Source organism: Mesocricetus auratus, unplaced genomic scaffold (genome assembly GCF_017639785.1).
Source record: "Mesocricetus auratus isolate SY011 unplaced genomic scaffold, BCM_Maur_2.0 Super-Scaffold_6731, whole genome shotgun sequence".
NCBI classification, from domain to species: Eukaryota; Metazoa; Chordata; class Mammalia; order Rodentia; family Cricetidae; genus Mesocricetus; species Mesocricetus auratus.
The window spans coordinates 2,023,771-2,266,234 of record NW_024429185.1 but is presented as its reverse complement, the minus strand read 5'-3'; the positions used below and the strand labels follow the sequence as shown (position 1 = coordinate 2,266,234).

The 242,464-nt window shown below is 56.5% G+C and overlaps 13 protein-coding genes and 1 long non-coding RNA gene across 27 annotated transcripts; 8 read left to right on the top strand and 6 right to left on the bottom strand.

Annotated features, from left to right (window-relative positions):
- Window positions 1-54,599: 54,599 nt before the first annotated feature.
- Window positions 54,600-59,414, top strand: Mvb12a (multivesicular body subunit 12A). The gene is made up of 9 exons (XM_040742125.1): window positions 54,600-54,759; window positions 54,840-54,938; window positions 55,075-55,171; window positions 56,774-56,900; window positions 57,306-57,425; window positions 57,504-57,610; window positions 58,196-58,257; window positions 58,996-59,052; window positions 59,156-59,414. Exons 1-9 carry the CDS (start codon window positions 54,676-54,678, stop codon window positions 59,216-59,218), a joined length of 816 nt encoding a protein of 271 aa, XP_040598059.1. The 5' UTR covers window positions 54,600-54,675; the 3' UTR covers window positions 59,219-59,414.
- A 4,147-nt stretch (window positions 59,415-63,561) lies between these two features.
- Window positions 63,562-67,350, bottom strand: Tmem221 (transmembrane protein 221). Of its 2 annotated transcripts, XM_005086108.4 has the most exons (4): window positions 66,963-67,350; window positions 66,425-66,510; window positions 64,446-64,676; window positions 63,562-63,935 (listed from the first exon to the last, which is right to left on the bottom strand). In XM_005086108.4, the coding sequence occupies exons 1-4, from the start codon at window positions 67,280-67,282 to the stop codon at window positions 63,880-63,882; spliced, it is 693 nt and encodes a 230-aa protein (XP_005086165.1). In that variant the 5' UTR covers window positions 67,283-67,350; the 3' UTR covers window positions 63,562-63,879. The 2 variants fall into 2 exon arrangements, with proteins under 2 accessions (XP_005086165.1, XP_040598058.1); XM_040742124.1 differs by having other exon boundaries at window positions 63,562-64,676.
- A 2,817-nt stretch (window positions 67,351-70,167) lies between these two features.
- Window positions 70,168-75,464, bottom strand: Nxnl1 (nucleoredoxin like 1). The gene is made up of 2 exons (XM_005086107.4): window positions 74,811-75,464; window positions 70,168-71,943 (listed from the first exon to the last, which is right to left on the bottom strand). The coding sequence occupies exons 1-2, from the start codon at window positions 75,134-75,136 to the stop codon at window positions 71,625-71,627; spliced, it is 645 nt and encodes a 214-aa protein (XP_005086164.1). The 5' UTR covers window positions 75,137-75,464; the 3' UTR covers window positions 70,168-71,624.
- Window positions 75,465-77,033: 1,569 nt separating this feature from the next.
- On the bottom strand, window positions 77,034-79,201 carry LOC121139155 (nascent polypeptide-associated complex subunit alpha, muscle-specific form-like). Its single transcript, XM_040742276.1, has 5 exons — window positions 79,070-79,201; window positions 78,847-78,976; window positions 78,332-78,582; window positions 77,449-78,238; window positions 77,034-77,260 (listed from the first exon to the last, which is right to left on the bottom strand). The coding sequence occupies exons 1-5, from the start codon at window positions 79,199-79,201 to the stop codon at window positions 77,085-77,087; spliced, it is 1,479 nt and encodes a 492-aa protein (XP_040598210.1). The 3' UTR covers window positions 77,034-77,084.
- Window positions 77,374-98,244, top strand: Slc27a1 (solute carrier family 27 member 1). Of its 4 annotated transcripts, none has more exons than XM_013125289.3 (13): window positions 77,374-77,440; window positions 79,373-79,540; window positions 86,543-86,937; window positions 87,034-87,195; window positions 87,267-87,336; window positions 87,788-87,879; window positions 87,945-88,054; window positions 91,811-92,020; window positions 92,104-92,230; window positions 92,311-92,448; window positions 92,520-92,684; window positions 92,948-93,094; window positions 97,072-98,244. In XM_013125289.3, the coding sequence occupies exons 2-13, from the start codon at window positions 79,374-79,376 to the stop codon at window positions 97,227-97,229; spliced, it is 1,941 nt and encodes a 646-aa protein (XP_012980743.2). In that variant the 5' UTR covers window positions 77,374-77,440; window position 79,373; the 3' UTR covers window positions 97,230-98,244. The 4 variants fall into 4 exon arrangements, with proteins under 4 accessions (XP_012980743.2, XP_005086163.3, XP_012980745.2 ...); XM_005086106.4 differs by lacking the exon at window positions 77,374-77,440 and adding an exon at window positions 77,765-77,896; XM_013125291.3 differs by lacking the exon at window positions 77,374-77,440 and adding an exon at window positions 78,355-78,454.
- A 2,995-nt stretch (window positions 98,245-101,239) lies between these two features.
- Pgls (6-phosphogluconolactonase) lies at window positions 101,240-105,538 on the top strand. Of its 2 annotated transcripts, none has more exons than XM_040742123.1 (5): window positions 101,240-102,046; window positions 103,473-103,580; window positions 104,024-104,125; window positions 104,421-104,561; window positions 105,284-105,538. In XM_040742123.1, the coding sequence occupies exons 1-5, from the start codon at window positions 101,603-101,605 to the stop codon at window positions 105,416-105,418; spliced, it is 930 nt and encodes a 309-aa protein (XP_040598057.1). In that variant the 5' UTR covers window positions 101,240-101,602; the 3' UTR covers window positions 105,419-105,538. The 2 variants fall into 2 exon arrangements, with proteins under 2 accessions (XP_040598057.1, XP_005086166.1); XM_005086109.4 differs by having other exon boundaries at window positions 101,911-102,228.
- Window positions 105,539-106,732: 1,194 nt separating this feature from the next.
- Niban3 (niban apoptosis regulator 3) lies at window positions 106,733-116,452 on the top strand. Of its 4 annotated transcripts, none has more exons than XM_021223099.2 (15): window positions 106,740-106,934; window positions 107,878-108,008; window positions 109,020-109,145; window positions 109,550-109,664; window positions 110,446-110,613; window positions 110,724-110,839; window positions 110,912-111,016; window positions 111,105-111,267; window positions 111,792-111,982; window positions 112,075-112,233; window positions 112,995-113,111; window positions 113,180-113,272; window positions 114,451-114,562; window positions 115,325-115,408; window positions 115,753-116,452. In XM_021223099.2, exons 1-15 carry the CDS (start codon window positions 106,880-106,882, stop codon window positions 115,794-115,796), a joined length of 1,779 nt encoding a protein of 592 aa, XP_021078758.1. In that variant the 5' UTR covers window positions 106,740-106,879; the 3' UTR covers window positions 115,797-116,452. The 4 variants fall into 4 exon arrangements, 3 of the variants coding, with proteins under 3 accessions (XP_021078758.1, XP_021078759.1, XP_012980750.1); XM_013125296.3 differs by having other exon boundaries at window positions 106,743-106,934; window positions 113,180-113,287; XM_021223100.2 differs by lacking the exon at window positions 113,180-113,272 and having other exon boundaries at window positions 106,742-106,934.
- A 3,262-nt stretch (window positions 116,453-119,714) lies between these two features.
- Colgalt1 (collagen beta(1-O)galactosyltransferase 1) lies at window positions 119,715-138,520 on the top strand. The gene is made up of 12 exons (XM_040742121.1): window positions 119,715-119,987; window positions 120,720-120,830; window positions 121,400-121,517; window positions 130,844-130,978; window positions 131,267-131,471; window positions 132,652-132,771; window positions 133,447-133,523; window positions 133,720-133,826; window positions 135,126-135,258; window positions 136,279-136,406; window positions 136,614-136,820; window positions 137,012-138,520. Exons 1-12 carry the CDS (start codon window positions 119,740-119,742, stop codon window positions 137,277-137,279), a joined length of 1,857 nt encoding a protein of 618 aa, XP_040598055.1. The 5' UTR covers window positions 119,715-119,739; the 3' UTR covers window positions 137,280-138,520.
- Window positions 138,521-139,501: 981 nt separating this feature from the next.
- On the bottom strand, window positions 139,502-189,255 carry Unc13a (unc-13 homolog A). The gene is given in 45 exon segments (XM_040742122.1): window positions 139,502-142,097; window positions 142,944-143,103; window positions 143,392-143,484; window positions 146,520-146,667; window positions 146,870-146,950; window positions 147,179-147,235; window positions 148,344-148,373; window positions 149,730-149,768; window positions 151,107-151,112; window positions 151,617-151,740; window positions 155,358-155,510; window positions 155,888-155,993; window positions 156,175-156,253; window positions 157,114-157,197; window positions 158,590-158,733; window positions 159,096-159,192; window positions 159,714-159,840; window positions 160,391-160,476; window positions 162,733-162,866; window positions 163,824-163,958; window positions 164,438-164,527; window positions 164,685-164,753; window positions 165,667-165,817; window positions 166,234-166,397; window positions 167,581-167,696; window positions 167,838-168,007; window positions 168,132-168,273; window positions 168,879-169,106; window positions 170,369-170,588; window positions 170,696-170,767; window positions 171,024-171,029; window positions 171,183-171,261; window positions 171,720-171,766; window positions 172,921-173,029; window positions 173,179-173,703; window positions 175,864-176,000; window positions 176,002-176,072; window positions 177,472-177,504; window positions 178,863-178,917; window positions 179,344-179,417; window positions 179,606-179,729; window positions 180,403-180,520; window positions 182,136-182,235; window positions 182,780-182,809; window positions 189,132-189,255. Coding segments are annotated over 45 exon segments (5,136 nt in total). The 5' UTR covers window positions 189,154-189,255; the 3' UTR covers window positions 139,502-141,796.
- Window positions 189,256-194,204: 4,949 nt separating this feature from the next.
- Jak3 (Janus kinase 3) lies at window positions 194,205-207,076 on the top strand. The gene is made up of 24 exons (XM_040742118.1): window positions 194,205-194,333; window positions 195,806-195,998; window positions 196,168-196,291; window positions 196,427-196,538; window positions 196,634-196,779; window positions 197,150-197,435; window positions 197,740-197,862; window positions 197,936-198,093; window positions 198,216-198,327; window positions 198,734-198,920; window positions 199,170-199,294; window positions 199,394-199,525; window positions 199,937-200,021; window positions 200,325-200,452; window positions 201,863-201,995; window positions 202,117-202,268; window positions 202,350-202,500; window positions 202,876-203,015; window positions 203,196-203,385; window positions 203,469-203,593; window positions 203,670-203,842; window positions 204,294-204,411; window positions 205,085-205,195; window positions 206,586-207,076. The coding sequence occupies exons 2-24, from the start codon at window positions 195,815-195,817 to the stop codon at window positions 206,691-206,693; spliced, it is 3,303 nt and encodes a 1,100-aa protein (XP_040598052.1). The 5' UTR covers window positions 194,205-194,333; window positions 195,806-195,814; the 3' UTR covers window positions 206,694-207,076.
- A 115-nt stretch (window positions 207,077-207,191) lies between these two features.
- Window positions 207,192-209,043, top strand: Insl3 (insulin like 3). Its single transcript, XM_005086110.3, has 2 exons — window positions 207,192-207,920; window positions 208,643-209,043. Exons 1-2 carry the CDS (start codon window positions 207,431-207,433, stop codon window positions 208,840-208,842), a joined length of 690 nt encoding a protein of 229 aa, XP_005086167.2. The 5' UTR covers window positions 207,192-207,430; the 3' UTR covers window positions 208,843-209,043.
- Window positions 209,044-210,538: 1,495 nt separating this feature from the next.
- On the bottom strand, window positions 210,539-217,537 carry B3gnt3 (UDP-GlcNAc:betaGal beta-1,3-N-acetylglucosaminyltransferase 3). Its single transcript, XM_005086111.4, has 4 exons — window positions 217,370-217,537; window positions 213,297-213,356; window positions 211,850-212,470; window positions 210,539-211,729 (listed from the first exon to the last, which is right to left on the bottom strand). The coding sequence occupies exons 3-4, from the start codon at window positions 212,408-212,410 to the stop codon at window positions 211,178-211,180; spliced, it is 1,113 nt and encodes a 370-aa protein (XP_005086168.1). The 5' UTR covers window positions 212,411-212,470; window positions 213,297-213,356; window positions 217,370-217,537; the 3' UTR covers window positions 210,539-211,177.
- LOC106022527 lies at window positions 211,498-213,495 on the top strand. The gene is made up of 2 exons (XR_005875981.1): window positions 211,498-211,627; window positions 212,641-213,495. It is a non-coding gene; the product is annotated as an uncharacterized LOC106022527 (long non-coding RNA).
- Window positions 217,538-221,320: 3,783 nt separating the features above from the next.
- Window positions 221,321-239,133, bottom strand: Fcho1 (FCH and mu domain containing endocytic adaptor 1). 6 transcript variants are annotated; one of them, XM_013125286.3, is made up of 28 exons: window positions 239,087-239,133; window positions 234,925-234,965; window positions 234,343-234,417; window positions 231,563-231,654; window positions 230,518-230,592; window positions 230,229-230,370; window positions 229,879-230,031; window positions 229,605-229,709; window positions 228,150-228,248; window positions 227,977-228,073; window positions 227,346-227,390; window positions 227,174-227,246; window positions 226,712-226,736; window positions 226,461-226,518; window positions 225,872-226,050; window positions 225,764-225,788; window positions 225,438-225,489; window positions 224,989-225,083; window positions 224,582-224,824; window positions 223,856-223,965; window positions 223,677-223,764; window positions 223,472-223,580; window positions 222,848-223,003; window positions 222,531-222,663; window positions 222,169-222,368; window positions 221,934-221,989; window positions 221,594-221,758; window positions 221,321-221,518 (listed from the first exon to the last, which is right to left on the bottom strand). In XM_013125286.3, exons 3-28 carry the CDS (start codon window positions 234,367-234,369, stop codon window positions 221,496-221,498), a joined length of 2,625 nt encoding a protein of 874 aa, XP_012980740.1. In that variant the 5' UTR covers window positions 234,370-234,417; window positions 234,925-234,965; window positions 239,087-239,133; the 3' UTR covers window positions 221,321-221,495. The 6 variants fall into 6 exon arrangements, with proteins under 6 accessions (XP_012980740.1, XP_005086225.1, XP_040598050.1 ...); XM_005086168.4 differs by having other exon boundaries at window positions 234,343-234,413; window positions 239,087-239,104; XM_040742116.1 differs by lacking the exon at window positions 239,087-239,133 and adding an exon at window positions 238,962-238,992.
- Between the last annotated feature and the right edge of the window lie 3,331 nt (window positions 239,134-242,464).

The following is a 242,464-nucleotide window of genomic DNA, read 5'->3' as shown; positions in this document are numbered from 1 at the left end:
ACAGTCTATGATTCCGCCAGCTGTGCAGACAGTCTATGATCCCACCAGCTGTGCAGACAGTCTATGATCCCGCCAGCTGTGCAGACAGTCTATGATCCCGACAGCTGTGCAGACAGTCTATGACCCCGCCAGCTGTGCAGACAGTCTATGATTCCGCCAGCTGTGCAGACAGTCTATGATCCCGCCAGCTGTGCAGACAGTCTATGATCCCGCAGGCTGTGCAGACAGTCTATGATCCCGCCAGCTGCGCAGACAGTCTATGATCCCAGCTGTGCAGACAGTCTATGATCTCACCAGCTGTGCAGACAGTCTATGATCCCAGTTGTGCAGACAGTCTATGATCCCAGCTGTGCAGACAGTCTGTGATCCCAGCTGTGCAGACAGTCTATGATTCCGCAAACTCTGCAGACAGTCTGTGATCCCAGCTGTGCAGACAGTCTATGATCTCACCAGCTGTGCAGACAGTCTGTGATCCCAGCTGTGCAGACAGTCTATGATCCTGCCAGTGTGCAGACAGTCTATGATCCCACCAGCTGTGCAGACAGTCTATGATCTCACCAGCTGTGCAGACAGTCTATGATCCCAGCTGTGCAGACAGTCTATGATCTCACCAGCTGTGCAGACAGTCTATGATCTCACCAGCTGTGCAGACAGTCTATGATTCCGCCAGCTGTGCAGACAGTCTGTGATCTTACCAGCTGTGCAGACACTCTGTGATCCCAGCTGTGCAGACAGTCTATGATTCCGCCAGCTGTGCAGACAGTCTGTGATCCCAGCTGTGCAGACAGTCTATGATCTCACCAGCTGTGCAGACAGTCTTTGATCCCAGCTGTGCATACAGTCTATGATCCCGCCAGCTGTGCAGACAGTCTATGATCCCACCAGGTGTGCAGACAGTCTATGATCTCACCAGCTGTGCAGACAGTCTATGATCCCAGCTGTGCAGACAGTCTATGATCTCACCAGCTGTGCAGACAGTCTGTGATCCCAGCTGTGCAGACAGTCTATGATCCCGCCAGCTGTGCAGACAGTCTGGGATCCCAGCTGTGCAGACACTCTATGATCTCACCAGCTGTGCAGACAGTCTGTGATCCCAGCTGTGCAGGCAGTCTATGATCCCGCCAGCTGTGCAGACAGTCTATGATCTCACCAGCTGTGCAGACAGTCTACGATGTCACCAGCTGTGCAGACAGTCTATGATTCCGCCAGCTGTGCAGACAGTCTATGATCCCAGCTGTGTAGACAGTCTATGATCCCACCAGCTGTGCAGACACTCTATGATCCCGCCAGCTGTGCAGACAGTCTATGATCCCGCCAGCTGTGCAGACAGTCTATGATCCTGCCAGCTGTGCAGACAGTCTATGATCGCGCCAGCTGTGCAGACAGTCTATCATCTCACCAGCTGTGCAGACAGTCTATGATCCCAGCTGTGCAGACAGTCTATGATCTCACCAGCTGTGCAGACAGTCTGCATTCCCAGCTGTCCGGACAGTCTATGATCCCACCAGCTGTGCAGACAGTCTATGATCCCGCCAGCTGTGCAGACAGTCTATGATCCCAGCTGTGCAGACAGTCTATGATCTCACCAGCTGTGCAGATACTCTGTTATCCCAGCTGTGCAGACAGTCTATGATTCCGCCAGCTGTGCAGACAGTCTGTGATCCCAGCTGTGCAGACAGTCTATGATCTCACCAGCTGTGCAGACAGTCTGTGATCCCAGCTGTGCAGACAGTCTATGATCCCGCCAGCTGTGCAGACAGTCTATGATCCCACCAGCTGTGCAGACAGTCTATGATCTCACCAGCTGTGCAGACAGTCTGTGACCCCAGCTGTGCAGACAGTCTATGATCCCGCCAGCTGTGCAGACAGTCTGTGATCCCAGCTGTGCAGACACTCTATGATCCCACCAGCTGTGCAGACAGTCTATGATCCCGCCAGCTGTGCAGACAGTCTATGATCTCACCAGCTGTGCAGACAGTCTATGATCCCAGCTGTGCAGACAGTCTATGATCTCACCAGCTGTGCAGACAGTCTGTGATCCCAGCTGTGCAGACAGTCTATGATTCTGCCAGCTGTGCATACAGTCTGTGATCCCAGCTGTGCAGACAGTCTATGATCTCACCAGCTGTGCAGACAGTCTGTGATCCCAGCTGTGCAGACAGTCTATGATCCCGCCAGCTGTGCAGACAGTCTATGATCCCACCAGCTGTGCAGACAGTCTATGATCTCACCAGCTGTGCAGACAGTCTATGATCTCACCAGCTGTGCAGACAGTCTGTGATCCCAGCTGTGCAGACAGTCTATGATCTCACCAGCTGTGCAGACAGTCTGTGATCCCAGCTGTGCAGACAGTCTATGATCCCACCAGCTGTGCAGACAGTCTATGATCCCGCCAGCTGTGCAGACAGTCTATGATCCCAGCTGTGCAGACAGTCTATGATCTCACCAGCTGTGCAGACACTCTGTGATCCCAGCTGTGCAGACAGTCTATGATCCCACCAGCTGTGCAGACAGTCTATCATCCCACCAGTTGTGCAGACTGTCTATGATCTCGCCAGCTGTGCAGACAGTCTATGATCCCGCCAGCTGTGCAGACAGTCTATGATCCCGCCAGTTGTGCAGACAGTCTATGATCCCGCCAGGTGTGCAGACAGTCTATGATCTCACCAGCTGTGCAGACAGTCTATGATCCCAGCTGTGCAGACAGTCTATGATCTCACCAGCTGTGCAGACAGTCTGTGATCCCAGCTGTGCAGACAGTCTATGATCCCACCAGCTGTGCAGACAGTCTATGATCCCACCAGCTGTGCAGACAGTCTATGATCCCAGCTGTGCAGACAGTCTATGATCTCACCAGCTGTGCAGACAGTCTGTGATCCCAGCTGTGCAGACAGTCTATGATTCCGCCAGCTGTGCAGACAGTCTGTGATCCCAGCTGTGCAGACAGTCTATAATCTCACCAGCTGTGCAGACAGTCTGTGATCCCAGCTGTGCAGACAGTCTATGATTCCGCCAGCTGTGCAGACAGTCTGTGATCCCAGCTGTGCAGACAGTCTATGATCTCACCAGCTGTGCAGACAGTCTGTGATCCCACCTGTGTAGACATTCTATGATCCTGTCAGCTGTGCAGACAGTCTATGATCCCACCAGCTGTGCAGACAGTCTATGATCTCACCAGCTGTGCAGACAGTCTATGATACCAGCTGTGCAGACAGTCTATGATCTCACCAGCTCTGCAGACAGTCTGTGATCCCAGCTGTGCAGACAGTCTATGATTCCGCCAGCTGTGCAGACAGTCTGTGATCCCAGCTGTGCAGACAGTCTATGATCTCACCAGCTGTGCAGACAGTCTATGATCCCAGCTGTGCAGACAGTCTATGATCCCGCCAGCTGTGCAGACAGTCTATGATCCCGCCAGCTGTGCAGACAGTCTATGATCCCAGCTGTGCAGACAGTCTATGATTCTGCCAGCTGTGCAGTCTATGATCTCACCAGCTGTGCAGGCAGTCTATGATCCCGCCAACTGTGCAGACAGTCTATGATCCCAGCTGTGCAGACAGTCTATGATCTCACCAGCTGTGCAGACAGTCTATGATCCCAGCTGTGCAGACAGTCTATGATCTCACCAGCTGTGCAGACAGTCTATGATCCCAGCTGTGCAGGCAGTCTATGATCCTGCCAGCTGTGCAGACAGTCTATGATCTCACCAGCTGTGCAGACAGTCTGTGATCCCAGCTGTGCAGACAGTCTATGCTCCCGCCAGCTGTGCAGACAGTCTATGATCCCACCAGCTGTGCAGACAGTCTATGATCTCAGCAGCTGTGCAGACAGTCTATGATCCCCGCTGTGCAGACAGTCTATGATCTCACCAGCTGTGCAGACAGTCTATGATCCCAGCTGTGCAGACAGTCTATGATTCCGCCAGCTGTGCAGACAGTCTATGATCCCACCAGCTGTGCAGACAGTCTATGATCTCACCGGCTGTGCAGACAGTCTGTGATCCCAGCTGTGCAGACAGTCTATGATCTCACCAGCTGTGCAGACAGTCTGTGATCCCAGCTGTGCAGACAGTCTATGATTCCGCCAGCTGTGCAGACAGTCTATGATCCCACCAGCTGTGCAGACAGTCTATGATCTCACCAGCTGTGCAGACAGTCTATGATCTCACCAGCTGTGCAGACTGTCTGTGATCCCAGCTGTGCAGACAGTCTATGATTCCGCCAGCTGTGCAGACAGTCTGTGATCCCACCTGTGCAGTCAGTCTATGATCTCACCAGCTGTGCAGACAGTCTGTGATCCCAGCTGTGCAGACAGTCTATGATCCCGCCAGCTGTGCAGACAGTCTATGATCCCACCAGCGGTGCAGACAGTCTATGATCTCACCAGCTGTGCAGACAGTCTATGATCTCACCAGCTGTGCAGACAGTCTATGATCCCAGCTGTGCAGACAGTTTATGATTCCGCCAGCTGTGCAGACAGTCTATGATCCCAGCTGTGCAGACAGTCTATGATCTCACGAGCTGTGCAGACAGTCTGTGATCCCAGCTGTGCAGACATTCTATGATCCCAGCTGTGCAGAAAGTCTATGATCCCAGCTGTGCAGGCAGTCTATGATCCTGCCAGCTGTGCAGACAGTCTATGATCCCAGCTGTGCAGACAATCTATGATCTCACCAGCTGTGCAGACACTCTGTGATCCCAGCTGTGCAGACAGTCTATGATCCCAGCTGTGCAGACAGTCTATGATCCCACCAGCTGTGCAGACAGTCTATGATCTCACCAGCTGTGCAGACAGTCTATGATCCCAGCTGTGCAGACAGTCTATGATCTCACCAGCTCTGCAGACAGTCTATGATCCCACCAGCTGTGCAGACAGTCTATGATCTCACCAGCTGTGCAGACAGTCTGTGATCCCAGCTGTGCAGACAGTCTATGATCTCACCAGCTGTGCAGACAGTCTGTGATCCCAGCTGTGCAGACGGTCTATGATCCCGCCAGCTGTGCAGACAGTCTATGATCCCACCAGCTGTGCAGACAGTCTATGATCTCACCATCTGTGCAGACAGTCTATGATCTCACCAGCTGTGCAGACAGTCTGTTATCCCAGCTGTGCAGACAGTCTATGATTCCGCCAGCTGTGCAGACAGTCTGTGATCCCAGCTGTGCAGACAGTCTATGATCTCACCAGCTGTGCAGACAGTCTGTGATCCCAGCTGTGCAGACAGTCTATGATCCCGCCAGCTGTGCAGACAGTCTGTGATCCCAGCTGTGCAGACAGTCTATGATCTCACCAGCTGTGCAGACAGTCTGTGATCCCAGCTGTGCAGACAGTCTATGATCCCGCCAGCTGTGCAGACAGTCTATGATCCCACCAGCTGTGCAGACAGTCTATGATCTCACCAGCTGTGCAGACAGTCTGTGATCCCAGCTGTGCAGACAGTCTATGATCTCACCAGCTGTGCAGACAGTCTATGATCCCAGCTGTGCAGACAGTCTATGATTGCGCCAGCTGTGCAGACAGTCTGTGATCTCAGCTGTGCAGACAGTCTATGATCTCACCAGCTGTGCAGACAGTCTGTGATCCCAGCTATGCAGACAGTCTATGATCCCAGCTGTGCAGACAGTCTATGATCCCAGCTGTGCAGGCAGTCTATGATCCTGCCAGCTGTGCAAACAGTCTATGATCCCAGCTGTGCAGACAATCTATGATCTCACCAGCTGTGCAGACACTCTGTGATCCCAGCTGTGCAGACAGTCTATGATCCCAGCTGTGCACACAGTCTATGATCCCACCAGCTGTGCAGACAGTCTATGATCTCACCAGCTGTGCAGACAGTCTATGATCCCAGCTGTGCAGACAGTCTATGATCTCACCAGCTCTGCAGACAGTCTATGATCCCAGCTGTGCAGACAGTCTATGATCCCGCCAGCTGTGCAGACAGTCTATGATCCCGCCAGCTGCGCAGACAGTCTGTGATCCCAGCTGTGCAGACAGTCTATGATTCCGCCAGCTGTGCAGACAGTCTATGATCCCGCCAGCTGTGCAGACAGTCTATGATCCCGCCAGCTGTGCAGACAGTCTATGATCCCGCCATCTGTGCAGACAGTCTATGATCCCAGTTGTGCAGACAGTCTATGATCCCGCCAGCTGTGCAGACAGTCTATGATCTCACCAGCTCTGCAGACAGTCTATGATCCCAGCTGTGCAGACAGTCTATGATCTCACCAGCTGTGCAGACAGTCTGTGATCCCAGCTGTGCAGACAGTCTATTTTCCCACCAGCTGTGCAGACAGTCTATGATCCCGCCAGCTGTGCAGACAGTCTATGATCCCAGTTGTGCAGACAGTCTATGATCCCGCCAGCTGTGTAGACAGTCTATGATCTCACCAGCTGTGCAGACAGTCTATGATCCCAGCTGTGCAGACAGTCTATGATCTCACCAGCTGTGCAGACCGTCTGTGATCCCAGCTGTGCAGACAGTCTATTTTCCCACCAGCTGTGCAGACAGTCTATGATCCCGCCAGCTGTGCAGACAGTCTGTGATCCCGCCAGCTGTGCAGACAGTCTATGATCCCACGAGCTGTGCAGACAGTCTATGATCTCACCAGCTGTGCAGACAGTCTATGATCCCAGCTGTGCAGACAGTCTATGATCCTGCCAGCTGTGCAGACAGTCTATGATCCCGCCAGCTGTGCAGACACTCTGTGATCCCAGCTGTGCAGACAGTCTATGATTCCGCCAGCTGTGCAGACAGTCTGTGATCCCAGCTGTGCAGACAGTCTATGATCTCACCAGCTGTGCAGACAGTCTATGATCCCAGCTGTGCAGACAGTCTATGATCCCGCCAGCTGTGCAGACAGTCTATGATCCCGCCAGCTGTGCAGACAGTCTATGAACCCAGCTGTGCAGACAGTCTATGATCTCACCAGCTGTGCAGACAGTCTATGATCCCAGCTGTGCAGACAGTCTATGATCTCACCAGCTGTGCAGACACTCTATGATCCCAGCTGTGCAGACAGTCTATGATCCCGCCAGCTGTGCAGACAGTCTATGATCCCGCCAGCTGTGCAGACAGTCTATGATCCCAGCTGTGCAGACAGTCTATGATCTCACCAGCTGTGCAGACTGTCTATGATCCCAGCTGTGCAGGCAGTCTATGATCCTGCCAGCTGTGCAGACAGTCTATGATCTCACCAGCTGTGCAGACAGTCTGTGATCCCAGCTGTGCAGACAGTCTATGCTCCCGCCAGCTGTGCAGACAGTCTATGATCCCACCAGCTGTGCAGACAGTCTGTGATCCCAGCTGTGCAGACAGTCTATGATTCCGCCAGCTGTGCAGACAGTCTATGATCTCACCAGCTGTGCAGACAGTTTATGATCCCAGCTGTGCAGACAGTCTATGATTCCGCCAGCTGTGCAGACAGTTTATGATCCCACCAGCTGTGCAGACAGTCTATGATCTCACCAGCTGTGCAGACAGTCTGTGATCCCAGCTGTGCAGACAGTCTATGATCTCACCGGCTGTGCAGACAGTCTGTGATCCCAGCTGTGCAGACAGTCTATGATCCCGCCAGCTGTGCAGACAGTCTATGATCCTAGCTGTGCAGACAGTCTATGATCTCACCAGCTGTGCAGACAGTCTATGATCTCACCAGCTGTGCAGACACTCTGTGATCCCAGCTGTGCAGACAGTCTATGATTCCGCCAGCTGTGCAGACAGTCTGTGATCCCAGCTGTGCAGACAGTCTATGATCCCGCCAGCTGTGCAGACAGTCTATGATCCCACCAGCTGTGCAGACAGTCTATGATCTCACCAGCTGTGCAGACAGTCTATGATCCCAGCTGTGCAGACAGTCTATGATCTCACCAGCTCTGCAGACAGTCTATGATCCCAGCTGTGCAGACAGTCTATGATTCCGCCAGCTGTGCAGACAGTCTGTGATCCCAGCTGTGCAGACAGTCTATGATCTCACCAGCTGTGCAGACAGTCTGTGATCCCAGCTGTGCAGACAGTCTATGATCCCAGCTGTGCAGACAGTCTATGATCCCAGCTGTGCAGGCAGTCTATGATCCTGCCAGCTGTGCAGACAGTCTATGATCCCAGCTGTGCAGACAATCTATGATCTCACCAGCTGCGCAGACACTCTGTGATCCCAGCTGTGCAGACAGTCTATGATCCCAGCTGTGCAGACAGTCTATGATCCCACCAGCTGTGCAGACAGTCTATGATCTCACCAGCTGTGCAGACAGTCTATGATTGCAGCTGTGCAGACATTCTATGATCTCACCAGCTCTGCAGACAGTCTATGATCCCACCAGCTGTACAGACAGTCTATGATCTCACCAGCTGTGCAGACAGTCTGTGATGCCAGCTGTGCAGACAGTCTATGATCTCACCAGCTGTGCAGACAGTCTGTGATCCCAGCTGTGCAGACAGTCTATGATCCCGCCAGCTGTGCAGACAGTCTATGATCCCACCAGCTGTGCAGACAGTCTATGATCTCACCAGCTGTGCAGACAGTCTATGATCTCACCAGCTGTGCAGACATTCTGTGATCCCAGCTGTGCAGACAGTCTATGATTCCGCCAGCTGTGCAGACAGTCTGTGATCCCAGCTGTGCAGACAGTCTATGATCTCACCAGCTGTGCAGACAGTCTGTGATCCCAGCTGTGCAGACAGTCTATGATCCCGCCAGCTGTGCAGACAGTCTATGATTCCACCAGCTGTGCAGACAGTCTATGATCTCACCAGCTGTGCAGACAGTCTATGATCCCAGCTGTGCAGACAGTCTATGATCTCACCAGCTGTGCAGACAGTCTATGATCCCAGCTGTGCAGACAGTCTATGATTCAGCCAGCTGTGCAGACAGTCTGTGATCCCAGCTGTGCAAACAGTCTATGATCTCACCAGCTGTGCAGACAGTCTGTGATCCCAGCTGTGCAGACAGTCTATGATCCCAGCTGTGCAGACAGTCTATGATCCCAGCTGTGCAGGCAGTCTATGATCCTGCCAGCTGTGCAGACAGTCTATGATCCCAGCTGTGCAGACAATCTATGATCTCACCAGCTGTGCAGACACTCTGTGATCCCAGCTGTGCAGACAGTCTATGATCCCAGCTGTGCAGACAATCTATGATCCCACCAGCTGTGCAGACAGTCTATGATCTCACCAGCTGTGCAGACAGTCTATGATCCCAGCTGTGCAGACAGTCTATGATCTCACCAGCTCTGCAGACAGTCTATGATCCCGCCAGCTGTGCAGACAGTCTATGATTCCACCAGCTGTGCAGACAGTCTGTGATCCCAGCTGTGCAGACAGTCTATGATCTCACCAGCTGTGCAGACAGTCTGCGATCCCAGCTGTGCAGACAGTCTATGATCCCAGCTGTGCAGACAGTCTATGATCCCAGCTGTGCAGGCAGTCTATGATCCCGCCAGCTGTGCAGACAGTCTATGATCCCAGCTGTACAGACAGTCTATGATCTCACCAGCTGTGCAGACACTCTTTGATCCCAGCTGTGCAGACAGTCTATGATCCCAGCTGTGCAGACAGTCTATGATCTCACCAGCTGTGCAGACAGTCTGTGATCCCAGCTGTGCAGACAGTCTATGATCTCACCAGCTGTGCAGACAGTCTATGATCTCACCAGCTGTGCAGACAGTCTGTGATCCTAGCTGTGCAGACAGTCTATGATCCCGCCAGCTGTGCAGACAGTCTGTGATCCCAGCTGTGCAGACAGTCTATGATCTCACCAGCTCTGCAGACAGTCTATGATCCCACCAGCTGTGCAGACAGTCTATGATCTCACCAGCTGTGCAGACAGTCTGTGATCCCAGCTGTGCAGACAGTCTATGATCTCACCAGCTGTGCAGACAGTCTGTGATCCCAGCTGTGTAGACAGTCTATGATCCCGCCAGCTGTGCAGACAGTCTATGATCCCACCAGCTGTGCAGACAGTCTATGATTCCGCCAGCTGTGCAGACAGTCTGTGATCCCAGCTGAGCTGACAGTCTATGATCTCACCAGCTGTGCAGACACTCTGTGATCCCAGCTGTGCAGACAGTCTATGATCCCAGCTGTGCAGACATTCTATGATCCCGCCAGCTGTGCAGACAGTCTATGATCCCGCCAGCTGTGCAGACAGTCTATGATCCCGCCAGCTGTGCAGACACTCTATGATCCCAGTTGTGCAGACAGTCTATGATCCCGCCAGCTGTGCAGACAGTCTATGATCTCACCAGCTGTGCAGACAGTCTATGATCCCAGCTGTGCAGACAGTCTATGATCTCACCAGCTGTGCAGACAGTATGTGATCCCAGCTGTGCAGACAGTCTATTTTCCCACCAGCTGTGCAGACAGTCTATGATCCCGCCAGCTGTGCAGACAGTCTATGATCCCAGTTGTGCAGACAGTCTATGATCCCGCCAGCTGTGTAGACAGTCTATGATCTCACCAGCTGTGCAGACAGTCTATGATCCCAGCTGTGCAGACAGTCTATGATCTCACCAGCTGTGCAGACCGTCTGTGATCCCAGCTGTGCAGACAGTCTATTTTCCCACCAGCTGTGCAGACAGTCTATGATCCCGCCAGCTGTGCAGACAGTCTATGATCCCGCCAGCTGTGCAGACAGTCTATGATCCCACCAGCTGTGCAGACAGTCTATGATCTCACCAGCTGTGCAGACAGTCTATGATCCCAGCTGTGCAGTCAGTCTATGATCCCAGCTGTGCAGACAGTCTATGATCCCGCCAGCTGTGCAGACAGTCTATGATCCCAGCTGTGCAGACAGTCTATGATCCCGCCAGCTGTGGAGTCTATGATCCCGCCAGCTCTGCAGACAGTCTATGATCCCAGTTGTGCAGACAGTCTATGATCCCGCCAGCTGTGCAGACAGTCTATGATCTCACCAGCTGTGCAGACAGTCTATGATCCCAGCTGTGCAGACAGTCTATGATCTCACCAGCTGTGCAGACAGTCTGTGATCCCAGCTGTGCAGACAGTCTATTTTCCCACCAGCTGTGCAGACAGTCTATGATCCCGCCAGCTGTGCAGACAGTCTATGATCCCAGTTGTGCAGACAGTCTATGATCCCGCCAGCTGTGTAGACAGTCTATGATCTCACCAGCTGTGCAGACAGTCTATGATCCCAGCTGTGCAGACAGTCTATGATCTCACCAGCTGTGCAGACCGTCTGTGATCCCAGCTGTGCAGACAGTCTATTTTCCCACCAGCTGTGCAGACAATCTATGATCCCGCCAGCTGTGCAGACAGTCTATGATCCCGCCAGCTGTGCAGACAGTCTATGATCCCACCAGCTGTGCAGACAGTCTATGATCTCACCAGCTGTGCAGACAGTCTATGATCCCGCCAGCTGTGCAGACAGTCTATGATCCCGCCAGCTGTGCAGACAGTCTATGATCCCGCCAGCTGTGCAGACACACTGTGATCCCAGCTGTGCAGACAGTCTATGATTCCGCCAGCTGTGCAGACAGTCTGTGATCCCAGCTGTGCAGACAGTCTATGATCTCACCAGCTGTGCAGACAGTCTATGATCCCAGCTGTGCAGACAGTCTATGATCCCAGCTGTGCAGACAGTCTATGATCCCGCCAGCTGTGCAGACAGTCTATGATCCTGCCAGCTGTGCAGACAGTCTATGATCCCGCCAGCTGTGCAGACACACTGTGATCCCAGCTGTGCAGACAGTCTATGATTCCGCCAGCTGTGCAGACAGTCTGTGATCCCAGCTGTGCAGACAGTCTATGATCTCACCAGCTGTGCAGACAGTCTATGATCCCAGCTGTGCAGACAGTCTATGATCCCAGCTGTGCAGACAGTCTATGATCTCACCAGCTGTGCAGACAGTCTATGATCCCAGCTGTGCAGGCAGTCTATGATCCTGCCAGCTGTGCAGACAGTCTATGATCTCACCAGCTGTGCAGACAGTCTGTGATCCCAGCTGTGCAGACAGTCTATGCTCCCGCCAGCTGTGCAGACAGTCTATGATCCCACCCGCTGTGCAGACAGTCTGTGATCCCAGCTGTGCAGACAGTCTATGATTCCGCCAGCTGTGCAGACAGTCTATGATCTCACCAGCTGTGCAGACAGTTTATGATCCCAGCTGTGCAGACAGTCTATGATTCCGCCAGCTGTGCAGACAGTTTATGATCCCACCAGCTGTGCAGACAGTCTATGATCTCACCAGCTGTGCAGACACTCTGTGATCCCAGCTGTGCAGACAGTCTATGATCTCACCAGCTGTGCAGACAGTCTGTGATCCCAGCTGTGCAGACAGTCTATGATCCCGCCAGCTGTGCAGACAGTCTATGATCCCACCAGCTGTGCAGACAGTCTATGATCTCACCAGCTGTGCAGACAGTCTATGATCTCACCAGCTGTGCAGACACTCTGTGATCCCAGCTGTGCAGACAGTCTATGATTCCGCCAGCTGTGCAGACAGTCTGTGATCCCAGCTGTGCAGACAGTCTATGATCCCGCCAGCTGTGCAGACAGTCTATGATCCCACCAGCTGTGCAGACAGTCTATGATCTCACCAGCTGTGCAGACAGTCTATGATCCCAGCTGTGCAGACAGTCTATGATCTCACCAGCTCTGCAGACAGTCTATGATCCCAGCTGTGCAGACAGTCTATGATTCCGCCAGCTGTGCAGACAGTCTGTGATCCCAGCTGTGCAGACAGTCTATGATCTCACCAGCTGTGCAGACAGTCTGTGATCCCAGCTGTGCAGACAGTCTATGTTCCCAGCTGTGCAGACAGTCTATGATCCCAGCTGTGCAGGCAGTCTATGATCCTGCCAGCTGTGCAGACAGTCTATGATCCCAGCTGTGCAGACAATCTATGATCTCACCAGCTGCGCAGACACTCTGTGATCCCAGCTGTGCAGACAGTCTATGATCCCAGCTGTGCAGACAGTCTATGATCCCACCAGCTGTGCAGACAATCTATGATCCCACCAGCTGTGCAGACAGTCTGTGATCCCAGCTGTGCAGACAGTCTATGATTCCGCCAGCTGTGCAGACAGTCTATGATCTCACCAGCTGTGCAGACAGTTTATGATCCCAGCTGTGCAGACAGTCTATGATTCCGCCAGCTGTGCAGACAGTTTATGATCCCACCAGCTGTACAGACAGTCTATGATCTCACCAGCTGTGCAGACAGACTGTGATCCCAGCTGTGCAGACAGTCTATGATCTCACCAGCTGTGCAGACAGTCTGTGATCCCAGCTGTGCAGACAGTCTATGATCCCGCCAGCTCTGCAGACAGTCTATGATCCCACCAGCTGTGCAGACAGTCTATGATCTCACCAGCTGTGCAGACAGTCTATGATCTCACCAGCTGTGCAGACATTCTGTGATCCCAGCTGTGCAGACAGTCTATGATTCCGCCAGCTGTGCAGACAGTCTGTGATCCCAGCTGTGCAGACAGTCTATGATCTCACCAGCTGTGCAGACAGTCTGTGATCCCAGCTGTGCAGACAGTCTATGATCCCGCCAGCTGTGCAGACAGTCTATGATTCCACCAGCTGTGCAGACAGTCTATGATCTCACCAGCTGTGCAGACAGTCTATGATCCCAGCTGTGCAGACAGTCTATGATCTCACCAGCTGTGCAGACAGTCTATGATCCCAGCTGTGCAGACAGTCTATGATTCAGCCAGCTGTGCAGACAGTCTGTGATCCCAGCTGTGCAGACAGTCTATGATCTCACCAGCTGTGCAGACAGTCTGTGATCCCAGCTGTGCAGACAGTCTATGATCCCAGCTGTGCAGACAGTCTATGATCCCAGCTGTGCAGACAATCTATGATCTCACCAGCTGTGCAGACACTCTGTGATCCCAGCTGTGCAGACAGTCTATGATCCCAGCTGTGCAGACAATCTATGATCCCACCAGCTGTGCAGACCGTCTATGATCTCACCAGCTGTGCAGACAGTCTATGATCCCAGCTGTGCAGACAGTCTATGATCTCACCAGCTCTGCAGACAGTCTATGATCCCGCCAGCTGTGCAGACAGTCTATGATTCCACCAGCTGTGCAGACAGTCTGTGATCCCAGCTGTGCAGACAGTCTATGATCTCACCAGCTGTGCAGACAGTCTGCGATCCCAGCTGAGCAGACAGTCTATGATCCCAGCTGTGCAGACAGTCTATGATCCCAGCTGTGCAGGCAGTCTATGATCCCGCCAGCTGTGCAGACAGTCTATGATCCCAGCTGTACAGACAGTCTATGATCTCACCAGCTGTGCAGACACTCTTTGATCCCAGCTGTGCAGACAGTCTATGATCCCAGCTGTGCAGACAGTCTATGATCTCACCAGCTGTGCAGACAGTCTGTGATCCCAGCTGTGCAGACAGTCTATGATCTCACCAGCTGTGCAGACAGTCTATGATCTCACCAGCTGTGCAGACAGTCTATGATCCCAGCTGTACAGACAGTCTATGATCTCACCAGCTGTGCAGACACTCTTTGATCCCAGCTGTGCAGACAGTCTATGATCCCAGCTGTGCAGACAGTCTATGATCTCACCAGCTGTGCAGACAGTTTATGATCCCAGCTGTGCAGACAGTCTATGATTCCGCCAGCTGTGCAGACAGTTTATGATCCCACCAGCTGTGCAGACAGTCTATGATCTCACCAGCTGTGCAGACAGTCTGTGATCCCAGCTGTGCAGACAGTCTATGATCTCACCAGCTGTGCAGACAGTCTGTGATCCCAGCTGTGCAGACAGTCTATGATCCCGCCAGCTGTGCAGACAGTCTATGATCCCACCAGCTGTGCAGACAGTCTATGATCTCACCAGCTGTGCAGACAGTCTATGATCTCACCAGCTGTGCAGACACTCTGTGATCCCAGCTGTGCAGACAGTCTATGATTCCGCCAGCTGTGCAGACAGTCTGTGATCCCAGCTGTGCAGACAGTCTATGATCCCGCCAGCTGTGCAGACAGTCTATGATCCCACCAGCTGTGCAGACAGTCTATGATCTCACCAGCTGTGCAGACAGTCTATGATCCCAGCTGTGCAGACAGTCTAGGATCTCACCAGCTCTGCAGACAGTCTATGATCCCAGCTGTGCAGACAGTCTATGATTCCGCCAGCTGTGCAGACAGTCTGTGATCCCAGCTGTGCAGACAGTCTATGATCTCACCAGCTGTGCAGACAGTCTGTGATCCCAGCTGTGCAGACAGTCTATGTTCCCAGCTGTGCAGACAGTCTATGATCCCAGCTGTGCAGGCAGTCTATGATCCTGCCAGCTGTGCAGACAGTCTATGATCCCAGCTGTGCAGACAATCTATGATCTCACCAGCTGCGCAGACACTCTGTGATCCCAGCTGTGCAGACAGTCTATGATCCCAGCTGTGCAGACAGTCTATGATCCCAGCTGTGCAGACAGTCTATGATCTCACCAGCTGTGCAGACAGTCTATGATCCCAGCTGTGCAGACAGTCTATGATTCAGCCAGCTGTGCAGACAGTCTGTGATCCCAGCTGTGCAGACAGTCTATGATCTCACCAGCTGTGCAGACAGTCTATGATTGCAGCTGTGCAGACAGTCTATGATCTCACCAGCTCTGCAGACAGTCTATGATCCCACCAGCTGTACAGACAGTCTATGATTCCGCCAGCTGTGCAGACAGTCTGTGATCCCAGCTGTGCAGACAGTCTATGATCTCACCAGCTGTGCAGACAGTCTGTGATCCCAGCTGTGCAGACAGTCTATGATCCCGCCAGCTGTGCAGACAGTCTATGATCCCACCAGCTGTGCAGACAGTCTATGATCTCACCAGCTGTGCAGACAGTCTATGATCTCACCAGCTGTGCAGACATTCTGTGATCCCAGCTGTGCAGACAGTATATGATTCCGCCAGCTGTGCAGACAGTCTGTGATCCCAGCTGTGCAGACAGTCTATGATCTCACCAGCTGTGCAAACAGTCTGTGATCCCAGCTGTGCAGACAGTCTATGATCCCGCCAGCTGTGCAGACAGTCTATGATTCCACCAGCTGTGCAGACAGTCTATGATCTCACCAGCTGTGCAGACAGTCTATGATCCCAGCTGTGCAGACAGTCTATGATCTCACCAGCTGTGCAGACAGTCTATGATCCCAGCTGTGCAGACAGTCTATGATTCAGCCAGCTGTGCAGACAGTCTGTGATCCCAGCTGTGCAGACAGTCTATGATCTCACCAGCTGTGCAGACAGTCTGTGATCCCAGCTGTGCAGACAGTCTATGATCCCAGCTGTGCAGACAGTCTATGATCCCAGCTGTGCAGACAATCTATGATCTCACCAGCTGTGCAGACACTCTGTGATCCCAGCTGTGCAGACAGTCTATGATCCCAGCTGTGCAGACAATCTATGATCCCACCAGCTGTGCAGACAGTCTATGATCTCACCAGCTGTGCAGACAGTCTATGATCCCAGCTGTGCAGACAGTCTATGATCTCACCAGCTCTGCAGACAGTCTATGATCCCGCCAGCTGTGCAGACAGTCTATGATTCCACCAGCTGTGCAGACAGTCTGTGATCCGAGCTGTGCAGACAGTCTATGATCTCACCAGCTGTGCAGACAGTCTGCGATCCCAGCTGTGCAGACAGTCTATGATCCCAGCTGTGCAGACAGTCTATGATCCCAGCTGTGCAGGCAGTCTATGATCCCGCCAGCTGTGCAGACAGTCTATGATCCCAGCTGTACAGACAGTCTATGATCTCACCAGCTGTGCAGACACTCTTTGATCCCAGCTGTGCAGACAGTCTATGATCCCAGCTGTGCAGACAGTCTATGATCTCACCAGCTGTGCAGACAGTCTGTGATCCCAGCTGTGCAGACAGTCTATGATCTCACCAGCTGTGCAGACAGTCTATGATCTCACCAGCTGTGCAGACAGTCTATGCTCCCAGCTGTACAGACAGTCTATGATCTCACCAGCTGTGCAGACACTCTTTGATCCCAGCTGTGCAGACAGTCTATGATTCCGCCAGCTGTGCAGACAGTCTATGATCTCACCAGCTGTGCAGACAGTTTATGATCCCAGCTGTGCAGACAGTCTATGATTCCGCCAGCTGTGCAGACAGTTTATGATCCCACCAGCTGTGCAGACAGTCTATGATCTCACCAGCTGTGCAGACAGTCTGTGATCCCAGCTGTGCAGACAGTCTATGATCTCACCAGCTGTGCAGACAGTCTGTGATCCCAGCTGTGCAGACAGTCTATGATCCCGCCAGCTGTGCAGACAGTCTATGATCCCACCAGCTGTGCAGACAGTCTATGATCTCACCAGCTGTGCAGACAGTCTATGATCTCACCAGCTGTGCAGACAGTCTGTGATCCCAGCTGTGCAGACAGTCTATGATTCCGCCAGCTGTGCAGACAGTCTGTGATCCCAGCTGTGCAGACAGTCTATGATCCCGCCAGCTGTGCAGACAGTCTATGATCCCACCAGCTGTGCAGACAGTCTATGATCTCACCAGCTGTGCAGACAGTCTATGATCCCAGCTGTGCAGACAGTCTATGATCTCACCAGCTGTGCAGACAGTCTGTGATCCCAGCTGTGCAGACAGTCTATGCTCCCGCCAGCTGTGCAGACAGTCTATGATCCCACCAGCTGTGCAGACAGTCTGTGATCCCAGCTGTGCAGACAGTCTACGATTCCGCCAGCTGTGCAGACAGTCTATGATCTCACCAGCTGTGCAGACAGTTTATGATCCCAGCTGTGCAGACAGTCTATGATTCCGCCAGCTGTGCAGACAGTTTATGATCCCACCAGCTGTGCAGACAGTCTATGATCTCACCAGCTGTGCAGACAGTCTGTGATCCCAGCTGTGCAGACAGTCTATGATCTCACCAGCTGTGCAGACAGTCTGTGATCCCAGCTGTGCAGACAGTCTATGATCCCGCCAGCTGTGCAGACAGTCTATGATCCCACCAGCTGTGCAGACAGTCTATGATCTCACCAGCTGTGCAGACAGTCTATGATCTCACCAGCTGTGCAGACACTCTGTGATCCCAGCTGTGCAGACAGTCTATGATTCCGCCAGCTGTGCAGACAGTCTGTGATCCCAGCTGTGCAGACAGTCTATGATCCCGCCAGCTGTGCAGACAGTCTATGATCCCACCAGCTGTGCAGACAGTCTATGATCTCACCAGCTGTGCAGACAGTCTATGATCCCAGCTGTGCAGACAGTCTATGATCTCACCAGCTCTGCAGACAGTCTATGATCCCAGCTGTGCAGACAGTCTATGATTCCGCCAGCTGTGCAGACAGTCTGTGATCCCAGCTGTGCAGACAGTCTATGATCTCACCAGCTGTGCAGACAGTCTGTGATCCCAGCTGTGCAGACAGTCTATGTTCCCAGCTGTGCAGACAGTCTATGATCCCAGCTGTGCAGGCAGTCTATGATCCTGCCAGCTGTGCAGACAGTCTATGATCCCAGCTGTGCAGACAATCTATGATCTCACCAGCTGCGCAGACACTCTGTGATCCCAGCTGTGCAGACAGTCTATGATCCCAGCTGTGCAGACAGTCTATGATCCCACCAGCTGTGCAGACAGTCTATGATCCCACCAGCTGTGCAGACAGTCTATGATCTCACCAGCTGTGCAGACAGTCTATGATTGCAGCTGTGCAGACAGTCTATGATCTCACCAGCTCTGCAGACAGTCTATGATCCCACCAGCTGTACAGACAGTCTATGATCTCACCAGCTGTGCAGACAGTCTGTGATCCCAGCTGTGCAGACAGTCTATGATCTCACCAGCTGTGCAGACAGTCTGTGATCCCAGCTGTGCAGACAGTCTATGATCCCGCCAGCTGTGCAGACAGTCTATGATCCCACCAGCTGTGCAGACAGTCTATGATCTCACCAGCTGTGCAGACAGTCTATGATCTCACCAGCTGTGCAGACATTCTGTGATCCCAGCTGTGCAGACAGTCTATGATTCCGCCAGCTGTGCAGACAGTCTGTGATCCCAGCTGTGCAGACAGTCTATGATCTCACCAGCTGTGCAGACAGTCTGTGATCCCAGCTGTGCAGACAGTCTATGATCCCGCCAGCTGTGCAGACAGTCTATGATTCCACCAGCTGTGCAGACAGTCTATGATCTCACCAGCTGTGCAGACAGTCTATGATCCCAGCTGTGCAGACAGTCTATGATCTCACCAGCTGTGCAGACAGTCTATGATCCCAGCTGTGCAGACAGTCTATGATTCAGCCAGCTGTGCAGACAGTCTGTGATCCCAGCTGTGCAGACAGTCTATGATCTCACCAGCTGTGCAGACAGTCTGTGATCCCAGCTGTGCAGACAGTCTATGATCCCAGCTGTGCAGACAGTCTATGATCCCAGCTGTGCAGGCAGTCTATGATCCTGCCAGCTGTGCAGACAGTCTATGATCCCAGCTGTGCAGACAATCTATGATCTCACCAGCTGCGCAGACACTCTGTGATCCCAGCTGTGCAGACAGTCTATGATCCCAGCTGTGCAGACAGTCTATGATCCCACCAGCTGTGCAGACAGTCTATGATCTCACCAGCTGTGCAGACAGTCTATGATTGCAGCTGTGCAGACAGTCTATGATCTCACCAGCTCTGCAGACAGTCTATGATTCCACCAGCTGTACAGACAGTCTATGATTCCGCCAGCTGTGCAGACAGTCTGTGATCCCAGCTGTGCAGACAGTCTATGATCTCACCAGCTGTGCAGACAGTCTGTGATCCCAGCTGTGCAGACAGTCTATGATCCCGCCAGCTGTGCAGACAGTCTATGATCCCACCAGCTGTGCAGACAGTCTATGATCTCACCAGCTGTGCAGACAGTCTATGATCTCACCAGCTGTGCAGACATTCTGTGATCCCAGCTGTGCAGACAGTCTATGATTCCGCCAGCTGTGCAGACAGTCTGTGATCCCAGCTGTGCAGACAGTCTATGATCTCACCAGCTGTGCAAACAGTCTGTGATCCCAGCTGTGCAGACAGTCTATGATCCCGCCAGCTGTGCAGACAGTCTATGATTCCACCAGCTGTGCAGACAGTCTATGATCTCACCAGCTGTGCAGACAGTCTATGATTCCAGCTGTGCAGACAGTCTATGATCTCACCAGCTGTGCAGACAGTCTATGATCCCAGCTGTGCAGACAGTCTATGATTCAGCCAGCTGTGCAGACAGTCTGTGATCCCAGCTGTGCAGACAGTCTATGATCTCACCAGCTGTGCAGACAGTCTGTGATCCCAGCTGTGCAGACAGTCTATGATCCCAGCTGTGCAGACAGTCTATGATCCCAGCTGTGCAGACAATCTATGATCTCACCAGCTGTGCAGACACTCTGTGATCCCAGCTGTGCAGACAGTCTATGATCCCAGCTGTGCAGACAATCTATGATCCCACCAGCTGTGCAGACAGTCTATGATCTCACCAGCTGTGCAGACAGTCTATGATCCCAGCTGTGCAGACAGTCTATGATCTCACCAGCTCTGCAGATAGTCTATGATCCCGCCAGCTGTGCAGACAGTCTATGATTCCACCAGCTGTGCAGACAGTCTGTGATCCGAGCTGTGCAGACAGTCTATGATCTCACCAGCTGTGCAGACAGTCTGCGATCCCAGCTGTGCAGACAGTCTATGATCCCAGCTGTGCAGACAGTCTATGATCCCAGCTGTGCAGGCAGTCTATGATCCCGCCAGCTGTGCAGACAGTCTATGATCCCAGCTGTACAGACAGTCTATGATCTCACCAGCTGTGCAGACACTCTTTGATCCCAGCTGTGCAGACAGTCTATGATCCCAGCTGTGCAGACAGTCTATGATCTCACCAGCTGTGCAGACAGTCTGTGATCCCAGCTGTGCAGACAGTCTATGATCTCACCAGCTGTGCAGACAGTCTATGATCTCACCAGCTGTGCAGACAGTCTATGCTCCCAGCTGTACAGACAGTCTATGATCTCACCAGCTGTGCAGACACTCTTTGATCCCAGCTGTGCAGACAGTCTATGATTCCGCCAGCTGTGCAGACAGTCTATGATCTCACCAGCTGTGCAGACAGTTTATGATCCCAGCTGTGCAGACAGTCTATGATTCCGCCAGCTGTGCAGACAGTTTATGATCCCAACAGCTGTGCAGACAGTCTATGATCTCACCAGCTGTGCAGACAGTCTGTGATCCCAGCTGTGCAGACAGTCTATGATCTCACCAGCTGTGCAGACAGTCTGTGATCCCAGCTGTGCAGACAGTCTATGATCCCGCCAGCTGTGCAGACAGTCTATGATCCCACCAGCTGTGCAGACAGTCTATGATCTCACCAGCTGTGCAGACAGTCTATGATCTCACCAGCTGTGCAGACACTCTGTGATCCCAGCTGTGCAGACAGTCTATGATTCCGCCAGCTGTGCAGACAGTCTGTGATCCCAGCTGTGCAGACAGTCTATGATCCCGCCAGCTGTGCAGACAGTCTATGATCCCACCAGCTGTGCAGACAGTCTATGATCTCACCAGCTGTGCAGACAGTCTATGATCCCAGCTGTGCAGACAGTCTATGATCTCACCAGCTGTGCAGACAGTCTGTGATCCCAGCTGTGCAGACAGTCTATGCTCCCGCCAGCTGTGCAGACAGTCTATGATCCCACCAGCTGTGCAGACAGTCTGTGATCCCAGCTGTGCAGACAGTCTATGATTCCGCCAGCTGTGCAGACAGTCTATGATCTCACCAGCTGTGCAGACAGTTTATGATCCCAGCTGTGCAGACAGTCTATGATTCCGCCAGCTGTGCAGACAGTTTATGATCCCACCAGCTGTGCAGACAGTCTATGATCTCACCAGCTGTGCAGACAGTCTGTGATCCCAGCTGTGCAGACAGTCTATGATCTCACCAGCTGTGCAGACAGTCTGTGATCCCAGCTGTGCAGACAGTCTATGATCCCGCCAGCTGTGCAGACAGTCTATGATCCCACCAGCTGTGCAGACAGTCTATGATCTCACCAGCTGTGCAGACAGTCTATGATCTCACCAGCTGTGCAGACACTCTGTGATCCCAGCTGTGCAGACAGTCTATGATTCCGCCAGCTGTGCAGACAGTCTGTGATCCCAGCTGTGCAGACAGTCTATGATCCCGCCAGCTGTGCAGACAGTCTATGATCCCACCAGCTGTGCAGACAGTCTATGATCTCACCAGCTGTGCAGACAGTCTATGATCCCAGCTGTGCAGACAGTCTATGATCTCACCAGCTCTGCAGACAGTCTATGATCCCAGCTGTGCAGACAGTCTATGATTCCGCCAGCTGTGCAGACAGTCTGTGATCCCAGCTGTGCAGACAGTCTATGATCTCACCAGCTGTGCAGACAGTCTGTGATCCCAGCTGTGCAGACAGTCTATGTTCCCAGCTGTGCAGACAGTCTATGATCCCAGCTGTGCAGGCAGTCTATGATCCTGCCAGCTGTGCAGACAGTCTATGATCCCAGCTGTGCAGACAATCTATGATCTCACCAGCTGCGCAGACACTCTGTGATCCCAGCTGTGCAGACAGTCTATGATCCCAGCTGTGCAGACAGTCTATGATCCCACCAGCTGTGCAGACAGTCTATGATCTCACCAGCTGTGCAGACAGTATATGATTGCAGCTGTGCAGACAGTCTATGATCTCACCAGCTCTGCAGACAGTCTATGATCCCACCAGCTGTACAGACAGTCTATGATCTCACCAGCTGTGCAGACAGTCTGTGATCCCAGCTGTGCAGACAGTCTATGATCTCACCAGCTGTGCAGACAGTCTGTGATCCCAGCTGTGCAGACAGTCTATGATCCCGCCAGCTGTGCAGACAGTCTATGATCCCACCAGCTGTGCAGACAGTCTATGATCTCACCAGCTGTGCAGACAGTCTATGATCTCACCAGCTGTGCAGACATTCTGTGATCCCAGCTGTGCAGACAGTCTATGATTCCGCCAGCTGTGCAGACAGTCTGTGATCCCAGCTGTGCAGACAGTCTATGATCTCACCAGCTGTGCAGACAGTCTGTGATCCCAGCTGTGCAGACAGTCTATGATCCCGCCAGCTGTGCAGACAGTCTATGATTCCACCAGCTGTGCAGACAGTCTATGATCTCACCAGCTGTGCAGACAGTCTATGATCCCAGCTGTGCAGACAGTCTATGATCTCACCAGCTGTGCAGACAGTCTATGATCCCAGCTGTGCAGACAGTCTATGATTCAGCCAGCTGTGCAGACAGTCTGTGATCCCAGCTGTGCAGACAGTCTATGATCTCACCAGCTGTGCAGACAGTGTGTGATCCCAGCTGTGCAGACAGTCTATGATCCCAGCTGTGCAGACAGTCTATGATCCCAGCTGTGCAGGCAGTCTATGATCCTGCCAGCTGTGCAGACAGTCTATGATCCCAGCTGTGCAGACAATCTATGATCTCACCAGCTGCGCAGACACTCTGTGATCCCAGCTGTGCAGACAGTCTATAATCCCAGCTGTGCAGACAGTCTATGATCCCACCAGCTGTGCAGACAGTCTATGATCTCACCAGCTGTGCAGACAGTCTATGATTGCAGCTGTGCAGACAGTCTATGATCTCACCAGCTCTGCAGACAGTCTATGATCCCACCAGCTGTACAGACAGTCTATGATCTCACCAGCTGTGCAGACAGTCTGTGATCCCAGCTGTGCAGACAGTCTATGATCTCACCAGCTGTGCAGACAGTCTGTGATCCCAGCTGTGCAGACAGTCTATGATCCCGCCAGCTGTGCAGACAGTCTATGATCCCACCAGCTGTGCAGACAGTCTATGATCTCACCAGCTGTGCAGACAGTCTATGATCTCACCAGCTGTGCAGACATTCTGTGATCCCAGCTGTGCAGACAGTCTATGATTCCGCCAGCTGTGCAGACAGTCTGTGATCCCAGCTGTGCAGACAGTCTATGATCTCACCAGCTGTGCAGACAGTCTGTGATCCCAGCTGTGCAGACAGTCTATGATCCCGCCAGCTGTGCAGACAGTCTATGATTCCACCAGCTGTGCAGACAGTCTATGATCTCACCAGCTGTGCAGACAGTCTATGATCCCAGCTGTGCAGACAGTCTATGATCTCACCAGCTGTGCAGACAGTCTATGATCCCAGCTGTGCAGACAGTCTATGATTCCGCCAGCTGTGCAGACAGTCTGTGATCCCAGCTGTGCAGACAGTCTATGATCTCACCAGCTGTGCAGACAGTGTGTGATCCCAGCTGTGCAGACAGTCTATGATCCCAGCTGTGCAGACAGTCTATGATCCCAGCTGTGCAGGCAGTCTATGATCCTGCCAGCTGTGCAGACAGTCTATGATCCCAGCTGTGCAGACAATCTATGATCTCACCAGCTGCGCAGACACTCTGTGATCCCAGCTGTGCAGACAGTCTATAATCCCAGCTGTGCAGACAGTCTATGATCCCACCAGCTGTGCAGACAGTCTATGATCTCACCAGCTGTGCAGACAGTCTATGATTGCAGCTGTGCAGACAGTCTATGATCTCACCAGCTCTGCAGACAGTCTATGATCCCACCAGCTGTACAGACAGTCTATGATCTCACCAGCTGTGCAGACAGTCTGTGATCCCAGCTGTGCAGACAGTCTATGATCTCACCAGCTGTGCAGACAGTCTGTGATCCCAGCTGTGCAGACAGTCTATGATCCCGCCAGCTGTGCAGACAGTCTATGATCCCACCAGCTGTGCAGACAGTCTATGATCTCACCAGCTGTGCAGACAGTCTATGATCTCACCAGCTGTGCAGACATTCTGTGATCCCAGCTGTGCAGACAGTCTATGATTCCGCCAGCTGTGCAGACAGTCTGTGATCCCAGCTGTGCAGACAGTCTATGATCTCACCAGCTGTGCAGACAGTCTGTGATCCCAGCTGTGCAGACAGTCTATGATCCCGCCAGCTGTGCAGACAGTCTATGATTCCACCAGCTGTGCAGACAGTCTATGATCTCACCAGCTGTGCAGACAGTCTATGATCCCAGCTGTGCAGACAGTCTATGATTCCGCCAGCTGTGCAGACAGTCTGTGATCCCAGCTGAGCTGACTGTCTATGATCTCACCAGCTGTGCAGACACTCTGTGATCCCAGCTGTGCAGACAGTCTATGATCCCAGCTGTGCAGACAGTCTATGATCCCGCCAGCTGTGCAGACAGTCTATGATCCCGCCAGCTGCGCAGACAGTCTGTGATCCCAGCTGTGCAGACAGTCTATGATTCCGCCAGCTGTGCAGACAGTCTATGATCCCGCCAGCTGTGCAGACAGTCTATGAACCCGCCAGCTGTGCAGACAGTCTATGATCCCGCCAGCTGTGCAGACAGTCTATGATCCCAGTTGTGCAGACAGTCTATGATCCCGCCAGCTGTGCAGACAGTCTATGATTCCGCCAGCTGTGCAGACAGTCTATGATCCCAGCTGTGCAGACAGTCTATGATCTCACCAGCTGTGCAGACAGTCTGTGATCCCAGCTGTGCAGACAGTCTATTTTCCCACCAGCTGTGCAGACAGTCTATGATCCCGCCAGCTGTGCAGACAGTCTATGATCCCAGTTGTGCAGACAGTCTATGATCCCGCCAGCTGTGTAGACAGTCTATGATCTCACCAGCTGTGCAGACAGTCTATGATCCCAGCTGTGCAGACAGTCTATGATCTCAACAGCTGTGCAGACAGTCTGTGATCCCAGCTGTGCAGACAGTCTATTTTCCCACCAGCTGTGCAGACAGTCTATGATCCCGCCAGCTGTGCAGACAGTCTATGATCCCGCCAGCTGTGCAGACAGTCTATGATCCCACCAGCTGTGCAGACAGTCTATGATCTCACCAGCTGTGCAGACAGTCTATGATCCCAGCTGTGCAGACAGTCTATGATCCCAGCTGTGCAGACAGTCTATGATCCCGCCAGCTGTGCAGTCTATGATCCCGCCAGCTGTGCAGACAGTCTATGATCCCAGTTGTGCAGACAGTCTATGATTCCGCCAGCTCTGCAGTCTATGATCTCACCAGCTGTGCAGGCAGTCTATGATCCCGCCAGCTGTGCAGACAGTCTATGATCCCAGCTGTGCAGACAGTCGATGATCCCAGCTGTGCAGACAGTCTATGATGTCACCAGCTGTGCAGACAGTCTATGATCCCAGCTGTGCAGACAGTCTATGATCCCAGCTGTGGAGACAGTCTATGATCTCACCAGCTGTGCAGACAGTCTGTGATCCCAGCTGTGCAGACAGTCTATGATTCCGCCAGCTGTGCAGACAGTCTGTGATCCCAGCTGTGCAGACAGTCTATGATCTCACCAGCTGTGCAGACAGTCTGTGATCCCAGCTGTGCAGACAGTCTATGATCCAGCCAGCTGTGCAGACAGTCTATGATCCCACCAGCTGTGCAGACAGTCTATGTTCTCAACAGCTGTGCAGACAGTCTATGATCCCAGCTGTGCAGACAGTCTATGATCTCACCAGCTGTGCAGACAGTCTGTGATCCCAGCTGTGCAGACAGTCTATGATTCCGCCAGCTGTGCAGACATTCTGTGATCCCAGCTGTGCAGACAGTCTATGATCTCACCAGCTGTGCAGACAGTCTGTGATCCCAGCTGTGCAGACAGTCTATGATCTCACCAGCTGTGCAGACAGTCTATGATCCCAGCTGTGCAGACAGTCTATGATCCCAGCTGTGCAGACAGTCTATGATCCCGCCAGCTGTGCAGACAGTCTATGATCCCAGCTGTGCAGACAGTCTATGATCCCGCCAGCTGTGCAGTCTATGATCCCGCCAGCTGTGCAGACAGTCTATGATCCCAGTTGTGCAGACAGTCTATGATTCCGCCAGCTGTGCAGTCTATGATCTCACCAGCTGTGCAGGCAGTCTATGATCCCGCCAGCTGTGCAGACAGTCTATGATCCCAGCTGTGCAGACAGTCGATGATCCCAGCTGTGCAGACAGTCTATGATGTCACCAGCTGTGCAGACAGTCTATGATCCCAGCTGTGCAGACAGTCTATGATCCCGCCAGCTGTGCAGACAGTCTATGATCCCACCAGCTGTGCAGACAGTCTATGTTCTCAACAGCTGTGCAGACAGTCTATGATCCCAGCTGTGCAGACAGTCTATGATCTCACCAGCTGTGCAGACAGTCTATGATCCCGCCAGCTGTGCAGACAGTCTATGAACCCGCCAGCTGTGCAGACAGTCTATGATCCCGCCAGCTGTGCAGACAGTCTATGATCCCAGTTGTGCAGACAGTCTATGATCCCGCCAGCTGTGCAGACAGTCTATGATTCCGCCAGCTGTGCAGACAGTCTATGATCCCAGCTGTGCAGACAGTCTATGATCTCACCAGCTGTGCAGACAGTCTGTGATCCCAGCTGTGCAGACAGTCTAATTTCCCACCAGCTGTGCAGACAGTCTATGATCCCGCCAGCTGTGCAGACAGTCTATGATCCCAGTTGTGCAGACAGTCTATGATCCCGCCAGCTGTGTAGACAGTCTATGATCTCACCAGCTGTGCAGACAGTCTATGATCCCAGCTGTGCAGACAGTCTATGATCTCAACAGCTGTGCAGACAGTCTGTGATCCCAGCTGTGCAGACAGTCTATTTTCCCACCAGCTGTGCAGACAGTCTATGATCCCGCCAGCTGTGCAGACAGTCTATGATCCCGCCAGCTGTGCAGACAGTCTATGATCCCACCAGCTGTGCAGACAGTCTATGATCTCACCAGCTGTGCAGACAGTCTATGATCCCAGCTGTGCAGACAGTCTATGATCCCAGCTGTGCAGACAGTCTATGATCCCGCCAGCTGTGCAGACAGTCTATGATCCCAGCTGTGCAGACAGTCTATGATCCCGCCAGCTGTGCAGTCTATGATCCCGCCAGCTGTGCAGACAGTCTATGACCCAGTTGTGCAGACAGTCTATGATTCCGCCAGCTCTGCAGTCTATGATCTCACCAGCTGTGCAGGCAGTCTATGATCCCGCCAGCTGTGCAGACAGTCTATGATCCCAGCTGTGCAGACAGTCGATGATCCCAGCTGTGCAGACAGTCTATGATGTCACCAGCTGTGCAGACAGTCTATGATCCCAGCTGTGCAGACAGTCTATGATCCCAGCTGTGGAGACAGTCTATGATCTCACCAGCTGTGCAGACAGTCTGTGATCCCAGCTGTGCAGACAGTCTATGATTCCGCCAGCTGTGCAGACAGTCTGTGATCCCAGCTGTGCAGACAGTCTATGATCTCACCAGCTGTGCAGACAGTCTGTGATCCCAGCTGTGCAGACAGTCTATGATCCAGCCAGCTGTGCAGACAGTCTATGATCCCACCAGCTGTGCAGACAGTCTATGTTCTCAACAGCTGTGCAGACAGTCTATGATCCCAGCTGTGCAGACAGTCTATGATCTCACCAGCTGTGCAGACAGTCTGTGATCCCAGCTGTGCAGACAGTCTATGATTCCGCCAGCTGTGCAGACATTCTGTGATCCCAGCTGTGCAGACAGTCTATGATCTCACCAGCTGTGCAGACAGTCTGTGATCCCAGCTGTGCAGACAGTCTATGATCTCACCAGCTGTGCAGACAGTCTATGATCCCAGCTGTGCAGACAGTCTATGATCCCAGCTGTGCAGACAGTCTATGATCCCGCCAGCTGTGCAGACAGTCTATGATCCCAGCTGTGCAGACAGTCTATGATCCCGCCAGCTGTGCAGTCTATGATCCCGCCAGCTGTGCAGACAGTCTATGATCCCAGTTGTGCAGACAGTCTATGATTCCGCCAGCTGTGCAGTCTATGATCTCACCAGCTGTGCAGGCAGTCTATGATCCCGCCAGCTGTGCAGACAGTCTATGATCCCAGCTGTGCAGACAGTCGATGATCCCAGCTGTGCAGACAGTCTATGATGTCACCAGCTGTGCAGACAGTCTATGATCCCAGCTGTGCAGACAGTCTATGATCCCGCCAGCTGTGCAGACAGTCTATGATCCCACCAGCTGTGCAGACAGTCTATGTTCTCAACAGCTGTGCAGACAGTCTATGATCCCAGCTGTGCAGACAGTCTATGATCTCACCAGCTGTGCAGACAGTCTGTGATCCCAGCTGTGCAGACAGTCTATGATTCCGCCAGCTGTGCAGACAGTCTGTGATCCCAGCTGTGCAGACAGTCTATGATCTCACCAGCTGTGCAGACAGTCTGTGATCCCAGCTGTGCAGACAGTCTATGATCCCTGCTGTGCAGACAGTCTATGATCCCGCCAGCTGTGCAGACAGTCTATGATCTCACCAGCTGTGCAGACAGTCTATGATCCCAGCTGTGCAGACAGTCTATGATCTCACCAGCTGTGCAGACACTCTGTGATCCCAGCTGTGCAGACAGTCTATGATCCCACCAGCTGTGCAGACAGTCTATGATCCCGCCAGCTGTGCAGACAGTCTATGATCCCAGCTGTGCAGACAGTCTATGATCTCACCAGCTGTGCAGACAGTCTGTGATCCCAGCTGTGCAGACAGTCTATGATCTCACCAGCTGTGCAGACAGTCTGTGATCCCAGCTGTGCAGACAGTCTATGATCCCACCAGCTGTGCAGACAGTCTATGATCCCGCCAGCTGTGCAGACAGTCTATGATCCCAGCTGTGCAGACAGTCTATGATCTCACCAGCTGTGCAGACAGTCTGTGATCCCAGCTGTGCAGACATTCTATGATCCCAGCTGTGCAGACAGTCTATCATCCCACCAGCTGTGCAGACTGTCTATGATCCCGCCAGCTGTGCAGACAGTCTATGATCCCGCCAGCTGTGCAGACAGTCTATGATCTCACCAGCTGTGCAGACAGTCTGTGATCCCAGCTGTGCAGACAGTCTATGATTCCGCCAGCTGTGCAGACAGTCTGTGATCCCAGCTGTGCAGACAGTCTATGATCTCACCAGCTGTGCAGACAGTCTGTGATCCCAGCTGTGCAGACCGTCTATGATCCCGCCAGCTGTGCAGACAGTCTATGATCCCACCAGCTGTGCAGACAGTCTATGATCTCACCAGCTGTGCAGACAGTCTATGATCCCAGCTGTGCAGACAGTCTATGATCTCACCAGCTGTGCAGACAGTCTGTGATCCCAGCTGTGCAGACAGTCTATGATTCCGCCAGCTGTGCAGACAGTCTATGATCCCACCAGCTGTGCAGACAGTCTATGATCCCACCAGCTGTGCAGACAGTCTATGATCCCGCCAGCTGTGCAGACAGTCTATGATCCCGCCAGCTGTGCAGACAGTCTATGATCCCGCCAGCTGTGCAGACAGTCTATGATCCCGCCAGCTGTGCAGACAGTCTATGATCCCAGCTGTGCAGACAGTCTATGATCCCAGCTGTGCAGACAGTCTATGATCTCACCAGCTGTGCAGACAGTCTATGATCCCAGCTGTGCAGACTGTCTATGATCCCAGCTGTGCAGACAGTCTATGATCTCACCAGCTGTGCAGACAGTCTGTGATCCCAGCTGTGCAGACAGTCTATGATCTCACCAGCTGTGCAGACAGTCTGTGATCCCAGCTGTGCAGACAGTCTATGATCCTGCCAGCTGTGCAGACAGTCTATGATCCCACCAGCTGTGCAGACAGTCTATGATCTCACCAGCTGTGCAGACAGTCTATGATCCCAGCTGTGCAGACAGTCTATGATCTCACCAGCTGTGCAGACACTCTATGATCTCACCAGCTGTGCAGACAGTCTATGATCTCACCAGCTGTGCAGAGAGTCTATGATCTCACCAGCTGTGCAGACAGTCTGTGATCCCAGCTGTGCAGACAGTCTATGATTCCGCCAGCTGTGCAGACAGTCTGTGATCCCAGCTGTGCAGACAGTCTATGATCTCACCAGCTGTGCAGACAGTCTGTGATCCCAGCTGTGCAGACAGTCTATGATCCAGCCAGCTGTGCAGACAGTCTATGATCCCACCAGCTGTGCAGACAGTCTATGTTCTCAACAGCTGTGCAGACAGTCTATGATCCCAGCTGTGCAGACAGTCTATGATCTCACCAGCTGTGCAGACAGTCTGTGATCCCAGCTGTGCAGACAGTCTATGATTCCGCCAGCTGTGCAGACATTCTGTGATCCCAGCTGTGCAGACAGTCTATGATCTCACCAGCTGTGCAGACAGTCTGTGATCCCAGCTGTGCAGACAGTCTATGATCTCACCAGCTGTGCAGACAGTCTATGATCCCAGCTGTGCAGACAGTCTATGATCCCAGCTGTGCAGACAGTCTATGATCCCGCCAGCTGTGCAGACAGTCTATGATCCCAGCTGTGCAGACAGTCTATGATCCCGCCAGCTGTGCAGTCTATGATCCCGCCAGCTGTGCAGACAGTCTATGATCCCAGTTGTGCAGACAGTCTATGATTCCGCCAGCTGTGCAGTCTATGATCTCACCAGCTGTGCAGGCAGTCTATGATCCCGCCAGCTGTGCAGACAGTCTATGATCCCAGCTGTGCAGACAGTCGATGATCCCAGCTGTGCAGACAGTCTATGATGTCACCAGCTGTGCAGACAGTCTATGATCCCAGCTGTGCAGACAGTCTATGATCCCGCCAGCTGTGCAGACAGTCTATGATCCCACCAGCTGTGCAGACAGTCTATGTTCTCAACAGCTGTGCAGACAGTCTATGATCCCAGCTGTGCAGACAGTCTATGATCTCACCAGCTGTGCAGACAGTCTGTGATCCCAGCTGTGCAGACAGTCTATGATTCCGCCAGCTGTGCAGACAGTCTGTGATCCCAGCTGTGCAGACAGTCTATGATCTCACCAGCTGTGCAGACAGTCTGTGATCCCAGCTGTGCAGACAGTCTATGATCCCTAGCTGTGCAGACAGTCTATGATCCCGCCAGCTGTGCAGACAGTCTATGATCTCACCAGCTGTGCAGACAGTCTATGATCCCAGCTGTGCAGACAGTCTATGATCTCACCAGCTGTGCAGACACTCTGTGATCCCAGCTGTGCAGACAGTCTATGATCCCACCAGCTGTGCAGACAGTCTATGATCCCGCCAGCTGTGCAGACAGTCTATGATCCCAGCTGTGCAGACAGTCTATGATCTCACCAGCTGTGCAGACAGTCTGTGATCCCAGCTGTGCAGACAGTCTATGATCTCACCAGCTGTGCAGACAGTCTGTGATCCCAGCTGTGCAGACAGTCTATGATCCCACCAGCTGTGCAGACAGTCTATGATCCCGCCAGCTGTGCAGACAGTCTATGATCCCAGCTGTGCAGACAGTCTATGATCTCACCAGCTGTGCAGACAGTCTGTGATCCCAGCTGTGCAGACAGTCTATGATCCCAGCTGTGCAGACAGTCTATCATCCCACCAGCTGTGCAGACTGTCTATGATCCCGCCAGCTGTGCAGACAGTCTATGATCCCGCCAGCTGTGCAGACAGTCTATGATCTCACCAGCTGTGCAGACAGTCTGTGATCCCAGCTGTGCAGACAGTCTATGATTCCGCCAGCTGTGCAGACAGTCTGTGATCCCAGCTGTGCAGACAGTCTATGATCTCACCAGCTGTGCAGACAGTCTGTGATCCCAGCTGTGCAGACAGTCTATGATCCCGCCAGCTGTGCAGACAGTCTATGATCCCACCAGCTGTGCAGACAGTCTATGATCTCACCAGCTGTGCAGACAGTCTATGATCCCAGCTGTGCAGACAGTCTATGATCTCACCAGCTGTGCAGACAGTCTGTGATCCCAGCTGTGCAGACAGTCTATGATTCCGCCAGCTGTGCAGACAGTCTATGATCCCACCAGCTGTGCAGACAGTCTATGATCCCACCAGCTGTGCAGACAGTCTATGATCCCGCCAGCTGTGCAGACAGTCTATGATCCCGCCAGCTGTGCAGACAGTCTATGATCCCGCCAGCTGTGCAGACAGTCTATGATCCCGCCAGCTGTGCAGACAGTCTATGATCCCAGCTGTGCAGACAGTCTATGATTCCGCCAGCTGTGCAGACAGTCTATGATCCCAGCTGTGCAGACAGTCTATGATCCCGCCAGCTGTGCAGACAGTCTATGATCCCGCCAGCTGTGCAGACAGTCTATGATCCCAGCTGTGCAGACAGTCTATGATCTCACCAGCTGTGCAGACAGTCTATGATCCCAGCTGTGCAGACTGTCTATGATCCCAGCTGTGCAGACAGTCTATGATCTCACCAGCTGTGCAGACAGTCTATGATCCCAGCTGTGCAGACTGTCTATGATCCCAGCTGTGCAGACAGTCTATGATCTCACCAGCTGTGCAGACAGTCTGTGATCCCAGCTGTGCAGACAGTCTATGATCTCACCAGCTGTGCAGACAGTCTGTGATCCCAGCTGTGCAGACAGTCTATGATCCTGCCAGCTGTGCAGACAGTCTATGATCCCACCAGCTGTGCAGACAGTCTATGATCTCACCAGCTGTGCAGACAGTCTATGATCCCAGCTGTGCAGACAGTCTATGATCTCACCAGCTGTGCAGACACTCTATGATCTCACCAGCTGTGCAGACAGTCTATGATCTCACCAGCTGTGCAGAGAGTCTATGATCTCACCAGCTGTGCAGACAGTCTGTGATCCCAGCTGTGCAGACAGTCTATGATTCCGCCAGCTGAGCACACAGTCTGTGATCCCAGCTGTGCAGACAGTCTATGATCTCACCAGCTGTGCAGACAGTCTGTGATCCCAGCTCTGCAGACAGTCTATGATCCCGCCAGCTGTGCAGACAGTCTATGATCCCACCAGAGACACAGAGTACTGTGGGGATTCCCCTGAAGGCTTCACAGCAGGCAGGGAAAATCAGCCAGGGTGAGGTCAGAATGAAGCTGGGGTCAGCTGAGTTTACTGTGACTGGCCTGGCTGGCCCAGATCATTTTACTTCAGCCATATTTAAACACAGTACAGTTTTGGAAAAAAAAGTATTCAGATAATAATTAACTCAGTCCCAAGTGCACAGCAAAGCTTAAGACATGCTTACACTGTGGCTCTTTGCAAAGTACATCTGGCTTCACCCACAGGCTGTTCTCTTGTTGACTTTGAAGAAATGCTCAAAATTAGGGACTCCGGACAACGACTGAGGTAAACAATGCTAGTGGGTACCAGGATAGAAGTCACCCAGGCTGTTGCAAAGCACAGGTGACGTCACTCGTAAGAGTGGGTTTTATGGCCTAAAAGCAATGCTCAAGGTTCTAAGGGGAAAGGATATTATTGTCTGCGCCCAGTACATTCTGGAAACACTGGCAGAGCCTGTGTCATCAGGCAGCAAAAGATATAACGACAAAAGTGTACAGAACTCCCTCCAGAGGCCGTTTTGCAAGCCTTCCTCTCTTCCTCCATAGACTTGGATCTCATTAAAGCCTCACTTCGCTACTGAGCCTCCGTACATCTCGATGCCTAAACTGCTATGCTCAAGTTTCAATGGGGGCGACTTGTGCCAATGCACAGCAAATGATCTGGAAATCTTTTATAGCTAAACTCGTTCTCTCCTCCTCTGTTTCTTCCAAATACCTGTCTGGGGTAGCTCTTACATATGGAGACTTGCCATCTCACTAACAGCTGGTCCTGATATGCTTGGGAAATTGCTCTACATTCAGCAGTCAAAGACTGATTCAGTTCCCTCTAGCTCCCTTATTCATCTTCCCTTCCCTGGGGCTTAATCCCTACGCCAGTTTTCTTGATTTTTGAATGTTAATTCCTGTCCTGAAAACAGAAATCATAAAAACAGTGCTTCCAATGGAATTTAAAAAACAATGCTGTTTAATAATGTTTTTTAAAAGATTTATTTATTATATACACAGTGTTCTGTCTGTATGTCTGCCTGAATGCCAGATATCATTACAGGTGGTTGTGAGCCACCATGTGGTTGCTGGGAATTGAACCCAGGTCCTCTGGAAGAGCAGCCAGTGCTCTTAACCACTGAGCCATCTCTCCGGCCCTGTTTTAAAGCCACACCTTCACGTACTCATACAGGAGTGTACCTCGTGCTGGCAGCTGAACTTTTGTGATATAAGAATCACTTAGGTGAGCCGGGCGTTGGTGGCGCACGCCTTTAATCCCAGCACTCGGGAGGCAGAGGCAGGCGGATCTCTGTGAGTTCGAGGCCAGCCTGTGCTACAGAGTGAGTTTCAGGACAGCCTCCAAAACAATACAGAGAAACCCTGTCTTGAAAAACCAAAAAAAAAAAAAAAAGAATCACTTAGGTGGTATTAGTTTAAAAGGACACGAAGGGGTAATGGAGAGCAGCTGGTACTTGGCACTGTGTGGCAGGGCTGGGATCCTGAGGAGAGCCCACTGGGGAGTACTCAGTTCAATTGCAAGGGAGTATCATGAAGGCCTGAGAAGGTAAAAGCTAAAGTCAGTTCTGAGGGCCCAAGAGAGTGTATGCAGTGTCAGGTGTTCTGTTTCGCTGGGGTCTGTGGAAGAAACAGGGTCACTCTAGGATGAACCTCAGCTTTTGAAACCACAGGCAGAGGAGCCAGGTTCTGGCGAACTGACTGTAGCTTCCCAAAAGGCTTTTTTATTGCTATACAGTTTACAACTTAGCAAGTCAATTTCCACAAAACCTCTTAACTGAAGCTCCCCAAAGAGACAAATGCCAAAGCAATTTCTAGTCACATGGCATCTTGGTTTTCCAAGTTCCCTTGCAACCAAGCTTCGCAGAGGTTTTGATCCCTGACACAAAAAGTATCAGTCACCGAGGCAGACCAAAGTCCTGGTGTCAGCAGTCTGGTATCAGGCAGACTGCCTTGCTCTGTGGGAACTCTTGCTGCGGTGTGCAAAGGTCTGTGCACACGAAAGCTCAAGAAAGTTCTGTGGGTCTAAAAAGAGATCTAAGGTACGTAACTGACAGTTCTGCAGGTATAAGAAAGTGATTTAAAGTACTGAAAAATATTTCCGATTTCTTTCCCCTGTATGCTATTGTGAGAGTAAGGTATTGTGAGAGTAAGGTATTGAAGGTTCAGGAAACGTGTTCTCAACGGTTCAGTCAGACCACTCCTGTGGTAGGGTGGGGTGATTCCTTCCTCTGCAAATTTTACAGCAGGAAGGGAGAAACAATCCTCGAAGAGACAAGATTTTATCGTGACCAGTGCTGGTCCAGATCTTTTTACTTTAGCCGTATTTAAGCACAGTACAATTTTTTTAAAAAAAGTACTCTATATGGCGTGGTCACAGGCGCGTACAGGAGAGGAGGCCTTAGGCTCTGTCCTTTCTGGTGGCTGCCGGGTCATGAGCAGCCGGGGGATCCTTGGCGCTGGAACCTGGGAAGCAGCCACCTGCAATCTTATGTAAGTGTTATCTCTCCAAATAAACCTTTTAACCTGTACTGGGTCTAGCAAATCTTGATTGCCACGCGGGACAGTATCCAGATCACAATTAACTCAGTCCCAAGTGCATAACAATTTAAGACATGTTCACACTGAGATCCTTTACAAACTACATCTGACTTCTTTCACAAGAATGGGTGTTGTTGACTTAGAGACAGTGCCCAAGACCTAGGGTCTAGGGAGTTTGCCTGTGGGTGGCAGGATTGTTCTGGCCCTAAGATAACACGGCAGTCACTTAGGCTGTTGGTTTTTTTTTTTTTTTGGTTTTTTTTTTGTTTGTTTGTTTGTTTTTCGAGACAGGGTTTCTCTGTGGCTTTGGAGGCTGTCCTGGAACTCACTCTGTAGACCAGGCTGGCCTCGAACTCACAGAGATCTGCCTGCCTCTGCCTCCCAAGTGCTGGGATTAAAGGCGTGGCCACCAACGCCCGGCTAGTCTGTTGTTAAACACAAGCAACATCACTCTCAGGAGTGGGTTATGGTCTGAAAGCAACGCTCAAGACTTAGGGTCTTGGAAAAGCAGCAACATAAAGTCTAGGAGATAACAGCAGAGCTGTCTCATCAGACCGCAGAGCATCACCAGGTTGTAAAGGGGCAACATCCCTAGTGTCCGAGGAAGAGCAGCTGTGCACCTCATTTCCCCAGAGAGGTGAGCCGTGTGTTTAACCTCTACAGTGCTCCCCTGTGAGCACAATGCTCTCTACCACGGGAGCTGGAGACTGCTCACCAGCAGGTTCCCAAAAGGAGATAGTTGTCCCTGTAACTCCTAAATGGACTTCTAAAACACCTGGCCCCTGCCGGGCGTTGGTGGCGCACGCCTTTAATCCCAGCACTCGGGAGGCAGAGGCAGGCGGATCTCTGTGAGTTCGAGGCCAGCCTGGTCTACAGAGCGAGTTCCAGGACAGCCTCCAAAGCCACAGAGAAACCCTGTCTCGAAAAACCAAAAAAAAAAAAAAAAAAACCAAAAAAAAAAAACACCTGGCCCCTGTGCTGACTTTCTCTATGATCAAACTAGAGGTTACCATCTACCCTGGCCAGAGACTCATGGAGACTGCCCGAACTGGTCTCGGAGGAGACATGGCGCATACTCAGGAAGGCATTCTACTTTGTATGCAAAATGGCCAATCTTTTATATTCTAATTAATTACCCATGGCACCCCAGATGGAAGAAGGGGGTCACTAAGAAACTGTACTATAGTATTTACCACAGCTGCCCATTAGGCATGCTCAAAATACAGAGTGCACAGCTCATTCACTTGACCCCTAGGTATAGACACAGTCGGAGTGACTCAACGCTCCGCCGAAGGTGCCCACATCCCTAATTGTTGTTGTTTTGCTGCTGAAACATGAACCGCAAAACTCAACAAAACCCACGTGGCGTTCATAGGGGAAAGGGAGCAAGGGGAGGGGTATGTGTTGGCCAACCTGGATCAGAGACAGAAGGGAAGGGGAACAGGTGGGAGGTGCTTGCTTCAAAGGGAAAGCTTGTACATGTGTACAGAGTCCTTACGAAGTCACTTAACGTATGAGGTAGCCACACAACACAGAACCCTTTGAGCTGCCTAAGAATCTGCCTGAATGTTGGTGTGTGTATGCTGCCCATTGTCAGGGAGTGGGGTCCGCATAATGCCTGAATCCTTACACTAATATCACCCACCCCTTTTTGATGACATTGATCCCACCTTCCTGTCACACCACCTCTTGTCTCAGATCTTAACCTCTGTGTATCAGCTATTAGATAATGTCCTGCCTGACTGCTTTGGACAATGCTGGCTGTGTGCTACTTGTGGGTCAAACTCATGGCCAGGATTTGTGGTCTCACTCATTGTCTTCTTAGACTCTCACCTGCCTCTTATTAATTGCTCTAAGTCAAATATCAAGACCACCCCTCACATCTCCCTTCAGGATCAGAGATTGCAGCTGTAAGCATTTAGGCGGCTCAGATGAGATGGGGATGGATTCTGGCACTCGGGAGTCATGGAATACTAAGTGTAGGGAAAAGGTAGGGAAAAGTGACCAGTCAAAGAAACACACCCTGAGCAGAGCCAAAGAAACACACTTTGGCCCTGCAACCACAACCAAAGAAATGTACCCTGACCCTAAAACCAGTGCCAAAGGAACACACTTTGTCCCTGGAATCAGAGTCAGTGAAAGAAATGTACCCTGGCCCTAAAATTGGAGGCAAAAGGCTAAAAAGGACCAGAGAAAGAAACACACTTTGGCCCTGAAACCAGAGCCAAATCTGACCCTAATCCTGTGTAAAAAAGTAACCAATCCCGGAGCAGAGCTCTAGCCAATCTGAGCTCAGCACTGAAATCGGACCAATCCCTACCCTGGAAAAACTTCCCCAACCCCAGGAACCCCTATATAAACCCTGTGTATGTTCAGCTTGGCTGGTCCAGCTGTCTTCCAATAAACACCTTTGGATGAGCTTCGGGTGAAGATCTTCTTTTGCGGTGGCGACAGAGCAGAGGCGACCCTGGGCAGAGCAGAGCAGAGCGAGCAGCGCTGTAACACTTGCCCGGGAAACCTTCCTTGGCAGAGCGGAGTTGTTACACTCTGCTCCCGCCCAGCTCCCTGCTCTCCGCTCTCGGCTCTCCAGGAGCAGAGCTGAACTGTAGCAACTTCGCCCGAGAAACCTCCTGCGGAGCAAAACTGCTACACTAGGCGAACATCCCCAGCTGGAAGACCCTGTCCTGCCGGAGCGGAGCTGACACACCAGAGAAGCCTTTCTCTGAGGCAAGGCTGTAAGCTGCCAAGCTTACTGCAACCTGTGGTGGTCCTTGGCTCCCGAGCTCCAGGATACCTTTCTACCTGAGCTGTGTAACACTCAGTATCCTTGGCTCCCGAGCTCCAGGATACCTTTCCACCTGAGCTGTGTAACACTCAGTATCCTTGGCTCCCGAGCTCCAGGATACCTTTCCACCTGAGCTGTGTAACACTGGGTATTCTGTGACTCCCGAGTGCCAGAATACCTGACCCACTCCTGTTCCTGTTCCTGTCCTGACCCATCCCAACGAAACGCTTACACTAAGTGTTACAAGGTATTCTGGGACTCTGGAGCCAAGGACTACCACAGGTCACAGTAAGCCTAGAAACTCACAGCCTTGCTTCAGGGAGAGGCTTCCCCAGTGTATCAGCTCTGCTCTGCAGGAGAGGGCGTCCGCAAGAGGTTGTTACAGTTCCCCTGACGAGGTTTCCCCTGAGAAAGTGTTACTGCCCTGCTCAACTCGCTCTGCCAGATCTGCTCGATCAGCTCTGCTCAGCTCTGGCAAAAAGTTACTTCACTCCTCTGCTCCATTCAGCGAAGGAAAGTCTCACCCAAACCTCATTCAAGAGATTTATTGGGAGGGAAGAATCCAGGAGAGCGGCTGCCCCCTGCCAGGGTGGAAGAGGACAGCCGGGCAGTGGGGCAGCCATAAGCTGCGCAGGGTTTATATAGGGATTCTTAGGAGCGGTGTTTTCCAGGGTGGGGATTGGTCAGATTGCACTGTTGAGCTCAGATTGGCTAGAGCTGCTCAGGGATTGGTTAGTTTCTGGCCAAAGTGTGTTTCTTCTCTGGTCCTTTTGGCTCTAGTTTTAGGGCCAGGGAGTATTTCTTTCACTGACTCAGATTCCAGGGACAAAGTGTGTTTCTTTGACACTGGTTTCAGGGTCAGGGTGCATTTCTTGGGTTCTGGTTACAGGACCAAAGTGTGCAGCAGCGAGCTGCTGCCACGGGGCTGTAATACTCGAGGCAGGGTGGTGTCCCGCCCCACCCCGCCTCACCCCTCCCCACCCTACCCCACCCCACCCCACCCCGCCCCCAGCAACCCTCCCCACCAGGCCTTCCCAGCTGTCCCCACACTGGTTGCAGCACATCACCAAGGCGGAAGTGTGCCTGGTGGTGCCTGATTGCCGCCACCCGGAGCAGAAGGGGAGGCGAGCACGGGGCTGGAGGGCCGGGAGGATCAGGGAGCAGCACAGATCCGCTGAGAAACCACCAGCTGTGGGACTGTTCAGACCGCACCCATCAACCTCTTAACTGTTTCATGCCCTCCGGAACTCTCTCTTCAAAGTTCTTTTCAACTTTCCCTTTGAGAGACCAAAAATTAAAATTAATAAAAGTTTAAAGACTTGGGTCACTGAAGGGAGTTAGCTGCCACCATCTGTGTCAACATTTCTTTGTTTTAAAGAAAACCAGATAACCACTAATTGCGGGTTGTAAAAGTCACCAGCTCGGCCAGGCATTGGTGGTGCACACGTTTAATCCCAGCACTCGGGAGGCAGAGGCAGGCTGATCTCTGTAAGTTCGAGGCCTCCAAAACAATACAGAGAAACCCTGTCTCAAAAACCAAAACAAAAAAAGTCACCAGCCCATGGGATAATTGGCAAACTCATGACCCCATGCCCTTGTTACCCCACGCCCCCCATCTTGCTTAGATATATGGTTATTGGTTTACTTTACACTTTGTGCAAATACCTTGAGTAACCATGGAAATTTTGTAATCTTGTGGCTCTCAGACTTGTAGTCTTTGCCTATAAAAACCTCCCTCGGTTACTGTTAGGGACCTCTGACTCTTCCCAGGCTTGAACAATAAAGAAACCTTTGCTTTTGCATCAGAGTGTCTACTCCTTGTGGTGGTCTGTTTGGGGATTTCTGAACCTGGCATAACAACTTACGGGCACTTGTTGACTACCGGTATATTGTGATGGAGTTTGCCACCCACTTTGGGCTGCATTCCCAAGCAACCCGACTCCAGGAAGACCCTGGCCCAGCATACCAGGGGGCCACTACCGACCTTCACCATCCATGGTCTGGGCCTTCATCAGAGGGACTTGGGTCCCCCAGGAGCAGTACCGGGGAGCGGGTCTCAGAGCAGCCACGCAATGGCTTGCAAATCTGAGTGAGGTCTTTGATGTTATACAAGAGGCAGAGGGAAGCTCAGACCCATTTTTTGGAGCTGCTGCAGGGTGTCTACTGGAGGTATAGTCCATACATCCAGATTCGCCAGAGGTATAGCTGCCTTACTTTTAGCATGTATTAACCAGGCAGCCCCAGACTAAAGAAAGTTATAGAGAGTTAGTTGTCCAATGGAAGAAAAAGTGCAGAGGAAAGGTTCAAATTCATTTCTCTCATAAAAGAGCCAAAGTTCTTATGATACCAGAGAGCCATGACACCTCCCCCTCCTCCTCCTCCTCATTCCCGGATGAATCAAACCGAGGTCAGATCAGGGGCTCACCTAGACATATGACTCTCTCAGTTCCCTCAAGCCTGGGCTGAGCCTGGAGGTATGGAGTTTGCTAAGCACCAGGTTCTAGTCTATGTGGACCTAAAACCCAGAACAGGTCCTATCAATGTCTGCCAGTACCCCATGCCCCAGAAAGCTAAGGTGGACATTACACCCACATAAGGAGGCTGCTGGACCTTGAGGTATTGAGGCCCATTCAATCGACCTGAAACATCCCCTTCTGCCTGTCAAGAAGCCTCACACTGATGTGATGGGGAAGTCCTGTGTGTATGTCAATAAAGCACTGCTGGCCAATGGGGAAGCAAGATAGGTGGGACTAGGAGTCGAGGAGGATTCTGGGAAAGAGAGACACAGCAGAGACAATGTAGCCCGCCAGAGAAGTAAGATGTCCGGACCCTTTTCTCCGGTAAGAGAAATACTTAGATTAGCAATTACGGGTTAGCCAGTAAGAAACAAGCAAACGGCCAACAGCTTCATAATTAATATAGACTCCTGTGTGTTATTTGGGGACTGCAACTGTGGCAGAGCCCAAGCGGCTGGCGGGGAAAAACCAAAGTGGCTGGCGGAGGAAAACTAGACCTCACACCAATAATTATTGACCAGTCAGTGCAGGACCTGAGGGAAGTCAACAAGCAGGTAATGGACACCCACCGCATAGCCCCAAAGCCATACGCCCTGCTCAGCTCCCTGCCGCTGGAGCACATTTGGTATATAGGACTGGACTTTAAAGATGCCTTTTTTAGCCTTGCATCGGCACCTCTGAGTCAGTCTTACTTCATCTTCAAATGACATGACCCAGAGATTGGGGTCAACGGCCGATTGACCTGGACCAGGCTTCCTCAAAGGTTTGAGGACTTGGGTGAGTACCGTACCCACCACCCAGATGAAACCTTACTCCAATATGTAGATGATTTGTTCCTAGCAGTGACTAACCCGGAAACTTGCCTACGAGGGACCAAGGAGCTACTCCAAACTTTGGGAGAACTGGGCTATCAAGCGTCAGCAAAACAGGCCCAGACGTGCAAGCGGCAAGTCACACCTGGGCTATGTCCCAAAGGGGTGGCGGTGGCTGTCAGATGCTTGCAAAGCGACGGTGCTTAAGATCCCGGTTCCAGCCAGGTGAGGCAGGTAAGAGAATCTCTCGGTGCTGCTGGCTTCTGTTGGCTTTGGATCCCTGGGTTTGTGGAAATAGCCAAACCTTTATACGAGGCCGCAAAAGACAGAGAAACTTTTCAATGAACAGATAGCCACCAGGTGGCCTTCGAGACCTTAAAACGAAGCTTACTTTCAGCTCCAGCACTGGGTCTGACTGATGTTACTGAGTCATTCTATCTGCTTGTTGACAAACATGTAGAAATTGCCAAAGGGTTCCTGACTCAGTCTCTGGGGCCCTGGAGACAACAAGTGGCTTGCCTGTCCAAAAAGCTAGACCCACTAGAGGAGGGATGGCCTCCATGACCCCACACAATAGCGGTGGTGGCATTGCTGGTATAAGATGCAGACAAATTGACTTTGGACAGGATTTAGCTACAGCCACCCCTCACACCCTTGAAGGGTTACTCAAACAGCCTCCTGACTGGTGGCTCAGCAATGCCTGCCTAACCCACTACCAGGATAACTAACAGAATAACATTCCAGGTGCTCATCGCTGTGAACCCAGCGATGCTGCTGCCTCACCCAGATCTTCAGGTGCCCCTACACAGCTGCCCTGAGGTCCTAGCGTGAGTACATGGAACCAGATCTAATCTACGGGACACTCCCCTGCTGGACACAGAGGGTACCTGGTATACAGATCGGAGCAGCTTCGTACATGGACAAAGCTATGCTGGGGCTGCTGGGACTGCCTCGGAAGGAGTGGTCTGCGCTGAGCTGATGCCCCTGGCATTTCGGTACAGAAGGCAGAGCTTGTGGCTTTGAGAAAGGCCCTGGAACTGGGCCATGGGAAAAAGATTAATATTTACACTGACACCCGCTATACCTTTGTAACCGCTCATCTTCATGGAGTGATATTCAGAGAAAGAGGGCTCTTGACTGCTGAAGAAAAGACTATTAAAAGCAAACGAGATTCTAGCTCTGCTAAAGGCCATTTGGCACCCAAAGAAACTGGCTATCGCCCACTGCCCAGGACACCAGAATGGAAACAGGCCAGTGCCAAGGGGCAATAACTTGGTAGGCAGGACAGCTCGGGAGGCGGCTATGCAGGGCAGCCAATGCTGGCCCTGGCCCTGGTAGACCCCAGATCCCCTACCCTACCTAAGACCCCCAAATACACCTGGGAGGATGTAAATTGGATAAAGACTCTCTCAATGACTCAATGTCTAGAGGATTGGTGGTGTTCAGCTGACAACAAAATCATCATGCCTAACAAATTTGGGCAGAAGCTACTTCACAGAATTCACCCATCCCCACACATGGGGATCTACAGGATGTAAGACGTATTAAGACAGTCACAGTCAAGATAAAAACAATCAAAAGATCATGGATCTCATTGCTAGATGCAAGGTCTAATCACTGAGGCTGTAGCCAACTCCCCAAAATCCAGGGTTCTGGCTTAGAGGCGAAAAACTCGTACCTGCTGGAAAATAGACTTCACTGAGGTAAAACCTGGCATAGGTATGGATATGATTATATGGATATAAATATTTACTGGTTTTTCATAGATATCTTTTCAGGATGGACAGAAACTTTCCCCCAAGCATGAGACCCCACAGGTGGTGGCAAAAAAATTACTCAAACACTCACTACCCAGGCTTGGTTTTTCTGATAGGGTCAGACAATGGTCTGGCTTTCATGTCCCAGGTGAGTCAGAGTTTAGACACTGTCCGGAGATGTGATTGGAAATTATGTTGTGCTTATAGACCCCAAAGTTCAGGACAGGTTGCCCTTTCTGGTTAAATAAAAGATAGATGCAGCCAGAGTAGAAGTTACCAGAAAACCATGAGGACGATGGAATTGATCATAGGAACCGATCTGAGAGGCTTCCACCTTACCTATCATTGGATCACTTTGCCAGCCCTCAAAGCTCCTGACTTAGGGAGTGAAAGCGTCAGAAAGTAGCCTGTCATCAGTCAGCCATCAGTAGGGGTGATTATTTATTTTGTGGGTAAAGAGGCCTTCTGAGATCCCTGGCTGGGGCTGCACGGGGCCCATGAGCAGATTATGTGTAAAAACTTACCAGGTGGGGATTAGTGACATTAAGGAGCTATGAGCATGCTCTATAATCCCTTGAGGATTATAAGGAATATCTGTTGTGATCAGTTTTCTGTTGAGTACAAAATAGCTGAATGCCTTATTAGAATATCCAGAACTATTGTCTGTTCTTTATCACCTCTGGAACTCCCATGCAAGCAAAAACATTCCAAACAGTGACTTATCACATGCTTGGTGACTTTTTTAGTTTGTGTGGTGGCCATCAAAAAACCTGAATACCTATCAACTGCCATGTGTACATATTTTAATTTGTCAGATTCTGTAACATGAATGCATAAATGTATTGCCATAAATGATTAGGAAGTAGGCCTCTAGGATTCACTCTTAAATTTGTTACAGAGCCGGGCGTTGGTGGCGCACGCCTTTAATCCCAGCACTCAGGAGGCAGAGGCAGGCGGATATCTGTGAGTTTGAGACCAGCCTGGACTACAGAGCGAGTTCCAGGACAGCCTCCAAAGCCACAGAGAAACCCTGTCTCGAAAAACCAAAAAAAAATTTGTTACAGATAAATATTGTGGGCACACCTCATTGTTTGACAATTTTGATAAGCTGTCTCTCTAGTTAAACCAAATTGCTTTCCTAGACTTTTGCTATTTTGATGATGAAAATTGATGAGACTGCAGAGCTCTCTCCACCAGAGTCAAAGTGACCAACTTTGTTGATTTACCTGTTGACTCATTTCCCTTAGCCAGTGGGCTGGGAAGGTTTGAATGAGCTCTTATGTTACCCATAAAAACATGGCAATTGCATTTTGAATTTGCTTAAAAAATATTTTAACCTGATCATTGTTAGTTTTAATGTATTGAACTGTCTTTATTATTTGAAGAGCTTTAAAAACATAATGATTGTCAGTATACAATTAAATGAATTAATTACTTGAAGTTGAAAAATCATTGCAACAGCTCATAACTTGAGTATCTGAGCTGGAGCCAGAGTTGTTTGCTCCACATTCTTTACCATAAGCTGTTCTTCCATTAGAATAAGCATCAGTAAAAACTAGCACACGTTTTTTTAAAGGACTATTTTTTACTATTTTGGAGAATATAAAATGATGTATTAGCTCAAACTGTAAGTCTATAAGTTGTAAACTCATTATCAATTTTTCCTGAAAACTGAGTGAAAGCAGCTGTCTACAAATCAGTGTTCTGAGACAATAAATCAGGCGTGCCTGAGCCCGTCCTCAGAGGAGGGGAGGCAGCTGTCCACCACTCCTGTTAACCTTCCTTTGCTAATTGTTGGTCACAAAGGTCCTCTGCCAGTTGTAAAAGATTCTCTGGCCCAGGGGATAACTGACAGACCCTGTGACCTCAGTAATTCTGCAAGCCTTATTTTATCTTATACATGCATTCTGCCTGAAACATATAGTTACTATTTTACTAAGTAACCATGGAAGTTGAAACCTGTGGCCCTTTTTTTTTTAAATCCCCCACCTTTTTTTTGCTGGTGGGCATCTCATCTCCTCTGTCATGGAAAGAAATCCAATCTGATCAGCCTGGATTAAAGAAACCTTTTTCCTTTGCATCAGAAGTGCCAACTCCTTGGGTTAGTCTCTGGGAATCCATAAACCCGGCACAACAGTATTATACTTTGTTCTCTGTCAAAATATCTCTCAGATTCCATGTGGTATTTCCATACCATACAGGCTACTGCTTTAAAATAAGGATTTAACACTTTGGCTGGAGAAACCGCATAAGCTTCCCATGGTTTTATATTGTGAATATATCATCTGCTGATGCCAGACTATACTTTCTAACACTAGACCTTGTTACCTTCTTTAGTCAACCGTCCAGGTGAATTGGGATCACCTTTTCTTTTAGAATCTCATTTAAGGGTTTTTTAAAAAGGACATAACCATTAAATATTTCCCAACAATTTTTGAAAATCACTTGAAAGATTGTAAACTATCTTTTTTAATTTTCTAAATTGTGGTTTAATTTTTATTAGAATATAACATATGTCCCAAATAACTTTTGAAAATCACTCAAAATTTGCAAGTAGTCTTTTCCAATCCAACCGGCAAACCTCTCACTAGCTGACAAGGCCTCATTTGCATCTTAGCTGATGACACCTTTGTGGGTGGGGCCTGACCAAACCACAGTTCCCTGAAAAAACTTTTTTTTAAAAAATCATGTATTAACTTCTATTTCCTAGATTTTCTTTTGCTAACCATAAAATTTTGAGGAGGATCTCTGTATCCTCTCCTCTGTTAAACTCCACAGAATCATCGATACAGATTCTCTTGGCTCCTAGGCCATGCTGTAGGCTTCTGCTATTTTCTGTTGACTGGCTCTGAAGGCTTAAATCTTTCGTCTTTCCTGTTAAGACATTAACCAACTGGCTGGATGCTCCTTTTGACTATATCTAAAGCAATTTAGGTACCTTTTTAACTATATTCAAAGTGATTTAAGTATCCTTTTAACCATATCGAAGGCAATTAGAACAGTTGCTTTTGTCAACATTCACGCATTTACACTTTACATTCCACACATACTGGTGTGGCCACACCTATACACACAGACCATGCACACATCTCTCTCATCTCTCCTCTTGCCCGAGTTATGATTAGTTAGTTGAAATGAAACATCCGTAATTGAAGTCTCTTGTAACACAGCAGCTACAGTCGATCCTTGAGAATCCAAAATCGGAACGAATCCAAATTTATCTATGTTGTCTTTTTTCTTTATAAGGTCTTAAGACAGTTTCTGACTGGCTGTATTAATAGAATCCTCCACACATTTGTCTGGGCGTCAGCCATGGCAGCAGCTCTCAAGGCTGTGAGCTTCCTAGGCTCCAGCTCTGACCTTCCCACCCCTGGACTTTGGGCCTGGGCTGGCCTGCTGTAGGTTACCTGCGGCCATTTTTCTCTCCTGCACCCTGGACTTTTTAAGTTCCTGCTGGTCTGACATCTGAACAAACCTTTAATAGACTCATTTGTGCCGCCTGCCCTTCTACAAGGTCTTAGCACTGCCTGGCATGCTGCATTAGCATTCTCATAGGCTACTTGTCTCAATCAAAAGGTTAACACCTGTATCTCCCCTTATTTTGGGTGATATTTGTATTAGCCTAAAAACAAAATTTTGAAATAACTCCTTAGGTCCTTGCCTGCTCTTTCTAAAGCCTTCAGCCTGTGTCCTGGTGGCTGGAAGCTTGTTTCAAGTTGTTTCTCCTCGGCTGCTGGGCCAATCTTTCCAGACACTACTATCTCAAAAGTTAACTGCTGATCTGTATCTTTGTATTGTCCTCCCTCAGCGAGCACCCCATAGCAAAGGGGAAGGTTTTGGGCTCTCTCTCTCTCTCTCTTTTTTTTTTTTGATTCTCCAACACCAACCTGTACTGAAGACACCCAACCAGCCTCGGCTGCCAGCCATGACCTGAGGGGTGCCTGCCCCTAGGCTGCCTTAGACAAAGGAACATTCTCTGATCTGAGGAAACTTGAAAAGTTCTCATCTCCCATGAGAGCGATCCTGCCAAATCTTTCAAGCCTCTTAGTCTCTGCTGAATTTTACCACTAGGTTTTTGCTTCTCTGTCTTTCTAGTTCCCAATCTGTCTGCCCTGTTCTCCTTCATCTGGCCACTCTTCTCTAGGTGTGGAAGTCTCTGCCAACCGCCTCAGGGGCAGCTACTCCCCACTGTCCCTTTGCCTCTTGTAAAGAGAAGCCTTTTCCTTATCTGCTGCTTGGTTTATCCCCCCCCCCCCCCGCCAGTCGCCTGGGCTCTGCCGAATTGTAGTCCCCAAATAACACACAAGACGCTGTATTAATTATGAAGCTGCTGGCCTTGCTTGTTTCTTACTGTCTAGCTCTGACTTAAGTATTTACCCCATAATTGCTAATCTAAGTATTTCTCTTACCAGAGAAGTTTCTGGGCTTCTTATCCCTATAGCAGTTACATCTCGATTCCCTGTGTTTCTCCTACCCAGAGTCCTCCTCGACTCCTAGTCCCACCTATCTTGCTTCCCTATTGGCCAACAGTGCTTTATTGACATATACACAGGACTTCCCCAATAGCCTCTGCCAGGGGGAAGGATCCCCTCAAAACAAACTCCAAAATCCTCTGCAGTTTTGCTTCATTTTAGCTCTCCTGGCTATCAAAACACACACAAGTAAACATACAATCATCTGACCAACAATTTCTGCTTATACATTCCCTTAATAATCTTGAAGGCAGTTGCCACCTTTTTTGTGTATATGTCTATTTTTTTATTGTCCCCTCCAGGGACAAACATCTCCAATGTAAGTTACAACCTCTTTAATTTTTTGTATCTTGAGGGCTTCTTTGAAACCAGAAATGAGACTTTGCCGAGAAATTTTCCGTCCCGTCACTTACTTTGCCATAAGATCTCTGCTGTTGCTCACCACCATGTCCATCTTGCGCTTTTCCGCGGGTCACCTAAATGAAGACCCTGGGCGACACTCTGGAAGGACCCTTCTCTCCATGAGTGGCATATTTCCCCTGATTGTCTGACTTCAGGCCACGTTGGGTGCCAAAAATGCCCCGACCCGCGGGACATTCAACGTGTGGACTGGTGGACACCTAGGAGAAAGATGGGGACGGGAGATACGAGAAAGGACACCAAGACAGGGATCTGATCAAGGCGACTTTATTCATCCCAAAGGGATTTATATAGGGGAAGGGGAGGGGAAGGAATGGGGGCGTGCTGCAGCTGCAATGAACCTGGCAGACCAAAGGTCAGTGGGATGGGTAGGTCATCCTGTGTCCTCTGGAAACCTAACTGCAGACTCTAACTTTATCTTTCACATTCCACCTTCTGTTGTTTAAGCCTACACCCTGGTGACTAGGCAGATAAGCCGCAGGTCTGTTTCCTCGGAACTTGCTTCCTGTCTTGAGAGGTGATATTTCAGCAATGTGGCCTGGAGTCACGTCTTCTCTATGAGGACGCGATGGTGCTTTGGCTGAATTATGGCAAAGCCCCCCTCCCCACCCCTGACAGACAGGTAGAGCATATGAACAGAATCCTAAAAGCGACCTTGACTAAATTAGCCACAGAGAGTGGCGCACACACAGGGTGGCCCTCCTCCCCTTTGTCCTTTGTAGGGTACGAAAAAATCCCTTACCAAATGGGCCTAACCCCCTTTCAGATCATGTTTGGTGCCCTCCTCCCATTATCCCCAGCCTTCGGTCTGAACTTTTGACAGAACTGGATCACCAAGACGAGCTTGAGTCCATCAGGCAATTGCGATGGACCCATAAACACGTGTGGTCCAAGCTCAGGGCCTTATATGAATCTGCTACCCCCCTCTGAACCCACAGTTTCCAACCAGACTGGGCCTTCATTTGGTGCTACCGACAGGGGACATTAGCGCCATGATGGAAGGGACCCTTTGTCCTCCTGATGACTGCGCTTACAGGTAGATGGAATGGCCTCCCGGGCCCATTATTCGCATCCACACCCAACAGACCTGTTCTCCCACGAGGAGGGCCTTAAGAGATGGAGAAAGAGAGGCCAGACACCAGCAGGCAAGACTAATGCCATTTTAGACGGGACACCATCTTGAGAAGCAACTGACTGGACCCTGAACCCAGTTTCTGGAAAAAAATAGCTAAAAGTTGCTGAATCAGCCTGAGACTGAGGAAGTACACATCTTATCATTGCCACCAGATGTACCGATAGGTCACCAAATGCTCTAACAGAAATTTCCAAATGCTTACTTAAACCCAGGAAGCATCCCCCCTGAACCAATCAGAAAATTCCAAGGCTTGTACTCACCCTGCTTGTGGGCTTTCCCCTTATAAGCTCACTTCTCTACTGGTTCAGCAGGGAGCGATGCTGGATGGCCCAAACTTGAGTTAGCTCTTAATAAATCCCTGTGTATTTGCACTGGTGCTTGGCTCTGTGGTGGCCATATTTGGGGGTCACCCATCCTGGGCATAACAGTACCTGATGAACTACCCTTGGTGATTCCCATCACAGTTTATAGCCACACAGCATGATAAAAGAGAGTTCCAGTCACACCCTCTCAAGCAGTCCTGGGCATAACCACTAGTGTCTTCCACTAGACTGAATATTTCCCTTAGCTACTCAACATTGGTTTTCTTCTCAGTTCGTCCAAGATCTCCGACAGACCATCTTTACTCTCCAGGGTCAAATAGACTCAAGGATGACATTTACCATCCTCTTCCTCAGGGAGGAATGTTGCTTCTCTGTCAATTACTCAGTACAGTATAGTAAAAGACAAGAATGGACGACTCTAGAACATGGACATCCCGATGCCTCTGGCCAGCGGCTCATTGCCAGTCAGTATGGAATTGGATACCTCCCTTCTCAACCCTCTTTCTCCTCCTTTTCCTAATCCTGCTAGTTGCACACTGTCTTTTTTTTTTTTTGGTTTTTCGAGACAGGGTTTCTCTGTGGCTTTGGAGGCTGTCCTGGAATTAGCTCTTGTAGACCAGGCTGGCCTCGAACTCACAGAGATCCACCTGCCTCTGCCTCCCAAGTGCTGGGATTAAAGGCGTGTGCCTCCAACGCCCAGCGCACACTGTCTTATAAACTTCCTGTCTAGATTTCTTCAACAACAGATTCTGAAGATGTCTAACTGTTGTTATCTTGCTTAAGATTAGAAATTAGAAGTTAGAAAGGGGGCTCGAAAGGTGAACACGTGCGCGAGCACGGAACCAGGACTGATAGACAGAACGCAAGCCGTGGAGACCACGAGAGGGTCCTTTGTACCTGCATGCACACTGGTTCTCATGGAACCCTGTGCTGGCCAGAGAACTGCCTGAGTGCATTCTGCCAGGTGACAGGGCAGGCCAGAGTAATGCCTGAACCTTTCACTAACCAGAAGTTTAATCAGCTGCTATTACATGATTATGAACTCCTAGACACAGAGCTGGAGGCCCACAAAACCTACTAATACCTTGCCAGTGACTATCAAGCTTGCCTCAAAGACTTCAGTGACTCCAGTGAACAGGAAGCAGTCCAGTGACAATATCACCCCTCCCATTCCCTGACGGTTTATCAATAATAAACAAAACGGTGGGGGAGTGTAAGCCGGTGGAAGAATTCCCACAGAGCCACAGGGAGCGCCAGATCTGCCTCTTGTGATTGTCACCTCCTGTCTCCTGTCCCCTCTGTTTGAAGTCTTACTTGAGAGTTTTCCCAGATCAAACTTATACATGATGAAAAACCCAGAAAACCGTGGATTCAGAACTGAGAATTTGCATACGGCCTTTGCAGGGCCCAGCCCCTCCCCCAGCCCCTGGCCCAGCAGCATGTGCCAAACTTCTGACCGTGCCCCTCACTAGGAAGCCAAACACCCTCCATATGTCAAGGGACCAACCAATCAGAAGTTAGCTGAAAGACTCTGACTCTGGATGTGCTTTGCAGCAACAGTGACATGCAGAGCAGAGCAGCCACCCTGGGAGGGCCTATAGGCCATAGCAACCAGTTGACCAGTCAACACAGGACAGGTCGTCCAAGCCCGGAAATACACCAGTTCTGAAACTGTTGCAAACCCCAGACACTCCCCTTGCTCTGTCCAAACCTCCCCTGCCACACACACACACCCGCCACACACACACACACACACACACACACACACCACCCGCCACACACACCCCCACACCCTTGGTCTCTTCCCGTTCTTGCTCCACTGCTGTGTTGGACAGATGGAGGAAGCGTGTTGATACAGTTAAGTCATTAAACAATATAAGACTCAGCTGGGCGTTGGTGGCGCACGCCTTTAATCCCAGCACTCGGGAGGCAGAGACAGGCGGATCTCTGTGAGTTCGAGGCCAGGCTGGACCGACAGCCTCCAAAACAATACAGAGAAACCCTGTCTCGTAAAACCAAAAAAAAAAAAAAAAACCAAAACAATATAAGACTCTTTGCTTTTGCGTCAGATGGGGTCCCTTGGTGATTTGGGGTTCAGAATTTGAGCACAACAGCCTGCCCTCCTGAAGGGCTTAGATCGAAGACTCCTATATGGGATAGACTTGTTAAAGCTGTGTATTGTTAACAATAAAAAGGCCCATTTTCAGCCAAGGCATTTCAGTCCCTACAGATGAATTTACCCTGCAGCTGGAAAGGCTAAAAGGTCATCCTTGAGGTGCCTCTGGGCTTTTTTCCATGGGCCAGAGTGAACACCCATTCCCCATATACAATATTAAACTCCTCAAGGTAAGCCCCTCCCTGAGGACTTCCAACTGCCAGGTTCCACCCTAGCTACCCTAAGGGCTGGACCAGTGCCCACCCCCCAGTAAAAAGCCTAAACTCTGGATTGAAATCCCACCAATGCCTATCTCGGGAAGCTTCACCCTGGAGAATTCTGCCCCCACCCCAGAAAAGCCGTATAAACCCTGCCTTCTGCTCAGTTCTCTCCTGTTTCTCACCCAAACAGAGGCAGCCACCCTCCTGGGTTTTTCCCTCCCAATAAATGTCTTGTGTGAGGTTTGTTGTGCGGTGTGGCTTTGTGGTATTCCTTAGCTCCTGTCAAGGACTGGTGTTTGTGGAGCTGCAGTCAGGACCAGTTGATGAGCCCGGGTCAGCCCCTGAGCTGGGGAGTGTGGATGAGGGTAAGGCTAGCTAAGGGAGTTAAGAGTCACAGACACAGGATAGCTGTCAGGAGGGGAGTTTCAGTCCATACTGAGTGCACCTCAGTTTATTCATCCATCATCTCAAGTAACCAACCAAAGGTAGACACAACGGCAGAAGACTTCAATTACCACATACAAAGAACAAATAGCAATTACTTCCCTTAACCCTCCCTTGCTCTATAAGAACCATAAAAATTAGCCAGGCGGTGGTGGCGCATGCCTTTAATCGCAGCACTCTGAAGGTAAAGGCAAGCAGATCTCTATGAGTTCAAAGCCAACCTGGTAAGTTCTAGGACATCCATAGCTGCCTAGAGAGACCCTGCCTCAAAACAAAACAAACAAACAAACAATAACCACTACCACCACAACAAAAAGCTTACTTTGCCTGTGAACAGACCTTTAAGTCCATCTTATTTAAGTCAACAGCTGCACAGCCACAATGATTTCAGTTGTCAAATGTCCTAGAACTGAAAGCGTTCCAACTTCTCCTTTCTCTTCTATTTTTTCCTTTTTAGTATATTTTCTCCAAATACTTTAATTTTTTGTTTATTTCTAATTTACAGCAGGGTCTCATATAGTCCAGGACCTCGAACTCGTGAACATTGAAGTGACTGACACCGTCTCGTTCTGATTCCCTTTGTGCCTCCCACCCGCTAACAGCCACGCCTGCCTTGGCAACACTTTTGGGGGGGGGGCTCTGCTGGACCCTGAAGATGGTTCAGATGTCTTAACCAAAATAATGTTTATGCAAACTAAAACATAAAACTAGAGAAGGTGTAAATCAAAAATAAATTTTTTGTGTCTTGTGTCTGGAAAATATTGCTAAAATGTGTAAAAAGACAGACGTTATCAGGTTACTCCCCTACACTGATTCAAAACGCTGTACTGAGCTTCGGCTTCTCTTGATCTGGCCATTATTAAAGGATTCTTGTAGTTTTCGTTGGCTTAGTTCAATGAGCCTAGTTGTCCGCCATTTCACCATTCAGCACCCGCCTCTTGGAATGACAGGTGAGTGCTACCCGGTCGCTCTTGACCGACCAGCGGCTCTGCAAAGGCAGAAGGGGTCGGTGGGTGACGTCGCATGGCATTCTGGGAAATGTAGTTCGGACAGGGAGCTGACCCGCCCCCTCCTCGCCTGGACTGGTGACTAAGGGCGGAAGTTCTAATCCATTTTCCGCAAACGTCGCTCAAGGCCGTGGCTCCACGGCTACATCTGACTGGTCGGCAGTATCTGTGCATGCGCACTAGCTACTTTGCAGCACGTTCGCAAGGTCTTCTGGGAGTTGTAGTCCGAGGTTCCGGGCCGTCCAAGGGCGTTAGTTGCCTTCTGAGCTCCCAGGGAGGATGGACCCCGGGGAGGATGTGGAGCCGCTTGCGGGTCTGGTCTGGTCGTCAGCCTTGACACCGCCACCGCCGGGTTTCAGCGCGGTGAGCAGGGGCGGACGAGGGCGGCGGGGCGGGGCGGGGCGGGGAGGGGACGAAGCCCCGCTGACCCGTGCGATCCGCAGATCACCTGCACCGTGGAGGGAACGGCCGCCAGCTTCGGCCGCAGTTTCCCTCAGAAAGCCGGCTACTTTCTGTGCCTGAGCCCGCTGGGCAGCCTGAGGGTGAGCACGGGCGTCCGAAAGCCTGATCCTGAGCCCTTCCCTACCCTCCCTCTACCGGCGGACGTCCCTGGCTGGGCCCGCCCCGCCGACTCCCTGCTGAACTCCCTCTTCCACCTGCTCCCTCTCCCAATCCCAGAACCCTCAGGACAGTGTGGTAGTGGACATGCAGATCGTGATGGACAAGGGCCCGCTGCCACCCGGCTTCTCTACGGTCAACGACGCTCTAGACACCAGTAAGACCCGTGGTCGCAGGGGAGAGCGAGTCTGGTCAGGACATAACCCAGCTGGGCGGGCGACAGGCACAACCTGCCAGTGCAGAACTTGGGAAGCTGAGGCAAGAGGATGGTGGGAGTTGAAGCCTGGACCACAGAGTGAGGCCTTGTCTCAACCCACTACCCCCAAATTAAATAGTTGGCACACACCTGTCATAGTAGCGCTCGAGCTGAAGCAGGAGGACGGCTGTGAGTTAGCCTCAGCCTCCCCTGAGACGTTGAGCCTAGTGGGGCACAGCTGTCCCCAGCCTGTCCCAACCCTGTCCCAAAGTGAACAAGCAGCAGCCCCAAATGCTTTTGTCACACGCAGGCGCCTTCCGGGCTGACACTGGCCACCACTGCTTCTGAGGCCCAGGGAGTCCTCCTCGCCCTTCTCTTTCCTTTCCAGGCTCTCGCGCACCAAGCCCGCCTGGAACTGTCTGTCCCTGCTCGCTCTCTGCATAGCTCAGTCCCCCCCCCCCGCCCGACCCAGCTGCCCACCTCCTCTCTGGTGCTTGGTTCTCAAGGTGTCGTTAGTGACTCAGGCTAGCTGACCGCTCTGCACAGGGTCAGGTCAGGTCAGACGGGAGGCTCCCGCAAATTCCCCTACCTTCCTTTGGCTGCTGTTTCTGGACTTACATGCTTGTTTTTAGGGGGGCCGGGTCCCAATGTGCAGTCCCAGCTGGCCTGGAACTTCTGTCCTCTCATTCCGGGATTCACAGGGCCAAGCTCCTTGCAACTGTCGCAACCTGCTGGGTGTGGGGCTGCTGCTCTTCATCCGGGCACTTGAGAGGCTGAGGCAGGAGGATTGCTTCCAGTTCAAAGCCACTTTGGGATACGTGGTGAATTCCAGGGCTGCATAGACCATAGAGTGAGATCCTGTCACAAAAATCAAGGCGTGCACAAAATCTCAGCCAGCAGAGTTCTCGCTTAGTATGCACGGACCCTGGCTGCATCCCCCACACCACATAAACCGGCACGCCATCGGCACTCGGGACGCCATCCTCAGCTGCAAAGTGATTCTGAGGCCAGCCTGGACTACATGAGACTCTGTCTCATACACAAATACATACATATAATAGGAAATCACAAATATATACATATAATAGGAAATCACAAATACATATAATAGGAAATCACAAATACATACATATAATAGGAAATCACAAATACATACATATAATAGGAAATCACAAATACATACATATAATAGGAAATCACAAATACATACATATAATAGGAAATCACAAATACATACATATAATAGGAAATCACAAATACATACATATAATAGGAAATCACAAATACATACATATAATAGGAAATCGCCTTCCTGACCCCATGGAGCACACACAACAGTTTGTGACACCCCCTCCCCAGGCTATAGGACCAGGAAAAGTGAGGTTGGGGCCACAATAGATGTCCCACTGTGGACGCCCACAAATACTCAGCAAAGGGCAGCTTGCTTCGGTGACTCCCAAAGCTAGCGCAGTCCTTCCTGTGATTATACGCTGATGATTTAATGAGCCCCCAGCGCTGGCCTCCCTGCCCTGCCCCCTCTCACTTCCCTACCCCCACTCCCAGAGGCCTCTGTGTCCAAGAAGAAGCGCATGTGTGTGAAGCTGATGCCCCTGGGGGCTGCCGACATGGTTGTGTGTGACGTGAAACTGAGTGGGAAGACCAAGACAGTGCCTGGATACCTGCGCGTGGGGTAGAGTAGCGCGGCCCCGCCCTTAGCGCATCCCTGCCGCTTCACCTCCACATTCCACCCCCGTTCTCACCTCTCCTCATGCGGGGATGGAGTCTCATGGCCCCAGTCAGGATGCTGGCAGGATGGGATCTCATGGGACCCCCAGTCAGGATGCTGGCGGGGATGGAGTCTCATGGGACCCCCAGTCAGGATGCTGGCGGGATGGGATCTCATGGGACCCCCAGTCAGGATGCTGGCGGGGTGGGATCTCATGGGACCCCCCAGTCAGGATGCTGGCGGGGATGGGTGGAGCTGCCGAGAGAAAATGACCCCAAATGGTGGCCACAGAGACACAGGCCCACCCTTCCAGCCCCAGCTTCGCAGAGCATTGGTCTCCTTCCCTTCCCCAACCCCCCCCCGCTCCAGGGACATGGGTGGTTTTGCCATCTGGTACAAGAAATCTAAGGCCCCAAGACCAGTGCCCAAGCCCCGCACTGTCAGCCAGGATATGCGGGGCCTCTCGCTGGATCCACCCTCACAGCCCAGGTGAGTCTCAGGTACCCGGGGGGGGAGGGGCAAGAGGAAGACTTCCGCCTGGCTGAAGTCACTGTCCCTTCTCCCCAGCAAAGGCAGCCAGCCTGAGCGGACCCTGTCTAGGCTAGGGTCTAGAGCATCCACCCTGCGGAGGAATGACTCCATCTATGACGCGTCCAGTCCCCATGGCATCTCAGGTACAGACTGGAGGCTGCAGCCTGGGTGGCAGCTGCCCTCCCAGCAAACTTTCCATTTCCAAGATTTATTTTTAGTTTTATGTATGTTTTGCCTGTACACCATGTGTGTGCGTTGCTCTGGGAGCGCAGAAGAGGGGGACGGACCCCCTGTAACTGCAGTTAAAAAGGGTGTGAGCCGCCATGTAGGCAGTGGGAACTGAATCCGGACTCTTTCCTGCGCTGACTCCAGCCCACGAGCTATCTCTGTGCCCTCTTGATGGTGGCAGATGGGACCTCACACTCTGTGGGGGCTCAGGGCAGAATCCAGGGTGTGTTGAGTGACCCTCTTCCCGGGATGACATTAACACATTTCTCAGATGGTACAGTGCTGCCAGGATCCAGTTCAGGGAGCTAGTGGGTTTATCTGGCTTAGCGTTCACAGGTGAGTTCCGGGGCTGCACAGGCCCAAACGCAGTAGTTACGGCGCTAATGAAGATGCAGCCGCTGTGGGAATCAGCCTGTGCTCCCTGGGTGGGGAGGGTCACCTGGGGTTGCAGGGTGTCCCGGGGTCTCCCTCCTCAGCCTCCCTGGGAATTTTCGTTGCAGCCATGGATGGGGTTCCCTTTACCCTGCACCCCCGCTTTGAGGGCAAGAGCTGTGGGCCTCTGGTGAGTCGGTGTCCCTGGGATCTGGGTGTCCTCGTCAGCTCCTGTTCAAGGGGCTGTGACCATGACCTGAATGGGTGTGGGATAGAGACCGAGGGATCCCAGAGTAGGGGTTTGGGGCGGGGGGAGACTCAGGCTGGGGTTTGTGGGGCCAGTCCTGAAGATGGCAGGATGGGGTCGTGTGTGGTGATGCTCTCCCGTCATCCCAGCCCTCAGGAGGTAGGGCAGGGGGGCAGCTTGGGCTTCATGAGACACCGTCTGAGAAGCTAGGGGCTTGCATGGAGAGATGGCTCAGCTGGTAAAGGCACTTGTCACCACGCCTTACCGTAATTCACTTCCTGGGTCCCACGTAGCAGGAGAGACCAACTCCTGGGAGTTATCCTTGAAGCCCACAGGCCTTGGTGTGTGTGTGTGTGTGTATGTGTGTATGAGTGTGTGTGTGAGTGTGTGGTGTGTGTGAGTGTGCGTGTGTGAGTGTGCGTGTGTGTGTGAGTGTGTGTGTGTGGTGTGTGTATGTGTGGTGTGTGTGTATAGTGTGTGTGTGAGTGTGCGTGTGTGGTGTGTGAGTGTGCGTGTGTGAGTGTGTGGGTATGTGTGTGAATGTGTGTGTGGTGTGTATATGTGTGTGAGTGTGTGTGTGGTGCGTGTGTGTCTGTGTGTGGTGTGTGTATGTGTGCACACGCGCACACACACCACGGTTTAGTGGAACTCTGGCCTTACGCTCTTGCTTCTGTCCTCTAGAACTTGTCTGCCTTTGGGGACCTGACCATTAAGTCGCTGGCAGACATTGAGAAGGAGGTAGGTGCAGGAGGCCCTTCCCCGGGTCCCCCACTCCTCTGTCATTTCCAGTGCGCCCCTCCAGGCCCCGGCGCCGCCTCAGCCCCCTCTCTCCACTCCCCAGTACAACTATGGCTTCGTGGTGGAGAAGACAGCAGCTGCTCGCCTGCCCCCCAGCGTCTCATAGGCCCTGCCTCGGTGTCCCCTGGCCGCCACCTGCCTGGCAAGCATTGCTGGCTGGCACCCTGCTTTCAGCCTGGCCGCATGGATAAGGTCCCTTGGCTGGTGGTGCCGCGGCTGCCTGGGTGGTGCCTTCTCTTCATTTGTCAGCCTTGTGTCTGGAGGCTGTGCGTGCGCAGCAGTAAACACTTCCTGGTACCCACTGTGGTGTGAAGTCTTTGTTACCTTTAAGATTTGTTTTTGTTTTAAGTGTGTGTGTGTGTGTGAATGCAAGTGCTTTTGGAGACCAAAGCTGGAGCCCCAGGTGATTGTGAGCTCCCTGACACGGGTGTTGGATCTGAACTCAAGTCCTCTGTAAAGCCTCTGTTATTTCTGAAGCAGGGTCTCTGTAGTCCAGGCTGGGTTGTGTGGTGCTCGGCCTGGAAGCGGGGTCTTGCGCACCACAGTTGTGCACTCCGCCAGCTGGGGTGCAGCCTCTCAGCCTTAGTTATTTGGCTTTATTTTTTATTTTTAATTTTGGAGTTTTCTGGACATTGGTTTCATGCAGCCCAGATAGGAAGACCATGAACTTAAATTTAATTTTTAAATCTTATGTGTGTTGGTGTTTCACCTGTATGTATGTCTACGTGAGGGTGTCAGCTCCCCTGAGACTGTAGTCACAGCCATGAGCTGCCTTGTGGATGCTGGGAATTGAACCTGGGTCCTCTGGAAGAGCAGCCAGTGGTCTTAACCACTGAGCCAAACTTAAAATTTTAGCTTTTGTTTATTTGTGGGAAGAGGGGCTCCTAGTGCTGTGTGCGGAGGTCAGAGGACAGTTTTCAGGAGCTGGTCCCCTCCTGTCTGTGAGGCACACCTCCATCCCACAGTGAAGCTCCCTCAGCTGAGGAAGCACACAATTCAGTCGTCTCCGGAAGTCCCTAAAACTGAGCAGGTGCACTAGGCCTCCCCCTCCCCAGGTAATGCGAGCAGTAAGGACTGCAGAGAGCAGCCCAGAGAGCTTGGAAACCTGGGAAGGGCACCATCCGGCCAAGCTGCCTGCAGGCTGTGCCGTGAGCTCCAGGTTCCCAGCTCTGTGAGCTGTCCCCATGCTGGGGGGGGGGCAGTTTTGGTGACGCAGCTCTCTGTGAGTCATTTCTGCTCCTGTAGGTGACCCAAATAAAACTCAGTGTTTCATCAAGTTGGTATCGGTTCTTTGGTCTGTGGTTGGTCCCCACCTGGGGTTAGATGTTTGCTCACGACTCCTTGGTGGGGTCACACAACAGCTTCCAGCATGTGGGTCCCGGGTTTGAGCTCAGGTTGACAGGCTTGCCTGCAAGTGAGCCGGCTCACCAGGCCTCCTTAGGGACTCTTAAGTTACAGTTGGAGTTTACCCACAGAAACAGTGATCCCCACTTCATAGTAAGAGCCCTGAAGACTGACAGTGCTTAAAACCCAAGCTGTGTACTTACACCCGTGCAAAGTGGGCTGAGAGCCTAGAGTGGCAGGTGTTGGGGTTTCTGATCACACTGTGAACCCTGAATTTGCATTTGCTTAAGTAAATTAACTCTGGGTCAGGAGGCTGAAGTAGCGCTAGTTGACAGAGAGTAATCATAGAGCACCAAGGGCACCGGAAGTGACAGGGAGACACCAGAAGCGGTAGAGAAGGATTTGGAGTGTCATGGCCTTTTCTGTTTGGCTGAGCAGAAGGATGCTCCCTTCGGGAGAGGCCAGCAAGCCGGGAAGGCTAACCAGGTGCTCACTGAGTCAGCCGGTTTCCACCCAGCCCTCGAATCTTGAGTCTTACTTACAAATGTAAGGATAGAGATTTATTGAAGCTACCTTTAGTGGCGGTGACAGAGCCAGTGCCTTTGGGTACAGAATTCCCACTTGGCGCTGCTGCCAGAGAAGCAGGTGGGTAACTGCGGAGTTACAATTGCTGGTTGAATAGCAGTAGATTAAGTACTTTAAGTAGATTAAGGTGTAGTTAAAACGACAAGCAGACGTGCAGACTGTCTGCAAGACGGTAGACCCTGACAGGAGACCCCGCACCCAGGGCTCGGGACAGTGCGCTCTCACATGTCATCTACATGTTTATTTGAATTAAAGTTTTTGTGCGTATGTATATGTGTGTGCATGTGCATCCCGGAGCCCTGGGGCCAGAAGGAGGCAACAGATCCTGTGGAGCTGGAGTTGCAGGCAGCTCCGCACCCCGGCCTTGGTATGGAAATAGCAGTGCTCTTAATGGCTGAGCCGTCCCTCTCCTTAGGCCCTCCGCCCAGCCTTTGTTTCCCTTTTTCTGGACAAACCATGCTTGCTGAATCTCTGTCACACCTGTTCATCTCAGAGTTAACAGACATGAGGCAGCCCGTTCATGCTTGTCTAAACTTGGGGGTAACGGGAAGTAGCCCTGCTGGTTTGCAGTGTTTGTGGCCAGACCTGTGCCGGTGTGAGGCACCTTTGGAAAAAGCCCTCAGGTTTGTCTGACACCGGAGACGCACACGGTGTCCTTGTGCTTAGAGCTCCAGAGTTTCTGCAGGACGCCTGGGGTCAGCAACAGCAACTCTGGGGAGGCTGCCGCTCGCTCGGGGTAGAGCACAGTGAGCGAGTGAGGCGGTGCCCCTGGGAGATGCAGGCAGAGATCAGGAATGCTTGAAACGCTGTAGGCCAGCCTGAGCTACCCGAGAGCCCGCCTCAAAAATAACAAAGCAACCCAGTGCGCAGGCGCACACTTTAGACCCAGCCCTTTCGAAGCAGAAGCAGGTGGGTCTATCTGTGCGTTCAGGCCAGCCTGGTCTACATAGGACAGCCAGGGCATTGTAGAATATTATATAGAAATTAAATAAAATAATTTAAAAAGTAAAGGAAGAAGTCCAAATGGGAAAGCCAGCCCTGCGTAGACCCCACAGAGGACGTGTGCTCACGGGAGGGGCTGTACCAGCTTGTCCCAATGCATCATGGAAGTCCCGGGTGTCCGGAAGTCTTCCAGCAAGTTTGGGTACTAATACACTTCTCTTTGGCACTCACTGCTTCAGCTAAACCCAGATGGCAGCTACTGCATGAAGTTGGTACTGTGGTGCCCCACTTAGGCTAAGGCAGGAGGATCACCCTGAGTTACAGCAGGTAGCTGAAGGATTATCTCCCTCAGCTAGGACACCAATGACAAACCATTCTGGCAAGGTGAGTCCATTGGCCTGTGTGGTTACAGGAGTGTGGGGGCCCCTCTGTTGTGGGGTGTCCACCAGAGAAGACTGCTGGGACATGTGTTTAAGCGCCGGGGGACAGAGCTGGATTGCACTTAGAGAAGTCAGAGCCAGCACACGCATGTCAAGCTGGGTCAGGAGGGTCTCATAGGAGCCTGGCTAAGCCCTGAAGTCTGTCAATGAGGACATTCAGAGGGGTGTCACTAAGCCTGGACACAGGGATCTGGGGATGATCCCGACCCTACCTGCTGCTGCGGGGCTGCCAGGCCCCGCCCAGGCTGCTGTGGCGCCAGCCACCAAATCTGATCTCACTTGGAAGCAAAAGTCGTTTGTTCTCCCTGGTCTCCTTCCCAGCTGGCCCGGAACCACCCGGGGTCGCTTTTCACAGCACCAGCGGGTACTAGAGACCTCCGGTGACCTGTGTTTGTCAGTGAGTTGAAGGAACTAGTGTGCCCTGAACCACACACCTTGGCATTTGCCAAGTGTCCAATCTGATGGCAAGGAGAGGTCTCTGGGCCGGTGCTGGGGTCCCACAGGTCCTGCCTGGGACACATAGCTCTACGTGGCTCCAGCCAGGGGTCTCCCACACCCCTCCAGGCCCAAAGCCCCACTGAGCTCTCACAATGACCCTGAGCAGTGGTTTAACCTCTCTGTGCCTCAGTTTCCCCATCTTAGCAATAAGATGTCCTGTTCTCCACCTCATGTGACCAGAGGCATTACATCGTTTTTCTTTTGTTTGTTTGCTTTTCTGTTTGAATCTCATGTAGCCCAGGCTAGTCTCAAACCCAACATGTGCCCAAGTGTGACCTTGGACTCCTTGTCGGTTCTCCCTGCTCCAGCCTCCGGGTGCTGGGATCACAAGTCTGCATGACCACGCTTGCCCAGCAAGGACTGCTTTGTCCGTTTTGTGCAGTCAGGGTCTCACTACGCAGCCCAGGTTGGGTTAGAACTTGCAACGATCCTCCTGCCTCAGCCACCTAGGTGCGGACTGTCCCTGCTGGCGCTGTGAGGTGAACCCGTATAGAAAGTGACTGAGGGTGACTTAGCCAGGTGTGGTGGCATTCAGGCACTCAGAGACAGAGGCAGGAGGATCACACCCTCAGCGCGGTGGAAGTCCCGCCCCTTAGCAGCTTTTATCACCATAGAAGCGACTGAGACTGGACTCGAACCAGGAGTTTAAACATGGAACCTGAGCCAGCGCAGGCCCTTGTTTTCCTTAAGTGGCTGCTATCAAACAGCTAAGACACGTGACTAATAAGTACTGAGGGCCTACTGTGTGCAGCTTCGGAGGAAAGCGAGGCACAGCAACGAGACCACTCAGCCTTGAGCCCACAGGAGACCCCAGCCACCCCGAGCGCCCCCCACCCATGAGAGCTCCAATGTCCACCGCTCCCCAGGGAGTCCCCGGAGTGCAGGTCTAAGACGGAGCCTTCTTCCAGGAACAGGGGGTGGGGCAACTGGACCTGGGTGCAAGTCCAGGTTCGGGTGCTCAGAAATGGGAACCCTGGTGAGTCACAGCCCCTGCCGAGGCCTCCGTTTCCTCATCTGTGAAATGGATGGAGAACCTCTGAGAGTCAGAGCCTAAACCCAACCCTCCCCCCATTACAAAAGAACCCGACTCCCCTGCATCAGGGTCTGCCCAGCGGGATGCAAGAAAAGGTCTCAAAGACCCACCCCTGGCCTCGGTATCCCTCTTAGCAAGGAGGCAAAGGCTGGAGCAGTGGCAACTGTTTTGCATCATGAGGCCACCATGGCTACAGTAGCAGATGCAGTAGTATCTCTGTGTGTCATCATCCTGACTGCCCCAACTGCCAGCTCACACCGGCGTAGCATCCGTTCCCATGTCCAGCGGTTTGCGGCCCAGCATGCTATGCATCTCCTGAGTGACCCTGTCCCAGTGGCCCCTGTCAGCCAATTGTGTCTGAGGCCGCTGGAAAGCAGGCAGACTGACTTCACTGGCTCTCCCCAGGACTGTGGATGCGATATCAGTGGCCATGAGCCCAGGGGGGTCCCCAGGCTCCTGGGAGGGGGCAGAGAGGGTCTGGCGATGGGTACCCTGCTGGGGCTGAGCCCCGCTGCCAGCTTTGGAGTCTTCTGGAGGCCGGGTCGGCTCATCTTCAAAGGACGGTGGAGGCAGTTCATGGAGACCCCGGCGAGTGGCCCGAACAGCCCTGAGCAGGGTGTGAGTCATCACCGCCACCAGGATCAGGGCACCTGAACCCAGGACCGATGCAGCCGCTGCACCTGCCTCAATCTCGAAGAGCAGCAGGACATACATGGCCAGTGCTGAGGAAGGAAAGGCTCACTTATTCACTCAGCAAACATGTGCTCTCCAAGCCTCAAACACAAAGCAACAGCAGGAAACCCTGGGCCAGAGCAAGGAGGCGCACCACTGGAAGCCACAACACCATCACGGCCTCTCCAAATAAGGGCACCTGCCAGGGGTGGTGGTGCATGTTGAAGGAGGTTGAAGCAGGCAGATCTCTGAGTTCAAGGCCAGCCTGGTCTACAGAGTGAGTTCCAGGACAGCCAGGGACATATGGTAAGACCCCATCCTCAAAGCAAAGAAACAAACAGCAAAAATGACTAAACACAGGGTTCCGTGGTTAAGCGAACTTGGGTTTGGTTCCCAGCACTGCACCGTGGTTCCTGAGGGACTCCAGTTCTGAGCTCAGGGATCAAACAGGTACACAGACAGACAGACAGACAAGCAGACAGGTACACAGACAGACAGACAAGCAGACAAACAAGCAGACAAGACACCTATAAACACTAGGTGGGGACACCCCAAGGCCTCACAGCCTGAAGGATACAGACTGGACTTTACTATTTACTTTTTTCATTTTTTACTGTTTCTGTCACTGTGTATGCGCAGTGCACCACGTGCACATGTGCAGGTCAGATTCTCTGGAGTGTGGGTCCGAGGAACTGTGCTAACAGTCATTAGTGAGCCAGCCCTAAAAAAAATGGGGCTTCTGGGGCTAGAAAGATGGCTCAGAGGTTAAGCGCACTGGCTGCTCTTCCAGAGGTCCTGAGTTCAATTCCCAGCACCCACATGGTGGCTCACAACTGTCTATAATGAGATCTGGTGCCTTCTTTTGGCCTGCAGGCAGAACACTGTATACATAATAAATAAATCTTTTAAAAATGGGGCTTCTTATTCTTTTTTTTTTTTTTTTTTTTTTTTTTTTGGTTTTTACGAGACAGGGTTTCTCTGTATTGTTTTGGAGACTGTCGGTCCAGCCCGGCCTCGAACTCACAGAGATCCGCCTGCCTCTGCCTCCCGAGTGCTGGGATAGTAAGTACTCTTAACCACCGAGCATCTCTTCAGTTCTCTGCCAGAGGTCCCTCAGCGGTACAGCTCTTGTCTACGGTGCCCTAGATCCCAGGTTCCAGCCACAATGTGGTAAAACGCAAAACCAAGTCCTTTCAGGGCAGAGCGCTTGCTTGGCATGCATGAGGTCTGGGTGTGGCTCTGTCTGTCACCCCACACTGTGAGGGCAGGAGGATCAGGAAACCCGGCTCATCCTTGGCTACAAAGAGAGTTTGAAACCAGCCAGGGCTATGTGAGACTCTCTAAAAAACAAGTAAGAAGAAGCAAAGGTCAAAACAGGCTGGGGGACGACTCCGGGTTAAGACTCCTGGCTGTTCTTGCAGAGGAGTGGTTCCCAGAGCCCATGCAGCTCAGAACTGCCTGAAGCTGCGGCTCGGGGGGATTTATGGTTTCTGACCTCTGTGGACACCGCATACACCTGTCCTCCCAAGGCTGGGCAGGTAAAAGCAAGACCAGAAGTCCAAGGCCAGCGCTGGCCACAGGCGACTCCAGGCCAATCTCGCCTACGTGATCAGCACTAATAGTGAATGGATGGTGAATATTAATGGAGAAGCATCAGGGACACTCATCACCCTTGATCAATGGGGAAACTGAGGCACAGAGCATATCCACGACGAGGGCTGGAGCAGCAACAGCCTGAGCTCAGGCTGACTGGCCCCAGAGACCTGTGTGCACCCCCCTGCCCCTGCCCGCCACACACCTGCTAAGTAGACGGAGACCCCACAGCAGAACAGGCCGAGCGCGGAGTGCCTGAGGAGGCGGCAGTCGTACAGAAACCAGTCGGACCTGAGGGAGGGCCACAGGAAGAGAGACAGAGACCCAGTGACACCAGGCCAGAGTCTAGTAAGCTGCTGGCCCTCACCCCTCCACCTGCGGACTCTACCCAACCGCCCACCCGCCCACTCGTCCATCACCACCGCGCACCCGGCCACCCGGCCACCCATCGGCTTGAATCTCCACGGTCCCACCGGCGTCAGAGCGCTGTGAGAGAACAGAGTCAACGAGGGACAAGGAGGGCACCCCTCTGCTCCAGTGGGGTCACCGACACCTGCACCCCGCGCTCAGGGCCTGAGCAGGCGACCCCCGGCCGGGCTGTGGCTGCTGATTCACACCCGGCGGCCCTGCCCTCTGCAGCTCCGAGATTGGCACGTGGCCCCGAGACGCACCCCGAGCACCAGCGCGGGAAGGAACGGGAGCCTCAGTTTCCCCCTCCGCAGGCAGAGGCGGCGGCGTCCTACCTGCCCGGCCCCGGCCCACGAGCCAGCTCGGCGCCCAGGTGTCCGCAGAGCGCGGCGAGCAGCAGGCAGCCGAGCCCGAGGACCTGCGTCAGCGCAGCCAGCGCAGTCGCCAGCGGCAGCAATGCCCCAGCCGCAGCTTCGGGTAGCCCAGCGTCGGGGTCCAGCTCGGGGTGCAGCCCGGCGGTGTGCTCACCCCTCAGCTCGGCGCGCCCCGCCTGGAGCTGGAACAACAGCTGCGCAGCCAGCGCGACCAGCACGGCGGCTGGGATGCCCAGCAGGGCCATCGCGGCCAGCACCCGGCCTCCGTACGAGCGGCCCATAGCCCGGGCCTGGGGTGGAGAGAGCGAGGGAGGGAGGCGGCGGGGGTCCTGGGGTGGAGAGAGCGAGGGGAGGGTCCTGGGGTGGAGAGAGCGAGGGGAGGGTCCTGGGGTGGAGAGAGCGAGGGGAGGGAGGCGGCGGGGGTCCTGGGGTGGAGAGAGCGAGGGGAGGGAGGCGGCCCGGGGGTCCTGGGGTGGAGAGAGCGAGGGGGGGAGGCGGCGGGGGTCCTGGGGTGGAGAGAGCGAGGGGAGGGTCCTGGGGTGGAGAGAGCGAGGGGAGGGAGGCGGCGGGGGTCCTGGGGTGGAGAGAGCGAGGGGAGGGAGGCAGCCCGGGGGTCCTGGGGTGGAGAGAGCGAGGGGGAGGCGGCGGGGGTCCTGGGGTGGAGAGAGCGAGGGGAGGGAGGCGGCGGGGGTCCTGGGGTGGAGAGAGCGAGGGGAGGGTCCTGGGGTGGAGAGAGCGAGGGGGGGAGGCGGCGGGGGTCCTGGGGTGGAGAGAGCGGGGGGAAGGGTCCTGGGGTGGAGAGAGCGAGGGGAGGGAGGCGGCGGGGGTCCTGGGGTGGAGAGAGCGAGGGGAGGGTCCTGGGGTGGAGAGAGCGAGGGGAGGGAGGCGGCGGGGGTCCTGGGGTGGAGAGAGCGAGGGAGGGGAGGCGGCCCAGGGGTCCTGGGGTGGAGAGAGCGAGGGAGGGAGGCGGCGGGGGTCCTGGGGTGGAGAGAGCGAGGGGAGGGTCCTGGGGTGGAGAGAGCGAGGGGAGGGAGGCGGCGGGGGTCCTGGGGTGGAGAGAGCGAGGGAGGGGAGGAGGCCCGGGGGTCCTGGGGTGGAGAGAGCGAGGGGAGGGTCCTGGGGTGGAGAGAGCGAGGGGGGGAGGCGGCGGGGGTCCCGGGCGCCACAGGGGCTCTAGACCAGGGCCCCGAGCGCTAGTGCGGGATAGGGGAAAACTGCGCGGAAACTTGGGGGAGAGTGCGTTGTCTCCGCTCCGGCCGGGCTCCGCCCCCCCCCCCCGGGTGTGGGGCGGGGGAGACGGGAGGGGCGCTGGCGGGGAGGCGGGGCCTGTGGCTGAGGGGCGGGGCGGGGCGGGGCTGAAGAGGACGGGGATCCCAAGAGACCGGTCTTCCACGGGGTGGGGCGGGGCTCAGCTGCCGCAGGCAATGATGGGTGGGACCGCGGGTGAGGGGCCAGAAAAGGGGGTCTTGCAGGGCAGAGATGCAGGGCTTCAGGTGCGGGGCGGTGCCCGGAAATGGACGGGTCTGGGAGAGGGAGCGGAGGGGCGGAGCCAGGGGCGGGAGCCATTTGGGTCTCCCCACCCTAACGGGCGATTTTGAAGGTTTACTAGATAGAGAGGGATGATAAAACGTTTATTTTATGTGTGTGAGGGTCTGGCCACAGGTACATCTGTGCGTGCAGTGCTTGCCGAATACCTGTGGAGACCACAAGAGGGCGTGGGCATCGTCTGCAGATGGATGTGGGCCACCACGTGGGTCCTGGGGACTGAGCCTCCATCTGCAAGAGCAGACATGCTCTTACTCACGGAGCCCTCTTCCTATATTAAATGTGTATATACTAACACAGGCCTGTCGTGGAGACAGCCTGACCTAGAAGACACTGTCTTTAAGAGTAAACAGAGTGGTGTTGCACGCCTTTAATCCCAGCACTCGGGAGGCAGAGGCAGGCGGATCTCTGTGAGTTCCAGGACAGCCTCTAAAACAATACAGAGAAACCCTGTCCCGAAAAAAAAAAAAGTAAGCAGAGGGACTGGCTCGATGGTTAAGAGTTCAGTTCCCTGCCGGTCAGGAGGTTCGCAGCTGCTTGTAACTCCAGGGCCAGGGGACCCTATACACCCTTTTCTGGCCTCTGGTCTTGCCTTCAGGTGACCATACGCCACCCCAAGCATATAATAAAATGGAAAAATTAGGCCGGTGGTGATGGCGCTTGCCTTTAACTCCAGCACTCAGGAGGCAGAGGCAGGAGGGACTCCGAGTTCAAGGCCAGCCTGGTCTACACACTGAGCCCAGGACGGCTGGGCTGTGTTGAGAGACCCTGCCTCAGAAAACAAGACAAAGCAATTCTCTCATGTCTGCAGCGTAAGGTGCCACCATAGGTGTCATCTCTCCATCACCGCCTGGAAGCTTGCAGGCCACCCTGCTCCCTGCGTGTCTGCCCGTGTCCTTGCCAGAGCACCTTTCAAACGATTACTTTTCAAGACAGGGTTTCTCTCTGTAGCCCTGGCTGTCCTAGAACTCGCTCTGCAGACCAGGCTGGCCTCGAACTCACAGATCTAAGAGTCTTTGCCTTCTGGGTGCTGGCATTTAAGGCATACAGCACCACTGCCCTGCTACTCAAATGATTACTTTCGACAAGTTGAGACAAAACTTTCATAAAGGTATCCATTTTTTTATTCTGTGGTTTGTAGAAAATTTACAACAGAATCCACCTCTGCCTGGGAACACTGTCTCTTTAAGACCGCCCTTCCCTGCCTGTGTCTGGCTGCTGTCACTCAAAGCCACATGTTACAGCCTGTGTCCTGCTTTATCCTGTCCATGGCTGAGCAACTCTGGGCCTGCCCACTTCAGTTGGTCTGTTGGTGTACATTTGGGGTTCATCTACCTCTTGGCAAATGTCAGTCACAATGCAGGTATAGGACCCCTGACCCCAGGAGTGAAGTTCTATGAGTCAACTTGCTGATACCTATGCTAACTCCATTTTACTGTTTGTGCGTGGAACTACACAGATTTTGCATTCCCATAAGGGGTGAATGATGGTTTTTTTTTTGTTTGTTTTTTTGTTTTTTTGTTTTTTTTGGTTTTTCGAGACAAGGTTTCTCTATGGCTTTGGAGGCTGTCCTGGAATTAGCTCTTGTAGACCAGGCTGGCCTCGAACTCACAAAGATCCACCTGCCTCTGCCTCCCAAGTGCTGGGATTAAAGGTGTGCGCCACCAACGCCCGGCTGAATGATGGTTTCTAATTTTCTTTTTTAACTAATGTTCAACATTCCAGCCGGGTGGTGATGGTGTACGCCTTTAATCCCAGCGCTCTGGAGAAAGAGACAGATGGATCTCTGAGTTTGAGACCAGCCTGGTCTATAAAGCGAGTTCCAGGACATCCAGGGCTACACAGTGAAACCCTGTCTCAAAAAACAAAATAATAATCATAATAATTTAAACTTTCAATTCGTTAGTTCCTGTGGGGGACACGGATAGAGGTCAAAGGACAGCTTGTGGGCGCGGGCTCTTTCCTTGCCCCATGTGGGTACCCCGGATCGAGCTCAGGCAGTCAGACGCGGTGGGTACCCCGGATCGAGCTCAGGCAGTCAGACGCGGTGGGTACCCGGATCGGGCTCAGGCAGTCAGACGTGGTGGCCAGCAGGTATCCTTATTCAGTCTTGAGCCTCGGTTTCCCCCCCTACTCCAAGTTGGGGGCGGAGGTGAACGAGCCGCTTGCGGAGTCATGGCTCCTCAGGTCAGCAGCCTTCTCTACCCCAGAAAGCCAGGTTTGCCAGCATCCATGGACGCGCTTGGCGCGGGAGGGGGTTTCGTCTCATTTGCACGCCAGGGGGCGCCGTAAGCACAGCGAAACCGTTGGCATCGGCTCTCGGCGCTTAGACAGAGGGAGGTGCCGGCCCAGGGGTGGCGCTAGACAGAGGCTTTCTCGTTGAGACCGGGTCTTGTAGCCTAGGCCGTTCTAGAGCCCTCTATGTAGCAGAAAATGGCCTTGAACTCCAGATCCTTCTTCTGCACACATCTTTGCTTTCTTTTTCCTTTATTTTTGTGTCGTTATTTTGCACAAGACTTAAAATAGTATTTTTGTTCCCTATACTCTTTTTCAAGTGTGTGGTCGAGCTCGTGCCACCACGAGCCTGCGGAGGCCAATAGCTTGCGAGATTTTGCTTCTCCCTTCCATCTTGTGTGTTCGGGGAGTGGACTCGGCTTGTCAGTCTTGACAGCGCATGCCATTCCGAATGCACCGATTCATCTCGCCAGCCCTGCGCCAGCGTCCAGAGCAGGCCTGCACCACAAAGGCGGTTTGCAGGAGGGGTTTTGGTCTGTTTTGAACCGGGGTTTTGTGGCTGGGGTTCTATGGGTAGAAAGCTTGCTTAGCATGCACTAAAAACTCCTGGTACCGTGCCCAGGAAGGTACCCACGCTCTTGCAATGACTACGGGTGACTTGGAAGAGGAAACCTGTCTTTCTTTGGCTGCCATTCCAGCTACTCCTTAGGCTGAGGCAGGAGCGTGGTGAGTTCAAGGCCAGTCTTGATAGGGAACATCCTGAACGTGCAGAAGGCTAATGGGAACCCCGCCCCTGGGGAGGGTCACTGGAGCCCCGCCCCTGTACCCGGATTTCCCAGGGGGTCACCAGAGCTCTGCCCCTGCACCCGCATCCCCCTGGGCGTCCTGGCCGCTCCGGGCCCGGCCCCGGCCGGCATCCCGGTCCACGCGGTACTTGCGGCGGCGCAGGGGCTCGGTGATGCTGCGCCGCACCGGCTCGTCCAGGTCCTCGGGCTGCAGGAAGCTGCGGTCCAGCAGCTCAGCCGCCTCCTGCCAGTTGGCGAAGCAGGCAGGCCCCAGGCGTTGGATCTCGTCCGTGGCGTCGCTCGTCAGCACGTCCCCGCCCGGCTTGAGCACCACGACAGCTGGCAGGCGATGCACGGAGAACTGGCGACCGAGGTCCCTGAGGGGAGCGCGTGCGCGCATCAGCCCTCATCGCGACCCGCAGCTCCCGGGGCGCACTGCCCCCGACGGCCTCCCCTGACTCCCAGGGCCTTTGCACAGGCTCCTCACGCCCTCCCTCTCCTCTGCCGCCTGAACCCTTTAGGTGTCCACCTACTGTGTGTGTGCACCGTCTTCCTGCTGTGTGAGTGTGTGCACTGACTTCCTGCTGTGTGTGTGTGTGTACCATCTTCCTGCTGTGTGAGTGTGTGTGTACCGTCTTCCTGATGTGTGTGTGTACCATCTTCCTGCTGTGTGAGTGTGTGTGTGTGTGTGTACCATCTTCCTGCTGTGTGAGTGTGTGTGTGTACCATCTTCCTGCTGTGTGAGTGTGTGTGTACCATCTTCCTGCTGTGTGAGTGTGTGTGTGTGTACCGTCTTCCTGATGTGTGTGTACCATTTTCCTCCTGGGGTCACGGATTTCAAACAGCCAGGCCAGCTGAGGAATGGAATGAAGGAAATGGAATGAATGAATGTATGCTGTGAAAGACTATTAAATACCATGGGGCAGATATTTGAAGTGAGATTTTTTTGGATGGGGTTTCTGTGTAGCCCTGGCTGTCCTAGAATTCGTTTTGTAGACCAGGCTGGTCTGGAACCCACAGAGATCCGCCTGTCTCTGCCTCCTGAGTGCTGGGATTAAAGGCGTGCGCCACCAGCTCAGTTGAGGTTCTTAGTTTTTGTTGTTGGGTTTTTGTTTTGTTTTTGAGGCCCAGGCTGGCCTTATGGTTATATAGACAAGGGTGACCTTTGTAAGCAGTGGTGGCACAAGCCTTTAATCCCAGCTGTGGGGGGGGGGCAAGATGTGGGCAGATCTCTGAGCTCAAGGCCAGGCCAGCCTAGCCCACAGAATGAGTTTCAGGACAGCCAGGGCTACACAGAGGAACCCTGTCTAGAAATAAAACAAACAGATAAAGAAGCGACACTATACTCCCGATAATGGGGTGATGGTGTGTGTCTCCGCTCCTGGGTTATGGGGTGGGACTGGGGCGGAGACTCAGGGCTTCAAGTCTGACACACAAGCACCGTCCACTGAAAGCACAGACCCCGTTTGCTCTACTTGTTTTCGGTGCGCGTTTGCCTCCCTGTATGCACCACCTGTGTGCAGTGCCCGCAGGCACCAGGAGAGGGCGCCAGTGTCCGCAATCTGGAGTTATAGATGGTGTGAGCCTCCAAAACGTGGGTGCTGGGAACTAAATACAAGTCCTCAGCAACAGCAGCGGCGCTCTTGACCTCTGAGTCTTCTCTGCAGCCTGCTCTACACCGCCCTCACGGTCAGTCTGTGTAGAAGGTGGGCCTTAAACTCCGGATCCTCCCACCTCAGCCTCCCGAGTGTTGGGGTGAGAAGCCTGCTTGCCACACCGGGATCTGGCTTCCTGAACTTTGTCCCAGATAGCAGGTTCCTCTATGACACTTTTATGTCTTCTCTGGGAGGCTCATGGGGGAGGGGACTCACTTGATTACACAGGGCGGTAAGTGGTGTCCCAACCCTGATCATGATGTGTGGAATGGGGCCCTCATGATCAGATCCTTGATCTTGTGCAAGGAAGTCATTGAAATGGGTGAAAGGTCAGACAGTCAGCTGCTCATTACAGACTCCATAGCTCACTCCCCCCCCCGCAGCGCAGAGTCGGGGCAACCAGGGGCACATGGCGGGTCGTGGCTCCGGGAGCAGGGAACTGGGTGGCCAGACGTTGCTACATTGAATCTCTCTCAGAACTGAGATGGAACTCAGGGCTTCTGATTTTATCATTGGGAGCACAAATGAGAAGCTGGGTGTGGTGGTGTGTGCTTGACATCCAGCACTTAGGGAGCTGAGGCAGGGGGATTACTGTGAGTTCCAAGCCAGAACACCAAGCAAAGTTAGAAGGTGACTCAGAGGGTCAAATATTTGCTGTACAAGGATAAGGACTTGCGCTCTGGCCCCAACAGCCCAAAAGTAGGGTGGATGTTGTTGTCAAGGGATCCCCCACGATGCAAGACTCAACCAGTCTGTGAGCTCAGGGCTGTGTGATCCGGACTCTAGTGGAGCAACTGACGCCAGCCTTCCCCCACGCTGGGGAGCATACAGCAACACGCACCTGCACACGGCAGTGCATGGAACAACACATGCTTGAGGGCAGGCACATGTGTGCACACACACACACATGTGCGCATGCACACAGGCACACACACATGCACATGCACACATACACACATGCACACACACAAGCACACACACACATGGGCACACAACACACACACACACACACACTTGTCTGTGTCTTGAAGCTCCTGGGGGCGCCTGGGGGTTGGGTCCCTTCTCTTACTTTCATGTTTGTGTCCTACAGCTCCCGGTGAGGAGGGTCCTCTCTCTCGCTTTTACGTTTCTGGTAGGTTTGTTGGTTTTGGAGCAGGGTCACCCCACATAGCTCAGGCTAGCCTCAAACTCGGGATAGTTCTGACTCGCCTTCCTTGTGTTGATACTGCAGACGCGCACCCCCACATCGGGCTTACTTTAGGCGATGCAGTGGATAGAGGTATGACTTCACCGACAATGGACAACCATGAGCTACAGTAGCCATGTTTTTAGAGCTGGCCTTGAACTTGTATCCATTCTCTTGCCTCATCTCCAAGTTAGGATTGCAGGCTCCTGCGACTACCTCTAGCTGCCATCATGTGATTTCCTGACCCTTTGCTTCATATCTGTCCCCTTCAGTGGGCTGTCACGGACGAGGGATGGACCCCCTCTTCTGCGCTAGCTTCTAGTACCGGGACCGTAACCCTGGCTTGCCTTCCACGGAGACACCTTCTCCAGGAAGCCCTCCCTGGCCTTCCGTGGGGCCTCACCTCCTTAGGTCGTCATGGAACGGCAGGAAGAGCCACTTCTCAGGCATGTCCCTGAGGAACAGGTCCTGTTGCTCCTCCGTGGGATCCTGGGACACGTAGACCAGGGCCAGCTGTGCGGCCCGCAGCACGTAGAACTCATCAGTGAGTCGCACGAAGAAGTCTTTGAGGACCGGGGCGAAGGCCTGGCACTGGGGACAGGCCCCGGCGCCGAAGAACAGCAGCACCAGACGGTTCTCCAGCCGGCGGCTCAGCTCCGCCTCGGTCTCCACCTCGTCCTGGTCGCTGTTATTCCTGATCAGAACGCGGCCAGAGAAGAGGGTTACCATGGCGTGTGAGGACTGGGGACACGGGAGAGAGATCTGGTGTGGCCTGCTTACTGGGGCCCCTAACCCCAGGAATAGGAGCCTCAGAAGCCAGATTAGCCTCTAATCCTCCTGTAAGACGACCTCTACGGGACCAGCATCAGTTTGAGGGGGTAGGGAGGCCTCACGGACCTTCAGCTGAGAGCCAAACTGCTTGCAACCCTGTGAGCCCAGCACTGAGGCAGGGGGATCACCGCAAGTTCCAGGACACCCTGGGACAAAAATGAGAGGGGTTGGGGTACGCCTGGGAGTGGAGCCCCTGCCTAGAACCCGCCCCCACAGTGAGGGGGCCAGGGGCGTGGCTCAGGGGGGTGGAGTGACAGCCTGCAATCCCCCAATGAGGGGCTGGGGGCGTGGCTCAGGGGTGGAGCTCCTGCCTAGAATCTCCTTAGTGAGGGGGCCAGGGGCGTGACTTAGGGGGTGGGGTGACACCCTGCAATCCCCCAATGAGGGGCTGGGCGTGATTCGGGGTCTGGCTTCCATCTGTAACACAGTAAAGCAAACAAAACAATAAACTCCAGTAATGAAGGGATATGCTTGACACAACGAAAGCAATTCACTTCTAGGCAAAAATGTTTGGTAAAAAAACGAAACAAATACTGTAGACTCCTCCCTTCTCTATCCCCTCGCATCACCCAGACTACTCCGGAAACTCAGAGGCTTCCCACACTCCCCTTAACTATCAAAATCCAAATAAGCTTTTCCAAGGTGAGTGTGTCACTCAAGGCAGCTGCCATCTGTGTTCAGGGCTTGGACAAGCTCCTGTACAACTCCCGAGGCCTTTGTTGTTGTTACCGTTTTTTTTTTACGTTCAGGGCTTGGACACGCTCCTGTACAACTCACGAGGCCTTTGTTGTTAAGTTTTTAAGAACTGGTCTCTCGTAGACCAGGTGGTCCTCAGATTTACTATGTAGCCAAGGTTGACCCGAGCACAGGATCCTCCTCCTGAGTCAGGGTGAGAATCCTGGCGTCTGCAAACATGACAGAGCACGGAGAGGGCACCGAAGGTCGGACAGACATTTATTGTCTGCCGCAGGAAGGGAGAACACAGGATCATCCCAAGGCAAGGTTCTGAGGACTCCGGCTGCTTCCTCAGGGGCCCGCTCAGAGCATGTTTGATTGTTTTGGTCACAGATGCCACAGTGCACTTATGAGAACCCTGTCCTAGGGATCCAACTCATGTCATCAGCCTTGGTGACAAGCGCCTTTACCTGCTGAGCCCTCTCTTCTGGCCTGCGCATGCTCGGTTGAAGGTGACAGCTTAGAAAAGATGGAAATGTTGGGGGTGACAGTGACCTCGCTGAAAGCCAAAGCCAAAGGGAGGAAGCATGTGTGACGCTCAGCTTGCCTCATCAGAAAGGACAGTGACGGTGGTCAGCTCTGGCTGTCACCAACACCGCTAGCTCTACACTGTCCTTCCATCTCCGGGGTCTCTGTATCCCACTGTAGTCCTCTTGTGTAGCCAAGGACAACCTGGGACTTCCTGTGTGACAGCCTCGTTTACGGGGTGGGGGCACCGGGCACGGAAGCCAGGCTTCCTGCATGCTTTTTCTTCATTTTTCTCTTTTTAAAATTTTACAAGACAGGGTTTCCCTGTAGCTTTGGGGACTGTTCTGGAACTCACTCTGGAGACCAGGCTGGCCTGGAACTCCCGGAGATCCGCCTGCCTCTGCCTCCCGAGAGAGCTGGGATTAAAGGCGGCGCCACCACCGCCCGGCTCCTGCATGCTAAGCAAGCTTGCCCGGGCTGAGCGCCTTCTACCTCTTCGGCTCTGCCAGATGGGCACTTTCTGGGTCCCGGCTCTCTCACCCTCAGAAGCCTCCCTCCTCACTCTGCACAACACGGGGACTAGAGGCAAGCCTTTATTTGTATTTATTTTTCTTATTTATTTATTTAGTTGTTCTCTTGCCGATTAATTGTGTTCCAGTGCGGGGAAGCCGGAAAATAACTTTTGGGAGTTCTCTTCCACCGTGGGGATCCTGAGGGTCAAACAGAAGTACTTGCTAGCCTGCTGCCAACCTTCCGGACATTGGGACTGAAGGCCGGAGCAGGTGCTCAGAATCCGACGAGGGGTCAGTTCCCTGCAGACTAGGAGAAGAGGAGGGGAGGGGAGGAAGGGGGCGGGAGGCACCGGATGGCTGGAGGAGGAAGTAGGGCAAAGGGCACAGGAGATGTTCCAGGACTATGGAAACAGGAGGGGCCTGAGAAAGGAGGGCAGGCGCCAGGGCTGAATCCCAGACCAAGGTGGTGGGCCTGCGGCAGCGCAAGGTGTCTACCTGTAAAATGGGCGATCGCGGTGGAGGGGGCGAGGCAGCTCTGGAGACTGGCCCTTGTCGACCCCCGGCTGGCCGGTTCGGGATCTGCAGCAGCCCCCATCCCACCACCCACCTCCCCGGGACCAGTGGCAACTGCGGGCGGGGGTGGGGCCGCGCCTGCCCAGCCTTGGCCTTCCAGTGGCTCTGGAAGCCGGCCCTGGCTGGCTTCCTCCCAAGGAGAGCTGTGGGAAGGTCGGCCAAGCCGGGCAGAAAACAAGCGAGCCGGCAGGGTGGGTGGGGGGCGTGGGAGGGCGGCTGGGAGGGCCGGGGCAGAGGCGCGCGGGCCGCTGTGCAGCGAGCAGTGCGCGGGGCCGCCAAGGACCCGCCAAGCGCTCAAGTCCCCGTCCAGGCCTCCCACCGGAGCTTCGGTGACGGCCCGCGAGGCCCGGGGGTCTGCAAGCCGGAGCAGGTCAGCGGGGCAGCAGGGAGGAGGCGCCCCGGCAGGGGGCTGGGGACAGGGGCGCCTCCGGATGGGCGCCGAGGACCGCGGGGTGCAAACAGGGCTCGAGGAGCGCCTGCCCCGGGGAGGAGTAAAGGATCCTGGGGAGCAACAGGGTTTCTGGGGAGCAGAAGGGCTCGTGTCCGGAAGGACGGGGACCGAGGCGCGTCTGGCACGTCCCTGGGGTTCTGGGATGAGGCTTGGCAGGGTTTCGCGGGGGCTCCTTATCTGAAGGCCGAGGCTTCTGGGCCCCGGGGTGTGGGTTTTGACTCTCTGGGAGCCTGGAATGCGGAGAAGCCCCGGGGCCCGGATCTAGGACGAGCTGGATCAAGCCGGCTCCAGCACGGGCGGGCCCTGGGCGCCTCGGCCCCGGGGGCGCGGAGCTTGGAGACCTTCTCGGTTTACGCGCGCCGCAGCCACGCCCCCTGGACCACGCACGGCGCGTCCCCAGCACCTGCGCGTTCTCGTCACACGCTGGGACGCGGCGCTCCCCTTCCCCTCGCCCGCGCTTGGTTGCCATGGAGACTGGTAGGTAACGGGGGGCGGGGGTCGCTCTAGCCTGCGAGTCTCTTTGGCCGCGGGCTCTCTGGCCCGCTCGTCCTCTCTATGGTTCAGGCCTCCGGAAGGGGGTCGGCTTGCGCGGGCGGTGTGAGGGCCTGGGAGCGTTACGCGGCAGGGAAGAGGGTTGGGGGCGCCAGGCGCTGCGTGGGTCGCACGGACCCGGCCTTCCCGTGAGCCTTGACTGACAAGGGCTGAAGGGGGCGCGGGAGGCCCAGGTAGAATCTGGGTCCCGAATGTCAGGATAGACTAGGGGCTGGGGGCGGGCCCGCGCCTGGGGGCGGGGCTAGGCCTCTCCCTGGGGGCGGGGCCCGGCTCCGGGCGGGTGCGTTCGTGCCTGTGGGCGGGACCGTAGGCCTCACCTGTAGGCGGGACTTGGGGGGAAGCGTGCGCTGGGGGCGGAGCCACAGCCTCATCTGGAGGAGGAGCCTCGGTCGGGTTTCGGGGTTTTGATCTGAGGCTCCCAGTTGTGGGCGGAAATAGAGGCCTCAGCTGGGGGCGTGGTCGAAGGATCAGGGTTAGTTAGGGAACAGGTCTGAGGCAGCAAAAGCTTGAGGACAGCATGTGAATGTTGGGACACGGGACGGGGTTGGGCGACATGGGGGCGTGGCCTGACTGCAGAGGGTCCAGGGGTGCCTGGGGTACGGAGGCGACCCCAAGCCCAGCGGCGGTCGGGGCGGCTAGCCGCGTGGTCAAGGTGTGGGCGGGGTCTGTCATTGAGGCAGAGATTCAATAACAGGGGGCGGGTCGGAGGGGTGGGCGGGGCAGGGGCGGGGCCGGTTCTTAGTAAACGTCTTCGGGTTGGGCGACAGCTGGAGGAGAGGCGGCGGGGGCGGGGCCAGGACGCGGCTGGGGGCGGGTCCGCGGCCTCAGCTCTGTGCTCCGCAGGATGCGGGCTCCGGGAGCGGGCACGGCCTCGGTGGCCTCGCTGGCGCTGCTCTGGCTGCTGGGGCTTCCGTGGACCTGGAGCGCGGCGGCGGCCTTCGGTGTGTACGTGGGCGGCGGCGGCTGGCGCTTCCTGCGAATCGTCTGCAAGACGGCGAGGCGGGACCTCTTGTAAGTAGACGGGGCTGGAGGCAGGGCCCGCGGGTGCCTGGCGCTCGGGCGGGCGGCGAGAGGGCCCGCGCGTGGCCCGGGTGGCTTTCGGGGGGCTGGGGCGGGGCCCTGCAGGACACAGCGGGAGTTGTGGGGGGGGCGGAGTCCGCACTGGGACTGGGCGGGGCCGTTCGGGTGGGAGGGTCCGCCAGGGATGACCCGGTGTCCAGATTCCTGTAAGAACGGGTTTGGGTGCAGGGTGTGGGCTCCCGGGTGGGAGCTGAGTGGAGCTGGGCGTGGTTCCGGGTCGGGGGCAGTCACTGTGACCGGGGTCTCGAGGTGAAGTCAGGGGAGTCGTGGCGTGCAGGGGACCTGGAGGCTTCTGGGGTGTCTCTCGGGGTTTGAGAGGAGCTGGGGTCGTTCTGGGTACCCTCGGTGTTGCTGGGGTTTGAGGTGTCTGTCTGAGCGCCCCACGGCACACTGAGTGCTTTAAGGCAGGGGGAAAGGTGTGGGACGGGGCGGCGTCCAAGCTGACTGGCTCTGAGCTTTCTCTTCTCCGTACAGTGGCTCTTGTCTGCTGTCTGCCTCCTGGATTCTTTCTGTTTTTCTTTTCTCAAAGTAGTGAAGGAACTTCAAAGGAAATTAGTAGTGGGGTCAGAGAAGGCACCGTGAGGAGTGACAGCGGGCACCAAAGTGAGGGCCCTCATGGGCTTTGGCTTTGCAGATGGGCTCTCATGGAGCCCAGGGCGAGCTTGAGCCCCTTATGGCCTGCCTTTCTCTCCCGGCACAGGAGACAGTCTGTGCCGCCGCATCTGGTGGCTGCTGTGCTGAGGGCTAGCACGGGACTTTGCATGCTGAGCGAGCTGCCCACTTAGCGGGACCACGGCGTCGTTTACTTTTTGAGGCGGGATCTTATGGCATCCAGCTTCCCATGTTTCTCCTTTCTTTTCCCTTTTCTCTCTTTCTCCCCCTGCCCTCTGTCTGTTTTTCTTGTCCAGGCTGCCCTGAGCTTGAGACCCTTCTGCCTCAGCCTCTGGAGTCACAGGGTGGTTGTCTAAAAATGAGTGGCGTCGAGCACTCAGATGCACTTCCAGAAGACCCGGGTTTGGCTCGGCACCCCTATCTCCAGCTCCAGGTGGTCTACTGCCATCTTCTGGCCTCTGTTCCACATATACACATACACACATAAAAATAAATAAAACCAGCATTTTTGAAAAAGATGTATTTATTATGTATGCAGCCTCCTGCCTGCATGTATCCCTGCAGGCCAGAAGAGGGCACCAGATCTCATTATAGACAGTTGTGAGCCACCGTGTGGGTGCTGGGAATTGAACTCAGGATCTCTGGAAGTGCAGCCAGTGCTCTTAACCTCTGAGCCATCTCTCCAGTCTCCCAGTATTTATTTTTAATGAAGAGTATGGATGTTTGAAGCACCAGTGTCACCCAGGCAGCCATAGGCAGGGGCAGCTGTGTGACTCCCAGTCTGACTGGACACTGTGAGCCTTTGCTTTGAGAATTATCTTTTCTTCTTTTTGTTGTTGTTTGCTTTCTAATGATTTTGTTTATTGTATATACATTGGTGTTTTGCCTGTATGTGTGCCTGTGTGAGGGTATTGGATTCTCTAAAACTAGAGTTACAGTTACAAGCTTCCATGTGGGTTCTGGGAATTGAACCTGGGACCTATGGAAGAGCAGCCAGTGCTCTCAACTGCTGAGCCATCTCTGCAGCCCTCTTTTTTCTTTTTAATACTTATTTTTATTTCATTTGCATTGGTGTTTTACCTGCATGTATATCTGTGTGAGAGCATCAGATACCTTGGACTGGAGTTATAGGCAGTTGTGAGCTTTCATGTGGGTGCTGGGAATTGAACCTGGGGCCTCTGGAAGAGCAGCCAGTGCTCTCAACCACTGAGCCATCTCTCTAGCCCTCTGTCTTTGCTTTGATGTTTTGAAACTGAGTCTTTCTGGAAGCGAGGTTGGCTTAAACTCCCCATCCGCTTGCCTCGGCCTTCCAGTCCTGGACATTCCCTCCCGCTGCACCCAGGTCACCTGCCATCAGGAGCACCAGCCACGCCATGCCGGGCTCTCCCAAGGGGCCTGCTTTCCTGCTGGCCCAGACCTGGGCCTCCGGATAAAAGAAGCTGAGGCGGAGAGGCCCTGGGAAGGGCCAAGCTGGACAGAGCTGTCTTTGTGCTTTGTGTGGGGTGCCTTGGGCAGCAGCCAACCTGGGTGCTGGGGCGTGTAGTAGGGACAAAAACAGCGGATCCCGCCTGCCCGCGCGGCCCCTGGTGGGAGAGGCAAGCTGGAGGGAAAGGCCCTGACAGCCACGGAGCTGCTGGAACCTGGCCTGCTTTTGCTCACAACCCAGCTGTGGCCTGGTTCCCATTTGCAACTTCCAGAAGAATAGCTTCCTGCACATAGCCCTGTGTCCTCAGCTGACACGCCCACCCTCTTCACGGTCGGTCAGGGAGCTGAAAGCGTGCAGCATGGAGGCATGCATGCTGAGAGGAGGTGGTGGGGTCCACTTCATCTCTGGGTTAGATCCTTAAGCAGCATGCTTTTCTGAGGCGTGCACAGTGAGCACCTGCTGTGTGCATGTCAGCATGTGTACTGTGGAGGCTGTTGTTCAGTTTGAGTCATGCCGTGTGACCTCATCTATGATAACTTGTCTCCGAGCTGTCAGCTTACCCATGGAATCCCGTCTGTGGCAGCTCTACAGTCTAAGGGAGCTGTAGACGGCACGGTGCTTGGTGTACACGAGGCTACACTTAATAACGCTGGGGCCAGCGTCTGCCTGGGCCACCACATTTCAATTTTTTGGTGGTGTTGGTGTTTGGTTTTCTTAGCTGCTCTGTTCATTAACTGAGCTTAACTACTCTGTGTTTATTCTGGTCCTTGGCCATTTTCCCAGGAATCACCCTAGGAACTAACTTATAGTTGAGTTTGCCCCCACTAGCACCCGAGAAGACAGAGCTGTGAGCCCCAGGCTGACAGGCTTTGACCACAGGAAAGCCAATATTTTTTTATCTTTTTTTCACATTCTAATCTCAGATCCCCCTCTGTCCCCTCATCCTGATCACCCTCCCTCCCTTCACCCAGCCCCCATCTGCTCAACAGAGAGGGTATGACCTTCCAAGGGGAGTCAACGAAGTCTGTCCCATCACCACGTTGAGGGAGGACCAATGTCCCATCTTCCCCTGCTGTGTCAAGGCTGAGCAAAGTATCTCTCCATAGGAAATGGACTACAAAAGGCCAGCTCATGTACTAGGGTTAGATCCTGGTCCCACTGCCAGTGACCCCACAAACTGCCTAAGCTTCCCACTGTTACCTGCATTAAGGGTTCCTAGTTCAGTCCTGTGCAGGTTCCCAGCTGTGAGTCCAGAGCCCGTGAGCTCCCTAGCTCAGGTCAGCTGTCTCTGCGGTTTCCCCATCATGATCTTGACTCCTTTGCTCATATTATCACTCCTCCTCTTTGGTTGGACTCTGGGAGTTCAGCCCAGAGTTCAGCTGTGAATCTCTGCACCTGCTTCCATCAGATACTGAATGAAGGTTCTATGATGACAATTAAGGCAGCCACCAGTCTGATTACAGGGGAGGCCAGTCAGTCCCCCCCTCTACTATTGCTTAAAGTTTGACCTGGGGTCGTCCTTGTGTGATCCAGCTCAATCATCCCATTCCTTCATGTTCTCCTTCCTACTCCCCTCCCCTTCTCCCCTCTTCCCTTCCACCTTCCCCTCCCTCCCCTGCTCCATAATTGCCCAGGAGATCTTTATTCTCCCTTCCTAGGTAGATCCGTGTATGTCTCTCAGCATCCTCTTTATTGCCTGCTTCTCTGGGGTTGTGGACTGTAGGCTGGATATCCTTTGCTTTATGCCTAATATCCCCTTATGAGTACTTACCATGTTTGTCTTTCCAGGGCTGTGTTACCTCACTCAGGAATTTTTTTTCTAGTTCTGTCCATTTGCCTTCAAATTTCAAGATGTCATTGTTTTTTTTTGTTTTGTTTTTTTTTTGTTTTTTTTTGGTTTTTGGAGACAGGGTTTCTCTGTGTAGTTTTGGAGGCTGTCCTGGCACTCGTTCTGTAGACCAGGCTGGCCTCGAACTCACAGAGATCCGCCTGCCTCTGCCTCCCGAGTGCTGGGATTAAAGGGCATGTGCCACCAACGCCCGGCTGTCATTGTTTTTTTATCGCTGAGTAGTACTCCATTGTGTAAATGTACCACATTTTCTTTATCCATTCTTTGGTTGAGAGGTATTTAGGTTGTTTTCAGGTTCTGGCTATTATAAATAATGCTGTTATGAACATAGTTAAGCAAATGTTCTTGTGGTGTGGGTGTGCATTCTTTGGGTGTGTGCCCAAAAGTGCTGGGTCTTGAGGTAGACTGATTCCCAGTTTTCTGAGAAATGGCCATGCGGATTTCCAAACAGCTGTATGAGTTTGCACTCCCACCAGCAATGGAGGAGTGTTCCCCTTCCCATCCTCTTTAAGCTGTCACTGGTGCTTTTGATCTTAGCCACTCTTACAGGTGTAAGATGGAATCTCAGAGTTGTTTTGATTTGCATTTCTCTGATGGCTAAGAATGTTGAACAATTCCTTAAATATCTTTCAACCATTTGAGTTTCTTCTGTTGAGAATTCTCTATCTAGAGCTGTACCCCATTTTTTAATTGGATTATTTGGTGTTTTGGAGACTTGTTTCTGGAGTTCTTCGTATATTTTGAAGATCAGATGTGGGGGCTGGTGAAGATCTTTTCCCATTCTGTAAGCTGCCATTTTGTCTTATTGACTGTGTCCTTTGCCTTACAGAAGCTTCTCAGTTTCAGGAGGTCCCATTTATTATTGTTCTCAGTGTGGAAAGCCATTTTTTTTTCAAGGCAGGGTTTCTCTGTTTTGGAGGCTGTCCTGGAACTTGCTTGGTAGTCCAGGCTAGTCTCGAATTTACGGAGATCCGCCTGCCTCTGCCTCCCGAGTGCTGGGATTAAAGGCGTGCGCCACCAATGCCCAGCTACGATCTGCTTTAATGATAGCCAGCCCCCTTAGTGATGACTTTATTAGTTCTCAGTCCCCTCCTATTGCACCTCTAAGGTTTCCTTCAGAGTCCTCTCTCTAGTGCTGATGACCCTACTAGCCCTGGGGCACACGTGGCTGTTCCCTAGGGCTGCAGGATCCCTGGCTGACCCGAGGCCCAGGCACTGGGTACTCTGGTCCCTCTGGGATTATTTGTAGCAGCCACTAAATCATGAGAGCTGGGCCTTGGGCCTCGGTCATCTCCTTAAACCTTTCCTAGTCTTTTCCCTTCCCTAGCCCTCTTTACTTTTAATTTTTACTTAATATTTATAATTTTTATTTATTTACTTTTTACATGCATGAATGTCTTGCCAATGTGTGTGTGTGTGTGTGTGTGTGTGTGTGCGCGTGTGCATGTCTAGTGCCTGCAGGGGACAGAGGAGGACTTTGGGACAGGGACTGGAGCTCCAGACAGCCGTGAACAGCCATGTCAGTGCTGGGAACCACACACAGGTTCTCTGCAAGAGCAGTCAGTGCTGTAACCACTGAGCATCTCTCCAGCCCCATTTTATTTTAATTGGGACAGAGTCCCGCTCTGTAGCAATGGCTGGCCTCACTTCCAGCCCCGCGCTGCTCAGCCCTGGATGCTAGGGTGACAGTTGGCTAGGATGCCACCACGCCTCCTGTCTGTCCCTGGAGACAACAGACAAGGACAGGGTGAGCAGTGTGTCTGCCATCCCTGGTTTTGGAAGGTCCTGGGTGCCAGGGAAGAGATACCAAGGCAGGCACGGGGTCCAGGAGTGTTGCTGTGAGCATAGCATAGCACAGGTGAACCAAGATCTGAGGGGAGCGCATGGCTGGTGCGGCCTTTGAGAAGGAACTGGGGAGCGAGAGTGCTGGGTGTCTTCAGGGGGCCCTGTTTGTGTGCAGCCAGCGGTGACAAGTGACAGGAAATGGTAATGGGGTGGGGAAGGCGTCTCACCGGGCACACAGGAGGGCCTGGACACCTGGGGAGAAATGAAAGGCTAGGCTGCTGTGCCTGTGGTGGAGTGCCGACCCAGGGAGCCCTACCTTGTCTCCACCACATGAGCTGGGCTGGGCACACACCTTACAGCCTTTGCTGCAGCTGAGTGGACGCCTCCCTCCTTCCTCAGCCCATCTTTACTTGTTACCCTGCATCACTGCGTTCAGCTCCCCGGCGCTCACCGCTCTGGGGATCACCTCTCAGGGCTCTGTGGCCCTGGAGGGATGGTGACAACAGATGGTGTCTTCAGAACAGCATAGCCCCAGGCGGGCAATGGACAGATGAGGGAGGGTGAAGGGGGAGGGGAATGAGTGAATGAGGAAAGGGATGAATGAGTGAAGGAAGCTGGTGTGGCTCTGTAGCCCATAGGCAAGGTTGCCATGAGTTCAAGGCTAGCCTGGGCTAGGAAGGAGATATCGTCAGGTTTCGTGCCTTCTCTTGGCTGGCCTGTGGCCCCATCTCTCTGTGTCCTGTGGTGATGGGGTTGGGAACTCAAGGGACATCCCCAGAGAGAAGAACCTTCCTGCTAGCCAGGCCTGTCAGCTCAGAGACTCCAGATGCTGAGGCAGGAGGAATGCAGGCTGCAGGCTGGAGGGATTACCGGGACACTCAAGTGAAATGAGGGCTGGGGCGGGACAGAGCCTCTGCCTGGAATCCCCAGAGAGGAGCGGCCGGCCCTGGCTCAGGGCGGTGTTGCTAAGAATGCTTGTTGGCCAGGGTTCAACTGCTACATTGGGGAGAATAAACAAAGGAGACTCTGACACCTGATTTGCAGGTCACCAGGCCACCGGGGAAGACTACTGGTGACTAACACTCTGGTGGTGGACAGGCAGGCTTTGGGGATTCATAGCTTCCTGGCAGGTTGGTTAATGCGTCCTGCCCGATATCAACCATTAAAGGACCAAACATGCTGGACCCCAGCTGTCCTGGGGCCCTGACTGGGGACTAAGGCTTGAGGCATCTCTGGCAGTGACCTGGTCCCTTCTCTGCAGCGGCCTCTCGGTTCTGATTCGTGTACGGCTGGAGCTGCGTCGACACCGGCGTGCAGGGGATACGATCCCACGCATCTTCCAGGCAGTGGCCAAGCGGCAGCCGGAGCGCCTGGCGCTGGTGGACGCAAGCAGCGGTGCATGCTGGACCTTTGCACAACTGGACACCTATTCCAATGCGGTGGCCAACCTGTTCCACCAGCTGGGCTTCTGTCCCGGCGACGTGGTGGCTGTGTTCCTGGAGGGCCGGCCCGAGTTCGTGGGGCTGTGGCTGGGCCTGGCCAAGGCTGGCGTGGTGGCTGCCCTGCTCAATGTCAACCTGAGGAGGGAGCCCCTGGCGTTCTGCCTGGGCACGTCAGCTGCCAAGGCCCTCATTTATGGAGGGGAGATGGCGGCAGGTGAGGCCTGGTGGACCCCAGGGGTGGGTACCTGAGGGCTGGGGAGATGCCGGCAAGGGCCTCACAGCTGTGACCCTGAGCCCCGTGTTGCCCCAGCGGTGGCGGAGGTGAGCGAGCAGCTGGGGAAGAGCCTCCTCAAGTTCTGCTCCGGAGACCTGGGACCTGAGGGTGTCCCGCCCGACACGCAGCTCCTGGACCCCATGCTGGCCCAGGCAGCCACCACACCCCTGGCAGAAGCCCCAGGCAAGGGCATGGACGGTGAGTGGAGGCCCTGGCCATCCGTCCCCTCTGCCCTGGCCCCCAGTGCCTCACGCCCGCTTCTCTTACAGATCGGCTGTTTTACATCTACACTTCGGGGACCACCGGGCTCCCCAAGGCGGCCATCGTGGTGCACAGCCGGTGAGCAGGGCCCTCAGTCCCCTGCCAGCAGCCTGTGCTGTCCCCAGCTTCGCCCTCCGCCCTCCTGCGCCCCACCCACCCGCTCGGGCTCCCACGCGTGACTCCGCCACCGCTGCCCTGCGCCTTTTAGGGCGTTTGCTTTGCGTTTAGAGACGGGGTTTCTCTGTGTAAACTCACGGAGATCCTCCTGCCTCTGCCTCTGTGCTGGGATTAAAGGGGCGCCGCCACTGTGCAGCGCGGAGAGTTCCACATCCTGAGCCCGTGGCCCTCCTGCCTTGCCCTCGGGGAGTCACACGGCTCTGTCCTCTGTGGCCCCTGCTCTTCGGAGCCCACCGCGGGCTTCAGCCTGGGAGCCCCTCCTGGTGCTGTGCGTCAGGCAGCCCCCAGGGCCCGAGTGCAGAGCAGACGCCCCCAGGATGTCCCCAGGTGTGCAGCGGTGACTCCCTCGCAGGTACTACCGCATCGCCGCCTTCGGCCACCACTCCTACAGCATGAGGCCCGCCGACGTGCTGTACGACTGTCTGCCGCTCTACCACTCGGCAGGTACGCCCGGGCCCTGGGGCGCGGGGGGGGGCCCCCCGCGACCCTCACGGCCACCCTCCCTCTAGGGAACATCATGGGTGTGGGACAGTGCGTCATCTACGGGCTCACCGTGGTGCTGCGGAAGAAGTTCTCCGCCAGCCGCTTCTGGGACGACTGTGTCAAGTACAACTGCACGGTAGGCCCCGCCCCTCCCAGGCCCCGCCCACGCGCCTCCTGCTCCGGCCCCGCCCCTCGCCACCGCCTCCCCGAGGTCGCCGCCTGCTTGCCCGCTCCACTCAGCCCGCCACGCCCTGCCCACACCGGATACACCGGGGCCCAAACCCCATCCGGTAGTCAGTCCTCACCCCCGTCGGCCACACCAGCTCCGCAGGACGCCATGGGTAGTCAGCCTGCTCGACGGGGAGCCCAGGCCGGACACCGCAGCATACCCCGTGTCCTCACCCCGTGTCCTCACCCCGTGTCCTCACCCCGTGTCCTCACCCCGTGTCCTAGACTCTTCACCCCGTGTCCTCACCCCGTGTCCTCACCCCGTGTCCTAGACTCCTCACCCCGTGTCCTAGACTCCTCACCCCGTGTCCTAGACTCTTCACCCCGTGTCCTCACCCTGTGTCCTCACCCCGTGTCCTCACCCCGTGTCCTCACCCCGTGTCCTCACCCCGTGTCCTCACCCCATGTCCTCACCCCGTGTCCTAGACTCCTCACCCCGTGTCCTAGATTCCTCACCCCGTGTCCTCACCCCGTGTCCTAGACTCCTCACCCCGTGTCCTAGACTCCTCACCCCGTGTCCTAGACTCCTCACCCCGTGTCCTCACCCCGTGCCCTCACCCCGTGCCCTCACCCCGTGTCCTAGACTCCTCACCCCGTGTCCTCACCCCGTGTCCTAGACTCCTCACACCCTGTCCTGGGCTATGCCCTGGCGCCCTCTGATCCTGGAACGCTGAAGCAGCAGAATGACGGGGTGTGGTGGCATTACAGGGTGGGGTGGGGTGGGGTGGGATGGGGCATGCCCCTGCCCCCACTCTTCCCCAGCTGAGGCTCAGGGCTGCTGGCTGAGAAGAGGGAAGAGCTCGCCGTGCCTGGGTTCTGGGGCAGTTAACACACAGGACCAGGGCATGCGGGGCCTGTCCACGGCACACAGCGTGTGTGGCGCTGCTGAGGCCCTGTGCCGCCGGCATTGTAGGATTTTCACCTTCCTGGGGAAAACTAACCAACACTTGAAACACTAGAGTCACTTGAGGAAAAGCCACAGGATTCCGGATCTGGGTGGCAGCCATCGAAGAGCCCAGCCCGATGTCTCAGGCCCTGCGGCCGCCTGTGGCTCCATGCTGGAACTCGGGGGAAGCTCAGTCTAGTTCCAGAACGTTCCATGCCTGTCCCAGTCCCGACCTCTCCCCTCCAGTGCCTGGTGGAACCCACGCTGCTGGTTCACACACCAGTGTCCTTTAGTTCTGGAGGCTCCGGCTTCTTTTTGTTTTCCTCCTCTGCTCTGGAATCCAGGGTATGGGCGGCGAGGCCACGCCCCGCCTGGGACGGTGGCCTCTGCCCCTCGTTTTGTGAGTGTGGGGCCTGGGGTCCTCCCTGGCTGTTTTGAGACAGGATGGTATCTCCCATCTGTCCCCGCTGTCCTGGACCTCACTGTAGACCAGGCCGGCCTGGACCTCACTGTAGACCAGGCCGGCCTGGAACTCACTGTAGACCAGGCCGGCCTGGAACTCACTGTAGACCAGGCTGGCCTGGAGTTCACAGAGCTCCGCCTGCATCTGACCACTGCCCTGCGTGTGAACCGGCAGACGCCTGTGGTGGGGCGTGGCCCAGACGCCAGGAAGTCCCGGTCCCTCCGTGTGGACTCTCCGGGTCCCCGTCTGCGTGCTGTCTGCGGGTCCTTCAAAGGCAGAGGGGGGCAGAGAGAGAGGGGCGGGGCAGAGAGAGAGGAGAGGGGCGGGCAGAGAGGGGCGGGCAGAGAGGGGCGGGCAGAGAGGGGCGGGGCGGAGAGGGGAGGTGCAGAGAGGGGCGGGCAGAGAGGGGCGGGGCAGAGAGAGAGGAGAGGGGCGGGCAGAGAGGGGCGGGGCGGAGAGGGGCGGGGCGGAAAGGGGAGGTGCAGAGAGAGGAGAGGGGCGGGGCAGAGAGAGGGGCGGAGTGAGGGGCGGGGCGGAGTGAGGGGAGGGGCACAGAGAGAGGCGGGGCGGAGTGAGGGGCGGGGCGGGGCTCCCGTCTCCCGACGGGGCTCAGCTCGTGAGCCAGGGTCCCACCCGAGGCCTCCTGCCCGCTCTCCTGCTGGGCGCTGGGTGACAGATGCCTGGCACCGCCTTGGCCGGGCAGAGTTCGAGCGCAGCCCCGGGATTATTAGTTTACCGAGTTGAGAGAGACCAAAACCCAGACTGGAGTCTGAGCTTTCTCAAGGGCAGGGCTGAGTTCGCAGAAATGGACATGCTGCCTAGGGAAGCCTCGGGTCCCGTGACCTGCAGGACCCTCTCTCTACCCCGCTCTCCTCCTCTCTCTCTACCCCGCTCTCCTCTCTCTCTACCCCGCTCTCCTCTCTCTCTCTCTACCCCGCTCTCCTCCTCTCTCTCTACCCCGCTCTCCTCTCTCTCTACCCCGCTCTCCTCTCTCTCTCTCTACCCCGCTCTCCTCTCTCTCTACCCCGCTCTCCTCTCTCTCTCTCTACCCCGCTCTCCTCTCTCTCTCTCTCTACCCCGCTCTCCTCTCTCTCTCTCTACCCCGCTCTCCTCTCTCTCTCTCTACCCCGCTCTCCTCCTCTCTCTCTACCCCGCTCTCCTCTCTCTCTACCCCGCTCTCCTCTCTCTCTCTCTACCCCGCTCTCCTCTCTCTCTCTCTCTCTACCCCGCTCTCCTCTCTCTCTCTCTCTCTACCCCGCTCTCCTCTCTCTCTCTCTACCCCGCTCTCCTCTCTCTCTCTCTACCCCGCTCTCCTCTCTCTCTCTCTACCCCGCTCTCCTCCTCTCTCTCTACCCCGCTCTCCTTTCTCACTCTCTCTACCCCGCTCTCCTCTCTCACTGTCTCTGTCTCTCTCTCTCTCTACCCCGCTCTCCTCTCTCTCTCTACCCCGCTCTCCTCTCTCTCTCTCTCTGTCTCTCTGTCTCTCTCCCCCACACTCCTCCTCTTGCTGGCCTGGAACTTGCTATGTAGCCAAGACTATGCCCCTTGGTCCTAGTACCGTGTACTCAGCCCTCATTTTGTTGGTTAGCCTCTCCTGTGGGCTTTTCCTTTGGGTAGGGGACAAGGAGGGGACACACCTGTCACCCTAGCGTTTGGAGGACTGAGGCAGGGGGATCAGAAGCTCCTGGACAGCCTGGGCTACATTAGACCTTGTCTCAAAACCGTAAACGGAGGGTGAGCGCTGGCTGGCTCGGTTCTGTCCCGGCACCGCGCCGTCCTCGGCCCCCTCTGCCGCGCCTGTCCCGTCGGGATGGCGGGAGTCCGGTCCTGTCCACGTCGCTTGTCCCCGGGCTGCCCCTGGCTCCGTCAGCCATGGCGGGAGGGAGCCAACCGAGCTCAGGCGTGCCTGAGACACAAGTGTTTGAGCAGTGCAGCCCCTGGGGCAGCGCAGGACACGGTGGCCGTGCATCCGGAGGGTACAGGAGACATCGGCTTCCTTGCCGAAGGGGAGGGCGCTCTGGGGCTGGCCTGGCTGTTACCCTGACAGGGTGGCTGCCTCATGACAAGTGTGGCCAGTTCAGCTTTCACTGCCCCGGTGGCTTCCTAGCTACTGTTGGCCTCAGTCTGTCTATCCGTAGACTGGAACATGCTACACGAAGCAGAGGCAGGCAGATCTCTGTGAGCTAAATGCTAGCCTGGTCTACACCTCGTGTGCGGCCTCGCAGGGAGAGCCGGCCCCGCCTCCCGGGCCGGCCCCGCCCACCCACCTCCAGCCCCGCCCGCGATGGGCGTGTCCTGAGCCCGCTGCCCCGCAGGTGGTGCAGTACATCGGGGAGATCTGCCGCTACCTGCTGCAGCAGCCGGTCCGCGACGTGGAGCGGCGGCACCGCGTGCGCCTGGCCGTGGGCAACGGGCTGCGGCCGGCCATCTGGGAGGAGTTCACGCAGCGCTTCGGCGTGCGGCAGATCGGCGAGTTCTACGGCGCCACCGAGTGCAACTGCAGCATCGCCAACATGGACGGCAAGGTTCGCGGCCGCGGCCCAACCCTCGGCTGTGGCTCGGGGCGGCGCCGCGTGCCGGCCGCTCACCGCCCGCCGTGTCCCCCCAGGTCGGCTCCTGCGGCTTCAACAGCCGCATCCTCACGCACGTGTACCCCATCCGTCTGGTCAAGGTACACGAGGACACGATGGAGCCGCTGCGGGACGCCCAGGGCCTCTGCATCCCGTGCCAGCCGGGTGAGAGCAGCGCCGCCGCCCGGGCCGGGGAGCTGGGGTCCCACGGCTCCCGGCCGCTCAGCCTGAGTCTCTCCCTCCAGGGGAGCCCGGCCTTCTCGTGGGCCAGATCAACCAGCAAGACCCTCTGCGGCGCTTCGATGGCTACGTTAGCGACAGCGCCACCAGCAAGAAGATCGCCCACAGCGTGTTCCGCAAGGGCGACAGCGCCTACCTCTCAGGTGCGGAGCCCGGCGGCCCCACTGTGTGCGTTGACGTGAAGCTGGGTGCCACCTGCCCCTCTCCCCTGCAGGTGACGTGCTGGTGATGGACGAGCTGGGCTACATGTATTTCCGCGACCGCAGTGGGGACACCTACCGCTGGCGCGGGGAGAACGTGTCCACCACCGAGGTGGAAGCCGTGCTGAGCCGCCTGCTGGGCCAGACTGACGTGGCCGTGTACGGGGTGGCCGTGCCAGGCAAGCCGGGGACGTGGCGGGGTGCAGGGGCCCCAAGGAGCCCACCCAGAAGGGGCCTGCGCAACCCGGAGAAGTAGCTTCAGATCCTAGGGGTCCCCCAAACTTGAGTCTCAGTTTGGGGGACCCCTAGGATCAGGAGGGCGGAGATGACCCCTATGAAGCGGATATGGTCAGGACCACTGCTGTCGCAGGTGGGAGGTCCTAGAGTCGAGGGCAGGGTGCTGCAGGTGGGCGGGTGTCCTCAGCTGAGCCTCCCTCTGCAGGCGTGGAGGGCAAAGCCGGCATGGCGGCCATTGCGGATCCCCACGGCCAGTTGGACCCTAACTCCATGTACCAGGAGTTGCAGAAGGTTCTGGCATCTTATGCCCGGCCCGTTTTCCTGCGTCTTCTGCCTCAAGTGGATACCACAGGTACGGCCCTGCCTCAGGAGCCCCAGTCCCCAGTGTGAAGGAAGGTTCACAGCCACCTGCCCTGGGTGACTGGCACGAAATATACCAACCCTCCATGATGTATAACTAAGTCAAACTCTCGTTTATTGCTTAATTTTTAATCACTGCTGAGTCCCGCGAGGGTGCGGCTGGACAAAGTGTCTTTAGCTATTAGCATGTGCTTGATACCCTCTCCTGAGAGTTCAAAATTAAAATCTAGGGATTTGACACTGATATAGGCAGTTTTGCATGTGTAATTCTACCTCCAACTAATTATAAGGCCAGAACCAAACCTTTTGTGTTTATGGGATTTAAAATTCACCTAAGCATTTTAAGTGCTTGGCTTTATCTATTAAGCTATATGAAACGGTAAGGAAAAAATCAATACTGAAATTCTACTTGTAAATTTTGACTTATATGGTATTGGGGAATACTAGATTCTTACATTAAAATTTTACAAATACTGAAATTCAAGTCACATTTGGTGAATTACTAGAATGTGGAGAGGTTTGGTAGTTGAAATCTCTGCTTTTGGGGTTTGTCAGAGGGGAGTAGATACCCCTCTGTTGGGGTATTTGACATTGAAAATTAGTATCAAGTTAAATTGTATGTCCAAGAAAGCATTAATACTGTCTCAAGAGATTCCTATGAGGGTGAATGACACTTGAACAGAGTCCAGCTACACGAATAAGCTGACCTTCATGCCTTGACGACTGTGGTGAGCCACAGCATACCAACAAATAAACCACCAGGGCACGAGACCACAGTTTTGGTGGGCATGGGCTGATTAGACCCGGACCTTATTTAAGGGGAGTGTATGGACGATAAAACATTCTGTGGCCCTGAAGTAAGAGTCAGGTGTCTGATAAAGTTTCACATTAATCACTCCCAAATTAAATGACCCCGGAGCGAGAAGAGGGGCAGATGTGGGTGGTTGCTGGCTTCTCAGAGGATGTAGGGTAGCTAGACAGGCCAAATGCGGAAGGGTAGCCATACGGAACAGCAGGGTTATGACGGAATGGGGTGTGTAAGATAACGCAGATATAGAGCATTAATTTGTTGTGACTGAGTAATATGCATGGTGGATTGTGTTATATGTTAGAATATCATAATATGTCTTAGTTCATTAATTGGGGAGTACATGCTTATAGGCTAGGAGAAAATAATATAATGTATGATATACATAAATGTATGATGGATTATATGAATTTGTGTTCAAGAGGTAGTTTAATTAGAATTTCAGCTTTGGGTGCTGACGGTGGGATTAAACCTTCCTTCTTGATGTCCTGAGAAGACAGTATCTTCATTTTTGGTTTACTATCAGGACATTTAGGTAAATTTTAGAATGCTGTCTTCAATTATGCTTGGGGGGATTGGTATGAAAATAACAATGGTAGCAAAATAAATGATTGGTTATTCTACAGGTTGTCCCCCAACTCAGGGTAGTAGGAAAAGGTCGGCCACTAGGATTCAGTATGTAGTTTGTGTGATAGGACGGAAGATTTTGGCGCAGTGTTTTGATGTGTGTAGGAGAGGTAGGATAGTTAGGATTAAAATAGAGAGAATTAAGGCTAGTACACCACCTAGTTTGTTAGGGATGGATCGTAGGAGAGTGTGAGCAAACAGGAAGTGTCATTCCTGTTTACTGTGTGCGGGAGTATTGAGTGGATTTGCAGGAGTGTAATTATCTGGGTCTTCGAGAATATCTGGGGAAAACAATGCTAAAATTATGGGAGCAGATAATAGTAGGAACATCTCGTTTACGGTGGTGGGTGTGTCTTCACCTGTGTATGGTGGTGCGTGTGTCTCACCTGTTTGCAGTGGTGCGTGTGTCTCACCTGTACAGTGTTGCGTGTGATCATCACCTGTGTACAGTGGTGCGTGTGTCATCACCTGTGTACGGTGGTGCGTGTGTCTCACCTGTGTATGGTGGTGCGTGTGTCTCACCTGTGTATGGTGGTGCGTGTGTCTCACCTGTGTACGGTGGTGCGTGTGTCTCACCTGTGTATGGTGGTGTGTGTGTCATCACCTGTGTACGGTGGTGCGTGTGTCATCACCTGTGTATGGTGGTGTGTGTGTCTCACCTGTTTGCAGTGGTGCGTGTGTCTCACCTGTACAGTGTTGCGTGTGATCATCACCTGTGTACAGTGGTGCGTGTGTCATCACCTGTGTACGGTGGTGTGTGTGTCTCACCTGTTTACGGTGTTGCGTGTGATCATCACCTGTGTACAGTGGTGCGTGTGTCATCACCTGTGTATGGTGGTGCGTGTGTCTCACCTGTGTATGGTGGTGTGTGTGTCATCACCTGTGTACGGTGCGTGTGTCATCACCTGTGTATGGTGGTGCGTGTGTCTCACCTGTGTATGGTGGTGCGTGTGTCTCACCTGTGTACGGTGGTGCGTGTGTCTCACCTGTGTATGGTGGTGTGTGTGTCATCACCTGTGTACGGTGGTGCGTGTGTCATCACCTGTGTACGGTGGTGTGTGTGTCTCACCTGTTTACAGTGTTGCGTGTGATCATCACCTGTGTACAGTGTTGCGTGTGTCATCACCTGTGTATGGTGTTGCGTGTGTCTCACCTGTGTACGGTGGTGCGTGTGTCATCACCTGTGTACGGTGGTGTGTGTGTCTCACCTGTTTGCAGTGGTGCGTGTGTCATCACCTGTGTACGGTGGTGTGTGTGTCTCACCTGTTTGCAGTGGTGCGTGTGTCTCACCTGTACAGTGTTGCGTGTGATCATCACCTGTGTACGGTGGTGGGTGTGTCTTCACCTGTTTACAGTGTTGCATGTGATCATCACCTGTGTACGGTGGTGCGTGTGTCTCACCTGTGTACAGTGGTGTGTGTGTCTCACCTGTTTGCAGTGGTGCGTGTGTCTCACCTGTACAGTGTTGCGTGTGATCATCACCTGTGTACAGTGGTGTGTGTGTCATCACCTGTGTACGGTGGTGCGTGTGTCATCACCTGTTTACAGTGTTGCATGTGATCATCACCTGTGTACGGTGGTGCGTGTGTCTCACCTGTTTATGGTGGTGCGTGTGATCATCAGTGGATGTACTGGTTGTGTAGCCGTGTATAACAGTTTTTAGCATTGTAGAAGGTTGAGGTTTTGTACATAGTCTGTTCTAAATGCACTTGATACTAATAGGGCCGGTCCTCCATGGTCTGTTCCTAAGTGTCAAGATCCTCATCAATAGATACATATAGGAACAGTCACACTACGTCTACGAAGTGTCAGTATCATGCTACAGCTTCAAAGCCAAAGTGATGTTTTGGTGTGAAATGATATTTTAGTTGTCATAGTAAGGAATGCTGTAAGGAACGCTGATCTGATGATTACATGTAGGCCGTGAAAGCCTGTTGCTATAAAGAATGTGGACCCGCAGATTCCGTCTGACGTAGAAAATGAGGTTTCTAGGTATTCTGATGCTTGGAGAGCTGTGAATAAATCCCAAGAATGATTGTAATTAGTAGGGCTTGGTTTATGTTACTTCGTTTACCTTCTATAAGGCTGTGATGGGCTCATGTGATGGAAACTCCGGATGCTGGAAGTACTGATGTGTTCAGTAGTGGGACTTCCAGGGTTAGTGGGTAACACCTGGAGGTGGTATTTCTTGTTTTCCTGACTGATTTATCTGCTGCCTCTGGTCATTTCCACTGCAGTCAAGGGTCATCAGTTGGTGGGCACCTTGTTTCATCTTTTGCATTGCTGTGACACCTAGGAAGCTGTGGGGGTGGGTATGGGCTGCACACCGTGAGTTCTTTCTCTACGAATTGTCTTTTGCCCCTTCCTGCTGGTATTGTCTTCCTGTCCTGACGAGTGAAGGGTGTGAAGGTGTGTCCGCTGGGCAGCTGTCAGGGGTATCCACTGCTGCAGGGAATCCTGTGCAGAGAGCTCCTTCTGGGTTCTCACGGCCCCTCCCCTCCTCCCCTCCCCACTCTCCTTTGCCCTCCCTGCAGGCACCTTCAAGATCCAGAAGACCCGGCTGCAGCGCGAAGGCTTTGACCCTCGCCAGACCTCAGACCAGCTCTTCTTCCTGGACATGAAGCAGGGCCGATACCTGCCCCTGGATGAGGGAGTCCACACCCGCATCTGCACTGGGGACTTCTCGCTCTGATGCACCTGGCCAGTGGGCTGGCCTGGACTCCGAGCCCCGGGCACCTGATGCCCTCAGGGGCCTCTTCCGCTGACCACCTGGCCAGCAGCACCAGTGGGTGTGAGATCGGAACAGGGAGGGCCTGAGCCGCCACCAGGCGACTCCTCCATCCCACAATGCATCCATCCAGCCTCCGCCTTTCTCCTTCTCTCCATCTCTCGCCCCACCCGCCATAGCCCACAGCACACCCTGGCTGCTGTGTCCTGCTCTGAGACTAGCCCAGGGGCCCAGGCTGTGGCATCCGCCTCCCTCGCTGCTGTGCCTTAGGAACCTGTCCTAGGCTCCCCTTGGTCCACCCAGCTGCCCTCCCTACGGAGGGTCTGTAGCACACTCACTTTAGCTGGGCGACATGGGCAGCCCCACTGACCCCCAGTCAACTGGAAATTTTATTTTATTTGTTTTAAGACAGTGTCTCACTGTGGAGGCCGAGCTGGCCTCCAACCGTCCATCTTACCGCCTCTGCCTGTCCTAGTAACTGCGCCACCCTGCAGTCCCAGAGGGTGACATCTGTGCACTATCGTCCCTAGTCCCCACTTTCCCTTTCCCCTCATGCCTTGGAAGCTTCTGGAACTGACTGTGACCACTTGGATGTGGCCAGTCATGGCCCTGACCACAGTTGTCTGTTCAGGGGTCCCCAGGCATCCCTTCCTCGGGTCCTGACCCTTCACAGCAGGAGGGACCAGGAAGGTTGCCGTGGTGTTCCTTGGGTGCCCGGCCACAGCCCTGGGTGCTCCCCGTTGTGTCAGAGCCCAGACCCTGCCGCTTGGGACATGCCAGGTCTACCTGTCTGGCTCCCATGATCTCCCGAGGTCATCGGGGACTCAACTCAGTCACCCAGCCCAGCCTCTGCCCTCCTGTGTCGTCAAGGACAGAGACCCGGAGAGGGTGTGGACAGCATCCACAGGCTGCCCCGCAATCCACACACACAAATGTCACTTCCTTGTTGGTTTTCAGAAATAAACGTACTGAGCCTTGACACCTGCCAGAATGCCGCGTCTCTGGTCTGTCTCAAGGCCTAGGTGCTTCTGCAGGCCTCCTGAGCAGGCTGCAGCAGGACACCCAGTGTTGTCCTAGTTAGCACCTGAGCAGGACACCCAGTGTTTGTCCTAGTTAGGCTACGGTGATGACACACTGACCAGAGCAGCTTGGGGGGAAGGGTTCCTTTGGCTTACACAGTGAATCACAGTCCCCTGAAGGCAGCCAGGCAGGAACCTGGTCAGGAGCGGCCACGGGAGGTGCTGCTCCCGTTTGTATTCAGCCTGCTTGCCTGATTGCTTGCTTTTCTTTTCTTTTCTTTTTTTTTTTTTTTTTTTTTGAGACAGGGTTTCTCTGTATTGTTTTAGAGGCTGTCCTGGAACTCGCTCTGTAGACCAGGCTGGCCTCGAACACAGAGATCCGCCTGCCTCTGCCTCCCGAGTGCTGGGATTAAAGGCTGCGCCACAAATGCCTGGCTCGTTCAGCCTGCTTTCTTATAGAACCTAGGATCACCTGCCCAGGGATGGCACCTCCCCCAGCCTCCATCAATTACCCATCAAGAAAAAGGCCCACAGGCTTGCCAGCCTCTGGGAGCATTTCTAATTGAGGTCCCTCCCGCCAATGACTGTGGCTTGTGTCAAGTTGACACAAAAACTAGCCAGCACAATCTCGTCTCAGGAAAATTTAAAAATCGGACATGGTGGCGCACATCTTTAATCCCAGAACCTGGAAGGCAGAGGCAGGCAGATCTCTGAGTTTGAAGACAGCCTGGTCTACAGAGTGAGTTCTAGGACAGCCAGGACTACACAGAGAGACCCTATCTCGAAAAAACACCTCTGGTGACTTGGTCTTAAGGCTGAGACTGTACAAAAAGAAACGTTTATGCAGGTCAGTTTTGGAGATTGGAAGTCCAAATACCATTGCCACATTTTAATTAGCATCCAGATGCCCCCACCTTTAAACACTGTAATGGGACTAACTTTTCAGTGTGTGTGTTTTACAGAGCCCATATGGAGCTCAGAGGACAATCTTGGTTCTCTCCTTCCCCTGTGTGGCGCCTGGGGAAGTACTTAGCTGGTTAGCTTATTGGTAAGCATATTTACCGGCTGAAGCATTTCAAGGGCCCATCTCCACCTCAGCACCATGAGCAAGGCTTTGTGGGTTATACTGTGTGAATTAGGGGAAGCCATTCTGACAGCAACAGGACCCTTGCCTCCAGGCTGACCTATACAGACCAAGGACACTCCAGGCAGGGCAACCAAGCATTCATTCAGCTTGCTTACTTCAGTTTCCTTGGACACCCCAATCCTTGGACCTGATGCCCCGGGCAGCAAGTGCCCAACACAGCCTGCCAACAGAGCCCACTTCTGGGATCTCCACTGTCCACTGTCCACCTGATACAGCAGCAGCGGTGTTGTTGACGCAGACACAGCTGGAAGAAACAGGCCCAGGGGTGTCTGTTGTCTCAATGCATGACACTGTTTGGACCCCTGTTCTAGAAGGAAGCTACTTCAGCCAGCTAGGCTACACAGTGAGATGCTTCTTTCAAAACAAAACAACAAACGAAAAAAGAAGGGATAGCCAACTAGGAGCAAAAACACCTGCCATCGAAGCCCTTGGGAGACCCAGGCTTTGGGATGTTGAGTCCAAGGTCACCCCGGGCCCTACAGTAACTTCCCACTTCAAAGCAGCCAGAAGAAAACACCTCAGTTCTAAATTTAAAAAGCTCATTGCCCTTCCTACCCTAGAGTAGTGTCCATTGTTAACTCTCACGAAGGGGCCGCCCTGTAAGCTGGCCACGATGTTTATGCTGAGGACTCTGGGGCTCCCTGTCTCCTCTCCTTCCTCTTCTTTGCTTTTGCATGTCCCCGGATGAAACTCCAGCTAAGCCACGCCCACAGCCCCTCCCTGAGGAGGGACTCTAGGCGGGGGCTCCAGCACCCTCATCTTGCTTCTGAGCCATGTCTGGGTATTTCCCAGGCTGTTGTTGAACTCCTAGGCAATTCTCCTGCCTCAGCTTCTCAGTGAGTTGGCCCACAGACACTGGTGATGCTGAAAGACAGGATTCATTTTAGTTCTTTTTATGCTTTTCCATGGGCATCACATGTCACCATGAGACCCTTTCTCCAGAATCTATAGGACTAAAAACAGTTTAGACTTGGGATTTTGAAAATTTCAGAATATTGGCACAAACATCAGTGATCTGTGATACGAACTCCTGCCGGTGGCTTGTGTGACACTCATGCCTTGCACGTGCAGTTTGGAAGAAAGTGTAAACACTAGAGTTTGTTTCATTTATTTCATTTCTGTCATAACCGAAATCAAATTGTCAGGGTTAGGGGTGCCTTTACTTACTGAGCCATCTTGAATATTCTAGAACCCTTCAACCCCCATCGGGAGGCAGGTTCTCATTATATAGCCCTGGCTGGCCTGAAACTCACTATGTAGACCAGGAGGGCCTCGAACTCAGAGACCCAACAGCCTCTGCCCCCTCCGGCCAGGGTTTGAGGCGTTTATCACCACATCGGACCTAAATGTTTTTAAAATGGATCAAGCCAGATGTGGACTGTATGCCTTTACTCCCGGCACTCGGTGGATCTCTGTGAGGTTGAGGTCAGCCTGGTCTATATAGCGAGTTCTAGGACAGCCGGCACCACACAAGAAACCTTGTCTCGGAAATCGATAAAAATTTACTCGCAATGTTTTGTGAAGTGTAACTCGTCACTTGCAGCCTCAGGTGGGCACTCAGAAAACTCGGTTTGAGGCTGGGGTACAGCCGAGTGGCCCAGCCTGGGCTTAGCATGCACGAGGAGGCCCTGGATTGAGTCCCCGCACAAGTGATTGAGCGCTTGGATTTTGGAGCTTTCCCGAGTTCAGCAGGGTCAAGGTCACAGTATCAGTCATTCTTCTGGTTGCTATGGCTTGTTCTGGCGGAGTTAGCTCCCCATCACCCACACTAAGGGTCACAGGCCGCTCACTCAGACCCGGAGCATCCCACGTCCTCTCCCGGCCCCCGCAGGCCCAGGCAAGCGCGTGCTACAGAGGAAACCCGTGCACACAGCAAATTAAGCAAAAACAGAGGGGGAAGTTACGGGGACGGCAGGGGGTCTTCATGGCAGAAGCAGCTGTCACCTCCAAGGTCCACACTCTGGCTGATCTACTCAAAGTTCTTAACAGTCCCGAAGGTCCCACAGTCTCCCGAGACAGAACGGGCAGCTGGGAGCCACCTGTTCACGCGCATGAGTGGAAAAGCAACAGGAAGTCCAACTGTCGCGAAGCGGCCTTGCTGGGGACAGCTGTAGGCTGAGGGTTAGGAACCTCATCACCTGCTCCGTTAAGCAGGGACGGCCAGGCCCCGGATGTGGGAAGAGCCGCGCAGGCACGCGGGCCTCGCCAGCCTCCAACTCAGAGCCAGACTCCTGCCGCAGCGGTCTGAGCGAAGGCCCGAGTGTCACCCGGCTCACCGCGGCAAGCGCCACAGCCTCGGGGTGAAGCTGCCGCCGGCCACCCCAGCACCCAGACCGAGGAAGCAGGGCCGGAGCCGCGGCCCCACCCACCGCCCCGCCCCGCCCCGCCCCGCGGCGTCCGAGCAACTGCGCATGCGCCGAGCTCCGGGACCCGGCGTTCGGCCGCCGCGCAAGCGCACTGGCGCCGCCGGCCGCCCCCGCCCCGCCCCGCCCCGCCCCGCCCCGCAGCCATGGCCGCTCCCGCGCCGGGTCTCATCTCGGTCTTCTCCAGCCCGCAGGAGCTGGGCGCGTCGCTGGCGCAGCTGGTCGCGCAGCGGGCCGCGAGCTGCCTGGAAGGTAACCGAGGCCGCTTCGCGCTGGGCCTGTCGGGCGGCAGCCTGGTCTCCATGCTGGCCCGAGACCTGCCCGCCGCCGCCGCCCCCGCCGGGCCCGACAGCTTGGCGCGCTGGACGCTCGGCTTCTGCGATGAGCGCCTCGTGCCCTTCGAGCACGCCGAGAGCACGTACGGCCTCTACCGGGTGAGCGCTGCGAGGCCGCGCACCGCCCGGCTACGGCGGCCGCCGCGGGCCACGCGCGACCGGCCCCGTCCGCCGAGGAAACGCGGGCTACGGGGGCCGCGGCGGGCCACGCGCAACCGGCTCAGCCTGCCGAGGAAACTAACGCCCTGGAGCTGCTTCAACGCCTGCGCTCGGGCCACGGGCCGCCCTGGGCCTTGCAGCGTGTGCAGTGACGTCCACCCAAGCCTGGCCTGAAGGGCCGATCCCCGGCTCCCGGCGGGGCCCTGCGGGGCGTGGCGTTAGCGCGCTCAGCTGCCCCCGGTGTGTTGGGTGTGTTGGGCCTCGGGCATGGAGGATTGAGCTCTGAGCACCCCCGCGTGCCCGCCACTGCCCCGTGGCATGGACCCTGAGGCAGGGGCCATCACACTCAGTTCAAGGTGGGGAAACTAAGGCCAGAAGGTTGAGGTCCCCGTGGCCGTCATCTGGGGCGTCAGTTTGAAACCGCCCCGCCCTGAACGCGGTGAACTTCACTGAGCAGTGGGCTGTAGGTTACTGCACGAGGCTCAGCCGCTTAGTGCTCGCCTAGAATGCCCTAGGCGCTGGCCTCCTTGTGAGCATCTTATAAACCACTCGAGGTGGTGCGCACCCGTCATCCGAGCCCTGGGGGCTGGAGGCAGGGCCGTGAGTTCGAGGTCACAGCTCCCAACTGGAACTGCCTGTGCTACATGAGACCATTTTGATGCTACCCACCTAAGAAAAATAAAGCAAGGATCGCTGAGTAGCCCCCTCTGAGGGGACACACTTGAAAGCTCTGTCTTTGACCAAGGTGACCCAGGGAAGAGGGCTCAGTGGCTGGTGGAGTCTGCTGAGGATTTGGTGTTAGGGGCCCAGTAGGTGGCCTGACTGGGCTGCAGGGGCCGAGGAGTCCAGCGCTGCCTTTCCGTGGCCCGCACTTGAGCCCTGCACGGGTGTGACCCCTGGTCAGAGCACTGACTGCCCAGCGCACCCTGGGGTTGTGTCGTCAGCATTTGCCCCAAGCCCCTACCTGTTCCACTAACAGCAGATCACAGGGCCTGGAATTCAATGAGGACCCTCAGGTGGGGACCCCCAGGCAGGTCTGGCTGTGGAAGAAGGCAGCCGGGGAGTCAGCCAGGCTGTGCAGCGGGGCCCAGTCTGAGTGACGGGGTTCCTGGCTTTCGGCAGGTCCCTGTTTGAACATCATCTGACACGGTCATGTTCCTGCTAACTTCTCTTCCCTTCCACAGACGCACCTGCTCTCAAAGCTACCCATTCCCGACAGCCAGGTCCTCACTGTCAACCCTGCCCTGCCTGTAGAGGACGCTGCGGAGGACTATGCCAGGAAACTGAGGCAGGTGGGTCCCGGAACAGGTGGAGCAGCTGTGGAAGATGGGGACACCGTTGTCATTCAGAGGGCGTGGCCCACTGCAGAAACTAAGGCTGGGGCCTCACGCCTCAGGGACACTGGTCTTCAGACCCAAGGTCCTTGGTCATTGAACGGGAATTGAGTATGCTGCTGATGTCTGGTGGGACAGCGTGCCTGTGACCCCAGCACTTGGGACACTGAGGCAGAGGACTGTCGGAAAACACTGCAGATCTTAGACCATGCCGAAGCTGCCCGGTGCCAGGATGCCGCTGTGCAGAGAGCATGGTGGGCGGCTCTTGCTGAGGGATGCCCCCTCGGGACAAGGTGGTTAAAGCTGAGGCTGGAGGGACCAGACATGGACACCTGGTTCCGACGTCTTTCTGTGTAACCTCTGACCCCTGCAATGCTCTGACCCACCGTCCTCCCTGTCAGGCCTTCCAGGGAGATCCTGTCCCGGTGTTTGACCTCCTGATCCTGGGAATAGGCCCGGACGGCCACACCTGCTCCCTCTTCCCTGGTCATCCCCTCCTACAGGTGAGCATGGGACCCATCTGGGCTGTCAGTCTCCTGGTATGTGAGCACCCACACCCCCAGCCCAGCCCCGCAGAGCCCCAGATACCTTGGACATGGTGACAAATGCCTGTCATCCCAGCACTTAGGAAGCACCGTAAAGATCGCAGAGGCTGAGTGCAGCCGGGGTCCCAAACACCCAAGACTGTCACACGAGAGTCTGGTGGCACTGTAGACTCAGTGTTTGGAGGGGGCGGGGGCGGATTCATTCCAGCAACACAAGGGTGGACATGACCTGTTCCCACCGGGCCTCCCCCAGGAACAAGAGAAGATCGTGGCTCCCATCAGTGACTCCCCCAAGCCACCACCGCAGAGAGTGACCCTGACACTTCCTGTGCTGAATGCAGCCCAGAATGTCATTTTCGTGGCCACAGGGGAAGGCAAGGCAGCAGTGCTGAAGGTAAGGACGATCGGAGGGCGGTCGGGGACACGGATGTGAGAAGGCAGAGGTCACCGTCCCTGCCACCAAGTGATGCTGGCTGTGGTCATGTGTGTCCAACCCTTTCCTGAGGACAGGATGGTTGGGGCTTGATGGCCGCCGGCCTAGTGCCAGCCTCAGTGGGGACGCTGTGTCAAGGGAATACGGTGCAGGGGGTTGGTAAACTGAGACACCACACACATTTAAAGAAAAAGAAGTTTGTTCTTCAGAGGACCCAGCACAGCAGGTCACAAGCATCTTCTGCTTTAGTGCTGGGGTTCAGACGCCCTCTTCTGGCCTCTGTGGCCCTAGGCACCCACACATAAAATAGAAATAAAACAAAAAGTTACAAAGGGGGGGCAAGATGGTTTAGTGGGTAAAGGTGCTTGCCACCAAGAGTGAGTTCAGTCCTGGTTCTCAGACAACCTGAGTTTGGTCCCCAGCACCACCTGTTGCCCCCATATTGAGGAGGTAGAAGCAGGGGGATCATCCTTGGCTACCTAGCAAGTTCAAGGGCAGCCTGGGCTGCATGAGGCTCTGGCTCCTAATAAAACAACAAACAAACCCACACCACGGAGCTTTAGAGCCCACGGAGCACAGAGGAGGACTCCCACGGGTGCCTGTCCCCACATCCGAACAGACCCCGGGTCCGAGCCGCTCGGTCTGGTGCTGGGGTCTGAGGCGGGTCCGGGTTTTGCACACAGCGCATCCTGGAGGACAAGGATGGAGCGTTGCCCGCCACCATGGTGCAGCCGCGCTCGGGCGCCCTCTGCTGGTTCCTGGACGAGGCGGCCGCACGGCTGCTGTCTGTGCCCTTCGAGAAGCATTCCACGCTGTAGCGCGGGCAGCATGCGTGGGCACTCCGGGGCTGGCCCCCGGCCTCCACCCTGGGCTTTCTGGAAAAGCCGCCGGGGGTCGCGGGAGCGGGCTGACTGGGAATTAAACAGAGCATTCTGGAATTCTGGTCCCTGTGGTTCTTGGTGGCGGAGTTGGGCGGACAGCACCCTGGGGGCCTCGGCGCAACGTGGAGCCTGGCAACTGCGCGCCACGCCATGCGCACATCGGAAAAGGCGGTTCTCGGCTCCGGGCGTTAGAGCCTGTGTTCCAGCCGAGCTGAGGGAGACAAGCATCATGACAGGCATCATGCCGGGCTTCCCCTGGCACCCGAAGCCCTCCCACAGCCTCGAGCGAGGTGAAATATCTTGAGCTTTCCCCATGATGCCACAGGGTCACATAACAATGAGAGAAGTGTCTGAGGCGAGTCGGGATGTCCCCTGAGACGGTTTTCTCCCCCCTCCTGCAGTCACTGAATGCAGGTATACTGGCTGGCGCTCAAGCCGCCACCCTGGCATGAAGTGGATCAGTGGCCTGTTGGTCCTGCCCCCTCCCAATCCCGGGGGTCTAGTTGGGGAGGCTGGAGGAGCTGGCTGTGGAATTCGCGGGGCATCCCCAGGAAGGTCCCACGAGCCAGACATGAGGTGGCCTTGAAGCCTCCCTGAGCCAACCTGGAGCGGAAGGGTGGGGTCCAGAAGCACAAATGTCGAGTTTCTTTTGGTGTCTGGTCCCTGAGGACAATGTGTGACAATGAGGAAGTGGAACGGGCTGGGACACACAGTGAGGACACAGAAGGGAAGCTGCCCTGCTGGGGACTTCCACGGCCAAGGGCAGAGGCTGAGCCTGATAAAGGGAAGTGAGTGCGTGAGGACCCGTGGGAGCAGCCCTGCAAGGGACATGCACCAGTGCCTGTGTCCGTCTCAAGGGCACATTACTGCTGTGCTGTTGCTGCATAGGACCTGCCTCATGCTCCGAGGTGGCTGCTTATGCCCCAGCTGTCAGCCTCTGGAAAGGGGAGGGAAAAGGGAGCATCCTCCCTCGAGGGCAGACTTGCATTCCCTATACACTATAATCCACGCCCCAGGTCATTTGCTTGTTTGGTCTGTTCTTTTTGTTGAGACAATACTTCAGGTAGCCCAGGTTGGCCTCCATTACCTAAACTCCTGATCCCCCTGTCTCTGCTTTCTGAGTGCTGGAAAAGCAGAGGTGTGCCACCCCACCCACCCGTGTCAGGGCATAGTGGTTTCCCACACTGCCTTGGTCTCCCCGGGGACGGTCCCCACTGTCCCCCACAGGAACCCCCAGTCTTGGTCGGGCCTGTCCCCAGGGGACGGGAGGAGGCAGGTGCAGACAGGAGGGCTCGGGGCTGTACCCAACGGCAGGCAGTGCCTCCCGGAACTTGGGCCACTTGACTGCTACCCAGAACCCTGCGCAGAGGGACCCGGGAGAGCTCTGCCCAGTGCAGGATGGGGGCGCGGCCTTCCATCCCCTTGGACAAACGGCAGCAGCAGCAGCTGAGGGGTGAGCCGGGATTGGGGTCGGGCCACGCTGTCCGCTGGCCTGGGCACCAGATGTGTGGTTCCTCGTGGTTCTCTTGTCCTGATGGGAGTGGGCTTGTATTGGAAGATTCCAGAGACAGGGCTTCTCTGTGTAGTTCAGGCTGGGCTCGAAACCAGAGATCCACCTGCCTCTGCCTTCCACGGGCTGGGATTAAAGGTGTGAGCCACCACTGCCTGGCTTTGGAAGATTCCAGATTTAAGTGAAACTCAAGTGGCTGAGCATGGTATTGAACAGCTGTCATCCCAGCACTCAGGAGACAGATCCTTGAGTTCCAGGCCAGCCTGGGCTACATGTGACCCTGCCTCGAAACAAATGGAAAGTGAAGTGTGGCCCACTGAGGGCGGAGGAGGGGCCGCAGGCAGGTGGAAGGGATCCCCACCTGACCGCAGACCGCCCTCTTGGCCGGGAGGCTGGCTGCATGGACATTGGGTCTGAGGCTTTCTGTACTGGCCTACACTAGCCCCAGGAGAGGGGTGGACACTCATGGTCCCGACTAACAGGATATGGTGTCTGGTCCCCAAGGGGAGGTGGCTAGGCCAGGCTGGAAGAGGGTGCATGGTTGGCAGCCAGTGCGAGAACAGCATTTGGGGAGGGAGCTCCCCGTGCAAAGTCTGCTTGTCTGCAAATCATCTCTCCAAGTCCCAGGACTGACTGCTGCCCGCATTTGCTACGTGCTGCTGGTGAACCCCTCTGCCGCACTGTCCTGATGAATGAGGGTGGAAACACCTCTGTGTGCGCCTGCGTAGGCCAGCGGCTAACAGCGGCTGTCCTCAGTCGGCGTCCCCCTCACTGAGGCACGGCCTCGCCCCTGCCGGGCTCACTAACTCAGGCTCATGTGGCTGGCTGGGCTGCCTGAGATGCTGAGGCAGGTCCCTGGCCACAGTGTGGTGCCTTCTCCCCGCAGGTCAGGTGGACAGCATGTTGAGGGCCTTCCTGCCGTGTTACCGCAGGCAGCTGGCGGCAGCCGTCCTGAGGCAGATCTCCAGGGAGCTGGGACCGCAGGAGCCAGCAGGATGCCAGCTGTCCCCCACCAGAGTGCGTGCGTGCGTGCGTGCGTGCCTCGGAGGATGGCACTCCCTGCCAGGCACCCTCGGGCGTGTGGGGACCCAGCTGTGGTTGTCTCCAGAGGACAGGTGCTGGGGAGGATGCATTGGCCTCAGGGCCTTTGCACGAGTGGATCGGGAAGCCAGGCAGGCGGAGGAGCAACGGCGTGTGCAAAGGCCTGAGCCTGGCCAAGGCCGGGTAGTGAGCGAGGCCCAGCCTCCTCGTGTTCCTGAGCCGCTGTTGTAGCTGTAGTGCCAGAGAAGCCGTGATACGACCCATGCCTGTGTTCCTTGCTCCTTGTCCCTCTGACCCTGTCCCTGGAAGCTCAGGGCTCATTAGATCAGACAGCCTGGAGCTGTAGCCTCTAAGGCTCCCATGGCCCCCATCTGTCCCTACCCTGGGACAGTCCTGGACTAATGAGGGCCACAGAGCAGAGGGAGTCACGGGAAGGCTGCACTGCACAGGTGACTGGAACCTGGGGTTTCTCACTGGCTCCCTTCCCTCCCTACTGAGGGAGGCTCTGAGGGCAGAGGTCACCTCTGGGGTCCCGTCCTGTCCCATGCAGGACATCCCCCCCCCACCTGCTACAATTTTGTTTTTGCTTTGAGACAGAGACGCATATAGCTGGGCTGGTCTTAAACCTGATGTGTAGCTGAGGCTGACCTTGAACTCCTGACCTTCCTGTCTCAGCCTTCCTGGTGCTAGGAGCACAGAGTGCTAGGCTGCCTTTGAGCCTCAGGACTATGATGGGTAGATGTGACCAAGCCTACGCGACACGTGTTTTCCTTTGGGTCTCTGCAGCCCAGGCTGTCTACATGGGAAACTGAGGAAGGAGGGTCACTGGCGTCCCCACGGTACCACAATCAGATTCTGTCACAATTAACCAACTAATGTAAAAGAAAAGCTGAGTGCCCTGCTTTTGGTGGCAACTGAAACTCAGGCAGAGTTCAGGGGACCCTAAAATCTGCTCTAGACCCAACGACAGCTGTCATCCTCTTCCAGAAGCTTCCCCGAGTCCGGGAGCACCAAGGACCCTTGACCCTGCTGCGGGGTCATCCGCCACAGTGGCAACCCACCTTCTGTGTTCTGCGTGGGGATGGACGTCTGGAATGGTTCAGCCAAAAGGAGGTGAGTGGAAGACCAGAGGCCCTGCCTAGAATCCCCCAGTGAGGAGCCGGGGTGTAGCCCAGTGGTAGAGCCCATGCCTAGAGTCCCCCAGTGAGGAGCTGGGGCGTGGCCCAAAGTGGAGCATCTGCCTAGAATCCCCCAGTGAGGAGCTGGGGCGTGGCCCAGTGGTAGAGCCCCTGCCTAGAATATCCCACTGAGGGACTGTGGGTCTGGCCCTGGGGTGCAGCCCCTGCTGAGAATCCCCACTGAGGGGCTGGGGCGTGGTCAATGGCAGAGTCCTGGCAGTAACGTGTGGGAGATCCTGAGCTGCAGAAGGCCCAGAGGCCTAGGGCCGTGCTCCGGGCCAGCTTCCCGGCTCCCGTGCTGGGGAACCTGTTTGGTCTCAAGTCTTTGTCTGGTCGTAGGAGTATGAGTCTGGGGGCCGTCCCCTGGGCTGCGCAGCCCTGACCGGGTACAAGCTGCTCACCTCCCAGCGTGAGTACCTCTGCCTTCTGGATGACCTCTGTCCAAGTTCCCCTGGTAAGCGCCCCTGGGTTCCTTCAGCTCCCCGCACCGTGGGCATCTGCCCTCCCTGTGCCCGCGGGAGCTGACTTGATCCTCCTCCGCCTGTCGCCAGTAGCAGCTTCCTACCCACAGCGTGACTCAGTGTCTACAGATGTTGCCAGCTGTCCCTTGGGGGCTGGCGTTGTTCCTCGAGTGAGTACGCTTGCTTTGGGAAGGAAAAGGACCCACAGTCCCTAGGAGGACATCAGTAACGTCAATGGAACAAAACCCAAATAGCAAAGAAACGCTGGTGTCACACGCCTTTACTCCCAGCACTCGGGAGGCAGAGGCAGGGGGATCTCTGTGAGTTCCAGGACAGCCAGGTCTACACAGAGAAACCTTGCCTTGGAAAACAAACAAAAAGAATAAGGCAACAAAACAATACAATAAAAGTCAGGGCTGGGAAGATGGCTCAGGCTGCTCACAGCTGCCTGGAACTCCGGCCCCAGGGCGTCCGGTGCCTGTGTTTGACATATGGCTAAAGATAATGAAAAGCCATAGAAGCCAGTGTCCGCATGCAGGCACAGACATGGTGGGAGCAGTAGTAGGTTGCGCAGTGTGCACAGGCCAGCTGGGGCCCGGGCTCCGAGTTTCCCTCACTCCGCCCCTGTTCACCTGCTCCAAAAACGACTTTCATCTTGCCAGCCCACACAGTACTAGGCTTCTGCTGTGCTTAATCGTTGAGACAGCTTTTGCTCCAAAGCCCAGGCTGGCCAGGAAGTCACACAGGCTCTCCGGGCTGCTGCCTCACTTTCAGGAGATCTCGCCCAGGAGGAGCCTCTGAGGGTGCTGGAGGAGCCGGTGAGCTTTGCGCTCTTCCTGGTGCACCCGTTCCGGGCTCACCTCTGCTTCCGCGCCGGCACACGGGGAGCGCAGCGCGCCTGGAGGCTCAACCTGCAGGGTGCCATCCGGCTGCGAGCCACCGGTGCGTCGGGGCAGAGCAGGGCGCGGGTGGGAGGCTGCAGGACGATGGGCGTAGGTGCGGGGCTCCCTGGAGAGGGCCGGGGCGCAGCGCGCGGCTGACGGTGCCCTCAGTCCTACAGCGCAGCCGGGCGCCCGCGGCCCGCGCCTTCCTGGACGCCGTGCAGCTCTATAGACGACGCCGGGGCTTCGCCGGCGGCGAGGACGCTACGCTGGGCTCCGACGCGGAGGTGAGTGGTGACCCGAGGCCTGGGTGGGTTCCGCCACCCGCCGCACACTACACCTCCACGCCTCCCTTGTAGGTGCTGAGCGCCGAGCTGATGCGGGAGCTGTTGCCCGGGCTGCGCTCACAGGCGCTGCGGGGTCTGCGCGGTGCGGGGCGCGCCCGGGCCCGGGCCTGCGCGGAGGTGTGGAGCGGGGTGCGGCGAGGTGGGGGAGAGAGAAGGGGACGCCCCCAGCCCCACGTGCTCGCCCACACCACCTTCGACGCTGCAGTTCCTCGACGCCGTGCACGCGGCCGTCCTGGCCCGGGCATCTGCAGGTCTGCGCGCCTTCCAGCCAGAAAAGGACGCGCTGCTGGCGGCGCTAGAGAGGACGGCACGCGCAGAGCTCGAGCACATCCTCCGGGAGCGGGCTCTACGGGCGCGGAGACTGGAAGGCGAGCCGAGGGGCGGGGCCTCAGAGCGAGGGGCGGGGCCTAGGCGGGACAGAGCGGGAGGCCAAGGGTGGGGCCAGGAAATGTAGGGGCGGGGCCGGCCGAGAGCGGGTGTGTCGAGCAGGGGAGGGCCGCCTGGAGGCGGCTACCAGCGGGTTGGACGGAGCTTGCCTGAGGGGGTGGGGTCTTGTGACTGGAAGGTGGGGCCTAATCGACGCGGGGCGGGGCCTGGAGGATAGGCTTGGGAAAGGGAAATAGTCGAGCTTTAGAGTCTGATTCAGGAAGGGAGGCGCACGGTGGCGGTGGCCTTGCAGGGAGGACCTGCTCTGCAGCCCCGTTATCAAGTCTCGGGTTTGAATCACCCTCTGCTTCCTCGGTCCCTGCCTTTGGGTCAGGTCTCAATGCTCCTACTTAGCCTCAGTTTCCTCAGCTGCAAAATAGGTATTAAGCTGGCCAGGTTGAGGCCCCTGCTCCTGGGCATCCACTGAGTGCCTGGTAGAGAACTTCAGGTCCACCTTTCCCCTCAGCTGAGATCCAGGACGCCCTGGAGGCGTGCCTGTGCCGCATGGTGGACCCGCAACTGTCCCAGCTTACCCTCGCGCTGCTGAGCCCCGTGGAAGCCACGCTCGGAGCTGTTCGTACCCTCCTCATCCGGGGCATGGACCGGCTGTCTCACCACCTGCGCAAGAACCCTTCAGGCCCTCGGCTGCGCAGGGAGGTTAGCCGTGGGCCGGCAGCGGCTTGTCCCCCTCGGCCTGCCTGTATCCGAAGCCAAGGGTGTTTCCTCATCCGACCGGTATTCATGCGTAGGTTTATGACTTTGGGGAGATGCCTTGGGATCCAGAGCTGATGCAGACCTGCTATCGGGAGGCAGAGAGGAACCGCAGCCGCCTGGCCCAGCTGGCAGAACCCTTTGGCTTCCTGGGGATGCAGAGCCTGGTGTTTGGGGCCCAAGATCTGGCACAACAGGTGAGAGCCAATGCGAGTATGCATTGGGCATCCCTGGTGGAGGGAGAGCGCGCATTTGTGGGGAAGGGATGGGCCCAGCGGGGAGGCAGGCAGAGCCTGGAGAGAGTGGGTCTGTGGAGGGCACCAGGGAGCCTCTGTGAGCATGGCCAGACTCAAGGTTTAGAAGGCTGCTGTTAGCTGAGGCTGGAAGCCCTGGTCCAGATGCGGGTGAGGCCGTGCCAGCCTGGCAGAGGCAGGAGGATCAGGATACCAGGGTCATCCTCAGCTGCACAGGGAGTTTGAGGCCAGTGTGGTTATGCCAGGACCTACGGAAAACAAAAAGAAAGACATGCTTTGAAGGCAGCGATGGGGCCCTGCGGTGGACACGGAGTGCCGCAGGAACAGCCTGAGGTGACCCATTGGTGCCTGGCACAGTTGTTCAGTTTATGCTGCCCGGAAGCACTCCCCAAGGCAGCTACCCATCTTTCCTGAGACTGCAGCCCAGGGGGCAGCGGCCTGACCCAGGCTTCTGGGAAAGCATCGGGCATTAGAAGCCTGAGCCAGCCAGGCAGTGGTGGCACACACCTTTAATCCCAGCACTCGGGAGGCAGAGGCAGGCGGATCTCTGAGAGTTCAAGACCAGCCTGGTCTACACGAGCTAGTTCCAGGACAGCCTCCAAAGCCACAGAGAAACCCTGTCTCGAAAAACTGAAAATAAATAAATAAATAGAAGCCAGAGCAGGGTCCTGGGGTGTGGGGTCATCTGGGCACCTCCTTCACAGCTCATGGCGGATGCAGTCACCACCTTCCTGCAGCTGGCGGACCAGTGTCTAACATCAGGTCTGGACTGCGGCCAGGCAGCTGAGCAGCTCGAGAAAGTCCGGGGCCTTGTGCTGAAGGTGAGGTGGGTGGGAGGGGCCACAGCTGGAGTCCTGGGCCGCTGCACAGCCTGGCTGTGTCCCTGCAGAAGCTCGCCTCGGACGGTGAGAGCGCTCGGTGGAGGTTCACCCAGGACTGGCTGCTGGGCATCTTGTGGCCCTTTGTGTGGACCCAGCTTGGGGTGAGCAGCAGCTCGGTGAGCAGACACTTGAGACATCTGCGGGGGGCGGGGTCTGCTTGAAGCCGCTGGGAGAACGGGACCCCACCTCTGCCCCCAGAATGGGGGCCTCTTCTGGGGTCCACGGTGCCCCATGCATCTTGGCTCATCCCAATGCTTTCTGACCACACACACTCCAGAACCCGCCCCGCCCCGCTGCGCATGTGCGGCTCTGTTTCTGTGGGAGACTCAGCTGTGCAAGGGTCCTGGGGAGGACTGCCCTGTGTGTTCAGGACGGGGAGCACTACCCTGTGTGTTCAGGACGGGGAGCACTGCCCTGTGTGTTCAGGACGGGGAGCACTGCCCTGTGTGTTCAGGACGGGAGCACTGCCCTGTGTGTTCAGGACGGGAGCACTGCCCTGTGTGTTCAGGACGGGAGCACTGCCCTGTGTGTTCAGGACGGGGAGCACTGCCCTGTGTGTTCAGGACGGGGAGCACTGCCCTGTGTGTTCAGGACGGGGAGCACTGCCCTGTGTGTTCAGGACGGGAGCACTGCCCTGTGTGTTCAGGACAGGAGCACTGCCCTGTGTGTTCAGGACGGGGAGCACTGCCCTGTGTGTTCAGGACGGGAGCACTGCCCTGTGTGTTCAGGACGGGAGCACTGCCCTGTGTGTTCAGGACGGGAGCACTGCCCTGTGTGTTCAGGACGGGGAGCACTGCCCTGTGTGTTCAGGACGGGAGCACTGCCCTGTGTGTTCAGGACGGGGAGCACTGCCCTGTGTGTTCAGGACGGGAGCACTGCCCTGTGTGTTCAGGACGGGAGCACTGCCCTGTGTGTTCAGGGTCAGAGAGGTGGTGACTGAAACTGGAGCTGAGGGAAGAAACAGGAGGAAGAGGTGGGCGGGGAGGACCCGGGTGGGCGGGGAGGACCCGTGGGGAGGACCCAGCCTCTGGCTACCTATAAGTCAGGACCAGCAAGCATGGGTGTCAGTAGATGCTAATAGGACCCAGGGGAGTGACTGTGGGTTGGTCTCGGCTGAGGTGCCTGGGGTCGGGTGGCTGTGTGGGCCCATCTGTGGCACGTGCTCCGGCATGTGGCCATGGGTGAGAGGTCCGTGTTACAGAGGGAAATGAGTGCTCCAGCAGATGTGACCGGAGCACACAGGTCCTGCATCCAGCCGAGCTCCTGACTGTGGTCCTAGGAACAGCCTGAGGTGGATGGGGACATCCCGGCCATGGGCTGCCAGGTCCTGACCACTGAGGGAGTCTGCAGGGACGTCATCCGGGGCCTCCTTCTGCAGAGAATCGATGGCGGTGAGTCCCCAGCTGGAGCTCAGGGGAGCCTCGCTCAGTCCCTATCCTGTGGATGCTTGCCCAGGACTGGAGGGATCCTGGGCGGGCGGTGCTGGGGCTCCCGGGGGGGGGACTGGAATGAGATTCTCAGGGGGCTGCTGGGGTTCTCAGGAAGATGAGAGAGGGGCAGTTGTACCTGGTACCAGAGGGTTGACCTGGAGTCCACTCAGGAGCTTCTGCAAGTTCACAAAGCCTTTGGAGACGGCAGAGGAAAGAGGGACTGGGAAGGTTCGGCCAGCGGCAGAATGCAGAGATGATAGAGTCCCAGGGGCCAAACAAAAAGGGAGCTGAGGTGGTCACTCAGACCTACCATCCAAGCAATCCTTCTGTCTCAGCATCCTGAGTGCCTGAGCCCACATGCCCAGGAGAGGAGAATGTTTTTAAGGATTGTTGTCATTTTATTGCCTGCATGCCATCTGTGAGAGTGTCAGGCCTCCCGGAACTGGGGTCACAGATGGGTGAGCTGCCCTGTGGGTGCTGGGAACGGAACCTGGCTCCACTAGTACAGCAACCAGTGCTCTCAGATGCTGAGCGTCCGCTTCCAAGAGAGAAAGTTTTAAATGCGGCCTAGATAAGCTTCTGACCCCAGAGCCTGTGTACATGCTTAGGGCATTCCATCTGCCATTGATTTGTGATGTCTGCGCAGAGCAGCAGGTGGGTGGTGCTGCCGCTCCCCTGGCTGGGTGCAGAGCAGCTACTGATTAGCGATGTCTCCTATTCTAGAGTTGAGAAAGATCCCTGGTGCCTGGGACCGAACCTGCACCCTGGCTGACGGCTCATCAGCCCAGTGGACCCCGGAAGGAGTGGGTGAGCACCTCAGTGATTCTGGGCCACCGAGGCATGGCTGTGGGGTTGTGCGGTGTGTATAGGAGTGTGGCAAGGGGAGAGTGGATGAACAGGATGAGCTTCATCTCCTGAAGTGGCCAAAGCCATGGTGAGCAGGTGGAGGAGCTGCAGGCTGAGACGCACGGTGACGGGCTTGTGTCCCGTTCCTGCCACCTAGACACAGTCGGGGTCTTGCAGTCACTTTCTGTCATCAATGCTGGGAGGGGAGGTGGTGGTGGTCAGCAAGGGCACTTTGAGGCAAGGTAACTTGGGCTTACTCGTTACACAGCCGTAGCTGACTTTGACTCTGCCGTTGATCTGTTTAGTTTCCACAGCCACGAGTTCACGTGAAGTCACTCAAGGGGAGTAATAGAAAGACTTTGCAGGGTCAGATGCTTACACACAAGGAACCTGGGGATGCCTCCACCTGCCGCATACACCGGGGTGGCCCTGAGTCCACCTCAGGGTGTGGAGAGACAGGCTCGCATTTCCACAGGACTCTCCAGCGTGTCTCCCGCCTGGCAGGCCACTGAGTCACACGGCTTGCCAGTCCCTCTTGTTTGTGAGCCCTGTCCCTGCTCCGGCCTCCTTACCTGTGGATCCCCCAGGCCCTGCCCCAGCTTGTGACATGTGACATGGGACATCGAGGTGACAGTTACCATTTCCACAGAGGAGAGAGTTGAGGCTCAGGTCTGAGACGGAGAGACCCACTCGGGTGGCCAGATCCAGCCTCTCCAGCCCCCCTGCTTCCAAGCACCCCAGCAGTCTTCACCCACACCCATCCTAGGGACGATGGATGAAGATCCAAGCATGTGAGCTGCTTCTGGATTTTTAACCGCTGCAATCCAGCAGAGCATCACAGACTGTATGTTCCTGCTAGACTTCCTACACTCGAGTTCTGAGGCACCATAATAAGACTGTAAAGAAAACAACTAAAAAACCCAAACATACCCCAAAACTTCTGTTGATTTGACACATGTAATTTCATTAATTGTATTTTTTAAACTTTTTTGCTTTAAAAATCCATACAACTAAAATTTTTTCTTTTAAAATTTGTGTGTGTGGTGTGGTGTATGTATGTATGTGTGTGTGTGTGTCTGTGTGTGGTGTGTGTGTGTCTCTGTGTGTGTGTGTGGTGTGAGTGTGTGTGTGGTGTGTCTGTGTGTGTGTGGTGTGTGTGTGGTGTGAGTGTGTGTGTGGTGTAAGTGTGTGTGTGTCTGTGTGTGGTGTGTGTGTGGTGTGTGTATATGTGAGTGTGTGTGGTGTGTGTGTCTGTGTGTGTGGTGTGTGTGTCTGTGTGTAGTGTGTGTGTGTAGTGTGTGTGTGGTGTGAGTGTGTGTGTGGTGTGAGTGTGTGTGTGGTGTAAGTGTGTGTGTGTCTGTGTGTGGTGTGTGTGTGGTGTGTGTATATGTGAGTGTGTGTGGTGTGTGTGTCTGTGTGTGTGGTGTGTGTGTCTGTGTGTAGTGTGTGTGTGTAGTGTGTGTGTGGTGTGAGTGTGTGTGTGGTGTGAGTGTGTGTGTGGTGCGTGTGTGGTGTGTGTGTGGTGTGTGTGGTGTGTGTGTGTCTGTGTGTGTGGTGTGTCTGTGTGTGTGTGTCTGTGTGTGTGTGGTGTGTGTGTGGTGTGTGTCTGTATGTGTATGTATGTGGTGTGTGTGTGTGTGGTGTGTGTGTGTGTGGTGTGTGTCTGTATGTGTGTGTGTATGTGTGTGGTGTGCGTGGTGTGTGTGTGTGTGGTGCCGTTGCAGTCAGAGGACAACTTTTGGAAGTGGGGTTTTCTCTTTCTATCAAGTAGGTCTTAAGGATTGAACTCAGGTCATCAGGCGTGACAGCAAGTGTCTTTACCTGATAATCCATCTCGATGGCCCTCATTTTTACTTTCATCATCGTTTGAATTCTAAAGGTCTGTGTGCTTGATTGGTCGAAGTCCCGCCCCCAGCCCAGCCCGCTGGGCGCCTCTGTCCTGGCTTCTAGCAGCGCTGATGTTGGTCCTGAAACCTGGATTCCTCGGGTTGCCGCCTCCCTAGCTGCTTCTGGAAGGTTCCAGAGAGTTTCCCCCAACACTCCCTGAGACCCTGTGTCAGTTCCTGGCCTCAGCACCAGGACATTTAGATTTTAAATTTGCTCATCGTGCATAGCTCTGGCTGCAGCAGATATCCACCTAGACCCAGGCTAGAATGCAGAAGCTAATTCTGGAAACAGGGCGGAAGCAAGAACACCCTGCCGCCACCTATGAGAGCAGCTGTGGGTTACCAGAGCCAAGTCCTTCCCAGAGGAATAACCCAGTGTGGATTTACTTCCTTAGTATGAGATTTCATGAAATCCACAGAGTACTGAGTGTATTTTTTAAGATTATTTTTTTCATTTTTTAAAACTGTTTACACATGTTTTCCCCAGTTCCCTCTCCCTCCCCCTCCTCCCTGGCCCCCAAAGCTCCTACTCCCCCTCCCACTCCACCCCCCTCTGTTCCCAGGGAGGGTGTGGCCCTCCATAAGGGATTTTCGGGGTCTGTCATATCATCCCAGGCAGGGCCTAGGTCCTCCCCCATGTGTCCGTTTTTTTTTTTTTTAATTTAAAGCATGCTCTCAAACTGACACCCATATGCCCCAACATCAACCAAGTTAGCCCGCCCTGCCACCCCCTCAGAATGAGTACCCTTTTCCAGAAATACCCAAACATGTTTCCCCCAGAGATCCTCCTGCCTCAGCTTCCGAAGTGCTGGGATTTTAGCCTGGTGCAAAGTTAATTGTTGTTTGTTTTAATTGTTCGTTTAGCTTAAATGGAGTCTGGTTTTTTGTTTTGTTTTGTTTTTTTGTTTTTGTTTTTCGAGACAGGGTTTCCCTGTATTGTTTTGGAGGCTGTCCTGGAACTCACTCTGTAGACCAGGCTGGCCTCGAACTCGTGATCCTCCTGCCTCTGCCTCCTTCAGCAAATCCTACCGGCGTGCGCCACCACAACCGGCTTAAATGGAGTCTGATGTAGCCCAGGTTTTTCTGGACTTGTCCGTGTAGCTGAGGGCACTTTGGCCTGGGGGTGACAGGTTAGTCATCACTGGCCGAGCTACTACTTAGAAATGATGTTAGCATGATTAATGAGAATATAACCAAAAAAACATGGGAAGGCTACTGGTACTTCACACCATTAATCCCAGCACTCGGGAGGCAGATGTAGGCAGATCTGTGAGTTCAAGGCCAGCCTGGTCTACAGAGTGAGTTCCAGAACAGGCAGGGCCACACAGAGAAACCCTGTCCTGAAAAAACAGAGCAAAGACAAAACCAAAAAAGCCTGTAAAGAAACACGGGTACTGTCTCCAGAGAACCTACTCAACAAACCGGAGCCTCTGGGTTCTGGCTCCAATGTTATGCCCTACTGACGTCCCTGAAGTCACTCGTTTTACAGAATGAGTGGGGAGGGGGCTGGGTTCGATCCCAGGGCCTTCAAGTTCAGCACCCCTGGAGGAGGGTAGGGACTAGACGCAGAAGGGTCCCGGTGACTTTATAGTAAGCCTTGGCTGTACAGTGAGTGCCACCCTGTTTCATAAACCAGAAAGGGGGTAACGGCTCAGCTGGTAAAGCTGCTCGCGGCCCTTTGTTGGACACACAAACAAGCAAAATTTAACGGAAAAAATTACAGCTAGGTTCTCTTGTTGCTCTTCCCTAGGGGAGGAGTTCGATTCCCAGCCCCACATGGCGGCTCACAAGCGCCTGTAACTCCATGCATGCTCATGGTGGACAGCCATGCATGTGGGCAAAACATTCGTGCGCAGAAATGAAAACATAAAAACAGCGGGAGGAGGCACTCAGAAGCCGCGGAGGTCAGAGGACAACAGTTGACATGGCAAGCGTGGCAGCAAGCACTTTCACCCACGGAGACTTTCCGCTGCCTCTTCAAAAGTAGCTCAGAAGCAACAAACAAACGAAAATAACCATGTCGCAGCCGAGGAAATGTGTACGACAAGCTCCTAATTAGACGCCTCTATATAGAGGCTCAGAGTCAATACAGAGGCCGCTTCCAGGGCGCGGTCACTGGACGTGTCTGCCCCTTTAAGGTGTGAGCTGGGGGCGGGGCCCTGGAGGCTTCTGACAGGCTGACGTCACCAGACGGGGTTGGGGCGGTGGGGCGGAAAGCTGGGTTAACTTTTAAAGGCGCGGCCTCGTCGCTCCCTCTCCCAGACGACTCACGGGCCGGCCAGAGCGCACCTCCCCTTTAAGGAGCGAGGCAGGGGCGGGACCTGGAGAACCCCGCCCCCCAGACCTCTTTAAGGCGCGGCCCTCGTCCGCCGGCAGAAAAGCGGCTTAAAGGCGACGCGTGGCGCGATGGCGGCGTTCCCCGGCGGGGCGCGGGCGCTGCGGTTGCTGCCGTTGCTGCTGCTGCTGCCGCTGCCGCTGGGAGGCCCGCGCGGTGGGGACGGCTACTTCCCCGAGGAGCGCTGGAGCCCCGAGTCCCCGCTGCAGGCGCCGCGCGTGCTCATCGCGCTGCTGGCGCGGAACGCGGCGCCCGCGCTGCCGGCCACGCTGGGCGCCCTGGAGCGGCTGCGCCACCCGCGGGAGCGCACGGCGCTGTGGTGAGCGGCGGCCCGGGCGCGGGGCTCGGCTGTGCCCCGGGGGGGCGCGGTTCTGCACCGCAGAGACTCGGGTTTGCACCCGGGGAACCGGCGATGTCCCCGAAGGCCGGTTCCGTCCCCATTGCAGCTGGGGACCCCGAGCTGCCGCCCCCTCCGCCGGGTCCTGGGCTGCTGCCAGCCCTCACAGCCGGCGGCGACCCTAGGACCCCCGGAACGGGCCAGGCTGGTGCTTCCAGACCCTTCCGGCGCGCTGCGTGGCTGCCAGACCCAGTGAGACCCCAGTGACCTGAGAGTAGAGGCCTGCAGGCCGCGGGGACAAATGGGCCCTTCTCCTAAGGGACGAGGCAGCTATGAAGACACCGTGACTCAGTTTCCCTGTTGCCTCACAGCAATGCGCTTCACAAACGTTCAGCAGTGCAGCTCAGGGCTACCTGGTTACTGCGCAGGAGGGTGCCCCCCCCCCAGACAGGGTTTCCCTGTAGCCTTGGAGGCTGTCCTGGAACTCGCGCTGTAGGCCAGGCTGGCCTCGAACTCACAGAGATCCGCCTGCCTCTGTCTCCAGAGGGTTGGGGTTGAAGGTGTGCGCTGCCACGGCCTGCTGGAGGGCGCTGTACCCAGGGCGTTTGCAGCTGGTGGTGGCTGAGCCAGCATGGGGACCCCGGTGCTTCCTGTTTTTCTCAACTTGGCTTTGTTTCCCAACTGCTCTGACCTTGTCATCCCTCACGCTCACAGGGTGGCCACGGATCACAACGCTGACAACACTTCAGCCATACTCCGAGAGTGGCTGGTGGCTGTGAAGGGTTTGTACCACTCTGTGGAGTGGCGACCAGCGGAGGAGCCCAGGTGAGCCTCTGGCACCCAAACCTAAGACGCTGGGAGCCAGCTCTTCCCACCCCACGGGGGACTTGGCCACATCCTGACCTTTGTCCCCGCTGTCTTTCTCCATTGTCCATCCTTGGACACACACCTGCCACACCTCATGGCAGAATTCCTTTGTGTCCCGTGGCGGTCTGCGGCTGTTCCGCCCCTCTAATGTCACTACTTAGCCAGGCTGGCCTGGAACTTGCCATCCTCCGGCCTCAGTCTCCTGGGGCTGGGATCACAGATCCCCACCCCACACCAGCCCGTGGGTTGCATCCAGTAAGCGCCCTGGGCTCTCCTGTTCCTTCTGTGCCCTGGATGGCCGGGGGTCTCTAGCCAGGCGGAAGTCTCTGTGGTCCTCAGCTTTCGTTCGAGCCTCTGCACTCGTGGGCAGGACACGCGGCCCTGCCCCTTGGTCCCCACGCTCTCCGTGGGGGCCTTCAGGTCGCTGAGCCTCACCCTCTGCGAAGCTCGCGGTCCCTCCAGATGTGACTCGTGCTCTGGGGCCCCGTAGTGCTCCCGGGTCCCACATCACAGCTACTCTCCCACAGCTCCTACCCGGATGAGGAGGGCCCCAAACACTGGTCTGACTCCCGGTATGAGCACGTGATGAAGTTGCGCCAGGCGGCCCTGAAGTCTGCTCGGGACATGTGGGCTGATTACATCATGGTGAGTTTCCGAGTGGGAGAGGTGGTGCTACCCAGAGGGGGGTCAGGAGCCGTGAGCAACCCCACACAGAAAACCTTGTCTCGGGGAGGGGCCTGTGGCTATAGCTCAGTGGGTACTTGGGGCCTGCGTCCCATCCCAGCCCCCCAAAAGAGCACGTGGGCTTTTGCATCTTGGGGTTGGGCACTACATTGTTTTTTGGGGGGAGGGTTCGAGACAGGGTTTCTCTGTAGTCCTGGCTCTCCTGGAACTCGCTCTGTAGACCAGGCTGGCCTAGAACACAGAGATCAGCCTGCCTCTGCCTCCCGAGTGCTGGGAGTAAAGGCTGCGCCGCCACCGCCCAGCTACGTTGTATTTTTAAAAATACACGTTTTAGAGCAACATTACTTGTGCGTGAGGGGCGTGCGCGGTCGGGACAGCTTGCAGGCGGGGCTCTCTCTCTCTCTCCCACCCTGTGGGTCTTGGGGGTTGGGGGCACGAGCTAGGTGTGTGATGTAAGTGCCAGGCAGTGGCTAAAGCCTGACTTCCTCTTCCCCGACTTGCAGTAGCCTGTAAGGAGGAAGTCTCTGGGGCTGGAGAGCCCAGTGAGTGGGAGCCCTGGCTGCTCTTAAGGTAACCCAGGGTCAGTTCACAAGCCGCTGACTTCAGGTCCTGGGGAATCTGGTGCCCCCTTCTGGTCTGTGTGGGCACTGCACTCACCCCCCCCCCCTTTTCCGATTTTTAAGATTTTTTAATTTATTTATTATGGATACAACATCCCGCCTCCATGTACATCTACACATCAGAAGAGGGCACCAGATCTCATTACGGATGGTTATGAGCCACCAAGTGGTTGCTGGGAATTGAACTCAGGTCCTCTGGAAGAGCAGTCAGTGCTCTTAACCTCTGAGCCATCTCTCCAGCCCCCGATTTATATTATTCTTTTGTGGGTTTTTTTTTTTTTGAGACGAGGTTTCTCTGTGTGGCCCTGGCTGTCCTGGAACTCGCTCTGTAGACCAGGCTGGCCTAGAACTCAGGTCCACCTGCCTCTGCCTCCCGGGTGCTGGTATTAAAGGTGTGCGCCACCACACTCGGCTAGATTACCTTATTTTTATTTGTGTTTATGGTGTTTTGCCTGCATGTCTGTCTGTGCAGCACATGTGGCCTGGCGCCTGTAGAGGTCAGGAGAGGGTGTCGTGTCCCCTGGAACTGGAGTCACAGATAACTGTGAGACCATGGAGGTGCTGGCGTCTGAACTGGGCTCCCTGCAAGAGCAGCACGTGCTGTTTGTAACTGCCGAGCCATCTCTTCAGTCCCCAGTGGTGTGTGAGTGTGTGTGTGTGTGTGAGTGCGTGCGTATGCACATGTGTGTGAGAGTATGCGTGTGTGTGCATGCGTGTGTGTATGAGCGTGTGTGTGCGTGTGCGTGTGTGAGTATGCATGTGTGTGCATGTGTGTGCGCGCGTGAGTGTGTGAGTATGCATGTGTGCATGTGTGTGTGTGCGCACGTGCATGTGAGTATACATGTGTATATGTGTGTGTGCGTGCGTGTGTGAGTATGCATGCGTGTGCATGCATGTGTGTGTGCGTGTGTGTGTGTGCACATGTGTGTGTGCATGCAACATCGGTCTGAGTGCCCGCAGGTCTCTGTCCCTGCCCGCAGGGCCTCTCTTCAGACGGTAGACTCAGGCGTGGCTGCTCCTGGGTCTGCTTGCGGCCCTGAGAGTGTTTGCCTTGGATTCCAGGGTCTCGTCTGCTCTGTTCTGATTGGTCCTTTACTTGCTGTGTTTCCTCGCTTGTAGCTTTCACTAGCTGGAACCTGTGTCCTCCAGCCTCAGCCTCCCGGGTGCTGGGATAACTGGCAGGGGCTCCGTCACTTTAACCCGCGCTGTTTTGCCCTGTGCAGTTGCTGGGCTCTCGAGACTGCCGGAGGGGCGGAGAGGCAGTGGGGGGTCTGGCAGCCAGGTTTGCTATGATAGTTAGCCAGGCACCTCAGCTGTGCGCCCGGGTTTGAAACCTAACGTCCCAGCTTTGTGTTGATAACAAATGAATGATAAGGGTCAGCTTAATCATTTATGACTGCTTCAAGCCGGGCGTTGGTGGCGCTCGCCTTTACTCCCAGCACTCAGGAGGCAGAGGCAGGCGGATCTCTGTGAGTTCGAGACCAGCCTGGTCTACAGAGAGAGTTCCAGGACAGCCTCCAAAGCTACAGAGAAACCCTGTCTCGTAAAAACCAAAAGAAAAAAAAAAGAGAGAAGGTAAGTTTTACATATGTCACGCTTCCCACTGTCTGTGACCTGTACTGAAGTCCTCACTGTAGAAGAATCAGTAGACTCACACCTTCAATTATAGCAGAACCTTGGGAACTCAAAAGTGATTCTGGGTAAAAGAGTACACTCTTTCCTCTGGCCAGAAGGCGGACGGGGCAGGTGTGTTAGCACAGTCGCTCTGGATAGTCTGGGGACCATCTAGTAAGCATACCTGATTTAAGGCTTAACTTTGAAACAGTCCATCTTCCATTAGGTTTAACCTGAAAAAATAACAATTTTGAAATGAAGCCTTCTAGCACCAAAATAAAACTTTTTAATCATGGATATAGTCCATAGACTGGCAACTCTATAGATTTTTTTTTCTTTTTTTTGGTTTTTTTCGAGACAGGGTTTCTCTGTTTTGGAGGCTGTCCTGGAACTCACTCTGTAGACCAGGCTGGTCTCGAACTCACAGAGATCCGCCTGCCTCTGCCTCCCCAGTGCTGGGATTAAAGGCATGTGCCACCAACGCCCGGCTCTATCGATCTTTTTATAGGACGTCATTGTGGGATAGTGCAGGCTTTTGAGGCTTGGTTTAGCCAAGTAAAATGAAGTGAGTAAATAAGGAAGCTTGACAACGTCACAGCAAACCTGAGTGCACTCAGGAACTTACAAATCCTGGTTATCCAAAACATACATTGTTACTTTTCTAGATTTCCTAGCAGCTTGCTGTTGGCCTGTTAGCAAAGATGTAAGTAGTCACACATACCCCTGAATCAGCTATTCTCAGGTTCTTATAACATTAAAGATGTAAGTAGTCACACATACCCCTGAATCAGCTATTCTCAGGTTCTTATAACATTAAAGATGTAAGTAGTCACACATACATCCTGAATCAGCTATTCTCAGGTTCTTATAACATTAAAGATGTAAGTAGTCACACATACCCCTGAATCAGCTATTCTCAGGTTCTTATAACATTAAAGATGTAAGTAGTCACACATACACCTGAATCAGCTATTCTCAGGTTCTTATAACATTAAAGATGTAAGTAGTCACACATACACCTGAATCAGCTATTCTCAGGTTCTTATAACATTAAAGATGTAAGTAGTCACACATACACCTGAATCAGCTATTCTCAGGTTCTTATAACATTAAAGATGTAAGTAGTCACACATACACCTGAATCAGCTATTCTCAGGTTCTTATAACATTAAAGATGTAAGTAGTCACACATACACCTGAATCAGCTATTCTCAGGCTCTTTTTTTTTAATTAATTTATTTATTATGAATACAACACCCTACCTCCATGTACACATCAGAAGAGGGCACTAGATCTCATTACAGATGGTTGTGAGCCACCATGTGGTTGCTGGGAATTGAACTCATGACCTCTGGAAGAGCAGTCAGTGCTCTTAACCTCTGAGCTATCTCTCCAGCCCTATTCTCAGGCTCTTATAACATTAAAGCTTATCATCACACGAAAATCTGTACCGATGTAAGTAGTCACACATACATCCTGAATCAGCTATTCTCAGGTTCTTATAACATTAAAGATGTAAGTAGTCACACATACACCTGAATCAGCTATTCTCAGGTTTTTATAACATTAAAGCTTATCATCACACGGAAATCTATACCAATCCAAAATATGTTGGAGAACTGTTTCCTCCGTCTAAAAGGAGGGAGAGCGGTGAATGAAGGGTTCGGAAGGTTATGATTGGTGCTTGATGCCACGTGGTCATCCTGAGATGGTGAGGTCACACAGAGTGTACCCTTTAATCTCAGTTAGGATGGCTACCAGTCATAGGACTGCTTACATCTCGAAGGTCATCAGCCAAGATGGAGGAGAGCAGCTTGACTGCTGTTTAAAACATCCGCTTTGCTAAACAAGAGGTGAACCTGTTACATCTACAGCATAGTACAGGATATTGTAGCAAATTAAGATTCCCACATGTAGGTTTTAATTGTAAGCCTTTTGCTGTAAGTTGTTTGTTTTTTGTTTTTTCAAGACAGGGTTTCTTGCTTTGGAGGCTGTCCTGGAACTCGCTCTGTAGACCAGGCTGGCCTCGAACTCACAGAGATCCACCTGCCTCTGCCTCCCGAGTGCTGGGATTAAAGGCGTGGGCCACTGCCCGGCTGCTACAAGTTTTAAGCCAAATTTTGTTACAGATTCTTTAATTAGACTCAATAAACTTACAAATCAAGCCCCAGACACAATAGTCTTAAAAATTTGAGAGCAGGACACAGAGAAATTCCAGTAGAGGTAAAAGATTTAGGAGTGGAAGTTGTAGAACCTTCCCAGATAAGAGACTTTGGGATCATTTGCCTGTGTGGCGGCAGAAGTTGTTACAATCTGCAAGAATTTGGAACTTGGAGTGTGGGGTCTCAGGAGGACAGCAAAGCTCTAAGAAAATCTCAGGTCTGCCGGGCGGTGGTGGCGCACGCCTTTAATCCCAGCACTCGGGAGGCAGAGGCACGTGGATCTCTGTGAGTTCGAGGCCGGGCTGGACCGACAGCCTCCAAAACAATACAGAGAAACCCTGTCTCGTAAAAACAAAAAAAAAAAAAGCCGGGCGTTGGTGGCGCACGCCTTTAATCCCAGCACTCGGGAGGCAGAGGCAGGCGGATCTCTGTGAGTTCGAGACCAGCCTGGACTACCAAACGAGTTCCAGGACAGCCTCCAAAGCCACAGAGAAACCCTGTCTCGAAAAACAAAAAAACAAAAAAACAAAAAAAAAGAAAGAAAGAAAAGAAAAGAAAATCTCAGGTCAAAGGAATTGAGCAAAGGAGAAAGGATCACAAGAGATATCTGCCGTAGGAGGGCCAGGCAGCCGAGACAGAGCAGTGCAGCCTTAGGGACAGCAGGGACTCCAGGCAGCTGAGACAGAGCAGTGCAGCCTTAGGGACAGCAGGGACTCCAGGCAGCCGAGACAGAGCAGTGCAGCCTTAGGGACAGCAGGGACTCCAGGCAGCTGAGACAGAACAGTGCAGCCTTAGGGACAGCAGGGACTCCAGGCAGCTGAGATAGAACAGTGCAGCCTTAGGGACAGCAGGGACTCCAGGCAGCTGAGACAGAGCAGTGCAGCCTTAGGGACAGCAGGACACGCCTGAGGGAGGGAGGCCTCGCCAAAGTCAGGAGGCAGGGAAACTGGCCATGTGCCAGCCTAGGAAGGAACAAGGAGAGAGCAGGGCTCTCAGGGAAAGGGGGCAAGGGAAGGTTGAAGACCCCACGGGGAGGTGAGGAAGTTCCGGAAGGAGCCGAGGAGCCGCAGGGATTTTAATCCAGGGCGTCCCCAAGCAGACTGAGATTTGTCAGAGAGAAGTGTCCCAAGTCACAAGGGAGAGGCCTCCCTTTCCAAGTGAGGGGGCCCAGTAGGGCGAGAGGAGCTTCCTGGTACACGGGTGGAGAGCGTGCATGTGTGTGAGCGTGCACACGTGTGTGTAAGTGGACAAAGCAGGAAGCTCTGTAGAAGGGGAGAGACCAGTGGTTAGAGCAAGTAGAGCCGTCCAAGTGCCTTAGTGGGTAGAAACCCCACCCCCACCCCCCCACCCCCGTGGGACCTCCATGGTGTTTGTCCCAAGAGGGGTGTGGCTAGGAGGGGAGACTTACTGAGCAGGCGGGGTAGAGATGGATGATTTTCTACACCCTCTCCAGTGCAACAATCCAAATCAGGCCAAATCAAGCTGAATTAGAAAAAGCCCACATTGCCGGGCGTTGGTGGCGCATGCCTTTAATCCCAGCACTTGGGAGGCAGAGGCAGGCGGATCTCTGTGAGTTCGAGACCAGCCTGGTCTACAAGAGCTAGTTCCAGGACAGCCTCCAAAGCCACAGAGAAACCCTGTCTCGAAAAACCAAAAAAAAAAAAAAAAGAAAGAAAAAAAAAAAAAGAAAAAGCCCATATTTAATGGATACAATGTTCCTGGTTGGCCTTCCAGTCCCCAGAGAATACCCTGTGGGAGTGGTCTTAGCATCTCTGGGACAGAGGCCATCATTTGGGGGGCTTTCTGAGATGCAGCAGGGTTTGGAGGGAGATGGTGCAGGGAGCTTGGATGGAACTTCCACCATTCCAGACTCTCTGGGTGTGGGATGCCAGGGGCTGGGTGAGGCTCCCACCAGAACAGGAGGGAAGGAACAGAAGAGTGGACTCCAGGCTGGAGTCTGGCGGGTGGCAGAAGCCAATGATCTGTCCATGGCTTAGGAGGCAGAGGGAACTCATTTGTGCTGTGCCCGAGTTCCAGCCCTGGATGAGTGAAAAAGAAGGACAGCCATGGCTGCTCCTAGGTGTGGTGGAGGGGAAGCTTATCCTGGATAAGAGGGAGTGAAGCCAGAGGCAGGGACACCTGGAGACCACACTGAGCAGAGAAGATGGGGGGGGCACAGGCGAGGGGAGGGACACTGACCAGGTGCTGTAGCCAGGAGGCCAAAGATACGAAAAAGGGCAGGTGACCAAAATGGCTGGATTATGGGGAAGGGAGAGGGGGAAGGGTAGCCAGCCTGAGGGATGCTGGGAGAACCTGGGGGCCATTTCCACTTTGATACATTATAGGTACCTCAGGCTCCTGTCCCAGACTTGAGCTTCTGGAAGCTCCTAGAACTTTGTGGAACCTATTGGGGCGTCCCGGAACAGACACGGTGAACCCTTCCCTGCTTTGGCTTTGTGGTTTGGGGTTGGCTCTTTGCACTCCCCCTCCGCCAGCCTGGCGAGAGGTCACTGTGAGGGTTAGCATAAGCTTTTTATAGTAGGTTCTGCTTTTCAGCAGTAGGGACTTGGGAGCATAGCTCAGAAATGAGGGATCACTTCCGTGGAAGCAAAGGGTCTCTCCAGGGTGAATTTCAGATGTGGCCTCTTGCTCTGTAGAAATGTTTTGTGTAAGGGCATCCGGTTCTGTTAACGCCGGGCTCACCAGCCCTAATTCTCCTTTAATGTAACTATTCACTCTAAACCAGGCTGGCCTGAAACTCGCAGAGACCCACTGGCCTCTGCCTCTGAGTGCTGGGACAGCAGGCGTGCGCCAGTTATTTGTTTCCGGTTTCTGAGACAGGGTTTCTCGGTGTAGCCTGTCTGTCCTGGAACTTTCTCTGGAGACCAGGCTGGCTTCAGACTCAGAGATCCGCCTTGGCCTCAAGGCGCACCACTATGCCAGCTAAGGCCCACTGTTACTAGACCTCCTAATGTCCCTCTTCCTGCAGAGACTGTGCGTGTCGTGTGCGTGTTGTGTTTGCGTGTGTTGTGTGTGCGTGTTGTGTGTGTGTTGTGTGCGCGTGTTGTGTGTGTATGTGTTGTGTGAATGTGTGTTGTGTGTGCGCATGTTGTGTGCGTGTGTTGTCTGTGTGTTGTGTGTGCACGTGTTGTCTGAGTGCGTGTTGTGTGTTCGTGTGTTGTATGAGTGCGTGTTGTGTGCGTGTGTTGTGTGCGCGTGTTGTGTGCGCGTGTTGTGTGCGTGTGTTGTCTGTGTGTTGTGTGTGCACGTGTTGTCTGAGTGCGTGTTGTGTGTATGTGTTGTGTGTATGCATGTTGTGTGTGTGCACGCGTGTTGGGGCAGGTGAGGCCCAGCTGCCTGCCATGAGGATATTTTGTAACTGCTTGGTTTAACTGAGCTGCAGCTCACCTAACACTAAATTAATCTTTTGTGTGTGGGGGGGGGTTGTTTATGGAGACAGATTCTCTGTGTTGTCCCAGCTGTCCTGGAACTAGTGGTGTGTACCAGGCTGGCCTTCAACTCACAGAGGTCTGCCTGTCTCTACCTCCCAAGGGCTGGAATCACTGGCCCAACTAGTTATTTTTATTTTTTGAGATTTATTTATTTATTACATATACAGTGTTCTGTGCAGGCCAGAAGAGGGCACCAGATCTCATTGCAGATGGCTGTGAGCCACCATGTGGTTGTTGGGAACTGAACTCAGGACCTCTGGGAGAACAGCCAGTGCTCTTAGCTGCTGAGCCATCTCTCCAGCCTCCCACTAGCTCTTATAACCTAAGTTGGCCATTTATATTAATCTGCTCTCTGCCACGTGGCCCATTCCCTCTGTACCATATGCTTCCCCTCGTCTGTCTGTGAATCCCACATGCCTCAGATGCGTTCCCAGAGTGCCTCTCTCTGCCTGGAAGTCGTCCCTGCCCCCCCATCCTCTCCTGCCTAGCTTTGACCATTCAGCTTTTTTTTTTTCAAGACAGGGCTTATTTGTGCAACAGTCCTGGCTGTCCTGGAACTCGCTTTGTCGAGCAGGCTGGCCTCATATTAAAGCAATCAGAAAGTCCCTTAGGCAGGTGAGGAAACACAGGCATCTTCACACAGTGAACAAAAGATCATCCAATCAGCGTGAATTTGTGTGTGCGTCTGTCTGGCGACTGAGTGATATTCCAAAGCGTGGGGCATTTGTATAGTTCACTTTTTGGCTCCTGTGAAGGGTGACATATTTGAACCTGTGTCTTCCATTCTTTAGGGTTCATCTCCCAGGATGGAAAGTTAGACTTATTTTTCTCTCATTTTTGGAGGTACGGCCAGGCTGCCCTGGCTCACACAAGATTCCAGTGTTTGCAGGGACCAGGTGGGACTAGCTTGACCCACAGATCCCCAGGGCAGCCGCCTCCCCAGCTGGGGACACCCAGGGATCCCAGCTGCGCCCCCAGCCCTGGATCCCAGCTGCGCCCCCAGCCCTGGTAGCCAGGGTTTCAGGGTCTCTCTGATGCTGGAGGAACCCAGTGGTGAGCTCCACGTGCACAGTTCTGGGATCGCTGACATAAGACAGCTTTCTCCATGGGGCTGAGCGTGCTTTATCAGTGCCCCGGCCTGACAGCCCAGCGCTTTTATCTTTACATGTGTAAATGCATACTTGACCCGTGTGCGTGTCTGTGTGCCTCATACCTGCCTGGTGCCCATGGAGACCAGAAGAGGGCGTCAAGCCCTTGGAGCTGGAGTTACAAACGGTTGTGAGCCACGCTGTGGGTGCAGGGAACCAAACCCGTGTCCCTCGCAAGAGCAGCTGAGCCACCTCTGCAGCCCCTCAGAGGCACCGCGAGGACTAAGGTCTCCCGGGATGTCCGTGCCTCCGCCCCGGCCTGGTCACGCTGACTGCAGGTCGCCCTTTCAGTTTGTGGACAGCGACAACTTGATCACCAACCCTGACACCCTGAGTCTTCTCATCGCCGAGAACAAGACTGTGGTGGCCCCGATGCTGGACTCCCGCGCAGCCTACTCCAACTTTTGGTGCGGAATGACTTCCCAGGTAGGCAGGGCGAGGCAGTGGTCAGCGCTCTGACGGACAAGCATTGGGGTGGGTCTGCGGGTGCCCCCACCCCTTCTTTACTGAGAGACTGGCTCTAGTTTACGTGTCAACAGCTACGAAGAGGGGTCCGGGAGGGGCAACTGGGGGTGGCTCCCATGGTCCACTACGACGGGTGACGACAGTGAGAGTGCTGGAGGCCACAGCACCCTTGCGGACCCTGCCGTAGCTGGGTGCAGGCACCGCAGTGCACCCACTGTGGGCTCCGGCGCCCCTGGTCCCTCCCCGCAGGGCTACTACAAGCGCACCCCTGCGTACATCCCCATCCGAAAGCGGGACCGCCGCGGCTGCTTCGCGGTTCCCATGGTGCACTCGACCTTCCTCATCGACCTGCGGAAGGCTGCGTCCAGGAACCTGGCCTTCTACCCGCCACACCCTGACTACACCTGGTCATTTGACGACATCATTGTCTTTGCCTTCTCCTGCAAGCAGGCGGGTGAGTGGGGCTCTGTGGGTTCCGCACTGGGCGAGACCAAGGCCACGAGTGCAGATGTGCGGGCTCAGCCGTGTGCACGGAGTTCTGCTGCCCGGCTCTGCAGCTTCAGCACACGCCCCGCCCCGCCCCCACCCCCCACCTTCACCCCCGCCCCCACCACCACCGGACATGCGACATGCGTGATTACCATTTTCACCTTCTCCCAAGTGTGTGAGTGTGAGTGCGTCTCTATGTGAGTGTGTGTGTCTCTGTGTGTGTGTCTATGTGAGTGTGTCTATGTGAGTGCGTGTGAGTGTGTCTGTGTATGTGTGTCTCTGTGTCTGTGTGAATGTGTGTTTCTGTGAGTGTGTGAGTGTGTGTCTCTGTGTGTGTGTCTGTGTATTTGTGTCTGTGTCTCTGTGTGTGTATCTCTGTGAGTGTCTGTGAGTGTGTGTGTGTCTCTGTGTGTGAGTGTGTCTCTGTGAGTGTGTGTCTCTGTGTGTGTGTCTGTGTGTGAGTGTGTGTCTCTGTGTGTGTGACTCTGTGTCTCTGTGTATGAGTGTGTGTCTCTGTGTCTCTGTGTGAGTGTGTGTGTCTCTGTGTCTCTGTGTGTGAGTGTATGTGTCTCTGTGTGTGAGTGTGTCTCTGTGAGTGTGTGTGTCTCTGTGTGTGTGTCTCTGTGTGTGAGTGTGTGTCTCTGTGTGTGAGTGTGTGTGTCTCTGTGTCTCTGTGTGTGAGTGTATGTGTCTCTGTGTGTGAGTGTGTCTCTGTGAGTGTGTGTGTCTCTGTGTGTGTGTCTCTGTGTATGAGTGTGTGTCTCTGTGTGTGTGAGTGTGTGTGTCTCTGTGTGTGAGTGTGTGTCTCTGTGTCTCTGTGTGTGAGTGTGTCTGTCTCTGTGTCTGTGTGAGTGTGTCTCTGTGTGTGTGTGAGTGTGTGTGTCTCTGTGTCTCTGTGTGTGTGAGTCAGAGGAGAACCTGCAGCCATCCGTTCTCTCCACTGTGGGTCCTGGGGATGACACTCAGATCTTAGGGCGGTGGTGGCCACGCCTTTAATCCCAGCACCCGGGAGGCAGAGGCAGGGGGATGTCTGTGAGTTCATTTAAAGAATGGCCAAGATCTGAAATGTAGAAACTTGATGCTTGAGTTGCGGTGTCACGCAGCCCAGGCATGTGCCACACTGACTTGTCTCTTGCCCGCCCCAGAGGTGCAGATGTATGTGTGCAATAAGGAGGTGTATGGCTTCCTGCCCGTGCCACTGCGTGCACACAGCAGTCTGCAGGACGAAGCGGAGAGCTTCACGCATGTGCAGCTGGAGGTCATGGGTGAGTGCTCGGGCCGTGGCTGTCTCGAGTGCACCCTGCTGCTGGGGTGTGACTCGGGACGCCGGGGCCAAGGGATCTCGAGTGGCAGGCCAGCCTGGCCACAGCTGAGACCCCAGCCAGGCAGCTGACCCCGCTTTGCAGTGAACTCACGAAGGCCGGGCACCCATGTAGCGTTTAGGGGACACTTTTAGAGTGCCATCAGCCAGTGTGAGCCTCAGCGTTTCTGTGAAGCTGGAGAGTGTGCCTGGGGAGAGCAGGGCTGGACCCCTAAGTCATCACACATGCTACTGGAGTGACTCTGCAGTAGCTGTTGAGCACCTGCTGTATACCAGGCTCCGTGCTAGGCACTGGGAGTCTAATGTGAGTGGACAGACCCTACATTGCTCCCAACACATTAGAAGTGGAGTTAGGAGAGCAGGAACAATGCCTTGAACCCACGGCCTGACGCCGTGGGGAGAAGAGATGGCTGAGCGTCAGAGACCCAGAGGCTGCCCCAGGCTGTCAGCGGAAGCCTAAGTTGCTCTGGGCAGCAGGGTGGCATGGGTGAAGGCCCTGGGGCAGGAATGGGCTACTTGGGCACCGGTGTCAAGGGCTGAGGTGGCCCATAGCCCAGTCGTACTGGGAGCTTGGAGGGCATGGGGTCCATTACCCCGGTGACCCCTGCTTTCCCCTCAGTGAAGCACCCGCCAGTGCAGCTGTCCCGATTCATCCCTGCACCCAGCAAGACTGCGGACAAGATGGGCTTCGATGAGGTGGGCTGCGCCCCACCCTGCCCCGCCCCACCCCGCCCTAACCCAACGGGCTCCTGCCCCACCCCTACCCTGCCCCGCCCCACCCCTGCCCCATCCCATCCCATCCTACCCCACCCCACCCTACCCCACCCCTGCCTCCATCCCCGTGGGAGAGGTGGCCTCTGATCTGGGGCTCACTGAGACTCTCCTTCCACAGGTCTTCATGATCAACCTGAAGAGGAGGCAGGACCGGCGAGAACGCATGCTGAGGGCCCTGCATGAGCAGGAGATTGACTGCCAGCTGGTGGAGGCCGTGGATGGCAAGTATGTCACTCACAAGCGTGGGCGTGTGTGCACGTGTGTGCGTATGCTTACACATACAGAGGTGTGGGTGGAGCCAGGAAAGCAGGAAGGCTTCTCTCCCTTGGACAGGCTGCCATGCTCTTGAACATGGGGTGGGTGTGGGCTCAGACCAGCCAGGTGGGCGGATCACAGCAGGGCAGAGGGTGATCAGTAGACAGCTGTTTCTGTTGACCCTCTTACCTCACCCCTATAAGCATTTCGACAGATCCTGTGGGGTGGACAGGGATGGATTATGGGTGAGAGCCAAAGAATACTGGGTGTTACAGCTCGGATGGAAAGGTATTCTGTCGCTCGCTCGGGAGTCATGGGATACTAAGTGTTACAAGGTATTCTGGGACTCTGGAGCCAAGGACTACCACAGGTCACAGTAAGCCTAGAAACTCACAGCCTTGCTTCAGGGAGAGGCTTCCCCAGAGCTCTGCAGGAGAGGGCGTCCGCACGAGGTTGTTACAGTTCCCCTGGCGAGGTTGTTACAGTTCGCTAGAAGGTTTCCCCTGAGAAAGTGTTACTGCCCTGCTCAACTCGCTCTGCCAGACCTGCTCGATTAGCTCTGCTCAGCTCTGGCAAAAAGTTACTTCTCTCCTCTGCTCCATTCAGCGAAGGAAAGTCTCACCCAAACCTCATTCAAGAGATTTATTGGGAGGGAAGAATCCAGGAGAGCGGCTGCCCCCTGCCAGGGTGGAAGAGGACAGCCAGGCAGCCCTTACAGCCAGAAGCTGCGCAGACACAGGGTTTATATAGGGATTCTTAGTTTTCCAGGGTGGGGATTGGTCGGATTGCAATCCCTGAGCTCACATTGGCTAGAGCTCCTGCTCAAGGATTGGTTAGTTTTCTGCACAGGTTTAGGGTCAGATTTGACTCTGGTTTCAAGGCCAAAGTGTGTTTCTTTCTCTGGTCCTTTTTAGCCTTTTGGCTCCGATTTTAGGGCCAGGGAGTATTTCTTTCACTGACTCAGATTCCAGGGACAAAGTGTCTTTCTTTTGCACTGGTTTCAGGGTCAGGGTACATTTCTTTGTTTCTGGTTACAGGGCCAAAGTGTGTGTCTTTGGCTCTGTCGGGGTGTGTCTTTGGCTCTGTCGGGGTGTGTCTTTGGCTCTGTTGGGGTGTGTCTTTGGCTCTGTCGGGGTGTGTCTTTGGCTCTGTCGGGGTGTGTCTTTGGCTGACCCTTTCCCTACAACCCCTCCCCATCTCCATCTCTTCCTCTCCTCCCCCTTGGTTTCCTCACCATCCTCGCCGTCTTTCCTACCCCACCCCCCACAGAGCCATGAACACCAGCCAGGTGGAGGCCTTGGGCATTCAGATGCTGCCTGGCTACCAGGACCCCTACCATGGGCGACCACTCACCAAAGGAGAGCTGGGCTGCTTTCTCAGCCACTACAACATCTGGAAGGAGGTAAGTGTCTGGGGTGAGGGAGCCTGGCCCCGCAGTCCTGGGTCTCCTCACAGATTCGGTGGGGCCCAGGGGCCCAGGAGGGACTGTGGTCCCCATGCTGCCGCCTGACTACAGCAGGACCTGCAGTGCGCTACAATGTCGATGAACCGTCTTCACATTGGCTCTGACACTTCTTTCTGAGTGGGGCGGCCATGTCTTAGCATTGCACACGTGCAGAAAATGGGCCTAGGGAGTGGGGGAGGACTGCAGGGGAGGACTGGGGAGTGGGGGAGGACTGCAGGGGAGGACTGGGGAGTGGGGGAGGACTGTAGGGGAGGCCTGGGGAGTGGGAGAGGGCTGCAGGGGAGGCCTGGGGAGTGGGAGAGGGCTGCAGGGGAGGACTGGGGAGTGGGGGAGGACTACAGGGGAGGACTGGGGAGTGGGGGAGGACTGCAGGGGAGGACTAAGGAGTGAGGGAGGACTGCAGGGGAGGATTGGGGAGTGGGGGAGGGCTGCAGGGGAGGACTGCAGGGGAGGACTGGGGAGTGGGGGAGGGCTGCAGGGGAGGCCTGGGGCTGTGATCCCCAACCTGACTCTGATCCCTGTTTCTCTGGCATTGGTATCGCTGGGCCGTATGTTAGGAAACAACAGACAATGATGTGTCATGATGTCACACAGTCAAACTGAGACTTGCAAATTGGTAGCTGGGGGGGGGGTGCCTCCAGATGATGAGATTCTAAGTAATGGGTGCTTGTATGGGCCACCCTTCTTTCCCGAAATGCCTCATGGGCAGTCTGGTAACTCCACTGGGTGACAGTGAAGCCTCCTAGCCCAAGGAGAAGGTGAGAGGAGCCTGATGTTACCAAGAGGAGGGCTTTTGTGTCACCGCCAGGTGACAGGCAAAGTCTGGAGCAGAAAAGCCCAGGCAAGTGGGAGAGAGGACGGGCAAGCATCTGGGTGCGGAAGGTTGGGGTGCACGTTTCCTTCCCGGCCAGCAGCTCTGGCTGGATCTCTGTGACTCGGCGGGGCACCTTCCTCCAGGTGGTCGACCGGGGACTACGGAAGTCACTCGTGTTTGAGGATGACCTGCGATTTGAGATCTTCTTCAAGAGACGTCTGAAGAGCCTCATGAGGGACGTGGAGCGCGAGGGGCTGGACTGGGACCTCATGTAAGGGGGTTGGTGGACGGGTGCAGATGGGACGTCAGCCTGGCCATGGCCAGGACTCAGAGCACCGAGTAGGTCTGGAGCCTGGAAGGCGTCAGAGCTCTGACTGTTGGGTTGGCCTGGCTCCTGCCCAATTCCCCTGTGCCTATGTCTGGGTAGCATCCTCTGCCAGCTAGCAGGGCGTGTGACGAGTCTGGTTCTTCACCCCAGCTATGTGGGCCGGAAGCGCATGCAGGTGGAGCACCCCGAAAAGGCTGTGCCCCGTGTGAGGAACCTGGTGGAGGCCGATTACTCCTACTGGACACTCGCCTATGTCATCTCCCTGCAAGGAGCTCGCAAGCTGCTTGGCGCTAAGCCACTGTCCAAGATGCTGCCTGTGGACGAGTTCCTGCCAGTCATGTTTGACAAGCACCCAGTGTAAGGAGGCTGGGGGAGGAGTCCCAGGGGCATTGGGTGGCAGACCACAGTCTGGAGTCCCGGAAGATCGGGCAGGGAACTGCGGGGCTCTGGGGCCGGAGGCGGTGGGACAGGTCCTGTGGACTCGGGGCAGGGTCTGTTCTGGCCCGTTGGCCTGCATCTCCCTTGTGTCCCTGTCCCCGTGTCCCCAGGTCGGAGTACAAGACTCACTTCTCTCCACGTAACCTGCGCGCATTCTCCGTGGAGCCTCTGCTCGTCTACCCCACACACTACACAGGCGATGACGGCTACGTGAGCGACACCGAGACCTCCGTCGTGTGGAATAACGAGCAGGTTAAGACTGACTGGGACCGCGCCAAGTCCCAGAAGATGCGTGAACAGCAGGCGCTGAGCCGCGAGGCCAAGAACTCAGATGTGCTTCAGTCCCCGCTGGACAGCGCTGCTCGCGATGAGCTCTGACGGAGGGCAAAAGCCAACGCGGCTGCCAGGGCCAGCCCTCACGTGCCTGCCTGGGGCACCACAGCACAGGGCTCTGCAGTAGCCAGTGTCCGTGTCTCATTCAGCGGCCACTTGTACACAGGCAGTATTAATGGAGTGCTTACGGTATGCAGGGCTGGTCTCTGGGAGACTGGGCAAGAAGGAACCCAGTCTGCTGTGTCCGTCCTGAAGGGAGGTTTCTTACTAGAGTGGCGAAAGGCATAATGATCCCCTCATGGGTGATTGATTTGATCATCAGGCGCTTATCAGCCTGAGTCAGATACTGCGCATACATGCTCATTTTTAAATCTGTTTGAGTCTTTATTGAGGGCATACTGGGTGTTGACCACCATTTTTAGCTCTGGGAATACTGAAATAAGAAAAAATTCAATAGCTGGGTGTTGGTGGCGCAGGCCTTTAATTCCAACACTCGGGAGGCAGAGGCAGGCGGATCTCTGTGAGTTCGAGGCCAGCCTGGTCTACAAGAGCGAGTTCCAGGACAGCCTCCAAAACAATACAGAGAAATCCTGACTCGAAAAACAAAAAAAAAAAAAAGAAAGAAAAGAATTCAATATATCAAGTGCCTACTAATGCCAGGTCCTGGGCGCCCCTGAGTTGAGCGCCAACTGTGTGTCACTCACTAGGTGCTGGGGTACAGATCCCAGTGGCATTCACCCCCACGTGCTGGGCTGCATGCTGAGCGCAAGGACAGACCGCCAACAAAGCTGGTTTCTTCAGGTAGCAAGCGCTTATTGAGCTCCTGTGTGTGCCTCAGGGACTCCCCGTTGAGTTGAGGAATAGCCACGCTTCAACCTGCCTGGGAAGACAGCATCTTCGGAAGACCTTGTCCTGAGGGGGGTTGCTCTCCTCACACTTGATGGCTGAGTTGCACAGTACTCACGGCCTCACAAGTGCCCCTGCAGGGGGCGTGGTGGGGACTGGGACTCTTGCCCATCCCCCGCTCCCATATCTCCTCCCTACCCTTGAGTCTCAGGTGGCCCCTGCCTGCTCGTGTGTGGGGGCCTTGAAGTGGCCCAGTTGCGTTGGGATATGCTCTTCTTTGCCTTACAGTGTGTCTCCCCGCAGGGCCAGGGGTCATTGTGCCTTCAAAGCCAAACTGAATGTCAGCAGGCAGCAGACGTGCGGGGACAGCTGCCTGCCTGCTCAGATCTTGGTAACCTGCTCACGATTGTATTAAATACTTGTGGTTGGTTTTCACTGAAGCCTGTGGTCTTGCTGCCCTGCCAGTCAAGATTTGTTGGTCAGTGGGCTTGAAGGCCCATCCTTGTATACCCCGGCACTTAAGGGGGTATGGGTCAGGGTGTTAGGAGTGTCATGTCACCCCGCTCCATAAGCACCCCTGGGAGTGTCTGATGCTGTGGAGGCCATCACGTGTGTGCTCCCAAGGAATCGGACACCATGTTTGGATTATCAGAGTTCGTGGAAGGAGCCCGCCTAGGGCAACAGAGCAGAGTCTGTGGACCCTGGGACAGTGAGTCCGGAGTGTTGGTCCCACCCAGTTCCTGTGACAAGACGGCAAAAGCAGCTTGAAGAGGAACTCGGCCAGAACCATGAGCAACCTGCGGACTAGCTGGCCTGCCTATGGAGGGTGCGTTCACGGCAGGCTGGACCCTCCTGTGTCAGCCACCGTGAGGGTGTCCTCCAGACAGAGCCACAGGTACCTGATGTGGGTCAGCCCTGAGGAGGTGAGACTCTAGGCTCTGTGGAGCTGACAGCTCCAGACAGGACAGATGTGTGCTAGGACTTCTTATGTCAAATCACACCTGTCACAGGCCGGGGCTTGTGTCCGAGACACCAACTCACAGGCCGGGGCTTGTGTCCGAGGAGACTGCTCCTGCTACACTTATGGAAATGGGCGCGACACTGACTGACAGTCATCAGCTTGTCCCGGGCCTCTGGTCCCTGGTTGGTTTGGGGTGGTGTGGACACGCTGGCTGGGTTACACTGTTGTTCCAGGACAGGAATAGTTTCTTCAGTTGAGTCTGGTCTGAGTATGCCGGTCCCCAGCTAGTCAGATTTTGCTTTTTTAGTGTGTTGGTGGGGGTTGTGGTCAAAGGACAGTTTGCCAGAGTCATCTTCCACCGTGTGTGTCCCCAGAGGTGACCTCAGCCTCAGGCTTGGCAGAAAGCACCTTTACCTCCTGGCCCTGGCTGGGGTTTTGTCAAAAGGAGCACCCGAGGCTCTCTGCTTTTCTTTTTAATATTAATAAAATATTTTTTACAGAGACCAAAAAGTCAGAATAGTGCAAAACATCTCAACACCATGCACTCGTGGACACTCCCAGGTGTCCCAGGTCACAGATGACTGAGAATGAGGGAAGATGCTGGACTAACGGGGCCTAAAATCCCTCCCCCAAGACAGGAAAGGAAAACGAGACACGCTTTGATTCCACGTTTGCAGTCACATGCTAAGAAGGGCTAGTTGAGGGGTTCCCTGGGCTGCACGGCAGGGGTTGGGGTCGGGAACCTTCTGGGGTGCAGGGGGCCCCCCTGTCAGCTGCACCACCAACAGCATCAACCCACTCCACTCGTTAAAAGGCAAAGAGCCAGCTTTGGTCCTGAAAGATGCTGGGGGCAGGACCGGACCCGGCCCCACCCCCAAGGGGCTGCCCTTGGGACCCCATAGGCCTGGGTCCCAGCCGAGAGGCCCCAAGGAGTTGTGGGTGCATTTGATTTTTTTGCATGTCTGATGGGGCAGGCGAGGTGACAGGCCTTGAGACCTGAGAGGGACCAAAGTGCAGAGGGTACCCCTCAAGTACTGGCTCCTCCCAGACTCGGTGAGCAACTGCAGGGCCTTTCCGGCTTCTCAGTGCTGGGGATGGAACCCAGGGCAGGGGCTCTAGGTAGGGCATAGATGGTGACCCTGGAACCCGATCTTTCCAGCTGCTCTTCCCCGCCCCCTCATCTGCCTCTATCAGTGCTGCCCCAGCCTCATGAACTCCCTGCAGCAGGCCAGGCTAGCCCTTCTCCAATGGCCCCTGACCTGGGGAGTCTGGAACGGTACCCCAGCATGTTCTAATACAGGAACTCAGGAGCCGGGACCCACAGCTCTGGAGTAACTTCCTTTCCCAGACGCTGCTGTCAGGGACTGTCCCGAAGTCACAGTCTGACCTCTGCTCCATCTCTGTCTATTGTGTCCTGGGGCTCAGCCTGGACACCTGCCGCGGGGGTGTCTGTCAGGGCGGGGACACGCAGACCCCTCAGCCTCTCTCAGCACATAATCCAAGTCAGCAGGGCCTTCCTCCAGATGCTGGGGGAGCTGGGGTTCCCCTGAGGAGACACAGAGCCAGGTACACACACCCCAGTCTGTGACATCAGGGCCAAGTCAGAGAAGGGCAAGAAGCTGGGGAAGTCCTTGCAGTTTTGCTTTTCTTCAGGAGGGAATTTTTTGTGATTGATGTTGAAAGATGAATAGGAGGTCTATAGGTAAATAAAAGAGGAAGTTCCAAACAGTCCTAGCCTGGGAATCAGAACAATTCATTCAACAAACTCCCACGGAGGGAGGGAGGGAGGGAGGGAGGGAGGGAGAGAGGGAGAGAGAGAGATCCATAACTACCATAACTATCTTGGCTCTGTCACATTCTTGTTAGCACTTTAGAAATTTCCTCTGAACACCTCTCTGTTAGCCATGTCTGATCTCCTAGAGTGAGTCACCCCCTGCCCAATTCCAGCGTCGGGTCTGCAGTCCACGAACAACATTCGGCTGAGCTCCCTTGTCCCTGGATGGAGCCTGCGTCCTACGCTTTGGTTCTGAATGTCCCGGATCGTGCCTGAATCCAGGGGACATGCTGTCGTTCCAAGCCAGTCAGAAAAGGGTCATCCATCTGTCACCACAAGCATGGGACACTCATATTCTCCCTCCCAGCCTCCAACCTCCAACCTCCTGGCCTCATTCTTTCCTGCCTGGATTTGGAGAAGGGACATGGGGGCGGGGGCGCCGGCTCTGGGGAAGCCCCAAACCCCCTCTTCTTGACGGGACTCTAGGTTCTAGGTGGGTTCGGACTGACGTCCCAGGAGGAAGGGCCTGACAAGGGTCTCATTTGGCAGCCTGAGGGTTCAGCGGGGACCCTTGGGGGGGGGGTCGGGGAAGAAGGGTATTTAGCAGCGATGGGGGCTGGGCATCCGTCGGCGCTCAGCCCACCGTGCGTGGCACGAGCGGGGGTCGCCAGCTGCCAGTGGGCACGCTGCACTGAGGCGGGGTCCGCGTGGAGGGGCGCCCTCAGCCCCAGGGGTGCGCCCGAGGGCGCATGTGCTTTTGAGAGCCCATCCCGAACTAGTTTTTGCACAGATGCCATAAAGGCTGCGTCCCGGCCTCCCAGGCAGCCCTGGGCACCGGACCCTCTATGGCTTTTCCAGGGGCGGTAGGCGGGGCCTCCCCAGTCAAGGCCACTGAGGTGGAGGGGCGTGGCCTGTGGCGAGGGTGGCGCCTACGAGGCGGGGCCTCGTCGGCTTCCGGGCCCCGCCCCGCCCGAACTCGCGCTAGGGCGCAGGCGCGGCGCCGCCCTCCTCGACTGAGCGCGTGTCGGATTTGAGCTTGACGAACTCCTTGGCCACCTCGTCGTTGCTGCGCTGCGACAGGATTCGCAGCACTGTGAGCCCGGTGTCGTCCATGTGGATGCGGCGGCCGAGCGGCAGCCAGCACGCGGCGCTCCCGCGCTGGGCGAGCTCCCGCAGCTGCAGCACCGCCAGCCCCACCGTGCGGTCCTCGCGCGCGAAGCAGTAGTCCTTAACGCACACCTGCAGCTCGTAGCACTCGGGGCCCGCGTCTGCGCTCAGGGAGCTGCGGGGAACGAGCGGCGCGGCGCGGGGTCACCGGCCAGCCCCGCCCCGGCAGGGAGCCGCCAGCGAGCCGCGCCCGCCCCGCCCCCGCCCCCGCCCGCCCCGCCCCGGCAGGGAGCCTCCAGCCAGCCGCGCCCGCCCCGCCCTCCCCGCCCCGCCCCGGCAGGGAGCCTCCAACCAGCCGCGCCCGCCCCGCCCCCGCCCGCCCCGCCCCGGCAGGGAGCCTCCAACCAGCCGCGCCCGCCCCGCCCCCGCCCCGCCCGCCCCGCCCCGGAGCCTCCAGCCAGCCGCGCCCGCCCCCGCCCTCCCCGCCCCGCCCCGCCCCGCCCCGGCAGGGAGCCTCCAGCCAGCCGCGCCCACCGGGGAAAGTCGCTGCCCGGGCTGCGTCTCCCCAGCGATGGCCTGCGGCGCTGCGGAGCTACCCCGAGGCTACCTGAGCCCTGCCGCTCGCCCGGGCGCCGCCCACACCTCCCTCCTGCCCCCTCGGCCAAGCCCACCCCTCTCTCCCCTCCTTCCTGGCCACGCCGCTCTCCTGGCCCTGCTGCACCCCGCCTCCTGCTCGGCCCCGCCTGCCAGTGACCCCGACTGTCCCCCAGCTGCCACCTCTGCGGCCTGTCGCGCCACACTCAGCCAACGGCCGGAGCGCGCTGTGTTCTGGGTCCCCGACCCTTGTGACCTCGCTCCCCTGCCCAACCTTCGCCTGGTCCTTCCTGCAGCAGCCCCCAGTGTACTGACCTCCCCAGGGAGCTGCTGGGACCTCAACCTGAAGTCCCTCTACTCGCGCCTGGGCTCCTCCCACCACCCGTGGGTACCCGAGTGCGTCCCCACTCCCCAGCGCCCGACTCACAACTGGAAGCTCTCGTTGTACTTGGGCGCCCAGCTGTTGTTTTTGGATTTGGTGGCGAATTTGCGTTTCTTGTCGCTGAGCTGAGGTCCAACAATGTTGACCTCGATGAACGGGCGGAAGATGCCGGAAGTCTGCCACTTGAGGTCGTTAGCGGCCACCACTGTTGGGGGGTGGGGGAGTCTGGTGAGCATGCCCGGTGTGACGGAGCGATACCCTGGCTTTCCAGCTTGGGGAAAGAGACTCCATTCCCCCGCCAGTCTCTCTAACAGGAAGGAAGCCAGACCAAGGCCGAGGAAGCCGCAGTAATGCCCGGGCACGGTTGCAATTCCTGGTGCGGCCACACCTGACTCGGGTTTACCCCAGGATTCCCCCATTTTCTAAACCATTAAAGAAAAAAGTAATTCCCCACCCCCTTGGCTTAAGTGAGTTTGCACTGGTTCCCACTCACCCTTGACTGTGACTTTCTGTTCCCCGGTTCCCGGATGCGTGAACAGCTCCACGTGGACAGACACTTCGCCTACAGGGTCTTCCACACCCGAGCCTGGGCAGGACAGGGAGGATGTCTGACATGAGCCCCGCTGTTCCCCACCCACCCAGGACGGACCTCGGTCACCTCCCCCACTATGTGCTGGCGGCACCAGGTCACTTAAGGCCCTGAGGGCACCGGGGTGGCAGGGGCCACCGGGAAGCCAGGGTGCTCCGTTGTGGGTTTCGCTGCTTCCCCGTGACTTGAGGCAAGTCTCTTAGCCTGAGCCAGCGCTGTTCTCTCTGTCCCCGGCCCGAGCCTGCTTCTACCCGGTTTAGCGTGCTTCTACCCGGTTTTGTCTGCTTCTACCCGGTTTAGCCTGCTTCTACCCGGTTAAGGCTGCTTCTACCCGGTTAAGGCTGCTGCCTCTTGCCCAGCCTTTCTCCCTCTCCCCTTCTCTGTGCGACCATCAAATCCCCTTGAACCCATTCTAGCCCTGGGTGCGGGACACAGACAAGTCCTGACAGCACTACCTTCAAAACATGTCTGGAACCTGTCCCTGTGTCTTTGCCCCAACCTGGTGGCTCGCCTGGGCTATGGCAGTACGCCCTTCAGGGATGGCTCTGCTCTCTCTCAGCCACACGAAACACTATAGCCAGAGGTGGCCACGTCTGGAGCCTGTCCCTGACTCCTGGCCGAGCCACGCCACACCCCTCCTGTGGTCACCCCTCCTGTGGTCACACCTCACTCCGCCACCAAGTCCTTCTGGACTCTTGCAGGGTCCTCCTCAAGAGGGCGCTTGCCCACCTCACTTCAGCCCGGAGCCCCCCACACGGGCTCCTCCTCAGCCTCCACAGCCGTGGCCATGTCCTGACTCCTGGTCTAACAGGTAAATTCAGTTCCCACTGGAAAGCGTTCAGCAATGGTCAGGGATCGACTGCGGTCCAGAGGACTTCCTGTCCCGACTGCAGTGGTCATGTGACCCAGGCTGGGCTATAGAAACTGGTAAGCTGGCCGACTGAAGCCTAGATCCCCCTGTTCTTGATGCCAACAAACCCCTCATCTTAGTTTCCTAGCCAACAGATGCTCTGCTTGTGGGTAGCCACGCACATGGCTCTTCCCAATCACCATTAAGCGTCCTGGGGGCCGTGATGGCGACCCATGAGCGTCAGCTTAGAACACACTGCCCTGATCACCCCCTACCGTGACTCAAGCTGTCCACAGGGCCTGTGAACCTGTGACCGCCAGCACCCCACCAACTGCCCCATCCCCAGGCAGCTGCCCACTCCTGGGGCACCACATGCACGGGCAGGGCAAGGAGGAGAATGTGGGGGGCAAGGGGATCGGGCCAGTCAAAGGTCCCTCAGGTCACCTGTGCTGGCCCCAGCACTGTCCAGCCCAGACGCCACCCGCCATCTCAGACACCTCCCCAGTCACATGCTCAGCCCCTCCCCCAGGCCGATGCTTCAGCAAGCTCAATCCGGGCCAGAAGTGGGGTGCTGGGGAGTAGACATGATGGGTTATGTAAGAGGTCAGGCCACGGCCCAGGCTAGTAAGAAGGGGGAGGGGCAGTGCGGCCCTACCCAGGTTTGCTGGCTCCACCAGGAAGGACTGGCAAGGTTCTACCCTCCCCCCATGATCTGGGTTCCCTGGCAGGGGCAGGAGGCTGCCCCGCCCTCAGCGGTTCCACAGCTGGAGAGGTCTCGTGTTCTCTTGGGTGCGGGTGCGGGTGTGGCCCAGGCTGGCTGGAGCTTGGGATCCTCCGGCCTCGGCAGCCTATGTTCAGGGACCACGGCCTGTGCCATGAGGCTGTCCCTGTTTTTCAGGGGGCAGAGGAGACTGGCTGCAGAACGGATGACCCTGGGTCTCAGAGCAGTTCACGGCTGAGTTTTTGTGCTTTGCTGGTGATGGAAGCTGTCCCATCCAGCTGGGTGCCTGTGGCCCGGGAAAACGGACTCCTTCCCCGTGTGGAGCCAGCAAGCTGCCCTTCGATGTATGGAGGCACAGCGCTCCTGTGGGGACGCCGGTGTCTTACTAGCCGGGCGGGGGAGGAGGGCGCAGGCACCGGGCACCACGTGCGGGTGGCGGGCGGCGCAGGCACGTACCCATCTCAGGACAAACGTCTTCACTAAGGGTAAACCTAGTCCCCTTTCCACCATGAACTGACCGGGTGGATGGGGAGGACAGGGGGAGGAGTGTGTGTGGCGGGGGCAGGGGGAGGCGCAGAAAGGGGACAACAAGTGACAGGGGGGAGAACGAGAGAGAGAGAGAGCAAGAGAGAGAGAAAGAGAGAGAAGGGGGAGAGAAAGAGAGAAAGAAATGTCAGTGCAGACGGACGGACAGACAGACAGCCTCCCACTCCGGGAACACCAGGGACACCAAAAGCAGCAAGAACAGGAGGGGAAACTGAGGCTTGGGTTCCACCCCCCTGTGCGGGGGTGGTGGTGGTGGATGGCGACCTTCCCCGCTCCAGCCTGAGGCCACCAACCTCTGCCCAGCTGGCACTTGGGAGTTCTGAATGGGGTCCCTAGGAAGGTGGGCAAGGACCCTGGAGCCCTGCCCTGTGGCCTCAGCTGCCCCACGAGAACTCAGAGGGACGGGGACAGAAGCAAGACACAGACAGAGAGAAGAGTGGGGACAGATCTGAGGCCCAGCACCTCCCGGGTCCCCCACTCCCAGGCTACGACCTGACAATCATTCCACATCGGGTAGCTCAGAGGCCCCGCCCCTATGGGGACCGCCCTGCCTTGGATCTGAGACATCAGAGATTTTACCTAGAGCTGTCAATCATTCCTTACTCTAAATCATCACAGAAGTCCCGCCCCAGAGCGACAACCAGGTGCCACCACTCATTCACTAGTTCCAGGGCGTTATCCCGCCCCTCGAGGACAGTCACTTGGTTGCCCTAGGAGTTGTCTGTCAGTTCCTGGCCCATGCAGTCTGTGCGGTCCTTTCCCAGATGCCAATCACCCCTGGTTTCTTTGCCTTGAAAGAACCGCCAGCTGTGAGGTCGGAGGTCCCGCCCCCACTGCGATCAGTCACCCAGGGTCTGGCCGGCATCCGGGCCAGGAGACCTGCTGGCCCGGGAGGGGAGCTCGCGGTGCTCTTACCCTGCGCGGACTGTGTCTGCACGAAGGTTTTGATGAGCAGGTCGGTGGCCTGCGTGTAGAGCGACAGGGCGTAGCGCAGGGACTGGAGGTCCGGGCTCTTCTCCAGAAAGGTCTTCTTGAGGCCCACGCCGCCCGCGTGGAAGTATTGCTAAGGATGAACAGGAAGATGCTGCTGAGGGCTCCCAGCACCCCCCTGACCCCCACTTCGCTCACCCTGGGTCTTCACCAGGTCACGGCTGCCCCCTCCGGTGGGAAGCCCCTCCCTGCCCACGCAGGTTTCCTGTCCTTGGGAACTCACGCGTTTCCCAAAGCCCGCTTCCGCCCTCTTAAAGCCCTGTGCGGCCCCTCACCTTGATGGTGTCCAGGGCAAGTTCCACCACAGCGCACTGCTTTGGGGTCAGGCTCTTGGCTTCCTCGCGTACCATGTGATCCTGCGTGGGTGGCAGGGAGGAGTCAGGTGGGCAAAACTGACCCAAATTTTGAGACGGTGAGTCTTGAGCCTCATGTCGGGGATCAAATGATCTGTACCCTTGATCAAGCCGAACCTGCCCTCCATTTCCCAACACACTCGAGGGCATTTAAGTGGCGTCCAGGTCCAAGAGCAGGGACTCTGTATCTTGGTCTGTCCCTGGCCTTCCCCGGGACCCTCCGTTCCTCACCTTAAGTTTGGACAGCTGGCCCAGCTCCTTGGCGGCATTGAAGATCATTTGTGTTCCCTGTGGGAAACAGCAGACAGCTGGGGTGACGGTATGAATTTCCTAAAGGTTTCCCCCACCCCCCCAGTCTTGGTTCCTGTCCGAAGGTTCCTGGTGACCAGTGGGCAGAGGGGTCAGGAGCCTCCTAGTGAGATCATGTGGCCACCTTGTCCCTGGAGAAGCTGGCTTCTGTGGGGACACCGTCTCACACACCGTGGCCCCACAGTTGGAAGACAGGAGAGAAGTAGGCACGGGGGACTGTGTGTGCGGAGAGGGGGGCACCCTGGGGGGTTTCACTTGGGGGAATTCCACTCCGAGCATCAGGAAGACCCTGACACACAGGCATCTGCACCCCCCTCAGTTACCCACCAGATGGCAACTGTGGCTGTGATGCCAACAGGCCAGGCAGGCCTATCCCAGCTGTGCAGCCTCAGGCAGGTGACTTAACCCCTCTGACGCTTGCCCCCCCCCATGGGAGGAATCATGGCCACCCGGTGGCCTTGAAGGGACATGATGTGTCTTCGGCTGTCTAGGTCGCAGCTCAGGCAATGCCTGACAGACTGAGTCCCAGCCTAAGGGTCTGCTGTCTGGACGGCCCAGGCAGGTGTCTCACCTCTGGGCCTGGTCTATCCCTGGCTAATTAGCAGTTTGTTGAAAGGAGGGCTGCCCCAGGGTGTTCTGGGTGGGCTGCTTAAGGCCCTGCCAGACCTCTGGAGATCCCTAAGGTTTTTGCTACCTCAAGCTGTGCTATTCTGTGTGTTATTCTGTCCTTTGGGGATGGAAGCCCAGACCTCACACACATCAGGGCAGAAACCAGCATCTGGGCCTGGAGTTCATCCACGGCCACACACTCTCAGGATCCCCTGAGGCTGTGGGCCGGAGTTACCGGAGCCCAGCTGTCTGGGCCTCGGTTTCCCTTGTGGCACCCACCTGCAAAGCAGGGGCCTCTTCATCCTCCACGCCTCCCATTGCCCTTCCCTACCCACCCACAAGCAAGCCAGACAGACAGAGGAAGAAGAAATAACAGACAGGGCCACAGGACGCCCCCGACTTCACGGACCACAGAGTGGAAGGGGCGGGGCGGGAGAGGGAGGTGGGAGCCAGACAGACAGTGAGAGGCCGGGCTTACGTCTGAGTGGCTTGGCAGTTTCACCCTGCCCTGTGGAGAGAACCAGGTGGAGGTCAGAGTTCTGGTGGCTGCTGGGAAGACACTCAGTGGGACTTCACTACCCCCTGGAGTCAGATCAAGAGCTCCCTCCCAGTTACTGAAGCAGATACTAGCTCGTCCCCAACGGAGATGCCTGCCCTTGTCTCTGAGTGTAGACTCCTTAACCACGGCACACAGGCCCCGGAGACTGCAACCCCGGCCATGGGTGCTTGTGACGCTTGATGAGAAAGCAAGGAGACAGAGGGCTCTAGGTCTGCACAGACGCTGCGTGCACCAAGTCTCCACTGGGGAGGCCGGACCACAGAAAATGTCCCGATAAACCCTTCAAGCTCCAAACTCCTTCAGTGTGGACACACACATGCTCACACATGTGCACACACAGACACACGCGCTCACACAGATACACAGGCTCACACATTTTCACACACACAGACATACATGCGCACACATACAGATGTACACACACAGGCTCACACAGATACACATGGTCATTACACACACACAGTCAAGCACAAACATGCACACACAAAGACACACAAGCTCACATACACACACACTCACACAGGCACACATGCTTACATACACAGGCACACATGCTCACACACACACAGTCAAGCACATGCATGCACACACAGAGACACACACAGGCTCACATACACACAGACACACATGCTCACACACACACAGGCACACATGCTTACACACACACAGAGTCAAGCACAGGCACACACACAACATAGCTGAACACTTGCATGCACACACGGAGATACGCACAGGTTCTCCCTCTCTCTCTCTCTCTCTCTCTCTCACACACACACACACACTCTAGACCTGCAGACAGCTTCAGCAGATACTCAAAATCATCAAAAGTTATCAAATCACACATGTAGGAGGCTCACAGGCCACCACACACACGTTTTGCATGATCACATTCAGACTCACGCATCCTTGACCACACATGGGTGCATACATGATGCCCCTGGAAAGCTCTGGGGAGTGGGACTGCCCTACCAGCCAGTCACAACACAAGCACCCATCTGTGTACAGAGAGGCCTAAGGCACCCTGTATGAGCGCACAACCAAGCCACTGCCCACAGCCCCATCTCCTGACAATCCATTAAAGCAGCAAAAGCCCAGGACTCAAGCAGGGCCATAGACATCAGCTGCGCCTGGGGCTGTGCACACTCCTCCCCCCTGACTCTAGAGAATGATCCGTGCCCTGGCTTCCAGTTCCTAGGCACAAGATCAAGAGCCACCTCCCACGGTGACCTCAGCTGACCTTTGCGAGAACAACAGGAGCACTCACACCCGGCACCCGGGACCCCGGCAAGTCAAGGCCCTCATTACCTTTTCTAGGCCCTTGCCATGTTTTCTCAAGAGGGTACCCTGCAGAGACAATGTCACAGGGAGGTCAGGACTCAGGCACATCACACTCCCCCATGTGGGGCAGGGGCTGCACTGGCTAGGAACTGGGGAAGGCTGGGGAACTGTGGGAGCTCACTCTTAAGAGAAGGAGGATGGGGGAAGGAGAAGAGAAAGTGTACGATCCAGAGGGAGGAAGAAGTGAGGAGGGGGAGCAGAGATATGAAAAGGGAGGGGAATGAGGAAGCCAGAAGACAAGGAGGAGGGAGGATGGGGAAGAGACAGATGAGGGAAAAAGAGGAAGGTGGGGAGGATGGGAAATATGGAAGAGGAAGGAGACAAGGAGGGGAAGGGAGGGGAGAAATGAAGGAAGGGGAGAAAGAGGAAGAAGAGAAAAGAGAGCCAGGGCCAGAGAGAGCCCAAGGTAAAAGCCACTGTTAAAATATAAGCCATTTACATTTGGTGTACAAAGGAACCCACTGGACCCCAGGTTAGCAGAAGCACGCAACTCCACACTGAGACAGATCTGAACCTGAGCCCATCTCTGGCACCTGCCGGTGGTGTGAGCCAGGTGGTTTCTCTCCAGCAGATTGATTGGACTGAGACCTCCTCCTTCAGTAGGGCTGTCACGAAAGTGAACTGTGACAGACACTGACCTGCCACAAGCCGTCAGTATCATGTGTTCCTTTACACTCTGCCTACAGCTTCAGTCTGGGCATGACGCCTCGATGTGGCTACAGAGACACAGGCTGCACCCACTGGGAAAGGGAGCTTGAGACAAAATAAAATGTCATGGCGGCCTCGTCTGAGGTATGTGGGGTGGGGATTTACTGGGGGTCTGCAGGTGTGAGCATTTGGATACCTCGATGGCTCCCCTTCCACTCTGACAGCTCAGAATCCTGGTATGAACTCTACTTCCCAAGCCAGGAAACTGATTCTCCCAGGTCACAGTCTGAGCAAAGTGGTGACACCCAGGCTGCCTGTGGCCACGCCTCCCAGCTGGGTCTGCAGGTGTGCAGGTGTGTGTGGGGGCCCTAGGGGAGCATGGTGGAGACCTGCACGCAGCAGAGAAGACCCCACCCCTGCCCGTGTCTACTGGGTGGCTTCCATCCAAGGGACAAGGACACAGTTGGACATGACAGAGTAAGCTGACAGTGTGGAGACAGGCCCTTCTTCCCAGTCTGGGAGGGGCGTGGTCCTCAGGCCCCTCCCCTCTCAATGCCCCACCCACCAGCACACAGATACAAAGTCAGGGTGAGGGGGGGGAGCGGGCACTGGGAGGAGGGGGCGGCCCCAGTCCAGACACACAGCAAAAGAACGACGATGATGGACAGACAGACGGACAAATGGGTCTCTACTTACAATCATCTGCCAGCCGGAATGGGGGCAGGGTGGGGAGAGGTGAATAAGTCACTGTGAGTGGCCCTGGGAAGGCCCAGTGTGACCTAGAGGACACCGAGGCACTGACACCCCGCCCCCAGCCCTGGTCCATCCTAAGGGTCCTCAGCTCCCATCACAGGCACTGGCTGAGGCCGCTCCACCCTCCTCCACCTGTGAGCCCACCTAGGGGTACCCTGCAGCCAGCCCTCGGCCCTCGTCCTATCGTCACCCCGGAAGACACACCCAGCTCTCAACCTCAAATGTCCCCAAGCTCTCTGACCAGAAATCAGGGAGACACCAGGCTGGTGATAGCTACAGAGGCTGATGGACTCTGGCCTTCCAATCATCCCCAGTGAGTGTGTTCACCCCTGGACACTCCTGAGTGACGGCCCTGAATCCCAGTGTCACTGCCTGGCCCCCTGTCTTGGAGGCACCACCTTCCCTGGGCTTCCCTCACAGGGATGGCCACGTGTCCTGGGACACAAGTCTCACCGTTTGGTCTGTGAGTGGCGGCAGGACGATCGTCTTCTCCATGGTATTCATCACTAGCTTCCACAGCTCCTTCAGCACACGCTTCAGAACCGTCTTCTCACAGATTTTGGCAAACAGGGTGAGGCTAGGGGTAAGGTTGAGGTCACTGAGAGGAACTACCCAGGCCCCTTCCCTCCACACAGGCGTGGTCTGGCAGGGTGACCATACATGGAGTGTGCAGGGAAAGCAGACAGAAGGGGTCTGGGGAAACCACCCGGGATTCATGGTGAAGGCTATGAAGTGCTCAAGGTGGACACACAGGATTGTTCAAATAGGGAAGAACACTGTGGGCAACAGGGTTCTCGTCTCCTGGGAGGCTGGGGACCAGAGGATGCAGGGGCTGAGGTCATGGCCAAGGACAGAGACAGGATGGGCAAGAAGGCAAATGAGGAGAGTGATATCTAGACAATTCGTGACACTACTTAAGCGGGTTGTAGGAAGAGGACAATCTGCCAGCATACATTTCCCAGTGGACCCCTCACCTACCCAACACAGCCCCAAATCCACCACTGCTATTCACAACCCATCCAATTGTCAATGCACCATCCATCCACCCATTCATCCTTCCACCCACCCATCCATCCATTCACCCAACCAACCATCCATCCATCCACCCACCCACCCATCCATCCATTCACCCAACCAACCATCCATCCATCCACCCACCCACCCATCCATCCATTCACCCAACCAACCATCCATCCATCCACCCATCCATCCACCCATCCACCCACCCATCCATCTATCCATCCACCCACCCATTCATCCACCCACCCATCCATCCACCCATCCACCCACCCATCCATCTATCCATCCACCCACCCATTCATCCACCCACCCATCCATCCATCCACCCATCATCCACCCATCCATCTATCCACCCATCCATCCACCCATCATCCATCCATCCATCCATCCATCCATCCATCCATCCACCCATCCATCCATCCACCCACCCATCCATCTATCCATCCACCCACCCATTCATCCACCCACCCATCCATCCACCCATCCACCCACCCATCCATCTATCCATCCATCCACCCATCCACCCACCCATCCATCTATCCATCCACCCACCCATTCATCCACCCACCCATCCATCCACCCATCCACCCACCCATCCATCTATCCATCCACCCACCCATTCATCCACCCACCCATCCATCCATCCACCCATCATCCACCCATCCATCTATCCACCCATCCATCCACCCATCATCCATCCATCCATCCATCCATCCATCCATCCATCCACCCATCCATCCATCCACCTACCCATCCATCCACCCACACACCTACCCATCTTCTGAGAGCCATTATCATTTATTACAGCTGATGGCAATTAATATTCTAGGTGTTAGCCCACCAGAAATAACTTCTGATGGAGGAAATGCATATTTGCAAAGCTTGCAAGAAATGCAGACTCCATAATATCTGTTGCTTCTGCCTGTGATTTTACATGTGCTAAATTGCATTCTTTCCCTAGCAACTGTATCTAGTGTGTGTGTCTCATGTACACAATCCCCATCTACTGGGCATTTTTATCTGAGGATTGTCAAGAAGGTGACCCTTCTTTAGCTGTATTGTCCAATTGCGATTAGTAATTTAGCCTATAGAGTCTTGATGAATAAAATAAACAAAAAAAGATGCCAGCCAAGTCAGGTGTTACAAGTTTCCATTAAGAGCTGTCTTGGAGCACAGTTTAAGAAAAACAGCTGTATTTCCCCAGCTGCCAAGATATATGGATACTATTAACTGATGTAAAACTTCAAAGTAACTTTAGATTAGACCAGTTGCTTTGCTAATGGGTTTTAAGATAGACATTTCACAGGAAAATATAATCTTATTAACAAGGACATGTAACCAGTGTCTGATTTGTTGAGCCAAGGTAAATAGTACAAAGTGACTTAATTTCGGTGCCAGAGCATGTGGCCTTTGTTCAGACACCAGGGGAAAAGATTCTCTAACTGCCAGGGCTACAAAATATTAACTAGAAACTGGGCAGTGGTGGCACATGCCTTTAGTCCCAGCACTTGGGAGGCAGAGGCAGGCAGATCTCAGTGAGTTCGAGGCCAGCCTGGTCTACAGAGTGAATTCCAGGACAGCCAGGACTATTACACAGAGAAACCCTGTCTCAAAAAACCAAACCAAAACAAAACAAAACAAAAAAACCAAAATATAACCTAACTTCATAGCCCTGAAAAAGAATTACAAGTCTCCATTCTTACCGTCAAGGGTTACATGCAGGACAGAAAAATGTATTTTAAGCTTTAAGACGCTTTTGTTGTCACTGTGCCTTGGAAGGTGCCGAGTAAGTTCAACCCCACCCTGAGCCTTCACTTCATGCTGCAAGGGACCTCTCAGCTCAGCTCGGCTCAGCACTGTACTCTTGTGATGACACATTGCTGTTTGTAAACAGTCTTCAGTCCAGGAAAGCCTGCTTTTACAACCGCTAACCACAAAACGTTTAAAATGTTTATGCACTTATAAGTATAGGACATAACACACAATTTCCTTATTCCTTTCTGTTTCCTTGGTAGTTTAGTGTTATAAGACTATCTCTGTAGATATGATAATAAAAAAACTTCTCTTTTTGCAGCTGTAGGTTGCAGCCCACTAATTAGGGAGCTAACTAAAAAAGTGCTCCTTCCTTGTTACTGTGACAATTTACCTGGATTTATTTATGACTGTTGCTTATTATTTTCTCAAGAAATGGTACGTGACCTTCGGATGTAATGCCTAAATGATTCTGAGGGTCTTATAAGCTGTGAAGAACAAAGACAGCTGGCTGAATTCAACATGAGAGAATGAAGAGTGATAACATCAGGAAAACATGAGTTTCTTCACTTTTTTGTAACCCCCTCAGACAGAAGAGTCTCTGTTTCATGCACCCATCCATCCATCCACCCACCCATCCATCCATCCATCCACCCATCCACCCATCCATCCACCCACCCACCCATCCATCCACCAACCCATCCCTCCCTCCATCCACCCATCCATCCATCCATCCACCCACCCATCCATCCACCCACCCATCCATCCATCCACCCATCCATCCATCCACACATCCATCCATCCATCCACCCACCCATCCATCCACCCACTCATCCATCCATCCATCCACCCACCCATCCATCCACCCACCCATCCATCCATCCACCCATCCATCCATCCACACATCCATCCATCCACCCATCCATCCATCCATCCATCCACCCACCCATCCATCCACCCATCCATCCACCCATCCATCCATCCATCCACCCATCCATCCATCCACACATCCATCCATCCACCCATCCATCCATCCATCCATCCATCCACCCACCCATCCATCCACCCATCCATCCACCCATCCATCCATCCATCCACCCATCCATCCATCCACACATCCATCCATCCACCCATTACTCACCCATCCACCCATCCACCCACCCATTACTCACCCAGCCCTCTATCACCCACCCAGCCAGTCACGCACTCATCCATTCATCTTCCAAGAACCTATCCACCATATGTTTAAGCGTCTGTCCCCTGTCCATCCTTGTAAGTATTTTGTGGCACAGCCCGCCTCACTGTCCCACCACCCATCGTGTGCCACCCTCCAGCCACAGGAACAGCAACAGGCCCATCACCATTAGTGAGCAGGCATGCCCGCCCTCCCCGCCCCAGCCTCCTCCCTCTCTGCGCCCTCACTTGCTGTCCAGCAGGTCCATGATGGGCTGCAGCACGTTGTCGGCATCCTGGGCCACACTGCTGCAGGCACTGGCGGGCACATTGCCCGTGCCCTTCACCTGGCTCAGGATGTCACCCATCTGCTTGACACACTCTTCCACGTGCGGCTGAAAGCTGTGGGCAAATTGAAGAGGTGCTCGACGCAGGCTCTGTGTCCCAGAGGGTGACCTTGAGATTCTGCAGCCCGGGTTCCTGTCCTCAGCACCAGGAGGCGATCACACCGAGTGAGGGCGCACACGAGCACTTAACCCGCCGCGCCTGGGACTCCGCGTGTGGACCGTTCAGAGCTCTTTCACAGCCCTGGTGACATCACTGCTACTCCACCAAGGCTGGACCGGCAAGGGGCTCACTGAGCCACGCAGCCAGGCCTTGGGAAAACCACACCTGAGCTCCCAGTTAACCTGCCTGAGCCTCACCTGTCCCTGGTGTGAGATGAGCACAAGATGCCCAAGTCCCTGCTCATGTGTCCCTGCCCGGAGATGCCCCCCCACCTGGTGGCGAACACGTGGCTGAGCTCATCCAGGACGCTGTTGAGTTTCACCTGCAGCTCCTTCAGGGTGCCACTGGCCTCGGCGTCCAGCTGAGGGGAGCAAGATCCTTAACACACCCCTGATTTCTCATGTCCCTGAGAAGGTATCTGAGGGGCTGGGGAGGAAACTGAGGCACAGGCAGCCAAGTCTCCCTGGTACATCTGCAATTCACACCCAAGCCTGCTGTCCACAATCTCAGGGGCTCCTGGAAATGGGTGAGCCCCTCCCTCGCCCACCCCATCACTCACCTCCTTCCCCCCCCATCGCCTCAAACATCTTCTCCAGTTGCACCCGCAACTGCTGCGTGTTGTTCATGAGGATGCAGGGCTAGAGAAGCAAGAGTCAGGCTGGCGACTCCCCACCGCCTCCCGGGGGCCCCCAGAGGATGGGAGGCAACAGCCCTGGACATGCATGAACTGGGGGTTTGAAGGAATATCGTCCTGGGACACATGCTGGGCCAGGTGGGTCCCACCGAGGAGTAGGAAGTCAAGGGGCAGAGAGGAACCCTCAGGGCCCGCCTGCCTCTGCTGGCGCTGCTGATGCTACAGCCTCAGAGGCTGGGAACAATCGGGAACACGTAGGCAGGCATGTCCTTCCTGTCATGTGCACACACAGCACTGCCCCAGACACACAGACATGAGCACACTCACGGCCCAGTCCTCAGCAAGCTACACAAAACAGATAGTTGCGTACAGAGGCACACAGCTGTCACCCCTGCACTCAGAAGGTGGAGACAGGGGGACCAGGTATTCAAGGCTAGCCTGGGCTACATAGCCAGCGTAAAGCTACCTGGGCTACACTGCCAGCTGGAGTTGAGTCTGTGGTGCATAGCAAGTTGAAGACCAGTTTGGATTACACAGTGAATTGGAGGCCACCTTGGGCTACATAGCAAGATTGAGGCTAACCTGGGCTACGTGAGAAGCTCAAATCCAGCCTGAACTCCATTTTTAGAGCTTGTCTTAAAAACCCAACCAAGCAAATAACTAATCACCACCATCACCAAACCCCACACTGTCAGACCCAGACAGACAGACGGCAGACAGACACAATCACATGTGTCCTCGAAAACCCGTGTCCCCTCAGTAGCCTTGCGTCATAGCTCGGGGTAGGAAGGACCTCCCGGGCCCTGAGGGAAACTGAGCAGGGCAAGGAGGGCTGGGAGGGGAGGGGCGGGCGTCCCCGGTCACCACTTTCTCTTTCTCCTTGGAGCAGTAGGAGGCGAAGCCTTTGGAGACAATGTCGGCGTACTGCAGAAGGACGTTGCTGATGGTCTGATAACACAAACGGGGGACAGGGGCTGTGGTCTCAGGGACCCTGGCCACCAGGCACCACAACGCCCACTGTACACACTGTGGTGACTGCTGCACAGTGTGTGCGGTGGACATCGGGCTGGAGGGCTGTCAACCCCAGATGACCAGGACACAGAGGGGATCAGGGACCCCCCCCCGCCCAGAGGAGTGTTTGCACTACAATAACTCCTGTGTGGCAGAGACTGGCCTTGAACTCCTGATCTTCCTGCCCTGGTCTAGACTAAATACAAGCCCCACCATCGCCCATATACCCTGCTCTACTTTTTTGTTTTTTTTTTTTTGGTTTTTTTTTTGGTTTTTCGAGACAGGGTTTCTCTGTATTGTTTTGGAGGCTGTCCTGGAACTCGCTTTGTAGACCAGGCTGGCCTCGAACTCACAGAGATCCACCAGCCTCTGCCTCCTGAGTGTTGGGATTAAAGGCGTGCGCCACCACCGCCCGGCGCCCTGCTCTACTTTGAAGGAAACAACTGCAGTATTAACCTGATCCCTCATGGAATCCAGATGCCAGCCTTTAATCCCCAGCTAAACCATCAAAGTCACCCAGAGCCAGCTCTGTTTATGTGAACCCTGATATTGGAGATCCCCATGGCAACTGCAGCCCCAAGCCCAACCCCATTACCCAAACTGGAACACTCACCCCCCCCACTTTCTGATTTCTTTGGAGTTAATAATTGCCTTTTTTTTTGCTTTGTTTTATTTAACTTTTCTTTGTGTGGTGCTGGGGATTAGACCCCTAGTCCTCGAACACACTAGACAAGTTCTCCACCACTGAGCTACACATCCAGCCTCTCCACTCCCACCTCCCCAACATAGATTTGTGTGTGGTCTATCTGTGTAACAGTCCTGGCTGCCTGGAACTCGCTCTGTAGACCAGGCTGGCCTTGAACTTGGAGATCCACCTGCCTCTGCCTCTGAATGCTGGGATTAAAGGCATACACCATCATGCCCAGCTAGATTTTTTAAATTTAATTAGTGTGTGTGTGTGAGAGAGAGAGAGAGAGAGCATGTATGTGATCATGTGTTCCTGTGTGTGATCATGTATGTGTTGTAGAAGTCAGCCCTCCTTCCTCCCTAGGGACCCCAGGGATGGAGCTCAGGTCCTCAGGTTTGGCGACAGGCAAGTCCACCTCCTCAATTTTTTGTTTTTCTAGAGTTATCAGTTTACTCTTTTTTCTGCCTAGTTTTACCTTTGACTTCTCTGTTTGTGACTCTGGGGATGGATAACTTGCACACACTGGCTCTCACTATCCAGACTGGTCCCGTCCCTCAACTTCCATATAAGTGCCAACCTCGGGCACCTAACTGTAGACATGTTTCCACCCCCAGCCCCAGCCCTACCCGATCCCACCCCACCTTGGCAAAACGGCGCATGTAGTGGCCCACGATCTGGGGGTCAGGACACTCCAGCTTTTTGATGATCTCGAAGCTCTGGTTGAGCTGGGAGAAGACATCCACCACGGAACAGGAGAACAGGGCGTGCTCTGACGTCTGCTGGAACTGCAGGGACAGGCGACAGGCTGGACGCCACAGCAGCCACGGGGTGGGCCCGGGGGACGCCACAGCAGCCGCGGGGTGGATGCCACAGCAGCCACGGGGTGGGCCCGGGGGACGCCACAGCAGCCGCGGGGCCCCGGGGGGCGCCACAGCAGCCCCGGGGTGGAACTGGAGGGACAGGCGACAGGCTGGATGCCACAGCAGCCGCGGGGGCCCGGGGGGCGCCACAGCAGCCCCGGGGTGGGCCCGGGCTGCAGAACCGTGGAGGCCCTGGGCTGGAGGGAGACCACGCATCCACGCTGCTAAATGCACGGGGGAGGGCGCCCACAAGCAAGACCTCTGCCCACCACTCTGCACCGCCTCACCCCATCCTTCTTGTCTCGCTCCAGCGCACCGTGCAGGAAGTCCCGGGACACCTCCTCATTCTCATCCAGCCACTGGATGACAAATGGCTCAAACCACCTGCAGGGGGCAGAGCGGCCGGGGCACCCTCAGAGACAGTGCGCCAGCCCTGCCCACCCCGGCTGCGGGCCTGCTTCTGGTCTGGCGCTGGGGTACAAGCTCTAGTCCCGATTCCTAGGAAGTGGTGACCTTGGTTCCGCCCCCGGCTTCCACCCTGTACTGCGCAGCAGTCACTTCGGCGTGGTTAGCGTCTTTCATCTGCTCATTGAAATAGAGGGTTGATGTAGCCCAGGCTAGCCTTGAACTCAGTGTGTACGTGGTGAACAGGGAGGAGAACCAGGAAGAGGAGGAGGAAGGAGGAGGGAGCTTTCGGCCTTTACAAACTAAAAACATTTCAGTCATGGCTGGTTTCAACTGGGTGGCTTCCTTCTCCCCCCGACGCCTGAGCCATGGGGACACAGCTGCCTCTTCAGTGCCCACGGGGTGTCAGGCTCACTGTCCTGAGCTTCAGGGAGTTGGGGTCCGGCACTCAGGCCTGCACCCTCTCGGGTCTTGGTGACACTCGGGCCGTGAGAACTTACGCGGGGTACTCGGGCACTCGGTCCTTGAAGGCGGGCAGCTCCGCCACGTACTCGTTGTAGAGCCACTTGACCTTGAAGTGCAGGTTCATGTAGTCAGCGCTCTTGCAAAGACGGTGCTTGTCGTGCTCTGCGGGGGGGGAGGGACAGGGGGAGGGGCAGGGGGAGGGACAGGGGAGGGACAGGGGAGGGACAGGGGGAGGGACAGGGGAGGGACAGGGGGAGGGACAGGGGAGGGACAGGGGAGGGACAGGGGGAGGGACAGGGGAAGGACAGGCCCATCAGCAGACGCCCTCCGCGGCTCTAGCCGCCCACCGGGCTAAGAGACTCACCCTCCATGACACTCACCCTCCATGACACTCACCCTCCATGGCACTCACCCTCCATGACACTCACCCTCCATGGCACTCACCCTCCATGGCACTCACCCTCCATGACACTCACCCTCCATGACACTCACCCTCCATGGCACTCACCCTCCATGACACTCACCCTCCATGGCACTCACCCTCCATGGCACTCACCCTCCATGACACTCACCCTCCATGACACTCACCCTCCATGGCACTCACCCTCCATGACACTCACCCTCCATGACACTCACCCTCCATGGCACTCACCCTCCATGACACTCACCCTCCATGACACTCACCCTCCATGACACCCTCCATGACACTCACCCTCCATGGCGTACTTCATGTCCTGGGCAAACAGGCCCCACATGACCTCAGCGCTGATCTTTCCCACATTGAGCTCCTGAGGAAACCTGGGAGGAGGCCATAGAAAGCTGGGCTGCGGCAGGGCGGGGGGCGCTCGACCTCCTGCTGCCGTCACAGGGCTCGAAGGCCAGGCTCGCCCTAGTGCACACCCACGCAGCCCCGCCCCCCACCAACCATGACTCAGACACGCGTCTATCCACACACTCACTATCACACACTCACTATCACACTCACTATCCACACTCACTATCACACTCACTATCACACTCACTATCACACTCACTATCACACTCACTATCACACACTCACTATCACACTCACTATCACACTCACTATCACACACTCACTATCCACACTCACTATCACACACTCACTATCACACTCACTATCACACACTCACTATCACACACTCACTATCACACACTCACTATCACACACTCACTATCACACACTCACTATCACACTCACTATCACACTCACTATCACACACTCACTATCACACACTCACTATCACACACTCACTATCACACACTCACTATCACACACTCACTATCACACACTCACTATCACACACTCACTATCACACACTCACTATCCACACTCACTATCACACACTCACTATCACACACTCACTATCACACACTCACTATCACACACTCACTCACTATCACACACTCACTATCACACACTCACTCACTATCACACACTCACTATCACACACTCACCATCACACACTCACTATCCACACTCACTATCCACACACTCACTATCACACACTCACTACCACACTCACTATCACACACTCACTATCACACACTCACTATCCACACTCACTATCACACACTCACTATCACACACTCACTATCCACACTCACTATCACACACTCACTATCACACACTCACTATCACACACTCACTATCACACACTCACTATCACACACTCACTATCACACACTCACTATCACACACTCACTATCACACTCATTATCACACACTCACTATCACACTCATTATCACACACTCACTATCACACACTCACTATCACACACTCACTCACTATCACACACTCACTATCACACACTCACTATCACACTCACTATCCACACTCACTATCACACACTCACTATCCACACTCACTATCACACACTCACTGTCACACTCACTCACTATCCACACCCAGTCACCACCCCACCCCAGTGCTCACTGTGGAAGGAACAGTCAATGGCTCCTTTAGCCGTGTCATAAATGCTTGGCAGAGGCCATGCCATAACGACATAACGATTGTGCCCACATCCCCACAAGTTGCACAGTGTACAAGCCTGCATACTGCACAGCGTTGCATACGGTATAAAACTGTGTATGACCTGTTTGTTGTTTCAGGGTCCCTCCATGTTGCCAAGGCCACCCTGACACCAAACTCAACTGGTCCTCTCGCTGCCCTGAAGTAGCTAGGACCTCGGGTGCTCGCCTGGAGCTTAGTTACAACAATATAAGCTAAAGTTCAACTGTACAACGCTCTATATTAAAGTTCAACTCTACAACATTCTATATTAAAGTTCAACTCTAGGCCAGTGGGATGTCTCTGCGGGCTTGCCACTAAGCATGGAACCTGGGTTCAGTCCCGAGAAATCTCATGGGGGAGGGAGAGAACCAATCCCTATAAGTTGTCCTGTGACTATGACACGCATGCACACAGGACTTAGGTTCAATTCCCACTACCATAAGATGGCTCACAACCATCTGTAACTGTAGTTCAGGTGATCTAATGACGTTTTCTCACCTCAGGCACAAGCATGGTTCATAGACACGCAAACACACTTAAGGACAGTATTTTTAAAAATAAAGTAAAATTTAAGAAAAATCTTTTTTTGAGTTTTTTGAGACAGGGTTTCCTTGTATAACAGTCTTGGCTGTCCTGGAACTCGCTCTATAGACCAGGCTGGTCTAAAACTCACAGAGATCCCCCTGACTCTGCCTCCCAAGTTCTGGGATTAAAGACATGCACTATGACTGCCCAAGATAAAATTTTAATTAAAAAAAGTTTAAGTTCACACCACAGTTGTAAACACAAATACAATTAAACTAATGTAACCAGACTCTAAATTCTGTAGGTGGGTCTGCAGCCCAGGCCTGGCCTCCCAGCTCCCCGGGAGACCCAGGCAGGGAGATCTCAAGTTAAGGCCAACCTTGAGGTTAGCTTTATGGAGACCTTTCCTTAAAATAAAAAGTAAAGAGAAGGCCAGCCTACGGAGCCCCTCTCACACACATTTGTCGCTCAGGCTCTGTGACCGAGCGGCACTCACTGGTTGAGGCACGGTGTGTAGGAATTCTTATCTTCCTCAATGATGGACACGATGAGCGTGATGAGCTTGGACCAGAAGTCCAGGTTCTTGATGCTGGGACCCTGCTCCTCCGGGGGGACCTCCCCCTTCTTGGCCTGAAAGGGGCAGAGGAGACGTTGCTTAGAAGCCAGTGTGGGCAGGCGTGGGGTATCCCAGTGCAGAGCCATACCTCATGCTGGAGAAAAAAACAAACAATGGCGCAGAAGCTGGTGCACGCTCAGTGGAGAGGCTGTGGCCACCTCTTCCTCGGTAATTCTGAGCCAACCTGGGCTACAAGCGATCCTCATTTCAAACAAACAAAGAAACAAAGCAAAACTAAAAGAAATTCAGCCCAAGCCAGTATTTTCTTTTCTTTCCTGAGACAGAGACTCAAGATGTAGCCCAGGTTAGCACGGAACTGCCCATCTCGCGTCTCAGCATCTGAGGGCTGAGGAAGGCAGCATCCACACCTGTCAACATTTCGTCACGTCTTATTTGTTTATTTGTGTATGTGTTGGAGGCGGGCACGTGCTCACAGTATGCAGAGACAGAGGACGACCTGTGGGAATCGGCTCCCATGCGGTCCCCAGGGGCGCGCCACGGGCAACCAGGCTCTACGCCCGCTGAGCCCTCTCAGGGGCCCCCAAATTTCCTTTACTTTTTACATATTATTTGATTTTATGTAGCTGTCTGTAATGCACGTGTGCAGGCGGGTGCCCAAGGAGACCAGAAGCACTGGAGTTAGAGGGGATGCGAGCCCCGTGTGGGCGCCGGGAATCGAGCTCGGGTCTCTGGAAGAGCAGCCAGGGCTCTTAACCATGAAGCCATCTCCAACCTTGCACGAATGGAGACCCTCCACTCATCTTGAGGCCTTAACCCAAACTCACCAAACACATTCTTGAGGGCCTACTGTGCACTCGTTGCTAAGTCCTCCACTGGAGGCCACCAAATGCCTTTTTTCTTACTCAGAGCATTCCACAGTCCCCATGCTTGGCTCCTAGTCCCAAATCCCAGAAGGCAACTGTGAAGGCCTAAGAACAACCTGGCCCACGGGTGCCCACCCCGGGCCTCACCGGGTCTGTCTGGTACTCGCGGCCGTAGAGCTCGTGGCAGTTGTTGAAGATGTACTCGTAGGTGGAGTTGAGGCACGCCTTCACGCAGTCCTTCACCACCTGGCTGGCACGTGGAGGGCTCTGCAGTTCCTGAACCTGAAGAGAGAGACAGGCCGGGGTGAGGGTGGCTGCGGCCGGGACAGCGACGCCCTGAGCTGGCTCTGAGCTGCTATGTGTTGGCTGCCTGGTGGGTTTCCCACGATGCTCTCATCGTTCGTGATTTATTTGTCTCGATCTGTAGACCAGACTGGCCTCACCTGCCTCTGCTTCCGAGTGCTTGGACTAAAGGTGTGTGCACCTAGGAATGGTCTGTGTGTGTGTGTGTGTGTGTGTGTGTGTGTGTGTGCGTGCGAAGGTCATAGGACAGCCAGTGGAAGCCAGTTCTCTCCTCCCACGCAGGGCCCGGGGGTTGAACTCACATCGCCAGGCTTGTCGGCAAGCACTCTTCCCACTCAGCACGTTGCTGCCCCCCCAGCTGTGCGTTTGAGGGTGCACGGTAGCCGTGGCCACAGACACACAGCCAGAAACCTTCACACGGCTGTGAGGACAGGCGGGGCTGCCTCGGGGACACCCACCTTCATGCGGAAGAAGGTGATGCTGGTGAGGAGGTCCACGGTGGACTTGAGGTCCTGCAGCCGCTCGGGGCTGCTGGCTGGGAAGTTGTTCTGTGGGCATCAAGTGGGTGGTAAGAGACCAGGGACACGGTGACAGCCCTCAGTGTCAGCACACTGGGGCAGGGGCTGTCCCCGCAGGGTCCCCAGGCCCCTCCCCTCTGGGTGACACAGGACACAAGCTCAGGGGTGCAGCACAGGAGCCTCTCACCCGGTACATGGACAGGTCGATCCTCAAGGAGTTGTGTAGCTGGTCCAGAAGTTTCACAAAGCGCTCTTTCTAAGCGGAAGATGGGAGGGTGGAGGCGGAGCTGAGGGGAGGTCTGCTGATTTCTCTGTATATTGGCTACTAGCTGACTGCTGCCTAACCACTAGGCTCACCACCCAGCCAAACCCCATTTCTTCTAGCTTTTTTTAAAGATTTATTTATTTTTGAATATTGTGCTCTATCTGCACGTCTGCCTACATGACAGGAAAGGACACCAGATCTCATGATAGACAGTTGTGAGCCACCATGTGGTTTGTGGTTGATGGGAACTGAACTCATGACCTCTGGAATGGCAGCCAGTGCTCAGGCCTAGTTGTGCTGGGACTCACTCTGCAGACTAGGCTGATCTTGAACTCACAGAGATCTGCTGCCTCTCCCTTCTAAGTGCGGGGATTAAAGGCGTGCGCCACCACTGCCTGGCCCCTGGCTTTTTGACACAGGGTCCCTGTATCCCAGTTGGCTTGGACCTGGAGATCCTCCTGCCTCAGCCTCCTGAGAGCTGTGATGACAAGCATGTATGTTACCATGCCCAGCTTACATGGTGCCTGGGATGGAGACCCAGAGCCTCATTCATCCTAGGCAAGCACCCTACCCACTGAGCTACCCCACCCCACCCACTCTTAACATCCTTCCGGTTCCATTCTATTTTTTTTTTTTTTTTGGTTTTTCGAGGCAGGGTTTCTCTGTAGCTTTGGAGGCTGTCCTGGAACTCACTTTGTAGACCAGGCTGGCCTCGAACTCACAGAGATCCACCTGCCTCTGCCTCCCAAGTGCTGGGATTAAAGGCGTGAGCCACCAATGCCCGGCCCGGTTCCATTCTTACAGACAAGCAAACTGAGGCTCTGAGGTAGGTAGACACTGGGGCAGAGTCACCCAGGGTTAGTAATCACAGGAAGTGTGTCCGGCCCTGGCCCCTAAGACTGACCCCAAAGTTGGAGGCGGCGAAGCGGTCAGAGGCAGATACGTTGGTTGAGGCGGTAGTGTGTGCGTAGTAGGCGTTGATGTTGGCAAGCAGGGTACTCATGACGGCAGGCACCCCGGGGCACATGTACTTGGAGGAGAGGCAGGCAAAATGGCTGGAGGGTGAGAGCAGGCGGCATTGGGTCTGGGGACCTGGGCTGTGGGGTTCCCAGAACTCCAGGACACTACCAAAGAGGCTGCCTCTTCTACAGCTCCCCCCGGCCGGGCTTTGCCTCTGAGAGCACACGTCTGTCTTGTCTTCCATGTTTTTAACTTAATTTTGAGACAGGGTCGTGCAGAGCCCAGGCTGGTTTCAAACTCTGTGTAGCAAGGATGACCCTGAGTTCCTGTCCTGTTTCAGTCCCCAGTGCTGGCACCTCAGGCCACCTCCTGGCCCGTCTCACCCAGCTGTCTAGGGACCACGCCTCTCTACCTCTCATTGGCTCTCTGCCCACACCTCCCAATAGAGGCATCCTGACAGTCCCGGGGACGCGGGACGCCCTCCCTTTCCCGGGCCACACTCTGTCCTCACGTCATGGCCTGGTAGATGGACTCCACACCATAGCGCATGGCAAACTCATCCACAATCTCCTGGGCTGTTTCGTCATAGTACACCTTCCAGGCGTCATCGCCCTTGGCATCAGGGATCTTCACCACACCATTGTTCTGCACGTCCGTCACAAAGTGGAACAAGTTCTGCACCAGAGAGACAGCACCAGGACTGAGGAGGCGGCCGAAAGACAAGCTTACCTCACTCATCCTTCCGGTCACTCCTCCATGTGCTGTCACCCCATCCTCCTCGTCATCCAGGCTTCACATCTGTCCTCTACCCACCACCTACCCACCCCGCTGACCATCCACCCAGCCATCCATTCACCACCCATTCATACCCATCCATCCAGCCATCCATCCAGCCATCCATCCACCCATCCATCCATCCACCCACCCATCCACCCACCCATCCATCCATCCACCCACCCACCCACCCCGCTGACCATCCACCCAGCCATCCATTCACCACCCATTCATACCCATCCATCCACCCATCCATCCATCCATCCACCCATCCACCCATCCATCCACCCATCCACTCATCCACCCATCCACCCATCCATCCACCCATTCATCCATCCACCCATCCATCCATGCATCCATCCATCCATCCACCCACCCACCCATCCATCCATCCACCCACCCACCTAACTATCCCACAAATCATACCCCGTATTTCCACGTGCCTGTCACTTACAATCTGTCTCCACCCTCCTCCACTTTTCCATGTACCCAGCTACTTGCAGATCTACCCAGCCACTCACCTCATTTCTACAGATCACTCCGATCCACCCGTCTACCCATCTGAATCCACCCACGCCCTCAGCCACACACCAATCACTCCCTGGGGCCTTGTATCATCCTCACTGCATTCATCAAGCAGCACTCGTTTGAGCATCCCAGCCTGGGGATAGTGTTCTCTCCTAAGCCCAGCCAGGAGCAGGAGAGCTCGGGGCTGGAACCTGCCAGGAGTACAGCTATGAGAGCCTGCAGGGGGCAGCGGTATTCCTGGATGGGCCTTGATGCATGCGTAGGAGTTTCTCAGGAGCAGGGAACCCTGTGAGGAAGCACCTCTGAGGTGCACAACTGCACAGCGTGTCTGGGAGGAAGGGTGGTAGCCATGGTGACGAAGACGCCAGCTGTACGTTTCTTGCCACCGGGGCTCAGTTCATGCAGACGGTGTACTGGGGGCTCACGTCTGGGGGGCTCACGTCTGGGGGGCTCACGTCTGGGGGCTCACGTCTGGGGGGTTCATGTGTGGGGGCCTCACGTCTGGGGGCTCACCTCTGAGGGGTTCACGTCTGGGGGACTCACGTCGGGGGCTCACCTCGTGCAGACAGGTGTACTGGACATGGTATGGCGCCACCTTCTCCTCCCCTTTGATCTCCACACTGATATGAAGCCGAATGGCGCCTGACACGGCAGACTTGTCTGTCCTCTTGTCTGTGGGTCGTCAGGGTGCGTTAGAAGGTCCGGGGCAGCCTGGTCTGTGTCTGCAGCCTGGCCCGCTGGGCTCTCTCTCGTGCTGCATTTCCTGGGTCCCCCTCTCTGTCTCCAACCTCCCTGAGCCCCGCCCTCACTCACCCAAATTGTACCACACGTCCATCTCGCCACTGAGCGTCCGCACCTCGATGATCGTCTGCCCTAGGAAGTCGTCGGACTCCCTCTTAAACCTCTGCTTCACTCGGGACTTGATGTCATCATCTTCATCCCAGACACGCACTTTGATCCGGTCAGAGGAGTTGTGGCACTCACTGTGTAGGGGTCAGATTGGAGGACAGGCATCAGGTAGCCACCCTGTGCCTGGTTCCAGAGACCACTATGACTTGGCCCAGGAGCAAGCCTCGTCTGGAGCTGGGGATCCAAGCGGTCACTCACAAATGGAAATTTTCTTCCCACACTGGGTTGAGGTTTCCATAGATGGTTTTTGTCCTTTTCTTGGTCTTCCCGACCTGGACGGTGACATAAGGATCACTGGACCCTGTCTTGTCCTTGGCCTGCAAGCCCTGGGCACAGACCACTGAAAGACACACACCACACAATGTGCTTTCAAGAGGGGGACTTGCCAAAAGCGGTCACTAGCACACACCTTAGGTGACCTGTGGCTTGGGCCGGTCACAGAGACAGCCCATCGAGCGGTGCTAGAGAGTTGTCGCAGGACCCCAATCTGATCCACCCACCTCCCCACCCCCCCATCCTTCCCTGCAGTCACCCATGCGCACCCACACGGGCCATTCTGCAATGACCCAACCTTCTACCCACCCATCCTGCCGCCCTACCACCCACGCAGCCATCCATCCAAGCCTTCAGCCGCTCATCCTTGTCCTCTCACCACCAAGCTACCCGCCCATCCGTGCAGCTACCCGCCCATCCGTGCAGCTACCCGCCCCTCTTCCTGTCACCCACACCCCCACTCTCAAAGTATCTAGGTAAGCGTGCAGCGCCCGCCCACTCACCCGCCCATCCAAGCCTGCAGACCCCATCTATCCATCCATTCACCACGCATGCACCATGGGGGACCACTCCCGCGTGCACGTCAGAAGAGGCTTCCCTGAGGTTCCCAGGCTGGCCCCCTTCCTGCTTCTATGCGCCCCTCAGGTGTGGGGGGCGTCTGCACATGCGCACCCGTGATGCTGATTTTGGCAGACCACTTGGACGTGCCGTCGAGCACACTCTGTTTGACAGCCTTCATCTGCTGTGTGTGAGCACTCTTGGTGACAGCGAACACCTCCTGGATCAGCTCGAAGATCTCGGGCTTGTTGCGCTCACGGATCTTCATTCGGTCCTTCAGCACCATGATGATGTTCTGCGTGCGGTCTTCCGCGCCATGCTTGGAGCTCTTCTCCGCCGCCCCTGCGGAGGGCGACGCAGACGCACCTGGCCTTGGTGTCCAGCCGCTCCAGCCTCCAACCCAGGCCGCCCGCACAGCCCCGCCTTCGGGCTAAGCCACGCCCTCTGAGGCTATCCTGGCTTGGCCACGCCCACGGAGTTCCGCTCCCCGGAGTCTCGGGCCATCCCAGAGTCTCGGCCACCCAGATACCCTGCCCAACTCTGGGCCCCACCCCAGGCATCACCCTACGTGTCGCGCTCTGCACTCCCTGCCCACTGAGTCCTGGGCCCTGGCCTCACGGTGTCTCTCCCCCCCTGGAGTCTGAGGCCAACTGAGCGAGCATCCTTCTGAGAAGCGCCACACCCTGCAGGAGGCCACGCCCCCGCCGGCCCCACCTCTCCTGTCCCTGGCCCATCACCTGTATTCACACAGCCTTCCTGTCAGGCGGCGGCCTCTTTCAAAGCCCCGCCTGTTAGACGGCGCGCGCTCGGACCACCCTCCTCTGAGACGCAGGGCGGGGCAGGCGCCTCCCTCTCCCGGAAGCCCCGCACAGGCCAGCACCCTCAGCGCCTCCGCTCCTCTCCACTCCCTCAGCCTTGAGCCCGCTTCTCCGGTTCCAGAGCGTGACCAGTGGTTCTCAACCTCCCTAACGACCCTTTAAGACAGCTCCTCGTGTTGTGGTGGCCTCCAACCATAAAATTATATTGCTGCTACTTAATAACTGTAATCTTGCTACTATTATGAGTCGTAATGTAAATGTCGGTTGTGCAGGATATCTGATTTTCTGTTTGTTTGAGACGGGGTTTCTTTGTGGAGTCTTGGCCATCCTAGAACTCACTCTGTAGACCAGGCTGGCCTCGAACTCACAGAGATCCTCCTGCCTCTGCCTCCCGAGTGCTGGGATTAAAGGCCGCGCCACCAATGCCCGGCCTGTTTTTTTTTTTGTTTGTTTGTTTGTTTTGTTTTTGCAGGATATCTGACATGGGACCCCCAAAGGTTGAGAATCTCTTCACACAAACCCGCGGAGCCCCGCCCCTAGTCCGAGCCACGCCCACCAAACCACGCCCATTGCCCTGCCCCTGACTCATACCTGGGGCATCCCTGTTCCACCGCCTGCCCTAAGCTACCGACCTCCATTCGCGCAGCAGAGCCTGCACGCTCCCTGTCAGCTCCCCCTCCCGGCCCGGCCCACTCGCGCCCGGCCCCGCCCACCGCCTCGGCCCCGCCCCGTGGCCCCGCCCCGTGGCCCCGCCCCGTGGCCCCGCCCCGTGGCCCCGCCCCTCACGCTGCAAGCAGTCGGCGTTGAGCAGGTCCTGGCACTTCTCGTGGCACTTGACGCCGCACTCGGTGCAGCGCATGCCCTGCCGCGCGATGCCCCACAGCAGCCCCTCGCACTCGTAGCAGTAGGTGGGCGTGGTGGCCGTCCACACCTCGAAGTTGTGCGGTGTGGTGCAGGAGATCGGGTAGATTAAGGCTTGCAGGGTCTTCTTGTAAACGTGGTTTTTCTGTGCGGAAGGGGGGCCGCGTGGGGCGGGGGCGTCCCAGGCACCGCAGCCCCACGCCCTGCTCCTCGGTCACACGGGGACACTCCTAGAGCCCCCCCCACACTCACCAGCTCTTCATTGTTCAACGTGCTGGAGGCCAGGGCCGAGGTGATGCCCGCCTTCCGCGACTGGACCAGTGACTGCGGCAGGAAGGTCACCAGTGAGTGTGTGAGTGCGAGCCACACAGCCGAGGTCGCGGTGCCGGGCAGGGGTCTCTGAAGGAATCCTGGGAGGTAAATGCCCCACACCCCAAAGGCGGTGGAGACACCGGCCAAGCAAAACTCGCTGCGTGGTGCATCAAGGTAGTTTGGAGCATGGGACACCTGCTCCCGCACCCGTGACCCTTGAGACCCACACGGGGGCCACAGTGAAGAGACCCCGCTCAAGATCACTCACCATAGCCTGGGGTCCGGGAGGCATGGGGTTGGAAATGAGCCTACATTAGTTCCAGCACTGCCTGGGCAGTCCCCGGCCCCAGGGACGCTGTGGGCAGCTGTACGGGTCACCCACTGCTCACAACGGCCCCGTTCAGGGTGGGAGCACGGAGCTGCTCACCAGGTCGCTCACGAGGGGAATGGGCTTCCGTTTCCTGATGTCCGGCATACTGTCAATGATGATAAGGCCACCGCCTGGGCTGGAAGACACACCCGGACACTGAGCGCGCAGCCTGTGCTCCTGGCCTTACCCCATCCCTGAAGTGCAGGCAGGACCTTTGACCTCTCCGTGGGCAGAGACTTCAACCATCTGTCAAATGACAAACTGAAGCACTCGTCCCCAAACCTAGAGGCATGATTATTTGGACTTCGGTTCTCAGTGATTAAACAACCAGTATCTCAGGAGACTGAGGCAGGAGGAGTTCAAGTCTGGCCTAGTCAGCACTGGGAGACCCCATTCAAATAATAATAATAATCAGCCAGGTGTGGTGGCACACCCTTTAATTCCAGCACTCGGGAGGCAGAGGCAGGCGGATCTCTGTGACTTCGAGGCCAGGCTGGACCAACAGCCTCCAAAACAATACAGAGAAACCCTGTCTCGAAAAACCAAACCAACAAACAAACGTCTCCCCTATAGCCAAGTGCCCTCTCTACTCACCCGCCTTTGAACCACAGGGACTTGGACAACTCTCCTTCTCCTCGTGCCTGCAGGACACACAGACTGGTCAGCATGGTTGCCCCTCTACTCCCTGGGCAAGCTGCATTCCCGTCACCCCACGTGGATGAGGGTCGGGAAAGCCAGTCCTACACTTCCCCTCTGAGCCTGTAAAGCAGGCTGCAAGTCACAGAGCACCTGTCAATCAAACATGTCAGTCCTGAACACCTGACATCATTCTCCCAAAGAGTCTCGTTGGACTCTTTTGATTTTACTTTTTGACTGGGTCTTCCCATGTAGTAGCCTTGGCTGGCTTGAACTGCAATCCTCCTGCCTCAGCCTCTCAAATGCTGGGATGGCAGTCCTGTACCACCCCATCCAGCTAACCTGTCTAACATGTTTTAAATTTTATTAGGATTTGTATGCGTATACATGTTCTGCCTGCGTTTGTCTCTGTACCATGTGTATGTCTGGTGTCCACAGAGGCCAGAAGAGGGTGTCGGTCCCTTGTAACTGGAGTTACAGACACATGTGAGCCTCCACGTGGTGCTGGGAATAAACCCAGGCCCTCTGTGTGAGCCGAGACATGTCTCCAGCTCTAAGTTTTACATTCTCTTCATACATGGAGAAGGAACTGGTTTGGAAAGCCTGCACTGGGCGGTCTCAGCACCCTGCTCCCTGATGCTCCAGCCCGTGTGGATGGAGGCCCCAGACATCAGCATGGCTCTGCCCACAGCCCAGACTAAGAAGCCTCTGATGCCCCGCCACGGCTTCCTGCAGCTGGTCACCACTCGGCCTCAGACAGGCAGCAGCCCTCAGCTGCCCCAGTGGGCAGCTGCTATGCCAAATACCAATTCCAACAGACCTCTGACCTCTCACGGCCAGCTCTGCCTTTACCCCAGCTCTCTTCTCCTGTCTCAGCCTCCAGTTCTGTTCAGTACGGATTTGGAAAGTCCAACATTCCGAGGGGGAGGCTGAGCCGGGGACAGGGGGCCAGAGAGTGCAGATCTAGAGGCTCAGAGCAGGGCCAGGAGAGTCGGGACAGTGACCTTCCCATCAGTCTGCTGTGGAGGGCGGGCGGGGAGTGGCGGGCAGACATTGTGGGGAGTGGCCGTGCCGGTGTGTGGGTAATGGCGGGTCTTGGTGGGCACGGCCTCCATGCCCAGAGTGGACAGGCGGTGGCATGGGCTGACCTGTCACTCACCTCCTGCAGCTGCATCCGCACCTTGTTGAAAGCTCGAAGCCAGTTAGATTTGGCCCTGGACATGGTGTCCTGACCTTCCTGACCTTCCTGCTCCTCTCGAGACCTGAAACTAAGCCCGGGAAGGCAGGCAGAGGCTCAGAAGGGCTCTGTGGGACCCCATGTTCACACTCTGCCCACCCAGTGGGCAGCCCTCTGGGGCCCACAGAACTCTCTGCATCCCAGCCTGGCCAGCGCCCTGTCCCTCAGATTTCCAGATACCTCTCTTCAGCCTTGGGGGGCTCCGTTTCCTGGGCACGCTCTGCGACTGCCATCTCTTCAGGTGTGGCTGGCTTGGGGATGCCCTTGGCCACATCGGGGGCTTCTGTGGGCACCGCTGGGACCTTGTCATCCTTCTGGGGGAAGCTGATACGCTTGAACTCTTTGGGCTCAGCTACAGTGGTGTCCTCCTGCTGGGCATAGCTAGCCAGGTCATCAGGGACCTCCTCCTCCTCCTCCAGCTCCTCCTCCAGCTCCTCCTCCTCTTCCTCCAGCTCCTCCTCCCCCTCCCCCTCCTCCTCCTCAGGCAGCTCCTCATCTTCCAAATCTTCTTCATCCTGGTCCCAGTGGGGCGAGTCCTTGTGGTAGCTCACAGAGCTGTGACAGGAGTGGTAGGAGTCCCGGTCCCTCTCATCGTCCAGCTCGGAGCCCTGCAGGCTGTGCTCATCCGGGTCGAAATCCTCACTCAGCTGTGAACTTCCCTGGCTCAGCTCTCCAGAGGACGCATAGCGGCTGCTGCCTGTGGGGCTGCAGAGAAGGAGTTAGACCTTGGCCACACCACCAACCGTGCACACACACCGCTTACCCAGGGTGTGTGCGACACAGCCAGAGCACCTACGGTGTGCTCGCCCCTGCTCAAGATATGTGGGCCCCACGCCAAGCCTGTGGCCAGCATTGATGAGTGCCTGCTGCTGGGATACGGGTCACACATCTGCCCACCGTGGACTGAGCGCTTACTGGGGGCTCGTTCTTTTCTGCTCCAGGGACACGGACCCGCAGTGACCCACACATGTGCTTATCGTGTATGAAGCACCTGCTGTGTGTTCTTTAAGACACTGAGAACACGGGCCACATCACCTAGACACCTGCTTGGCGTGAACTGAACCTGTAGTGTGCCCGTTCCCGTCCCAAGAAGCACTCACTTGGCCAGGACAGCCAGAGTCTTCCTCTCCTGGACAGATTCCGTCATCTCAACAATCCCAGCCTCGGTACCCACTCCATTCCTCTCCTGGACAGATCCAGTGATTTCAACAATCCCAGCCTCGGTACCCACTCCCTTCCCCCGACTCTCTTGCCATGCCCAGTCTTGTATTATAAGCTGCTAATATTTGCCCTGGGTTATCCCAGACACAGCCTGACCCTGCCTGTGGCCAATCACTCAGCTGTCGAGCACTCATTCAGTCATTCAAAATATTTTTTTTCTAGACAGGGTTTCTCTGTGGCTTTGGAGGCTGTCCTGGAACTCGCTCTGTAGACCAGGCTGGTCTCAAACTCACAGAGATCCGCCTGCCTCTGCCTCCCGAGTGCTGGGATTAAAGGCGTGCACCACCACCCGGCCTCCCCAAATCTATTGCTCCTCATCTTAAATACTGCTGGGGTCTCTTCCCTAGCTATCCCTGGGAGTGCCGCTGTAATACGAGAACCCCTTTAACTCCTGTTTGTCAGTCGGGAGTATTAGCTACATTTCATTTGAGAGCTGGAGACTGGCTAGGCCTGGATGTTAACCAGGGGCGACACGCACACTCCCCCTAGTGTTGAGGCTCTAAACTGCACTACAGGGAGAAGCGGAGGAGAGGGGACCCATCCTCAGGCTTGCTCCCTCTGCTCCCACTAAGGGTGGTGGGACTTGGTGGCACCAAGTTTCTTTCCACCCCCTCCATTCCAACGCATGCCCCGGCCCCTCACCTCCCTCCAGTCACCCAGGGGCCTCCTGCTTGAGCGCCCCCTGGCGGCCACACTACACTGCTCTTTGCCGGACCCGTCCCTGATGGAAGCCTTCTTGGATTTGAGGGACACTCCAACTCTGTCCTCCAGAGAGCCCTCCCGACGTCCCTGACCCAATCGAGTGCTGACCCCACAGCAAGTCCCGGTGCCAGACCAGGTCTCAGAAGACAGGCGGATCCTGCCCATCCCTCTTCTAGAAAGCCCTTTAGTCCTTCATTGCCTGCCCACAGCGACGCTCTGCGGGCTCCCGCACGCTGTTCACCTTCCATCGCTCTCAGAGAGCCTCACGAGATTCTACCGGAGGTGTGTAGAAAAGGAGAGAATGCTTGCGGCTCGTTGGTGGAGCGCCTGCTTAGCATGCTCAAGGCCTTGGCCTCCATCCCTAGCATGGTATAAACCGGAAGTGGCGCGCCCTGTTATTGCAGGCAGCACCTGGAGGCAAAGGCCGGGAGCACACATAGTCAGAATGCTTTAAATGGGGCAAGCACGAAGAGTGAGAAGGGGCCTTGCTCCGTTTGGCTTAGTTCTTCAAGACAGGAGTTGTCTGTGTAGCCCAGGCTGGCCCCTGCCTCCCAAGTGCTGGGGTTAAAAGTGTGTGCCACCAGTGCCCAGGTTGTTTTGGGTTTTTTTGAGACAGGGTTCACGTAGCCCAGGCTGGCCTCCAGCTCCCAACGTAACCAGAATAGCTGTGAACTTCCGATTCCCTGGCCTCCCTCCATCTTAAACAAAAGGCTCCAGCGCTAAAGAAAGCACCAAGGGCCAGCGAGAAGGCTCAGGGACACAGGCGCTTGCCACCAAGCCTGGTGACCTGGGTTCAATGCCCAGGACCCACAAAGGAGCCAGAGAGCCCACAGATTGTTGGATGACACACCCCCACAGCACACCCCCAAACCAAAGAATCAAATGTAAATAAATTGCTCCGTGAGATGGGTCCAACTCGACCCAGGCAGGACCCACAGCCACCTGAGCGCCCGCGGCTCTGAGAACTCCTCGTAACTGTGCATGGAGTCGCTGTAGGACTCCCGGGACCCAAGAGGCGGTGGGCGCACGGAGTACTGGTGCACAGAGGCGTTGGGCTGTGACGTCGTGTAGTAGGGGGGGCGGGATGCTGTTGCTCGTCTCACTGCGGTAGTCACTGTCCCGGTCATCCACCGCACTGTCGGGGTCCTCATCTGCAGGAGACAGGATGGGCACACAGTGCGGCTAAGCCAACCTCCCAGGCTGGGGCATCTTCACCCTCCCCACCCCCCCCACCCGTGTGAGGGCTGCGGAGCTCCGGGGGACAGTGCTCCATCTGGGAGGGCAGGGGACCCACCGCGTCATCTGGAGGATGGGGCCCTGGCATCAGCATGGCCTGAGCAACGGTGGGGATTCCTCTAACAACCTGGGCATGGACGCCTCAGGCTCACTTCTTAGTGTAGGGCGCCCTCTAGCCGGACAAATGTCCCCGGCACTCCGGACAGTTTGCCGCACTCACCCAAGCACCCGCCGAGTTATCTGGCTTTTGTCTTTGGTTAACGGGACTTTCTTTGGCCCAGACTCATAAACCAGTTCGATATTCTCAGCTCAAACTGCGCAGCTCTCTCCCAGTAATGATTTTTTTAAGACAGGAAAGCCAGGGGCTGGAGAGATGGCTCAGAGGTTGAGAACACTGACTGCTCTTCCAGAGGCTCTGAGTTCAGTTCCCAGCAACCACATGGTGGCTCACAAACATCTGTAATGATATCTGGTGGCCTCATCTGATGTGTCAGCATACATGCAGACAGAACACTGCATACATAATAAATTAATTAATTAATAAAGCTTAAAAAAGACAGGAAAGCCATCTCGGTTGGAGTCTGTGCTTGTTTATCAATTGTTCATAAAATTATTGCATCCCATTTATTCATTGTGAGGCACACATGACAGCGTCTGCATGGAGGCCAGAGGGGTAGCTACTACAGGAGCCGGTTCTCACCTTCTAACATGGGGTCGAACTCAGGTCTTGGCTGCAAGCGCCTTTTACCTGCTGAACCATCTCGCCTGCCCCAACATATGGTTTTTGACCAAACTTCCTGCAGCTATCTCCACCATTTCCAGTCACTTGGAGATAACCATCTGCTTTGGATCCCATTAGCTTCCCCTTGACCCAGCAACACCTGCCAGACGGAGTTTTTAACCAGAAGCATTTGTGCTTTGGACGTCTGGTGCTGAAACCGGGGCCTCGTGCGTGTTGAACTGTTGTTAGAGACAAGGGCGGGGTGACTTTCCATCCCCAGGGTGTGTTGCCTTAGGGAACACAGCCCTGGGATTACTGCATGGCTGCTGTTTATGCCTGGCCCACGTTTGTGACATGGGGGCACTTCCAGGGTGAAAAGGGAAACAGAGGCAGAAGTATAGGGTGCGGTCATATGTGGAGGCAGGCGGGGTTCCAGTTAAGTCCCCACTTCATTCTCTTCATTCTATGCCGTGCGCAGCTAGACACCCTACGTCTGACCCCACTGTGCCCCACAATGCCTTGTGCAGTGCAATAAGTACATAGGGGTCCCCCAGGCACCTGTGTCCCTTGGGGTCTTGGACTCGGTTACTTACTCTGCTCTCCCCAGCCAAAGTAGTTCCAGTTACCTAGGAGAGAACAAATGGAGGCACTAGAGCCACGCCCCTCACCCCAGCCTCCCACTCTGCCACCTTGGGGCGGGGCAGGCTGCCCTGGGCTTCAGGCGGTCATCCCGGTAACTCCCCATGTCCCCCACATCGTCCCCAGCATAGAGATGCTCAGAATACAGCCTCCCCGCCCCCGCCTGAGGGGGTGGGGTGGGGTCTTTCACCCATTCCTGGACTCCCCAGCCAGGCTGAGCCAGGCAGGTCAGTGAGCCCCAGGGGTCCTCCCGCCTCCACGCCCCAGCACCACGCCCAGCTTTGGCAGGGCATTGGGTATTCGAACTCGGGCCCCGTGCTTTGTAACAAACCCTTTACTTGCTGAGTGAGTCATCTCCCCAGCCCTAGAGCATTCGGCTTTCTGTCCATTTTCTCCCTTGGGAACACCAACTTCACATAAGTCTTGTCACATTTACTTGTTTTGGCTCAGAGAGGGTGAGTGAGCAGCTTGAAGCCACACAGCCTCCACTGGCAAGGCCAGAGGCACATGTTCTCCAGCACTCCACAACTCAGAAAAGACTGGGAGGTCACGAGGCCACCCCCTCAGGGACACTCAGGGTGGACAGTGGTGGTCATGTCCTGGTTTAACCCTGCACTGTCCTCAGTTTGCTGGCCTAGGCTTCACGCCTCCTGCAGCCCCCAGGCTCTGCTCCTCCAGGCTCCTCCCCACTGTCCTGGGCTCTTTTTTTTTTTTTTCCGAGACAGGGTTTCTCTGTATTGTTTTGGAGGCTGTCCTGGAACTCGCTCTGTAGACCAGGCTGGCCTCGAACTCACAGAGATCCGCCTGCCTCTGCCTCCCCAGTGCTGGGATTAAAGGCGTGTGCCACCACCGCCCAGCTTGTCCTGGGCTCTTGAGGGAGTGGGGGACACTGAGGAGAGGGAGGGGAGCAGATGGAGGAGGCAGCTAGAAGATGATATGGGCCTGTGACTACTGAGAACTCCAAAGGAAGGGACGCCTCAGTGCCCGGGGACCTGAGGGACTCGAGCCCTGGGCAGGACCAGCCTGCCACCACAGGGAGGAACCCTCTGTGACTAAGAGGCACCGTGCAGCCCAGCGGCTCAGAAAGCTGAGGCAGGGGCATGGCCAGAGCCCAGGGCTTCAGGTCAGTCGGGGTGACACGGGAGTCGCGGCATCCCCAAGGCAGCGACAGCAGACGTGGTGGCCCGCAGCCCCAGACCCATGTGCGGCTTGGCCCTGGCTGCCACTTTCCCAGGCCATCGAGGCAGCCACCAGCCGCTGTCGGCCATCTGCTGTGCGGCCTGCCCCAAGGTGCCACCCTCTAGACAGGACGGTGACTGTCATGTCACGGGAGAGAGACACTCACAACACTGGCTGCTGGGCACGGGCAGTGGCTTGTCCGGCTGGTCCTGGAAGGAGTACTGGGGAGAGGACAGTGAGTCAGGGGACAGCAGGGACACGGGCTTGCCCCAACAAGTCCACTTACAGCAGACTTTGTGTGCCCATGGAGCAGGATGGGGAGACAGAGAGACGGAAGAGACAGAGACAGATTCTAAGGAGGAGCAGGCAGTGGCTGGTGAACCCTCGCATGCCCCCCCCAAGACACCGAGTGGGTCTCAGCTGTGGACTGGGACACTCTGAGCACAGAGGATAGTTCAGACGGCCAGCGGGGGCTGGCAGGGAAAATGGGGCATTCCAGATTGTCCCCGTGTCCCTGAGAGGTTGAGGTGACCAGACTTCCCGTGTTGGACTCTGAACCTCACATGCCCCAGTGCGCTGGGCTCTGGGCCATCGGAAGCCAGCTACAGGGACAGGCAGAGCAGGGACAGACACTGCTGGGCGCACACCTCGTCCTGGTCACGCATGGCGTTCAGCTGCTCCAGCTTCTTGGCCCAGTATCGAGCCTCCTCCTCAGGGATGTCTGAGAGCAAAACCACCATGTCCTGGACACCAGGGACCCCGGCCTCCTTCCCTCAGGCCCTGGCTGGATGGTGTGGGGAGCAGCCCGGGGAACCCCAGGAAAGCACCCCTGAAGGCCATGGCCTCTACCATCTCTGTCCCCGTGAGTGGATGCTGTGGTCTCGGGTCAGGCGATGGGCTAGGACTCACCCAAGGGCAGCTCAAAATGTGCGTCTAGCAGGATACGGTGGAAAGTGGGGTCCTTGGTCCCACAGATCTCGCTGTCTGCCATGATGGCCTGAGAGTCCAGCGTCAGCCACTCTCCTGGGCCCTCCTGTCATTGGCAAAGGCACGGGACCAGGGTCAGAGGCCCCAGGGATGGGAACAGTCCAAACTCTGGCCGCTGCGCACTGGCCCCTCTCCCGGTGACCTCCTCCTCCCCGTCACAGGTGACGGCTTTGCAGCTCAGGTTCCCGGCCCCCTCAGGAAATTGCCTGAGGAAATGAGACCCCACTGTTCTGGTACATGACACTCTGGCCCTCAGTTTCTTTATTGCTCATATGATGAGTCTTCCGTGAAGAACTCCTTCTGCTTCCCAGGGCACCAGGATACCCTCACCCCGTGGACCACTGAGATCTGGCTCTGGCTTTCATGGATGCTGTATCTACTCCTCCCTTACTCACTCATTTATTGATTAGTTAAAAGCAAAAACAAATATGTCCTGGTGTCTTGTCGATGCAGGGTCTACCTTAGGTGGTGCTGGAGTCCCCAGGAGGTCCCGGTCACTAGCCTAGCTCCTGAAGAGCCCACAGTCCAGGGACACAGACTTCCCAGGCCATGGAGGCCAGGAAAGAGCGGTTTGGACCTTTAGCCGAGACTAAATTCCTGGCTGGGATGCAGATGCAATGGGGAACCTCCAGAGACTTGCTAGGTGGTGACCCAAACTGAGGACTGTCAGGGAGGAGTCAGGTCTCTCTCTAGACCACCCTCCCCCACCTGTCACTCACTTCACTGGATTGGCGGATGGTCCGCAGCGGGATCCACACAGTGCCCACCATCGTGTCCCAGATGAGACCCTTGTTCCACACCTCCACCGTCAGGCCCAGATCCAGGCGGTTGATCTCACTGTGCGCAGGAGAGGGGGACGGGGGGGGGGGGCAGTGGGAAGGGGGAGGGAGGCTCAGAGAGTTCAGGGAACTGGCCTGAAGACACACAGTAGCTGGGCCTGGAGGAGCCCAAGTGCCATGAGAGGCAACACTCTGGCTTCATTCCGTGGGGGGAAACTGAGGCCCCGGGAAAGACTGTCACGGGCAGCGGAGTTGCATCCAGCAGGGAGGAACCGGGGACAGAAGGGACCGTCATACCCTCTGTCTTCCACACCTCCAAGGCGGCTTCTGCCCAGATCCTCGCATGGTTAACTTGGGGTTAGTCATGCCTGAGTCCACGCACTGGCCAACCCTGTGCCGAGTAACTTTTCTGGGCCTCCTTTTCCTCATCCACAAAATGAAACTTACCGCAGAGACCCCCTCAGGGTGATGGACACCGTTGATTTAAAAAAATAAAAACTCACAGAGTGGGGCACAGCCTGGTCGCCAGGCATCAGAACAGGTGTGTTGGTGTACACCGGTAATGTCACCACTCAGGGGGCTGAGGCAGGAGGATCAGGTTTGGGGTCATCTTTAGCCATACAGTGAGGCCAGCCTGGGCTACGTGAGCTGAAGGGCGGGTGCAGGTATTCAGCAGCAAGTTTGCAGGAGCCACTAGCCCCTGGGGCAGAGTCGGGAGAGAAGGGAGCAGCTTGGCAGGGGGTGGGGAAGGTGTCCCAGAGGGGGCGGCCAGCTGGCGGGAGGGGCGCTGACTGCAAGTGAAGGAGCTCCCGGGCTGGGAGAGCAGGGGCATTTCATTTAAACACGCTGAGGAGGCCTCCTACTACCTAGAGGGAGCAGGCTGAGGGTTGGGGGAAAGGGAGGGCGGAGGGGCAGGAGCAGGGATGGGGCCGAGGGACGTGGAAATGCGGTGGACGGGGCAGTGAGTGGGTGGGCGGGGCCTGGCTGAGGACGGTGGGCGTGGAGTAGTGAGTGGGCGTGCCAGGGCGTGGCTTCATGCTGAAAGAGGAGTCTGGGCCTGGAGCGTGACCTCACTGGGTGGGGGCTGCACCAGCGGTGTCGGGGTGCCTGCTTGGGGAGGGCCTAAGGAGGGCAGCCTGTTGGGGGTAGGGTCTCTGAGGCCTAGGGCGGGGCTTGTTGAGGTGGGGCTTGTTTGGATTTGACGTGTGGGGGTCTGGGTGAGGCCTGGAGGTGTGGTCTATGGGGGTGTGGTGGTGGGCGTGGAGAGAGGAGATGGAGACTGGGGCCCCTCCAATGGGTGTTGTGGGCGGGACCAAGGGTCGTGCCTGAAATGGCCTGTGATGGGCAGGATTATTGTGGGTGGCTGGGGTGTGGGTGGAGCCTTCGGTGGGCTGGCCTGACGAGGGTAGGCGGAGCCTGCGGTGGGACAGAGTCGGCCTGAATGGGGTCTGTTTGTGGGAGCCATGGGGACGCCAGGCTGGAGGGCGGGGCTGTGGGCGAGTTCCTGTTTTGAGTTGGGCGAGTTTTGTGGGCGGGACCTGTCACGGAGGGACTGTGGTGGGAGGGACTTTTCAGCGGGTGGGGCTGATGTGGGCGGGGTTTCTGGATGAAGCGGCCTATTGTGGGCGGGCCTTGGATGGGCGTGGCCGAGGAGGGCGGGGCTTCACACTCACAACATGAAGTCCTGCTCCCAGCTGGGCTGGCTGCCTCGCACAGCAATGGTGGTGCTCTTCACGTTCTGCACCTTCAGGGTCACGTATGTGTTGAACTTCTCTGCAGCGGAGAGTGGGGCAATGGCCGGCTGTCCCCTCTCAGGTCCGTGTGCTCACTCAACCCCAATGGTGGACCAGCAAGCCCGGGGCCCAGAATTGCCGGTTACCATCCATTCTTACAATTACACAGGGAAAGTGGAGGCCAAGTGTAAGGAGTCTGATTTTCAGCTGGGGAGACTGAGGCCCCAGGAGGGACTGACAATCCATGCAGGAGGCTGGCCTCAGCTACAGAATGAACTCCAAGCTAGCTTAGCCAATTAGTGAGACCCTGTCTTTAAACATAGAGACGGACAGCTAGAGCTGGAGTTCGGGGTGGGCGGTGTCCAGGCCTTGGTTTCCACGTGTATCCCAGGCACTCCCTGGCCCTGGGTCCCTCCCCAGGAGGATCTCTGGCCTGCTTGGGGACAAAGCTTACACTTGAGATGAGCCTGCCCTCTGCATGGTAACAGGTGCCGATCACCCTCCTCAGGCCCAGGACACCAGACAAGAACAGACAGGGTGACAGGTGACGGGGACAGTGCAGACAGCCAGGACAGGACACTTACCTTGGGCACCGTCAAACTTGGCTTTTTTGACTGTGAAGAGATAGGATCGAGCAGCAAGGTGTGGGGAGGAGGAAGAGCGGATGCAGAGATTAAGACAAAGATAGAGCCAGATAGGCAGGAGAGTGAGACATGGGAGAGAGAGATGGAGGGGAGAATTCACAAGAGGTGCCAGGGGCAGGAGGGGGAGCAGAGGAAAGAGGACAGGAAAGAGGAGGAGGGAAGAGAGGATGGGGAGGAGGGAAGAGAGGGTAGGGAGGAGGGGAAGGGAGGAGGGAAGAGAGGGTGGGGAGGAGGGGAAGGGAGGAGGGAAGAGAAGAAGGGAAGGAGGGGAAGAGAGGATGGGGAGGAGGGGAAGAGAGGGTAGGGAGGAGGGGAAGAGAGGAGGGAAGAGAGGGTGGGGAGGAGGGGAAGGGAGGAGGGAAGAGAGGAAGGGGAGGAGGGGAAGGGAGGAGGGAAGAGAGGAAGGGGAGGAGGGGAAGGGAGGAGGGAAGAGAGGAAGGGGAGGAGGGAAGAGAGGAGGGAAGAGAGGGTGGGGAGGAGGGGAAGGGAGGAGGGAAGAGAGGGTAGGGAGGAGGAGTAGATGGAGGAGGTGGATAAGAAGGGGGAGGAGGAGGGACAGGAGGAGGGAGAAGGAAAAAGGTCATCAGATAGACCGGAGCAGAAAGTGTCTGGCCCATGGGCACAACCCTCCCCTTCCCCGGGCTCCGTGCGGTCCCTTCACTCCAACTCCAACAGAGCTGGAACTGGGGAGGTGACAGGATGCCTCCCCTCAGAGGCCTTCCAGGGCGACATGGACATGTGGGGGTTCCCGGACATTCCCTGTGACCTGCAGTGTCAGAGGCCCTGACTTAGTCGTTACCTGGATGCTCAGTACTCCAAATCCTGGTGGAGGCAGAGCCCATGGACAGACAACCCTCCCTTTCCCTTCCCTTCTGGGGTGTTTGTAGGCAAACCCAAAACAGGGACAATACTATGCTTAGAAAGCCAGGCTCTCCTGTCTTCCCAGGCCCCGCCTGCCCTTGCTCCCAGAGACCATCAACACAGCTGGCTCCTGGTGACACTGTGGACACTTGTGCACATGACCATTTTTTGCTTCAAAAATAAAATCCCACACCCCCATTCCAAACCTTGAGGTCCTTGGTATGTGAGCTCCTATGCTATCACCAAGTCCCTGCTGGAAAACCCAGTTCGTAAATGCCAGGAAATTTGATGCTGAGCCTAGCACACCTGGGACCGTGGCCATGGAGCGTGGCTGGACACCGGGGAAGGGAAGGGACACTCAGGGCAGTGCAGGAAGGAGGGAAGGACCACATTTCATCCCTGTGCTGCGTGACCAGCAGCAGTGAGGGAGAGCTCTCTGAGCCTTCATCCTCCCTCACTTCCTCCTTAGCTCCTAGACTTCCTGGCTCACTTCCTCCTTAGCTCCTAGACTTCCTGGCTCAGGTCTCCCGCACTTCATCCTCTTTCTTCTCCTCCTCTTCTCCCTCCCCCTCCTCCTCTACCCCCCCTGCACGTTCCCCTCCCCCCTCATGCTCCCCTCCCCCCATGATCCTTAGCCCCTGTACTTGGGTCTCTGTGGCTGGAGGATGAAGGCATTGCCCCCATCCCCAACCCCCATGCTGGCTGGAGACCTGAGGCTCTGACAGCCCAGACCTGGAGACCCAGGACGTGGGCGGGGAGTCTGCAGAGCGGAGGAGGGGAGGGGAGAGCGGTGGTGGGGAAGAGCCAGGGGGAGGTGGTTGGGAGAGAGATCTGGAGCTGTGTCTCTTTCTGGGAGGGGAATAGAGTCTGAGGGATAAAAGTGTCAAAAGTGTTTGGGGAAGCTTTGGGGTCTCTTGCAAGGAGTCTGGGTGTCTGGGGGATTAGAAGTACCTGAGGAAGGGGAGGGTGGGGGAGGGTGTCAGGGATGAGGGGGAGGGTGTCTGGGGAAGAGGGAGAAGATATCTTGGGAGAGGCTGAGAGAGGGTTCTGGAGGGAGGGGAAGGTGTATGGGGGAGGGAAAAGGTCAGGGAGGCAGAGGGTATCTGGGGAAGGGAGAGGGTGTCTGGGGGAGGGGAGGGTGTCTAGGGGTGTCTGGGGAAGGGAGAGGGTGGGGGAGGGTGTCAGGGGTGAAGGGGAGGGTTCTGGAGAAGGAAATGGTGCATGGGTGAGGGAAAGGGTGTCTGGGGAGGAGGAAGGTGTCTGTGGGATGGAGAGGGTGTCTCAGGGAGGAGAAGGTGCCTGGGGAGGAGGGAAGGTGTCAGCTGAGAGGAAGGGTTCCTGGGGGAGGGGGGAGGGTGCCTGGGGGAGGGGAGGGTGCCTGGGGGAGGGGGAGGGTGCCTGGGGGAGGGGGCGGGTGCCTGGGGGAGGGGGAGGGTGCCTGGGGGAGGGGGAGGGTGACTGGGGGAGGGGAAGGTGCCTGGGGGAGGGGGAGGGTGCTGGGGGAGGGAAGTGGGTCTGGGGTAAGGAAGGGGAGTCTGGGGACCCAGGCTGGGGCAGGCTAACACCACTGCTGTCTGTGTGTCCCCTCATCACTCCCGAGTCACCCCCACATCACATCCGCCACCTCTCAGCTTCGTGCTGGGGTCAGCGGAAGCGCCTCATATGCCCAGCTATTTATAGCGCTCAGCAAGACCTCAGCGCCTCTGGGAATTCAGGTCCCGCCTCTCCGTGGCCTCAGTTTCCCTGCCTGGGCAGGGCAGAGGCGGAACTGCCCTCCCTAGGGCCACTTGTCACCGCACTATTTTTATTCCCTGCTGGCAGCCTAGCTTGCTCAGATCCATTTTCTGATTAAAGGCAACCGCCCTCTGGGGACTTGCCCAGGTTCACTGGGTCAGGGACGGGGCCACAGTGCTCACAAAGCAAGGGCACTAAACATTGCAGGGCCCCTGGGCACGGGGAGGAACTAAGCCAGGACTGTCCCCTCCACCACACAGTGTCCTCAAATGCACAGCCAGGGCAGGTTCCTGATTCTGGATGGTATCAGCTACTGGGCAGCTAGGGACAGAATTCTGCAAAGGATTCTGGGAAAGGAAGAAGGAAGCAGACCATCATCTGTCAAGCCCCTCACAGAAGGACCCTGACCCAACGACTTTCTCCGCAGTTCACAGCCAACCAGAGCATCCTCAGTGCCTCCCTGGTTTGATGAACCTGTCTGGGGCTCAGTTTCCCTCATCTGTGAGGTGGGGTTGCTATGATGAATGGACAAAGTTCGACTCTGGTACCATTCAGGATTCAAGGCAAATTCACACACACACACACACACACACACACACACACACACACACACACACGCACGCACGCACGCGCGCACGCACGCACGCACAATTACTCACACCCTCCTCCTCTGACTCATGAAACTTTCAGATACACACATGTTGTCCTAGCACTCTTGCGCTTAGTCAGGAGTTCAAAGACAGTCTCTGCTCCACAGTAAGATGTCAGCCAGCCTGAGAAACTATGGTGGTAGGGAAAGTGCAGAGGGAATTCAGCCACTAAGAATACCCCCTCCCTCCCTCCCCTCTCTCTCTCCCTCTCTCCCTCCCTCTACCTACCTCCCTCTCCCTCCCTCTCTCTCCCCTCCCTCCCTCCTTCTCCCTCTCTCCCTCCCTCCTTCTCTCTCTCCCTCCCTCTCCTACCCCCCTCTCTCTTTCTCTCTGTGTATGTGTCTTGTTTCTTTGTTATTGGGTTTTGTATTTTATCTTGTTTGTTTTTTGAAACAGGATCTCACTATGTAGCCCTGGCTGTCCTGGAACTCGCTCTGTAGCCCAAGCTGGCTTCAAACTCACAGAGATCCCCCTGCCTCTGCCTCCCGAGTGCTCTAAAGCACGTGCCATCGTTCCTGGCTAGAATGTGTCCTCATTTTTAAAGAAAAAAACAGAGGGGCCGGGCAGTGGTGGCGCACACCTTTAATCCCAGCACTCAGGAAGCAGAGGCAGGCGGATCTCTGTGAGTTCGAGACCGGGCTGGACCGATAGCCTCCAAAACAATACAGAGAAACCCTGTCTCGTAAAAACCAAAAAAAAAAAAAAGAAAGAAAGAAAGAAAGAAAGAAAGAAAGAAAGAAAGAAAAAAACAGAGGAAGGAGCCAGAGAGCTAGCTCATGGGTAACGGAGACTGTGACACAAGAAGACCTGAGTTCAGATCCCAGAAAGACAGGATGGCAGGGACAAGTGGGCCCTGGAGACCCCGTGGTCAGCCTGTCAGTGAGCTGGAGTTTCAGTAAGAGATTGTTTTAACAACTAAAGTGGGAGCCGCCTCAGCAGGCAATGCCTCTGGGATCCCAACGATGGCAGGAGAGAGCAGACTCCCCAGGATGTCTTTCGACCTCCACAAAACAGGTGAGATCACAGATCACAGGTCTACAGAGGTGTGGCCTGTCCGCCTGTGAACAAGTGCCCTCAGGAGGTGGGGAGTGTGGTCAGCTATGTGTCTGTGCTGGGATGGGAGGGGACCCTCCGCCCGATGTTTTATTTTTGTGTGTGCCAGGCTCATGTAGCTCAGGCTGGCCTCCAACTCATTACTCCTGATTCCCTGCCTCTGCCTCCCAAGTGCTGGGATGAAAGGCATGTGCCGCCAGGTCTGGTTTATGGTTTATGTGGTACAGGAGATGAGAATCAGGCCTTTGAGCATGCTCCAAGCACCCTACCCACTGAGCTACCCACCCTACCCACTGAGCTACCACACCCTACCCACTGAGCTACCACACCCTACCCACTGAGCTACCACACCCTACCCACTGAGCTACCACACCCTACCCACTGAGCTACACACCCTACCCACTGAGCTGCCACGCCCCACCCACGGAGCTGCAAGCACTCCGAATACTGAGCCTCAGCTCCCGCCCATCCATGTATGTGTATCCTAACATTCATTAGCTCATGTGTGGACAGTCCAGAGCTGTGTATGCAACACGGAAGCTGGAGCCCTTTATGCCTGACTCAGCCATGCACAGCTCCCATGGAGTCTCAAGGTTCCTGGGCCTAGCTCTGAGCTTGTGGGTCGGTCTAGGTAGGGCCCTGGCTGGCACGAAGATGTCCCCTCTTCTCTGAGGCTTTGGCCAAGCCCAGCTCCTGACCCGCAGGTCCCACTCACGCCTCGCTGCGGGCTTCCGGTCACAAAACCCTGCCCTTCAACCCCGGGTCTCCCCACGTGGGGAGTCCAGGGCACGCAGTGCAGGCGTCGCCCCGGGCCTGGCTCCGGGAAACCTCCTTTCTGATGCTGCCCGCCCTCCACCCCCACAGCCGAGCCTCCGGTTTGCGTCAGAGCTGGGGTGCCGCCCCCCACACTAGGCAGGATGGGAGGATGCGGGATGCCCGGAGCAGCCGGGAAGGGGCTCCGCCTCCGTTTCTGGCTGGGTCTGTGGGAGCTGCCCGGAGGGTCCCCTTCACGGTCAGCTCCACTTACTTCCCAGGCCTGGAGGCCGCAACTGCTGCGGGACCCTGAGCGCTCGGAACCCTTCTCCGCGACAGCTCGCAGAAAAGGGATCCTGCGCCTTTAAGAACACCCGCGTCCACCCGACTGGAGCCCAGCACCGCGGGGCGCGGGCGGGCGGGGCTGGGTTTGTGAATGAAGCGGGAGCCGAGGGGGAGGGGCGGGGGGAGGGGCGGAGGGGCGGGGCCAGCTCGGGCTACGCAGCCGCGGAGCTCAAATCCGCACTCCCGCCGCCCAAGGTCTCCGGCAGCCTGAGATCAGAGACTGCAGGGGACTCGGCCCCCGCCCCACACAGCCCAGGGAGGTGGGGAAGGGAAGGGACGCAGGGGGACCCACCCTCGCCCCAAAGGCCCAGAGTTCCCAACCGCGTCCGCGGGCGACCCTATCTGGCTTCCCCGCCGCCCAAGGTCTCCAGCCGCAGAGTTACCCCACGCCTGCTCCTGGCCCCACCCAGAGCCTCGAGGGGTGCAGGGGTGACACCTCTCCGTGGCTCCCGGCCTCCCCCCACCAAACGCGGAGCGTGAGCCAGGGCGTGGGCCTCGGTGCAGATGGCGTTTTGGCCCCAAAATAGCTGCCCCCCCACGTCTCCTTCCCTCCCTCCGGCCCCAGGGGTGAGGCGAGGAGGGGGCCGCGAGCTTCCACGGGTCCCACGGCACCGTGTGACGGACACTGGGGGCCGGAGGGGGCGTCCCCACCCCCAGGCCGGGCCCACGGCCCCCGCACCCCGCACCCTTCCGCGCACGAGCCGCCCGACTCCCGGCCCCCACCACCGCCCACACGGCGTCTGCCCCGGCGCCCACCCGGCACGCACGCGTTTGCGCGGCGGCCAGGACCCCGGAGCCGACCCGCGCGCCCTGCAGCGCGCACCGGGGTCCCCCCCGCGGCGCAGCCGGGCTCGGCGCAACCACGCGGCCCCGGCCCGCGTCCACGCAGCCCCTACCTCCAACGCACAGCAGAGACATGACTCCGGGCGGCCGGAGCGCGGCGGGCGCGGCGCGGGGCTCGGGGCTCACGCCGGGGCCCGGCCGCCGGCCATGTCGCTTCAGCACCGGGGGCGCGGACAGCGCCTGGCGCGCGCTGACGCTGCGACGTGGGCGGAGCCGGAGACGCGTGACGGGGCGGGGCCCGGCCGGACGCCCTGGAGCGTGAGCGCCCGCCGAGCGCCTGGACCGGCTCCCTTCTGCCACCAGCGGTGACCGGCCTCTGTCGCTGTGGTCGCCTATCTACGCCCCCATGTGTCTAGTTCCCCCTCTGAGCCACCTAACCGGAGCTCTTGTTTTACATTCTCCGGGGTAACAAACTCCTACATATCTGTCAATCCCCAATGTCCAATGCCCCAGAAAGCCATCCCTAATTTCCTAGCACTGAATGATATTTCTTTCTGTTTTATGCTGGTGCTGACGCTGGAACTCAGGACCTCCCGCGTGTGAGGCAAGTGCTCTACCACCGGCAAGGATCTCTGCCCATTTTGTAACTTTAAAGAACTGTATCTCTTGCCTGGCTGAGCAACTCAAGCCTTTTATCCCAGGACTCATGAGGCAGAGGCAGGAGGATCTCTGTGAGTCCGAGGCCATCCTGACCTACATAGTGAGGCTATGTTTCAATTAAAAAAAACAAAGAACACAAAAAGTTTCCTGGGACTGGAGAGGATGCCCAGTAGTTACCAACTTTCCATTTCCAGAACCACATGGCAGTGCCCAACCATTCATAGGCACGAAAATGTATGCAGACAAAACACTTATGCACATAAAATAAATCTAAATTTTAAAAAATCACATTTAGACCATTGATGTGTCTCTGCCAGGTAACAGTGTTGTAAGCCCGATGACCTGAGTTCAGTCCCAGAACCCACATGGCTAGAGAGAGCTGGTTCCCACAAGATGTCCTCTGACCTCCACAAGTGCAGTCAGGATATGTGCAACTCCACACACACACAGACACCCATGCACACACAAAGTAAGTAAATAAACACATGCAAAATTGTTGCCAGGCGTTGGCAGCGCACACCTTTAATCCCAGCACTCGGGAGGCAGAGGCAGGCGGATCTCCATGAGTTCGAGTTAGCTTGGTCTACAGAGCGAGTTCCAGGACAGCCTCCAAAGCCACAGAGAAACCCTGTCTCAAAAAAACAAAAAAAGAAAAAATACTTTTATTCATGTGTGTCGGAGTGAGACTCCCACGTGCCACAGAGCTTGTGTAGAGGTCAGAGGGCAACACTGCAGCGATGTTTCTCTCTTTCTACCATGTAGGCCAGGAACTCAAGTCCTCAGGCATGGCTGGACAGGCTTCTGCTCTCTGAACAGTTGTGCAGGCCCTATGGCTTTGTTTACATGTGTGTGTAAGTGTGTGACTGTGTGTGTTCTGGGTGTGTGTACATCTGTGTGTGAGTGTGAGCATCTGTGTGTAAGACCTGTATGTGTATGAGTGTACATCTGTGTGTGTCTATATGTGAGTGTGTGTATCTGGATGTGAGTGTGTGTATCTGTGTGCATCTATGTGTGAGCATGTGCATCTATGTGTGAGACCTGTGTGTGTGCATCTGTGTGTGAGTGTGTGCATCTGTGTGTGAGTGTGTGCATCTGTGTGTGAGTGTGTGCATCTGTATGTGTGTTCATCTGTGTGTGTCTGTGAGAATGTGTACATCTGTGTGTGAGACCTGTGTGTGTGAGTGTGCATCTGTGTGTGAGTGTGTGCTTCTGTGTGTGTGTGAGCATCTGTGTGAGTTTGAGCATGTGTGCATGCTCAAGTATGTCTGAGTGTGTCTGTGTGTGAGTGTTTCTGTGTGTGTCTGTGTGTGCATGAGTCTATGTGAATTGTGTGAGTGTGTGTTTGCTTGTGTGTGTGTCTGTGTTTGTGCATTGGTGTGTCTCTGTGTGTCTGTGTATGACGTGAGTGTATATACACACACCTTGGGTGCTATTCCTCATACACAGGTCACCTACTCATCATTACTATTTTTTTAGTGTCTGACAGGCCTGGGACTCAATGCTCAGGCTGACTCCAATAGGAATCCTCCTATCTGCAGCTCCCAGAGACTGGTGGCACATACCACCTTCTGTAGACCAGGCTGGCCTTGAACTCACAGCGATCCTCCTGCCTCTGCCTCCCAAGTGCTGGGATTAAAGGCGTGCACCATCCCCACCCCCTCTGTTACTTTGTTATACCAAATAATGAGCTGACTCCCCTTAATACCCCACACCCCCTGACTCCGTTTGTCCTCCTGGTCACCTTCATACATATGCGTGATTATATGTGTTGCTATAAAATCTAGAACCCACTTCGGTTTTGACAAAGATGGTCCTCAGTGAACTGCCCTGGAGAGCAGAGCCTCCTGACTCTCCTGCTTCTGCTTCCTGGCCTATAGTCACCATTCCCGCCTCAGAGCTGACTCCCTGTAGCCTGAGACCCTTCCCTTCGTGTGCTGGGGTCCTGATTTCAATCCTGCTATTTTTACTGCCCTCTATACCTACAGGGCTCTCCCTATAGAGCCTTGAAAAATCAGTGCAATACCAGGTTGAACTCACAGAGTTTCTGTCACAGCACAACATCAAGGTTCATCAGAACAGAATGTGACTGGATCTTAACCTCATTCAGGCCCTGCCAAAAAGGACCCAGTGAGGGGCTGGGGGTATGGCTCAGTCGCATGGCCTGCAGAATCCTAGGTTCCATCCTCATGTCCAAACTGTCTTCTAATACTTAATGCCTTGGCTTCACCACCTGCAGAAGAGATCAGAACAAATCTTATGGTTTTGCAACAGCTCATCTGAGTTCAGACCTGGGAACCCAGGAATCCTAAGGCTTCTGATTTTGTTTGTTTTGTTCTGCTGTTTTTCTTTTTCTTTTTCTTTGTTTTACTTTTTGTTTTTTTGTTTTTTTGTTTTTTTGTTTTTTGTTTTTTTTTTTTTTTTTTTGGTTTTTCGAGACAGGGTTTCCCTGTGGCTTTGGAGGCTGTCCTGGAACTCGCTCGGTAGACCAGGCTGGTCTCGAACTCACAGTGATCCGCCTGCCTCTGCCTCCCAAGTGCTGGGATTAAAGGCGTGCGCCACCAACGCCCGGCTTGTTTTACTTTTGGAGACAGGGTTTCTCTGTGGCTTTGGAGACTGTCCCGGAACTCTTATAGACCATGCTGGCCTTATACTCACAGAGATCCGCCTGCCTCTGCCAACCAAGTGCTGGGATTGAAGGTGTGCACCATCAACGCCCTGCAAGTTTTGCTATTTTTTTTTGTTTTTGTTTTTTGTTTTTCGAGACAGGGTTTCTCTGTATTGTTTCGGAGGCTGTCCTGGAACTCGCTCTGTAGACCAGGCTAGAACTCAGAGAGATCTGCCTGCCTCTGTCTCCGGAGTACTGGGATTAAAGGCGTGCACCACCACCTCACTCCATTTTAAATTTTAGACAGGTATCACTGGTAAGGTCACTTCAGGCTGGAGTGGTGGGCTGTGAGTCCCCTGCAGGGTCCCCATTGCTCCCTTGTTACTCAAAGATTTAATTCCCTTATTTTCTTTCTTGCTTGTCACAAATATAGCTCTTTTGTGTGCTTTGAAGTTTTTATAAGGGAATGCATCTGTCGTTCTTTTCCTGTTCTTTTCTTTAAAATCGATTTCATTTACTTTTAAGACGGTTTGACTATGCACTCTAAGCTGATCTGAAACTCACTGTGTGGACCATGCTTGGCCCACAGCTGCAGCAATCCTCCTGCCTTGGCCTCCTGAGTGCTGGGGTCTCACTCATGTGCCTAACAGTGGCAGCTTAGGTGTCTTTTCACATCCTGGATGTGTGTGGAGGCCAGCGGTGGCTGTCTCCATCCTGCGGTATCACTCTGAGTCTTCCCTAGAGACAGGGTCTCTCACTGGCTGGAGCTATGCTGGTGGCCAGCAACACCCAGCCATGCCCCTGTCTCCAAGGACGCAGCACTGTATCCACCCAGTTTCTTCAGCTGGCAACTGGGATGGAATCTCAGGTCCTCCAGAGCTCCACCCCTGAGCCACGCCCCCAGCCCCTCACTGGGGCATTCTAGGCAGGGCTCCACCCCTGAGCCACGCCCCCAGCCCCTCACTGGGGCATTCTAGGTAGAGCTCCACCCCTGAGCCACGCTCCAGCCCCCAGGGCACATTATAGGTAGGGGGCTCAACCAGTGAGCTGTGTGACACCTCTTGGTTTGTTCTGTCCGTCCTTTGCCTCATCTTCCGCCTCACACCTGCTACCTCTCCACGTTTCCATCCCTGAAGTCTGTCTCCTCACTGAATCCTCTCCCAGCCATATTGGCAGCCCAAGAGGCTGACTAGCCCTCTCTGCAGACGCTCTGGGTTGGGGGTTCAGGGACATCTGAGAACAGAACTTGGCGTGCTGCTGGGGGACCGGCTCCTTCCGCACGGAGCAGCCCAGTTCCCTCCCCCGTTTTACCCAGTTCCACCCCGTGCAGCAGCCCACGAGCAACAGATGGGTAAACGGAGGCACCGGGTGCAGGGCACAGTGAGTCCGGAGCCTGCTAAGGATCCTGAGGATGTCAGCAGAGGCCGGCGTGGAGACAGGGCTGCCACCACCACCCGCTGCGGCCCGAGGGGGTCTTTCCAGAAACCTCGGGCCTGCGCCTGAGTCCCAGGGACAGAACTCAGCTCGGCAGGCCCCGCTCCTGAGCAGGGCGTCAAAAGAGAAGGCGAGGTTTTCAGAATTGTGAGCTCGCCCAGCGCGCGGGGGGGGGGGGTTCCAGGAAAGGGGTCCTTCTAGCTCATTGGCACTCGGTGGCTCAGAGGTTTGGGGTTTTTTGTGCCCTGTGCTTTTTGAACATTGCTCAGTATCCTTCACGAGGTTAAAGGTTGCGGTGCACTGGGACCTGAACACTGAAGTGCGTGCTGGATGCTCCGGCCGGGACAGGCCCAGGGGATTCCAAGGATGCGCGGACAGCCGCCTGGGAAGGGCCCCCTCTGCCCCTCATGTCCCCGGCAGCGCCCCTTCCTTCCTGCCCTGCCTGCCCGTCACCAGGCTCCTACCCCGGCAGGGTTTCGAGTCCCCCGCCCCGCCCCGCCCCACGGCGCCCTGACTTTCGGTAAGTGAGGCGGCCAGGAAGCTCGGGGGCCGCACAGGAAGGAGCGGGGACTTTCCTGTCGCAGCCCCGGCTGCCGCCGCCTCGGCGTGCCTGCAGGTAGGAGCTCGGGGCGCGGGCGCCGGGAGCGGGGGGCACAGGCGCGGGGCGAAGCCGGGGACACCGCACCCGGCGGCCGCCGCGGTGCGCATGCGCCGCGGGCTCCCCGCCCCCATCCTCGGGTCCCAGGCGCGGGGAAAAAAAGGGCCCGAACTTTCCGTTCGTTCGGGAAAAGCTGCTACTCCTTTAAGACTCGTGTCCGCTTTGTTGTTTTATTTCCTTCATTTTGTATTTTGAGCTGGAACGGCCTGGAAGCCGCCATGCAGCCCCCAGTCTCCCCAGGAGCAGGATGGGTTGGGGAAATGGTGGTGACCGGTTTTATTTTCATATACTTAAGCGTCGTTTGCATTAATTTTATTCCGGGGAGTGTATTGCTACGGCGCAGGTTGGGAGGTCAGAGGACAACCTGCCCGGGTGAGGCTCCTCCCTCCACCCGGGGGTCGGCAGGCCTGGGCGAGCGGCTACCCGCTGAGCCGCCCTGCCTGCCTTATTAGTCCTTGAGACAGGCCTGACTGGGTCTCTCTGTGAAGCACAGGCTGGCCTCTAACGCCCCCAGACCCGCTTGCCTCTGTCTCCTGAGTGGGCAGAGGTGGCCACCACGCCTGGCATCAGTTTATATATTTTTATTTACTTTCTTTTTATGTGATGCTTTGGCTTTGTTTTGAGTGGTATTTGTTGAGTCGGAGTCTCTGTGTAGCCCCAGCTGTCCTGGAATTCGCTCTGTAGACCAGGCTAGTCCCAGACTTACAGAAATCCACCTGCTGTGCCTCCTGACTGCTGGCACTAAAGCCCGGGCCCCCAAGGCCGGGTCCACGCGACCGTCATCTTCACGAGGGCGGAGGCGGAAGGGGCCCTGGCGGGGCTGCTCGCGTCCGTCTATCTGCTGTGGCGCTTTTTAAATGCAGTCTCCGGTGCTTCGACCTTCCGGTCTTCTGCCTCCATGGAGTCCTGTGGGGACGAGTGTGCGCCCCCACGCCCGCCTTTGCTGTTTTACCGTGGGAGGGTGCATGCGCAGAGTCCTTCCTGGCTCTGAGGCGGCGGCGGGGCCGAGGCCCTGCGGCTGTTTCCTGCCCCTGCCCTGGGCCAGCCCCAGCTCTGCAGGCGGTGGAGAGGCCCGGCTGGGACGCGCTGTGCGTGGAGGCGAGCAGGGTGGAGAGAGAGGCCGGGAAGGGTTGAGACACAGCGTGGGCCACAGACCTGCGCACAGGGAACCCATCACACAGGCGCAGAGGCTTCTGGCCCCAGCTCCGAGTCCCTGTGACCTGAAAACCCACAGGAATGACAGCCGTCGGTCCCCAGCCTCCCTCTCCTGCTCGGCCCTGTTTCTGCTGTGGATTGCTCCTGCCTGCCCGGAGACTTGGCCTGGCTGGCTAGGATGGGGCGGAGGGCTGTGGGTCACTTGGGGATGGCTGCCCCTGGGGGCCTGCGCCTGTTCGGCCAGCCCCGTCTGATTCGGCTCTCTGCCTCTCTAGCTCGCACTCATGGCGCCTCCCGGCGAGGAGACGCCGCTGGTCCCTCGACGCTCTTGCAGCCTGTCGTCCTCGGAGGCAGGGTCCCTGCATGTCCTCCTTCCTCCCCGGGGACCTGGGCCTCCCCAGAGGCTGTCATTCTCTTTTGGGGACTACCTGGCGGAGGATCTGTGCGTGCAGGCGGCCAAGGCCTGTGGTGAGTAGGGCCCTGCATGACTGGGCCATTTGGTAGGACTGAGCAAGACATCTATTGGAAGAGGAGTGCTCAGCAGTGGTGCCGGGGCTTTGAGGGATGAGTAGAAGTTTGGTAAGGGAGGGGCATGGGCTCAGCCTGTGGTGATGAGCCGATGGGTCCATCCCTCCAGGCATCCTGCCTGTCTATCACGCGCTCTTCGCTCTGGCCACGGAGGACTTGTCTTGCTGGTTCCCCCCGAGCCACATCTTCTCCGTGGAGGACGTGGACACCCAGGTCTTGGTCTACAGGCTCCGGTAGGAAGCGCCCCCCCCCACCTTCAGGGTGGCGTCACTACTCAGAGGAGGCGGGCTGCTGGTGCAGGTCACAGCACATCAGTGGCCTCTTGGGGCTCTGTAAAGCTGAGGGTGCCGCCCCCCTGAACCCCGCAGCTTCTATTTTCCTGACTGGTTTGGGCTGGAGACTTGCCACCGCTTCGGGCTGCGCAAAGATTTGACCAGTGCCATTCTCGACTCGCATGTTTTGGAACACCTCTTTGCCCAGGTATGCGGTGGGGATGCGCAGCCCGGGCATGGGGACCCCGGGCAACGCCCTCCCAGCTCCGGCCTCACCCGGCCACCTCCTGTGCCTGACCCCAGCACCGCAGTGACCTGGTGAGCGGGCGCCTCCCAGTGGGCCTCAGCCTGAAGGAGCAGGGAGAGTGCCTGAGCCTGGCGGTGTTGGACCTGGCCCAGATGGCTCGCGAGCAGGCCCAGCGGCCAGGCGAGCTGCTGAAGGCCGTCAGGTGAGGGCCCCGGGCCCCCTGTCCCGGCGGGCCCCCTGTCCCGGGTCTCCATTGGCTGCGAACCTGGGGTGCTGTCGTTTTTCCCTTACCAAACTCATTCCCAAGGCCGACCCCTGCAGCCGGCCACCCTCGCCCTCAGCCCGCCTCTGCCGAATAGTCCCTGATGTTTGCCCCGCGTCCCCGCTCTGAGACCCGACGTGCGCCCCCCCCACCCTGAGACCCGGCGTGCGCCCCCCCCTGAGACCTGGCGTGCGCCCCCCCACCCTGAGCCCCGGCGTGCGCCCCCCCACCCTGAGACCCGGCGTGCGCCCCCCACCCTGAGCCCTGGCGTGCGCCCCCCACCCTGAGACCTGGCGTGCGCCCCCCACAGCTACAAGGCCTGCCTGCCACCCGGCCTGCGCGACCTGATCCAAGGACTGAGCTTCGTGACGCGCAGGCGCATCCGCAGGACCGTGCTCCAGGCTCTGCGTCGCGTGGTCGCCTGCCAGGCCGACCGCTACTCGCTCATGGCCAAGTACATCCTGGACCTGGAGCGGCTGCACCCGGCGGCCGCCGCCGAGACCTTCCGCGTGGGGCTCCCGGGTGCCCAGGAGGGGCCGGCGCTCCTGCGCGTGGCTGGGGGCAGCGGCGTCGCCTGGAGCCCCGGGGACCAGGAGGTGCTGGGGGCGGGGCTCTGGAGGGGCGGGGCCTGCTAGAGGCCGGGCGGTCAGTAAGGAAGGCGGCCAGGGGCAGGACCAATCGGGAGAGCGCTTAGATGCCAGGGTGGGACGGCTCAATCGGGGGAACCAATCGGGTAAGGGGACAGTCGGGGCGGGACCGACGGGTCGGGTCAGGGGCGTGGCCAGTCAGTAGGCGGGGTTAACGCGGAGCGGGACCGGCCGCGCCGCGGGCGGGGTCAGGCAGGTGGCGCTGACCGCTCAGGGATGGAACCCCGGCCTCCGTCCGTCCTTTCCTCGCCAGCTCTTCCAGACCTTCTGTGACTTTCCCGAAATCGTGGACGTCAGCATCAAGCAGGCCCCGCGCGTGGGTCCGGCCGGGGAGCACCGGCTGGTCACCGTCACCAGGATGGACAGCCACGCCCTGGTGGGCTTGGGACCCGCGCTCGGGCGGGGCGGGGCGCGGGACTCCGCTCGCGCTGAGGACTTCTCCCGCGCAGGAGGCGGAGTTCCCGGGGCTGCCCGAGGCGCTGTCCTTCCTGGCCCTCGTGGATGGCTACTTCCGCCTGACCTGCGACTCCAGGCACTTCTTCTGCAAGGAGGTGGCGCCGCCAAGGCTGCTGGAGGAGGTGGCAGAGCTGTGCCACGGGCCCATCACGTGAGGAGCGGGTGGCCCTTTGAGACACCGCGGGTCCCGGGCAGAGACGGGGACACACCTGGGGGCGTGGCTGGGCGCGGCGAGAAGTGACCGCGTCCCGCTCGGCTTGTGTCCCGGCCTAGGCTAGACTTCGCCATCCACAAGCTGAAAGCCGCCGGCTCCCGCCCGGGCTCCTACATTCTCCGCCGCAGCCCGCAGGACTATGACAGTTTTCTTCTCAATGCCTGCGTTCAGGTTGGTTCACTGCGGGTGGCTTCCTGGAGGAGGTGACATCTGAGCTGGGACAGAATCAGGAGTATTCGTTTTTCCTTGAAGTGCACCGGCCTGTAATCCTAGAATTCAAGAGGCTGAGGCAGGAGGATCAAGTTTGCAGGCCAGCCTGGGCTATTTAGAGAGACTGAGCGTCAAAAACTGTCGGGGCAGTTGTCTCAGAGGGAAGCCCGAGGATGCGAGCCGGATCCCCGGCGCTCAGACTGTGGGAGGACCCCACTGCGCACCCTGCTGGCTGACCTCCACACGTGCATAGGAATAAATGTCATTTTAAGCTCACATTCCCAGCACCTAGAACAGCGCTTGCAGAGGCTTGGCGGCGGCATGGGTGGGGCTCTGCTCCCCCCCCTCAGGCCGCGCTCCCTTACAGACGCCCCTTGGCCCGGACTACAAGGGCTGCCTCATCCGCCGGGACCCCACGGGGGCCTTCTCCCTGGTTGGCCTCAGCCAGCCTCACCGAAGTCTCCGGGAGCTCCTTGCAGCCTGCAGGCATTCTGGGCTGCACGTCGATGGTACCGAACTGAACCTCACACTCTGCTGCTCGCCCAGGCCCAAGGGTGAGCTGGGCGGGAACCCGGGAACAAGGGGCAGGAAAGGTCAGGCTGTCCGTCCTTGGCGTGGTCTTGGGCGTGGCCTGGCCCAGCAGATGCTGGGTCTGTACGGTCTGCTGTTGTGGTTGCCACCGCTCCTGTGGGTGAATGTCAGGAGTGACTTCTGGGCTTCCCCAGGCTTAGTGCGGAGCGGGGGACGCTGGGGAACTTTTGCTTCTGACCTCTGACCTCTGCTTGTTTGCCTCTGCACCCTAGAAAAGTCCAATTTGATCGTGGTGAGAAGGGGCTGCACCCCTGCCCCACCCCCTGGCCGTGCCCCATCCTGCTGTGCACTGACCCAGCTGACCTTCCACACGATCCCTGCTGACAGCCTGGAGTGGGTGAGGGGTCAGGGCGGGTGAGGGTCCCCGGGCTGTGAGCTGGGGCTGGGCCCTTCTGGGGGTGCTGGGGGCATCTGTCAGCCGTGGTGTCCCCTGCAGCACGAGAACCTGGGCCATGGCTCTTTCACCAAGATCTACCGAGGCCGCCGTCGGGAGGCCGTGGACGGTGAGACTCACGACACGGAAGTCCTCTTGAAGGTCATGGATGCCAGGCACCGGAACTGCATGGAGGTGCGCCGGGGCCCATGCAGATCGGCATGGAGCCGGACCTGTTGTCCTGTCCTAGCACTTGGGGGACGCTGAGGCAGGAGGATCACTGGGACCTAGAAGTTCAAGGCCAGAGGGACATAGAGGGACTTCATCAGCTCGGCCTGGTGGTGAAGGCAGCTGTAGACACAGCCGAGCAGAGGTCCTGAGGCTGGGGCCAGGTGGGGGCGTTACTCACGCGGGGCGGGGCGTGAGGTCTTCAAGGCAGGGCCAAGGGAGACTTCTGCTCTTCCCCAGGCCCACCACATCATGAGAGGCTCAAGCTGGCCTCTAGCAGGACTTCCAACACACTCTGGGTGCATCACAACAGCTGTGAGCCTCACAGTGGGGACGGGTGGGAAGGAATCCACGCGTTTTCCGCTCTCCCCTCCCCAGTCCTTTCTGGAAGCCGCAAGCCTGATGAGCCAAGTATCCTACCCGCACCTGGTGCTGCTGCATGGCGTCTGCATGGCTGGAGACAGTGAGCCCCGCCCTGCACGCACCCCGCCCAGCCCTAGCCCCTCCCCCACCCCCTTGACCTGCAGCGCCTGTGACACACCCCACGCTCACCACTTCCCGCCCCAGACCAGTGGTCCCGGCCCCGCCTTGCTGGCCAATTGCTGTGCAACATTGCACCTCTTGCGCACCTCTCTGACTCTCCGCTGCGTCTGTTCAGCTGAGCGGATAGTAAATAAAAGTCCAGTCCGTGCTGAGCCCAGGGCGGCGGGCAGAGCCTGCTGAGGACTGGGCCTGGCCAGCAGCCCCGCTGTCCCCTTGTCCCCAGGCATCATGGTGCAGGAGTTTGTCCACCTAGGAGCACTTGACATGTACCTACGCAAGCGCGGGCCCCTGGTGCCGGCCAGCTGGAAGCTGCAGGTGGCCAAGCAGCTAGCCTACGCCCTCAACTACTTGGTGAGCACCCCATGCTCACAGGGCCCTGTGGTGTGGATAGGAGACGTCTCAGAGGGAGGAGCAGGGCATGAGCTCGGAGGACTGAGAGCATCGGGAGGGAGATCTGTGCACCCGCGGGTGTCAGGTGGGTGGTGAGGCCAGGCTGGGGAGAAGGCCTTGTGAAGAGAGTGAACCTTAGACTTGGGGCTTCCAAGGTTGAGTAAGAGTTCATTAATAAGGCAGGTGGTGGCGGCACACACCTTAGGTTACAGCACTCGGGAGGCAGAGGCAGGCGGATCTGTGAGTTCAAGGCCGGCCTGGTCTACAGAGCGAGTTCCAGGACAGCCAAGACTACACAAAGGAGCCCTGTCTCGAAAAAACAAAACAGAAAAAGAGATCAGGACAAGTAGGGCAGGAACAATTTGATGGGGGTAACGAGAAGAGGGAGAGCAGTCTTGACGACCAGGTTACTGAGCTTTAACTGTCCTGGAGCACTGGGAATGTGAAGGAAGGGAGGCGCTCTGGTCAGGTCAGCAGAAGGGGCTACAAGACACCAGCAGCCCGCGGGAGATGCAGAGCCTGCTCTCCCTGCTCGCTCTCTCCCTGCTCTCCCTGCTCCCCCTGCTCTCTCTCTCTCTCTCCCTGCTCTCTCTCTCTGCTCTCCCTGCTCTCTCTGCTCTCTCTCTCTGCTCTCTCTCTCTGCTCTCTCTGCTCTCTCTCTCTGCTCTCTCTCTCTGCTCTCTCTCTCTGCTCTCTCTCTCCCTGCTCTCTCTCTCTGCTCTCCCTGCTCTCTCTGCTCTCTCTCTGCTCTCTCTCTGCTCTCTCTCTCTGCTCTCTCTCTCTCTGCTCTCTCTCTGCTCTCTCTCTCTGCTCTCTCTCTGCTCTCTCTCTCTGCTCTCTCTCTGCTCCCTCTCTCTCTCTCTGCTCTCTCTCTCTCTGCTCTCTCTCTGCTCTCTCTCTCTGCTCTCTCTCTGCTCTCTCTCTCTGCTCTCTCTCTGCTCTCTCTCTCTCTGCTCTCTCTCTCTGCTCTCTCTCTCTCTGCTCTCTCTCTCTCTCTGCTCTCTCTCTCTGCTCTCTCTCTGCTCTCTCTCTCTCTGCTCTCTCTCTGCTCTCTCTCTCTCTGCTCTCTCTCTCTGCTCTCTCTCTCTCTGCTCTCTCTCTCTCTCTGCTCTCTCTCTCTGCTCTCTCTCTGCTCTCTCTCTCTCTGCTCTCTCTCTGCTCTCCCTGCTGTCTCTCTCTGCTCTCCCTGCTGTCTCTCTCTGCTCTCTCTGCTCTCTCTCTCCCTGCTCCCCCTGCTCTCTCTCTCTCCCTGCTCTCTCTCTCTGCTCTCCCTGCTCTCTCTGGTCAGCATCCCCTAGGCTTTGCCGGAGTCTGCCTAACAGTGTTCATTCACCAACCGCCCACCCACTTCCCTGTGCCTGTAACACTTAGGAGGACAAAGGCCTCCCTCATGGCAACGTGTCAGCACGGAAGGTGCTCCTGGCTCGCGAGGGGATGGATGGGAGCCCACCCTTCATCAAACTGAGTGACCCTGGCGTCAGCCCCACGGTGCTGAGCCTGGAAAGTGAGTGCAGGCTAGCTCCCGTGGCTGCCCCGCGTCCCGGGTCTGCGGCCATGTGCAGTCACACAGGGCGCCCACGGGTGCGGGTGTCCTGAGGATGACCGCGCCCTCCCTCGCCCCCCAGTGCTCACTGACAGGATCCCCTGGGTGGCCCCCGAGTGTCTGCAGGAAGCCAGGACGCTCGGCTTGGAAGCGGACAAGTGGGGCTTTGGCGCCACCGTGTGGGAGGTTTTCAGCGGGGGACCCTTGCACATCACCTCGCTGGAGCCCGCCAAGGTGGGGCAGCCACGGAGCTGGGAGCCCGCAGGGACTCGGGAGGGGGGGCGAGGTCACGCGACGGCTCTCCCTCGCCCCCAGAAGCTGAAGTTCTACGAGGACCAGGGGCAGCTGCCGGCCCCCAAGTGGACGGAGCTGGCGGGGCTCATCGCGCAGTGCATGGCCTACGATCCCGGCCGGCGGCCCTCCTTCCGCGCCATCCTCAGGGACCTCAACGGCCTCATCACGTCAGGTGCGGCGGGGGACGAGCCGCGGGTGGGGAGGGCCCCGCTGTGCGCGGGGAGGTGGCGGCTCCAACAGTCAGTGCGAGCTGACTCAGCCGCAGCCGCAGGCACTCGGCATGCATCTGCTTTGCAAGGTAGCCCAGGCTGGCCCCCGGGGGTCGGGATTAATCTTACATCTTGTGGACACGGTGTTGCCATCTGAGGCGTGTGGAGTCAGTTTGAATCCGTGGTTCTGTGCGTTACCCTGGGGCCCCACAGAGAGTGCCTCTGCCCGGACCCTGATGACTCCCGTTCCCCATGAGGCACCCACGGGCTGGCCACCGTGCACAGCAGGCATCCGGGGCGACTCAGAGAGACCCCCCACTTACACATGTGACCCCCAGACTATGAGCTCCTCTCAGACCCGACACCCGGCAGCCTGAGCCCCCGAGACGAGCTGTGCAGTGGCGCCCAGCTCCACGCCTGCCCGGACCCCACCGTCTTTGAGGAGAGGCACCTGAAGTACATCTCTCTGCTGGGCAAGGTGAGGGGGCGGGGCGCGGCGCTGGGCGGGGCGCTGGGCGGGGAGGGGCGCAGGCGCTGGGCGGGGCGGCGGGCGGGGCGCAGGCGCTGGGCGGGGCGGCGGAGGCGCTGGGCGGGGGCGAGGCGCATGCGGATGCCCGCCCCGCAGCCCTCAGCCCCCGCTGGCCCCTCATCCGCCCAGGGCAACTTCGGCAGCGTGGAGCTGTGCCGCTACGACCCTCTGGGGGATAACACGGGACCCCTGGTGGCAGTGAAGCAGCTGCAGCACAGCGGGCCAGACCAGCAGAGGGACTTCCAGCGGGAGATTCAGATCCTCAAGGCGCTGCACAGCGACTTCATCGTCAAGTACCGGGGAGTCAGCTACGGTCCGGGTGAGTGGCGCCTCCTGCGGCCCCCGAGCCCCAGCTTCCACGGCCGCGGGTGCACGCGAGCGACCGTCGCCGTCCGCCCGCAGGTCGCCAGAGCCTGCGGCTGGTGATGGAGTTCCTGCCCAGCGGCTGCCTGCGGGACTTCCTGCAGCGCCACCGCGCGCGCCTGCACACCGGCCGCCTGCTGCTGTTCGCCTGGCAGATCTGCAAGGTGCGGCCCGCGCAGGGGTGGGGCCGGGGCCCTGGGGCTGGGGGCCCGGCCCACGCGCTCTCACGACCCCTTGCAGGGCATGGAGTACCTGGGCGCGCGCCGCTGCGTGCACCGCGATCTGGCTGCGCGGAACATCCTGGTGGAGAGCGAGGCGCACGTGAAGATCGCGGACTTCGGCCTCGCGAAGCTGCTGCCGCTCGGAAAGGACTACTACGTGGTCCGCGAGCCGGGCCAGAGCCCCATCTTCTGGTGCGAGGCCCAGACCCCGACGCCGCGCTCCCTGAGACCCCGCCCAGGCCCCACCCAGGCCCCGCTGCAGCGCTGCCCTCGCAGAGGCCAAGCCGGCAGCAACGAGGCCCCGCCCACTTCCCAGGGGGCGGTCCAGCCAGCTTAGCCACGCCCCTCTGCTCAGGCTCGCCCCGCCCAGGCCCTGCCCCTGGCCGTTTCTTGCCTGGCCCCGCCTCTCCCCACGGCCCCGCCCTTCATGCTTCTCCAGTCGCCCTCCAACAGTGTCATCCACTCCACTCTGTCATCTTACTCGCCCCTCCCAACTCTGGCTCCTCCCCTCACGCAATTCGTGCCTAACTGCCCATTATCCAAAGCTTAAGTGTCTCAGGCTCCGCCCCACACTGGCCACGCCCCTTTCCTTCCTGACCACACCCAGAACTGTGATCTAACCACACGCTTGTCCTACCCTCAGGTACGCCCCAGAATCCTTGTCTGACAACATCTTCTCCCGCCAGTCTGACGTGTGGAGCTTCGGCGTGGTGCTGTACGAGCTCTTCACCTACAGCGACAAGAGCTGCAGCCCGTCCGCAGTGAGCCGCCTGCCCCGCCCCCAGCCCGCCTCCTGACCCCAGACTCCTCCTCCTGACCCCAGGCTCCTCCTCCTGACCCCAGACCTCTCGACCCCAGACTCCTCCTCCTGACCCCAGACTCCTCCTCCTGACCCCAGACTCCTGACCCCAGTCCTCCCTCCTGACCCCCCAGCCCGCCTCCTGACCCCAGACCTCCCGACCCCAGATTCCTCCTGACCTCAGACTCCTGACCCCAGACTCCTCCTCCTCCTCACCCCCAGTCCTCCCTCCTGACCCCCCAGCCCGCCTCCTGACCCCAGTCCTCCCTCCTGACCCCCCAGCCCGCCTCCTGACCCCAGTCCTCCCGACCCCAGATTCCTCCTGACCCCAGACTCCTGACCCCAGACTCCTCCTCCTCCTCACCCCCAGTCCTCCCTCCTGACCCCCCAGCCCGCCTCCTGACCCCAGTCCTCCCTCCTGACCCCAGTCCTCCCTCCTGACCCCCCAGCCCGCCTCCTGACCCCAGTCCTCCCTCCTGACCCCAGACTCCTCCTGACCCCAGACTCCTCCTGACCCCCAGTCCTCCCTCCTGACGCCCAGTCCTCCCTCCTGACGCCCAGTCCTCCCTCCTGACGCCCAGTCCTCCCTCCTGACCCCAGTCCTCCCTCCTGACCCCCAGTCCTCCCTCCTGCAGGAGTTCCTGCGCATGTTGGGGCCTGAGCGTGATGGGCCAGCGCTCTGCCGCCTGCTGGAGTTGCTGGCCGAGGGCCGCCGCCTCCCGCCACCTCCTGCCTGCCCCATGGAGGTAAGGGAGGCTGACTCAGTTTCCCAGGTTCCATCTTTTTTTGGTTGTTTTTTGTTTGTTTGCTTGTTTGTTTTTCGAGACAGGGTTTCTCTGTGGCTTTGGAGGCTGTCCTGGAACTCACTCTGTAGACCAGGCTGGCCTCGAACTCACAGAGATCCGCCTGCCTCTGCCTCCCGAGTGCTGGGATTAAAGGCTGCACCACCACCACCCTGCTCAGTTTCCATTATTGATTGACAGGCCCTAAATTGTGGTTACTGCGATCCAGGCAGAAGAGGGGTGGGGGCGGGCAACCGGCCGACTGAATTTCTGTCCGAGCTCGGCAGAGCCCAGGTCCCGCAGCTCAGGCCCCTCCCGCCTCTCCCCTCCCCGCCCCCGGGTCCCGCAGCTCAGGCCCCTCCCGCCTCTCCCCTCCCCGCCCCCGGGTCCCGCAGCTCAGGCCCCTCCCGCCTCTCCCCGCCCCCAGGTCCAGGAGCTCAGGCCCCTCCCGCCTCTCCCCGCCCCCAGGTCCCGCAGCTCAGGCCCCCCGCCTCTCCCCGCCCCCAGGTCCAGGAGCTCAGGCCCCCCCGCCTCTCCCCGCCCCCAGGTCCAGGAGCTCAGGCCCCTCCCGCCTCTCCCCGCCCCCAGGTCCCGCAGCTCAGGCCCCCCCCGCCTCTCCCCGCCCCCAGGTCCAGGAGCTCAGGCCCCCCCGCCTCTCCCCGCCCCCAGGTCCAGGAGCTCAGGCCCCCCCCGCCTCTCCCCGCCCCCAGGTCCAGGAGCTCAGGCCCCCCCCGCCTCTCCCCGCCCCCAGGTCCAGGAGCTCAGGCCCCCCCGCCTCTCCCCGCCCCCAGGTCCAGGAGCTCAGGCCCCCCCCGCCTCTCCCCGCCCCCAGGTCCAGGAGCTCAGGCCCCCCCGCCTCTCCCCGCCCCCAGGTCCAGGAGCTCAGGCCCCTCCCGCCTCTCCCCGCCCCCAGGTCCAGGAGCTCAGGCCCCCCCCCCGCCTCTCCCCGTCCCCAGGTCCAGGAGCTCAGGCCCCTCCCCGCCTCTCCCCGTCCCCAGGTCCAGGAGCTCAGGCCCCCCCGCCTCTCCCCGCCCCCAGGTCCAGGAGCTCAGGCCCCCCCTCTCCCCGTCCCCAGGTCCAGGAGCTCAGGCCCCCCCCCGCCTCTCCCCGCCCCCAGGTCCAGGAGCTCAGGCCCCTCCTCGCCTCTCCCCGTCCCCAGGTCCAGGAGCTCAGGCCCCCCCCTCCCCGTCCCCAGGTCCAGGAGCTCAGGCCCCCCCTCTCCCCGTCCCCAGGTCCAGGAGCTCAGGCCCCCCCGCCTCTCCCCGCCCCCAGGTCCAGGAGCTCAGGCCCCCCCCGCCTCTCCCCGCCCCCAGGTCCAGGAGCTCAGGCCCCCCCCGCCTCTCCCCGCCCCCAGGTCCAGGAGCTCATGCAGCTGTGCTGGGCTCCCAGCCCGCAGGACCGGCCGGCCTTCAGCGCCCTGAGCCCACAGCTGGACGCACTGTGGCGTGGAAACCCTGGGTAGCAGCCAGGGGTGAGCGCCTGCCGGCTGGCTGTGTGGCCGCAGCAGGGAGCTGTCCACCTCTGGGCGCCACCCCCTACCGTCCCAACCTTTCCAGAGCGGGCATATTAAATATGTGACCCGAGGGTCTGTCAGCTGGACTTCTGGGAATGCTTTCCTGCCACGCCGCCGCCTGCACAACTCCAGGACACCTGGACCAACACGCTCCGCTCAGCCAGAAATTGGCCCAAACGCTGTCTCCTGACCCCAGGCCTGCGACAGCATCTGTGTAAAGCTCCCATCTCAGTCCCGGGGGCTCCTTGCGGGCAGCGAAGCCTCAGCAGGGCCTCCTTACAGGATGGGCTCTGGGAGCGTTCGTTGAGTGAATAAATGAGTTCAATAGAAAAGACGGTTTGTGACTGGAGTTGGGGAGTTGGAGAGCTGACTCGCATGCGGCTCGGGCTTGGGACCCAAGTGTGGGGTTCTGGGGAAGGAACAGCTGGGAGGAGAGGCCTTGGTTAGATTCAAGGACACCCTCTCCCCTCCTGCCCAACTGCGGTCCTTGACTCGCTGGGGGCTGGGGGTTGGTCCCAGGCAGGGACAGTCGGAGGCCAAGGTCCGAGCTGGACGGTGCCCGAGCTGTGCACCCCAGCACAGGGTCCCAGCACAAGAGCCCCAGGGAGAGGAGCAGGGAACAGGGCCAGGTTCTGTCCTCCCCTCTCCCAGCCTCAGTTTCCCTCCTGGACAAAACCAAGTCATAAATGCCCCCTCCGACCTCCTTCACAGCCCAAACTGCTTCCAACTCACAGCAATCCTCCTGCCTCAGCTTTCCCAGTGCCAGCAAGACATGTGGGAGCCACCCTTACAAGAGGAGGGGCACTTGGTTTGTTTTAAAATGCTGGGAGGTCCTGGCACCTGGGAGAGGGACTTCAGGGTCCCCGGCTGGACACACAGCCCCCGGCCGTGACCCAAGCATCGACCTTGTGGGTGCTGCACACGGTGTTCCCGCCAAGGCCCCTGGGCGGCGCGAGGCAACTATAAGGCGGCATCGGCGCGGGCCGCCTCCGGCCACCATGCGTGCGCTGCTGCTGCTGCTGCTGCTCCCAGCTCTGGAGCTCGCACTGCGACCCCCGCAGTCCCCTGAGGCGCGTGACAAGCTCTGTGGCCACCACCTGGTGCGCGCGCTTGTGCGGGTGTGCGGGGGCCCACGCTGGTCCCCCGAGGCCACGCAGCCCGTGGATGCCGGTGACCGTGAGTAGGGATGGGCGGGTTGGCTCGAGGAAAACGGAGGGGGGCAGACCAGACACGGTGTCGCCCCCAATAACGGGAGACTGAGCGCTCGTGGATTTTTTTAAACTTTTCCCTGTTTTTGGATTTTTGGGACGGGATCTTATATAGCTCAGACTGGACTCAAACTCACAAGGTAGCCGAGGATGACCTTGAACTCCTCACCTTAGGCTTGCGTGCTTGGATGACTGGCATGAGTCGTCACCATCAGGTTTATTGTTTATTAAAGACAGATTTTCACTATGCAACACAAAAGTGACCTCAAACTCCCAGGAATCTTCCTGCCTTGGCACCCCAGTGCTGGAGTCCCTGACATATGGCTCTCCCTGGGGGCGCGGGAGGACTCCACCTCCAGCCCCAGGGGACAGAGAACCCTCTGTCCCTGTGCACAGCTGTGGGTGGCTCTGTCCCTACACTGGGGGTGCTGCCCAGGAAGCCACAGGGGATCCCAGTCCTGAGCACAGTCCTAGGGACCCCGGCCTTCCATGCCCAGAAACTGGGGCGCACAGGGGTATATGGGGACAGTTGGGAGGTGAGTGTGAGAAACTGGGGCGCACAGGGATATATGGGGACAGTTGGGAGGTGAGTGTGAGAAACTGGGGCGCACAGGGGTATATGGGGACAGTTGGGAGGTGAGTGTGCCAGGTGTCTGGGAGGACTTCAGCTGACCCCTGCTCGGCCTGCAGGGGAGCTGCTTCGGTGGCTGGAGCAGCGGCAGCTCCTGCATGCACTTGCGGCTGACATGGACCCCGCTCTGGACCCCGGCCCACAACCTCCTCTCCAGGCTCCTCAGCGCCACGGCCGCAGCGCGGCCACCAGCCCCGTGCACCGATGCTGCCTCACCGGCTGCACCCAGCAAGACCTGCTGCGCCTCTGTCCCCACTGAAGGGGCTGGGCTGAGGCGGGTCCTGATGCCCCGGGTCCATACCTCCCGGAACCCGTGTGAATGCAACACCCGTGGTCTACTTCGGAGGAGTCCCAGAAAAGGATGGTCACATGCCCTGTCCCCGGAGGAGCCTCCATCATGGCCTATGTCCCCCTCCCCGCTGTGTCCTGAACATTCTAAATAAAAAAGCAATTTCATACATTTTCTCTGTGAAAAGTCACGGGGTGGGGGGTGGCAGCGGCGGGCTGCGACTCTGCTCCGGCCACACACGGACCTGAGGTGACACCAGGACCCACTAAGGAAACTGGACACTTGCTGCTTGGGAAAGTCAAGCGAGTGTGAGCCCTCGTAGGGATACTTAACCCCAAATCCTGGACTAGGGCTCAGGACAGGCACAGAGTCCTGTGTCCTCAGGTGACGCAGGACTCAGGCTGTACCAGCAACAGCCTTACACCTGTCACACCGGGAGCAGGGTTGTTTGTGATGAGGACATATGGAGGTCCCCAGCAGGTGTGCCCTGGGTGGGGGCGATGGGAGCCACAGAGGGCGCGTGGGCGAGAGCAGTGCGCGCGTGGGCGAGAGCAGTGCTCCCCTGCCAAGCGTTCCAGTGTGAAACGCCCACCCCTGTCATTCTGCCCCTCCCCCCACCCTCTCATTTACAGCCCGGAGAGCAGAACTGACCCTGGGGGGGGAGGGGTTGCAGTCTGCACGCAGGGGGCAAATCACTCGCCCCCTTCAGCCTTCCACCTCCGTTGACACCTCAGGTGTGAGGTATACAGTAGGTGCACAAGAGACAGGAGGGAGCTAGGGTGGGGGGGTCGCCTGGCACTCTCCAGGGTCTCCAGCCAGTGTCCGCCAGAGCTTGGAGGTGGAGATGGGAATCGGGAGTTCATCAAGGATGACCATAGTCATCCTTGTATAAAGGGAACTCAGGCCAGCCTGGACTACATTAGACCCTGTCTCTAGGAAAACCAAACAAACAAACAAAGCAACCCACAGGGTGGTAGGCGGTGTAGGGTCACATCTCTGAGGTGCTGGCTACAGAGACGGAGGGTTCTGGATGGTTCTGAGTTCCACAGGCCTAGGGTGTCAGGAGCTGTGGAGGGTGTGAGAGCCAGGCTGGGAGACAGAAGCTGCATCCAGCTTGACCTTTGGAGAAACAAAACAAAACAAAACCCTCAAGAATGATGGGGGAGGAAGCAGGGGCCGGCGGATCTCTGTGAGTTCGAGACCAGCCTGGTCTACAGAGTGAGTGCCAGGACAGCCTCCCAAACAATACAGAGAAACCCTGTCTCGAAAAAACACGCCCCCCTGCCAAAAAAAAAAAAAAGCATGAATGAATGGGGGAGGGAGCATGTGGTACTTGTTAGGACTCAGGCATCCATGCTGGCCTGTCCTTGGGGTTCTGACAGGACACGCCCTCAGCTGCAGCCACTAAGAGCACCACCTGTGCACATTCGCTCATTCCCTTTAAAAGGGCCCCGCACACCTCCCAGCCTTCTCTTTTTGTCTCTTCCTCTCCTGCTGCTCCCATCCCCGGAGGTCGGTCCCCACTTCCCCTTTTTATGATTCCTTTCCCTAATTAAAAAAAAACCTTTGCTTGAACCCTGTCCCCAGGCGTCTTTCTTTCTTGTGCCGCTTTTCTTAAATTACAACAGTCCTGAGACATAAAGATGTCACAATGGGACGCTCGAGCTTGCAAGTCAATAAAATATTAAAGGTAAAAGAGGGCGGAGGAGGGCAAACAATCTTAGAACATGAATGATGGTGAAAAATACAATAAAAAGGGGACTGGCAAGAGGGCTCGGTGAAGAGGCGCTTGCCGCCAAACCCGAGGATCAGAGTTCGAGCCCCAGGAGCTACACCGAGGAAGGGGGAACCCTCCTCGCGCCCACGGCGTGGCATACACAATGAAACAATAATTCTGAACCGATAAAAGGAAAAGGGGCCGAATGCCAGACACTGGGAACTGTCACCTTCAGCCGTCAACAGGTTTTATCTCCTGCCACCCCCATCTGTGGGACACCGAACCCCTCCTACCCTTATGCTGTTCCCTAAGTCCTTGGGAGACACCACTGGGGCCAAGTCAAGATCCGCCTACCGCACTTGGGGATCCGAGGGAGGCTGAGGCCCAGCGCAAAGCGGGAACCTGACACCAGGCCCCCGCCCCTTCTCAGCGGCCACTCAAAGGCCGCTCACATTTGGCTCCATCCAGAGGGCCTGCTGTGAGTAGTACCAAAGGGTTTTGAAGCCTACATAGGAGTTCGCTGGGACCCTCACCCAGACACCGCACGAGGGTAGGGACAGGAGCAGGGTGGCTGCTGAGCCCCCAGTCTCAGTAGACCCTGCCCTTCTTGCCACAGGCGACCTGGGGCTGGCTCAGCGCGTCCCACATTAGCAGGGTCTCGTAGGGCAGGAAGCGGTGCACCAGGAGCAGGCTCTGGTAGAAACAGGGGTCGAAGGAGGAAAGGCGGGGGCTGGGGGCTTGCACCCCCGCCGTGCGCACCCCGTTGTGCGAGGCGGGCGCCAGGCCCTGCTGCCGCAGGCACATGCCCAGGAACACGTCGTCGATGGGGAAGACCGGGAGGACGCGCGCAGCGTGACTCAGCGCAGCCGCCGTGAAGCGTGACAGCAGGAAGCCGCCGCCGCCGCAGTAGGGCGGGTAGTGCTCGTCCGCCGACACCAGCGTGGGCACGAAGTACTTGCTCCAGGGCACCCGGATGGGGCCCACGTTCTGGATCAGGTGACCCACGAAGAGGTGGCGGTCCGGGTCGCGGTCCTGCAGGTAGGTGACCATGTTGTCCGTGTGCGCGAAGACGTCGTCGTCCCCGTTGAGCACGAAGCTGGCGTTGGGGCAGCGAGTCCGCTGCCACTCCAGGAAGAGGACCTGCGGGTGGAGTAGGGGACGCGAGGCATGGTGGGGTCCCCGGGCCTGCGTCGCACAGGCCTTCCCCTCCCCTGCGTGGGGCTCTTACGCGTACCGAAGAACCCCACTTCCCTGGCTCACCTGCTTCAGCGTGAGGTTAAAGAAGGAGTCGTGGAAGTCCCACTGGAGGATGTCGCCGTGCGCCCGCGCCTCCAGCTCCAGCAGCCGGTTGAGCTTGCGCGCCTGGAGCGGGTCGCGGTCGCTGCCCACGAGGAAGAGGCGACGCAGCGGCGCCCCACGCACCTGCCGCTCGCGCGCCCACGTGTTGCGCAGCACCTGGCGGCGCCCGTAGTTGGCCGGCGACGACTTGATGGCGAGCAGCAGGAACACCGGCTGTGCGCACTTGGTGGCCCGCGGCTCCCGCAGCAGCGGGAAGTCTCGGCAGTGCCGGTACAGCAGGAAGTCACGCACGTGCGTGGGCAGCGCCGCGAAGTCGGGGTGCGAGGCCACCGACAAGTTGGCCTGGCACGGGGCGGGGTCCGCGCGCGGGGGGTCTGGGGGCCACGTGGGGACTTCCTGGGGCTCTGAGGACCTCTCGGGGGCGGGGCAGGCAGGCGGCGACACGCGAGACAGGAGCAGCAGCGCAAAGACCACCATGGCCAGGAGGAGGCTCACCTCGGGGCGCGGCCGGGGCAGCCGCATGGCGTCGGAGGGGGTGCCTAGAGCGAGGCCACGGGAGCTGTGCTCCCCAAGACACAGCACCTGTGGACGGATAGGCGCGCTCACGTCCTCCTGGCAACCCCTCCCACCCACATTGACTTTCAAGGGACTTGAACCCAGACCCGGTCCTCACAGACAATTCAACCCCAGCTGTCTCCTTTGGCAAACTCCTTTCCTCCCTCAAAGCCCATTTTGGATGTTCCATTTTCCAGGCATCCTTCACTGGCTGACCCTCCTGTTTCCTCGGACTTCTGGCCTCGGCCTGGTCCTGTGTCTGTCCGACTGCTCCGGGTCCCAGCCCCGCCCAGCATGCAGTGGGCGAAAGGCAGAAAACACTGGATGTTTGTGGTAAACTCTTACAAATCCACCAGAGCCCCAGCTCGAATGAGCTCACTTTCAAAACTTATTTCCCATTGACACAAGGCCGTGTAGCCCAGGCTGGCCTCAAACTTGCTGTGTAGCTAAGGATGGCCTTGAGCTGTCAGTCCTCACCCCCTAGGTGCTGGAATGACAGTGTCACCAGACCTGGCTCTCCCTCCAGACCTCGGGGTTCAGCCCTCACTCTCTCTGCAGCCCCTCCATGACTCTGCACATGACCTGTGCTTTCTGTTGTCTTCTAGGCCTGCACGGTGCTACTGCAGCATGCAGATGCTAGATGAGACTCGGAGCAGGACTTCCTCCACGGGACACTTACCCTTCATCCCTGGAGACGGGTGCTGGCCCCACACGCCCTGGCTGTGCACCCACATGCCCTGACCTGGGTGTCTGCAGGTTTAGAGGGGACGCCCACGCCCCTCCTGTGTCACAGCACACAAAGCATTTCCAGCAACAAGCGTTTGTGGAATACCTTCCGAACCTTGGCTCTTACCTCAGTCTGTCTTGGGGTACTCCCAGTGAGCCAGACTGCCCTTGGTCTCCTCAATGGCACCTGGAACAATGTGGGTGTTAACACAAGTCCTTGAAACTGTAGGTCTCAAGCAAAGCCGCAGCTAGTGCCTGGACCAGGCCCCGGCTCCGTGCCATGGGTTCTGCTGTGTGAACCTCCAAGTAAAACAAAATGGACCCCAGGGAAAGTGCTGGAGTCTTCCTACCCCAGGACCTTAGGGCCACACGGACTGTTATTGATTTGTAAAAACCCTTTGCATAGGAAAGGTTTTGTTAGCTGTGCTGTCCTTCAGCCCCTCTTAATGGGCAGGTCCCTGAACAGCAGTCAGACCCTGCCCCATGGCTCCTGTGGGTTTGAAATGCATCATTAGTTCATTCGTTCGTTCACCTGATGGATACACATGGGGCTGTCAGGCTTTTCCTGAAGTTTGAGTAGCTTCAGTCAGAGTCAGGGAAGAGACTCCTTCTGCCTAGGCTAGACCTCTGTCAGTGCTTAGGCTAGACCCCTGTTAATGTAGCCGAGATCTTTAGATTTTGTCAAGCCACCAAAGCTCCTGTTAAAACCTCAAACATGCCAGGTCATGGTGATACACGCCTTTAGTCCTAGCACTATGGAGGCAGAGTCAGGCAGATCTCTGTGAGTTCAAGGCCAGCCTGGTCTACACAGTGAGTTCCAGGACAGCCTAGGCTACAAACTGAGCCCCTGGCCCAAAAGCAATAAATAGAATTTTCCTCATCCCGTCATCAACTATGAGTGCAAGAATCCAAAGCACCTTAATTCCGGACAAGACCCTGAGAGCCAGGCTCCTACAGAAGGAAGGCGAAAACAAGTAAATGGACTGGGATACCGAGGCCGAGGCTCTGAAGGGTGCGTGCACAAAGCCCTGAATGACAGGTCAGAGCACAGACGGACCACACAGAGAAAGGATCTGGTCCACTCCAGGATGCCCCGGCACAGTGTCAGAACCCTGAGGTCCCAGAAGGCCTCGGGGAGTCGGGGCCATTCTCTCCCCACGCAGGGAAGTTACTTATTTCACAGGTCAGAGCCCAGGAGCCTCTCCTGGAGTGCAACCATGGGGACCCCCAAGCTCCAAGGGACCCTCCCTCCCATGAGCCTACAGCCCAGAGCAGCTTCAAATCCTGTTCCCACCAACAGAGGGGGCAGGAGGCTCAGGGAACCCGCTTTCCCTTGGTGGCTGCCAAGTCCACACATCCACACGGGAATGGAAGCAGCATCAAATGCCAGCAAGAGAGGAGGGGCCCGTGAGGACCAGAGGGAGAAGCTGGAGCAGGCTGCGGGAGTGACAGCCTAGGATCCCCCCCGGAGGGGCTGGGAGCATGGTTGGGGTTGCAGCCCATGAGGAGCACATGCTAGGCAGGGGACTACGCCCCTCACTCACTGTATTGGTTGGTGGCGCATGTCTTTAATCCCAGCACTTGGGGGGCAGAGGCAGGTGGCTATCTGTGAGTTCAGGGCTAGCCTGGTCTACAGAAGTGAGTTCTAGGCCAGCCAGGGCTACACAGAGAAACCCTGACTCAAAAACCAACCAACCAACAAACAAACCAAAGCTCAAAAACATAAGAAGTCACAGGTGGCCGGGCGGTGGTGGCGCACGCCTTTAATCCCAGCACTTGGGAGGCAGAGGCAGGCGGATCTCTGTGAGTTCGAGACCAGCCTGGACTACCAAGCAAGTTCCAGGACAGCCTCCAAAGCCACAGAGAAACCCTGTCTCGAAAAACCAAAAAAAAAAAAAAAAAAAAAAAAAAAAAGAAGTCACAGGTGTGTGCAGCAGAGGCCCAAAGACAACTTTCTGGATGTTTGAATATTCCTGACTCGGAACCTGAGCTCCCAGTCTCTGCTGTCCCTGAGGCCTATCATTTCGCAGCTGCTGTTCCAGAAATAAGAGCAAGAAATAAACATTTTGGGAATTAGGCATAACTCTTTCTTTCCCAGGGTTGAGCTCGTCCAGGAGCCTGTGATAACTGGAGCCCATGGGTGTCACAGCCTGGACTATGAGGATTACTACTGCCATTGACTGGGAACTTCTGTGACCGCTGTATACACAGACACCAAGGACTCACTGAATATGAACAAGACACTAATTACAAATGAGTCACCAGGGTTAACGAGCTACAAACAACCCACAGAACATAAAAAGCATTCTACTTGTTAATGAGACACTGCATATTAATGTGTCGCCAGATATTAATTATTCGGTGCATATTAATGCGTCATTGGATATTAAGGGCACCAAGTACTCACGAGGCACTGGCTAATAAAAGCACTGGGGATGAAAATCAAAGCCCCACTACTGAGCATGCGCACCACGACCCCAGTGACCTGATAGGTAAACAGCCCACACCTTATATTAGTGGCCCAAACAAGGTGTTAAGGACTTGTGTTTCATAGTGACGGTGTGAAATTAATGAGTTTCATCCTAACATTAATGACTCGCTGAATACTCATGACAAGGTTCGAACCCTGCTTCTTGATGAAGAGCTGAACTAGCAAGTCATGGTATTCCTGAGCCTAGCAATGGCTGTCTGCACCTTTGGGGACATTCTCAGAACGCTCTGGGACATTCTCCCAAAGACTGCGGGCTGTAAATGAGGTCGGAACTTCTGGAAGGATCCCATCTGGGTGCCCAGGTCCGCCTTGGTTCCCAGCTGGCAAGCAGGTCACAGACATATGCCCAGGGTCACCCAGCGCCAGGCTGGGCAGAGCGAGCCGGACACCAGCTCTGACGCCAGGGTGGTTCTCACCGGATTGTACCAGCTTGCCGTTACGTTGGCAAGTTTCTCTTTACAAGGAGCGGGGACTTTTATGAACAAAAAGATAACTCCTTTAAATTATGGGAAGCCTCTGCCAAGTGTTCCTGGTGACCTGGCTGCCCCGCCCCTTCCTGTCACTTCCTGGTGCGGGGCGTCGAGCCGCTGGCAAGATTCAAGGAAGGTCGCCCTTCCACCTTCTAGGAACCCGGAAGGAAGCAGCCAGGGTTCTGGACCATCAGCCCAGACGGAGAAGTGAGGCCGGGAAACTGAGGCCGGGAAACTGAGGCTGGGGAGCTGAGGCCGGGTCCTCGCTCCCTTCAGTCAGCAGCAGGACTGCACCTCACAGCCTCGCAGCCTGGCTTCTGGGGCCACCCCGAGCCCCCACCTGTCCTAGCGGGTCCCATCCAGCCAATCGACTTCTTGCATTTACGTCAATATTACAACAATCACTTTAATCTCCCAGAGTAATCAAGAATAAAGCAAACACACCCAGCTCCACCCTGCTCAGAGGCCTGGGGACGCCGAGGCTGGGGTCGGTCAGCCCTGGGATACCCAGCACAGGGCAGGGCCCGCGGGACTCTGGACCTCTGCGGTCGCAGAGATGTCCCCCGGACTCCCAGGGTCCTGGCAGCCTGAAGCCCTGTGGAGACCAGCCAGTGTCCCCTGCGGCCACACCTTCCTCTCCCGACAGTGGCAGTCCAGGCGAGAAAGCGAAACTGGCTCCACACCCACCCTCGGGAGCCCAGGGAAGATGACCGGACGTCAAGGCCAGGCTCGGAACGGGAACGGGGAAGGCTGAGAAAGGAAAAAGGCAAATCACCCCAAGGCGTCAGAACCTTGGCTAGCAACACACGCTCTCGTTATTTAACGTGCTGACAACCCACTGAGTGGCCGTCGCGCCTGGCAGATCACCTCCACCACTGCCTCATGCCAATAGAGGGAAACTGAGGCTTGCAGAACTAATGCTTCTCATCCGAGCTTCCCCGGTGTCAGCGAGAGGACAGAGATTCAGAACTTCTAGAAACACCACAAACACAAACGGGGGGAACCGAGTCAGGGCCGCAGCCACTGGGCTATGCGGGCAGAAACTGGAGAGAAGCGTGGGCTCCTGACCCCGGAACGTGGCCAGGACCAGGGACCCCTGGGCCGATGCAGCCGATGCCCCGCGGTCGAGGACGCGCTGGAAGTCCGGCCCGGGCGCCCCAGACCCCAACTACGCTCCGAGCCCCCTGAGGCCACGCCCACGCCCACGCCCACGACCCCGCCTCTGGGCCCCGGACTCACCGTAGGAACCAGCTCCAGACAGCAGAGAGGCAGAACGGTTTTCACCAGGATGACTCCCCGCCCTGGCTCTTGGCTTCTCGCCTCCTTCCGGCCTGTTTCCCGCCCTGCCCGCAGGTTCCTTCCTCCAGCCCCGCCAGCTTCCTAGTGGCCAAGGAGAAAGTCCACCTAGCACTGTTCCCCGGCCTCTCTGGCTCTTTTGACCCGCCCTTCCCATCCTGTTCCCCACCTGTGGTCCCACCCGTACTGTGGCTCCTCCCCTCCCTCACCTAGGGCCTCCTCTCCTTTCTCCCACCCCACTGTGAGGGAGCAGCCACCACCCCCCAGCGCTGAGCTGTGCCAGCCATATCTGTCTTGTAGTTACCCCTGCTGCAGCCCCCCAGCCCAGCCCCCCAGCCCAGCCCCCTCCAATCCAGCCCCCTCCAGCTCAGCCCCCTGCCTGGCTCAGCCCCCTCCAACCCAGCCCCCTCCAACCCAGCCCCCTCCAGCTCAGTCCCCTCCAACCCAGCCCCCCAGCCCAGCCCCCTCCAGCCCAGCCCCCTCCAGCTCAGTCCCCTCCAACCCAGCCCCCTCCAACCCAGCCCCTCCAACCCAGCCCCCTCCAGCTCAGTCCCCTCCAACCCAGCCCCCCAGCCCAGCCCCTCCAGCCCAGCCCCCTCCAGCTCAGTCCCCTCCAACCCAGCCCCCTCCAACCCAGCCCCCTCCAACCCAGCCCCCTCCAGCTCAGTCCCCTCCAACCCAGCCCCCAGCCCAGCCCCCTCCAGCCCAGCCCCCTCCAGCTCAGCCTCCCCAGCTCAGTCCCCTCCAACCCAGCCCCTCCAGCCCAGCCCCCTCCAGCTCAGCCCCCCAGCTCAGTCCCCTCCAGCTCAGTCCCCTCCAGCCCAGCCCCCTCCAGCCCTGCCCCCTCCAGCTCAGCCCCTCCAGCTCAGCCTCCCCAGCTCAGTCCCCTCCAACCCAGCCCCCTCCAGCCCAGCCCCTCCAGCTCAGTCCCCTCCAGCTCAGTCCCCTCCAGCCCAGCCCCCTCCAGCCCAGCCCCCTCCAGCTCAGTCCCCTCCAGCTCAGTCCCCTCCAGCCCAGCCCCTCCAGCTCAGTCCCCTCCAGCTCAGTCCCCTCCAACCCAGCCCCCTCCAGCCCAGCCCCTCCAGCTCAGCCCCCCAGCTCAGTCCCCTCCAGCTCAGTCCCCTCCAGCCCAGCCCCCTCCAGCCCTGCCCCCCCAGCTCAGCCCCTGCTGAATGAAGAAACATTTTGCTGGGAGGAGAGAACCCAGAGACTTAGAAGATTCCAGAACTTTAAAACCTGTTGGTAGGTCCTCCGACTCTTTTTTTTTTTTTTTTTTTTTTTTGGTTTTTCGAGACAGGGTTTCTCTGTATTGTTTTGGAGGCTGTCCTGAAACTCGCTCTGTAGACCAGGCTGGCCTCGAACTCACAGAGATCCGCCTGCCTCTGCCTCCCGAGTGCTGGGATTAAAGGCGTACGCCACCACCGCCCAGCGGCCCTCCGACTCTTACATATCAAGATAATGTCACCTGTTCCCCTCCTCGGGAGTTACCCCCAAAACCTGTAAGTCCTGACTAGAGTTTGGGGTCCTAGTGGCCTGCTGCAGGGAGAGGGGGTCCTCCTGGCACCGGCTCCTTACCCCCCGCAGCACAGTGAGCAGAACTGAATGGCACACGGTACAGTGACCCCTCTCTGAGTTGCAATACCCAGAGCACTCAAAACAAGGGGTTATGCCCTTGCATCCGGAGGACCCAGTGGTACTACTCACACCCTGCGGTCTGCCCGGGTGTGGGAATATTAGTCAGCCGTGAAAAGGGAATGAAGAGACAGCAGCCAGCTCACTCCAAATGTATGTATTGTGTCACGAGAAACACACAGGGCAGGGCATCCAGACAAGGAGCGGGGAGGGGTGGCTTGGGGGAGAAATGCTCTGGAAATACTCAGGTGAGGCTGTGTAGGTGGACCATGCTAAACGCCACCACATCATTCCCTTGGAAAAGGCATTTCTATGCAATTGAAAACTCCTTCTCTGGCTAGACTAGAATGTCACCATCTCAGACGGCAGCTGCCAGGCAAAAGTTCACCCCACTGCACAGCTGAGGTTTTGAGTCACCAAGGTGCAAGCAGCCACGAGATGAAAAACAGGTAATGACACCCCACTCAGCGCCCCCCCCCCCCGTGCTACTGAGACTCACCCTTGTGAGATAAGAACCTGTCTGGGGGGCGGGGCTCTCGGAGGAGAGGCCAAGTGAGGGAAGCTGGGCCTGAGAAAAAGGCCTGTTGTGTTTTTAAAGGTGCCTGGCCTTCCTGTTCCTCAAGGAAAGCAAATCCAAGCCTCCTGGAGGTGCCATGTTTTCCGTGCTTATCAGATGGGCAGGGAGACAAGGGCAGATAAACCATGAACTGGGGTGGTGGCTGTGGCCATGCCGACAGTAACCTGCCACGTAGCACCTGCAGCGGCTGGAACAGGGACCAGCCGCCAATCTGCATGCGCACGTGAGAAGGGAGGGTGGCCAAGCCTGCTGCAGTCCCTCTTTCCAGAGGTGGGGGATGTGCTCAACAACCGGGATTCTGAGGTACGAGCAATAATTTACGAGACCGCGGAAACCCAGAGTCCTCTCAGCAGAACATGATGGGAAGGTCAGAGAACCAGAGGTTTTCAAATCAAAGCCTTCCTTTTTCTTGATTATAACACTACGCAGGGGCTCCACCCCCGAGCCACGCCCCAGCCCCTCACTGGGGCATTCTAGGCTGTCACTTCACCCCTGAGCCACGCCCCCAGTGCCTCACTGGAGGATTCTAGGCTGTCACTTCACCCCTGAGCCACGCCCCCAGTGCCTCACTGGGGGATTCTAGGCTGTCACTTTACCCCCAGCTTCTAGGTTCTGCACAGGGATCTTCAGAGCCACAAGGTTGATTGAGGTCTGCACATGTCCTTTGAGACTCAAGATGGACCTCCTCCGTCCTAGGAAGCTGGAGTCACTGCCGACTTGGATCCATCATCTCCTCTTGTGCATATGTGTGTGCTGTGCGCACAGCCTCCCCACAGACCCTGGCTAGCCGGTTGCCGACAAGGAACCCAAGGCTGGAGTCAAAGTCCTTCTGGCTCTAGGGCTTCCAAGAGCTATTTTGTTTGCTAAGATTAATTCTATTTTTTATTCATGCATCTGTGTGCCTCCATCCACATGAGCGCAGTGCCCTCGGAGACCAGAATAGGGCGCAGGGGTCTTGGGAACACAACCTAGTCCTTCTTTTAGGTGCTGAGCCTTCTCTCGAGCCCATTTCCAACCCTGTGTCAGCCTGAATTCATTGATGAATTCCTCACCAAGCCAGCATCTCCCTGGGGTGTGTGTCCTCATGTTTGCAAACTCCTATGTATACCTCAGAACCCTCTAGAGCAGTGGTTCTCAACTTGTGGGCCAAAACTTCTTTGGGGAGTTGAATGACCCTGTCACAGGGGTCACATATCAAATATTTACATTAAGATTCATGACAGCAGCAAGATTATAGTTATGAAGTAACAACAAAAACACTTTTATGGCTGGGCGTTGGTGGCGCATGCCTTTAATCCCAGCACTCGGGAGGCAGAGATAGGCGGATCTTTGTGAGTTCGAGGCCAGCCTGGTCTACAAGAGCTAGTTCCAGGACAGCCTCCAAAGCCACAGAGAAACCCTGTCTCGAAAAACCAAAAAAAAAAAACAAAACAAAACTTTTATGGTAGGTGGTCCCCACAACATGAATTGTATTAAAGGGTCGCAGCATCAGGAAGGTTGAGAACGCTGCCCTACGAGATCAGGAGTTCACCTACTTCTGCCTCCCTTCAGCCAAACTGAGTCAGAGGGTCAGAGGGCAGAGCAGGTAGCCCTGGAGATGAAATGCATTCTGGGTACCAGCACGCACACACACACACACACACACACGTTCCTGGTCTGGAAGACAGAGTGGGAATGTGGATTGCTTTTTATTTGTTAGAAAAGTGTTTATTTAAAGAATACTAAAAGGACCGGGCCTGCTTGGGGGGAGGAGGGAGGAGTCTTGGCTCAGCCAGGCCTGGATGGAGGCTCCTGTCCGCCGAGTCCAGCCTGGGAGCCGGGGAAGCCGCCAGTGGGCAGCAGGGCTGGGAGCTCCGCACCTCAGCAGCTGGCGAGGTACATCCCTGCAGGGACAGACAGAGCAGGACCTCGTGGGCTCCTCCCGCACGGGCCCCAGCCCAGCCCCGCCCTGCACTTACCTGTGGCGAATCTGCGCTTCACCAGGGACATGCGGTAGCCGCTGCCCAGGAGCTCCAGGTCCAGGCCGGACAGCGTGGCGCCCTCGCTGGTGAACTGTGCGGCCACGGGGCTGGGAGTGCTGGGCCCGGTCTGCGGCTGCCAGCTGGCGGACAGGCGGCCCGAGCCTGTGGAGCCTGGGGTCAGGGACTTGCTCCTGCCCTTGCACAGGCCTGTCTGTCCCCTGAGAAACCTACTCTGGGATTCTTCAGGTCCCACTCGCCAGAGTATCCCCAGCTTTCACAAGCGCAGCCCACCCACGATTTCTCCCATGCAGCAACCCGCATTACAGCCGTGACTCACCCCCTGCCTCACACACATCTGGAAGCTTCCACGTGAACTTCTTCTCCTCCGCGTTCCTGGTGGCAAAGGAACACGGGTCAGCAGCCAAGTCACCTGTGCGGGTCCTGCAAACCCCCTGTCCGGCGGAGCCTCGTGTCCCCACCCGTGCGGGGCTGCGGTGTGGCGCAACTGCCCCAAAGCCCGGAAAGCCCTTGCATGTTGGCCTGTGCGTTGGCAGCGGCACTGGGTGGCTCACCAGCTGGCTGCGGGCTGCAGCCGCACGCTGGTCACCGGTTCCCCCACGGGCAGCAGGATTTGGACATTAGTGAGCGGTGTGGACACTGCGGTGGCGCCTGCACGGTAACTGTACTCCACGGTGACCCGCGTGAGCGTGGGCCCGCACTGCCAGTGAGCGCTCATTTGCAGGGGCACTGACTCGGGCCCAGGGCGGGAGAACTTAGGAACGAGAAGACAGAGCTTGCTGGGCGTCACAGCCACGCCACTCTACCGAGCCTGGACCACTAGGACCCGCGCGCAGTACTCCGGGCGGCCAGCAGAGGGCAGGAGAGTGCAGAGGCCAGGCACCACCCTCTAATTCGCCCGCCCCCAGCACCCCACCTGGTAGCGCAGCAGCACCAGGTTGTAGTAGGAGGCCGTGGGGTTCTGCTCCGCCTGGTGCTGCAGGGCTTCTGTCAGCGCCGGCATGTTCAGCCAGAAGTCTTTGGTCTCCGGGTCACTCTGGGAGGGATCACTGCAGAGATGGGACAGAGCATCCTCACCCCGCAGGCGTCGCCAGCCCCTCAGCCTGAGCTGCCGGGGCTGGGAGAGGTAGGGCCAGAGAGGGAAAGCCTCCTCACAGCACACGGCAGCAGGCGGGAGCAGCCCTCGGCCCCGCAGGCCTCTGGGACCCTCTTCCCACCGCCCAGGCCAGGCACCTGAAGATCAAGTCGGCGTTTGGCTGAAAGTGTTCTACTGGGGCCGCGTGCACCAGCCGGAAGCTGAGGACCGGTGGGGGTGGGGTCCCGCTGAACACTCGCACAATGCCCGCCGGGAAGGTCATGGTCAACTCCCCGGTGACTCGAGCCAGGCAGCTGGGAGGCAGGGGACACCGGGTGTGGGACCAGGACTCCGCATTTCCTATCCTCCTGGCTCCACTGGCACCCACAGTCCCTGAGAGGCTCCAACTGTCCCCAGCACCCTCTCCCCGACTTTCCTCCTTCATCCCTGCCCGACGGGGTGAACCCCGCCACCCCACTCAGCCTGGGCTAAGACAGGTATTGTCCCGAGGTCCTTAACCCCCTGAACTACCAGGAATCTCGACCCACAATAACTGGTGTTTGAGCACCCCAAGCTTGGGTTTAGGGTCTAACAATCGCCTCCGCTTTGAGGTCTCCTTTTGCCAGCCCCAGGGATGACATGCCAGCTCCAGGGTTCACCACAGACACGCCCCTACCCCAATTTCCTTCCGTTCAATACCCACGGCCTCCTTAGAGGAGCCTCAGGGTTCCCTAGCCTCAGTCAAAAGCCTTCAGGCTGACATCGTCCCTGCGACCACCTACCTGGGGCTGTGGCCACGGAAGTAGGCGTGGACGTACTCAGTGAAGGCTGTGGCCACAGGCAGGGTGTCCTGGGATCCTAGGACCACAGGGCTGGGGCCACGGGAGACGCCTGTGGGAGGGTGCGGTCAGGAGCAGGGCGGGCCTTCCCCACTTAGCTACCATCCCAGACAGAGATGCAAGGCTCCCAGGGGAGCCGTCCACAAACCGTGTCCCACTTGGGTGGAGAAGCTGGGCCGATCCGAGGCGATGCTGGGGGCAGACAATCCCAGTGGGGAGGGGCTGAGGGACCGGCACTGCAGGGCACGAGAGAACCGGGCTGTGAGCCGCCCAGAGCTACCCCTTCCCGACAGCAGCCGCCTCGCCACCGCGCACTACGTCACCCACCAGGTCACCGTTGCTCCTGGTGAGCGGGCAGGACACTTTCCTGGACCGAGGTCTCCTGGGTGGCGCAGCCAGGCCCTCCCTGGTGGTGGAGTCGGCAGGCATCGTGGAGTCTAGAGTGAGGGGTGGGAGGATATTAGCCCCCAAGAAGAAACAAGGGGCCGAGGGCTTCTGGGTAACGCCCCAGGTAGAAGGTGGTATGAAAGGGTGTGGAGGAGGCCCTGGTGACTTGGGAGGTGACTGAGCCACACCCTGGCCTTGGCCACTGTCTTCACTCCTCGTGGCTCTGCCGAAAAGGCAGATTCTCTCCCATGACGCCAGCTAACTGCCCGTCAGTCTGACTGGGGCCTCAGGTGGCTCTGAGAGCCTGACCGCTCTCTCCTGTCCACTCTCCAGCTACTGAGGCTCCAGGCCAGGTGCCTTCCCGGCAGCCCGGGCGGGCTGTATGCCCATTCGATGACATCTCCATTCAGCCTCGGCCACAGGGCTCAGCCAGGCTTCCTTCAAACTCGGAGTCCATAGCTGTCTTAGGCCCATGCATCCTCCTCGGCGCCCGGACTCCTGCAGCTCACTCCCAGACTCCCGGCGCGGAGGGGACTCCGGTGCCACCCTGGCCAACTCAACACCTGCGCCCTCCTGCCCCAGGGCCTCTGCTTGACCATCAGATGGTCCTACCTAGGAAGGCCTTCACCTGTCGCCCAGCCTGCCAGGGACACCCGCTAGGCTCACCTGCGCCTGCCTCTGGCCCCCAGGGGCCTGGCGAGGGCCCACGGGGCATTGGGCCCCTGGCCTCGGGGTGCTGTGCCCTACAGGTGGGTGGACTCTGCGGAGTGCCTGGCCGGGGGACCCAGGACTCAGGGGACGGGCCGGGGGCAGCGTGCGATGGAGAGTCCAGGCCCGAGTCCTCCACATTCTCCGGGGACGAAGAAGAAAAGGGGGATGGGCTGGATGTGAAACCCAGGCTGCTGGAGCCTAGGAGGGAGAAAGGCCAGGGGCGTGGTCAGCACGGTCCACGCCCACACCCAGCTATCACCTACCATATTAGTAGACCCTCCGTCAGGCCACTCCCACACCCATGCCCCTCCAACCAAGGCCCCACCCACTGTCCAGCTCTCCCTGCTGCACACCCCCTCTACCCGTGAAGTCCTCGTGGTCAAAGGCGGACTCCAGCGGTGGCCCAAAGAGGCTCTTGGACAGCAGCTCCTCCGAGGCCAGGGGCTTCTCAGCACAGCTGGGGACGGGACAGGAGTCAGAGCCTCACACGGCACCTGAGGCTTTCCCACAAGCCACCCCGTCCCCTGTGCCGCCACGCTGAGACCATGTTTTCAAGAGCTTTGACCGTGTTGCTTGGTGAGGCAGGGTCTCACTCTGCCCAGGCTCCTGAGCTCTAGCGACGCGCCAGCTTCATCCACAATTAAAGTCACTAGGGCATCTGTGAGGACAACCTTGTCCACAGGCCTCTGAGGCCCAGCCGAGCACAAGTACACAGCAGGCGCCTCATAAGTGTCCAACAGCCTCATAATGTCTTTAGTCAGCCCGGGGCAGGGACCTGGAGCCCATCTCAGTTACATCCCGCAGGACCCACCTGCCAGTCCGTGGGGCAGACCGAGGTCTCTGTGGCTTCCCAGAAGTGTCCCCTAGGACAGACAGAATCGTGAGCTTCTGTCCCACCAGGACTGTGGCTGGCATTTGTCAGCCAGAGGCCCAAGGTGACAGGCAGAGCGGTAGAGGGGACAGCCAGCCAATCCCAGTTTCCAGCCAGCCAACCCCAGTTCCCAGCCAGCCAATCCCAGTTTCCAGCCAATCCCAGCTCCAGCCAGCCAATCCCAGTTCCCAGACAGCCAATCCCCAGCCAGCCAACCCATTTCCCCTCCAAGGCACCTTCTAACCCTCACAGACCAGGCTACTCACTCGACGAGTGCCGTTTCATGGTGCCCTGCGGAAAAAGGGAAAAATCAAGCTCAGGCTCTTGCAGACGCCTGGCCCTGTGCCCCTCCCGGTCCCAGTCACCCAGCTCACCCCTGGGCCTGGCGGGAGGATGAGGCTGCCTGCTGTGGCTCTGAGCTGGGCAGCTGCAGCCTCAGAGCTGCAGGTCACAGTGCGTGTGGGGGCAGGCTTGATGTGAACGTAGAACTTTCTAGGCTCTTCATCGTCAAAATCAGAGTCACTAGAGGAGACTCGTGGGGGCGCGGCCGTGCGTGGGCCTCTGTCAAGGAGTCAGTCTCGAATGCGATCACACGCCCGGACACGGAGGCCCTGTACAGTCAGTTTCCACCCCTCATTCTCAGGAAGCTACCTGGGGAGTTTCTATTCAGCCATACTGGTGCTCTTCCTCCAGGAAGCCTTCCTGGATATCCCACCATAAAAGTCCATCTGTCTCTGTCCATCTTTATTTTAGACCGGATCTCTCTACGTAGCCCTGGTCAGCCAGGAGCTCACAGGCTGAGCTCAGCTTCCAAGACCCGCCTGACTCTGCCTCCCTCTGGATGAAGGAGGTGGGCCACCACCGCCTGGCTCTCGGAAGGGCACAGGACAAGGCCTGCTCCTGGCCCTCCTTGGTGCACAGTAGGACTCTCCCAGGGGACAGGGAGTCACAAAGAAAGGATATTATTATGCGGCACGTCAGGACGCACAGTGAACCCTTCTTCATCCACCTCAGGAGGCACCTGGGGGTCAGGTCCCTCTAATGACCCCACCAGAATAAACTCCAGGGATGTGGGCAAATCCAAGGGAAACTGAGAGCTTCTAGTCCCGCACATGGGGACCACAGAGGGGAGATCTCATTCCGAGCCCCACCCTGGGCCCCTCTTCCGGGGATCAAGCCCCGCCCACCCACTGCCCCTCCTGCACAGGACTCACCCCTGAGTCAGACTCCAGGAAGTCCCTAGGGACAGAGGAACAGGGGTGAGTGTCTGGAGCCCCCAGAAAGGATGCCCCCATATTGCCCAAAGCTAGTCCATAGGTTGGGACCTTAGGGCTTGTTTGAAAATGTGGGGGGCTTCTAGAGGCAGCTGAGTGAGACACACCTCAAACAGTACGACAGATGAGCTAGCCTTGGCAAAGGGAGGGATCATGGCCAACCTAGGCTACGATGGGCCAAGCAGCTTCTGGCCCAGCCCGGGAGAAAGGAGTAATTCTAGTCTAGTTTAGGGGAGTGACTCTCTTGGGGTAGCATGGGACAGAGATCTTCTGGGCTAGTTCAGGCGGAAGTGATCCTGGACAGTCAGAGATAGGGAAAGTGCCACGGGGGGGGGCTCTGTGCTGGCTGGGACAAGGGTCGGGACTTGGGGTAGCCTAAGCCAGGGTGGGGCACTTCCTCACACAGATGTGCGGGGCTCCCGCCGGCTCAGTCCTGGAAGGCGAAAGGCCTTGGCTCCTCGGAGACGTTTCATTGCTGTTGACAGAAGGAGGGCAGCTAACCTCTAGAAGGTTCTCCCCCTTTCTGTGCAGATCCCCTGGCCTAACCTGGGCATCCAGGCCCAGACGTACTTGCCTTCCTGCAGGGCGGCTGCACTGTAGGCATCAAAGTCCACAGGCCCTGGACAGAAGAAAAGGAAGCGTTAGGGCAGAAGCAGGCCCGCCAGGGGCAGGAGCAGGCCCGCCAGGGGCAGAAGCAGGCCCGCCAGGGGCAGGAGCAGGCCCGCCAGGGGCAGGAGCAGGCCCGCCAGGGGCAGAAATCCACGGCAGGAGCCGGAGGGCGTGAGCGGAGGCCAGGCACGGAGGCCTCTGACTGAACATAGAGACAGCATGGAGGACAGCTTTCCTGGTCACCTGGGTCTTTGGACAAAGTGGGCCCACAATTAGGGGATGGCGATCTCCACGTTATCAATGAGGAAGCAAGCTCAGAGAAGTCAAGACATGTGACTAAGGCCACACAGCAAGCAACAAGAAAAGGACCCAAACCCAGTCTGACACCAAACAAGGTGGGCTCTGAGACTCGGTGAGAAACAGCCGAGCTTCCGAGCCGAACTTTCATGATCCTCTAGGGATTCGGATCTAGACTGGACTATATGAGACCAGCCATCAGATGTCCCTACCTGGGCGGGGGACAGGGAGCGGCCACCACTCCACCTTCCCCGAGAAGAAACCGAGGGCGGGGCGGGGCGGGGGCGGCTGTCACTCACCGGGCTTCTCGCAACCGGTGCCCTTGGTCTCTGCAAACTTCCTCAGGAGCATGTCCACCGTCACATTTTCCACGTTCTGCTTAAACTCCTCATGCACCTGGGTGAGTGGCGGAGAGGGCATGAGGGGGCGTGGCCTCCGTGGGGCCGGACGGGAGGGCAGGGCCCATCCTCACCTGCCCGATCTGTACATGTGTGTCCTCCACTGAGTGAGCGTAGGAGCCCAGCAAGGCCTTCATGTGCTGCAGGTGCGACTCCTCCATGGCCTGAAAGCGCTGAGATGGGCGGGGCATGTGACCCAGGCTGACCAATCAGATCAGTCCAGATCTCCCACTGGCTTAGGGAAGCACCAATGAGATTCTGCCTTTGAATTTTTGCTGCTATTTCAAAGGACACTGCTCCCTGCACCCTCCGGCTCCCCATGTGCTGGCCTCTGATCCCAGTACTGCAGAGGCAGGAGGATCTCTTTGAGTTTGAAACCAACCTAGTGTACATAGTGAGACCTATCTCAAAAAGAAAATGGCCTGTTAGATTAGAGGCATAGCTACTCTTTGCACACACACAAACACCCCAGCAAGAATGAGGTCCCTAGAAACCAGCGACCAGCCACACAGACCACATCCCAACGACGCCATTGGAACGCCTGACTCCCCCGAACCCACCAAACAAGCTAGCTGGCAGGACACTAGGTAGAAACACCTGCCGCAGCGGGGCCCACCGACTGCCCAGATGAGTAAAACTACTCAGCCTGTGCCCTCAGGTACGAGGCTCAGCTCTCAAGGGCAGTAAACGGCAGCTTCTGCCCAGAACCAGCCTGCTGGACTACCGTAGCGGCGAGGAGACAGCTGCCAGTAGCCTGGCTGGTTAAGGCTTGGCTCATGCGGCCCGAGAGTCACACAAAAAGCCAGGCCCAGACCGAATGATACCTCTGAACAGGTACAGAATGTTTGGAAATCTGCTTAGAACTGAAGAAAGAAAAGAAAATGGGTAGAGACAGTCATAAAAAAAATAGTTAAAAATAATGAAGCCTGCCGGGCATTGGTGGTGCACGCCTTTAATCCCAGCACTCGGGAGACAGAGGCAGGCGGATCTCTGTGAGTTCGAGGCCAGCCTGGTCTACAGAGCGAGTTCCAGGACAGCCTCCGAATCCACAGAGAAACCCTGTCTCGAAAAACAAAAAACAAAAAAATCCTAATAATAATAACAACAAAGTCTTTGGAGAGAGTCACATGAAAAGAATAAGCCACGTAAAGATGGGAAATACACAGGTGTCTGGTCACGGATGGCGTCTTTCTGACTTTGAATTTTCTGAATGCTGATGAGCGGAGGGCAAATGCTGCTTACAGACATGGGACTGCAGAGAAAACTGCTAAATTAAACCAGCCTATGTATTCTAAGGATGTTTTAGCGTCAGTTCCAACTACAAACCCATAAGCAGATCTGTCTAATTGAAGATTCCTACTTTTTCTCAGAACAACAATGCTGGCCTTAAATTTGATATGTAGCCTACAATGATCTTGAATTCCTGATCCTCCTGCCTCGGGTCCCTGGAGCTGGGAGACTGTGGCTGAGGACAGGGCACCCCCCCCCAGGGAGTGTGGGGACCCGCCACCACAGTGTGAGGTTCTCACCAGGGCGGAGTCGAGCATCTTGGTCTCAAAGTCGGCCCTGGCAGAGTTGTACTTATCCACCGAGCGCCGCAGGCTATCAGCTGCCTTCTTGCTTTTGGTTTCTGCCTGGGAATCATAGACAGGGGACCATGTTAGTCACCATGGGGACAATCAGGAGGCTTTACCATCCTGCCAAGCCACCTTCTGAAAAGCAGGGGAGGGGGAGGTGGCCGCACAGTGTGGTGCCCAGCACTGTATGGCATGCTGCCTCTCTCAGGTCAGGAGGCCAACAAACCTTGTCCATCTCCTTCTGACTGGTGTTCTCTCTGCGCAGCCGCTCCAGGTCCATGCAGCGGCTCAGGTAATTCTCTCGAGATTTTGGCAGAAGCTGACCCACGCTGGCCAACACCTGCACCGCATCCACAGTGCCCAGAACTTCCTCCTTGCACTGCGGGTAGGGAAAAGCAGTGAGGAGGCATGGTTAGGGTAGAGTGACAGCCTGGAACCCCCAGTGAGGGGCTGGGCGTGGGCCTGAAGGTAGGCGCTCCTAGTTTCATCCACTCTAATCTGCATGTGGGTGTGCAGGCTCATCTGGGGTCCTGGGTGCCCCAGCACCCCTGCCTGCCTGCAGGGGCAGCCCGCTACCTTCTTGTGGGCCTTGAGCTGCTCCTCGCCGTAGCGCAGCACGTCCTTGAGGAGGTCGTGAAGCTTTCGTGTCAGCTCCAGGTGGCACAGTGCCAGCTTGTCCGAGGACACACGGAAGACCTCCCAGAGCGGGGCAAAGGTCCTGGGGACAGGCAGAGCCCAGTGCATCGGACACCGCTGGAGCCCCTCACATAGCACAGCTGTCCTTGCTCATATGGAACTTGGCAGAAGTGTCCACCAGGTCCCGGGTGCCCGAGGTCACTAGGGTCCCCCATCCAACTGCACTCACCCCATGGGAGTCCCATTGCTGGCCATCTTGGACAGCTTGGCCATGGCCTTGGAGTATGTCTCTTCGATGCTGGCCCTGGATCAGAGAAGGGGCAAAGACAGGCAGACCAGGTACACTGAAACAGGCCTTTCTCTGCCTCAGTTTCCCCATCTCTACACCTTGCTCTGAAAACAGCTTGAAAATGAATTGGATACTTTTATTTTCCCTTTTAATTTTTTCTTTTGGTTTTTTTTTTTCGAGACAGCATTTCTCTGTATTGTTTTGGAGGCTGTCCTGGAACTCCCTCTGTAGACCAGGCTGACCTCGAATTCACAGAGATCTGCCTGTCTCTGCCTCCCGAGTGCTGGGATTAAAGATGTGTGCCACCAACGCCTGGCTCCCTTTTAATCTTTTTAATTTTAGACATTTTTGAAAAATGGTCTAGATATGTGGCCTAGGCGGGCCTCAAACTCGTGGTAATTCTTCTGCCTCAGCTTTCGCCAGTGCTGGGATCAGGAGTGTACACCATCAAGCTGTGTCCACTTCTGATGCTAGCCCTCAGGGTTTAACTCCTTCCTGTGAGTACATGATCTCATTTTCAGTAAGGAGGCATCAGTTCCCTGGGATACGGTTTGAAGGTTGCATGCAAGCCAGTGAGATGACTCAGTGGGTAAGGCGCTGGCATCCGAGCCCGATGACCTGAGTTCAATCTCCAAAGCCCACATGGTGGGAGAAGAGAACCAACTCAACTAAGGTGTCCTCGGCCCTACACATGGACGTCATGGCATGAGCACCGCCCCCCACACAGATAAGATCAAAATAGAAAGTAAGGTAAAAATAAACAAAGGGTGTTTTGAGGCAGAAATGGACCCATGGGGTTGGAGAACTTGGGGTGCTTAGGTCATTTGTTCCCGGATTCCAGGAGATCTGCACTTTTGATCCTTCCTTAAATCTCAGGGTGGATGTGACAAGCCGAAGCCTGGGTAGGCGTGTCCCGTGAGCTGTCCCTGATAGGCGTGTCCAAAGGGTGGGCGTGTCCAAAGGGTGGGCGTGCCCCGCACCTCACCTTTCCCTAATGAAGTCAGCCAGCTCCTTGGTGGCCACAGGACCCTGCTTCACACAATGGTAGAGCACCTCAAAGCCATGGTTTTTGTCACCCTGTAAGGGATGAGTGAGGAGATGTAGGAGCAAAGGACTGCGTCAGGCTGCCTATCAACAGAGACCGCCCTGGAGCCCAAGGAGCCAGAGGCCGGGTGAGACGGCCTGGATCGCAGGCCGCGCTCTCCCGTTAGCCAGAGGGAAGCCTGGGACTTCCACTACGCTTCTAAGGCTACACGGTCTCCTGCTGCCTCAGCCTCAGGTTATGGACGTGTCCTGCCACACGAGCTGTTTACACAGCCGCTGCAGCCCGTCCTGACGCCTGCAATGCAAGCGCTTTTCCAACCAAAGCCAAGAGTGGGGACAGACCCAGGTCAGCGTCACGTCTGAACGTTCCGCCACAGTAACCATCCCCCATCCTAGACCCATTGTTATCAACAGCTCCCTGCTGTCATCAGCAGGCAGCGCCCCAAACGTCCTCCTGGCCCCTCCAGCCCCACACGGACCAGTCCATGACTCTTCTTGGAGCCCTCGCTTCCTCAAGGGTCACGGTCATGCCCTCTGCCCCACCGGGAGTACGTATTGTCTCTTCCAACTGAGGTGCACCGGGCTATTTGGGGGTAGTGGCTGCACCCCCAAGCCCTAGTTCTCTCATGAAAAACGGTAGCGATGGTAGCAACTGCCACACAGTATCTTCAGGGGTGAGAAGTGTGTGGTTCTCTCAAGACACAAAGGCCTTCTGGGTGATAATGAGGGCTCCACACGCAGCCCCCACTGAGCCCACCTGCCACTGCTGGGGATCCTTGGGTGAGGCTGCACCAGGCACAGCCGCCCGGGCCATTATCTGGGGCTAACACAGAGCCAACCGCTGGCCCAGTTCCCGGCCTGGCAGGCCCTCCGCACTGTCTGCCTTCTGGAAGTGGGCAGACAGCCGAGGGTCTGAGGAGAGATGTCCAGGGCCCGTGTCCCTGATCAGAACCTCTGGGTAACGGCCAAAGGACACTTTTAACACCGTTTGATACCCTCTAGTGCTCACACATCTGCATGGCTCCCCAGTGCTCTCTAGGCTTCTGACCCAGACTTGCCTCAAAGGAACTGGGGTACCCCTAAAACCAAGTTTGGGGTGTGGCTCAGGGGTACAGCCCCTGCTAGGATCCCCATGAGGGGCTGGGGGTGTGACTCAGGGGTGCAGCCCTGTCTAGGATCCCCATGAGGGGCTGGGGGTGTGACTCAGGGGTGCAGCCCTGTCTAGGATCCCCATGAGGGGCTGGGGGTGTAACTCGGGGGTGCAGCCCCTGCTAGGATCCCCATGAGGGGCTGGGGGCGGGACTCAGAGGTTCTGCCTATCACATTTGAGGCCCTGGGCTCCATCCTCAGCAGGGAATTAACAGAAAATGAGCCCTGATATCTCGGTCACAGATCCATGTCCCAGAAGAGAGAACTCTCATCCATTTCCTGTACCTCCTGGAGAAACTGAGGCTGGCTAGCCAGTCCCTCCCAGGGAGACCCTGACTTGAAGGTGTGAGCCCTTGCAGCTGCACTATCTTGGGGTGTGCGTGGGAGGGAAGTTGGGGTGGCTTCTATTCTCTCCGTACTCATTGACTTCTCCCCCGGTTTCACACCTCTTGGAATATAAAACACTGACAATCCACGTAGGAGCCACTGTCACCGCTCCCAAATGTGGGTGTCTCCTGGGCTGCCACTCCAGGGCAGGGCTTCTGATGACAGCCCACAGAACAAGACCTCCCAGGGGTCACACAGCCATCCAAAGGCCATGGGAGAATCTGAGCCCCGCAGGCGGTGAGGGACAATGGGGACCCTTTAAGACAGCAGAAGCAAGAGACGCCCCAGCTGGGGAGGGAGTAGGGGAGGGAGTGGGGCTTGTTGCTAGGGGCAACCAGTTGCTTAGTAACCAGGCACCACTTTGCAAGCTGTGGGCCTACTGGGGAGGAAGGGGCCTTTCAGTCTGATGCCCCCAGACTCCAGGCTCCCACCCCGGGGCTGCTCCTGCATCCTCAGTGGCTCCCCAGTTTCCTGGCCCAACCAACCGGGAGGAGACCCCGGTCCTTGAGGTGGACTCGGGGTGTTTCCTGTGGTTGTGATAGCTTTTGCACATCGTGGAGACCCAGCCTTCAGAGCTCCAGCAAACTGGGCCGTGGGGGCCCTGAGCCACGCTGAGCCACAGGGTCTGGCTGGCTCTGTGTCCCCAAGAGTCGCAGCTCCCTCCCTCAGATGTGAGAGCCTCTCTTCCCCAGACCCGGTGTGCAGCTGGCCTAGATGGCCAAGAAGGACAAGAGGTGGGGGGGGCAATCTCCCCCAACAAACACATTTCCCAAAATGAAAACGAATGGAATTTCCCTGCTTGGCTTGCCCAGATGAGTGGAGTTCAGGTGCAAGGCCGTGCTACTCTAACATGTCATCCGTGGAAACGTTCCTGTAGAGCCCAGGCTGGCTAGGGACTGCCACTCTCCTGCCTCAGCCTCCCCAGGTCCGGAATCCCAGGTTGTACACATGCACCCAGCTTGGTGCTCTCCTGCCGAGCAATTCTCAGACCACACATGCTACTCTGGACCTGATTGTTCGTGCCTGATTGCCCTGAGTCAAGGCAACCACGTCTCCATGTTTTAAATTCTACTTTCTATCTGCCCAGTTCCCCCTTGACCATAAAAGTCTCTACAACCCGTTGTGAGTCCCCACCAAAATAAGAACAGAGAAGAATAAAAAGAAACAGAAGAAACAGCATCTTACCCAAAAATGTTCCCCAAAATATGACATCCTGGTGGCCTCTGAGGAGACCCCTGCTGGCCTCTGTCCAGGATCTGTCTGAAAAGAGAGGTTGACCTTGGACAGGGAAGCTCCACCCCCCTCCTCCTGTGGAGGACTAAGGAAGTGAAGCCAAGGCCAGGAGCCAGGCCTGAGAGATGCCGTAGCCTTGGCCCTGGGGCCCTAGGTAATGGGCACATACGCCTCAGTCTCATGGGGCTAAGCATGGCCTGGAGGACGGAAGCTAGGGTGGAGGGGGCCATGGTGCAAGGGGTTTTTAAGCATGGATAGGAGTTTATGGGCTAAGTCCACAGTAGTATTGGATGAACTGAATTCTAGACAGAATGGCTCTAGGCCATTTTAGATGTAGAGAAACTGAGTCACTTCCCAAGAGGGGAAGCAACTTGCCAAGGTCAAATGGCAGGAAGGGACAGTGGATTTTGTGTCTGTGGTTTCTGTGGCAGAAGTCTGGGCATGATGTACAGGGTCCCTTGAAGTGTCACGGACAGTCCCTCCCTCTGTCAGGGGCTCCATGGGTCCCAACCACCCTTGGAAGCCACTGTTCACCTGGCTCTGAGTCACTTGGCCCTGTCCCTCAGTTTCTCCATCTGTAGAGACAGAAAACCCAGGTCACTTTGCATAGGGTGGGGCCATGTGGTGCGGAGGGGTGTGCAGAATCCTCAGCATACCAAGGCTCGGCCGACATCGGAGCTGGTGTCCTCATCCATAGTTCATGAGCTATCGGGCTGCCGGCGACAGCTGGAGCCCAGGAGGCCCCGTGACAGACTGGATGAGCACGGCTGACCACAGGCCCAGACTATCCTGGCCCCACTGGGAGGACCTACTTAGCTCTGAGCCTCAGTTTACCTAGCACGGAAAGTTGGCCTGGAACTCTGGGTCCTCCTGCCTCAGCCTCTAGAATTCGGGACTCAAGCTGCGTGTCTCTGCACCTGCAGGTCCCCTTGGCCTGAGAGGCTGTGTGTCCCAGATATAAAGAGGAAGCCAGGACCAAGGGGAGGGCATGGCCGCTGAGGCCCGGGAGCAGGCACAGGAGTTCACCGGGGAATAATGATTTCATTTTCAAATGTCTGCCCTCCCACCCTTGGGTTAGGCAATGATTCTAGAAGCTTCTCTGTGGTGACACACTGGCACTCCAGGAGGAAATCCCCAAATATCCACAATGTGGCTTTTCTTTGTTTCATTTGATTTTTGAAGCAAGGTCTCACTCTGCATCCCAGGCTGACCTCTAACTCATGTCCATCCTCCTGCCTCAGCTCCCAAGTACTGTGGTGACAGGCTGGAGCTACCATACCACCTTCCTGCTGTATCCTGGTGCCTGGCTGGGACGCAGCTGGCCTATCTGAATCCCTTAGAATGTGCTGAGGGACAGGGGACTCAACCCCCCTGCACCAGCGTGGCAACTTCATCTTTTTTTTTTTTTTTTTTTTTTGGTTTTTCGAGGCAGGGTTTCTCTGTGGCTTTGGAGACTGTCCTGGAACTTGCTTGGTAGTCCAGGTTGGTCTCGAACTCACAGAGATCCACCTGCCTCTCCCTCCCGAGTGCTGGGATTAAAGGCGTGCGCCACCCATGCCCGGCTGGCAACTTCATCTTATGTAAAGTAAAATCCATCCCCCTGTGGCCAGGCTCTCACATGCTCAACCCTGGGAGCCACTCTGGGGAAGTGGCAGCCGTCTGCAACAGGAAAGATAAGCTTCTGCCAGGTTGAAGAGGCTCTTGGGGAATGGGTGCTGTTCCGGAAGTCATTCAGTGTCACGAGAGTCCCCCATCCCTCTTCCACCGCATACAAAGCCACTGTCCCCAACCCCACACATCCAGCCACCCCACCAGCCACCCACCCGTGTTAAATGCTGTCTCACGGCCGAGAATGCCCATCTGGCTGCCCAGAACCCCACCCAGTGGCCCTAGATGGTCCACAACCTGCACTCTGGTCGGGACTGACCGGGGCAGCGGGAGATGGTGCCGAGAATGGGCCCTGATGCTGCCACCTGGCCCAGGAAGTGACAGCCATCGCTGGCCCCAGACCTGAGCCCACAGCTGTGGGACTCCTTTCAGTTCTGAGGTGACAAAGATGTATGCTGGGGTCAGACTCACCGGTGGGCACCGAGCAGGGCTGAGAGCCCCTAGGGGGCCGGGGTAAACACTGGGAGGCCATGGGCCCCTGACACTTCCGCCAGCTCTGAGTGGAGGCCCATGCCTGGAGGAGGACAGGAAGCCTGGCCCGCCCTGCTTGCCACCCAACCGTCACCTCCCCGCCCAGCACCCCTGGGACCTCCCCACAGCCACAGGGCCGCACGCAGGGCGGGGGCTGAGGGAGCAGGTGGGAACAACGTGACCATTACAGACTCACGCTGACTAGAATAAAAAGACCACCCGGAGCCTCTACTTTGGCCCACACTGGGCCAAAACAGCCAAGAGGGAAACAGACTTGAAGATGTGTGAAGCCTCCCCTCAGAGAGGGAAACCTAAACATTCTTCAGGGCCAACAGATTAAAGCTTGTTTTAGACAAGGTCTCACGTAGCCCAGGCCAGCCTTAATTAGATGTAACAGATGATGACCTCAAAGTCCTGACCCTCCCACCCCCACTTCCGGGTGCTGGGGTGACAGGGTGTACCACCAAGTCTGACTTTGAAATGTCGATATTGAATACGACAGTGTCCCTCATCCCCATGTTCTTGGGGGGGTTTGTTTTGTTTTTACTAATATGATTTGAAAAGAAGTTAAAACACCATGGAGACCCCTAAAAATACTGTGGACCTAAGACAGTTTTCCTAATGTAACCAGGGCTTCCTGGACACTGTAACACCATGAGGCCCAGAGACCGACAGACACTTGCTCAACATCACACAGCATTCCACTCCCCCACCGCACACCCCACACACCAACTCCCCAACACCTGGGACCTGGGTGTGGGAACAGCAGCTTGGGCACCGAGGACAAACACATCTAGGTGGTGGGATTTTGGATGTCAGGTGTGGGCTGGCTGCACCCACAGCCCTTGACCCCATGCTGTGCGACCTTCACGATGCCTTCTCTGAACCTTGTGACCCCATCAAACAGAAACTTGCTCTGTAGCCCAGGCTGGCCTCAAACTCACAGAGATCCACCGGCCTCTGCCTCCAAGTGCTGGGATTAAAGGCGTGTGCCACCAGCGCCTGGCCCTCAAACAGAAGCTCATGCTGCCCCCAGACTTCAGCCCGTGCTCCATGCGAGGAAACTGAGGCCCCTGTGACAGCCATCGCTGTGTCACTTCATTAGAAGCACATGCATTGAGCACCACTGTGTACCCCAGTCCATGAGTGCTGGTGACTCTGGTCACACCCTTCCAAGACATCCCATTTTCTCGTTGGCCGTGACTCCTTTTAATGAGCGCAATATCATAATTAATATCATGAGGAGCAGGTGTTTACAGTACGCCTCCCTCCTACTGTCACCTCTGATCTTCCCACGGGTTTCGGCCCATTTCACAGAAGGCTCAGCCAGTCTGAGCATAGCTGCCTAGGAGTCACCCACCGTCCCGAAAGCGGGAGGGGCCAAGCGCCTGATCTCCCACCTGGGACTCCGCCCAGGAACCGGCTGGGCCCTGGCATAGGAGATGGTATGTGGGTCAGGGTGTGACCCGGGCAGCCACACCGGTGGGACGGGGTGACACAGGCCAGGTCTCCATAGCAGGCGGATCCCGCCTAATGGGCACGTGGGAACTGTCCTCTCCTGGTCCTAGGTTCCTCCGGGAAGGCCAGACTGTATCCATCAATCAATGTCACGGTTTGGTTTTGTTCATGCTTTCTTATGAGGCAGAGTCTGGCTATGTAGCCCAGGCTGGCCACAAGGTGCACACCTTCCTGCAGGCTCAGCCTCCCACGGACAGGAATAACCCTGCCAGGCTCAACCCATTTTAAAGGGCCGAAAACTGAGTCTCCCCTAACCTTTGGCCAAAGACTGGTTCCCCATCTGTCGAAAATGGGGCGTGCATGTTGGGATTCTGAGACAGACAGTCTGACCTCTGCAACCTCAACATTCCAAAGAGGAGACGGGGGTCAGGGAGGTACTGTCACCTGCCCAAGGTCACCATGAAGCAGGATCCGCGAAGCTGCGGTCCAGTGGAGGGGCTGCCACCCCTGACCTCTTCCGCATCCCATCCTTGGTGACCCGCGACTAACTCTGTCCCTGGGAGCAGATGCAGGCCGCCCCCCTCACAGAGCGCGGGAGTCCCCGGTGCGGGCTGCAGGCCTCTCCAGGCCGCGCTCGCTAGGGAGGGGACCCCAGTTGCCCCGCGGCTCCACTGCACTCGCCCTGTAGAACCCCCACTTGCCTGCCAAGCCCTGGGCCGGTGAAATGGGAGGGAGGTGACCCGGGCTGTCAGGCGAGGACAGGGACCACACGGGCAGCGACGGAGGCGGCCTCCACCCTAGGTCCTGGGGGCTGAAGATCTGGGGAGGAATTTGGGGGTCCTCGTGGTCCCCGCTTCCCAGACCCGGATTGAGGGGAGCGGCACCCCGCCTTTTGCAGGCAGCACCTGCGCTCTGGCCGGCTCAGGATGAAGGCTGCGCCCGCCCGCCCGCGCCCCGCTCTCGGGGACACTCACCCCGTACTCCTCGCCCCACGCCCGGGAACACTCGCCCCACGCCCGGGAACACTCGCCCCGCGTCCCGCGCCCCGCGACGGGGACACTCGCCCCGCGTCCCGCGCCCCGCGCCCGGGGACACTCACCCCGCGCTGCCGCCACCTGCGCGCTCTGGACCCGCGCCCCGCCCTCACCGCGCGCTGCAGAGCGCGCCGCTGGCCCCGCCCACGGGGTGTGGTCTCGAGGAGCTCCGCCTCACGGAGCTTCCCAAGTCTTGCACTGGTTGGCTGAGCCGCGCCACTCACCCGCAGACTATTTGCATAGTTTAAAGTGACAGGAGAAGCTCCTTGCTCCCTGCACCTGCGCGTCCCGCGGGAGGGAGGGAGGGAAGGAAGGAGTAGCATTTATTGAGTACCTACAGTGTGCATGGCTCATTGGAGAACCTCTCCAAGGCTGTGAGTGAGGTGATATTTAATATTGAGCCTCATTTTACAAAGACACTGGAGAGGGCTTGGAATTGCTTTGGAGGTCACACAGCAACTCTAGCCCATCCATTCATACTACGCATCATTCCTTATTATTCAGGCTGTTCTGGTGACAGAATCCAGAATTGCACAAGAGCTACATATTCCAAGTGTCCTTTTTCTGCCCAGGAGCCTGTGTGATATTCAGTCCTCGAATCACCTTCAGGTTCTGGGGGTTGAGAATGGTAACACAGGCTTTAGATATTTTAAATGCGGGCGCGCGTGTGCATGTGAGTGTGTGCGCGTGCATGTGTGTGCGCGAGCGTGTGCGTGCGTGTACGTGCGTGTGTGTGCGCGTGCGTGTGCGCGTGCGTGTGTGCGTGTGCTTGTGCACATCAGAGTCAGGTGGACAGAGTTTAACGATCTGATCCATTTCACCTGCCATTGACTGGTTGTTGTTGCTAGTTCTGGCCTGGACTCAAGGTTTGGCATTTCAGGCTCCCAGTGTTTCCATCAAGGGTGTGTGTCCCCATGGCCACCTGAATTCTCTATATGACTCAGTTGTATTCCCGTCTACGAAGTCATGGAAGATGAGTCTCCACTAGTCTGGACTATCAGGAGGAAAATTGTGCATGCATGTAGGTGCATGCGCGAGCGCATGCGCGCGCGCCAGCCATTCATACACACCTCTCAGTGGGTGGCCACGCTGGTTAGCTTTTTATCAAACCTGGGAAATAACCTCAGTGACCTCAAAGAAAACGCCCCCACCAGGCTGTGGACCTGTCTGTGGGCATTTTCTTGATTGAGGACCGGTGTGGGGCAACCCAACTCACTGTGGGCAATTCCACCCCTGGGCACGTGGTCCTGGGCTGTAGAAAGAGCAAGCCGAGAAGCCGGAAGAGCAGAGCAGCAGGCAGCGCTCCCCATGGCCCCCCTTCAGTTACTGCCTCCGGCCAGGTTCCTGCTTCGTCTCCTGCCCTGCCACGGCCTCCCTTCGTGATGAACCTGATCGCCTTACATCAGGGTGATCAGCACAACAAAACAGTTAGCAATAGACTCTAAGCCTGAATCAGACTGCACGGGAATGGGCTGAGATCCAGAGTGTTCTTTCAAAGGGTGTAGTATGCAGCAGTGAAAAGAGTGAACCGAACACTGTAGTACTTCCCGCCTGGATCTCAGCGCTTCAGAGCTAGCCTGGTCTCCCATGTTGAAAACTGAGCGTTCAGAGGATTTGGCCATCACCAGTGGGTGAATCCACCAATAACTCCCAGTTTAAGGGGCTGGGAGATGATAGACACATTAGGGGGTGGGGCTTTAGTTGGGGGGAGGGGTCACCCCAGCTCCCCTTCCTGGCGTCTGCGGAAGTCAGCAGCTTTGCTCTGCATAACAAGGTCTGGCACACTATGACCTGGGTGACCCTGATCTGAGCCCAAGACGCCAGCGTGGTTGCTCTTGCAGGACCTCCTTTCCCTTCCCTTCCCTTCCCTTCCCTTCCCTTCCCTTCCCTTCCCTTCCCTTCCCTTCTTTCTTTTTACGGTTTTTCTTTCGTTCTGATTTGGGGATAAGATAGGATTAGGGGTGTCTGCGCGCACTCAGCTGTTGTTCTTCACAGAGCCACGCCCCACCCGCCGTCTCCCCTCTGATTGGTCATTTTCTTGCCGTTAGCTCTTCCCGCTCCAAAGCAGCCTGAGGAGGCTTTTCTCCCGCCCAGCGCTGGACCCCAGGGAAGGTACCCGGTGTGGGCTCCGCCCTTGGCTCCCGGCCGGGTGTGACCGCATTCACACACCCGACCCTCCTTGCAAACCTGGACCAGCGGCGAGCGAGGGGCGGGGAAGGGAGGCTGGGACCTGCGGCTTAGACCTAGGGAGGAGACGCTGCAGCCTCGGGAACGCGCAAGGCGGGAAGGCACAGCTCGAAACAACGGCGCGACTCCCTGGAAGCCCCGCCTCCGCGCGCGTGCACACACGCAGGATTGCTTGCTTAACCTGGGAACCAGCAAGTCCGGGCATCCTCCTGCCTCCATACCACGTATTGAGATTACAGAGATATGCCTTCAAGAGCATCTTTTTATCAGGGTTCTGGGATTCGAACTCAGGTCCTTTTGCTTTCTCCCCCCCCCCATTTCAAACAATCTCATCAGGTAGCCCAGGCTGGCCTTAATGTAAACACCCTGGACAATGAAAGCGCTTGGCCGCGACCCTGGCTGCGACTCTAGTGTCTCCTTCCTTTCGTGCTCCCGCCCGACCCTCCCCTCCACAGCATCCCTCCCGCCCTAGCCCAATTCCCTGGCGTCCTGAGCTGTCAGCCTGGCCTCGCACTCCCTGGTGTCCACTCCGGCAGCCGCAGCGCGTGGTGGTTTTTAGTGTGCGATCAGCCATAATGGGAAGGATCGCAGGCAGCTAGGGAGGGACGGGAGAGAAAGGAGAGCAGAAGGGGGAGGGTAACGCAGAGTGTGGTGTGAGGAGGGTGGCCCCTGGAGACGGCCACCCACCCCACCAGCTTTAGAAAGCTGGGCCTTGGCCTGCTTTAACAAAATACTCTGCCTATGTTAACCTTAGTAAGCATTCCTCACTGGACTAGGGGCAGAAGTCAGCCGGCAGTGCCTGTTGTTCGGTTGGAAGACTGGCCTGCATGCACACACAGGACGCGTGCAGGTCGGGCACCGTGTGTGTGTGTGTGTGTGTGTGTGTGTGTGTGTGTGTGTGTGTGTGTGACACAAGCCTGTCACCCCAGCAGCTGGGAGGTAGAGGCCGAAGGATCAGGAGTTTAAGGTTTATGTAGTGAGTTTGCCAGCTGACCTGGCCAAGCGCTAAGCTTAGTGGTGGGAGGGTGAGGTGTTAAGTTCCGGGTGTTGGACACTGGGGCTGTACTGCTGGCTCTTGCGGTTCAGGACTCCCGCCTGTGGCCTCTGCTGGCAAGGTGTAGGTGAGCTGAACTCAAGGCCCCAGTGCTCCACACCTGCAGCCCTCCTGAGCACTGCTGTGGTGGACCAGGAGGGGCTTGGACTCCCTCAAGACCGCCAGCACCCTCTTCATCACACGGGGCTGAAAAGACCTTGCA

Excerpts from the sequence above, each read along its gene's own strand:
- Mvb12a (XM_040742125.1), top strand. The coding sequence starts at position 54,676 with ATGGACCCCGGGGAGGATGTGGAGCCGCTTGCGGGTCTGGTCTGGTCG. Across the intron at positions 54,939-55,074 it reads GCCCGCTGGGCAGCCTGAGG|AACCCTCAGGACAGTGTGGT; the intron begins GTGAGCACGGGC and ends TCCCAATCCCAG. Across the intron at positions 55,172-56,773 it reads CAACGACGCTCTAGACACCA|AGGCCTCTGTGTCCAAGAAG; the intron begins GTAAGACCCGTG and ends CCCCACTCCCAG.
- Tmem221 (XM_040742124.1), bottom strand. The coding sequence starts at position 67,282 with ATGGGCCGCTCGTACGGAGGCCGGGTGCTGGCCGCGATGGCCCTGCTG. Across the intron at positions 66,511-66,962 it reads CGTGGGCCGGGGCCGGGCAG|GTCCGACTGGTTTCTGTACG; the intron begins GTAGGACGCCGC and ends GCCCTCCCTCAG. Across the intron at positions 64,677-66,424 it reads GGTCTCCGTCTACTTAGCAG|CACTGGCCATGTATGTCCTG; the intron begins GTGTGTGGCGGG and ends TTCCTTCCTCAG.
- Nxnl1 (XM_005086107.4), bottom strand. The coding sequence starts at position 75,136 with ATGGTAACCCTCTTCTCTGGCCGCGTTCTGATCAGGAATAACAGCGAC. Across the intron at positions 71,944-74,810 it reads TTCCATGACGACCTAAGGAG|GGACCTCGGTCGCCAGTTCT; the intron begins GTGAGGCCCCAC and ends CGCTCCCCTCAG.
- LOC121139155 (XM_040742276.1), bottom strand. The coding sequence starts at position 79,201 with ATGACAGACCCCGCCCACACCTTGACCACGCGGCTAGCCGCCCCGACC. Across the intron at positions 78,977-79,069 it reads CCCCCATGTCGCCCAACCCC|CTGAGGCCTCTATTTCCGCC; the intron begins GTCCCGTGTCCC and ends CCACGCCCCCAG. Across the intron at positions 78,583-78,846 it reads CCCCCAAGTCCCGCCTACAG|GCCCTCACACCGCCCGCGCA; the intron begins GTGAGGCCTACG and ends TAACGCTCCCAG.
- Slc27a1 (XM_013125289.3), top strand. The coding sequence starts at position 79,374 with ATGCGGGCTCCGGGAGCGGGCACGGCCTCGGTGGCCTCGCTGGCGCTG. Across the intron at positions 92,021-92,103 it reads TCGCCAACATGGACGGCAAG|GTCGGCTCCTGCGGCTTCAA; the intron begins GTTCGCGGCCGC and ends GTGTCCCCCCAG. Across the intron at positions 93,095-97,071 it reads GCCTCAAGTGGATACCACAG|GCACCTTCAAGATCCAGAAG; the intron begins GTACGGCCCTGC and ends CCCTCCCTGCAG.
- Pgls (XM_040742123.1), top strand. The coding sequence starts at position 101,603 with ATGTGGGAAGAGCCGCGCAGGCACGCGGGCCTCGCCAGCCTCCAACTC. Across the intron at positions 102,047-103,472 it reads GGCCGCGAGCTGCCTGGAAG|ACGCACCTGCTCTCAAAGCT; the intron begins GTAACCGAGGCC and ends TCCCTTCCACAG. Across the intron at positions 104,562-105,283 it reads GCAAGGCAGCAGTGCTGAAG|CGCATCCTGGAGGACAAGGA; the intron begins GTAAGGACGATC and ends TTTTGCACACAG.
- Niban3 (XM_013125296.3), top strand. The coding sequence starts at position 106,880 with ATGGGGGCGCGGCCTTCCATCCCCTTGGACAAACGGCAGCAGCAGCAG. Across the intron at positions 110,840-110,911 it reads CGCTGGGCTCCGACGCGGAG|GTGCTGAGCGCCGAGCTGAT; the intron begins GTGAGTGGTGAC and ends CCTCCCTTGTAG. Across the intron at positions 112,234-112,994 it reads CCCAAGATCTGGCACAACAG|CTCATGGCGGATGCAGTCAC; the intron begins GTGAGAGCCAAT and ends CCTCCTTCACAG.
- Colgalt1 (XM_040742121.1), top strand. The coding sequence starts at position 119,740 with ATGGCGGCGTTCCCCGGCGGGGCGCGGGCGCTGCGGTTGCTGCCGTTG. Across the intron at positions 136,407-136,613 it reads GGGCTGGACTGGGACCTCAT|CTATGTGGGCCGGAAGCGCA; the intron begins GTAAGGGGGTTG and ends TCTTCACCCCAG. Across the intron at positions 136,821-137,011 it reads ATGTTTGACAAGCACCCAGT|GTCGGAGTACAAGACTCACT; the intron begins GTAAGGAGGCTG and ends CCGTGTCCCCAG.
- Jak3 (XM_040742118.1), top strand. The coding sequence starts at position 195,815 with ATGGCGCCTCCCGGCGAGGAGACGCCGCTGGTCCCTCGACGCTCTTGC. Across the intron at positions 196,292-196,426 it reads GTCTTGGTCTACAGGCTCCG|CTTCTATTTTCCTGACTGGT; the intron begins GTAGGAAGCGCC and ends TGAACCCCGCAG. Across the intron at positions 203,386-203,468 it reads GGGAGTCAGCTACGGTCCGG|GTCGCCAGAGCCTGCGGCTG; the intron begins GTGAGTGGCGCC and ends GTCCGCCCGCAG.
- Insl3 (XM_005086110.3), top strand. The coding sequence starts at position 207,431 with ATGCCCCCTCCGACCTCCTTCACAGCCCAAACTGCTTCCAACTCACAG. Across the intron at positions 207,921-208,642 it reads GCCCGTGGATGCCGGTGACC|GGGAGCTGCTTCGGTGGCTG; the intron begins GTGAGTAGGGAT and ends CTCGGCCTGCAG.
- B3gnt3 (XM_005086111.4), bottom strand. The coding sequence starts at position 212,410 with ATGCGGCTGCCCCGGCCGCGCCCCGAGGTGAGCCTCCTCCTGGCCATG. Across the intron at positions 211,730-211,849 it reads TTAACCTCACGCTGAAGCAG|GTCCTCTTCCTGGAGTGGCA; the intron begins GTGAGCCAGGGA and ends CTCCACCCGCAG.
- Fcho1 (XM_021223092.2), bottom strand. The coding sequence starts at position 236,530 with ATGGCCTCCCAGTGTTTACCCCGGCCCCCTAGGGGCTCTCAGCCCTGC. Across the intron at positions 225,789-225,871 it reads TCCTCCCGCCAGGCCCAGGG|GGCACCATGAAACGGCACTC; the intron begins GTGAGCTGGGTG and ends CTTTTTCCGCAG. Across the intron at positions 223,765-223,855 it reads CCAGGAGCAACGGTGACCTG|TGCCGGTCCCTCAGCCCCTC; the intron begins GTGGGTGACGTA and ends CGTGCCCTGCAG.